We start from the raw sequence: 288,358 nt of genomic DNA, 5'->3' as shown, positions 1-288,358 counted from the left end.
GAGGCATGGAAGCAGTGTTGTTCCAAGGGAAAAGTCCTGCTTGGTCCAGAAGTTGAGAAAAAAAATTGAACAAGAAAAGACTGTCACTTATGTCTTCCCACTGACTATGTGGCTAGAAGACACTGACCTAATTTTTTTCCACCTACCAAGGTGGTGGTGATGAAGAAGGAGTAAGGGCATTAGAGAGCCTAAAAGGAACCATGAGACATCAATTCAGCCAAGGCCCAAACAAAAGTCAGAAACACATGCATACAGTCATCTGAGGAGGATTAATACACAAGCAAAGACAGCCACTTGCACAAGAGACTCCCCATCCTCTGTGGGCACTGATGCCATCCATATCTTTGTGTCTGTAATAATTAATGCACCTATCACATCACATGGCTACTGCTTATCCAAGTTCCCATTTCATTTTAGGCTGCCAGAGTGGAATGTCTGCTGACAGGGTAATCATGGACTTTCCCTTTTCACTAAGGCCCTTGCACAAGGTATCTGGGCCTAGAAATCACTCCCCAGGCTGAACAATCCAATCCCTTCCTGAAAGCAGCAAAACAACAGGGGAGAGCTCCTAAACTCTGGGGCTGAGGGGGCATCCAAGTTATTCCTGAATGCAGAAATGGCAACAAAATGACAATACAGAAGCACCACTTGGCTTTGGGATGGGGGTGGGGGATGAAGGGCTTCAATACTGTCTGCAGTTCCCTCCCCCCCCCCCCCCCGCCACCCCCAACAGTGATTCTGGAGCATGGTCAGAAATGACAAGGCCTCTCAGTCTCTATAGCATAGTCTTCCACTCTTCTTCATAATTCACAAGATCCTAAGACAAACACAAAACAAGCAACTTATTCCTACACAATCTTCCAGCCCATCCCAAGAAAAAAAAAGCTTTTGTGTAGACATCCCAGTCCATTGTTTCCTTTACAACAAACATCTGGAAAGACAGACTTTCAAGGAAAACCTCTTGTACCAGAGATAGTACTCAAGACACTCAGTATTAAAAGTTCAATTTAAAGGGGGTAAAAAGTATGACAAGAAATGTACTCACTACCCAACATATGTAACTGTAACCACTCTGTACATCACCTTGACAATAAAATTAAAATTTTTTAATGTTTAATTTGGGAGGGGAAATTAAAATTTGCTTATAAGTAAAAACTCAGTTTTTTAAACATCCAATGTTCTCTTAGGATTAGCTAATTTCAGGTTTTCCTCCCTCAACTACCTCCACTGGGTTAAAGAAACCTACCAATGACATTTTCTCTGAACCCAATCATCCTCAACATTCCTCCCCAACTGTGTATGAACATGATCCTGACCACGTGATCCTGACCACGTCAAACTTTACCCTTAAGAACTTCCAAATAGCAGCCACTAGAGTCAAGGAGGTCAGCAAACCAAGCTTGGTATGGTTTAGATGTAAAGTATGCTTCCTTCCTTCTTGCCACCCCTAAGCCCCCACCCCCAAACAAAGACTCATGTATTAAAGGGCTTGGTCCAGAGCTGGTAGATCTAATCATTGAGACTGGCTTAAAAGGGCTCTGAATTAATAGATTAATCTGATGTATTCATAATTTTTTTTCTGCTAGTCCTGGTGCTTAATTGGAGATAAAAGTTTTACATACTTTCCTGCCCAGCCTGGCTTCATGAACTACAATCTTCAGATCTCTGCCTCTGAAAAGCTAGATTACATGCATGAGCCACCGGCACCCAAGTGAGTTCATGCTTTGAGTGGAATATTAGGAGGTGGTAGAAAGCTTCAGGAGTACAGCTGAGTAGAATAGTTCCCTAGGGGCAAGTTCTTAGGCACCATTTCCAGTCTTGTGCGCCTTCTTATGCAGTTCTTGGCAGCTGTCAGTTGAACAAGTCTGCTCTACTAGACCATCTCCACCATGATGTTCTGCCTTTCCACAGGCCCACAGCAATGGAATCAGACTACTATGGACTGAAACATGAGCCAAAAGAAGCTTACTTCTTTAAAGTGCTTTTCTTACCCTTTTGTCACAGCAAAAAAAGCTTAGCACAAAACTTTTGGAGAGAATTAGGGGACCCATTAATCTTGGCATTTCCATGCTGAGAAAAAGAACTACTGTAGGTATCAGCTCACTGGTCTATAGTTGTGCTGTTCTATTCTCATATTGATGACCATCTATTAATCCAATTCACAAGCACAAAGACATAAAGCCAATGGGTACAACAAGAACATCACTGTAGTAAAAGAGGAATTTTTCTGTAAATCATATCTAGTATTTATCCCATAGTCAGAAGGAATTTGAGGACATTCAGTTGTTTCATAGACTTAATTCCAAGCATCACATTCAAAGTTCCTCTTATACTGGTGGCTTGAGATTAGTTTAAATAATGTGGTAAGGTTTCAAAGGATTAAATTTACAATGAAACACAGGGTGGGGAAATATTTGTTAAGGGAACAATGGTTGAGGGAACAGAGACCTAAGGCAGAAGTGACAAGCAATAGCTACATGTTAGAACTACCAGAGGGGTTTTAAAATAGCACCAATGTCCACATTCTACCCAGAGACTAATTTATTTAGTCGGGGTAGGGTCTGGCCCCTGGGAATTATCTCAAAAAATTCTTTAAGCAACTTTAATATGCAGTCTAGCCAAAAACTGTTCATTTAGAGGTGAAACTTGTGCATGTTGGCCTCCTGCACTTGACCAAACTCTGTCAACAAGATATCTTAGGCTATGTCAACCCCAATATTTCTAACTCTTACTGGGCAACTGAGATGTTTTCTACCATGAGACACAACATTCAACAAAACTAAGGTGTACCCACTACCTTATGTATGAACCTGTAACCCCTTTGTGCATCACTTTGACAATAAAGAAGTAATTAATAAAAAAAAAAAAGAAAACTAAAGGACTACTTGATAGCTCCGTACAATACTACGTAAGAGTACACAGAAGGTTGTAAAGTGTATAGGATTCTTAAAACACCTACAACTACAACCATTTATTGCAATCCTTTCTGTAGCTTACTCTCAAAGTCTGAATGTATCTATGTCCATGACACAGAACACACATGAATTCCCCTTGGCAAGATTGGCTTTAGAAGACAAACATATCTTGAACTCCATGTTAGGTAGAGTTGTCAGGATTGTTGGCAATGCCTGGCTATTCCATCCTACAACCAACACTGCACCAGAAGAGTGGGCAATTAATACTTTGAAGGGAAGCCAAGAGCTCTGTTCTGAATTATCTAACTCCAGAAATAACAGCACTGGCAGGTGAAGCTATGTAAGAATTGGTAGGATAGTCTTTACAATCATACTATCCACCTTTTAAAGTACATAAATTCATAAATGAGTCTTGCTGTCTGCCTCCACATGCAGGCTTTGTCAGAGAAAGTTTTCATCTGATATCTACTAACAGAATTAAGTTGATTTTTGAACTAATTCAGAACATTATCTTAACTCAGAAAATAATCTTTAATAATTTAAACATATGTAACCCCTTCAAGGAAAGCAGGAAGGGAAATGCCAGGCAAGTTTAACTCTACTAAGTAGTAGAACAGTCTACAAAATGAACTTCACATTAGTATGAAAGTTTGAAACTAACCAGCTAGACCATGACAAAGATTTTCAGAGACACTATTTCTTATCCTTAGCCTTGTTAATTTTGATTAGAAGAGATGGAAATATGGCTAAGACATGAAAGAAAGTATCAGCAGAAGGCTACCTGAAAATAGAAAGCAGTTTCATTGAAAAAGTTTTTTCGCTGGCCATTTGGAACTTTCAAGTTTCTAAAAAGAACAGACTTGGGCACTTAAAACTGCTTTGAAAAGGTAGCTAGTTCCACCAGTTTTCTTCTCTCTTAACAAGAGAGCTCTTTAACACATGCCAGCAGGCTGTATATATTTTACTTCAGTGGGGTTTCCTTGTAGGCAGCGGCAGTCCTGCTGCATGCTGGTATGGTGAGCTCACCACAAGGTAGCAGGCCAGCCTCAAGCTCCAGTACACTTCAAATATAGATGAATCACATGCCCAGCAGCAGAGCCAGTGGACTCTATATCAATAACAGTGCTGCTGTCGTCTCCACCAAGGAGCTCTGGGCTGCCACTGGAGACCAAGAACTGGTTCAGATCAGAACCCTATCATACCCAGTGCCTAGGAGACTACTGAGACTTACAAAGCTTTAATGATGACTTCTTACAGAGTCACTGGGTAACTATACAGGAAAAAAAATAAGGCAGAGCAACAAAATAATCTCCTTCATCCTGCCCTCCTTCCTAACAACAAGCAGATTTACAGCCAATACTCTGCATGCATAAACAAAGGCATAAACAAATTCACATAACTTTTGTCTGAAAAGCTTCAGGGTCTAATACTCTAAAAGTATAGCTATTAAACAAAATGGGTAAAAGCAGTAAGGATTTTTTCGTTTTTTGCTATTGTTAGAAATGGCTCCAGATGACACATCCTCCTATTTGTCACATAGGAATAAGGACACCAACTCAAAAGGAATTCAAGACAAGGAACTCTGCAGAAGGGTGCTCCATGAGCCAAAAATCTGGCAAGCAGATCAGAACAGGCAGGCTGTTCCCTTTCACCCTTAATCCAGCAGGCTCTGTGTCGGGAGCCGAGCTAGCAGCTAAGCTCATCCTGACCTCTGGCTGTGCTGATGTCGACAGAATGTCGGGAGCCAAACTTGCAGCTAAATTCATTCTCACCTCTGGCGGGGCTGTTACCACCAGGATATGCTAGATGCAAAGGTATTTGTCCACAGCCACTATCCGGAATTGCTTTGTTACCAAGATGTAAGCAATCTTGGACCAGATACCAAAGAATAATAGTGTTCCCCAATCTCTCTCTCTCTCTCTCTCTCTCTCTCTCTCTCTCTCTCTCTCTCTCTCTCTCTCTCTTTTTAAGTTTCTAAGTTATTGGTTCCTTTCTCCAGGAACTGGGGGCATGCTTCCTCAATAAAGTAAAAGAAACGTTCTAAGTTATTTTGGCCAACTTTCACTGCCCGGGCATTAAGCATGCCTTTGGGGGCCTGCACGTATAGCATGCAGCCTATACTTTATCCCATTATTTCTTACTCCCAACAATACTCTCTCTCTCCCTCTCTCCTTCCCTATTGACCGGACATCCTTACCTGAGCGGGGGTCCTCTGCCATCATCCCAGGCTTCAGGTCCCTGTTCGGGCGCCACACCTGCCGAGCCAGCCGGCAGTGAACAGGAATCCTTACTGAGGGCTGCGAGGATTAAGGAAAAGGAAAAATACAAGACAAGAGTAAAAAGACAAGAGGCAAAGATGGGGTACGGGAGGTCTGCATCTCGAGATTGAGACTCAAGACTGCAGCCCAATTTAGTCTCAACACCCAGCTTATATGCAGTTTTGGAACCAGGGAATAGCATAGGGTTGTTAAAATTCCAGAACACAAAGAGGCTTAGAAGTTTGCAACATTTGTTTACAGTAAACACAGGACAAGGCTGATTAACATAGGAATCTACTCCAGCGGACATAGCAAGGTGCGGACATAGCAAAGCAATTCCGGATAATGGCTGTGAACAAATGTCCTCGCATGTAGCATATCCTGGCGGTAACAGCCCAGCCAGAGGTTAGAATAAATTTAGCTGCAAGTTTGGCTCCCAACATCTTGGTGACATCAGCACAGCCAAGAGGTCAGGATGAGCTTAGCTGCTAGCTCGGCTCCCAACAATTCCCCCGTCTTTATTAAAAGAAGCGAACCCGCCTGTCTTAGGTGGGGTGGGTACCCCAGCCTGCCTTACCCATCTCAGGGAACAACTTCAGAGCAGTGCTGAAGCCCCGTGTCTTAGGTCGGTCAAGCTGCTACCGCCTCATACCCGTCTCTGGCTGCGGTTCCTCTCCAGGGAAATTCATTTACTTGGAGCTTGATCTTATGCAGCTGGCTGGCTAAACTCATGAAAGAGTTTTGCAATATGTGTACAATGCAAGGAAGGCATAGGAAAGCCATCAACAAAAGTATCCCTGGGCTGAGCAATGTCATCAGCAGCCCCTTAACGTTAGTTAAGGAAGGGACATACTGTTGAAGTTGTTCAAACAGTTCTTTTGCTGTTTATGCCACTATAGAGTCCAAAGGCAGAGCTTGTTCTAGTCTGGCTATTTGTCTATGGAGTTGAAAGAGATCTAAGGACAAGTTATTATGGTGCCAAATACCATTTAGATGTGCTACAACTTGTTCCCAAGGACAGCTTGACCCATTATACTTATGGAGGGTCACACAAATAAAGTCAAACCCAGCATGACAGCGCTCCCGTTGCAAAGTTTGTAAGGCACGAATTTGTTCTCCAGTGACAACACAGACTCATACAATGCTTCTAATTTTTGTTCTACCTTATCATCAATCCTGCCTTGAAAGTGCAGGGCTTGCGTGGTATTATGAGCAAGCTGATTAACATAGTGAGCTGTCTGCACATTTTGTGTTAAAGCCACAGTAGCTGCTGCAGCAGAGGCACCTAAGGAAATAAAGGCTACAATGCCTGCTATTAATAGCCCTACAAATTGTCTAGGGCGCATGAGCTCTTTTAAATGTTTTTAACACTTGAATACCTGTTTCTTCATACCAAGCTTCAGATAAGTTTATAGGAAGCATAACAAATGGTGGTTGCTTAATAATAATTACAGAATCAGTAAGACCACTATACAAGCAATTTGTAAAAGAACAGTTAGTGCAGGTAACATTGAAATACATGGCTCCTATAGAAATATTAAAAGGTCCATACATAATAGCATAGGGGGTGTTACACAACTCATAATATTTTTTTAAAGAAGTAGAAGTAGGTCAGGAGATATTATTCAGGGCAGCCACTAACATCCAGACACGACGTTGAGGGTGTCCATTCATCCACCACAGACCTGGGTTGTACTTGTTGGTGAGATTTGCTCCGGACCAGTCCATCAGCTGAGAACTAGTTCCTGAAATATTGGTTATAAAAGGGTGATCATGTCTACACTTTATGGGGTGCAGTTCTCCCATGGATTCTACAATTTGAGAGGAGTTGATGCAGCGAGGTATCATGAAGGACGAGGTAGAATTGGCATGTACAGGAAACCCAGTAGGCAATGAAGTCATTCGTATATTATATACTTGACTATTATCAGGAATCCAAATTCTATGATTTATGGATTGCATTACAGTACAGCCTGGGATATAACAGTTGGAGTCAGTTGTAAAGCATAAAGGGGTTCCAATGCCAGAAGCTGCAAAGTCTCCCATTTTAACGTATTGGACAAAAGGGTCTAGCGCTGTACCATACGCTGATCTGTTGACATGGACAAACACCTCAGCTCCCTCCCAGGTCGCAGGGTGCACAATCGGTGGATCTGGCACATAAGCCCAGTGGGTCAGTGCTTGTACTGTTCTGATGAGTTTCCACAATCTGAACACAACGCTCAGGTAGCCAGCGGGCATCATTTTCATCCTGTGAAAAAACACAGACATGTCCTCGACCCCATGTCAATACCGGATCGGGCCCATGCCAAGCGCTTGTTAAAGGATCTTTCCACTTAACTTGGGTAAAAGTTCTTTGCTCTCTCTTTTCCCAAAACGACTGTGCTGTAGAGTGGCCATTGCAGTCCAAATTTAAAAAATTTAGTATGAATAAAGTATGAGAAAGTATATTAACAGGAGAGAAGGGGTATAGCTCCCCCCTTTTAATTTAGAAATTTGGTGTTTTAACAAACTGTTGGCCCATTCAACAATTGCTTGACCTAGAGGATTATAGGGAATTCCTGTAGAGTGAACAATTTGCTAAAAGTTTGCAAAAGTTTGAAAAGCTCAACCAACATATCCCGGACCATTATCAGTTTTAATTTGTTTAGGAAGTCCCATAGTTGCAAAGCAGCGTAAGGCATGGGAAATACAATGTTTGCCAGCTTCCCCACTAAGAGGAGTAGCCATAATAAAATTAGAGTAAGTGTCTATTGTAACATGGACAAAGCAGAGGCGTCCAAAAGAGGGGATGTGGGTAACATCCATTTGACAAACATGGTTGGTCACTAAGCCTCGGGGGTTAATGCCATTGGAGGGCACAGGCAGGAAGGTAGCACAGTTGGGACAAGTTTTTACAATTTAACGAGCCGCCTCACGTGTGATATGAAATTGCTGATGTAAGGCACGACTGTTTTGATGGTGGGCAACATGTGATTGCTTTGCCAGGTCAATTTGAGTGAGAAAAATGTGAGTAGCCTCATCTGTAATAGCATTGCCCTCCCTTAATGGTAAGAAGAGGCAAAGTGAAGTAATTTGTTGGAGGGACAATGATGTGAAATTGTGCCCACAAAATTGTCCCAAGCAATGGACCAGGAATCACAATGAATATAAAGCCATTCTTGCTGGTGTAAAGTATAGGGGATATAAATACCCTGTGGATCTCATCCAAGATACTTACAAGATTCCACACGGCACATGGACTAAGGTGGCTACCAATTCATAATAAGGAGTTAACACTTTTGAAGGAGTAGCAGGCAAGGAAAGCCACAAAAAGGGGTCCCTTCTGCCAAAGGACCGCTGTTGGAGAATGAAGTGTAGTTAAAATATAAGCTTCCCAAGGGGCTGAGTAATCAATATAATTTACATGTTGGGAAGAAATGGCAGAATTTACTATGCTCAAGGCTTCTGCTGCTTCAGTTGTCATTTCTCTGGGAGATGTACGGTCAGGGTCCCCCTTTAATAGATCAAACAAGGGTTTTAATTCAGCTGTGGACAATTTAAGATAAGGGTGAAGCCAATTAATATCTCCCAGAAATTTTTGAAAATCAGGCAAAGTACATAAATGAGAAGTCTTAACCTGTTACTTCTGGCTAGTAAAATAATAAGGACCCAAAATATGACAAAGATAAGTATACGGAGGATGCTCTTGCACTTTTTACTAGCTATTATTAACCCAAAAGAGGTGAGATCTTGTTTTAACTGTCCAAAGGCTTAGCGTACTACTGCAGGGTTTAGGCGAGCTAATAAAATATCATCCATATAATGAATAATATAAACAGAAGGAAATTTTTGGCGAGTAGAAGAGAGAGCCCACACTACAAAGCTTTGACACAAGGTGGGGCTATTCACCATGCCTTGGGGCAACACTAGCCAATGGTACCGTTTCATGGGTTCTTTAAAATTAGTAGAGGGGACACTAAATGCAAAGCGTTTGCAATCTTGAGGAACAAGGGGTATGGTACAAAAACAATCTTTTAAGTCAATTTTAATTTTGTATTTATTTTGAGGAATTGCCATAGGAGAGGGCAAACCTGGTTGTAATGTCCCCATAAGTTCCATAGTGGCTTTTACCCGTCGGAGATCCTGTAGGAGTCTCCATTTGCCAGATTTCTTTTTAACAACAAAAATAGGCGAATTCCATGGGGAGGTAGTAGGAGCAATGTGGCCCAAGTCCAGCTGTTCCTGCACCAGCTGTTGGGCAACAATAATCTTTTCAATTGGTAGGAGCCACTGATCCACCCACAGCAGAGTGTCTGATAACCTTGTGATAGGATCGGCATGAGGGACAGGATGAGCAGCAGCCCCCGTTAAAAATATCCCAGCCCTTGTCTAGGAGGTCGGGGCTGAGGTTGAATGGGTTCTCTAATTCCTTGTTGATGACTTCCCAATCCTCCTGAAGGCAGTAGCCCTTGACTTAGGAGTTGACGAGTGACTGCGTCACTAGGGCTAAACAAACTCCCATCTTTTCCATAATATCTCTGCCCCACAAATTTATGGGCAAATGATCTAATACTTAAGGCTGGAAAGTCCCAGAATGCCCCTCACCATCTCTCCAGTTAAGGATGGCACTGCTTTGTTGGGTGTCTGTGGCATGGCCAATCCCCTGTAAGGATGTAAGAGACGCAGTAAGAGGCCAGTTGGAAGGCCAATGTCTCTTGGCTATCACAGACACATCTGCTCCTGTATCTAACAGACCTCGGAAGGGCTTTTCTTGTATATAAATTGTAAGCTCGGGCCTTTCCCGTTTTATGTTTTGAACCCAAAATATGTCTGAGGACCCAAAACTCCTTTCTCCCCTAAGGTTCGTGGTGGCTGATGCACCGAATGAAATTAAAGGAACAAGGATGAGCTGAGCAATTCTTTGTCCCGCAGGGATAGGGATAACCCTAGCAGGTGCTGAAGCCATGATTTTTATTTTTCTCTGCCTGGACTGGCTTTGAACTGTCCAAGGAGTCTTAGCCATAAAAGCCCTTTTTATTTCCAAATAAAGCAACAGGAGAACAAAAGGACTAGAGTTTACCTGTAAGTTGCTAAGAATTGACCAACAAATAGTTGCCAGAGTTTTGCTGTAACATTTAAAGAACAGCAGACTGAATGGTATCCATGAGCCATTAAATCAAATCATATTATTTAACCTTACCTTACTGGCACGTGAAAGGGAAAATGAATAACAATAAAATTTTCAGCTTCAGTGTATCTGAAGTGGCCTTGTCTTCCATCCCAAATTAGCAGGCCAGCAGGAGAGCTGGCTTGCATCTGGATAAGGCTGTAGTAGAGTTCCCTGGATAGGCTGTCACATTTCCTGCTTGTTGCCTGTAAATTTCTACACAGACTGGTTAAGGGCATTTTTAAACAGATTTTAGAAGGCTTGGGCCTTTAACCATCTTTCTAGTCATAAAATCCACACAGATTGAAGGCCAACCAAGTCTGCTCTCTGTAGCAGCCAGGGCAGTTTCTGGGTCACAAACAACTCCCAGTTTGGGAGCTGACTGTGGAGGCAGCTTTCTGTAGCCACAGACTGCCATGGTCCACTCAGCTAGCACACATGTCAACCTGTATCCTATAAAGCAAAATGTTAATTTGGGGTCCGGAAATTTTAGGTTAATAGTCACACCTGTGCAGTTATTTCAAAATGACTCTGGTCCCTTGATCTTGAAGAGTTTATCAGAGCACAGTGAAAAAAGAAAAAAAATGGAGAAGCAAAATCTTAGTCTATACCAAAGAATTGTCAGGATTAGATGTACACTAGACTCTTAGCATAGATAGACATAAAGAATAACACACTGGTTGTACATTATTGTACTTATATCACGTGCTGTATATTAGAACCTTTTGGAGTTTTTCTTAGACACATTTGTTTGCTCCCAAACATGATCAGTTTGGGTTTGAAACCTGTTTTTTGTTTTGTTTTTAAGTTTTACCAACACATAGACATAGACAGACAGACATAAACATACAGACAATGTGCACACGTTTTGGGGCACGCTTAGAATTGTTCTTTAATTGGCCACATAAGTTTTTCTGGAATTCCAGTGGCAAATGATATTATTTTGCCTATATTCTAGAACCACGTGGTTAGATAGAAAAAAAAAAAAGCCTTTTCAGCAAACCAAAATTTTCAGATCATCCGAGAAGCCACATTTTGAGAAACCAGTTTAGCTCCCAAGGGGAGCTAATGGAAGACAAGACATGAACACAGACAGTGAGCTCACAGTAAGACACCTTCATCTTCAAGCATTTGAATTGTAAGGCACCTTGGAAATGCTAGGTCACAGGACTCCAAGTCCCTGCCCAGCCTCCAGGAATTTGGCATGCTTGTCACCTGGGGGATGGGCAGGCTTTCACTCCAACGAATCCTATTGTCTACCATGTGCTCAATGCTAGAGAAAGCTTATGATTTAGCCAAACAAGCAGAATTTAACTGAGTCTCGAAAACTTAACATCAATAACAAGAATAGAAAACCTTTCTTTGAGTCTTTTAAAGCAGATGTTAAACAAATATCGATACCCATCCTATGTCACAGGCAGGCCGGCAGAGTTTAGAGGGAGGCAGAAAAAGAGACAGAGAGAACTTCATCTGCCTGAGCGCTCATAGAAGTTAGGTAAGTCCTGCAAAATATTCCAAATATATAAGATTGGGCTCAAACTTGAGCAGCTTTCCTGAAGCAATTTAGACTTGACGAGCAACCAGCTGAGCTGAACTAGAGATCAATTGTCTCCAAACATCCACAATTGCTGATCTCCTTGACCTAGCCCAGTGGATTTATGGAAAATGTAAGCTCGTGGTAGATGGAAAGAGCGCTCGGTCAGGAGAAGTTACCTCGGTGGTGTTAGCATTTCCCTAGCCTCAGGTTCCTCCCCCCTGCTAGCAGCCTGCACCCAGGAGAGCTGTAAGTCTGCCAGGACTGTTCATGGGGGCTTACCAGTATCTCCCTATAAAGGAGTTTGTTGTTCTGGATGAAGCTGTGACAATAGAGCTATACTGATTTCAACATATTCTCAACATGGGTCAATCTATCTTTAGTAGGCTCATTGCATAATTTCTCCTCAGTATCTGAGCCATCTGAGTCTTCCTTAATGTCTAGCCCAGTGGGTTCAGGTCTTGTTAATTTTCTCAGCTCTTCCCGGGCAGCAGCATATGCTCCCAGGGCTGGGCAACACTCATCAGGCCCCTGTTCAGTTTCTCCAATCGACTTATCGAATTTAATCTGTTCATGTCTAAGATCTAAGCAATCTTGGACCAGATACCAAAGAATAATAGCGTTCCCGAATCTCTCTCTCAACAAATACCTTTGCATCTAGCATAACCTGGCGGTAACAGCCCAGCCAGAGGTGAGAATGAATTTAGCTGCAAGTTTGGCTCCCGACATTCTGGCGACATCAGCACAACCAGAGGTCAGGATGAGCTTAGCTGCTAGCTCGGCTCCCGACAGCTCTGTCCCTCTGCTCATATTCACAACCTGCAGAATTATGTTGCTTAATTAATGGGATATAATTTAATTAATATTTAAGGAGCTTCTATTAGGATTTTTTTTGGCAGTCCTGGAGCTTGAAATCAGGTCCTGAGCACTGGCTCTGAGCTTCTTTTGCTCAAAGCTAGCACTCTACCACTTGAGCCACAGCACCACTTCCGGCCTTTTCTTTTTTTTTTATTTCCAGTCCTAGGGCTTGAACTCGGGGCCTGAGCACTGTCCCTGGCTTCTTTTTGCTCAAGGCTAACACTCTGCCAACTTGAGCCACAGTGCCACTTCTGGCCTTTTTCTATATATGTGTTGCTGAGGAATCAAACCCAGGGCTTCATATATATGAGGCAAGCACTCTTGCCACTAGGCCATATTCCCAACCCCACTTCTGGCCTTTTCTGTTTGTGTGATACCGAGGAATCGAACCCAGGGTTTCATGCATGCTAGGCACACATTCTACGAGTAAGCCACATTCCCAGCCATAATAAGAGTTCTAAAGTGCAGCATGAAATGGATGAAATTAAAATGTAATGAGCAAAGGCCAATACAATGGGTAAACAAATGAAGCAGTGGTACTCCCTAGACACTATGTTGAAAATGAGCATGTGGGTGGGGATGGGAAGGAAAAACTGGGCGAGAACAAGGAAAGGGGTGACAGTGTCCAAAAATAAATGTATTCTTTACCTGACTTACTTAACTGTATACCTCTATAATAACAATGAAAAATTAAATTTAAAAAATGAATAATGCTGGGCACCGGTGGCTCATGCCTGTAATCCCAGCTACTCAGAAGGCTGAGATCTAAGAATCTCAGTTCAAAGCCAGCCCAAGCTAGAAAGTCCGAGAAACTCCTATCTCCAATTAACCACCAGAAACCCTGACGTGGTGCTGTGGCTCAAGTGGTACAGCACTATCCTTGAGCTGAAGAGCTCAGGGACAGCACCCAGGCCCAGAGTTCAAGCCGCATGACTGACAAAAAAAACAAACAAACAACAAAAAAACAGGTGCCAAAGCGGGAACTTTTCAGAAAAACAATTCTCACAAGATTAACAGAAAGGAAGTAAACTACTTTGACAGAAAAGAGGCTTTTCTCACACTGATCTGAGATATATTGCACACTTTCTATAATGAGCTTAAGTCCCAGAATACGTCTTAAAGTCATTTCTGGTAAGAGATTATACCTACATCCTTAATCCCTAAAACCATATCTTTTATCCTTAATCCTTAAGATAAAACTTCAGCTCACCAGAATATTTCAAATAGCTAATTATGAAATCTCCAACTAAGGCTAAAGAGCCAGTCTAAAAGATAAATAAAAAATGTTAAGTGAAGATTACTGGATTTATGAATACTCATTCTTTTGCCTTTCTTAGATACAGAATGTTCTAACTAGGAGGAAAATTCTACCAGTAATACTTTTGGAAGAAGGAAAAAAACAATACAGTCATAATGACATTAAAATTCAGTTGACTTCTTATTTTACATGCTTCCTCCTTTTCTAAATCAGTGAAAAACAAGTTACTCTTAGCTTTCGCATACTATCATTAGGAAAAAGAACCACCGCACAACCCCAAAGATTTCTCATAGTCTGTCATGCTTTTGCCTAAATATTGACTTATTCAAGAATACCCACAACCCCTCTGTGTCTGTGACTTTATTCCTAAAGCCACTAGGGCTTCAGCATGCCTATTCACAACTCTTGGTTTAACCTAGGATGTTCTTCATTTCTCCAAATCCTACCTATTCCTCAAATGGCATCCAGCTAAATGGCCTCCTGAAGCCTTGCCTGAGACAAATGAATCTTGTTATTTTCCACAGCACCTAAATTATAGTAATCCAAGTGCATGTCTGTGAGTTTAAGCCAGGGTGGAAGGCAGGCAAGTCTAGCCTCAGTCCTTAGTTGAACCAGATCACTTTGTTCTGCACTATGTACCTTAAGAGAGTGCCAGATTAAAAAATGAACAGTGCTGGGTGCCAGTGACTCATGCCTGTAATTCTAGCTACTCAGTAGGCTGAGATCTGAGGATCATGGTTCAAAGCCAGCCTGGGCAGGAAAGTCTAGGACTCTTAGCTCCAATTAACCACCAGAAAACCTAAAGTGGCACTGTGGCTCAAGTGGTAGAGCTCTAGCCTTGAGCACAAGAGATCAAGTATGGCACCCAGGCCCAGACTTCAAGCCCAATGACAAAGAAAAATTACATCTTTAAAAAACAAATAAACAAAAAAAAACCCAGGAGGCTGGGAATATGACCTAGTGGTAGAGTAATTGTCTCCTATACATGAAACCCTGTATTCAATTCCTCAGCAGCATATATATAGAAAAAGCCAGAAATGGTGCTGTGGTTCAAGTGGTAGAGTGCTAGCCTTGAGCAAAAAGAAGCCAGGGACAGTGGTCAGGTCCCCCCACAAAAAAAAAATTCGGGGGGGGGGAGGTGGCTGGAGGTCAGTGTTACAGTAGGGCATGGGTAAAAACCCTGCCTCTAATCCTAGCTACCTCAAGGCTGAGATCTGAGAATCTCTGTTGGAAGCTAGCCTGGGCAGCAAAATCTGTGAGATGTGAGGCTCTTATCTCCACCAAAAATCTGGAAGAGAAGCTGTGGCTCAAGTGGTGGAGTGTTTGTCTTGAGCAAAAGAAGCTCAAGGCCAATGCCCAGGCCCTGAGTTCAAGTCCTAGTACCACGTCCACCCCCCTCCACCACCAAAAAAGAAACATGCTGTAAGAAAAGAAGCTCTGGGCCAGGTGCCAGTGGCTTATACCTGTAATCTTAGCTATTCAGGAGGCTGAGATCTGAGGATCATAGTTCAAAGCCAGCCTGAGAAAGAATGTCCGTGAGACTCTTATCTCCAAGTAGCTACCAGAAAACTGGAAGTGAAGCTGTGGCTCTAAGTGGTAGAGCATGTGCTGAAGAGCTCAGGGACAGCACCCAGGCCCAGAGTACAAGCCCCATGACCAACAAAAAAGAAAAAAAAAAAAGAGAAGCTGTGGATGCTGTGGTCTCACATTGAGTTGAAATAATGACAGCCTTAATAACAGTCAAAGTTGTTGTTCTTAAGCTCATCCGTTTGGCCCAGTTTCACATTTCCATTTTAACTAGACCTATCAAATGCCAATAGTGGTAAATGGCTATAGAGAAATATTGTTTGACATTTCTTAAGGGTGGCAGACATCACCTGGCATCTGAGAGGTCGTAGTCTACATTTCTGTCAACTAATATAGAAATGATGATTATGATGATGTGACTTGAGAATGTAAAAATTAGGTATTTACTTTTTTTAAAGCCTTGTATGCTTATATAGGCATTCTGCCATTAAACTTCAACTCTCCTCTTTTAATGCCATCTCAGCTGGAGTTCTGTCATCATGCTGGTTCCCTCTGTGAGAAAAATTTTTAAGGGAGACAAACTCAAAATAAATATATCTAAGGAATCACTCTTTTTGATAGGTGGTATTAAAGAAGATTCTCGGTGATATGTAAGCTTTTAAAATACTTAATAGCTCATTTAGATATGCAAACAAAATAGGTTGAATAAACATATTATATTATTGGTTAGGTCAAGTCTGAGTAACCAGAGAATAAATGAAAGAAATACTAAAAGAAATTTTAAACAAAAATATTTGGAGATATAAGACTATGATATCAATCAAGAACAACACAGCACTCAAATTTAAGTTCAAGAGAACAGTGAGAAGTAATGAAAACAAAATTCATCTGGATTCCTAAAACTTTATAGACACATTAGCTTTTTTGTTGTTCAAGATGAGGCTTCAGTCACGTAGGAAACCTGCCACTTGAAGGCTGGCTTCATCGGTAGTTACTCTGAACAGTTCTCTACTCAGGAGAGAAACTTTTTACTGTCACTGCACATGCCAATGTCCATCCTACTCCAACAAATTAGACAGGACTTCACTCTGTTCCCAGAAACTTCCTAACACCTCCACATGAGCTTTGGAGGTTCTAACATTTCCTTCTCTACAATCCACATTTGAGCAAGTGTGCTCACACCACTCCCATGGTTTCATCCACACAGACACACTAAGCACTCTATGCTCTACACTGTGGGAGTAGATAAGATATACGGTTTTACCTGGATGCATTTCAACTCAAAAACATTCATTCTTCACACTTAATATTTGTTAGTGGAGAGAAATGATCAAAATCAGTGCTTTCTTCCAAATCTTTTCCTCTGACTATGCCTAATAACTAGTATGTCTACTAGTGGTTTTAAGTTCTTATCACCAATCCCAGACACTTTCAGCTCTCTACCTTTCAGAGATGCTCTCAATCTCTCAAGTCTCCTGTCCTCTATTCTATGCCTTGAAACAGATCCTTGGCTTCTCTCACATGGACCGACCCTGAAGCCTCTTGATGCTCTCTGTATTTTCTCTCTTCTATACTGAGTTTTTGTGCAACTGTTTCAAGACTAATCTGTCTGTAGGATAAAAAAAGCCAGTACCCCAAATCTCTTCTTGGAAGGGGCACTGTAGCTCAAAGTGGTAGAACACTAGCCTTGAGCTGAAAGGCTCAGAGACAGTACCCAGAGTTTAAGCCCCACGATCGACCCCCCTCTCCAAAAAAAGAAAAATCTCCCCTCAAAGTTAGGTATGGGAGTACATGTTTGTAATTCCAGCAGCACAAGGCAAGAACATTAGGAGTTCCAGGCAGTAGGAACATAACAAGATCCTGGCTTTAAAAAAAAAAAAATCCTTCTCAGTTCAGGATGAATAGGCCTTAGGAAAATGCAAATTAAATTCACAATACACTATAGCTTTTAATAATAGATATTATTAAAATTGCTAAAAAATAAAGAGAAGACCAAATACTGGCAAGAATGTAGAAAAACTGGATCACTGTTGGTGGGAGTATAAAATAATGCTTCCATTCTGGGAAAGAGCACTGGGGTTTCTTGGAAAACTAAGTATCCACTTATCCAGATGACCCCCAGAAAAACTGCAGTCCTGAGCATTTATCCAAAGAAAGGAAAATTTGTGTTCACAGAAAAAATCCCATATACAATGTTAAGAGCACTTTTATTTGTAGTTGTCACAAACTGGAACTAACTCAAATACCCTCCAATAGATGAAGGCTAAACTGTGGTATATTTATAACACAAAATAAAATTGAGCAATAAAAAGAAATATTGTAAGGTTACACATATAATGAAAGCATTCTTAACAGATGGAGAAAAATTAGAGACTACTAGGAAAAGGTGGCAATGCTATAAGTGGGGTCACAGAAAGATCTCTGCGATGAAACTTTGAATGTCCTGACTATGGTAGCATTCAGACAATCTAAACACATGTATAAACTGCATAGAGCACACGTGCATATGCCCAAGTGAGTGCATATAAATCTGTTGGTACTGAGGTTTGAACTCAAGGCCCTCACCTGTTAGGTAAGCACTCTACCACTGAAGCCAAGCTCCCTGACTTTGAGAAAAATCTGAACAATTAAAAGAGACTTCTCTGACGAGGAAATGAGAATGGCCAAGAGACACATGAAGTGTGCTACATCACTGGCCACAAAATAATTGCAAATCAAAACAACATTGAGATTCTACTTCACCCCAATAAGAATGTCCATTATCAGGTAAACCAACAATAACAAATGCTGGGGGGGATGTGGCCAAAAGGAAACCCTACTACATTGTTGGTGGGAATGTAAACTTGTTCAACCACTCTGGAAAGCAGTATGGAGGTTCCTCAGAAGGCTAAACATAGAGCTCCCCTATGACCCAGCAGCCCCACTTTTGGGTATCTACCCAAAAGATTACAAGACCACACTAAAGCCACCAGCACAACAATGTTCATCACCGCAGAATTTGTCAGTGCTAAAATATGGAACCAACCCAGATGCCTCTCAGTAGACGAGTGGATCAGAAAAATGTGGTACATATACACAATGAAATTCTATGCCTCTATCAGAAAGAATGGCATTGCCCCATTCATAAGGAAATGGAAGGTCTTGGAAAAATTACATTAAGTGAAGTGAGCTAGACCCAAAAAAACATGGACTCTATGGTTTCCCTCATCGGGAATAATTAGTACATGTTTAGGCTAGTCTTAGCAGAAGGTCATGATAGGCCAATAGCTATGCCCTTATGAACACATAAGATGATGCTAAGTGAAATTTACTCCACATTATGGAAACAAGTGTTATATCATTGTTGTAATTATTTTCAACATGCCATATGAAATCGTACCTTTTTTTTTCTCTTGTATTCCCCTCCTGTGGTTTTACCCCTGCTATCACTGTACCTCATCTTAGTACTCTGGATACCGTATATAAGTGTATTAGAACTAGGGAAGGGAAAGGGAATACCAAAATCAAGAGACACAGGATAAAAAGACAAACAATTCCAAAAGCAACACTTACAAAACCAATTGGGAAAGGGAATTGGGGTGTGGGGAGGTGGGGAAAAATGAGGGAGGAGGTAGCAAGTTGAACAAGAAGTTTACTCATTGCCTTACATATGAAACTGTACCCCCTCTGTACTTCACTTTCACAATAAAGGGATTTCTACTTGGGAGAGGAGCTCCCTCTTGTATTCTTCCAAATTCTCCAGGCCCTTAAGGCCTGCTTTTCCCCAGACCCATTAAAGGAGAACATTGTGCCTGGGAAGGGTCCACAGGGGAATATTTTGGAGGGGAAGGAGATGGCCCTCCTGCTGCCCAGGAGGAGAGGTGCTCAATGCCTCACTCCAATGGGCCCACAGATGAGCCCCAGCCTGGTCCCCCAGGTCCTGAGTTAAGCGCCGCGGTCCCGGTCCCGAGACACGTGGCACACGAGCGAGGTGGGGGGGGGAGGGCGGCCTCCACCGTCTCATCACCCTTCCTCCACCAGACACTCCTCTCCACCTTGTGAGGACCTGAGAAGGCCCACCAAGCCGCCGGTCCGCAGCCGCGGCTCTGGCTCACCATACATGGGCTCCCCTGTAGATGTTAACCCGGACGCATCCCATCCCAGTGGCATTCCTGGGAAGCCCAGGATTTTAGAGAACTTAGAAAGGTAGTTACTGAGGAGGGACCTAATTCTCCCTGGGCCGAGACCCTCCTCCATGGCCTGGCTCATTGACTTAGCACCACCCAAGATTGGAGGAGTTTAGCTATGACCATACTTCCCAGACCACTGTACATAAACTGGTGTGCCTTTTTAGAAATGCATACTATGCTCAGGCTGAGAGAAATTAAGCTTCCAATCCCCCATTGGGGGGAAATAGGCATTGAGGGTTTTGGCACCTTGCTTCAATGTTTATGATAAAATGTTTACTAACCATATGTATTAAGTTGCTAGCATCTTGGCTGCTGTTGACCTCCAGAGTCGCCAGGGCCTGAACCTGCTTCTACCTCACTGCCAGAGAGGGGGAATGCTGCCTGGGGTGCAGAGATGGACTAAAAACTCCAATTTTCCCTGGACTGAACTGAATGGGTCCCGCCTGCCTTCCAGGTCCAGAACCAGAAAGGCAGCTCTAACCAGCCCCACCTCCCAGCCTTGGGACCACATGCAGCCAAGATGGCCACTGGTGGTGAACCCAGAGGCGGTCCTGGGGGCCGTGATGTAGATTTACACCGCCCTTAGGGAGGTCCCTCGGCTCTCCACCCTTGACAGACAGCTCAGGCAGCCAATTAGCACCTAGCTAGGTGCTCTACATCCCTCCCCTTCCTGCCACCATTTTGCCTTTATAAATGTGGTTTCCCCCTTATTAAAACCGGAGACTGCATGAGACATCCCCCGGATCATCTGAGTGTCCTTCATTAAAGGGCTGGGAGCAGGCAGTTAGCAACTCTACCTCATCTTGGTTCACCCCGTGGCATATGCTCCCCACCTCTCCCACTAGCCAGGAGAGCGCTGAGGGCAAAGGACCTCAGCTATGCTATGATATGAGCTCTTAGATTCCTCTTCCTTGGGTGAGAGAAAAAGTGAAATCAGAGCAGAAAAGCTTCTCAGAGTCTTGATTCTTATGAAAAGTTTCAGACAGTCCAGTCTTGAAGACTTGAGTAACACTCATGAGAGGAAAGCACATCAAGGCTGGTACCCTAACTACCATCTGTTGCCCCAATTCAACACAGAAACTTGTATTCTCTCCCACTGGAGAGACAAAACACATGGGTTGCTACCATTTCCTCTTCAGAGACTTTGCCAGATTGAGTTTACATTGCTTTTGCGATAGCATACCTGCTCTCATTTTCTCTCTAGATCTCCTAAGTCTCACTTGTTTTTTTTCCAGTTTATTCCCAGACACAGAAGCACCACCATCGTGATGAAGATCTAGTCTTAAAACCCAGAGAAGGGCTTTCCTCAACACAGGCAGTGATGAGTGAGAGCACCTCTATAGATGAAGTTTATTAATGAAGAGTCAGGAACTTGCAGCCTACTAGTAAGCTGAAAGACAAGAGTTATCCTCAGACCTGTGAAGTCTAATTCAGGCTCATTTGTACAAAACTATTTTTGAAGTGTTAGCCTCTCCATCCCCAGCATCAATTACTGAATTCCTACAACAAGCCTCTGAGACAGAAATCATTCCTGGAGAGTTTTTCTGAAAGATTAAAGCTTTGCCTCTACTGTGGAAGAGCTGTAGGCACTCTTTCTAATTGAGAAGAAAACCAAGGCAGAGATAGTTTTTCTGACATACCCAAGCAAGCAGAAAAAGGGGAGGAGGACAGGACTCTTAACAGACAATTAGAAAGGCCCCTGTCTCTTAAGAGTCAGCCAATTGGCCAGTTGCAACCCACTAGCCACGGAGGCAAGCAGAAGGCATGTGCTTCTCAGAGTATGGGTCTTTAAAGTTTACATAGGAAAAGGCTAGCTTTCACTGAAAACCCCCTCTTCCTTCCCATTCTTTTCTCCCTCTTTCTACAATGTTTTGTAGCCGTTTTGCACCCACCACCCTCCCTTTTTCACCCATCTTCCTCCCTCTAACTCAGCATCCATTCCCTTCCCCTCCTTCTCGAAGGCCACAGGCTGCCTTCAGACTTCAAGCAGTAAAATGCTCTTCTCTGTCTCACACCCTAGGTTTTATAGACTGGAGGATCGGACCCCACCCTCCTGCCCCAGGGCATTCTCGGTGAACAACTGTGCCTCTGACTTCTCATTGGCTCTCTCCCTCTCCCATCAAGTGATAACTCAAGCGTTCCCTAGATTTATTTCCTGGTTTGTCAACCTATGGAAGCATAAGAAGTGAAGCCTTTTAGTGCCAGGTGTTTCTAGATTCACACACACACACACCACACACACACACACACACACACACACACACACACACACACACACACCACCTCCCCAGACAAAACACGTGGCTGCTCACTGCTCATGGTGGTATAATTGGAAAACAAAGGTCAGCCTCTTTATGGAAATAATATGTAACTGTCTCTGTGTTCATTAGCTTTCTTATAGTTAGGAAACACCAGAGGTGGCTGTAGCCTCCCCTCCAGCATCACCTGGGTTCTTCCCAGGAAATGATAGGACTAGGACTAGGACTAAAGTCCTAGTCTGTGGTTTCAAGAAAGAGCTTCAATACTTGTGTCTTCAGGGAAGTTGATATAATGCTAACATGTTGAGTTTCAAAAGTTTTCGTTTATGAAATTACTCTTGTTAACCTGATATGTGTATCCCAACATTCTCATTCTCAGTTCTTTTCTAGATTTGAGCAGAAGCCCTCCTTTCTCACCCTCCACCCCCCTCCCATGAATGCTATGTAGGTTAAACGGGGGGGGGGGGGGGACAGCTTCCTAGTCCTTCTTGTCACAGCAAACTAGCAGCTGACCTCCACAAAAGAATGAACCTCAGGTGTGCACCAGGCACACTACCTGCAGTCTCACCTGGATTATTAGCTTAGCTTCAGGTCTTTGCTAGCCTGGGAAGGTGAAAGGGCGAGAAGCTTACAAAGCAGGGATGTGGGATGAGAAACTTTCAGGACCTGGGAGGAAAAGGATGACCTAGGAGTCACCCATCATGGGATATTCAGGATAGCTGGAGAGTGGCTTTCTGTGCCCCATGATCTGTGCAGGGGATCTGTGGCAGATTTCCACCTAGAAATTTCATGAAAGAACAAATATTAAACTTGGGGCACTTGCTTTTTTCTGTGTGTAGTAGTAATTTGAAAGTCGATTGTACAAGTATCACTTGCTTCCTAACCCAAATCACGGTCAATTTACTCTTTTCTCCAGGTTTAATTCATGTGTCTGACTTCTTGTATTTACTCCCCAGGATTCCCCAACCAAAATTGCCACAGGGAAAAATACTAACCATTACTTGAGACTCAGTCTCTGTAGAAGCCTGCACTGATTTCTCAGTGAGATTGCTCCTGCTCACCAAGCAGGTGTGAAGCATCTTCTAAATGGCAATGTTTGGCCACAGGATGGTCTATCACATCCTGAGGGAAATTGTGCTCAGCTTTGCTGTGTGCCTTCTACTGACATCTGCTCTATTTGCATGGCAGATAGTTGCTGTCACATTTGTCTGTGACCCTACCTTGAAAGTTTCTAGAGGGATGGGAGGGTAACTTCAACTCCAGAATGTGGTAATGTATTATATGCTCTCGAATCCATGGATGCTTTGATGAGAGGAGGAGAGGAAGGAAGAAGTAGAGGAAGAGGAAGAGGAAGATGGCCACAAAAAAAAAAATTCTTCTTCCTTCAGGGCTTTGTCTGGAGCCTCAAGTTGCATTAGTTGATGATGTGGTAGTAAATTCTGGAACTCCTAGGGCTGTAAAAATGCTTCCAATTTCATAAAGCTAGCCTGAAAGATCAAGAAGAGCCAAGTAATAAGGGGAAAGAGATTTGGGGCATGAGCTAGGCCTCTTCTTGGCTGAGTGTGTGAATCCTTATCTGGCATTGTTATGTTTAAACTTTGAGTCCTTGGGAGCTGGAATTATACAGTGTCTAAACATGCTATACATGCAGTTTCTGTGTTCATACTAGATCTTATGACCTGTTAGCTATATGACATTATGTGACCTTGTACGAGTAATGCAGTGTCTCTAGCCTTCAGATTCTGTATAGGTCAATGGGGGGGGGGGCGATTGGATAATTAGTAATGATAAAAGGCCTGTCCACCACAATTATTACTGTAAGATTTAAATAAGTTAACTCATAGATCACAGAACAGTGACTAGCACATAGTATTAAGTTATGGTTAGCTGTCATAAACTATTCTTGGCTACACTATTCTTGACTAAATGATACATAGCTTAATAAGGTTTTACTTAACTGTAAGTGGAGAAGTAAGTCCAACACAGATGTGAACCAGAGCCCAAGGGGGCAGGGGAGAATCACATTGGGAATTGACGGAAATTAAGAGGGAACTGGTAATGGCTTTTTACCTATTAACAGAGCCCCTGCCTCTCCATACCTGGCTTACGTCAGGTTCTTCTGAGGACACTGAAGACATGAGGGCCTCGTGTGGTTCAGGATGTGAAGGTTGCCTAGTGTGTTTGTTTTCTTGTAATTAGGAAAGATGACTTTTTCCATTGCAGAGGAAGAAATAACATAGTTTATGAAATGATTAATTTTGACTGCGGTGCATAATGACTTTTTATCAAGGCTGCCATGGCATGATAACAGTAAAACAAAACTATCTTCCCCATGTCTTATTAGGATAAGATTTCTCGAAGCCAAGGGAGTGGTAAGAGCTGAACAACTGAGGAAGCGAGCTGGGGGACACACATGAGAATGCATTGGGGGACAGATGTGATGACTGTCAGCCTCAGGCAGCAGGCAGGGTCGGATCCCCTAGCAAAATTCCCTAGGAATCATTCCCCCCATGCCGGGGCTCCAGTAGTGAAAATAGGTCCTCACAGTGGTAGTCAGGTGTGCATGTGGAGATGGTGGCAGCTAAGGTAGAGCCATAGGAGGCTGTTGGGAAGACACTGGTCTCCTTCCTGCCATGTTTCTGGCAGCTTCGAGGCACTGGTTCTTCTCCACCTGTCTCCAGTTCCACATTTACCTGGAATCCTGAGGGCTTTCCTCCAAACCCTGCTGCTCAAATTCCTGCTCATATGGTGACTTCACTTGGGAGTCATGGCAGACACCATGGATTGACTCCTGATCTGGGCAGGGCCTGAGACTTTGCGTGCCCTGCAGGTTTCCAGGGAAGGGCCTGTGTTGCTGTTCCAGAGTGGATGCTTTCAAAAACAATTCTCCTCATGTGGAGAATCCTCTTAGAGAACTTTTCTAAGAAATGCAGATTCTGAGACTCAGAGATTTGGCTTCAATCTGCCCTTTTAGATGATGGTAGTATTTATTGAGACAGGGTCTTGCTACATAGCCCAGACCCCTCCAACCTGTGATTGTCCTGCATTAGCCTCTGGAGTGCTGAGAGGACCAGCATGCATCAGCACCCCAAGTTGGAGGCTTGATTTTTGCAAACCACTGAAATAATAGACTCTATATACACTCAACTAGCACAGTCTTGTCCACAAGTTTCCTCAGGTTGTCCTCCAGGTAGTCCCTAGGAAAAGCCCTTAACTCAGGGGATGCTGGTGAGGGTGCGGTCACCCAGGCTTCTGTGGGAGCTTAGCATCAAGTGAGCAGCTGACCACTCATGCCAATGGCAGTGCTCTCCTAGACTCCTAGCTCCCAGCATACTTGAAAAAGGATGGGAGAGCTGTGAGGCTGGTAGGAGATGTTGAGGCAGAGAAAGGACATTTTCTTCCTTTGCCAGTATCTCAGTTTAACCCAGGCAAATAGATACAACCCATACCACATACTAGAGCTGACCCTGCTCTGAGAGTTGAAAGTCAAACCAAGGCTTACCAGGCCTGATGGTGGGTGGGAGAATGGGGGATTGTGCCCAGAAGGCAAAGAGCAAGAACAAGAGAGCCCTTCTCACAGAATTCACCAGCTCTCTCCTCATCCAGTTAATTAAGTAGGAAAAGGAAGTTAGACCCTAAAGCCTTACTAATTTCAGAGAGGACCTTTGATGTCTCTGAGCTGATGCCAGGGAGATGAGCAGTGCCATCTCCCGTGGATGGCCTAGCAACATTCCACTAATCATGGCTATTAAGCTGCTTTCTTGGGAGTTGTTCTTGATTCATGTGCAATAGATTAAGAGTCTATTTTGAATCCTTTTCCCCCCACCCCTTCCCCGGGTCTCCTGTGGAGCTTAATTATGGATGCATTAGAATAGGAATTTAGTTCAACAATTACTCTAATGAGATATCTGATGAGTATGGTCCAGTAAGTTCAGAGATGAGTGAGAAGGATGGGAGAAGACAGGGGGAGGTGACAGAAACTGGCAGGATTAGAGCACAAAGGAAGGGTTTTTTTGTGTGTGTATGTGTGTGAGGGAAGCGAATGAAAGAGGAAGAGGCAATGGGGCAGAAAGGAATGGAAAGTGAAATACAGAGAAGTGTGCAGATAGAAGTGAGCCTTGTGCACAGGTTCCCATCAAGTGATAAGCATGATTTCCAAAGATAAGCAGCAAACAGATCCATTAACAAGGAGAGTGAAGGATTGGCCCCCACCCTTTTGTCCCAGGGGCTTACAGGCACCAGATACAACCTCATGTATGTGCAAAACTGCTTTAATGTGCAGGCAGGGCAATTCACCTAAGCCCATTTGTAAACAACCCATCTGTAAACAATCCATTACTGGTCCGAGTACAAGCCACCAACTTCCTAGACTTAGTGGTGCTTTCAATAACCTCTGCCTCCTTTCTCAGACCCCTTATAAGTCTGTTCTCAGATTCACCCCCTCGTACAACCTCCAAACCTGCAGGAAGGTCTGTGCCCCTTGCTGTTCCTCAATAAACAGTCCTAGCCTGTTGATGATCGAGTCCGGCCTATTCCTTTTCAGTTCTCCATTTCCCCACTGAGAGTGATGCTGGATGTTCATGGAGAAGTCAAGAATCCAGGATGCTGATGTTCCTGCTGTAAGTCTGTCTGGAGACTACAGAGTTCAAGAGAATGGCTTTTGCATCAAACAGACAAGGGTTCAATTTTTATCTATGCCATCCAACCTTTTTGTTTGTTTGTTTGCCAGTCCTGAGCCTTCAACTCAGGGCCTGGGCACTGTCCGTGGTTTCTTTGTGCTCAAGGCTAGCACTCTGCCACTTGAGCCACAGTGCCACTTCTAGACATTTTCTATATATGTGGTGCTGGGGAATCGAACCCAGGGCTTCATGTATATGAGGCAAGCATTCTTGCCACTAGGCCATATTCCCAGCCCACCATCCAACCTTTTGAGCCCTGTGACTTTCAGCCCAAGTCATTTGACTTCCATGAATCGGTTTCCTACTTTGTCAAATGATGGTGAATGATAAAAGGTTTACAAAACAGGTTAGAATGGAGGGCTGTTGGTACCTGGTAGGTAGGTGCTTAATAAATCATTGTGTGATGAGGAATCTGAGTATGAGAGAGGATTTCTTTGCAGAAAGGCTTAGGGCCAGGCAGTAGCAGACTTGAACCTCACAGCCAGGATTGTGTGAAGCCCACTGCCACCAAGGAGCATGTATCTGATGGAGCCTTGGGCAAGGGATGGGGGGAGACAAGGTCCACAGTGGTATTCCTTATAAGTTCCCTTCTGTCAGGGACCGAGACCCTGACTTGAGCCTCTGGCTGGAAGCCACCATAGAAAACATGCTAAGAAACCAACCATTGAGTCAGCACCACCTTGGTTGCACTAGATGGCCCAGTTCATAGAGCAATAATAATAGATAATTCTTGAGAATAAACCTACCAGAACGTCCTACAGTCAAGTCTCTTAGCAACCCAGGTAGGACCCAGTGTATAGGAACATTTTGTGGTCAGGTCACTTAGCAACTCTCCCCTATAGCATGACCAGTAACCTTTTCACCCTGCCAACGTCCTGCTACCCCAAGCCAACTTCCTACAGGTGCTGAAGAACTGCCCCCTCCTGCTTCAAGATTGCCCCCTCCTGCTTTAAGAGTATATAAGTGTGTGAAAAATCAAAATAGATTGGCAGCTTGAACAGACTCCCATTTGTCTTGCTGTCCTCTTTGTGCCTCCCTCTCCCTTCATTCTCTCTCGTAGGTGGTCTCCCCTGTTGATGTCCTGCGGGTCGGGACACCCTTCCACCACCTGTGGCACGATAGTCAGGTCCTGATGCACAGATCTGGACATTCCACTTGCACAAACTGGGCCTTACAGCTCCTGCCGTTACATCCCATAGATGTGCACAACAGACTGTGGTACTGTGCTAATTCACAACAGAAAGCACATGGAAGCACCAGCTCTCAGGGTCATCTGAAATTTATCCCATCACACAAAATAATCAGAATCGGACACCCATGCCTTTTTCTGACTGCTTGGAGCAGTTCTTTCCTGGTTTACATCTCCTCTATGACCACGTGTAAGAAGAGTTGATGACTATCCCCTGATGTTCTAAATCCTATGGAAATTATAGAAACACCCTGAGACCAGGACTCTGTGTGGGGCCTCAGAAAGCCTAGTACAGGGTTGAACCCAATTTCTGTGATTTCCCTAGGACCCCTTCAGTGTAGACAGCTTACAGGAGATGCCTGCTTCCCTCTTTCCTGCCCTTCCATGGCTGGCTTCTCAGTTGTAGATAAGACAGGTGCTGGCAGTTTTGCTGAGAGCAGAGTTGAGAAAAGTGACATGTCAGCTCATCTTAGGCCTATGTCTACAACTAGTGCTCTAGTGCCACCACCCGTCATGCTTGGAATTCCTACAGCCCTCAATCCCACCAAGTAAGGTAGCATCTCACTTTTTCATTCTAAATGAACATTCCCAGCAGTTACATCCAAAACCTCTTCTTTCAACAATGAATAACTTTAGAGTTCTTGGTAGCTAATTAATAGACTTTGTTTTGTATTTAGTGGTTGTTTTTGTTTTAGCAGTATGAAGGGTTGAACTGAAGAGACAGAGTGAAGTACCAGAGTAACTCCATATTGTACTAAGACCCCATGCTGTACCTGACTGACCTTACTGTAAGCCCTACCCCTTACCCCTTGCTGTCCAGTAAAGACCATAAAACGTCCTGGGACAGAGAGTTCTCAGAAAAACCATAAACACCCATGAGAGTGACCGGATGGCTGAAACAGATTAAGGGTTAGTCAGAGAAGAAAAACAAGTTTTGGAGTTACTCCAGAACTCCCCCACCCAGGTGTGGTTTCCAATATCTAATTAAAACCCTGCAGCTGTGCACGTATCCCCCTTGCTACACCGCTATGGCTTAATCAACCAATTTTAAATGCGTTGGTCCCTTGATCTGACCAATGACCCTTTCCAGATTCCTTCCTGCCACCAAATGCGCCAAACATGCTTTAGAATTATTTTATAATTTTCCCGCGGTGTGTAACGATTTGCAAAAAAAGATGCTATGGTGTGTTCTAAGTCCCTGCCTACCCTGAAAAGTGTATAAATCAGCTATAAGCCCTAGGCTCAGGGCCTCTTAGCGTCACCAGATTACTGAGTGTGCAGAGGACCGAGCTAGCCCGAAATAAATGCCCTTTTTGCTGTTTGCATTGGTCTTGGTCTCTGGTGGTCTCTCAGGGGTTCTGAACTCAAGCATTTCAGAACCTAGGATCTTCTGCCTGCTAGGTAAAGCACTGAGCTCTACCCTCAGCCTTGCTGCATATATTTTGAGAAATGAACAAGTCAAAAAGGAAAAGTAAGTGGCACTGTGGCTCAAGTGGCAGAGTGCTAGCCTTGAGCAAAAAGAAGCCAGGGACAGTGCTCAGGCCCTGAGTTCAAGGCCCAGGACTGGAAAAAAAAAGGAAAGGGAGGAAGGAAGGTTACAAGAAAAGGTCAATTCTCCTGGGAACCTCACATTGAAGATTTTAAAGATTATAGCAGAATTGACTACATTTTCCCCGAAATCCTTTATTCCCTGTGTGTATACGATGTATGACTGGACCTAAATGACTACCAAAACATACTATCCAGACCCCATGCACCTTATGACTGAGTGCTTACTTGTATTATGTGAGGTGAAGTGGTATGAGCAAGTTGCTAATCATATCTGAAAAAGACATGGCTCTGCATTTTCCTGGAAGGGCAGGAGCTAGGCAGCCATGTTAGATCATGGAGGGGCTAGAAGAACAGCGATAGAGGGAATCTGGGTTCCTAGTGATGGTAAAGTATTCACCCAGCACCATATTGCTGAGAATTGTGGGTGATAGGAAAATAAATGTTTGCCTTGTCTGAACCATTATTATTCCTCTCTATTGAAAGAGCCAAACTTGTATTTTAATCCATATCTGTAAGGCTAACTAGTCCTGTGGGAGTGGAAGGAAAATATAAACCCTCTGGATATACAAGGCCAAGGATTTCTCCCCCTATACCAGGCAAAGACTCCTGGCAAGTATAGAAGGCAGCTAGGAGATTGTGTGTGTATGTGTGCACGTGCTGTTATACTAGTGTGGTTCTAGTTGTCTCTTGTCTCTTCATCCAGCTCTCTCTGTCCAGTTTTAAAGGGTGGCCAAAAATAGAGATGGAGCTGAAAAGGACAGGGACTAGAGGAAGGCAGTGTACAAAGCAGAAGAAACCAGTGTAGAGAACACTCATGGAAACCACTGAAGGTAACCATGGGTTTCTATTCTGAAGCCTCAGGTACCCAGGCCACAGGGCCAGTGTATGATAGTAAACCCAAGCCATAACTGAGTTAGCAACTGGTGTGGCACAGCTGAGTGAGAAGGATCTGGTTTGAGCTCACTGGTCAGCTTGACCATGTGCACAACAGTGCACATGGCTCTGTAGTGGACTTGCCATGTGAAGAAATGCTGTTGCTCTCTCAGTGAGAGGTTCTGTGCTTGGGAGAAAGGCCTCCCTGATGCCACTTGTGGGCTGAATTGGATGCCTCCTCCTCTAAGCTTCCCCTAGACCCTGTGGTCTCTCTTTTGTGTGGTAATTATCTATCCTTTACAGCACACTATGTGACTGAATCTAACAGGGATCCCTAAAGGTAGCTGATTTTGTATCATTCCCTCCATGCAATCCCACTATTTCTAACATATAGGAGTCCCATAAACCACAGGGCAAGGCAAAGTACAGCATAGTGTGTCATCTTAGTTAGACTACACAAAATGAGTGGTGACTGCATTCTCCACCAGCCCATGGAGAACTTGGGAGAAGGACAGTTGAACTGATCTTAGAGAAGTCCTAGTGCCATTGAGAATGGCAGAATGTCTATCATTCTACATCACTACCTCTAGGTGTCTAGGAGGAACAATTGTCAGTGCATAGAGGAGCAGACAAAAATTTTTCAGTGAAGTTCTGCCTGACCTAGATCACCTGAAACTTACCTTATCCAAAGTTCTATCCCATGTCTCTGCAGAGGAGAGGCTGTGTTCTCTTCTATACCCCACCCTAGCACACACATCAGGAGATTCATTTCTTTGGGGGAGGAAAGTCAAAAGGCCACATTTAAATCTAGGGAGAGGACCCAATGAGGGGAATCATCATCGGATGGTTTCTACTACTGTTTAATCATTTCATTACTAATTAATGGGAGCATTACTGCATCTTGAAGGGAAAGAACTATGATTAAAGGTTAACGTCATGGCTGTCTGCTTCACACCTCAAATTACATTATAAGAATGTCCAGAGTATTTAATTGAACCAATAAGTAACAGTGTAATTACACTTAATAATGTATATGCCACTCCCGGGCCCTACTCCACCGTCCGGTGCGGAGACCTTCAGATGGCTCTTTTAGGAACTTGAGTTTGGAGAGAAATGGCAGAAAACGACTGTCAGAGCCAATCTGAGCCCCCGTGGGTGGCCAGGGAATCCAGGCTGTCCAGACGCACCTGATGGTCTTCAAGAACCCCTGAATGGATTCCTCCAAAAATCTCTTCCAAATCAAGTAAGCTTAAAAGTTGGAATCAAGTTTCAGTCACTACGTGATGGATACAGAAATCAAGGACAGTAAGTTGTTTACCTTGAAACCACTCATTTTTAAGTAACAGATGACATCAATTATCATTGGACATAATTGTCATCTGTCCCCAAACATGAAGAATCACTTATGTCTCCAGTTGCAGGTGCAGCTTCAGACCCATGTAACCAAACATCCTGCACTTTCTCTCTGGAGATCCTGAAGCTGAGAAATTGGAGTAGCAGATTGGAGGAGCCATGGTTTATGTCCATACCTAATATTTCAAGGATTTGGAGAGAAAAAGGTCATAGGCAGCACACACAACGTGAAGAATGAAGTTCAACATGAGGGAAGTAGGATCTACCACAACCAAGGCAGCTGGGCAATACCACAGTGAACAGATGTCTATACAAGTTAGATAGGCAGACCTGAAGCACGGAAGACAAAGGATCCCAAGACACTGAGTTAAGGCAATAAAAGATACAGGTGAAAGAACTTCATTGAAGGAGAAGCCAGGGGCACCCAGATTTCTGGCTGTTGGTAGAAGTAGGGAAGATCAGAAGGGGACGGGCCTGGGGTAGATCTCAAATGCCAGCTCTAGAGGGACATAGCAGAAGCAGGAGTGCTGCTGGTAAGAAAGGCAAAAGTTTCAGGAGAGGTCTCCTGTTGCAATTTTGACGCAAGCACTCTCAGACTACAGAAGCAACAGGTTGTATAGAAAAGAGAATGACCAAGGAAACTGAGATAGGCAGGCAAAAAGGAAAAAAATGGAGATCACAGTTTGCAGAGAGGAAAGCTATATCCTAATGACCAAAGAGAGGCAGTGAAAATGAGGAATGAAAGATGACACTGGGTTTGTTTATCAAGAGAGCAACCACAGGCTGGGGATATGGCCTAGTGGCAAGAGTGCCTGCCTCAGATACACGAGGCCCTAGGTTCGATTCCCCAGCACCACATATACAGAAAACGGCCAGAAGCGGCGCTGTGGCTCAAGTGGCAGAGTGCTAGCCTTGAGCGGGAAGAAGCCAGGGACAGTGCTCAGGCCCTGAGTCCAAGGCCCAGGACTGGCAAAAAAAAAAAAAAAAAAGAGCAACCACAACCTTGTTGAGAGGTGTGTGTGTGTGTGTGTGTGTGTGTGTGTGTGTGTGTGTGTGTGTGTGTGTGTGTGATTGAGGAGACATGAGTTAACATTTTCCTTGGAGAGCAAAGCCACCAGTTTCTACCATCAAACAGCTCTTCCTTTGACATCTTCCTTTTCCACGGTACCCTAACTCTCCAGGTTTCCATAGTTAGAGCCATAGAATTCCCTTTAACTCTACCCCATCAGTTCTCACGTCCTTGTTTTGGCTTCTCTGCTTATTGCAATTTATCTCCCCTTCATACCTGTAGCACCATTATACAGGTCCGAATTTCCTGACCTTTGACCAGTGTCTTCCAAGAAAGACATTCTTAGGAAGATGCTCTTAAAAAGACATTCCCACTGATTTCATTCAGTGTTCCCCTCACCACAGGTCTGTTGACCTTGCTCTCCTGTGCATCCTGAAACCCCTGCAAGCTCTTTGGATTCGTTCTGCAGGATGAAGGACCTGCTCCTAGTCCTCATCTTGGGGAAGAATGTCAGATCTCTATGCTTTGGACAAAATTCCCTCTCAGGGAACAACCTCATGCCTTGTGATAATCCCCACCTCTCCCAAATGACCCTTGGGCTGTATTTTGTGTGGTAGCTGTTTGACTATATGGGGGTAGGGGTAAGAAGGTGGCAAATAGGTAGATGACAGAAGTACGTCTTTGTGGCTTGGGTTTCTGGGTGGAACATTATTTCTCCATGTATAGCTCTTGGTCCCTTTTCCACATCCCTGTTTCATTCTCTACCAGAAGAGGCCAAGTTAACTGATGTGTTACTTTGGAAGCAATAAAAAGAACCCTAAACAGACACTCCTGGCTCCCAATGTTTTACATCCCAGGCCTTGGCACTGTAATATGACAAACCGTGATGCCCTGGCTATGGTATATGAAAAAACAGAGTTGGTTTTTTTTTCTCCTGTAATTAAGAGTACTAATCAGTTGGTTTGGAGTTAACCAGTAATCCCTACATTATTCTAATGGGCCTCACCTAATCATAAGAGAATTACAAATGAAGTGTTTTTCTGACTTGGTAAGAAGTAGAGTCAGGCATTTCTCAGGAAGGAAGAGGGAGCTCATGCACTAATGCAGGAATAGCCCCAAGGTGCCACCAGCAAGAACCTAGGGACATTCCTGTATTTCTGCCTTACAGGGATCTGAGCTCACAAATGGATGTGAAGCTGACTTGTTTGGGTAGCTTGCTGGTTTGGCAGCAATAGAAAACTGGTAGAGTAAGGCAGCTGGGAAAGCTCCTTCTTAGTGCTTTGGGAAGACACTGCCCGTGTAGGAGAGAGCAGAGTGTCCTTACTTTCAGGACTCAGTGATGGTACATTTCATACCTAAGGCATGTCCCCCAAAAGTTCCAGCAGTGATATAAACTTGGCAGTTTGATCTCTGGTTACTGTGTCTATCTCCTGGTTGGTTCTGGTTCATCGGGGAGCAATAGGGTCTTTTACACATGGCCCTGCCCTCAAGGGCTGGGAATGTGGCCTAGTGGTAGAGTGCTCGCTTCATATACATGAAGCCCTGGGTTCCATTCCTCAGCACCACATATATAGAAAAAGCCAGAAGTGGTGCTGTGGCTCAAGTGGTAGAGTGCTAGCCTTGAGCAAAAAGAAGCCAGGGACAGTGCTCAGGCCCTGAGTTCAAGCACCAGGACTGGCAAAACAAAACAAATGGCCCTCAATGTCTGCTGATTTAATTGTCCCATTCTCCCCTGCTCTAATCTCATCCCTGTGTATGGGCACTCGATTCTGAACATCTTGCCAGTGAGGCTCTGTCTTACTTGTCTTTAATTTCCTTCTCCTGTGACTATCTGGAGTCCTGGGTTTTTTGTTGTTGTTGTTGTTTGGGGGGGGGAGGGGTGGTGTCTCCTTAACTGCAGATTCTGACTCTACAAGTCTGGGAGGAACTCCAGAGACTCCACACCTCCACAACCCCCCAGGGATGCCTTGGTCAGGTCGCTGAGTAGCAAGTCCTGGAGACTTTTGTTGAATCTCCAGCAAAACTCCCACCCAGCACAGCGCATGCAAGGTCCCAGGTTCAGCCTCCAGCACTGCTTTAAAAGATGTGTTTCACAACGAACATTGCAACATGTAAATTGATAATGTTACTTAAAGTTGTGTAAACTATAGTGAATGGAATCTTTATGCCACTCTAAAAATCCATCTGCGTAAGCTCTCATCTCCAACGTCACGGTCCTAGGAGGGAAGCCTTGGAAAGTAATTGAATTAAGATGAGGTCCTCGTGATGAAATGATCACCTTTATAAGAAGAAACTGTGTCTCTTGAGGTCACAGCAAGAAGGCAGTGATCTGCAAACCAGGAAGAGAGCCATTACCAGAGCCCAGGCAAGCAGGCTTTGTGATCTCAGAGTCGCCAGCCTCTATCACAGTAGGAAAGGAATGCTTGTCTTTGAAGCCACCTATGCTCATTCTGTGGCATTTTTGCCATAGCAGCCCGAACTAATAACCAAAACTACTTCCATAAGCAACTGTAATTCCGTCAGCTCTAGACAGGAGGTGTCTTAAGAGATGCCTTGTGAAGTCGCTCTGAGGAGAAAATCAGGTCCTAGTACCCGGGTATAAGGGAGTGTCTCCAAAGCAACTGCGCTTAAGAAATGGCGAGTGCATTTAGGGACTTGATAGTAGCTTCAACAACAAAGTAAAGTTATAGAAGCAAGGCTTGCTGGCGAATGCTAGAAGACAATCTATAAAGCCACTAATAATTTTAGAGTCTGCTTTATTTCAGGCATTTTAATTAATGCACTTGAAGCCACTCAAAGCCTTTAGAACAAAACAGGTTGGGTGAAAATTAAGTACACAGATATATGAAAGCAGCCACAGTGGGCCTCTCTCTCCTCTGTTACACCATATGGAACCCTTGCCCCCAGACCCAATAGTTTATTTTGATTCTTTGTGCTTATTGCCTATCTTATCACTCTTACTGGAGGGAAGAGAATTCTAAGTAGAAAAGTAGATTCTTTCCCTTGTGCAATATTTGTGTTTAAAAATAACAGTTATTTTAACTGGCTCCTGAACTATTTATTCAACACAGGGAGGAGGGTTCACACATAACCAACTCCAGACAATGCAGGCTAATGACTTTACCATTTCACAAAGAGTTCCTCTAATTTCACACAAATTTTTTCTAACACTGAGGTTTTGCATTTTCAAGGAGATAATGACAGAGCATCACTGTTCTGCAGTTTATATGTGGACTGAAAAACAGAAGTAGTTCCTTAGTAAGTACTACGTGCAATGATTTATTATTGTTAATGTATCATAATCTAGCACCTTCACAAATTATCCTTCCTTCCATGGCACTCAATTAGTAAGGCCTTACTATATATTATAATAGAAAATAATAGAGACAATGTGGATGTGTAACATAGTCTAGTACCTTTAGAATAAATAACTATCAAGTAAAAAAATAATGTATATGCCACTGTATTTATTTTCTCCTCTCCAAGGTGCAGAGAGACCCACTTGGGCAGGTTAAGGAAGATCATGATAGATTTCTAAAATTTCTTATTCTTCAACTCACTGAGCCTCTCTGCTCTGGATAGCCCACAGAGCATGAATAACAGGTGACCATTTTCAATAAGGCAGTGTGGAGAAAAGGGGGCAGAGGGAGCAACAGTTCTTTGTGTCTTTGTCATGCCACAATCCTGCCAAGGGACCCTGATTCCCCAAAACTATGATGTTCTTTTATCACCCTGTCCTTTATAAATACTGCTCTCACACTTGGAATTTCCTTCCCCTTAAAAAAAAAAAGCATGGTGCATATGGCTAATTGGCTCTCCTCACTCATTCTTAATTCTGGATAATTTTGAGAGTTAAAACTTAGAACTCTTTTGTACATATTTCCTTGCAGCTAGGATTCTGGACATTAAGCACCTCCATCCCCAATGGATATACTCCTGTAAGACTGTAATGGCAGTGACATTTTCTTGACACAAAGGACAAGGTGATGGACCTTTGGGTATTTTTGTATCTAGATGCATCTGTATCCCAGAGATGGTGACACAGAGAACTGAAGGAGCACAAAAGCTTTGCAAGGCAGAGCCACTGTGCCAGCCTCACTTAACAGGAAGAAGAACTGTCTTGCTTAAGCTAGTCACTTAAGATTGTTTGATTACTTTTTTGATAAACCTAAACTCAGTAGATGAAACAAGGCTGAAGCTGTCTGTCTCTCTTCTACCAGTGCAGGCAGAGGCATGCATTCTGAGAAATAGGCCTGCCTGCTTAGCATTTAACTTGTACATGCTCAGAGCTACTACTACAGTAGCCCTCTGTGGTTGGCAGTGGCAAGTGGCAGTGGCCCAAGTCTCTATCCTTTCCCATATAACATGTCAGTGGCCTTCCTGTGTAAGCAGGATGAACTGTCCTACTCTTGACTTTGGGACTGACCATGTAGCATAGGTTCCCTGAGAGAATGAGACAGAAGCAGTGGTATGCTAGTGGTACAATTAAGCTTGAAGGAGCTCTGTGTGTTTCTACATAATGCCTTTGCATAATGTCCCCTCCCTGCTAGCTCCAGGAAGATCATGAAAGACATGAGGAATAGAGAAGCATTGAGCCAGCTGAGCCCAGTCACGATGAAAGACTCTACAACTGACCCATTGCATGTGAATAAAGCAGTGGCTGTTTCTATGCATAGGCATATGTCATTGCCTTTATTTTTAAAGCTGTTTGTTCCATACCATGATTTAGGCAATGGACCATCAATGCACCAACTTCCTCAAATGATTAGTAAAGATTTTTTTCATTTCTTTTTTTTAACTGCTTTTATTTAGATTTTACAGAAACCTGATTGGAGTTAAGTATTTAAGTCCAGTAACACTTGCTACAAAAAAAATGTGCATAGGATGCCATAATTCCTTAAAAGCAACTGGTATCACATCTTTTGTTTTTCATAAAACATGCATTAGTATCAACTGCAATGTTGGCCAGTCTCTCTATAAGAAGATACAGTCCAATACAGTCAGTAAGAAAACTAGTTGTGGACAGGTTTTAAAAAAAAGAGTTTTTCTGGTTAGTATGGAAAGAAGAGCAGAACCTTTCCTGAAACAAGACCCCCAGCACTGTGATGCACACAACTGTGCTGCACAGTAACCAAGGTTTCCAACACATGGGCCTGATCTGTCACAAGAGAGGAACTTTCTGGAAGTTAAATCAGATATTTGGGAGATACAAACTTGCAGGACACAATGATAAACGGACAGTGCCGCTCAAATCCTCAGACTTGGAAAAGTGCTCAAGCTGCCTATGCTGAGTTTTCAAACTAACCCTTTCCACAGACCAGCTCAGGGCATTCTGGCATCTCCAGCAGCCACAAGGCCTGTGAGCACCACACACAACAGTCTTACAAGGATCTGCAAGGAGTCTGATGCCAAAAGCCACAACTGGTACCTTATCATGAGGCCTTGATGGTTCATATTGCTCATCTTGACTGCTGGACACAAAGGAACATTCACATACATAGCCTAAGTACTTTTAATTTCCTCAAAGTAGGTCACCTACTGTCAGGAAAGACCCTGTTACTCCACATGGAGCAATTTAGGGCTCTTGATGTATCAAAAAATCTTTTCCACAGACTGAAGGACCAACTTAAAGGCCTTCCTCTCAAATGCAGGATTTTATATGTCCCAGGAGGACCTTGGAAAGCCCGGTCATTAGAGAAGTGGTTGTGGACATGGCATAAATACACACACACTCATCATTCATATAGCCAAAGGCCTCATCTGGAATCTCTCCCTTAGCCTATCTCTTCCAAACCAGTAGAATTCCTGCCATCACTGCAAGAAAGCCAAAGCAGTATCTTTTGTCTTCAGTACAGATTCGAGGGGAAAATAATAACTTACTGGGGTTCTAATAACATTTTCATAACAAAGCAATATCAAAATAGGTCCACTTTAAATATAAAGTTATGAATATCCCTGATAACCTAAGGAAATCCAGAGGACTTAGTAGACCACCAAGTTTTCACAGGGGTAATGCCCTGTCATTTTCTAGGCAGGAAAGGGCCTATGGTCCGGCAGAATTCCCCTCCCCTGGAAGCCCTGGGACATACAGTACTGAAATGCTAATATTCAAGAGCCAGGAGACTCAAGAATGAACAGTTCACTTTCAATTCATCAGTAAAATTCAGAACCAAGGTTTTCTTCCTTGGCCCTTTCATGGGTCTGTCTCCCTGCCTTCCCCCCCACATCCCTCCCGCCCCACCCCCACTCCCTCATGGCCTGCCCAGAGACAGCAGGTTCCAAGATCCCTTCTAAGCCAGGAGGGAGAGACAAGCAGAGCAGGCCTGAGGAAGTGTTAATCCAAGGCACCCTAGAAGTTCTGGCTTCTGCAAAGATGGCTACAGGGCTTCTGGAAGGGACAGTTCTGTGACAAAGTACACATATTTGGGAGTCTAAAAACAAATCACTAGAAAAGGAACCAATTTGCTTTCTCAAAACCAAATGAAACTTCTTAAAACTTAGAAATCAGAAAACCCTGGGTATCCTGAACAGGAGAACTGAAGTCTGTGGAATGAGTTGCGTTTAGCTGAGTCAGGAAGAAGGATGCTGACTGGGATAAGCATCACCTGGTGGCTACTGTAGTTAAGGAGAAGGAAGGGAGTTCACGGCCGGAGGAGGGGGAGGGGACTAAGCATGAAAAAGGCCTTGTGTGTTTCTGGAACAGTAAGCGGTTTTTTCATTGGCCTGAGTGAAAGCATCGTATCCCATCCTAACTGCAATAATACTGCATCTCATCCACTCATCTCTTTTCTGACTGAAATTCTTCAAATAACAGCTGAATGTCCTTTCTCTTAACAACCGTGCCTTCATCAGTGAATCTCTTCAGACAGTCTTTAAGTTCAGTCATCAAGTCATTATATTCAGAAATGAGCTCCACCTGCTGGACTCTATTCATGCTATTCAGAATGTCCATTAACGGGTCCCTTCTCTCAGTGGCCTGGACAATCTTGCCTTTGTTTTCATAAGCCAAAATGGTGTCATATTCATCTGTCAGGAAGAGGACATCCAGCTCTCCATACATTTTCATACAGCCTTGGCAGGTGCACAACTTGCTGCACCAGTTCAGAAGCCAATAGGTGGCAGTGTCTTTCTTTACAAACTGCTTAGCTTTGAGCTCCTGAAATCTGCAGCCAGATGGTGATTCTGTGTTGAGGCTTTGATTCTTTTTTTTTTTTTAAGTTTTTATTATAAAAGTGATGTACAGATAGGTTACAGTTTCATACGTTAGGCATTGGATACATTTCTTGTACTGTTTGTTACCTTGTCCCTCATACCCCCTTCCCCCTCCCCCTTACCCTTTCCCCCCCTGAGTTGTTCAGTTCACTTACACCAAACAGTTTTGCAAGTATTGCTTTTGTAGTTGTTTCTCTTTTTTTACCCTGTGTCTCTCAATTTAGTATTCCCTTTCAATTTCCTAGTTCTAATATCAGTATACATGGTTTCTAATATACTCAGATAAGATTACAACACAGTCTGGAGATCAGATTCAGAACTAGAGCTCACATGAGGCTCATTATTCTGCTGTGCTTTAACTTCCTTGACAGCATCTTTTCCATGTTCGGGAACATCATCTTTGAGGGTAGTATCTTGACAACTACCATTATCATGCTTGACAACTTCTTGATCACCTATTCCGTCCCGTCAACATTCAGCACCAACCCATCATCCTCAGGAGATATTTTCATTACTGCCAAGTGTGCTGCATAGGCCCACAAGAAAGAACACTGTTTCATATAACCCTGGCACACCATCTCCTGGAAATCTCCACTCTCAGGTGGAGCAGCACCAAGATGCCTTCCATGGAACCAGTCTTCACTAACTATACATTGAATCATCTCATCAGGAATCTCATCTTCAGGATCCTTGCTAGTGCAATACAGTCCAAAAAAGTTGTCATTATACTTATTACCATAATTTACCTTTGCCTTGTCCTTTTTGTGTATAGTTCAAACAGTTTGTGACTTCCATGGCATTCATAACTACAAGCCAGACAAATTCCTGCTGGTTCTTCTCCTTCTGGGGTGCAGGTACTACAGGCATATAAATCTTGTCTCTTTACTGAGCCCTGAAAGTAAGCCCCAAAGCAGAAGGAAACAAATTAATGAAAAACAGCAACTTAAGGCAGGCACAAGTGGTTCATGCCTGTCATCCTAGCTACTCAGGAGGCTGAGATCTGAGGATTGTGGTTTGAAGCCCTTTTTTCATTTCTTTATTGTCAAAGTGAAGTACAGAGAGTAACAGTTTCATACGTAAGACAGTGAGATGTTTCATAAAGATGATCTGTAGGTATCATGCTTTTAAGTGTCTTATTTACAAGATTATATAATAGGAAATTAGAAAATGAGTTTTAAGATTTTCTGCCTGGGACTAAGGAAATGGAAAAACCTCCCATGCTCCTGGATTGGGAGGATTAACATTGTGAAAATGGCAATATTGCCAAAGGCTACCTACAAATTCAATGCAATACCCATCAATATCCCAACACCATTTTTAATGGAATAGAGAAAGCAATCCAGAAATTCATATGGAACGATAAAAAAAACCTGAATAGCAAAAGCAATCCTAAGTAGAAGGAACAGTGCTGGAGGAATTTCAATACCAAACTTCAATCTGTATTACAAAGTTATAGTAATAAAAAAACTGCACAAGAACAGGACTGAGGACCAATGAAACAGAAATGAAGACCCAGAAATGAATCCACAGAACTATGGTTACTTAATCTTTGATAAAGGAGATAAAATAACAGGATGGAAGAAAGGCAGCCTCTTCAACAAATGGTTCTGGCAAAACTGGTTCAACACCTGTAACAAACTAAAACTAAATCCTTATATATCACCCTGCACCAAAATCAATTCCAAATGGATCAAAGACCTCAAGGTAAAACCAGATACCCTGAAAACACTACAAGAAGGAATAGGAGAAACACCTGGGCTCCTTGGCACATGACAAAACTTCCTTAATAAAGGCCCAGAAATGCAACAAATCAAAGAAAGGTTGGACAGATGGGACTGCATCAAACTGCAGAGCTTCTGCACTGCAAAGGACATAGCTTGCAAGATAAATAGAAAGCCCACAGATTGGGAGGGAGAAGATCTTTACCAGCCATACAACGGACAAAGGCCTCATATCTAAAATATACATAAAACTCAAAAAGTAAATTCCTCTAAAACAAATCCTCAAAGAACCAACAGCCCCTTCAACAAGTGGGCTAAAGACCTAAAAAGAGACTTCTCTGAAGAGGAAATGAGAATGGCCAAGAGACACATGAAGAACTGCTCTACATCACTGGCCATAAAAGAAATGCAAATCAAAACAACATTGAGATTTCATCTCACTCCAGTAAGAATGGCCATTATCAGAAAAACTAACAATAACAGACGATGGAGGGGATGTGGCCAAAAGGGAACCCTACTACCTTGTTGGTGCGAATATCAACTTGTTCAACCACTCTGGAAAGCAGTATGGAGGTTCCTCAGAAGGCTAAACATAGAGCTCTCCTACAACCCAGCAGTCCCATTTTTGGACATCTACTCAAAAGATTACAAACAAGACCACACTAAAGCCATCAGCACAACGATGTTCATCACAGCACAATTTGTCATTGCTAAAATATGGAACCAACCCAGATGCCTCTCAATAGATGAGCAGATCAAGAAAATGTGGTACATATACACAATGGAATTTTATGCCTCTATCAAAAAGAATGACACTGTCACATTCATAAGGAAATGGAAGGTCTTGGAAAAAATTATATTAAGTGAAGTGACTCAGACCCAAAGAAACATAGCCTTATGGTTTCCCTTATCGGGAATAATTAGTACATGTTTAGGCTAGTCATAGCAGAAGATCACAAGAACACATGAACACATAAGATGGTGCTAAGTGAAATGAACTCCAAGTTATGGAAATAAGGGTTATGGAAATAAATGGAAATAAATGTAGTTATTTTCAACATGCCATGTGAAACTGTACCTTTTTTTCTCTTGAATTCCCTTCCTGTGGTTTTACCCCTGCTATTACTGTAACTGATCTTAGTACCCTGGATACTGTATATATGTGTATTGGAACTAGGGAATATCAAAATCTAGAGACAAAGGATAAAAAGACAAACCACTGCAATAGTGATACTTACAAAACCATTTGGTATGAACTAACTATACAACTCATAGTGGGGGGAGGGAAGTGGGGAGGCACTTGGCTAAGTAGTTCCATATATTTTGTCATTTAATTTGCATAACAATTACATTAATGGCTTTAAGGTATTAACTAATTAGTTAAGACATGTAATCAATAATTCACAGACTAAGCGCTTCAATTCAGCCAGTTTGACTATAAAACCTATTCTTTTTCTTTTGGATGAATTCTCTTTCATATACATGTATACACACACATATGGTTTTTCCTTTCCCTTTTCCTTTCCTTTCTCCCTTCCCTTTTTTCTTCCCTTCCTCTTTTCTTTCTTTTTTGAGACAAAGCCTTGCTATGTAGAAGACTATTATCAAATCCACAATCCTGTCATCTCAGTCTCTTAAATGCTGAGATTAAAGGGTGTACAACCATGTTTGGCCCTAACACAAGGCCTAATACTGAATATATTGCTATATTCTTTACTTATCACATATAATTAAGATTTTATTCCAAACTGACAAAAAACAAGGTATAGATAAGAGTACACTGATTTCAATTTTTCTTCTTTTTTTTTTAGATAGAGTCTTACTATATAGCCAAGGCTGGCTTTGGAGCTCCAGCTCCTGCCTCCTGAATAGTGAAATCACTCCTAGTATGATTTCAAGTTCAATGATTTCAGCATACAAAAATCTAACCATTTTTGAAAACTGATTTTACATCAACTCAAAGTGCTAGGGTCTCTTAATTGTATTATATTTCTGATAGATTAATTTTCTTTATCTACAAACAAGATAACATGTGAATAAGGAAGTTTTCTCTTCCTTTTCAATCCATATACCCTTTTTGTTTGTTTGTTTTTCCAGTCCTGGGACTTGAACTCAAGGCCTGAGCACTGTCCCTGGCTTCTTTTTGCTCAAGGCTAACACTCTACAACTTAAGCCACAGTGCCACTTCTGGATTGTTTTTGTTATGTGGTGCTGAGGAATCGAACTCAGGGCTTCATGGATGCGAGGCAAGCCATCTACCACTGGGCCATATTCCCAGCCCTCTCCCCCTTTTGTAATATCTGCTTTTCTCTCTTTTTATATTTATTTGGCAGTACTAAGGACTGAACTCAGAACTTCACATTTGCAAGGAAGGTGTTCTACCACATGAGCCATACCAACCCATATACCTTTAACTTCCCTTTCTAACTTGCTGGTGAAGGTAGAGCCTCAAATCCAATGTGAAATAGAAATTCGTCCAGGGTAATCAGTCTCCTGATCTTCCTTTCTCTTAAGTAACACTTTCAATTTAATAATGTTGATGTATGTTTTTGAAGGGAAAAAAAAAGTATGGTTAACCCAACTACAGCATTCAGTCCTATATGTTAACTAATCAATTATATTGTAAAATCATGTCAAACGCTCTGAAATGTATTTTCCTGAATCTATTGCAATAACCATGAAAATTCTGTTTCAATAGAATGAGATACACTGATTTAGTATGTAATCCTAGCTACTCAGGAGGCTGAGGTCTGAGATCATGATACAAAGTGAGCCCAGGCAGGAAAGTCCATGAGACTCTTACCTCCAATTAACCACCAGAAAAACAGAAGTGGCACTGTGGCTCAAAGTGGTAGAGTGCTAGCCTTGAGCACAAAGAGTTCAGAGACAGCGCCCAGGTCCTGCGTTCAAGTCCAAAAAAAAAAAAAAAGAGGTCATATTGGAGGGGAAGTGGGCTTGTGTATTATTAGGAAATGTAGGTGGAGTCATGGGGAAAGATCGCTCAAAGACAGAAGCAGAGACTGGAGTCATGTACTGACAGGCCACAGATTGCAAGCACCGCAAGAAGGAGGAGAGGGAAGGAATTCTTCCAAATGCTTTGGGGAAGAATGGAATACAAACTTCTGCCTCCAAAACTACAAAACAACAGATTTCTGCCATTTGAAAACACTCCCATTTGTAGAAATTTCACATAGTAGCCCCAGAAATTTAATATAGAAAGGGTCTGTCTCTTCCTCTCTTTCTCTCCCCCACTACTTTGTTGAAAGGGGTCTCATTCTATATAGTGGGGGTAGGGAGTGGGGCCTGGAATTCACAATCCTACTGCCTAATTCTTTGAAATACTGGGGATTCTAGTTCAGGCAAGGCCTCTCTCTCTTAATTTTCTAGAACATTTGTGTAAAATTGGAGCCATATTTCCTTGATTTTACAATACTGCTTGTCAGTGAAGCCATATTTACTGATTTCATCCTTCAGATTTTATGTTTTGTCCATTCAGTTCACTGTATTTCCTAAACTCCATTGTGACTTTTCATTTGATATAGAGATTAGAAGTGATGAGGACTTACAAATGTATTAAAGTTTCTAGTTGTATTTTTGTTATTGACTTCTAGCTTTAGCTACACTGTTTTCAGAAAATATTATTCTAAGTGCAAATTATTGAGACAGGGTGTATAATCTAGTACCAGTTAACATTTCTAAACTCTTCATGTGTATTTGAGAAGAATGTATATTTCCCACTTAGTGAGTGTTGTTCCATATAAGCCCACTAAGTCAAATGTGATCATTCCTAATGTTTTTCTAGAATAACGTTTTTTTCTGTAACATGAAATCTAATTACATGTTCTTCACTACTTCACTGAAAAAATAAATTTCAGTGCAAATCAAAACAACATTGAGATTCCATCTCACCCCAGTAAGAATGTCATATATCAAGAAAACTAACAATAACAATTGTTGGAGGGGATGTGGCCAAAAGGGAACCCTACTTCATTGTTGGTGGGAATGTAAACTGGTTCAGCCACTCTGGCAAGCAGTATGGAGGTTCCTCAGAAGGCTAAATATAGAACTCCCCTATGACCCAGCAGCCCCACTTTGGGGTATCAATCCAAAAGACCACAAACAAAATCACAGTAATTCCACCAGCACAACAATGTTCATCGCAACACAATTTTTCATAGCTAGAATCTGGAACCAACCCAGATGCCCCTCAGTAGACAAATGGATCAGGAAAATGTGGTACATATACACAATGGAATTTTATGCCTCTATCAGAAAGAATGACATTGCCCCATTTGTAAGAAAATGGAAAGACTTGGAAAAAATTATCCTAAGTGAAGTGAGCCAGACCCAAAGAAACATGGATTCTATGGTCTCCCTTATTGGGAATAATTAGTACAAGTTTAGGTAGTCATAGCAGAGCATCACAAGAGCCCAATAGCTATACCCTTATGAACACATAAGATGATGCTAAGTGAAATGAACTCCATGTTATGGAAACAATTGTTATATCACAGTTGTAACTACTTTCAACATCCCATGTGTATCTGTAGCTTGTATTATTGATGATGTTGTTGTATCACCTTCCTGTGGTTGTACCTACACTATCTCTGTAATCTTATCTGAGTATATTGGAAACCGTGTATACTGGTATTAGAAGTAGGAAATTGAAATGGAATACCAAAATTGAGAGACACCAGGTAAAAAAAGACGAACAACTACAAAAGCAATACTTGCAAAACTGTTTGGTGTAAGTGAACTGAACACCTCGGGGGGGAAGGGAAAGGGGGAGGAGGGAGGGGAGTATGAGGGACAAGGTAACAAACAGTACAAGAAATGTATCCAATGCCTAATGTATGAAACTGTAACCTCTCTGTACATCAGTTTGATAATAAAAATTTGGAAAAAAAATAAAAAATAAATAAATTTCAGGGTTGGAGACATGCCTCAGTTGGTGTAACATTAGCCAATGGGTGGAAAGGTCAGGTTCCAAGTTCAAGCCCTGGTGTAGTAGCAGAAAAAAAATCAATTTCTCCATCTTTACAGTGACTCATTCCATCTCTCAATATCATCACCATTTTAGGTCTCAAAATTAACTTTCCAAACAGTTGGAAAGCCATTTCAAAGCAGGTTAATCATAGCACTTTATTTTAATCTTTCTTATTTGAAAATGGGAAGATTGTAGGAGTTAATGCGAGTTAAAATATAAAATCTATAGGCTGGATGCTAGTGTCTCACACCTGTAATCCTAGCTACTTAGGAGGCTGAGATCTGAGCCATCTTGGGCAAGAAAGTCTGTGAGACTTTATCTTCAGTTAACCACCAGAAAACCAGAAGTGATGCTGTGGCTCAAGTGCAGAGCACTAGCTTTGATCTGAAGAACTCAGGGATGGTGCCCAGGCCCAGAATTCAAGCCCCACAACTGACCAAAAAAAGCTTATTAATACACTACCTATTGCATTTTAGTTAATAAATTAACTACATTAACAGACATGTGGCAGGTAAAAAAAATGATATTATGATTAACATTTTATATTGGTTTATATTCATGATGCCAGTATCTGTGTCTTTTCAGATTATCAATAACATACCTTGAGTACCTCTGGTTTTGCCAAATTCACTAGGCCTTCATTTCCATGCGATATTTGTTAAAGGGTTTGATACATTTGTTCAGCAAAAAGAAAGACACTCTAAAACATTACTCAGTGAATCACCACTTCAGATACATTTGCCATATTTCTTCGTCTACATACAATGACCCAATGAAGCAGGATGTGGTTACCCACTTCTGAGATAGAGTGCCCCTCAGGAGGACACTGGCCTCCATTTTAAGACTCTGAGAATTAAATACTAAAGTCTCACCAGGATGCTCAGGTGAGATATCTCCTTTAATCTCACACCAAAAAGTTGGGAGCATAGCCATTAGACACAGATCTAAATGTCCTTCAAAAGCCAAACAACATAAAAAACAAAATGTTCTTCAAGAGTCTTGGGAGAGATCTGTCTAATCACCCACTGTTTCCTGTTCTTGCTCTAGTGTCCCACATCTGTTATTCTCACTAAGTTTTCACCCACATGACACCTAATGTACTATACAAAGTCTGTGCTGGTATTCTAGAGACAGTGGGAGAGGGTTAGTTACCTACAGAGAATTTTCCACCTGATCCAGAAATTACAATGGCTTTTATTGTATGGTCTGACATAGCTTTGTATAGTCCTTCTTATATTCCATGGAGCATGGCCACACTAAAAGGCAAGAAATTATCTGAAGCAACCTAGTTAAAATTAAATTACCAACTTCACAGAGGTGTTAGGTTACCTAGTTTTGAACAAGTAAGCACACAAACAATGGACACAATCCCCAAAGATTCTTGTAATGGAGGCTTTTACTCATTTATCCAACCAACAATACAGTGTCACTAATTTAAATAAACTCATTTGTCTTTTGGGGAGTCAGTCCTGGAGCTTGAATTCAGGGCTTAGAATTTATTTATTTATTTATTTTTATTTTTTTTGCTGACAGCTAATGTTCTGCCACTTGAGCCACAGCTCCACTTTTGGCCTTTTATTGGTTAATTGAAGATGAAAGCTCCATGGAGTTCCTGTCCCTGGCTGGCTTTGCACTGTGATCCTCAGATTTCAGGCTCCTGAGTAGCTAGGTCTACAGGTATGAAGCACTGGCATCTGGCTAATAAAACTACTTTTAAGCCAATATTTTATTTTACTCTGCTCTAGCTTAACATTTGCACTAACCAATTTAAAAATATGCACCTTCTATGTGTTGAACATGGAATTATCTTATAAATTTAAACACATATACCATAAGTATTCATCTACTAATGTGTGCTATAATAGGTCTACAAAGACTGTTCAGAGAGTCCGGATAGTGATTGTAGGATTATTATAGGCTCATACCTATAATCCTAGCTGCCCTGGGGGATGAGATCTAAGGATCATAGTTTGAAACCAGCCTGGGCATGAAAGTTGGTGAGACTCTTATCTCCAATAAACTATTCAGAAAAATCTGGAAGTGGCACTATTGCTCAAGTAGTACAGCACTACCTTGAACACAAACAGGTTCAGGGACAGCACCCAGGCCCTGAGTTCATGACGTAGGACTGGCAAAAAAAGGAAAAGAAAAGAAGAAAGAAAGAAAAGAAAAATGATTGAGAAAATGTTTATAGGAAAAATGACAGAAAGAAAATTCCTATTATTAAACAAACAAAACTAAGATACATAAAGGCCACAATGTCAAAATCAGCTAATGATGAGTCAAATGTTATGAAATAAAGGAAATAAAGTGGATGGCCTGGTGTATGATAATTACCTTTTCCCTAGTTACTTTCCCCTGATAACTTAGAAGAAATAAACAAACCTCCAGGCTTCAACTGGGCAATTAGAAGCCAAATCTGACCATGAAAACTAACTCTGAACCGTTACGTAACAGTGAGAAGTCCAAAAGGCATGCACAGTGTTCCCTCAGTGCCTAGGAGGAATTGGTTCAGACAAGTCCCCATCCCTTCAGGATACCAAAATCCTCATATGTTTCAATCTGTGAGAGCCCTAAAAAGCTGAGCTGTGAGACCCAAAAGGATTGGGTGGATGGAATGCCTCCTCCCAACATGAACTCTCAGAATGCTGAGAGTTTCCCAAAATGGTCAATCAGTCCTGGCCCCATAGGAATCCAGATTTCTATCTTAGATGTAGGCCACTTGGGGATAGACAAAAACCTATGCTAAGTGTAAATCATTTATCACTAACACTTGCTTCTTAAGTTAATAAGTTGTCACTTGAGTAAAAAAAATCACATGATTGGTGTTTGTGATTTCAAGGAAATTGTGATCTCACTTTCTGCTCATATGCCCCTGTGCCCTACTCAATAAATACCTGGTAAAATGGACTCAGAACACCTGAAGCTGGTGGAAAACTTCAGTCCCCTGGTGGCCCAAACCTCAATTCCACATATCTTCAACCTCTCAAAAACCACAGCAGAGGTTTAATATATCTCCAACATGTGTTTAATATATTCTTAATACGTCTTATTTCCAAGTATAAAAATCACCTCAAGTACAGAACTTCATTAGCAATTATAACCAGGCCCACAGAAGGACAGGCAGGGAGATAGTGATCTAAATAGCTCTTGAGCACCAACCCCTGCAGGCTCAAGATTAACATATTAAAAATATCCAGTACCGAAAGGTAAGGTCTCTTTATTTCTAAAATATATACAATGTATGATGCCAAAAAAATTGTTAAAAGCTGTCCTATTTCAAAAGTGTTTCCTAATTCTACTGATAGTAGCAAAAAGGGAAAGGCATATTGTTTCAGTAATAATTAACTCCTCAACAGTCTACAGAGCAAAATAAACTGCTAAAAAAAAAACTGCTTCTTTTAATCTCATTAGAACTTATTCTGAATTACCTAGTCCTTTGTCCCAGGGCAATAAGTTTGTTAATCATAAATGTTCCCTCTAGTATTAACAAGGTGCAATGCTCCTGCCTATACTGTTGTAAGGTGAGAAAACAGAGAAGCCACATTGTGTTAGTGTTTAGAGTCTTTATTAAAAGGCCAGTGACTGCATGGTGGACTCCTGTCTCAAAGTACAGCATCCAGTAAATACATTTAAGGCAGTTAGGAAACTGAGCCATGAAGGCCAGAGAGGAAAGAAAGAACAAAAACAATACCAACAAACCACTTCAGCTCCCATGGAGAGCTGAATTAGGACACCATGGTGACCGGAGAACACCCAGGAGACAGGACACAAGACACTAACACAGAGACACGTGGCATGGCATGATGGCATCTGAGCTGGTCCAGGACTGAATAGGGTCAGGTCAGGGAGCAGAGTCACAGGAAGCTCCCAGTCACAGGCACTGGATGACAGGTTTAGTAATTTATCAGCCAAGAGCCTGCTCCTGACTCCTGGATTCAGGTATGCCCATCACAGCTTCACCTTCCTCCACCATGAAGGCAAGATGCCAGACCCTACCATCCACTATGTTGCCAAGATGGCACTGGCCAGACCTGAACTCCCTATTTCATTCTAACACGAAATTACAAACTTTCCTAAATAAGTGACAAATTAAACATATTACAAAAATTCCTTGCTATCCACAAGATCAAGCCATTGTGGAACACAGTCATTTTATACTCAAGTCCCAATTAAATAAGCAAAAAGGGGGGATAGGTATAGATCATGGGACCCCAAAGACTAGATAGCAATGGCATTATATACCCTTGATTTTGAAATTTTAAATTTTCCATCCACTATTCCAGCAGCAGATAAACATTGGAAAGACTCAAAAAAAATCCCAGTCTCATGTGAACCTGCATGGTGGAATGATGACACTGATAATAACTGGAAACCTGGAACTGTCAAAGTAGGCGGCTGTGGTTATGTTGTGTGTCCACAGGTTCAGCAGACATCTGGCTATCAACCCAGACACTAAAACCCAGAAATGAAGAGAAAATCATCCAGTATTGAGGAACCTTCAAGAGGATGAGGATAAATAAAGGTTCTGGAAAAGTAGTGAGAACCAGAACAGCAGCCATTTCCCACCTGGGGTTAGATAAAGAAGCTTTCTCAAGAAGCTGAGAAATGCTTAAAGGACAATGAACAGGAAATAAATGCAATGGCTTTGTTTATAAGGATGATGGTGCTTAGTTATACTACTAGTGCCTCTTGCTCAGTACAAACCTGTTTGGAGGGTTTCTATGCTGGGTAAACCATTGTACTTAAGTTGTACAGTGACATGTAACAACTCAGAAACAGGACCAGTCCATTGGTATAAAGGTGGAGTTAAAATATTTAGTCAAAGAAAGCTTGACAGGGCCTGGATAAACATCTCTGATCAGTCTAAGAGAGACAATATCCAATTTGGTATAGTTAAACTTAGGGCCTCCCCTGAGGATGAAGGATAATATAATTGTTCCAAAATAAAGAGAGGCTACCCACATGATAGTGTTCTTACAGGAGAAAAGGTCATCATACATTAGGCCCCTGACTCAGAACTTAGCAGTTCTTCTTCAAACTTATGGCTTCAACTGGCTGTTAATGCCATGAATAAAACTTCCTTTTGTATCAAGGAAGGTAATTCTGTGCAAAATATTCTATCACAGAATTGCTGCCACTTTAAAAGGGTATAAAAATATAACTCAGGATGAAATTAGTGAGCAAGAAGATGAGATTGTAGAAAATGAATTAACTGAAATTTATAGTCCATCATGAGTGTTTATACTTCAAAGGTGTAGATAACCTTAGTCATCTGCTCATCTGCTCATCTGTGACAAGACTCAGTTTGTCTAAAGGAAAAAGACTTGGCATTGGCTGGTCTTTTTTTTGTGGAGGAAAGGCATATTGTTTTCTAAAAAAAAGAAAAAAATTCTGGCCTCTGTTATGTTGGAAGAATGGTGCCTCTCTTACTTAGTAATTTGACCCAGCAAAATAAGGGATGTATGACATGTGACCTCCCCAAAAACTGTGATGACAACCTTGTGCTGTTTAAATACTGCTGACATGGCTGTGGCTGTAGTTTTTATTCTGCCTGTCCTTGGAGTTGTAGTAGGTATCCAGAAAAACCTCAACAGGCTAGCTTGTATTTTCAACAAAGTGACAGATGTCACAGCTATTATTTTGCAAGAGATAAATCAGGAAATGAAGGAGTTGGAAACAGAAATTTCACAAAACTGAGCTGTCACAGATTATTTGCTGTTGAAATCATTTAGGATGTGAACAACTTGAAGGATATGCTGCTGTAATGTAACTAACAATTCTCAAAAGATTCAGAACCAGCAGCTCAAATAGGAGCTTAAAAAGTGAAAAAATTCAGTGATAACTGGGGGCCTCCCAAAAGTTTTTCCTGCTTTTTGCCTTTTCTGAACCAATAGTCACTTTTTTAAGGATTGTTCTGCTAGCTCCCTGCCTATTTCAATGCTTATCTTCTAGCATCCAGCAAATTCTGGCTCAAACAGAAATGAAAATTATGCTTTCTGAAATAAAAGAAAAGGAGGAGTTGTAAGAGCCCCCCAAAACGAGACATGAGACTCAGAAGATTAGGAGGATGGAATGCCTCCTCCCAACATGTACTTTCAGAATGCTGAGAGGTTCCTAAAATGGTCAGTCAGTCCTGACTTGGTAAGAATTCATATTTCTATGCTGCATATAGGCTATTTCCACACCAAACTTTCTGGGAACTTTCTGGGTAGACAAAATTCTATACTAACTGTAAATCACTTACTGTTTACACCAGCTTCTTTTTTTTTTTTTTTTTTTTCCAGTCCTGGGCCTTGGACTCAGGGCCTGAGCACTGTCCCTGGCTTCTTTTAGCTCAAGGCTAGCACTCTGCCACTTGAGCCACAGCTTCTTAAGATAAACAAATTATTTATCACTTGAGTAAGAATTTGTGACCTCACTTTCTACATGTATATCCCCGTACCCTACTCAATAAATACTTTGTAAAATGGACCCAGGGCACCTGAAGCTGGCAGAAGACTTCAGGCCCCTGGTACCTCAAATCTCAATTCCACAGTCTAGTGTCTGTTATTGTCTTGTCCCTGGTTTCCATGGGTTTTAACACAATCTGTTACACAAAATTGTACAATACTTGCATAATCTATTCATATCAGTATTTCTTAACTACTCCTAATAACCCATGAAAAAGAGATGCTATGGGAACAGTTGTCACACTGCATTGTTTAAGGAATCATGAAACAACAATTCTATAGGCTTAAACAACCTAATGTAACTACATATTCTATCTGTTGGGGACCTATGCAGGATATTATGCAGGACTGACTGAATTTCTTCTAGGTAAAGGATGGCTTCAGAAGAAGCCAAATTAGCTCCATCCGTGCCACTAAGAATCTGGCTTTGCCTATTCCAACAAACCACCCTGTATTATTTATTTGTTAAATTTGGAACACATGTAAGTGGGAAAAATAGGAAGGGATAATGATACAACCAATAGAGCATTCATGGCTACAACAAATAGAGTGTTCTGTACCAGGCTGAGCTGCCTGAGAGGAACTACAGCCATGAAGCAGGTAAGGCCACAGAGACCTGTAGGACTTAATTTCCACATCTCCCCTGGGGAGACGCCAAGCCTCTAATTGTGGGGGACACTCGGCTCTGCACGCTGCTCCCTCCAGCAGGAGGGCAGAGCGTGCCCCGGTCGTACTAAGCTGAGAAGAGATAGGACTGCCGAAACCCCCACGTGTCCCCAGCCACCCTTACGTTTAAGAGAAGACACTGGACACGGAGATTTCAGGGGAGCTGTCCGATGGTCTACCGGCTTCCAAAGGGTTTTATTCAAGGGAGGGGTTTATATAACAGTAATGGTGGCAGGAAGAGGAGGGACTAACTGGGTATTAACAATTGGCTAATGAACTGTCCATCACAGTGATGTCACGGAACTTCCCACAGAGGCCCGGCCTCTTGGATCGGCCTCCTGGCTCAGCTGGCGCCATCATGGCACATGTGCTCTTAGATGAGAGGCGGGGCTGGTTTGGCATCTCTTCCAGTTTCGGACCCGGAAGGAGGTGGAAGTTGGCTAGCAGCCAGCGGTCCCAAGTCTTAAAGGTATAACCATTCCCTACATCTCCCTCTCTTTTGTTTTTTAAATTAGCAGGAGATGCTGTAAACATATGGCATATGTAGGCATGAGGCAAATGTTGGCATACGATATATGTGGGGCCTCTTTCCCAAGGGAAGGGGTAGGTGAAGGGACCATCCATTTGGCTCAGTCTAGAGAAATTGGAGTTCTTAGCCCATTTCTGAGCCACTCAGGATAATGCAGGCATTGTTTTCCTCTTCTGGCAGTGAGCTAAAAGCAGGTCAAAGCTTTGGCATGTCTGTTGGTCCACCACTGGTAACTTAACACATGTGGTTAGTAAAACATTTTATCATAAACATTGAAGTAAGGCATCTAAATCCTCAAACCTATCTTCTTCCAAAGATCAGTTTGTATGCTGGTTAACCAATGTTTGTTTAAGCATGAACATTCTGTTAAATTTTCTGTTTTTGGCAAAAGTTTTGCATCTTGAGTTTTGTCTTGTATTTTGTTTGGTGTTACCTCTTTTTCTACCACTGACCACATGGTTCTATAGTGCTATGGACAAAAGTATCTCTTGTCACTGGAATTCCAGAACGCTTACAGCCAATTTTCATTTTTTAAAAAATTTTAGCCCAGGGACTGGGAATGTGGGTTAGCAATAGAGTGCTTGCCTCGTATGCATGCAGCCCTGGGTTTGATTCCTCAGCAGAATAAATAGAAAAAGCCAGAAGTGGTGCTGTGGCTCAAGTGGTAGAGTGCTAGCTTTGAGCCAAATGATGCCAGGGACAGTGCTCAGGCCCTGAGTCCGTTCCCCAGGATGAGCCAAAAAATAAAATTAAATTAAAAATAAACTATTTCTGTTGATCACCTTGTTGCTTCTTGGAAATATAAAAAGGGTCTCTTGGCAAAAACTCATTTAATATGTGAGTAACTCTCCACCCTCTCCTTCAACGTGGAACATACCGTCAAGTGGGACATGCCATCCCATTTTACCAAATGAGACATTATCCCAGCAGCAAGAAGAAACCTCCCAGACACCCTCAGGACAAAGCTACTCCTGGAGACCAGGGATCATGAAGAGGAGTAAATCATCCAGAGGCAGCTGGGGAAAAAAAAGTGCAGATCCTAAATGGAATCACTTGTGCTTGCATTTTCAAAATTAACCAGAGACAGGAGGTCAAAAGAAAATAGTTCATAAGCATGCCTATCTAATCAAACCTGTCTTTCTTGGAGCTGGACAGGATCTTATTTCCTTGCCTTGTTACCTGCTATTTCTATTCAATGTGAGTCTCCCATCCATACTCTATAGTCCAGACATCCAATGCAGTGAAGGAAATGACCAAGGCCTCCCACCAGGCCCTTAACCACTCCAATCCAGCCCCAGTTTCTGACTGGTTATTCTTAACCAGTCTACTATGCTCTCCCCTACCTAGTCACCAGATGTTAATCAGTCAGGAATAGTTAGGGAAATGATCCACCAATTCCAGGATCATCTGAAACACAAGAGACAGTAACTACCTAAGCCATCCATTTTTTTTCTTTTCCACCCTGAATGGATTACTGCCCTCCCATGTGCCTTTTGTGGGCCCTCCAATAATTTTTTATGGATTTTTTTTTAATTTTTATTGTCAAACTGATGTACAGAGAGGTTACAGTTTCATACGTTAGGCCCTCCAATAATGTTTTATATTTTCTTATTTTTCAGCCATGCATTGGAAGACTTCTTTCAGATTACATCCAAAGATTCATACCTACAATCACCACCAAGGAACTGTTACTGCTGCCTTCTCCCAGACCAGACAACATCTCTGCCTTCTACCCCTAAGACCAATACCCCTTGTCAACAGGAAGTAGCCAGGGACAGTCAACACCCCTTTATAGCTATCAAAAAGCTAGAACATTAGGTCTTCCCGGGAAATATGGCCCCTTCCCTTGGTTTTCTTTCCATAGGAAAGCCATGTAGACCCCTTCCCCTTTGTTCTCTCTCCATGAAAAACTGCACATGGTCCTCCCTAGAAGCCCCCACCCCGAACGAGTAACCCAGTTAACTTGTGTATCTGGGGCCAGTAGGAGATCCTCTAAGGCTCTGAGTTCACTCCATGTGTTCCAATCATGCCTCTTTCTCACCTTTCGCTATATAATCTCTCTCTGCCATTAGATCTCTCTCCGCACACCTACATCTGACACAGGCTGGTGATTGGGTTCTCCTAATAAACTCTCTTTTGCCTGAACTGCATGGTGGTCTCCTTGAAGATTCTTACTTTGTGGATCACAGTATTTTTTTTTAATGTTAACATTGTTCCACATTAATTGCTCATCCCTTAAATCCTAGCTACTCAACAGGCTGAAGAATTGAGGACTGGAGGTTGAAGCCAGTCTGTGCAGGAAAGTTCATGAGATTCTTATCTCCAATTAACCACCAAAAAGCCAGAAGTGTTGCTGTGGCTCAAGTGGTAGAACACTAGCCTTAAGTGAAAAAGTCAAGGAAGATAGCAAGGCCCTGAGTTCAAGTCCAAGTACACACACACACACACACACACACACACACACACACACACACACACTTGCAATAATAGAGAATTGGCTGGAGAAATTAAATTTGGCAAGGATAGAAGAAGGGATATCTGGGATTGGGGGAACCAGGGAAAGATAGTAAGAATGAAGAGACTTAAACCTTTTTGTGGAGGTCAAAGAATTTTGGTTAAAAAAAGAGAGAGAGAGTGAGCTACAAAGTAAGACTATAACAGCAGAATCTGGGTGCTGGTAGCTTATGCCTGTATTCCTAACTATTCAGCAGGCTGAGATCTGAGAATTGAGATTTGAAGTCAGTCTAAGCAGCAAAGTCTGTGAGACTCTTATCTCTAACCATGAAAAACACTGAGGTGCAAACATGGCTCAAAAGGTAGAGCACCAGCCTTGACTGAAAAAGCCAAGGAAGAGGAAAGGGCCCTAAGTACAAGCCCCAGTACAGGCATACACTATAGTTCTGAGAAATAGTTCTAGCAATCAGTCCTACACTATAAAAGACTGTAGACTCATTGGAATAGGAGGAAACAACTGATAAAAGTAGCAATGAGGGCTGGGGAGATGGCCTAGTGGCAAGAGAGCTTGCCTCGTATACATGAGGCCCTGGGTTCGATTCCCCAGCACCACATATACAGAAAATGGCCAGAAGTGGCGCTGTGGCTCAAGTGGCAGAGTGCTAGCCTTGAGCAAAAAGAAGCCAGGGACAGTGCTCAGGCCCTGAGTCCAAGGCCCAGGACTGGCCAAAAAAAAAAAAAAAAAAGTAGCAATGAAGGGGCTGGTAATATGGCCTACTGGTAGAGTGCTTGCCTCATATACATGAAGCTCTTGGTTTGATTCTTCAGCACCACATATATAGAAAACAACAACAAAAGCCAGAAGTGGCGCTGTGGCTCAAGTGGTAGAGTGCTAGCCTTGAGCAAAAAAGAAGCCAGGTGTTGGGGATTCAGTTTGGCATTGGGGGGGGGAGGGCGGTCCCGAGACGCTGCCCTTCCCCCCGCCCTGGGGCCGTGTGGAAGCTAGCCACACCTATCTCCTTCCGGGTCTGGAACTTGAGGGAGTAGCTCTAAAAGCAGCCCCCACCTCTTGCCAGCAAGCACGTGTCGTATAGGCGCCCAGAGGGTGGTACTATGGGAAGTGACGTTAGCCCATGAAGGAGGTCCTAGGGAGCTGCTCTTGGATGGACAAGCTCGCCAGCCTATTGTTAGTTCCTGGTCAATCCCTCCCTTCACTAGTCGTCACTGCTGTATGACTGTTAGCCCCTCCCTCGAATAAACAGATTTCCCTTTGAGGCTTCTCCGAGAATCCATGCGTGCCTTGCTTCCTTGGTGGGTATAGGAAGGGGGGCAAGGGATCTCACTCGGCCACGTGCACCTGAGGCTTACCCATGCCCTCCATTCCATCTTGGCCTGCCTGCAGGTCAGGCGGCCAAGGGAGAGAGTGGAAAGGGAGCACAGATAAGGGGATAAAGCTTAGCGTCTCCGCACCAGGGGAGGTAAATCTAGCCCGGCATTTGGTGGCCCGAATGTGGGGCACAAAGCCCATGGGAAGCGAGTCTGGAAGCTACCAATAAGCCCTCAGGAATTTGGAGTGGGTTCTCTGGGACACGTGGTTCTCTCATCAGGCAGTAAGGAAGATGGGACAGAGTCAGAGCAGGTGGGATAATTCGCCCCTTAAAATCCTGAAGTTCACTCTCCAAAACACGGGGATGAGTATTTCAGAATCCCGTGCTATACAAATTTGGGAGGAGTTGACCTGTAGGGTCCGGTGGTTCGCTGGAGCCAATCCACTCTCGTGGGAAACATGGGACCAGCTAGGGCGAGAACTGGAAGGCAAGGAAGCAAATTTGGGAGAGGAGCTCCCTCTTGTGGTCTTCCAAGCTATTAAGACCCTTAAAGCCTGCTTTTCTTCGGAACCAGGGGAGAATCCCTGGACTCAGGTGAGGGTAGCAGTGGGGAGTTTTGATCTGGAGGGGGGCCCAATGCCCCGCTCTGATGGGCCCAGGGATGAGCGTGAGCCTGATCTCCGGGACCCCGGACTAGGTGCCGCGGTCCTGAGACACAGGACGGGAGAGCAAGGCTCGCGGCGACTTCCGCCATCTCGCTACCTCTCCCACACTGGACGCTCAGCTCAGCTCTACGCAGACCTGAGGAGTCCCACTGAGCGGATGCCTCACAGCGGCTGCAGCAGCACACATTCACCCAGCACAGACGAATCAGCAGACCTCAACCTGGTATCCATCTCAGCCTTGTGGCTGCCCCAGGAGGAAAAGGAATTCAGAAAATTTAGGAGAATAGTCCTTGACAGGGGAGGACCGAATACTCGCTGGGGGGAGAGCCTCCTCCATGGCGTGACCCATCGGTTTTCTACCGCTCAGGAGTGGAGAAGCCTGGCCCGATCATTGCTTGATAGAACAATGTATGAGGAGTGGTGTTCCCTTTTCAGACATGAGTGCTATGCTCAGGCAGAGAGAAATCACACCGCCAATCCAAAATTCCCGTAACCTTTGGCATGTTGTTTGGATCTACCCATTGCCAACGGGCTGCCTTCCCTGCCCCCTACCAGGAGCAGATACAGGCTGTGGGACTCGCAGCATGGCATGGCTTGGGGGAGGGGCCCCTAGAGACCCCAGCAAAAAAAGTTACTCAAGGGGCTAACGAGAGCCTTGCTGCCTTTGTTGGCTGGGTGAGGGACAATCTCCACCGACAGGTTCCTGGGTCCCAGGTAAATCAATTTCTAAGGACTCTGGTGTGGGAAGGGATGACCTCAGAATTCAGATTGGCTTGTGCAGCAGTAAAGGAGAGATCTGTGGACAGCTGGATATATGCTTGCCTGGTCATAGCGCTCGAGCCCATCAGGCGCAGCTGCTAGCCGCCCTGCTCACTGAGGAGCCTGCCCCTGCCCCCACCGGTGAGGTAAGCAAGAAGCGCTGTTACAAATGTGGTGGCTGGGGCCACTTTAAGAGGGAGTGTCCTTCCAGTCTTGTAAGATCTGGTGCCTCAAGAGGACAGCCCTCAGGCCAGGCCAAGGAGCTACCCACAAAACCTTGCCCCGGCTGCAAAAAGGGATTTCATTGGTGAAAGGATTGTAAGTCCAAATTTGATGCTAAGGGGAAGCCTTTAAACTAGTAGTGGGGTGCCCTCCAGCCCCGTCACCCAAAGGAGGCGATCAGTCCAGTGACCAGCCTAGTGACAGGCCTAATGACCAGCCTGAGGCCCACTGGGCAGTTCCAATAGTCCCAGGAATAAGACCAAAGACAGAAATTGTTATAGCTGGAAAGAGGTTCTGATTCTTAATTGATACCAGAGCAGATCTGACTATATTAAATAAAGGAGGAGGTTCCTCCGTGGTGGGACTTGATCCCCAGGCCCCAGACATCAGGAGTGGGGGGTAAAGCTGAGAGTGAGACAACCAGGGACTGGCTTATCTGGGATGATATGAGCAGTGGTAAGGGAATAGTGCATCCCCTGATAATGACAGGCTTACCAGATAATCTGCTACGACGAGATATCTTGGGAGAAGCTGAGGCCTCGATCACCACAGGCCATGGCCTGTGAGGTGGCCCTAGTGGCTATCAGGGAGTGCCTCCTTCTGAGGCCTCGTGGCAGGAGGCTCCTGTTTCTTCTACAGGGCCTCAACCCCAATTCTAAGGGCCACTGTTCCTACCATCCCTATCATTTGATGGCTCCCGGGTCCCCCGGTGTGGGTGGAACAGTGGCCACTCCCCTCAAACAAGCTAGAAAGACTAAAGGAAATAATATCAGAACAACTGTCCCTAGGGCATATTAGGCCTTCGTTGAGCCCTTGGAACAGCCCTGTAGTTGTTATACAAAAGACCTCAGGCAAATGGAGGACCTAAGAAAAATTAATGAGGGGATAATCCCTGCAGGCACCCCTTTACGGGGGCTGCCATGGATCCCCTCCATTCCTCGAGATCAGAATTTCATTATAATTGACATCAAGGACTGTTTCTTTTCCATTCCCCTTTGTCCCCCAGGACTGTGAAGAGTTTGCTTTCTCCGTGCCCTCGTTGAACTACCAGGGGCCAGACCAGAGGTATGAGTGGGTAGTCTTACCTCAGGGCATGGCTAATAGTCCAGCCTTCTGCCAACATTATGTGTCACAAGTTCTTCAGCCTCTTCAGAAACAGTCAGATATTATTCTATATGTCTCTATGGATGACATCATTATTGGGGCAGCAGAGGCCCAAGTGCTGGACGCTGCCTATAGGAAGCTATGAACACTCCTACAAAGAGGAGGACTGCATATGGCCAGTGACAAGATTCAGAAGGTATATCCCTTTAGATCTTGGGGGCAGAACTTAAACTAGACTCTGTGTACCCCCTTAAACCCCAGTTATCCTTCCAGTCATCTTATATTTGGTGGAGATGCAAAGACTATTGGGTGAGATTAACTGGCTGAGACCTTGGCTTCACCTGCCTACAGAGGAGCTGCTTCCGCTCCGTGACTCCTTAAAGGGCAAAGCGCCCACTGATGTTATTACAATAACCCCATCTCTTCAAGCAACATTCCAGAAAATCCAAATGGCCCTAAATATGGCACAGTTGGCGCACTACAAGCCTGAGTGCCCCCTTTGCCTTTGGATCCTCCCCGGTTATCAGCTTTCCTCAGCCGTTATTACCCAGTCAGGCAACTTTCTTCAGTGGGTGCACGCATCAGTGGGAGGAGCTTCTAGGGTTTATTCCCAGCTAGACCAGCTAGCTGACTTGGTAATTAAGGGCAGGGATACCTCCCTGAGGCATTATGGGCGAGATCCCGATGTGCTAACCATTCCCTACTGGCTGTCAGATTTTGAGTGGGTCAGAAGGAATAATGAACGGGTGTCCAGTGCCCTGGAGGGTTTCATGGGGAAGTTAGATTGCCATTATGGCACTTTGAAGTGGGTGACCTCATTTTCCAGGCTACAGTGGACCCCTCCTGCACTTTTCTCCACCAAGCCCCTTACCAAGGCGGTAAATGTTTTTACAGATGGGGGGAAGGGCGGGGTCTGCCGTGGTGGTACACTCCGCCTCCTCCCCTGCTGGTGGGAAAGGAAACACCCATTACTTTGAAGCAGTTATTGGGTCTGCGCAGTTTAAGGAGCTATACACAGTTGCCCTGGCACTGACCCATGTCAAACAGCCGATGAACCTGTTTTCTGACAGTTTGTATGTGGTTAATTTGCTACCAAACCTGGTATCCTCATATATTAAATTAGATGAGAACCCAATTACCCCTTTGATGATCCAAGTCAGGTATCTGTTAAAAGTGCGGGCTGAGCCTATATTCTTACAGCACCTTCGCGGACATCAAGTACTAACTGGGAACCTGGCCCAAGGTAATCATATGGGTGATCACCTGGCCACTAATGGGACTACTATAGCTATGGCTATTTTACAACCTCAAAACCTTCAAATGGCCCAAGGACTCCATGAGCGCACACATTTAAATTGGAGAAGGCTACATCAGAGATTCCCTTCAGTTCCTGTCAAGGACTTAAAAAAGATCATTAGAACGTGCAGGTCATGTATGCCATTTCTGCAGGTCCCACCTCTGCAATCTCCTGGGGTCAACCCCAGAGGTCTCAAGCCTAATGTAATCTGGCAAACTGATGTAACCCACTACGCTCCTTTTGGAAGGTTGAAATATATATTTCTGTCCATAGACACTCACTCACACGCATGCTGGTCAACTGCCCATTTGGGTGAAAGGGCCCGGCATGCTGAGAGCCACTTCCTACAATGTTTCAGTATCCTGGGGCTCCCCCTACAGGTAAAGACAGATAATGGACCTTGTTTCACCAGCAAGCCTTTACAGACCTTTTTCCAAATGTGGAATATTAAACATACCACTGGAATACCATACAACCCAAGGGCTCAGGCCATAATTGAGAGGCATAATAATACCCTGAAGGACCAATTATTAAAGCAAAAAAGGGGGGAAGCCCCCATGACCAGTTGAGGACAGCTATGTTTACATTGGATATTTTAAATCTCTCCAAGAACCAACCTCTGTCGGCTTTCCAGAGACATTGGTCAAGGCAGACACCTTACTTAAAGGTGGAAGTCCGTTGGAAGGACCCCCTTACAGGAGCATGGCGAGGCCTGGACCCACTTATCGGTGCAGGAAGGGGTTTCGCATGCATTTTCCCAACCGGGGAACCGAATCCAATCTGGATACCAGCTAGAGACTTAAAATATTGTTCATCTAAATGACCACCCAAGGGCACCTGCCCTTGAGGGATGTCTCTCCTTGTTCTCTCTTCAGGAAAACAAAGACCGTGGTGGATTTTTTTCCATGGAGAAACGGGAAAGCCTGCCTGTACCAGCAATGGACCCAGTGTCGGCCCTGTTTCCTCCCTGGACCTTGCCTGGCGCCCTTTGGCATAATGTTTGCTGTGGCAGCATCACCTGCAGCATTGCACAAGAACTAAAGGGAAATTTTGCATTGTTGTTCCTCCCTTTGCTCTCCCCCTGCTGCTTATCTTAGGGGGTCCCGCTGAAGGGAAATAGGAGCTGAAGAGTTTTGACACCTTACTTTAAGGTTTCATGATAAATGTTTACAGTAGGCAAGGGATTGGCACCTTGCTGCAATGTTTACTATAAAATGTTTACTAACTTCAATCATTAAGTTACCAGCACCCTGGCTGCCAAATTGCCAGGACCTGAACCTGCCTCTACCTCACCATCAGGGAAAGAGAGAGCTGTCTGCACTACCTTGAGTGACACCGAAATGGACCAGGACTCCTCTATTTCCTCTGGACTGAGCCAGATAAGAGACCCTCCATTTGCTTTGTGCCTGTGTTACAATTGCTCATGTGTTACAATTGCTCATGTGTTACAGTTGCTCATGTTTGCTTCTGCCCTGTGTTACGATTGCTTATGCTCATGTCTGCTTTATGCTCCCATTTGTATTACATTTACATTGTCCTGTGCTAGACAAATTGGTCTCTTATATTGTAAGTGATGAGCCAGAACTGTCCAGACAACAAGTGGCCTTTGGCCTTTAGCCATTTAGGAACCCCATGAGGTTGGTCACAATGCCCATTAGGACCCGCTGCTCACTGAGGTCAGCTGGCATGAGAGAGAATTAACAGGACTTTCTTTCAAGTGCCAATCCCACTCTCCCCGAGTCCTCTCCTCGGGCTGGCTGGCCCGGCAGGTAGGTTAGCCTGAAGTGCTAGTGCGATTTGCCCAGGACAGGTAAGACCTCCCATGGCGGTGGGGGGGGGGCAACCTAAGACAGGCACGGCCTCAAGTAAAGCGCCTCCTGCTATTCAAAAAAGGAAAAATAAAAATAAAAGGGGTAGATGTTGAGGATTAAGTTTGGCATTGAGGGGGGGAGGGCGGTCCCGAGATGCTGCCCTTCCCCCCGCCCTGGGGCCGTGTGGAAGCTAGCCATACCTATCTCCTTCTGGGTCTGGAACCAGAGGGAGTAGCTCTAAAAGCAGCCCCCACCTCTTGCCAGCAAGCACGTGTGTCGTATAGGTGCCCAGAGGGCGGTACTATGGGAAGTGATGTTAGCCTATGAAGGAGGTCCTAGGGAGCTGCTCTTGGATGGACAAGCTCGCCAGCCTATTGTTAGTTCCTGGTCAATCCCTCCCTTCACTAGTCATCACTGCTATATGACTGTTAGCCCCTCCCTCGAATAAACAGATTTCCCTTTGAGGCTTCTCCGAAAATCCATGCGTGCCTTGCTTCCTTGGTGGGTATAGGAAGGGGGGGGAAGGGATCTCACTCGGCCACGTGCACCTGAGGCTTACCCATGCCCTCCATTCCATCTTGGCCTGCCTGCAGGTCAGGCGGCCAAGGGAGAGAGTGGAAAGGGAGCACAGATAAGGGGATAAAGCTTAGCGTCTCTGCACCAGGGGAGGTATATCTAGCTCAGCAGTCAGGGACAGTGCTCAGGCCCTGAATTCAAGCCCCAGGACTGGCAAAAAAAAATTTAAATAAAAGTAGCAATGAAAGATTCATGGAAAAAAAGAATTGTTCAAGCAAGTATCTCTCAGTAATAAGGACAGATAATTCCCCACTTAAAATGAGAACCAAGAAGGGACAAGTTAGGATGCACTAAATATAACAACAATAAACAAACTTCTATAAAATCTACATTGTTAAGGCCATCAAATATTTGTTTAACTCTGGGAATAAAGAAGCCACTTGCCCTTATGTATAATAATTACCTTTCCCCTAGTTACTTTTCAATCATTCATCTAGAGAAAATCAAACAAAACCTCTGGCATTCAACTGGTTGAGAAACCAAATCTGATCTTAAAAAGAAACTCTAGGGGCTGGGGATATGGCCTAGTGGCAAGAGTGCTTGCCTCGTATACATGAGGCCCTGGGTTCAATTCCCCAGCACCACATATACAGAAAATGGCCAGAAGTGGCACTGTGGCTCAAGTGGCAGAGGGCTAGCCTTGAGCAAAAGGAGGCCAGGGACAGTGCTCAGACCCTGAGTCCAAGCCCCAGGACTGGCCAAAAAAAAAAAAAAAAGAAAGAAAGAAAGAAACTCTAGACCATTACATAATGTCCAGACTCCCAAACGATATCTATCTATAAGCAAGCCTGGGTATCTGTGGGGATTTGTCAAGACCCTCATAGGTTCAAGTCTTTTATATAAAATAGCACAATCGTACATATACACAATGGAATTTTATTCTATCAGAAAGAATGACATTGCCCCATTTGTAAGGAAATGGAAGGACTTGGAAAAAATTATACTAAGTGAAGTGAGCCAGACCCAAAGAAACATGGACTCTATGGTCTCCCTTATTGGGAATAATTAGCACAGGTTTAGGCAAGTCACAGCAGAGGATCACAAGAGCCCAATAGCTATACCCTTATGATCACATAAGATGATGCTAAGTGAAATGAACTCCATTTTATGGAAATGATTGTTATATCACAGTTGTAACTACTTGCAACATCCCATGTGTATCTGTAGTTTCTACTATTGATGATGTTCGTGTATCACCTTCTTGTGATTGTATCTACACTATCTCTGTAATCTTATCTGAGTGTATGGGGAACAGTGTGTACTGGAATTAGAATTAGGAAATTCAAAGGGAATACCAAAATTGAGAGACAAAGGGTAAAATAAGAGAAACAACAACAAAAGCAATACTTGCAAAACTGTTTGGTGTGAGTGAACTGAACACCTCAGGGGGGGAAAGGGGGAGGGGGGAGAGGAGTATGAGGGACAAGGTAACAAACAGTATAAGAAATGTATCCAATGCCTAACGTATGAAACTGTAACCTCTCTGTACATCAGTTTTATAATAAAAAAAATTAAAAAAATAGCACAATCTTTGTATATAATCTGTTTGTACCATGTATTCCATAGTACCCCATAAAATGGAAAAGTTGTTTCAATAGTTATTATGATACATTGTTTAGGGACTGGTGACAAGAATACAGAATTAGTACATGTGCATTAGGAACTCAAGAATCCTGGACATAACTGCATTTTCTACCCATGTTTGGCTGAATGGTGGATGTGGAATCCTAGGATATGCAGAGTCAACAGAATTTCCTTCTGCATAATGGATGGGGCAACAGGCATAGAGTCAAAGGAGGAAAGACTGGCCTTTCCCATTCTAACCCCTCCTCTTTTATTTCTGTTGTGGGAAATTTTGAAGACCTGCTAAGCAGGCAAATGGAAATGGATAGCAGCTGCCACTGACATCGTTTTGCCCGATTCAGCTTACTTTATTTTGAAACCATATGATCAATTTACTATCTGATAACTACAGTTTTTAGCTGCACAGAGTCAGGGCAGCCTGCTTCCAACAAGGCTAGATCAAAGTCCAAATTTGAAATTGATACCTTTGGGAAGGAAGGCTCATGAGTGAATTAAGATGCAAGCTAGTAGTGCCCAGCAGGAAGTCAGCACACACTTGGTGAAACTAAGCCTGGCTCCACCATCCATCAGCCAGGTCCTACCATATAGCCTCTATCTGCTCCACACAGGGATGTGACTTATCTGCACTGATGACCCAGGCGAAAAGACCCAGTGCAAACCAGTTGCTTTATCTCCAAGTGTCCATTTCAGCCAGCAGGGAGAGTGAAAGCCTCCAGAGCCAGGCACAGGCCTATAGTACTCTGTCACACACTACCCCCACCCCCCACCCCAGCCTGAGGACATTGATGGGTGGGTTTCGTAGGCGGATGAGCGCCAGAGATTGGGGCAGCCTCAAGTACTCAGCCATTTTCCCCTGTCGCTGAAGTTTCCTCTGTGACCAAGGTAGCTTCTATCCCTGCCTCTGCCTCTCTTATAGGCCCTGCCACTTTTCTGGGAGCCCTGGGCCGGCCCCCAGGAGGAGGGGCGAGTTAGCTGAATTAGTGAGAGCCAGGCACCGTGTGCGCAGGCCTCAGTTTCCCCTTCCAGGCCCCCTTCCTTCAACCACGTGGAAGCTCCACAAACATATGCCATCACAACTAGTCAGAGGACACCAAAGGAGTCTGTGTAGCTTAGGGACTGGACAGGCAGGGCCAGGGCAGGCCGGAGGGCGTGGCTTCCAGGCAGGCTGGGGAGCCCCCTGGAGAGGGTGCAGAGATCTCTACCTCTCACCCCTCCCTGGTCTCCCTCCTCCTCTGCCTCTGCCTGAACCTGCTGCTCTCCAGCAGCAAGGTGATGCCCTAGACTGCTCTGGAGGCCCTGAGAACCAACCCTGGCTAGGAGGTGTGACAAGTAAGCTGATGGGCTAGGCATGGGAAGAGGAGGAGGGAGGGAGGGAGAGGGGGAAGGGCCATTGGGGGGGAGGGGATCAGGGAAAGGGCAGCCAGGGGGAGGGGGAGAAAGAGAAGAAGAAGGAGGGATGCCTGGGAGGAGTGCTCTGACAATTGTGGAGGAGCACGCGTGGTGTGGCTTGGGAACAGAGGAGGCATCCTGTGATGGCGGCTTGAGTCCCGTGGACGGTGTGTGGCCCATGAGGAGGGCGATCACAGTGTGTTTCTGTCTGGTGTGTGTAGTGTGGGTGTGATTATGTGGGGACTCTTGAGGTGAGTTCTTAAGAGATCTGCCAGGCTGCATGAGCCCCTAGAGTTTCTCCCTAGCACAAACAAAAAATAAAAAAAGACAAAGATGAGCTGACATGTAGTACCACGTATGACACTCAACACTTACATCCTACTGTCTAGAAATTAGTCACATGTCTACAACTTGATGGGAAACAGAAAAATTAATAGCCTGACCAATGTGTTATGATTTCTGAGCAACTACATGTTTAGAAACCCCTGGGGTGTTTATTACTACAGAGGAAAAGAAACAGCGACAAGTCACTGCCAGTATTTACAAATCAATCACTCTGCCCAGCTCTGGAAAAATAAGTGTTTGTGATTTAATTGCAGAAGGTTCTGCCCTAAGCTCATCTTAAGGACATCACATTTTAATTGGAAAGAGCAGCTGCTTCTGTAACCTCTTATAGAAAGTGCAATGACCCCATATAAAATAAAAATGTTAGCTGGACACAAGTTGCTTACTCTTGAAATACAGCTATTCGGCCTAGGCAGAAAAGCGCATGAGACTCATGCCTATGATTAACTACCAAGAGAGTCTCAAGTGGAACTATGGATCAAGTTCAAGCCCCAAGACTGGCATACACACAAAATGTGCACAAAACCCCTTCCTCAGCTTTTCTCAGGTCATCTTAGATAAGAAGTTCTCCCTGGTATTCACTCTACTAGGCTGTTTTGTGTTGGATAAAAGAGAACGAATGGAACATTCCAGGTTAAATGATGGGTACTTTATTAATTTATTAACAACATAAAAATGATTCTTTTGAGCAAGTGCATATCCAAAGACAGGAATGAACATCCTCAAAAGTTGAATCATGCTACCTAGTACTATAGATAGGATCCTACAAATTAGAATTCATTTTCTTTTCTTTCGTTTATATTAAGAATTCAGGGCTGACAGTAAAGCCCAGTGATAGAGGATTTGCCTTTCACAAGATCCTGGATTCAATCCCCAGCCTTGAATTAAAAAAAAAAATGAACTCTTTACTCTTTTCTTCTGACTCTGTGTGTGTGTGTGTGTGTACATATATTCAAAACTGTATATATGTATATATACATACATACATACATATGTATGTTCTTCAAACTTTATTGGGCCGAAGACACATTTGAGGATATGAGGTAAGATACAGGAGTTTTTCCAAAAATTGCACTCACTTTTGATTATAAAGTTTCAGGGGCTATCATGCAAAAAAAATCTAGCCATGGTCTCACTAGTTTTAGAACCTCACACTACAGGTTACTGTTTTGAGAAGGGTTTTAAGGACTAAAAATAAAAGGTATTCAAGGTTAGAGGAAGAGTTGTAGGGATTTCTTTTCTTACTTCAATTTGAAGTCAGTCATTTTAGATAATTACTTTCAAGGAACTTTCCCATTGATGTCTTTAATTCCTTTGTAAGTTTGTGTGTGTGTGTGTGTGTGTGTGTGTGTGCATGTGTGTGCATGTGTGGGTGTGTATGCCATTACTGGGGCTGGGGCTCACAGACCTGTACTCTCACTTGGCCTTTTCTATACAAGGCTGGATCTTGAGCCAAAGTTTCACTTGTGGTTTTTTGCTGGTTAATTGGAAATAGAGCCTCTTAGATTTGTCTGCATGGCCTGGCATCAAACTATGATCCTCAGATCTCAGCCTCCTGAGTAGCTAGAATTAAAGGCTTGGGTCTGCAATACGCAATGATGTCTTTTTGTGTTGTTTTGTTGGTTGTGGACCTGGGCACTGTCCCTGAGCCTCTTTGTACTCAAAGCTAGCACTCTACCACTTGAGCTAACCACGGCACCACTTCAAGTTTTTGAGTGGTTAATTGGAGATAAGCATCGCCTGGGGACTTTTCTGCTTGGGCTGGCTTTGAACCTCAGATGTCACCCTCCTGAGTAGCTAGGATTATATGATATATTCGTTTATAAAAATATTAATTTTTTAAGTCTAGAGTTATATAAGTCAAAAAGTTGAAAAACTGAACTCCAATATATACATGCACTTAGCCTTTTCAGTATTTTCTTACAATGTGTATTCAAGATTTCTCAATACGACTATTTTGGTTTGAAAAGGAGGTGGGTCGTGCTATGTTGTTGAGTTGGCTAAGAATTCCCAGAATCTTATTGTTGATGTTACATTTAAAGTTCTAGGTGAATTTCCTTTGGCGTACGCCACATGGTTACTGTATATGATTTTGGTACACTGGGTATTGTATATATGTCTACCTGATCTGGGGAAGGGAAAGAAAAACAAGAAATGTACTCACTGCCTTATTATGTAATCGTACCCCTTTTGCACAACACCTTGTCAACAAAATTTAATTAATAAAAAAGAAAAAATCTTGTACAGAAATGCTCTTAGCAACATTATTTATAATAGCCAACAACTCAAATGTCCATTAACTCATGAATGGATAAATAAAATGTGATTTCTTTATAAAAAAAAAAAAAGAATTCCCAGAATCAGGTTAACTTGCTCTGTTAGCCTCACAAATAGCTTCAATTAGAGGCCTGTCCCACCATACCAGACTCTAGTAGGACTTGTGATCTCTTTCTTTGGACTTACAGGTCAAAATATTATGAAAGCAGGTCATTTGCAGGAAAATGAAGGACAACAACATTAGCATCATTCATATTTTTGCTGATAATTGTATTCACATATAATTCAGAAACCAAATAATTCACCCCTTTTAATTAAACAAAACAAAGGGTTTTATTTGTATATGCTATGTATACAATCACAACCACAACAACAGCAGAACATTTTTATCAAACCCCCCAAAAATTCTGTACTATTTAGCAGTATCTGACCTTACCAATTCAATTTTCTCCCAAAATTCTAGCTCCAGGCAATGCCAAATCTACTTTTTGCTTCTTACAGGTTTATCTCATCTGGATACTCCACATAAAGGCCTATAAAATACATGGTCTTTCTAATTGGATACTTTCACTTAGCATAATGTTTTCAAGGATTATCACATAGCAAACATAAACACTTCATTTCCCTTCATGACTGAATACTTGTCCATTGTATGGACATACCTTATTTGTTTATCAAGTAATTCGTTAATACACAGTTGGGATGTTTTCAATTTGGACTATTGTAATTTTCTGCTATTAACATTTGAGGATATAAGTTTTTCTACTGACTAGTTCATTAACTTTTCATCACATTGGAAAAATCCAAAGCAAAAACTTTTAGTAAAAGAACTAAACTCTGCAATATTTGTTTTGTAATCATCTTAGATGTTTCTGGATTCAAACATTTCCATATATGATGTCACCAAGGCTTGTCATGACAAGAAAACAGGCACCCTTACTCTATCACAGAACTTAGAAAGCCTTGAAGACTAGGCATTCTCTAAGATCCCTTTCTAGATAACATGAATAATACTTTGTATTCCTTCTCTTTAAAGGAATATGACCATAAAGACTAGATTTGGGTGTGAACATTCCCTGACCTGGGCATGGAGCAAGAAATAGTACCAAGAAGCCAGCAAGCATGACATAAATGGGCACATGTGCCTTGGCCTTAGAATGTGTGTGCACATGGGCAGCCAGGCTCCCCTTGAGTTGCCTTCAATGCCTCACCAATTCCTGTCTCACCTTTTCAGGTCTCCACTTCTGTCTGTCCTTGGGCAGCTTTCCATGCCCCTCCTACAGACCCTCCCTGCTGACTGCTGCTGACAGCCATCTCCACGGGCCACAGCATGGGCTTCCATGCTGGATGATTGCCACTGTAGACTCAGGTGAGCCCAAAGTGCTCAGATGCTGCATGTGAATGTGGCCCCAAAGACTCCTGTCTATCTGAGGATGTAGGTCAAAACTATTGCATAACTCAGCTGAATTTATCATTTATTAATTGATATTTTGCCACTCACTAGTATATTTATTCCTCAACGTCTCTCATTTAATAATGTGCTATTTTATGTACATGAGCTTATTCCTTAAGGCTGTCTGACAGGAACACATTAAGAAGAAAGGAAGCACATTCCAAAACACTTGACTCATCATAATCATCAGGAAGAAATCCAAAGGAGCGTTAACTGAAGGATTATTATTAATGTTGCTGATTATCTTCATATTTCTTAGCATTCTTACTTGGATCCTGAGATTCAATTTCACTGAAATTAAGTGAGCTTTCCTGGAAGCCAGCAGGTGCTCACAAACCACTAGCTGAATCACAGTTTACTGTAGGGCCGCCCTGCTAAACTCTGCCATTCTTTCAGAGGAGGGTTTCCCTGGGCAGCCAGCTTTTTTAGGTAGTTACTAGGCTCCAGCTGGGGAATATCAGGGTTCTGCCTGTGATAGTTCTGCAACTTCTCTAGAACTGTGGGCAAGCCCACCGTGGAAGCATAGAACATGGGCCCACCCTGGTGCCTTGGCCACCCATACCCGTGCAAGTAGATAACATCAATGTGCTCTGGGCTGGAAGCCATGCCTTCTCCCAAGATACGGAAAGCTTCATTGATGAGTGCATACAAGCAGCGCTCAAGGATCTCATCCTGCCTAATCACACGGGACTCAATGTGATAGGTTTCTCTGTACTGAGACAGAAACTTGGAAAGCCAGGGATCAGGTTTGTGAATCCTACCTAGTGGCTTGTCATAGAGGTACCAGCCCTTGCCTGTCTTCTGGCCAAATCTTCCTGATTCACACAGCATATCAGCAATTGGGCAGTATCTTGCATTGCCCCTCTTGCGTGCAGGAGTCCCTGCAGGCAATGCAGGCCCAGTAAGGCCTTGCCCTTTGCGAACTTTCCAGCCCACATCCAAGCCAGCAAGGTCAGATACTCTAAAGGGCCCCATTTTAAAACCAAACCCTTCCAGCACCCCATCTATGTCCTCTGGCTTACTTCCTTCTTCTAACAAGAAATAGGTTTGATTGTAGTATGGAGCCAACATTCGGTTGCCAACAAAGCCATGACAGTTGCCTACAACTACCCCAATCTTTTTAATTTTCTTTGATAGATCCATAACAGTGGCAATGGTGGTGGGGGAAGAGTAATGGCTGGGAATAACCTCCAGCAACCTCATGACATGTGCTGGTGAGAAGAAGTGGGTGCCAATCACCAGCTGTGGACGATCCGTGGCAGCAGCAATCTCATCCACATCAAGGGCTGATGTGTTGGTGCATAAAAATGCTCCTGGCTTGCACACAGCTGACAGTTCAGCAAAGACCTGCTTCTTCAGGTTCATGTCCTCAAATACTGCCTCCACGACTAAATCGACATCAGCAAGCTCCTTCACAGATGAAGCAAAGATGAGTTTTGGTGCTGACCATGCTTTGCCACTCTGCTGCCTTTTGGATGCTTCCTTTTCCAAGATGGAAGCTACTGCCTTCTTTGCAGCTTCTAGTTGCTTTTGGTCTGATTCTATGGCAATCACAGGGATCCTAGCCATTGCAAAGGAAATGGCAATGCCTCGGCCCATTGTTCCCAAACCTGTGAATTAAGAATGAAGGAAAGAATGATTCAATGTATTGAGAGCTCAAAACTTATCTCTAAACGGATACTTCTATGGCAATGTGGGGTTTTTAAAATTTTAAAAATTTAAATTTAATTAAATTACAATTTTAATTTTAAAAATTTTAAAGTTTTAGAACACTCGCCTTGAGCAAGAAAACCTCAGGGACAGTGCCCTGGCCTTGAGTTCAAGCCCCATGACCACCACCAACAACAACAAAAGATTAAATAGACTTAAGGATCAAGAAATAGTTTAGAATATGTTATGTGTCCCAGAGGGAATAAAAACTGGCAAGATGTATAATATATTAAAAAGTCATTTCTAAGCTGGGCGCTGGTAACTCACACTTGTAATCCTGGCTACTCAGGAGGCTGAGATGTGATGATCTTGTTTCTAAACTAGCCTTGGCAGACAAGTCTGTGAAACTCTTCTATTATGCACCAAAAAAGCTAGAAGGGGAGCTGCAGTCCAAGTGCTAGAGCACTAGCCTTGAGTAAAAAAGCTAAGTGGCTGTTGGGGATTATTATGGCCTGGGAAAGGCTGCCCTTCCACCAGCCTTGGGACAATGGAAGTCCCTCCCACCTTCTGGCCTCCACCCCTTGGGAGGTGAACACGTGGGTGCCACCATGATGGGGTTGTCCCGCCCACAAAGGGAAGTTTCGTGAGGTCACTTGATGAACGTGATCCCTAGCCTATGACTGGCCCTTTGGCCAGCCCCCTTTCTTTCCCGCCATTACTTCTATATAAGTGCCCTTCCATATTAAAGTCTTTGAGACGCTTCCCACCACCGCAGCGTGTCCCTGATGCCTTCCTTTTCGCCTCCGCCCTTGGTAACATGTGGGGGGACTGGGGGGAGGGGAAGCATCAGCAACCCTTCCTCAACTTAGCGCAGGCCCATGTGAGCACGCCTTTGGCCTTCCGCTGGCAGAGGGCCAGGCTGAGTACTCTTTCATAGAGTTTGTGGTTACCATTCTCCCCGTGGGGGGAGAAAGGGATTGTCCAGATCCCAACAAGTGGCAGCACCCAGGCCCTGAGTTCAAGCCCCAGGACGAACATTAAAAAACAAATACCATATACAATGACATGAAAAACAATATACTTAGGAAAAATTTAACAAAGAGCACTAAAATCAATAAAATACTAGATGAATGAAATTACTGAATGGCAAAGGTATTGCTCATTTGTAATCACTTTCCTAAGAAATAAAGACCTAAACAAAAGGAAATGACAAAATTGAAGAAATAAATTAAAATAAATCCAATATTCACATAAAGGAAGATTTAATACTGTTAAGATGACCTCATTTCTTAAATTGATCTATAAAGCCATTGAAAGCTCTGTTTTTTGTAGTACACTTTTTTTGTGTATATTTGTTTTCTTCCTTGGTAGTAACTGCACAAAATTTTCTTTAAGAATGATAGAAACGTTTATAAAATTGATGTGGAAATGGTAACATGCTTATGTTTCTGAAAACCAGTAAGTTGTAGTATTTCTAGTGGTACTGTTACTGTGCATCTCTTTTGGAATGAATTATCCATAAATTATAAAATTTATGCAAAAATGAAGGAAACCTAGGAAGGACAAAATTATTGAAAAGAAACCAAATTGGAGAAGTCACTCTACTTAATTTCAAATCTTATGGCAAATTGCAGTTTACAATATAGTGTGTTACTGCTGTATAGACAAACATACAAATGCAATTGAATTGGGCTCAGACGTTCTCTATACACTAAGGTTCTACATTAATTTAGATTAATGCCAAGATTATTCAATGAGAAAAAAAGAACTCTTCAACTAATGGTGCTGGAGCACTGGATAGTCACATGTAAAGGTTGAAGTTGGACCCTTTTCTTAAACCATGTAAAAATACTAAAATCGTAAGCACAAATGTAAGAACTAAAGTTCTATTGAGAACAAAACCTTACAGGAGTACTTCTGATGAATATATCTTTGTGATCTTAATTAGGTAATTGGTTTTTGAAACATAACACTAAAAGCACAAGCAAAAAAAGAGAAAACAGAAGAATGGGATATCATGAAATTTAAAAACTTTTTTCCTTCAAAGGACACTATAAAGAAAGTGAACTTGATGTGGAAAACAGCTTGTTAGTAATTGAAAATGTTAAGAATGGAGTATAACCCAGAAATCCCATGTATTACTATATGTTGATATATGTATGCTTAAATGTAGACAGACATATGTCCAAGTGATTTAGATAAATATCTCTATATACACAATTTATAAATATATTTAAGTTACATGTATCTTGAAGAAACCTGAAAACATGTCCACACAAATCATGTACATGAATGCTCATTGTAGCTTTACTTAACATAGCTAACAAAGGTAGAAACAACTGATAAGCCAGTTTACAAATAGAGAATACTATTTTGGCCTTGTAAAAAAGTATTACTATGCTATAACATGGATGAAAATAATATGCTAAGTTAAGGAAGCCAGACACAAAAGGACATATTGGTGTATTATTCCACTTATATGAAATGTCTACAATAAATAAACTTATTGAGATATAAAGTGGGGAAAGTGGAGATATGGTAGGTATTAATATGCACAGGATTTCCTTTAAGCGTAACAAGAAATTTTCTAAGTTTTGTAGCAATGGTCACATTCTTATGTTTCTAAAAACCAATGGGATGTAATTTTTGTATGTATATGGTGATATTACTATACTCAAGAATTGGGTTAAGCTGAGTACCAGTGGTTCAAGCCTGTAATCCTAGCTATTCAGGAGGTTGAGATCTGAGGATTGAAGTTTGAAGACAACCCCAGCAGGAAAGCCTATGAGATTTTTACCTCCAGTTAACAAGCAAAAAGCCAGAAATGGAGGTGCGGCTCAAGTGGTAGAACATTGTACTTGAAAGCTTGGGGATTAGAGGCTGGGCATGTAGGAGTATTCCACAGGACAAACGGAAGCAGTGGAAGGCTGTATCACAAACTCATGTTTTTGTTTTGTTTCACTGCCAGTATTAGGGCTTGAACTCAGGACTTCTTGCTCACTTGGTTTTTTGGTTGGCATTCTACTACTTGAGTAATGCCTCTAGTTTTGATTCTTTAATTGTTGGTCGCAGGGTTTGAACTCAGGGCCTGAGCTCTCTTTGTTGAAGACTAGTGTTCTACCACTTTAAGCCAGCTCCATTTCTTGTTTTCTGGTAGTTAACTGGAGGTGAGAGTCTCATGGAGGTCTGGGAGTGTGGTTTAGTGGTAGAGTATTTGCCTAGCATGCATGAAGCTCTAGGTTCGATTCCTCAGCACCACATAAACAGAAAAGGCCAAAAGTGGCTCTGTGGCTCAAGTGATAAGAGTGCTAGCATTGAGAAAAAAAAAAAAGAAGAAGAAGAAGAAGCCAGGGACAGTGCTCAGGCCCTGAGTTCAGCCTCAGGACTGGCAAAAAAAGAATCTCATGTATAGTCCCTTCTTGGCTTTGAACCATAATCCTCAGATCTCAGCCTTCTGGGTAGCTAGGAATACAAGTGTGAGCCACCACTAGCTACTCTTGCTTTTTGATGGTTACTTTGGACAGAGAGTCTATTAGGCTTTTCTGTCTGTGCTGGCTTCAAACTGTGATGATCTAGATCTCAGCCTGCTAAGTAGCCATGATTAAAGATACCAACACCCAGATCATAGTGTCTTTAAACCAGGAGAAGTAAATGGATCCGGGGACCAAAAGGACAAGAGAATTCATTTCAAATGCCTACCACAATAGGACAGGTTACATCTTGACATGTGGTACAAATAATATTTCCTATTAGGAAACCCTACAGTGAGCGATTCAAAGGACCCAGTTTTGAAGAGGTGTTTTTTGTTTTTTTTTTTTTGGTTTTTTTTTTTAAGTCTTGTCTGGAGTCACACACACTTAGGAACAGCCCCACACAACTCAGTTTGCTCACTGTTGAAAAGGTTAGTTAGCATCTCTACACCCTCCTATATAAAACAAAGAGCTTATGGTATGGGGTGAGAATTAAGAGAGCTAACAAAGCAATAGGTTTAGCATAGAACTTCATATTTGGCATCCATGAGCACACACATGAACTCCCAGGCACTTACCAAGAACACCAACTGAAGAGATGGGTCTCCCTGAAGCTGTTTTCCAGGATGCCCCAGAGGGAGTTGACCACTTATTTGCAATCCTTTCTGCAAAGAAAGCATACTGCAGGGCTCTGGCCTGCCCTGATTCCCTTAGGTACCGAAAGAGCTTCTCCTCCTCCTTAATGCCCACTTCGTAGGGATACTTCACAGAGGCCTGCACTGCACGGACACAGGTCTCTGGAGCAAGAACGCCAGGGTACTGCTTCCGCATCTTGATAAAGGCCTCACTGAAAATGGTGTCCATGTTGGACAAGCTCGGAACTGGCTTGTTCAAGATTCTGCGTGGTTCCACAGGTTTATCTGGAAGGAAAAAGAAAGAGCAGTGCTTTTCAAGTGGTACTTGCAATATGGGAAAAGGAGTACATGACAATAGTAAAACAATAGCAATAATCAGTTCCAGGGAAAAGTACCAAAGTAAGTCCTAATCATCAAGATATTTAATGGAACACTAGTTTCAGATTCTGTCTTTGTAACTTTGTCTTATAAGGTAGTATTTAAGGCTGGGAGTGTGGCTTAGTGGTACATTGCTTCCCTAGCATGCATGAAGTCCTGGGTTCAATTCCTCAGTACCACATAAATAGAAAAGGCCAGAAGTGGGGCTGGGAATATGGCCTAGTGGCAAGAGTGCTTGCCTCATATACATGAAGCCCTGGGTTCGATCCTTCAGCACCACATATATAGAAAATGGCCAGAAGTGGTGCTATGGCTGAAGTGGCAGAGTGCTAGCCTTGAGGAAAAAAAAAAAAAAGAAGCCAGGGACAATGCCTAGGCCCTGAGTTCAAGGCCCAGGACTGGCAAAAAAAAAAAAAAAGGAAAAAGCAAAGGGCAGAAGTGGCCCTGTGGCTCGAGTGGTAGATTGCTAGCCTTGAGCACAGAGAGGTTCAGGGGCAGTGTCCAGGCCCTGAGTTCAAGCCCAGGACCGGCAAAAAAAAAAAAAAAAAAGTATTTAAGAGACTGATATAGCCAGAGGATGGCTCACGCCTATAATCCTAGCCACTCAGGAGGCTGAGATCTGAGGATCCCAGTTCAAAGCCAGCCTGGACAGGAAAATATGTGAGACCGGAAGTGGCCCTGTGGCTCAAGTAGTAGAGCACTAGCCTTGAGTGGAAAAACTCTAAAATAGTGCTCTACTGCTGAGTCATGTCTCTAGCCTTTTGGGGGCTAGTTATTTTGAGATAGGGTCTTATTTCTTGCCTGGCTATGTACCTGGGACACAATCTTCCTTTTGTTTTTTCCTTTGCTTTCCATAACTGAGAAGACAAGTACATGTCACCATGCCCATCTTCTTCTGGGAGAGAGGGAATCTCATGTCCTTTTCTGCTGGCCTGGGCTAAAACCATGATCTTAAATTCTCAGCCTCCCATGTCACTAGGATGACAAGAGTGTGCCACTGTGCCCAGCTATTGGTTAAAAAGGGACCTCATGTGTATGCCCAGGACTGCCTCAAACTATGATCCTCCTGACCTCAACCTCCCAAGCATCTGGGATTACAAGTATGATCCACTGGTGTCCAACTCTTTTTATACACTAAAGGCAAAAATGTCTCTTGATGTATAACTTATAAAGTTGACAGCTTTCCAAATGACTAGTAGTTAAGAACAGCATTTAGATTCCTCAGAAGGCTAAATATAGAACTCCCCTATGACCCAGCAGCCCCACTTTTCGGTATCTATCCAAAAGACCACAAACAAAATCACAGTAATGCCACCAGCACAACAAAGTTCATCGCAGCACAATTTGTCATAGCGAGAATCTGGAACGAACCCAGATGCCCCTCAGTAGACGAATGGATCAGGAAAATGTGGTACATATACACAATGGAATTTTATGCCTCTATCAGAAAGAATGACATTGTCCCATTTGTAAGGAAATGGAAGGACTTGGAAAAAGTTATACTAAGTGAAGTGAGCCAGACCCAAAGAAACATGGACTCTAACAATCACATTTTCAAAGGACTGCCTTGGAATGAGCCAGAGTCTTTGTTGTCACCTTGTGGGCAAACAGCACACACTCTTTGTGCGAGGGCTACAGCACTCCTCCCAGCTATTTTCTCTGTACCCTCTCCTTGCTCATTTAGAGTTGACAACACCCATAGACTTTGCAAAGGAATAGATTAAGCCAATCCAACAAGTAAACAAACAAATTTAGGATAACCCTCTAAAGGACCCTAATGGAAATCTTTGGGTGTGAACATAAGGAAAGTTTATTTGGAAAGGAGTTCACTTCCAACAGACTAAAAGTGAGTCATTTCTAGGATAAAAATGACTCCCAAAGGAACTTTTAAAGAAACATCATGAGTGAAAAGACTTGACAGTGATGTGACTCAGTCATTGTAACAGAAGCTTCAGTGGACACGGCTTCGCATGGGGAGTTGCAGGACTTGGCTGTGTTCTCCTGTGAAGATGAGTTTGCTCCTCTGTTTCAACTCTATTTCTTTCTTTTTGTTCTTTTTTTTTCTTTTTGCCCGTCCTGGGACTTGAACTCAGGGCCTAAGCATTGTCCTTGGCTTCTTTTTGCTCAAGGCTAGCACTCTACCACTGAGTCACAGCTCCACTTCTGGCCTTTTATGTATGTGGTGCTGAGGAAGCGAACCCAGGGCTTCATGGATACAAGGCAAGCACTCTACCACTAGGCCATATTCCCAGCCCTCAACTCTATTTCTTAACTGGAAAAACACTCAGGGAAAAAATTTCAAAGACATGGAAAGGTAAACTCTAAAACTTCTTTCAACTGCTTCTGCTGAAAAACCAGTACCATAGTAGCGGAACCATTTCATTTCCCAGAAATCCTTACTGAAACACTTTAAGCAGAGACTATCACTCATTTATGCATTTTTCCACATCCACATTTATTTCATCCACTCTTGTTAAAGCATTGGCATACCCCAACATAAATGATTTTTTTCACTAACACATTTTATCATGGAGTTTATATCTTGATAACATATTTGTCCCTAAGGTGTATCACATTCCATCACGTGAATGCCCAGTGAGATATTTAGGAAGCTCCTTATTAAAATGCAACTAGTGCTGTGTCCAATAATGTGATACATCTGTTATTGTCCCCTTACCAACAATTTGCTGGGCAAATTTGATTGCTTCTTCAAGCACATCTGAGTTCACAACTTTATCCACAATCCCCATCTTGAGTGCTTCACCTGCCAAAATACGTCTTCCTAAAACAAAAGCAAAGAACACAAAGAACAATGTGAGATGGACACAGAGCACTGTTCTCTCTAGTACACTGGCAGACTATTATTAGTAAAATGAAGAAGATCATTTTACTGTAAGAAGACCACTGCAGACATAGGCAAAAGACAGATTCAAGGGGTAGCTCAATTTCCATGGTCAGCATGACTGTGGGAATTAACAACAGAACCACAATTTCTTCACTGATAAATGGGAGGAATTATGCCGCCATGAGGCAAAATAAAACACATTCTCTTCCTATTCCATGAATCTCTAAAGAAGTAATCTATATAGTATTAATCTTTTTAGAAATTTGGGAGGATTGATTTTCAGAAAATAAAAAGGTAGCAGTACTTCCATGTACTTTGTATCTACTGTACACCAAGGACTACAATTGATTAGCTAAAAGAAAAGTCCCCAAACATAAACAAAGTTGGTCAGACAGGAAAAGTATCAGTTAAGACTAAATTATATAACGCTGGTCTCCACTGGCTCCTGTGTACTAAAGAGGCTGAGATCTGAGAATCTAGGTTTGAAGTCAGCCCAGTCAGGAAAGTCATAAGACTCTTATCTCCAATTAACTACCAAAAAAATCCAGGCATAGAGCTATAGCTCAAGTGGTAGAGTGCTAAGCCCTGACCAAAACAGCTCAATATCAGTGCTCAGGTCTTGAGTTCAAGGCCTTGGACCAGCACACACGCACACGCACGCGTGCACACACACACATACACACACACACACACACACACACAATGGAATTAAATAAAGTACAATGGGAATTACATAGGAAAAATGGGGGAAGACTTTTGATCCTGTCTGCTTGTTAAATCCCTATTTGATGAATCCATCTATGGATGCAGAGGTGATTAGACAATCATTTCTTCAGGTCCCTGATCTCAAGCTATCTGAACAGCATGCCCTTAAGCTGAAGTCAAGGATATTAAAGTAGCAGCAATACTTTAAAATCTTGTTTCACAAGGAGCAACATCTAAGTCTAATGATGGTGGTGGTGGCTGTATGGTGCAGCTGACAGCTTCCAGTGTTCCCAGAGAAGAAAAGGCTACCTCTCAAGGGTGATAGAACTGCATGTGATTTATATCTATAGTGAAGATGATGACCCCAGATTAAGGTCTCCGTAAGACCCCTGTGTAGATCTATCATGGAGATCTCAAGTCACTGGGGCAGAGAGCTCTTCTTCAAGCTGAAGAATCTCACTTTTTCCTCATTTTCTTTATCATTTCTTCCAATAGTTAAAAAAAATCCAGATGCCATTTTAAAGTTCCCCCACAGTCTCCTCCAAATACAGGTGTATGATTTTACTGCCTGCTTTTTTCTAATTCACTGTAACCATTTCCATATAAACAAAAAATGGTTCTTATGACTACTGTTTCTACTTTTTGTCTTCATTGTGCTAAACATGGGGATATTTCCTGATCTAGTGGTCTAGAAAAAGAAACTAAGCTTAGTTTACTTCATGTCATTGTCCAGGAAGCAAGTTTCTTCCTTGAGTCCCCCAAACACTCACCTAGCTCATTGTTATCACATTACCACATAGTGAGAATAGTTATTATCTACATTTCTGAAAGATAAGGAAGAGAAAGATAAAAGTCCTTCACCCACGAACTCATAATGAATTGCACTTATTTGGAGTAAATGGTTTTATAAATTCTTCCCTCCAACATTATGTGATTGAAAGTCTCCTTATATGTCCTACAAAGTAAAACATTTGGTGAATCTAGAGTTCAGTGCTACGCTGTTCAGGCTCCCACTTGAAAAATAAAAGTTTCCTTATGACAAATTATGCTGCAATGAACATAGTTGTGCTGGTGGCTTTAGTGTGGTCTTGCTTGTAATCTTTTGGGTAGATGCCCAAAAGTGGGGCTGCTGGGTCTTAGGGGAACTCTATGTTTAGCTTTCTGAGGAATCTCCATACCACTTCCCAGAGTGGCTGAATAACTTTACACTCCTACCAACAACGTAGTAGGGTTCCCTGGAACCAACACAGATGCCCCTCAGTAGACAAATGGATCAGGAAAATGTGGTACATATACATAATGGAATTTTATGCCTCTATCAGAAAGAATGGCATTGCCCCATTCGTAAGGAAATGGAAGGACTTGGAAAAAATTATACTAAGTGAAGTGAGCCAGACCCAAAGAAACATGAACTCTATGGTCTCCCTCATAGGGAATAATTAGTACAGATCTAGGCTAGTCACAGCAGAGGATCACAAGAGCCCAATAGCTATGCCTTTATGAACACATAAGATGATGTTAAGTGAAATGAACTCCATGTTATGGAAATGAGCATTATATCACTGTTGTAATTATTTTCAACATGCCATGTGAAACAGTAGCTTTTTTTGTTGATGATCCTCTTGTATCCCCTACCTGTGGTTGCCCTGTGCTATCACCTTGTCTCATCTGAGTACCCTGGATAATGTATATACTGGTATTAGAACTAGGGAAGGGAAAGGGAATATCAAAATCGAGAGACAATGGATAAAAAGACAAATGACTCCAAAAGCAATACTTACAAAACCACCATTTGGTGTAAACCAACTGAACAACTCTTGGGAGGAGAGAGAAAAGGGAAGGGGGGAACAAGGGAGGAGATAACAAATTGTACAAGAAATGTACTTACTGCCTTACGTATGAAACCATAACCCCTCTGTACATCACTTTGACAATAAATAAGTAATTATTCAAAAAAATAAAATAAATTGAATTTTACAAAAAAAAACTTTCCTTATGTAACCAATATCTTATTTCAGAAAGGAATACATCAATTGTTTGCTCACAAAAACTTGAAAATTCTAGTTTTGACTCATGTTGGTTTGAATATAATTTTTTCAATGTAAACCCTTGGTTCTATGAATAGTCACTTCCCATTTTGCCTATACTCTCTTTTGAACTTTTGTGCTCGAGACTAGCACACTACCATTTGAGCCACAGTTCCACTCCCTGCTTTTTCATGGTTATTGGAGGTAAAAATATCACAGACTCTGCCTGGGCTGGCTTTGAACCCAGTCCTCAGATCTTAGCTTTCGGAGTAGCTAGGGCTTACAGGTGTGAGCCACTGGTGAGCCAGCTTACACTTTCCTTTTGAAGGCTCACATGTAACATTTAAGAAGCTCTCATGACAAGTACTATTTCCTTTTTAAGATGAAAAAAATGGAGACAATTTAAAGCAACCCCTACTGTTAGGTGGGTAGTAAGGAGCCAACCCAGGATGCTTCTATATGCTGGGTCCTTCCTCACATTGATCTAAACAGGTGCCCAAAGGTGTATACTGACCTGAGGTTATCAGGTCAAGTGCAGCAGAAAGTCCAATGAGTCTGGGAAGAAGCTGGGTTCCTCTTGCACCAGGAAGGATTCCCAGAGTGACTTCTGTGAAGCCAATCTCAGTCTACCAGACATTGAAATAGAAAGACCATTACAGTGAGATCCCATGTTTAGAGTTAAGACAAGCATCTCCCAGGATCTCCTACACCTTGGTACATGTTTCATTGAACTCAGCCTGACTGTCTAGAGGACAGAGTAGTATATAGTGTTTATGCTTAAAGATGTCACTGGTGTCTGGCACCGTTTTTCCTCTGATCTGTCTCAGACAACAAATATAGGCTCTAAAAACAATTTTCTGGGTTGCTGTGAGAGCTAGAAAGCAAAAGAAAGTAATGAGGAAACTCAGAGAATGGAACAGAATGTCAGCAAACTATAACTGTAAAATAGGACACAAAGCCTTTTAGAATTTAATACCAAAAGAACTATACAAAATGTAGCTGGGAATATGGCCTAGTGGCAAGAGTGCTTGCCTCCTACACATGAAGCTCTCGGTTCGATTCCCCAGCACCACATACATGGAAAACGGCCAGAAGGGGCGCTGTGGCTCAGGTGGCAGAGTGCTAGCCTTGAGCGGGAAGAAGCCAGGGACGGTACTCAGGCCCTGAGTCCAAGGCCCAGGACTGGCCAAAAAAAAAAAAAAAAAAAAAAACATTGTGTACAAAGATCTCTGAGCATGTGCCTTGGCATATCTATTGAGTATTTTTATTTACTTGTTGACCATTTATATCTTTTCTTTGAAGATTTGTCTATTAAGATATTTGATCATTTTGTATAGTTTTTTGTTTGTTTGTTTTTGGCCAGTCCTGGGCCTTGGACTCAGGCCTGAGCACCATCCCTGGCTTCTTCCCGCTCAAGGCTAGCACTCTGCCACCTGAGCCACAGCGCCCCTTCTGGACGTTTTCCATGTATGTGGTGCTGGGGAATCGAACCGAGAGCTTCATGTGTAGGAGGCAAGCACTCTTGCCACTAGGCCATATTCCCAGCCCCTGTTCACAATGTTTTGAGTCTGCCTGCCTTTCAACTTTTACCATCATGAGAAGTCAGGTGTGAAAAATCTCCATTTGAGGTATTATGTCAGTACTTAAAAAGTGTGGATTTTGTAGTATTTTGGATTTGGCATACAAGCTTGGATTGCTAAATAATGAAAAATTATGCAGATTTTTGTAAAGGTATGATTTCTCATCAGAAACAACGAAGGCAAGAGGATGGAATGGCTAATTCAAATTTCTAAAAGGAAAAAGAACTAAGAATTCTATATCCAGCAAGAGTATCTTTTGACAATGAAGGAAACTCAACACATTCCTATCTAAACAAACCCTAAATTTGCTGTTAGCACATCTCAAAGTTCCTCAGGCAGAAAAGAGATGATGCTAGACAGTAACTTGAATTCACATGGAGAAATATAAAAAACATTTCTAAAGTGTAAGTATGTAGGAAAATGCTAAAGACAATACATTTTTACTTTGTAATTCCTCTTTTTTTGCCAGTCCTGGGGCTTGGGACTCAGGGGCTGAGCACTATCTCTGGCTTCTTTTTTGCTAGCACTCAACCTCTTGAGCCACTGCGCCACTTCTGTTTATGTGGTCCTGAGGAATCGAACCCAGGACTTCATGCATGCTAGGCAAGCACTCTAATGCTAAGCCACATTCCCAGCTTACAATTCCTGATTTTTATCTCATTTAAAAATGCTCTACATAGTTAATAAACATGAATCTAAGCTGTGGATAAATGATATATGAAGTCATAATTTGTGACAATAACCATGTAATAGGGCACTTACACAGATGAAGGGAAGCAATTTTTTTTTTTGCCAGTACTGGAGCTTGAACTCAGGGCCTGAGCACTGTCCCTGGCTTCTTTTTCTTTCTTTCTTTCTTTCTTTCTTTATTTTCTTTTCTTTTCTTTTTTTTTTTTTTTTTTTGCTTAAGGCTAGCATTCTACCACTTGAACCACAGCACCACTCTGGCTTGTTCTATATATGTGTTGCTAAGGAATGGAACCCAGGGCTTCATGTATGAGAGGCAAGCTCTCTACCACTAGGCCATATTGCCAGCTGGAAACAAAATTTTTGTGTTCTATTGAAATTAAATTGGTACTAGTCTGAACTAGAGCACTGAAAATGGAGATGCTAGGTGGGTGCAGGTGTCTTCTGCCAGTAATCCTAGCTAGTAATCCTAGGCTGAGATCTGAGGATCCCAGTTCAAAGCCAGCCCAGGCAGGAAAATCTGTGAGACTCATATCTCCAGTTAACCATCAAAAACTCAGAATTGGAGCTGTGGTTCAAGTGATACAGTATTAGCTTTGAGCAAGAAAACTCAGGGACAGCACCCAGGCCTTGAGTTTCAGCCCCAGGACTGACACACACACAAAATTAAGATGCTAACTCCTGTAACCAAGAACTCCTGTACCAATAAGAAAATAACTTAAAGACATATAGTAAAAGAAACTATAAGAAAATTGCAGAGTACACTAAAAAAAATCTAGTTATCACAAATGAAAGCATTATTGGAGAAGCCTAAGAACAAAGACATAAAATGTAGAAAACCAACAGCAAACTGACAGAAGAATTTTTCTTAATCAGTAAAATGGATTCAATGCACATATATACTAAGCTGTAGAAATGATTAGACATTAGATGGTTAGAGGGCTCAGAGTAGTCTATTTACCAGCCAGGATGCAAGAATCTCTACATCTGAACAAGTACTTCCCTATTACATCACAGCCTAGCACCAGTGCTGGACATACCTGAGACTTGCCAGAATGCTACTACTGAAAACCATCACCTGATTGATCTTTATGACTATATATAGAATTTTCCCTAAGGAAAGCCCTCAAACCAACCCCTACATGGACCTCAGTGGTTACCTCTGCATGTGCAATCCTATAGTGACAGCCCAAGGCCAGCTCCAGTCCCCCTCCTAAAGCCACGCCTTCGATAGCTGCCACCACAGGCTTCTTATTTCTCTGCAGTTCATCTACTACACCTCCCAATCCGATGCCAGAGGATTGAGGAGTGCTGAAGCTATGGATATCCGCACCTGAAGAACACAGACACAAGAAAGAAGAGAGGCATTAGAAGGATTGGACTTAGCTGTTAGCATGAAGGGATCTGATTACTCTTAAGGTAGTTCAGGAATCCTTGTATGAGAAGATACTTCATCTTTAGACTGAAGACACAGAAAAAGAATCAAGTTGTCTGGGAAATGCAGAATGAAATATGAGGAAAATCTTTACCACTTTACCAGGAATCCTGTAATCTTTTAACACCTGTGTTTTCATGATCAGTACCAACTCTACTTTAAGGGGAAAAAAGCTTGGAGAAGCGGATTTATAGGTTCTCTGACTAACACCACCATTCTGAGTGAGTCAACCCCCTCAATTTTTGTGTGACACTACTACTCCATTCATATCAATTTAACCACTTATCTTTGTGCAATGAGCATGAGTCACTACAATATAAAAAATGGAAAAATGCATGCATATTTGTGATGTATATGTTAACCAATTTGTGATTTATATGTTAACCAATGAGCTAAAAATAATGTTTTGCTATAAGTAATAAAGTTAACAAAATTTGTTGCTTTTTCTGAATGTAAAAATAATGTATTATGATATTTTTAAGCAGGCACAAAATTATATTGAAAAATTATATAGAAATTATATAGAAAAAATAAAGATCACACAGAAATAATTATTTAATATTTTGGTAAATTCTCAGTTTTTTCCCCATTGACATATAAATGGTGTTGTGACCTTGAGTTAGTTTTTCACCCTTTGTCTAAATAATTAATAACCTATGTTAAGTAACTAACAGAATTAAAGGACTTTAAAATTTTTAAATGGCTTATTTTGTTTGGGTTTTTGTGTTTTTTTGTCTGTTTGTACTGGGGTTTGAAGTTGGCCCTATTATGGTACTTACTATGTTTGCTAGGAAATGAAAGTTTAATATGCACTTTTTATTATTGAAAACATGCTGTAAATCCTTATTAGATTTTTTTTGTCTTCACATCATATTGTAGGTATTTATCTTTTATCCTGGAGCAATGTATATTCTTTGAAAAGAGTATGTTTGCTGCCATTTTATAAATTAATCATTTCAGTAGCTTGGAGTATAGCTAAATTATAGAATGTTTGACTAGCATACAAGAGGTCCTGGGTCTGATCTTTAGAGGGTCAAACAAAGAGGTTTTATAAATTATATTGAACCTATTCTTCTATTTATCTTTCTCTTTTCACTATATGTTGCTCATCTAGCATTAATCTGGGGATTAAGTTTTTGTTTTTCCTCAGCAATCCACAATATTTAAGTATGTAGTCCAGTAAATTTGTTTTCTGTTGTTTTTAAGATTCATTTTGGCTGTAGGATAACAAGTTCAGCTCCAATTTGAGCACTAGCCCTATCATTCCAATAGCTTTAGATTGAGATGATTTTTTCAATAATTAATAGTAATGCATATTAAGTGGATAAATACATTGGGCACTGGGCTAAGTAGCTCCATAGATTGTTTCATTTAATTTTCATAACAACCAGGTAAAGTACCCTAATAATCACCAGTTTGTAGGCAAGGAGTTAAAGTTCTGAGATATGAATTGATTAGTTAAAACAGTTGTGACCAGTAACTCACAAGATAAGGATTTCAGCTCAACCAACTTGACAACAAAGCCTGATTTTTATTTTTTATTTTTGCCAGTCCTGGGGCTTAAACTCAGAGCCTGGGCACTTTCCCTGAGCCTCTCTGTGCTCAAGGCTAGAGCAATACTACTTGAGCCACAGTGCCACTTCTGGCTTTTTCTGTTTCTGTGGTACTGAGGAATCAAACCCAGAGCTTCATGCATGCTACACAAGCACTCTACTACTAAGCCACATTCCCAGCCCCAGATTCTTTTTTTTTTTTTTTTTTTTGGCCAGTCCTGGGGTTTGGACTCAGGGCCTGAGCACTGTCCCTGGCTTCTTTTTGCTCAAAGCTAGCACTATGCCACTTGAGCCACAGCGCCACTTCTGGCCGTTTTCTGTATATGTGGTGCTGGGGAATCGAACCCAGGGCCTCATGTATACGAGGCAAGCACTCTTGCCACTAGGCAATATCCCCAGCCCCCAGAGTCTGATTCTTAAATTCTATCTTCATCCTCTAGTCTTCTGTTACATCACACAAGATTAGTATTACTGCCCTAATTGGACTGAAACCAAGGCACAGACAAGGGTATCATAATTTCATGTTTTAAATATTTATAGCAGAGAGAAATCAATTAAATTTGGATGCTGGTAGGAAATTGCTAGATTCTCTTATTCTAATAAATTTCGGACATTTTTATTTATTTTTTTTTTTTTTGGCAGCACTGTGGATTAAACTCAGGGCCTCAAGTTTGCTAAGCAGGTACTCTATTACCTACCTTATGCTTCCAGGGTTGCTTTTTGTTTTGGGTTTGTTTTTTTTTTTTTCTGGTCTTGAGGCTTAAACTCTGGACCTGGGCGCTGTCCCTGGATAACTCCCTACCACTAGAGCCAAAGCACCAATTCTGGCTTTTTTTGAGTAGTATATGGAGATAAGAGTCTTATGGACTTTCCTGCCCAGGCTGTCTTTGAACTGTCATCCTCAGAGCCTCCTGAGGAGGTAGGATTACAGGTATGAGTCACTGGCACCTGGCTTTTCAGTTTGTTTTTGAGATAGAGTCTTATGCTTTTGTCTGAGCTAACTTAGGACTGAGATCCTTCTTCCTCTACCTCCTGAATATCTGGGACTATAGATAGACGTGTGTCACCACACTGTGGGAACCTTAGAGCCCTCTGAGGATTGTGACTGGCTACAGGAGATTGGACTGGGTGCTTGAAGTATGAGTGATACTCCTGGAGAACCACTGGCTGAATGGTTGTTGTTGTTGTTTTATCCTATATCTAAAAGACACAGGATGATGAGTGTTTGACCTTTGGCAATAATTCCTGTCAAAAGGCCCTCTAGGTACTTATCTTAGTGAGGAAATTCCTGGATCCCTTACTGAAATTGCTTAAGTGCTTCCTATGTTATCTACCCCTTTTGGCTGTAGAAAAACAAGTTCAGAATGTGCCTTTTTTGTCTATTTTCCTATGAACCTCTTAAGTTTTCCCTGGGCAATTTGAACCTATAATATCAGAGTTAGGAAAGAAAATTGGAGCAAAATCATGTCTAATGGTTATACTCATTCCTCTCTCCATGGTAGTAATTACAATATTAATTATTTACTAAACAATATTCTGAGATAGCCCTGCATGGGCATTTTTTCCTATTTCACCCCAGAATCTGCTGGTGCAAACTGGCACCAAACCATGGTTGTTTATGAGATAGAGTCTCATTAACTTTGGCTGGACAGGCCTGAGACCATAATACTCCATTATCTGTCTCCACAATAGCTAAGATTACAAGTATGTTCCATCATACCTGGCATTTATTTTGCTTTTTCTACAAACATCATGTCTTTTGGATGCTAAGTTTCTATTTCTTTATAACCTTTTTACCTTTGGCTTTTGTTTTCTGGCATAGTAGCCTAACAAAGGACTCAAATACAATATCAACTTTAAATAGTTAGAGCAGTCAGTCTTCCTTTCTTCCCTTCTCATAAGGAAAGCTTCCAATTTACCAGTTCTTTTCTGTAGGATTCTTTAAAAAATGGTTACCTTTATGTAAAGGATGGTTCAAGCAAGCTCAAGGCTCCCCATAAGGACAAAAATATTAAAAATGAAGAAAAATTCATCTTAAGTGGATGAAGATATTTCCATTCTGTGCTTAGTTTACTAGGAGTTTTATCTTAAATGTAAATCAAATATGTTCTATCTTTCTTAAAATAATCATAGCCTGGTGGTAAAGTGCTCGCCTCATATATATGGAGCCCTGGATTTGATTCCTCAGCACCACATATATAGAAAATCGCCAGAAGTGTCACTGTGGCTCAAGTGGTAGAGTGCTAGCCTTGAGCAAAAAGAAGCCAGGAACAGTGCTCAGGCCCTGAGTTCAAGCCCCAGGAGACAAAAAACCAAACAACGAAATAATCATGATTATTCTGTTGAATCTCATAACAGGATGGCATAACACTGATATAGTTTATTTAAGCAATCTCATATTTCAAGGAAAAAGGTGATACGTTATACCTTCTAATAATATGTCTTCCTTATAGAAAGAGTAGGATATTTAAATGTATGTTTGTGAATATGACCGGCCTACAGTATCACTGTCCTATCCTGGCCTTGCGAGGTGTTAGCATCAAGCATATGCTAGCCTTTCAATGGGAGCTGAGACTTGTTCCAGGTTCAAGTGTCTACCCAGAACCTGTGAATGTGAACTTATTTGGAAACAGGGACTTTGCGGATGCATTCAAGTTAAGAAGAGGTCCTACTGGAGGAGAGTGGGCCTCTGGAAGATCAGTAAATTTGGATGAAGCCATGGGGAAAAGGCCATGTGCAGAGAGAAGCAGGGGTTGAAGTTTGACAGGCTATGGATTGGGAGCACCCCCAAGAAGCAGAAGAGGCAAGGAAGGATTCTTCCCAAATGCCATTGGTGGAAGAGTAGAATGGTCCTGTTGCTGGTTTTGTTTGTTTGTATGTCAGTGATGAGGCTTGAAACTCAGGGCCTAGGCTCTGTTCCTGAGCGCCTTAGCTCAAGGCTAGCCCTCTACCACTATGAGCTACAGCTTCACTTCAGGTTTTGAGTGGTTAATTGGAGATAAGAGTTTCTCGGGAACTTTTCTGCCCCAGACTAGCTTTAGAACTAAGATCCCCATTTCTCAGCCACCCGAGTAGCCAGGATTATAGGTGTGAGCCACCAGTGCCCTGTTGCTGTTTTGATTACAATGTTTGCCTCCAGAACTATGAGACAGTAAACTTCTGCCATATGAAAATTTCAGGTTATAGACATTTTTACACAGAGTGCCTTCACTTTTTCTTGATTGGTGTCTCCAGAAGTTTGTCAGTTTTAAGTCTTTTCAAAAAATTAATATTCACACTTTGATTTCTTTTGATTTCTTTGATCCATACTTTGTTTCTTTTGATTCACATTGCTTTCTATTTTAATCATTTCTCCCCTCATTATTTCTTTTTTTTTCCTTTTAACTATACTTAGGTCTGTTTTCCTGTGTTATGTTAACTATATCATATAGGTGCTTCACTCATTGTCATTATTTTTTACTTATCTAATATAGTATGCAAAAACTATACATTTTCTGCTAACTTTTTGTTTAGCTGTATCCCTCATGATTTATATTTTCATTGTCATTCAGTTCACTATATTTTCTAGATTCCACTGCTATTTTCACTTGACTCAGGTTAATAAATGAGTTTGATTTACAAATGTATGAGCAACTAGTTATATTCTTATTATTGATTTCTACCTTTAGTTGCAGTATTTTCAGAGAATATGTTCTAAGAGAAAATTATTGAAACATTAACTCATGCTATGGTTCAGTATCTGGTCACTTTTTCTAAATTCTCCAGGAGAGTTTGAGAAGAATGCATATTTTCCAGTTAGTGGATTAATTGTCACACTAAAACAAGTGTGATGATTTCTAATACATTTTAGAATTATAGTATTGTTTCTTGATATGAACTCTAATTACATGTCCTCTTCTACATCTTTCTTATAAAATCAATTTCTTCATAATTTACAATTACAAATTAGGTTAATTAGATTAATTAGAACTCATAATTCTACTGCCTTCCCTCAAGGTCTTCCTATTAGGTCTCAACTTAAGTTTCCAGTCAGGAAGCCATTTCGAAGTGTGTTAATGCACCAGGCACTGGTGGTTCACACCTTAATCCTAGATACTCAGGAGGCTAAGATCTGAGAATGGCAGTTCAAAACCAGCTCAAACAGAAAATTTCATTAGACTCATCTCCAATTAATCATCAGAAAACCAGAAGTGCTGCTGTGTGGCTCAAGTGGTAAAGCTGAAGAGCTTAGGAACAGGGCCCAGGCCCAGAGTTCAAGCCCCACAATTGACAAAAAAAAAAAAAAATTTGTTAATGCTTGGCACTCATTCTTATTTGTGAGTGGAGGATTGTAAAATTTACTGAGAAACATGGACTCTATGGTCTCCCTCATAGGGAATAATTAGCACAGGTTTAGGCTAGTCACAGCAGTGGATCACAAGAGCTTAATAGCTATGCACCTATGAATGCATAAGATAATGCTAAGTGAAATGAACTCCATGTTATGGAAATGAGCGTTATATCACTGTTGTAATTACTTTCAACATGTCATGTGAAACTGTAGCTTCTATTGTTGATGATCCTCTTGTATCCCCTTCCTGTGGTTGTACCTGCACTATCACTGTATCTTATCTGAGTAACATTGGAAACTGTATATACTGGTATTAGAACTAGGAAAGTGAAAGGGAATACCAAAATCGAGAGACACAGGATAAAAAGACAAACGACTACAAAAGCAATACTTGCAAAACTGTTTGGTGTAAACCAACTGAACAACTTATGGGAGGAGAGGGAAAGGGGGAGGGGGAGAGGGGAATGAGGGAGGAGATAAGAAACAGTACAAGAAATGTATCCAATGCCTAATGTATGAAACTGTAACCTCTCTGTACATCACTTTGACAATAAATAAGAAATAAATAAATAAATAATTTTGAAACAAAAAAAGGGTCTTAATGCTTGGTACTCATTCTTATTTGTAAATGGAGGATTATAAAATTTACTAAAAGTTAAAATGTAAAGTATGTAAAGATACTACCATTTTTATTTTAATTAATAAGTAACTTACATAGCACAGGTATATAGCAGTAAAAGAAGTGGTCATTATGATTACTATTTTATGTTGATTCATTAATTTTTTAGGGAGGTGGGAATATGGCCTAGTTGTAGAATGCTTGCCTCGCATAGTTGAAGCCCTGGGTTCTATTCCTCAGCACCACATATATAGAAAAAGCCAGAAGTGGTGCTGTGTCTCAAGTGGTAGAGTACTAGACTTGAGCAAAAAGAAGCCAGGGACAGTGCTCAGGCCCTGAGTTCAAGCACCCAGACTGGTAAAAAAAAAACATTAAATTTTATTTTATATTGATTGCATTTTTTCAGGTTGCCAATAACATATCTCAAATATCTTTCATACAGTAAAATTCACTAGTCGCTCATGTGACATGTGTTAAAGGATTTAATATATTCATTCAGCACAAGAAAGACATTCTATAAACACTACTCAATGAATCACTACTTCTGATACTGCTGCCATATTTGTGCATCTTTGCCCAATAATCCAATAAAGCAGGACATGGTTACCCACTTCTGAGATGGGTGTCCCTCTGGAGGACACTGACACCATTTTAAGACTCTGAGAGCTAAATATTAAAGTTTCAGGAATGTCTTTTGTGTGCAAGCACTGCACAAGGATGCTCAGGTTAGATATCTCCTTAAGCTGGGTATCACTATCCCTACTTTATAAACAGGGAAACTGAAGGTAAGAGATCACAGAGATTGGCCCAAGCTCATATAGGTGGGAAGAGACATATGCAGAGCAGGTGAACTACACAAGGTTTCCACTTGTAGATATCACTGCCATTAAGTCCAGCTCTAAATGTACTCCAAAAACTGAACCCAACATGAAAAAGTCCAAAGAGTTCTTTAGATGTCTTGGGACACCCACTGTGTTCCTCATTGCCACTCCAGTGTGCACTATCTATTACCCTCAGTTCTCACTCACAAGGCACCTAGTATACTACTGATCAAAGCCTGTGCCTGTATTCTAGAGACAGTGGGAGAGGGTTAAGTTACCTGCACAGAATTTGCCGTTTGATCCAGAAATCACAATGGCTTTTATTGTATGGTCTGATATAGCTTTCTGTAGTCCATCTTTTATTCCACGGAGTACAGCCACACTAAAAGAAAATATATATATATATATACACATATATATGAAGCAAATTAATAAAAATTAAATTTCCACCATCTCAGAGATTTTTCTTTCCTCTTAATGAAGAAAAATCAAACATCTGCAATGGATAAGACTACAAATTCTTATCTTTAATTTTTAATTTAGCCAACAAGTAATGTGAACATCTACTATAAATTAGGCACAGAGATGATCAAATGAAACCACTTTTAAAGCAATATTATTTTCTTCTGATGTAACTTTCAAAACTCAGAATCAATATAATGAGTCTGTAATAGTACACATAATATTACAAAGGGTTGCCTCATAAGTGTATGCAACCATCACTGAAGATGCACTAATACTAGTTCTGTAATAAAAGTGCTAAAAGAAGGTGATACAAAATTCAGTGGGGGAAAATTCAATTTCACCTACTCCTACTGGAAAAATAGAAAATAAATAAAGAGAAACAAACTAGGACAAATGGTAGGGGCTGCAAATTAACTCAAATGTCCATTTCTTCTCATTTTCCTCAAAGAATAAAACAGCTAGTTTTTGCCTACATATACAGTAGCTCAAAGTAAAGACTATATTTTCCATCCTGCTTTGCAGTAAGGTCAGAGCACTAAGTTCTGACATGTAAAATAGAAAAATATTTGGTATATGCAACTTTGGAGCAGAGTCCTTAAAATATTTTCCTATTTTTCATTCTTCCCTACTACTGGCAGGAATCTAGATATGCTGGCTAGATAAAGAGTATCCTTCTTGCTCCATGCTGGTGGCTCACGCCTGTAATCCTAGCTACATAGGAGGCTGAGATCTGAGGATCATGGTTCAAAGCAGCCTGTGCAGAAAAGTCAGAAATTGTGAGAGACTGTTACCTCCAAGCAACCACCGAAAAACCAGAAGTAGAGCTGTGGCTCAAAGTGGTAGAGTACTAGCCTTGAGCAGAAATGCTCAGGGACAGGGGCTGGGAATATGGCCTAGTGGTAGAGTGTTTGCCTCCTATACATGAAGCCCTGGGTTCCATTCTTCAGCACCACATATATAGAAAAAGGCAGAAGTGGTGCTGTGGCTCAAGTGGTAGAGTGCTAGCCTTGAGCAAAAAAAGCCAGGGACAGTGCTCAGGCCCTGAGTTCAAGCACCAGGACTGGCAAAAAAAAAAAAATCTTAGGGACAGGCCCAGGCCCCATACCAACAACAAATATCCTTGTTCTAAGAGGTAAATGCCATGTAGTCTATGCCAGGCATTAGTGATGTATGCCTTCAATTGCAGCACTTTGGAAGCTATATAAGGAAGATAGTTTGAGGCAGCCAGGGCTACACATTGAGATCTTATTTAAAACAACAACAACGCCATGTGTTAAAGATGGCAGAGTTCAGACAGAATTTTGGAGTGGTAATACCAAACCAGGATAGTGCTATGGAAGAAGTTAACTTCTTGTTTAACTCAATGTTATTGTGAGTTTTCTGCAACTGACAATCTTATTCCTGACACATCTAAGAGATAAAGGTGAGAATAGAGAAAATTAGAGTTGATTAGTAGATTTTGTCTACTCTTGGTATCAGGAGTTCTCCACAGAAAAGACAGCTAAAGCCAAGACTAGATGAATCCACAAAGGAGGAGACATATAGCTGAAGGCAGATTCTCTGGATATGTCTATATTTAAGAAGTATGAGGGGCTGGGGATATAGCCTAGTGGCAAGAGCACTTGCCTCGTATACATGAAGCCCTGGGTTCGATTTCCCACCACATATACAGAACCACATATACAGAAAATGGCCAGAAGTGGCGCTGTGACTCAAGTGGCAGAGTGCTAGCCTTGAGCAAAAAGAAGCCAGGGACAGTGCTCAGGCCCTGAGTCCAAGGCCCAGGACTAGCAAAAAAAAAAAAAGAAGAAGAAGAAGTATGAGAGAGGTCTGGGAATGTGGCTTAGTGATAGAGTGCATGCCTAGCATGCATGAAGCCCTGGATTCAATTCCTCAGTATTATATGAACAGAAAAAGCCTGAAGTGGCTCTGTGGCTCAAGTGGTAGAGTGCTAGCCTTGAGCAAAAGAAGCTCAGGGACAGTGCCCAGGCCCTGAGTTCAAGCCCCAGGACTGGGGAGGTTGGGGGGGAAGCAGGAGAGAAGTAGGGATGGGGGGGGGGAGGAACTCATGACTGTAATCTTATCTGAGATCTAAAGATTGAGATTTGATTTGAAGCCAGATGGTTCTAGAAAGTCTCTGTGGGACTCTTTATCTCCAATTAACCACTCATAAACCTAGAGTGGAGTTGTGGCTCAAAGAGGTAGAGCCTTGGGCAAAAGAGCTCTAGGACAGTGCCCAGGTCCTCAGTTCAAGCCCTACAACTGACAAAAAAAAGAAGAAGAAGTAGAAGGAGTCAGCGGGTAATGAATAAAAATTTAGTAACTAGTGTTAAAAAAAAAAAGTTGAGAGGCTCAGCACAAAGATATAGCAATGGGAGCATCTAAGTCACAAAAACCAAAACAGGAGAATTTGTAAATAACTAAGTATCAATATGACCAAAGGCTAATGAAGAAGGAAAAGGAGGGGGCGGGGCCATATTCATTTTGCTTAGAATTCTGAATATACTGTACAAAATCTCAGGTCTTTGATATATAGGGTAAGAAAAATTTTCAAACAAAACTCAATAAAAACCATATTGTTAAGATCAGTAATGGAGTCAAAGGTCAGTGAATGAAGAACATACCTGCTGTTGTGCATGATATTACCTTTCACCTAGTTACATTTTTCCTTTTCACATGGAAAAAAACAAAACCATTGGTTATCAACCTACTAACAGGAAATCAGATCTGATCATGAAATGAACTCTGGAACATTACATAACATTGAGATATCCATCAGGTAGATGCAATCATCTCTCAGTATTATGGGAAATTTGTTCTCAGGGAAATCTCTCCTCATGGCCAAATTCACATGTGTTTAAATCTGTTATATACAATTGTATATAGGCTATTGTACATAGGCTAATTGTATATAGGCTATTTTCATATAGCCTATGCACATAGTCACATTCCAACTATGTGTAAGATCTCATAAAATAGAGAGGCTGTGTGAATAATTGTTTCACTGCTTTGTTTATGGAATCAGGAAAAACAACAACAAAAACAAAAACCCTCTACACATTCATTAGGGATCAAAGCAACCTGAGGGTAACTATATTTTCTGTTTGTAGTCAACTGAATAATGGGTTCAGGACCCATGGATAATGCAGACCTGGCAGAATTACTTCCAAGGAAGATGGCCTCAAAATGAGCCAAAATTAATTCCATCAGTGCCATGGACAAAAGGCTGGCTTTGCCCATACCAACCAACTGCTCTGTTTTATTTATACTATTAGTAAGTTTGGACCACTCAGGGCAGGAAAAAGAAGGGATAATGGTGGTAAATGATACAGCTTTCTTTATTGAGAGGGACCACAGCCATATAGCAGGGAAAGACTACAGGGACCAAAAAAGACTTTTCTTTCCTTCATGTTGCCAGGTGTGGAGAATGGAATCCAAGAGGAATCCCAAGAGGATAGCATGTCATGAATGCTGACCACAAGACCTCTGTTTGCTCTTGATAGGTCTTCCTTTTCCTTCTAGATTCCCTTTTTTCTTTTTTTTTCTTTTTTTTTGGGGGGGGGGGGCGGTGTTGGTCCTGGGCTTGAACTTGGGTCTTGGCACTATCCCTGAGCCTTTTTGTAAAATTAAAGTTAGCACTCTACTACTTGAGCAACAGCTAGTTCCAACTTTTTGGTGGTTAGTGGAAGATAAGTGTCTCACAGACTTTGCTGCCTAAACTGGCTTAGAATCATGCTCCTCAGATCTCAGCCACCTGAGTAGCTGAGATTACAGCTGTGAGCCACTGATACCCAGTTCTCTTTCTAGTATCCTCTCTCTCTCACTCTCTCTCTTTCTCTCTTCCTTTTTCTTTCCTTCCTTTGTTCCCTTCCCCTACCTTCTTCCTTCCCTCCTTCCTTCTTTCTTCCCTTCCTTCCTTCCTTCCTTCCTTCCTCCCTCCCTCCATCCCTCCCTCTCTCTTTCTCTCTCTCTTCTCCAGTAATACAATATGTCAGACATGAAAGGCCTGACTTGATTTCAGGAAACTTTGTTTTCACCTATATATTTCAATGTGTATGTATACATTTTCAGTTGCTATGCAATAGTGAATGTTTCTTTCTATATGGATTATAGTTATATTTTTATAGTTATATTTTTAAAAATATGATATCCACTGCTCTAAGAAACAAGCCAAGTAATCGGTCCTATACTTTAAAGATGATGGATTCATTGGATTAGGAGGTGAAAGATATTTACTATTTCTTTGAGAGAAAAAGAATTAGTCATGTGAGATTATTTTACTGAACTTAGAAAGAGATAATTTTGTACATAAAATTAGAAGCAGGAAGAGAAAATGGAAGGAAATAAAATGGAGAACCTGTTATACTTGAACAAGCTGTGATGTGATAAATCAATGTTCCATACTAAAAAGCATTGTTACAAATCTTAAAACAAGGGCTGGGAATGTGGCTTAGCAGCAAAATTCTTGCCTAGCATGCATGAACCCTTGGGCTCAATTCCTCACCACCACATAAACAGAACAATCCAGAAATGGCACTGTGGCTCAAGTGGTAGAGTGCTAGCCTTGAGCAAAAAGAAGCAAGGGACAGTGCTCAGGCCCTGAGTTCAAGCCCCAAGACTGGGAAAAAAAATCTTAAACTTCTATAAAAGGCATATTGTTAAGACCAGTGACTATGGGTCCAAGTTCATGAACTAAAGAAGCCTCTTGCCCTTGTCTGTGATAATTACTTTTCCCCTACTTACCTTTTACCCAGTAACCTAGAGGAAATCAAACAAAACCTCTGGCTTTTGACTATTTGATGAGAAATCGATTCTTATTCTAAAACCCAATGCTGAACCATTACATAATGTTGAGAAGTCCAAAAGTCACATACAGTCAAGCCTCATTATCTGTGGGGAATTGGTTCCAGGACAAACACCCCTACCAAGCCCAAATCCTCATGTAGTCAAGTCTGTTATATAAAACAGTATCAGCATCATGCTTGCATATAATCTATGTGTGCTAACACCTCTATATCACTCCCATAAAATGGAAACACCTTGTTAATAGTTATTATACTACAGTGTTTAGGGAATAATGACAAGAAGATATAGAAATACTATGCATTCGTTAAGGACTCAGGTATCCTGGGAATAACTATGTTTCACCCTGAGTTGGCTGAAAGGTGGGATCTCCAGGATATGCAGAGACAACAGAATTTCCATCTGCATAAGGGATAGGGCAACTGAGGAAAAGAGACTGACCCTTCCCACTCCAAAAACTCCTCCTCTTTTTCTGTTGTGGGACAATTTGCAAAACTTCTAAGCAGGGCACATAGGAACTGGATAGTAGCTGTAACTAACATAGCTTTGCCAGACTCTGTTAACAGAGAGAGAATACAGCTTCCCAAGCAAAGTACACAGGGGCTAAAGATGTATTTTCTCTCCTTCACACTGCCAGGTATACAGAATGGGGCCCTGGAGAGGACATTTCATGAGTGCTGACCACTAGGCTTCTGCCTCTGACCACAGTAAGCCTTTGGATTCCAACAGTTATTTAAAAAAATAATAATAATAACCCAACAAATTTCATTTGCAAGAACGTTTTCAGTTTTCCTTTGAAAAAATAAAATGTAAAAGCTCTTAGGAACTTTGTATCACATATCAGAGAAGTACAACACAAAAGTGCAAATGTATTTAAGAATGATGTTAATACTTTGTGTCTAGTTTGAAGTTTCTTGTATTTATCTAAAACTCCATGCCAGACTTTTATGTCTTGTTTCATTAAAATGGGTATAATATAGTTTTTCCTATTCTTTTGTTATAAATGGGTTTAAGTTTTGGAATTTTTTTTTAAAAGGACTTGAATCAGAACCTTATAATTTGTGTAAATGACACCTGTAAAGTCTTACCATAAGATGCTAAAAAAAAATTCAGTTTCAAATAAAATCAAGAAATGCAGCATTTAAAAAAAAACTTCAAAGTTCATCAAATCAACCTTGAGGCTTGTGACTATTATTTTCTAAAACAGAAGAATAAGAAGAGAAAATAAAACATGCCAAACTAAGCTTTAACAATGGGTTTGGTTTCATAACACTTAGTTTTCAGTTATACATGTGTTCATATGTTTTTCCTCAATTGTGACATAAATCATGTGGTTTCGTGTATGCAGATTATAGTAAAAAAAAAAGCAAAAAAAATTTGTTCTGGAAGACAAGTTTAGTAATCAGTGTGTCTTACAGTTAGTAATAAAACAGGTTGTCGTATATCTGAATGAAGGAAGTGTAGCTGGCTAAAAGAGCAATAAAGGATTTAAATGCTGATTTAGACATAACTCAAAATTATTCAAAAAAGCATACCTCAGTGAATTGGAGAAAATTTCCCACAGAAGTAAGAAACAGGAAGGAGAAAAGGAAGGGAATAAACATTATTTTTTTAACTAGAGAAGCACTTATTGACCAAGCTAGGATTCAATAAATCTCTGTACCTTAATTTAGAGAGTGAATTGTTAAGACCGGCTAGTGAGGAGTCAAAACCTTAGGGAATAAAGATGGATAAAGGTGAAACTTGCCCTTGTGTATGATAATTACCTTTCACCTGATTCATTTCACCTCTTAACCTATGAGAAATACAAAACAAAACATCTATCTTTTAACTGGTTAATCAGTAGCCAGTTCTGACCAAGAAAACCCATCCTTCAGTATCTATGGGAAATTTGTTCCAGGACTACCTTCCTCATGGCAATATCTCATGTTCAAGTCTGTTACATAAGATTGTATCATGTCTGTATATAATCCCTAATAATAACCCCTCATAAAATGAAAATGCCATGTAAATAGTTGCTATCCTGTATTGTTTAGGGAGTAATGATAATAACATAGTACCAGGCTTGTTCATTAGAAATTCAAGCAACCTGCATGTAACTGCACTTTATATCCATGGTTGATTAAATGGTGGGTTTGGAACCCAGTACCAACTGCTTTCTTGAAATTTTGCCTCAAAGTGAGACAAAAATGATCTCAGCACTACTGAAAGAGAAGAGACTAGCTTTGCTCATCCAAATCAACCCCCCTCCTCTTTTATTTATAGTTTTCATAAGTTTTTATTTTTATTTATTCATTTTTTGCCAGTCTTGGGACTTGAACTCAGGGCCTGGGCACTGTCCCTGAGCTTCTTTTGCTCAAGGCTAGCACTCTACCACTTGAGTCACAGCACCACTTCCAGCTTTTTCTGTTTATGTGGTACTGAAGAATCAAATCTAGGGCTTCATGCATGGTAGGCAAGAACTCGACCACTGAGCCATGTTCCCAGTCCTTTCATAATTTTTAAAACTCATAACTAGGAGAGACTGGAAATGGCTACTAGCTGAAATACACTTTTATTAGATCAGAGGACCAAGAAAAAAACACAGCCTCACAATAAGATAATTGACATTGGAACTGAAAAATTATTTTCTTACCATAACACTAGTAGGTATGGAAAAGGAGACTGGGGAGAAGCATTTCATAGGTGCTGACTACAAATCTTCATCTTCTTTGACCACAGTAAACCTTTTCTTTTGGATAGTTTTTTTGTTTCCAAAAAAAATCCCTGTGATCAATATATTCTAAAACAAAAAGTCTGTGACAAATATATTTTCAAAGAAAAAAAGAAATATAAGTAAAATATAAATACTGATATATAAAACACATAAGGGCTTCGTGAAACATTTTAGTTTTGCATGTGTATGTGTTTTGAGGCTTTAAGGTATAACATGAACATTTTTGCTATTTGGATTTCACTATGTCATCTCCAACACTTATAAAGTGGCTTGGCACTCATCAGAATGCAGAGAAACATGGCTGGCTAATCTAGCTATGAAGGATTTAAACTGGTTGTAGTAAAAAAAAGACTCAAATAAGACTCTTTCTGAGTTAGGAAGAGATAACTTCATACATAAAATTAGAAATAGAAAGTGGAAAAAAAGAGAAAGGAAAAAGAATATAAAATAAAAAACATAAATTAGGAAGCCAGGCACTGGTAGCTTACGTCTGTAATCCTAGCTACTCAGGAGGTTGAGATCTGAGGATCATGGTTCGAAGCCAGCCTGGGCAGGAAACTCTGTGAGACTCCTGTCTCCCAATTTCTTTTACAAAATTTTATTGAGTTTAAGTTTACATATATTTCACAGCATACATTTTAACTTTCACAATGATGAAAATTATCATTGTATTCTACATAGCTTACAAAGTCTATGAACTTTAACCATAAAATCATTTTCTCCATTTCGAATGATAGGTACATTACTTTCCTTTGTTTAGCAACATCTGTTCCCCCTTTCACTCATTCCTTTCTTCCCATTTCCACCCCTGAGTTACTTAGTTCCCTTTCATCAGTGTCCAATGTAGCTTTCTTAACTCCAGTTAATCACAGAAAAAATCCAGATGTGGAGCTGTGGTTCAAGCAATAGAGAGCTAGCCTTGAGCAAAAGGAGCTCAGGGACAGCTCTCAGGCCCAGAGTTCAAATCCCAGGATAGGCAAAAAGTAAAAAGTAAAAAACAAATGTGAATTAGGGAACCTGTTAAATTTGGTTAATGAAAGGATGTACACCCTAGGTAAAATAAAAGTTTAGAGGAAGGCAAATTTAGAAAGATGAGCTGTATTCATTCCCAATCAGCCAATCAGAGGTACGTTGATCAAATTGAAGTACAATCGCAGAATCTGGGCTTGCTGAGAGAAGGCTAATCACAGGCTGTCGGTATGACAGGAATAATGACATCTAACATATATTATGCACTATTTTATAGTTTCCATCTCATTTAATCCTCAACCAACTTCATGAGGTACTTACATTTTATACACAGGAAATCTATTGTTACCAGAAAATATTGCTAGGGTCTGGGAATATGGCCTAGTGTTAGAGTGGTTGCCTTGCATGCATGAAGCCCTGGGTTCGATTCCTCAGCACCACATATATAGAAAAAGCCACAAGTGGCACTGTGACTCAAGTGGTAGAGTGCTAGCCTTGAGCAAAAAGAAGCCAAGGACAGTCCTCAGGCCCTGAGTTCAAGCCCTGGGACTGGCAAAAAAAAAATATATATATATATATATATATATATATTGCTGATTATGGGTATTAGACTAACATATTTTTCCCTTAAGGTCTTAATGGGATGGATCAGTTGCCCATTATGAGCAAAAACCACAGTAGAATATGAAAATCAGCATTTCTAATCAGTATACAAATACTCCAGAGTTGATTTTTCTATAAAGTATTTTACTCCAAAGTGTTTTTGTCACACCAGTATGATGCCCTGCATAACTATTATAAGCCAATAAAAAAAACCCTCCAATATAATGGAGTTTTCTTTCCCTTTTGGAGGGGAGGAGGCAATACTGGAGTGTGAACTTAGGGCCTTGTCCTTGCTGCTAGGTAGGCATTCCATGGCTGAACCATGCCTCTAAGCCCCTTGGGGGCTGGTTATTCTGAGATAAGTGTCTCATTTCCTTCCCTGAGCTTGCACTCTCCTCCTACTCTTTTGGCTCAGAGAGGATCTTTTCTGTTGGGGCTAATGTGAAACTGCAATTCCCTGGATCTTAACGTCTCCTGTTGCTAGGATTACAAATGTGTGCTACCTGCATCGAACTGCAGATGTGGCATTTGCACGCAGGCCCACGAGCACACACACACACACACACACACACACACACACACACACACACACCAACAGCAACCTTGATCTCTTTCTCTCTTTTTGCTGGCCTTAGGGCTTGAATTTAGGGCCTGGACAATGTCCCCTGAGCTCTTTTTCTCAAGGCTAGCTCTCTACCAGTTGATCCACAGCACCACTTCCAGCTTTTTGGTGGATCATTGGAAAAAAGGGTCTTACAGACTTTCCTGTCTGGGCTGGCTTCAAACTGCAATGCTCAGATCTCAGCCTCCTAAGTAGCTACAACTAGAGACCAGGGCCACCAGTGTCTGGCCCTGGATCACATTTTTTTGCGAGGCAAATACTCTACTATTGAGCATCACTCTCAACTCTCTTTTGAAAACTGTGTAATCACCACATAGTGTAAAGGTAGCCTGCAAGTAAGGGAATGAAAGGAATCAAGGTCCAAACTCTACTAAGTCAAGACCTTTGGACTTGCAAGCTCATAGGAGCAAACAAAGATGCAAGCTAGCAAGACGTTCAACATGAAGCTGGCCCAAACTTGGTGAATCTAAGCCTGGCTTCACCATCCATCAGCCAGGTCTCAGCCTGTTTCCTGACCACACAGGGATGTGACTTAGCTGCACTGATGACTCAGGTGAAAAAACCCAGTACCAATCAGTTGCTTTATCTGCAAGTGTTCATTTCAGCCAGCAGGGAGAGTGAAAGCCTCTAGAGCCAGGCACAGGCCTATAGGACCCTCTGCCATGCCCCTCCCCCCCCACACCCACCCGCCCCCCCGCAAAGCGCATTACCTGACCGCGTTGACAGGCGGGTTTCGCAGGCGGATGAGCGCCAGGGATTGGGGCAGCCTCAAGTACTCAGCCATTTTCCCCCGTCACTGAAGTTACCTCTGTGACCGAGGTAGCTTCTGTCCCTGCCTCTGCCCCTCTTATAGGCCCAGCCACTTTTCCGGGAGCCCTGGGCCGGCCCACACGAGGAGGGGCGAGTGAGCTGAGTCAGAGAGCCAGGCACCTCCTCCTGCTTCCCGCAGCCACCTTTCACCCACATTGCTCTTCAGTCATCACCGCTTCCCAAAGAGGAAAGCCAAAAAGCAGGTAGAGTTGATCCCCAGATGGCCAGGAGGCCTGTTCCGAGTTTCACAAAGAGACAAGCTGCCCAGGAGACCTGTCTGGAGCTGGTGAACCACACATACACACCATTCATTTCACCTTACTGCTGGTACTTGTGACAACCAGCAATGTACAGAATAGTCATTTTCTCACTGCTACACAGCAAGGAAGGCACAACTTAAGAACTACTTGTCTGTCCACAATCCTTTTTTTTTTTTTTCTTTCTCTTCTGCTTTCCCTAAGGAGTGGGATTACTAGCACTCCATCTACGACGTGTTCACCAGCTGAACACCAGTTATGTACATGACCTGACTGGAGACTAGAGAAACCATGCCCAGCTCTTACCCTTAAAAGTTCAGTTGGGACAAGGTCCCAACTCTTGGCTTCCTATGCTCCTCAAAATCAAGTTATTAGAAGGTAGTTTGGAAATATGTAGGAGGAAAAAATACACAAAAGATTTCTTTACTGATGTTAATAAACCTTAACAATGACTAAGGATTAACTTCATACATCTTGTTTTACTCTTGAAATGAAGAAAATTTCCTACCACTAGAAATATATAGAATCCCTTCAACACAACATGAACAGACTCGATGATCCAAGTCTGAGGGTCAAGGACATCCAATCAGTAACAGCCCAATGCACTGCCTAAGAGTGCCAACAATCAATGCAGCCTTATGGAAACAACTAGTTGACATGAATCTGTATCTAGTTCCTTTGAAACTTAGAAATCCCTGAACTCAACCTGTCTCACAGCACTGCAAGATCAAGTCTGTTCTGCACAGGGAATCTAGTTCTCTCTTCCTTACACAAGCAGTGAAGCAAGATAGCCATGCTGTTCTACAGGCAGTACTGCACAAAGGCCAAGTCCTCCTGGAGAGGGAGGATCTAATAATCAGAGTCTGGACTTTTTAGGCATACCTTCATCACTATTTTATAGTAGTTTATCCTCATATTTTCAGTTGAACACAGAACTTTCTACCTTGTCCTCCACTTTAGGTTTCAATGTAATTCTGTAAATATGCTCAGCCTTTGTTTAAAGTTGGCTCCCCAACAGGGCAGGGACTATGGTTAGGATAGTAAGGTGCCTAAGAGATCACATTTAAGTGGGCACTTACTCTCAGCCCTACCTAACGCTGGCTCTGCCCTGCTCTTCAACCCTTGTTTAAAAATCTCAGGAGGGAAGCACTCAGCAATCACTGTGCCTTTCTTGATGACATTCTAATATCAGAACACTTCAGATATGTGAATAATTTCTCACTTTACAGTAAAAGTAAATGGGGGGAAGCTGTCAAGGAAATCTTATTCACAGCTCAATGCGGTTGGATTCTACATGATTTTCAGCAAAACCTAGAGAGCTGGGTTTGCAACAGATATTAGTGCTGCGTACAAATATTGTAGTTTCCCCTCCCCCTTCTTATTCATGGAAGGATTAAACTTGCCTGCCTACCAGAAATAGCACTTACTTCTATGGCTAGTAAAGTATTAGCAGAATGAAGAGCATTAATAAGAAGAGCACACTTCACTAGATTGGTTTTTTTACTTGGTTGTTCTGTGTTGTTATTGTTGTTGTTGTTGTTGTTGTGTGTGTGTGTGTGTGTGTGTGTGTGTGTGTGTGTGTGTGCTGGTCCTGGGACTTGAACTCAGAACCTGGCACTGCTGTTCTTGAACTTTTGTGCTCAAAGTTAGTGATCTACCACTTGAGCCACTGCTCTACTTCTGGTGTTTTTGGTGGTTAATTGGAGATAAGAATCTCACAAGGGCTGGGGATATGGCCTAGTGGCAAGAGCGCTTGCCTCGTATACATGAGGCCCTGGGTTCAATTCCCCAGCACCACATATACAGAAAATGGCCAGAAGTGGCGCTGTGGCTCAAGCGGCAGAGTGCTAGCCTTGAGCAAAAAGAAGCCAGGGACAGTGCTCAGGCCCTGAGTCCAAGGCCCAGGACTGGCCAAAAAAAAAAAAAAAGAATCTCACAAACTTTTCCTGCTTGGGCTGGCTCCAAACCACTATCCTCAGATCTCTATTACCTGAATAGCTAGGATTATAGGCATGAGCTACCAACACCAGGCTACTAGATTGTTGTTGCTTTTTAATCTGGCCTATCGCTAACAATATTTGAAGTGGTAATAACATGGTCAGCCTGAGTTCTTAAATGACTGCAATGGAGCACAGCTGCCATGCAGATCAAAATGCTCTTGTAGCACGAAGAAGAAAGTAACCTGAGAGCCAGTATAGTCACTCACATTTGTAATCCTAGCTATTCAGGAGGCTGAGATCTGAGGATGAAAGCCAGCCCTGGCAAGAAAATCTATGACTTACCTCAAATTATCCAGCAAAAAGTCAACAACAGAGCTGCAGTTCAAGTGGCAGGAAATTAGCTTTGTGTGAAAAAGGTTAGGGAGAGTACATGGTTGAGAGGAGGGGAGAGAGGGAAGGAGAAAGGGAGGGGAGAGAGAGAAGGGGAAAGATAGCATCTACTTTGAATTGTTTTAAGGTATTACAATAGGTAGTTTACTGCATAATTAACTACCTATGTCAACTGCCACAAGATTCTAGGTTGAGTTTATACAGCATGAAATTTAATGGTGACTAACATAAGCCCTTAACTAATGTTGAAAAGATAAAAATTGTACAGAGTACAGGGCCTGGTCCAGATACCGATATATATACTTCTGTTTTCTACCCCGTGCGTCACAATGGAATTATTTATTTTTCTTTGCTGGTCCTCGGGCTTGAACTCAGGTCCTGGACTCTGTTCCTGAGCTTCTTTTGCTCAAGGCTAGTGCTCTACCACATAAACCACAGTGCCATTCCCGGTTTTGTCTGAGTACTTTATTGGAACTAAGAGTCTCATGGACTTTTCTATCCAGGCTGGCTTCAAACCTCGATCCTCAGATCTCAGCCTCCTGAGTAGCTAGGATTACAGATATAGCAACAAGTTCCAGGCCTTAATCTCATCCCCTTTGATATACATAATGTTCAGAGGTTACAATGAACTGTCATAGACATTTCCCACTTTAAGGAAAGCTAGATATAGTAAGTGGATTCAAATGTTAGTGATGGCAAAGCAAAGGAGTGAAAAAAATATGGATCCTGGATGATATCTTAAATTACCAGATCAGCTAAACTTATGCCTCTCAGAGTATTACAGCTATAGAAGTCATTATATCCCATTGTTTAAGGCCAACTTATGGTACTTTTTTGCAAGATAAAAAAAATGTACTGCCTAGATTCACTTTCAAGGAAATGTTTGCTGCCAAGCTATAAGTAGCTCCCAGATTTCATCTTCTTTAGCTGAAGAGAGCTCCCTTTCTTGCTTGAGATCACACCCTTCTGGAGACAGATTGCATCCCATATAATGGGGCAGCTATTTCCTTTGGACAAATCTCATGGGCAAAAGTTATTCTAGAACCCCCTCCAAGGATGTGGGGGATCTGAGTAGCAGTGCAATGGGGGGGGGGAATACTGATTCCTCCCTATTCCTAATAAAAATCTCACTTCCTGTGTCCATAGCATTGTCCACTGAAAACTTAGTATGTGACAAGCTTTGTTTTATCAGACAAAAACTTTCTGATATTCCTTGGTGTAGTCTGTACTCAGTATTGTCTAGTGGAAGGAAAATGTTCTAATAATCTTTCTCATTTTAACTTTGTATTATGGAAAGTTGAAAGCATGTGCAAAAAGAAAAATGTAACAATAATATGAGTACACGACCAACATTTATGATGTTTCCCTCCAATATTCTTTAAAAACAAATTCTTTTTTTTTTTTTTTTTTTGGCCAGTCCTGGGGCTTGGACTCAGGGCCTGAGCACTGTCCCTGGCTTCTCTTTGCTCAAGGCTAGCACTCTGCCACTTGAGCCACAGCGTCACTTCTGGCCATTTTCTGTATATGTAGTGCTGGGGAATTGAACCCAGGGCCTCATGTATATGAGGCAAGCACTCTTGCCACTAGGCCATATCCCCAGCACTAAAAACAAATTCTAGACTATACAATTTCATTTATAAATACTACAGTGCATTGGTGTTGGCTTTGCAAAGGATACAATGTACATTGCTAATAACAATGTAATGGGTTTTTTTTCCCCATTTTCCTACCAACACAATACAAATTATTGTCATTTTCCTCCCTCTTTCCACCACTATAGCTTTAAAAAGAAGTGTTTTAATAGCAGGAAGAAGACCCCAGGATTAATCCTAGAATCTACTAATTCAACTAATATTTAGGACCGATCATCTCAGAGTCTTGAGGTCCTCAATTGTCACTGGGAATTGTTCAGAGAGGTGGTAGGACCATGACTTTGGTCAGATTGATAAGAAAAAAAAAAAAAAAAAGGACAGAGAAAGGTTAGCCTTATCATCTGCCATCTAGTGGCAATGGTTATGTCATGCTTTATTTTCCCTACTAGATATAACATTAAAAGCTTTGTCTAGAAAAATCCTTAAAGAGGAGATTGAAGCATGAAGCCCTGGGTTCGATTCCTCAGCACCACATAAACAGAAAAAGCCAGAAGTGGCGATGTGGCTCAAGTTGTAGAGTGCTAGCTTTGAGCAAAAAGGAAGTCAGGGACAGTGCGCAGGCCCTGAGTTCAAGCCGCAGGACTGGCAAAAAATAAAATAAAACAAAAAGAGAAGATTGAAGTATGTTGCAAATGAACTGTACAACCTTGGGTGGGGGGAGTTGGAGGGGGGAATGTGGGAGGAAAATAAGGGAGGGGGTTAAAAGTTTGATAAGAAATGTACTCACCACCTATGTATGTAACTGTAACCCCTCTATACATCACCTTGACAATAAAATTAAATTTAAAAAAAAAGAAAAGATTGAAGCAAAGAGAAGTGGTTTATTTAGGGGCATATAACTTAATAAAGATTCTTTTTAAGACCTTGGATCACAAAATTGCCTTGGCTTCCTTGCTATTTAAAAAGGAAAAGTGGCATCATGGATAAAACTTGTCATCTGACAGGAACGGACATGTCACATCTTTGAGCACAACTTTCCTTATTTAAGACTGCATACTAAGGGACTGGGAATATGGCTTAGTAGTAGAGTGCTTGCCTAGCATGCATGAAGCTCTGGGTTCGATTCCTCAGCACCACATAACCAGAAAAGGCTGGATGTGGTGCTGTGGTGTAAGTGGTAGAGTGCTAACCTTGAGCAAAAGAAGCTCAGGCCCTGAGTTCAAGCCCCAGCATTGGCAAAAAAGAAGAAAAAGACTGCATAATAAGAAACACGGGGACAAATAGCCTCTCTGAATCTCAGGTACCCAAACAAGCTGATTTTTAGACATGTCTAAATCATGAGTTTGAAACTCTTCAATGTGTGCTTTAAAGTATTATATTTTTTTATTGAAAGAAGGGTATTGGTGTGTGGAGAGCATTTGTTGGATGAAAGAACTAGGCCAATTATACAGTTGAAAGAAATCTTAAATTAGGGTAAAATAAGAGAAACAACAACAAAAGCAATACTTGCAAAACTGTTTGGTGTAAGTGAACTGAACACCGCAGGGGGGGAAGGGGGAGGGGGAGGGGGTATGAGGGACAAGGTAACAAACAGTACAAGAAATGTATCCAATGCCTAATGTATGAAACTGTAACTTCTCTGTACATCAATTTTATAATAAAAACTTAAAAAAAAGAAATCTTAAATTATACCCATCTCAATTACATTATTAGTCAGTGAGAATAATGGATTATTTAGCTTATAGACCCACTGCTAACATTTTAATTACATCTCCTATGCTAGTATCATAGTCTTAAATCAAAAGCTTAGCAGTTAAGTAGATTTTCTTTCCTTTAGTTACAGAAGACAAGATAAAAATCATGCCAGATCATTGGCTGTGCATCCATGTTATCTTTTAGAGGTGCTTGGGTCAGTTATTTATTTCCATCAATGCCACTTAAAAATGAAGGCAGAATTCACAGGGGCTGAAGCATTTCCCCATGTTTTTGAGCTAATATGAGAAGTTTCCCCCATGGAATCGGGGTAACTCTGGAATGAAGCCAACAGCATCACCCTAGAACATTCACACAATTATCTGAATTGTTATCTGCTTGCTAGGTTACCTTGCCCTAGGTTTCTTCTGGTCTAGGATTTCCCTAGTCCTTTGCACTTTAAGAGTGAAATTAGAACAGTTGAAGATAAATCTGATCTTTTTTTTTTTTAACACCCTGAAGTAGACTTTTGAGGATGGGGATAAGTGGTAAATATTTTAAAGCTCCACTCTACTGTCACTAATGTCAACTTTGGTCAAGTGTTTCTCTAATTTTTCTAAGCTGCGAAGGCTTGACTAAATGATTAAGTCTAAATTTCCTTTAAGTTCCACCTGTCTTTTTTCTCTCTCTTCTCTGTCCTATAACCCTTCCCTGTCTCTCCCTCTCTCTTTCTGTGCTAGTCCTGGGGCTTGAACTCAGGACCTGGGCACTGTCCCCAAGCTTTTGTGCTCAAGGCTAGCTCTACCAATTTGAGCCATAGGCGCACTTTTGGCTTTTTCCTGGTTAATTGGAGATCAGAGTCTCACAGACTTTCCTGCCCCACCCTAGAGCAGGCTTTGAAATGAGACCTTATCTCAGCTTCCAGAATAGCTAAGATGACAGGCACCAACTGGCTTTATCTCTTTTCTTTTCCTCTCCTCCCCCTTCTTCCTTCTTCCCCTCCTGTCTCCTTTACCTCCCTCCACAAAAGATACATCCTCAATTCAGCGGATCCTTTTTTCTGTTCTAGGTTTTTCTTTCTTACATAATCAATTTACTGAGTAGCCACACTGAGTAGCCAATTTACTGAGGGCAAAGTCTGTGTTTTATTTATCTTTTCCCAGTATTTGGCATAATAACTAAGCAGGTGCTTCCAAGTATGATTTCAAGTAGGACTGGTTCTTGTAAGATCTACCCCGGGAGGTCTCCAGGCAGATACCCACACCTGTTTAAATCTCAGTCCAGTTACCGAGGTAACTGGCACGTCTAGAGGCAGTTACCTTCCCTCATCTCAGAGGACACACCCTAATCCACCTGGACACACCTCTCACCCCCTGCCCTAGGTAAGGCATCGCCCAGGAGCGACTCTAGAGCCTGCCACTCGTGCCTTGGATTTAGCGGCCGGCCAGCAATTCAGCTGAATAGATCTCTCTTCTGCCGGAATACTGCATGGAGCTCTCCATCATCAGTTGTCTACTTGAAAATCTCTTACAGTTATCAAATATGATTCGTCTGAAGGAGTGCATAGTTCCTAAGGAAAAAGGTAGCAAGCATCATCGACTAATCATTAAATTAAAAACGGACTCTAGGGCTGGGGATATAGCCTAGTGGCAAGAGTGCCTGCCTCAGATACACGAGGCCCTAGGTTCGATTCCCAAGCACCACATATACAGAAAACGGCCAGAAGCGGCGCTGTGGCTCAAGTGGCAGAGTGCTAGCCTTGAGCGGGAAGAAGCCAGGGACCGTGCTCAGGCCCTGAGTCCAAGGCCCAGGACTGGCCAAAAAAAAAAAAAAAAAAGGACTCTAGTCTTCCACCCATTCATATGTTCCAACGGGGAACAAGAGTTCATAATAAATAAAAGAGCAGCAATTAATGCTCATTGAGGTGGCTCAGAATGCCAGTGCTATTACACACACCAACCCTAGGGTCTAGATACTGTTATTATGTCTCACACTTACAAAACAGGCAGAGACCCGCTCATGGCTCACGCCTGTAATCCTAGCTAACTCAGGAGACTGAGATCTGAGGATTGAGATCCGAGGATCGCGGTTCGAAGCCAGCCGGGGAAACACCGAGAGGCTCAGCTTGAATTACCAACCAAAAAGCCAGGAGCAGAGCTGCGGCTGAAGCAGTAGAGTGCCAGCCCAGAGTGATAGGGATGGCGCCCAGGCCCAGAGTTCAAGCCCCAGGGCAACGTCCCTCCTCGAAAGAAAAAAAGAAAACACAGAACAAGCAGGCAGAGGTTCAGAGGCTCGCCTAGAAGCGAGAGGCAGCAATCCAAAGCAGAAAGCAGCAGCCGCAGTAGCGGCAAACTGGCATGGGGGAAGCAGACAAGGTACAGGGCGCTGGAAGACCCGGAAAAACAAAGCAAGCCGCCCACGGGAAGTGACGTCACGGCGCGGAGGGGCGCGGGACGCACCGGAAGTTACGTGAGGCGTTGCTGGGCTGGAAGGCGTCGCAGTGGGCGGGACGGGAGTCTGGTCGGCTGGGAGCCTCGGACGTGGGCAGGTAACCTGCGGGCGGGGTTCCTACGTGGTGGGTGGAGGTGCACTCCGAGGCTGACCTTTCAGGTATCTCTGGCCTGTAGGTCTGGGCCGAGAGTGATGGTTTTCTCTCTGTGAGGTGACGGGAAAGAGCTGCTTGGCTTGGAGACTCCCTGAAGGGTTGGGGATTTGGGGAACCATGGGGAACAGGGCCCTCGGGCCGAGGTCTTCGCAGAATCTGTGGGTGGTTGACTTGAACTGGAGAGATGGGGCCTGGGGCACTGAACACCCCCCGATTTGTCCGGAGTTCTCATCTCTTGATGCTAGCCAGTGCCTCGCCACTGCCTGGCGTCTTTAGGAGTGCGAGGGACGGCTGAACGCATTTCCTAACGGAAGAACCAGTTTGTTGTGGGGCAACTTCTCCTAAATTTCAGTAGTAGCCACTTTCGAATAGTAACTGTAACTCCAGTTTAGTCTGTTAACCATTGTTTCAAGAGGATGCTGGTTCGGGAGAGATGCAGAACTTTTTTTTTGTTTTAAAGTTAGGGAAATTTACAAATGTGTATGTATATATGAGTACCTTTCCCTGGGTGAAGAGAATACGGCAATTATCTGACTTTTTTTTTTCAGATTCCTTTTCTTTTCTTTTCTTTTTTTTTTGCCAGTCCTGGGCCTTGGACTCAGGGCCTGAGCACTGTCCCTGGCTTCCTTTTTGCTCAAGGCTAGCACTCTGCCACTTGAGCCACAGCGCCACTTCTGGCCATTTTCTATATATGTGGTGCTGGGGAATTGAACCCAGGGCTTCATGTGTACGAGGCAAGCACTCTTGCCACCAGGCCATATCCCCAGCCCTATAAATTCATTCTTATTTGAGAAGTAAATGAAAATAACAATGGAAACATAATTAGAAATTTATAAAAAAAATCTTGGTTGACGTTTCATTTGTATATACATAAGGAGCAGTTGTAGGAAGTCCATCTTCCCCCTAAGAAGATGACTAATAGTAACAAAAATGCCTTTAAGAGTATGCACTCCAAAACGCAAGTCGTGCAACCAGATTGCTTGTGGTTATCAAATGGAATACGGTGCAGATGACACATCCTGTTGTGTAATAAGATCTAGACATGAATCACCACCTACATGCAGTCCTAGTGAGGTTATTTGTGTCTCTGGGCTATCTGATTAAATAATAGCCCTTGAGAAATTCCATTATCTTAGTTTAAGGACAGCTAGAGCAGAGTGGAAAGCATTGGATTGTTCTCTACATTTTGTGAGATTCTTTTTGTTGTTGTTGTTGTTGTTGTTGTTATTGTTGTTGTTGTTTTGGCCAGTCCTGGGGCTTGAACTCGGGGCTTGATCTCAGGGCTTGAGGACTTGTCCCTGGCTTCTTTTTGCTCAAGGCTAGCACTCTGCCACTTGAGCCACAGCGCCACTTCTGGCCGTTTTCTATATATGTGGTGCTGAGGAATTGAACCCAGGTCTTGTATATGAGGCAAGCACTCTTGCCACTAAGCCATATTCCCAGGCCCCTGTTCTCTACATTTTGTTATGTTGTATGTGTCTGTGTTTTGTTTTTTAAAAAGAAACCAAACACTTTTATATCTTCAAATAGGTTGAAGGCACAAAAAGTCCTGTATAAATGCTTTATTGAAGTCCTTAAAATTTACAAATTTGACTTTCATTCTTTCACTTTTCAATTTCTGAAAAGCGTCAGTATCTAAATCATTCCTATTTTTGTATGTTACTGTGATGTTATGTTTAGAATAATATGACTATGATAAAAGGTAGTGTTTTGAGATCTGAGTTTACTTAATATTGCCTTAGTCTAACTTTTTATGCCTCAGTTTGCTGTGATAGTCCTCTAAACTTTGCTCATCTAATTCTCAATAGCATAACCATTTTCCATAATGAGTTGGTATCCAAGTGGTAACTTAGGTATGTACATTGACATTCTTGAGGTTTTCAGTTTTGCAGACACTGATATCTGTGGACTCTTAACATGGACTTCATTTAAAGAAAAGCACGGAATATTAATGGACAAAAACATGAATCAATTTGTATTGTGGCATTCAATTCCTAGCACTTTGGAAGAGGTAAGTTGTTGACTATGTTTTATGTTAGGTGAGATATTAAAATAGCCCCAAATGGGCCAAGGAAATTTCAGGAATGTAATTAAAGAGATTGACAAACTATATTGTTCCTGGAAGATGGCTGCTCTACTGTCTTTCCTTTTCTGGGAGTCTCGTTTCCAACACTTGGAATCTGGGAGAAATAAACCTACATGTGGGTAACCTGTAAAAATTTGGCCTCAAGTGGTCTTTTAAATCATTTGGCATCTAAGTTTGGCTGTATAATTATGTCTTAAATCTGTTGATCAGTTCTATTTTGTGCCTTAAGTTTAAGCAAGAAGCCCCCCAAATGTCCTTTTCTTTGTATTTCTTTACATTTATGTTTTTTTCCCTTTTTTTCTCCCTTTGTCCCCCTCTCTTTTCCTCTTTCTACTCTTCCTCACTTTTCTCCTCCTTCCCTTTATTGATCTCTTCCCTCCCCACTTTTCCTTTTAGGTGATGTGTTCTCTCATCCTTTTTTTTTTTTTTTTTTTTTGCCAGTCCTGGAGCTTGAACTCAGGGCCGGAGCACCTAAGGGTCTGGCTTCTTATTGCTCAAGGCTAGCACTCTTCCACTTGAGCCACAGCGCCTCTTCTGGCCTTTTCTATATATGTGGTGCTGAGGAATCAAACCCAGGGCTTCTGTATATGAGACAAGCACTCTTGCCTCTAGGCCATATTCCCAGCCCCATCTCTCATCCATTTATCTTTCCATCCCAGGGTAAAGTTTCTCCTTGTTTTCTGTTTTGTTTTTCCCAATCCATCAGTTTCCTAATTTTCAAAACCTTAACTTTAGTTTTTTTGGTGATGTTTGGAGCCTTTTAATTGCTAAGCATTTCACTTGAAGCTTTTTTCTGGCCTCTTGTAAATGTGCTAACTTCTTATTTAGAATTTGTTTAATTATAATAGGCAGTATTTCTAGAAATTTATCTTTTACTTACATTTCTTTTACACACAAATTTACATACAAAGATACTTCTTACCATGTTATTTGAAATGAGAAGAAAGCCAGAAACAGCTAGAAATAACCTAAACATACTTCAGCAGATGTCTGGTTAAATAAATGCTTACAAAATGTGATTCCCTGCAGCTCTTAGAAGGAAGTGGTTCTAGAGATGGAAATATGGAAAAAATCTTCTAAGATGCATAATTAACTAAGAAATACAATATAGAAATATGTAATATATTTTCATTAGTGATTTTATGAAGCATGTATTTATATAATACATACAAATTTTATTCAAACTTAAGGAGCTATGGACAGAATTCCATGAGGAATGAAACTAGCTGGCTAGAAGAACAAGACGCAGTTATTGCTGGGGATATGGCCTAGTGGCAAGAGTGCCTGCCTCATATACATGAGGCCCTGGGTTCGATTCCCCAGCACCACATATACAGAAAATGGCCAGAAGTGGCGCTGTGGCTCAAGTGGCAGAGTGCTAGCCTTGAGCAAAAAGAAGCCAGGGACAGTGCTCAGGCCTAGAGTCCAAGCCCCAGGACTGGCAAAAAAAAAAAAGACGCAGTTATTTTTAATTGAAGACATTTTATGTATGTATACATGTATATACACACATACACATACATGTATACACAAATATATGTATATGTACTTTTTGGTGGATTGAATGTTACACTCTAGGCATATTTTTATTTCATGATACAAACAAACAGCAAGGTTTTAAGATAATTTAGCAAGTCTGGAGGCTTACTACATTCCTGTGCCTTTCTGTCCATATAATCTTGTTTAGGAGGATTGGGTTACAGTAACCCAATTGTGTGTGGGGTTTTTTTCAGAGCTGCAAGGAAGGTTTGGTGAAACTATAAGTGGTTTTAAACCTCACATTAAGTAGTTACTATTAATAAGAACTTATTAGTGCTGAATGCTTAGTGTTGCTGAATTCAGTACTGGTGAACAGTACGTAGAATGTTACTAGCCTGACTCAGTAATATTGTTTGCAAGCTAGATTTGTTTTGCTTTGGCATGGTTCTTCTGAGCTTCCCAGTTTTTTCTGAGTGGCATGGCTTTTTTCATGTACTCTTTACTCTTTTGTGATGCTGGGAACCAACTTGGCATAGCACCAACACTATCTCTGAGCTACAACTCCCAGCCCTGGAACTCTGTATGTCTTAAGCAAATCTTACAATCGCTATTTCTCTTTGTCCTTGTTTGGCTTAGGGCCTTTCAAAAGAATGACTTTTTTTCTTTTATTAAAACCAACAAACTGTCTTTGCTTACTTTTAATTTACTGATTATCTACATTGGACTCAGCAAAAATGTCTAGCTCATGACTTCTCTTGTCTTTTTATTTCCCACACTTTATGGGCCATTTGGCATAATAGTAATAGGCAAGTAAGACGATTAAATAAGAAATATAAAAACATTAATTTCATTAATAGGAGGGGATTTATGTGAAACTTGCTTAAGAATCAGCTATTTAACATACACCCTTAAATTATTTATCAATTCTGTATATTGCTATATCATAATGAAGGTCACTAAATCTAGGGGGCAAGTCAAGATTGATGGAATAGGTAAACTATGTCAGGTCTTTATTTATTTTTCACTTTATTATTTTATGGTGCTAAGGATCAGTCCAGGGTCTTGTGCATGCTGTACAAGTGCTATACCACTGAGTTGTACCTCAGTACTGGTTGATATTTTTATTTATTTCTTGTTAAATGGGGTCTAGCTGTGTTGCCCAAGTAACATAGCCAACCTAACTTGTGGTCTGAAGTTGTCCTGGGACCTTAGCCTCTTGACTCAGCCTCCTGAGCAGTGGACTACAGTACCATAGTTTAGCAGACTGTTTTGCATATGATCATCTCTATTAAATGATGATTTGCATTCTTAATGTCCTTGGAATTCATTACTGTGTTCACAAAGGAGAAGTCACTGGCCACGATGTCTAAAGTATGACTGCGAAGGAAAATGGATTACCAGTGAGTTGAATTCAAGAATTAAAGTATTTCCCTAAACCAAGATGCTAAAATGTGGTACAGGTGACATAGAGATATGAACATGATGTAAAAATAACAGGTACAGAACAGAGAAACGAGAAAGGTCATTTAGTATGATAAAGAATTAGGGAGATTTAAAGTCATCTATAAGGTCTAAGAGTCAGGAAAGTAAACATATCCTGAGAATGAGATAATTTTTATATTTAATTATAATTTGGGTGTTTTATCAACAGAAACAATTATGATTGAGGCATTTTTAAGACGTTGTTTTATGCCAGGCACTGATGGCTCATGGTTATAATCTTTCCTACTCAGAAGTATAAGATCTGAGGATTGTGGTTCCAAGCCAGCCTGGACAGGAAATACTGTGAGACTCTTTTCTCCAATTAACCATGAAAAAAGCTGGAAATGAAGCTGTGGCTCAAGTGGTGGAGCACTGCCTTGAACAGAAAAAGCCGATAGACAGTGCCAAGGACCTGAGTTAAGTCCCAGTACTATTGCGCACCTACACGTGTGAACACTCGCACGCGCGCGCACACACACGATTGTATATTATGATATTGTTTTGGGAAATTTTTTTTAAAAAGCAAACTGCCAAATTTTATAAGCCTTTCCTAGCATTGCAGTTGTATATGATCAAGATCAAGTAGACCTCCATTAATATATAAAAAATTAAAACAAAAACCAATTTAAAAAACCAATTTCATTGCTCTATATACATTTAAAAATAAGAGAATGTTATTTTTGTGACTTGTTAAAAGGGACAATTGTGATGATCTATATTAAGGACTTGGACAGGTTGTTTTTTTCTTCAGAAAATAGACTTTGAGAGGTTGGGAAAACTTTATAGGGATAAATTTTGTTCTCTTGACTTTTTTGGTAGGGGGTTACTGAGGTGGGCTTAAACTTGGGGCCTCAAGCTCTTGTCCCTCCCCTCTCGCCCAGATGGAGACCTACAATTTGAGCCATACCTCCATTCCTCTGTTATTTGATTATGAACTGGAGAAGCTGTAGAACTAGTCAACAATGGAACAGATTGTGCTGAGAGGTAGTGAACTCTGGGTGGTTAGGGTGGCTTGAGCAGAGTTTGAACATAGGAATGTTACATCTGGGATTTCTTTCTTCTTTTTTAAAATTTTTATTTATTTGTTTTTATTTTTTTGCCAAGCCTGGGACTTGAACTCAGGGCCTGAACACTGTCCCTGGCTTTTTTTTTTTTTTTTCACTCAAGGCCAGCACCACTTCTGGCTTTTTCTACATATGTGGTGCTAGGAATTGAACCCAGGGCTTCATATATACAAGGCAAGCACTCTACCATTAGGCCATTTCTCAACTCCCTTCCTTTTTTTAATAACAAAGAAAACCTTGTTTTCTTTTCTTGGAATTCAATTGGATAAATATTATTTTATATGATCAGGTACACATAGACATTGCACCTTTGTGTTCCTCTCCTAAGACTATCCTCCTTTGAGCTTGTCTTACCTCAGATAACATGATTTGTTCTATTATCTGGTAATATAATAAGATTCTATATTATTTGGGAGGCTTCTTTGAAGTCCTAAACATTTTATTACAATACTTTAAACTGACTTATTATAAGTGTATTTATATTTCCTTATTTTTATGTTAAGTAGTGATAGCTTTAAAAAATTAGCTTATATTAGTTGTATAGGGGGAATTTCATTACCTTTCCACAAATATTTCATGTATTCCAATCATGTACTCCCTCTATCATGCTCCTGTCCCTCTTCCCAAAACATGATGGATAACTTTTCTACTTGGTCACTTAAACACTAACTTTACCTTTCCTGTAACCAGGACCTATGTTACCATAACACCCAAATTATAAGACACAAAATACATTTGTTTTTATTAGGTCCTTACTTGATTTATGTATTTTTGTTCTAAGTAGTTATAATAAGCTTAATTAACTGTAATCTAATTCTATGGGATATTGAAAGCAACAAATTGTGAATGTGTCATGTCAGTAAAAGAGGAAAAGAAACAAAGTCATAAAGCTGACAAACTAATTTAAAACTTAAAGCAAGTAGGCCTTTTTATTGTATTAAAATAGCTCCATATTAATAGATGTTCACATGATAACCCTGACTAAATGCAAATAATTTATGTTCAATATTTTTCTGTTGTAGATGACAAGCAAGAATACCTGAATTTTGAAAGATCTCTCCAGAATTTTTTTTTTTTTTTTTTTTTTTTGTCGTCAATCTTGGGGCTTGAACGCAGGGCTTGGGCATTGTCCCTGAGCTTATGCATACCACTTTGAGCCACAGCACCACTTCCGGTTTTCTGGTGGTTAATTGGAGATGAGTCTCATGGACTCTTCTGCCTGGGCTGACTTCAAACTATGATCCTCAGATCTCAGCATCCTGAGTAGCAAGGATTAGAGATGTGAGCCACCTGTGCCCAGCTCTCTCCAGTATTTTTAATAACAAAAGTCTAGACAGATATTTTGGCATTTCAAGAAGCTCCATTGTAATAGAAAAAGCAGATTTGAGAGTAATGTACACAGATTCGGATCTGGACACCAACATTTACTAGCTGTTTCAGTTAGTTACATTAATTCTACGCCTTGATTCTTTACTGAAAGTTAAAGATTATGGATATGATATGCCTAAGTTAACTAAATAATAGCTATTATTATTTCATTATTACCATGAAACTTACTGTACATTGAACTTTTTCATTTTCAAATAGAGCAAGGACAAACATATAGTTTTATGTAAGTTTAATATATATTATTGCTAATAATAGTGGTGGCAAGCTTAACGAGCTTTATAAAAATTATAAAAATTCAGGCACCAGTAGTACCTTATGCCTAGCTACTCAAAAAGTAGAGATCAGTAGGATTGCAGTTGAAGACTAACCTTGGGAAAAAGGTATCTGCTGATCATCCCAGCTATGACAGGAAGCATAAATAGGAATGTCATGGTGCAGGCTGGCCTGGGCAAAAAGTGAGACCCTATCTCAAGAATAATAGGAGTGAAAAGGGACTGTAGGGATTCAAGCAGTAGAGTGCTTGCGTAGCAAGTGGGAAGCCTTGAGTCCAACCCCCCCCACACACACACACACACATTGTAGTGTGTGTATCTAGATAGCTATGTGTGAGTGTATATAGATATGTAGATATAGAGAAAGATGTAGAAAATAATACTTAGGCTGAGGGGTAGCTCAGCAGTTGAGATATACTCAGCACTTGTGAGTCACTGTTAATTCCCAATACCCCAAAAAGAAAGCAAGAAAAAGATAACCTAAGCCTATAAGCAGTAAAATCATGTATAATTTTCATCACTGTTAGTATTTTAGTGGTGTGCTTTATTTTTAAACACTTTGATATTCCTGAAAGGTATCTCTTCTGAATGGGGATGGTTCTGTTTGGGGAAGTTTAGTTAGTCCCTATGCTTTCTCATCAGAATATTCGGGGTTGTTGTACAGCACAAGATTGATTAAAGCCCTAGTCTTGATAAATTTTGATATATCAAAGTCAGTTTTGTAGATAGTGGCTCAGAAGACCTGAGTTTGATTCCTGGTTCTACTCTTTATTAATTAGCAACAGCATGAATTTCTTAGTTTCTATGGCTACCAATTTTTTATCTGTAAATTGGGAATGATAAGTAGTATTTAATTAGGAAATTATAATGAAGCTAAATAATTGATCTGAAGTACTTACAGCAACCTGAACACAAATAATAGATGCAACAATTAACAATAATAATTGGAGGCATGGCTCAGGTGGTAGAGAGACAGTGATACTTAGTTTGAGTCATGGTCTCCTAATAATAATAATAATTTTAGTCCTGTCCTTGAACTCAGGGCCTAGGCATTGTCTTTGATCGTTTTTGCTGAAGGCTAGCATTCTACCACAAAGGTTAGTACTCTACCACTTCAGCCACAGCTCTACTTCCCAGTTTATGGTAGTTACTTGGAGGTAAGCATCTCATGAATTTCTTTTGCCCAAGCTGGTTTTGAACTTCAGTCCTCAGATCTCAGCCCCTTGAATAGGAGGCTGTGTATCACCAGTGCTTGACCATAGTAATTATTTTTAAAAGCTTTAAGTTTTCTTGGGGAAAAAAAAAGCCATTTGTGGGGAAAATGAGGGACGAGGTAACAAGTTGGATAAGAAATGTATTCACTGCCTTACATATGAAACTGTAACCCCCTCTGTACTTCACTTTAACAATAAAGGAAAAAGCAGTTTTTATGTGCAAAGAAACAGCTATAAATAAGATTAAAAAGTAAGGAAATTTAAATCCTCTCTGAAGAGACCTAAGGGTCAGAAACAAAACATGCTATCATTGCCCCTAGGCATAGGCACTGGTAATTGTTTATGGAGCTTGAATTTCAAATGATTACATTTTTTCTTAATTATGTTGTACAGTGTTTACGGTATTTTTGGTATATGTTTTCACTTGAACCTTGTAAAGTAGTCTGAACTTGTTCATTTGAAGGTTATTGTCACTTTTTCTCTTGGTTCAAAAAAGTATTCACAGCAGGACATGATCGTGTGTGTCTATAATTCCAGCTCTCTGAAGGCTGTGTTAGAAAAGTCAGAGTTGAAAGCCAGGCTGAGTTACATAGTGAAACATTGTCTTAAAAAGCAGAAAAATAAAGTCCATCTGGAAACATGGCTCAATAGTACAGTCAGCTTAATGATCAAGAGAGCCAAGCCAGCACAAGGCCCTGAGTTCAAATCCTATTACTACCACAAATTTAAAAGAAAAATTGTCAAGATGAATAAACCTCCACAAACCAACCAAAATATTCCTACTTCAATATTCAATTGTGCCGGAGCCAGCCGGCAGCAACAGGGAATCCTGATTGAGGGGGCGAGGATTAAAGAAAAAGGAAAATACAAGACAAGAGACAAAAGACAAAAGATGGGGTTCGGGAGGTCTGCAGCTCAAGACCGTAACTCAAGACTGCAGCCCCGTTTATTCTTAACTTCCAGCTTATATGCAGTTTAGAAACAAGGAATAGCATAGGGTTACTAAAGTTCAAGAAAACAAAAAAGCTTTAAAGTTGGCAATACCAGCTGGCAGTAAAGACAAGAAAAGCTTGGTTAACATAAAACAGACTCTTGGGGACATAGTAAAAGATCTCTGATTAGTGCTGTCTTTTAAGTAAGCCATGTCCTTGCACGTTCCTTGAGATAACAACATAGCCAGGTGTCAGGATGAACTTTGCTGTCGGCTCCCTATGCAATTGCTTCCTATATTTCCCCAAAGCAACTTCTTGGTATGTTATCTTTTATATTTGACCATGCTTCCAGAGATCAAATATATCTTCAAAGACAATTTGGTGTCTTGAATTCAGTATCAAAATGTGTCATTAAATGTTTTTATCTTATAATGGTCTTTAAGTGATTTCATAAGAGCCATTCTTTAAATCCTTTGGTGCAACTGTGGTGAAGAATCATCAGGAGGTAAGGCCAGTGAACATACTTTGAATACTGTATCTTTTCAAAATCTCTTTCATCTTTCTTTTCTTTCAGTATATTTAATGGTATCTGATAAATTATTTACCAAAAACTTATTAACTTCCCTTTTCAAAAAATTGGTGGTAAAATTTTGTTTTGTTTTCAAGTATCAAGAACCAAAGTTAGCTGTCAAAGATACCTATGGGCACATTAATTATTCTAGTTTCTTCTACTTTAGTCATGAGTCCATTGGTTATGCCTGCTTTCTTTTTGAGACAGGTCACTGGCTTCTTAGAAATAGGTTCTTAAATCGCTTAACAAGTGAATTGAGAAAAAGGAGTAAGAGGTAAGGAGGTGAATTAGACTTTAAGAAATGGGTCACTCACTGGGCATGTGGTTTACAACTATAAATCTGTAGTACTTCAGAGGCAAAGATTGGAAGGTCACAGTTTGAGGTAAAAAATTAGCAAGAATCCTGGGCTGGGGATATGGCCTAGTGGCAAGAGCACTTGCCTCGTATACATGAGGCCCTGGGTTCAATTCCCCAGCATCACATATACAGAAAATGGCCAGAAGTGGCGCTGTGGCTCAAGTGGCAGAGTGCTAGCCTTGAGCAAAAAGAAGCCAGGGACAGTGCTCAGGCCCTGAGTACAAGCCCCAGGACTGGCCAAAAAAAAATAGCAAGAATCCATTTTAAACCAACAAGCCTGGGATGCTATTATGCATCTGTAATCCCAGTTACACAAGAGGCAGTGGTTGAAAGATTGAACTCAAGTCAGCCCTGGCAAACCACAAGTCTGTACCTGAAAAACAACTAGAGTAAAAACATTTTTTTTTTCTGGGTGCTGGTCCTGGGGCTTGAACCTATAGCACTCTACCGCATAAGCCACAGCTCCATTTCCAGCTTTTTTGGTAGTTCGTTGGAGATGAGATTCTCCCAGGCTTTCTTGCACTGGCTGGCTTTGAATTGCAATCCTCAGATTCCAGCCTACATTTTTATTTGATAGAGCTTTATGAACAATGCATTTTAACATGTCACCTCTTTCCTTGAACATACCATATTTTAATACATTTGTGAACCTTTGTGTTTACTTTTACTTATACATTTATAAATTCTAGCTTCTACATATGAGAGAAAACATGTATCGTTTTGTCTTTCTGGGCTGACTTACTTCATTTAACATGATTTTTTTCCCCAAGTCCTTTCATTTCTTTGCAAATGATACAGTATCATTCTTTCTAATGGATGGGTAAAATTCCCTTTTGTATGTATACCACATTTTCTTAATCCACTTGTCCATTGAGGAGCATCTGAACTGATTTCATACATTGGTTATGATGAACACAAATCTTTGATAATTCAGATTCTATTTAGGGTTGGTTTCTTGAGATTTATTTTGTTCCTTTGAGCCATTTCACCCAGTTTTTTTTTTTTTTCATGCTGTGTGTGTCTGTGTGTCTAGTACTAGTATATTTACATTTGGAAAAACAACAAACTTTCCAGTCTTACATACTGGCTCCATACGGAGAAACTCACCTACAGAGTTTGGGGTTTTTTTGTATTGGTGTTTTTGTTTGTTTATTAGTTTTTTGTCTCTCAGACCCTTTAGGAAGCTCCTTCTTAGGGCTGTGCTAGTAGAGAACTTTGCTGATGTCTCTTTCAGAAACTTGTAATGGTCTTTTTCTCCCCCGGGTGACTTTCTGTAGCATTGTAGGTTTTCAGCATCTTCTTGGTATCCCAACTCTGCCAGCATCCTAAGTCATGCTTGATAGTCCCTCAGGAAATCCTCCAAAGCTGGAGAGCTGAACATACTTTTTTCTTGTTCCTTTCCATTATGAGGGAAAAGTGCCAGCACTTTCTTCTAGTTTCCAGAACTCTGTCAGCTTCTGTCTTCTCTGTGGTACTATTGGTACTAAAAGTACTGTTAGTACCTTTTACATACTGTCACTAGCTGTTGAGCTCTCCCCTATTCCCAGCAGCCTCTAAGTATTCAAATCATGCTAATTCCATCAGTGTTCCAAAGTAGGTGGTACTGTCAAGCCAGTGGATGGAAACCCGTCTGTTGGCACTTCTCCCACAATTAAACCTTTGGATTCTGCTCTATTAGTTGATGTTCACTCTTACTCAGGTAGAAGTTTGCAGCCCCCAAATTGGCACATAGACCCTTCAGTTATTGTCTGGAGTCTACCTCCTCATTCTACTATTTTGTAAGAGTTTCTATAATTTTGGTTGTGAATGAAGGAATATTAGGATGATTGTGTGTTATCCCTCCTCCTTTCTTCTCCCCCTCTCTTTCTCCTCTCCTCTCCCTCCCCTTAGCCTGGGTGCTATCCCTGAGTTTTTCTAGTTAAGGCTAAGACTCTGCTAGATGAACTTTCTCCATTTCCAGCTATTTGGTTAACTGGAGATGAGATTTCCACAGACTTTACTTCCTGGGCTGGATTCTAACCACCGTCTTCAGATCTCAGGCTACTCAGTAACTAGAATCACATGCGTGAGCCACCTGTGCCTGGCTAGGATAATAGTGGCTTATATTTGTTTAAATCTATGAAAAGTTTTTCATTGTATCTTTGTAAAGTAAAAAAGGATGGAAACAGGGCCAGGCACCAGAGGATCACACCTGGAATCCTAGGTGGTTGAGATTGGAACAATCACAGTTCCAGGCCCAAGCCAGAAGTTCCTGAGACCCCTTCTCAAACAATAGCTGGGCATGGTGGCATGTGCCTGTCATCCCAGTTATGTGTGAGGCTGAGAATGGGAGAAACAAGATTCTGGGCCAGAGCCAAGAATGTGGCTTAGTGGTAGATTGCTTGCCTATCATGTATGAAACCCTGGGTTCAACTCCTCAGTATCACATACACAGAAAAAGTCGTAAGTGGTGCTGTGGCTCAAGTGGTAGAGTGCTACCCTTGAGCAAAAGAAGCTCAGGGACAGTGCCCAGGCCCTGAGTTCAAGCCCCAGGACTGGCACACACACACACACACACAAAGATTGTGGGCCAAAAGACTCTATATCAATGAAAGAGCTAGGTGTAGTTCACATTTGTAATCTCAGATATGAAAGGAAGCTAAAAAAAGTAGGTGGGTCACAGTCCAGAGTCATGCCAAGGCAAGAAGCAAGACCCTATCTCAAAGGCTGGAAAGGCTAGATTGAAGTTGTAGCTCAGTGGTAGAGCACCTGCTTAGCCAGTGCAAAAAGTGCCACCAAAGAGCAGGTGTGAGGGGAGCACTACACATTCATCAATAAGAAACTGGATGAGGGCTGTAAATATGGCCTAGCATGCATGAAGCCCTGGGTTCAATTCCTCAGCCCCATATAAAGAGAAAAAGCTAGAAGTGGTGCTGTGGCTCAAGTGGTAGGGCGCTAGCCTTGAGCAAAAAAAAGCCAGGGACAGTGCTCAGGCCCTGAAACCAGGCCCTAGGACTGGCAAAAAAAAAAAATCCTGGATGAACCAGGTGCTGTTGGCTCACACCTGTAATCCTAGCTACTCAAGAGGCTGAGATCTGAAGATCACCATTTGAGGCCAGCCCAAGCATGAAAGTTTGTGAGACTCTTAGCTCCAATAAACTACTCAGAAAAAGCCGGAAGTGGTGCTATGGATTAAGTGGTAGAGTGCACAAAGAGGCTCAAGGAAAGTGCCCAGGCCCTGAGTTCAAGCCCCAGGACTGGTGAACAAAAAACCTGGATGACCTTTGATGGCTTATTTGTAGGTTGAAGTAAAACTCAACAGAAAGTTGTAGGGCTGCTTGTGTCAACTTGGATTGATCTTAATGTTGAGTAAACATTGTGAAACTTGGTGTTGGAGGTGTGGGTCTGCACCAGCCAATTAGCAAAAGCATCAGGTACTGAGTTTGAGTCTTTGTCTCGGATTAAAAATAGTAAACAACTTGTGAAACTTATTGCCCTTATAAGAACCTGAATGAAATGTAGAATGATAATAAGTAAAGCCGTTATGTTCTTGGTGTCAAAATAGTTTTGAGTGTCTGGAAAGCCATGAGATTTCTTTTGATTGGTACTGGGGTTTAAACTGGGCCCTCATCCTTGCTAAGCAGCTGCTTTACTACTTGAGCCCAACCATGGGATATTTTTTACTTCACTTTTTCATATGAAGTTCTTCCCCTCCTGGGTCCTCGGAAGATTGACTGCCACATGTAGGTCAAAGAAATATATGAAATACAAATTAAGAAAATATCTTGTATTGATATCAAAAGCATCGTTTTGCAAGTAACTTACAGAATTATTTGTAAATAGCCAATGCAGGATGTTATTTTGGACATAGTAGAGATAAAAAATAAAACTCTCCAGGGAAAATTGGAAATTTATTAGCAGTACAATTATTGAAAGTTCTATTCCATTTGTGATCATGAGAGAAAGTAAAATTTTAAATTAGATGAATGTCAAGCTTTAATATGATAGATAGATATACTTTGTGAATTCATGGTAAAAATAATTGAAGATTAGAAAGGCATTGAATAAAACAACTTTCAAAACCATCTACTTTTTTTGTAGTACTGGAATTTGAACCCAGGGCTTCACATTGTGCTTTTTTACTGGCTATTTTAGAGATGGACTTTTCTCTTGGACTTTTCTCTTGGACTTTTCTACCGCAAACACCATCCTCTTGATCTCCGTCTCAAGTCGCTATGATTATAAGCATGAGCCATTGGCATGACCAAATCTATCTATCTATCTATCTATGTATCTACTTACTTATCATCTATCTCTATATCACGTATATATACTTATGCATGCATACACACACATATAATATTGCGGGGGGGGGCTGGTGGTGGTGGTGGTAATGATTCTAGGGATTGCACCCAGGATGTCACAAATGGTAGGCAAAAACTATCAGCTAAGTTACCACTACAGCCTAGGACTTTACTGTGGGGTTTTTTTTGTTGTTGTTGTTTTGCTTTGTTTTTGAGTGATAAACACCAAATTCAGAGTAATGACTAAAGTAATAATAGAGAAAAGACTAAACTTGGAAAGGTGCACAATGTTTCAGAAAGTTTTATGTTTTGGAAAATATGCAACTTTTTTGTTCTGTTTTGTGTTTTGCTGGTCCTGGGGCTTGAACCCAGGGCCTGAGTACTGTTCCTGGCTTCTTTTTGCCCAAGGCTACCACTCTACCACTTGAGCCACAGCACCATTTCTGGCTTTTTCTATATATGTGGTGCTGAGAAATTGAACCCAGGGCTTCATGTATACTAGGTGAGCACTTTTCCATTAGGCCATAATCCCAGCCCTGATACAGCTATTAAATGTAGAGGTAAAGGTGAAGGATTGTAAACTTGCTTGTGGATTAGCGCTGGAAGGCTCTTTGGATGTTCAGGCAATTCCAAAGACTGGCTGCATTCCCCACTGTTTCTCATGGCCTCTGGACTTCTAAGGAGGAATGACCTTACTAAAATGTTGCTATGGCAGTAGTATTTTGGATCTGGTTCCTCAGTCTGGGCTTCAGGTTATATTGGTGAGAAACACTGCCTCTAGGAAGAGTAGAGCATAACAGTTACTGGACCTAGATCTGCTGTCCTCAGTTCCTAGACTTTTGTTTTCCTTGGCACCCTGTGCATCTCTATTACTCTGTGACTTGGAAATCAACTACCTATCTTATTAGATATTCAGGTATGCATCCTTTTTTTTTTTGGCCTTTGGATCTTTTTGTTATTGCTTGTCTTGTTGTTTTTGTTTTGTTTTGTTTTGTTTTTGCCAGTCCTGGGCCTTGGACTCAGGGCCTGAGCACTGTCCCTGGCTTCTTCCTGCTCAAGGCTAGCACACTGCCACTTGAGCCACAGCGCTGCTTCTGGCCGTTTTCTGTATATGTGGTGCTGGGGAATCGAACCTAGGGCCTCGTGTATCCGAGGCAGGCACTCTTGCCACTAGGCTATATCCCCAGCCCGCTTGTCTTGTTTTTAATCCAAACTAGCTACAGCCTTTGTATTGCATTACATAATTCCATTTGATGGTATACACTTTTTTGGGGTGGAGAGTGGGGTTTCTATAAATTGAAAGTTTGCTTTTTTTTGTTGTTATTAGAAAGGAGAATAAACAGTATAGGAGGATGAAGTTTTATTTTACTTCTTTTTTTTCTCTAATTATCAGACTTGGAAAACATTAGCAGGACCACATTTCCTCAGATGTAATTCCCTTTAGTTAATGTTGAATGATTCTTCGATTGATTTTTGTCTATATCATCAATGCCACCAATTTTTACATATTTTTCCCTTCGTAATTTGGGAAGGAAAGCAATCTGATGGACAGTCAAGCAGTCCCCAGAACTCAAACTCCAGCTTTTCTTCCTCACTGAAAGTGGAAAGCCCCTTGCTAGGCTTGGGGAAGAAGTCTTTCCAGAGATCTGACAGGCTCCACACAAGTAAGTTAGTTAACAGAGACTTCCATTTTTATTTACATAACATCATCTATGTGATTGAAATCATTAGCTATTGCCATAGGTTTAGTGCATAATTGGAGGTACATAGCAAGGATTAGACATTTCTTTTCATCAATGTAATTACTTTTAGGATTCTGTTTGTTTTTGTTAAACTAAAGTTTGAATACATGACTTTACACACAGAGAAATACTCCACTATACTTGCAGCCTGACATAATTAGTTTTGGATTTTTCTTTTCCTTTTCTTTCTTGCCTGCTTGATTTCTCCTCTTTTGCCTTTTTGTTGTTTTGAGACACAGTCTTGCTATGTGGTCCGGGCTGGCCTCAAACTTATAATCCTGCATTACAAGTGCACACCACAATGCCTGGCTCTGACCACACTGCAAACTTCATTTCTGAAAAAGATCTGTGATCACTTTGTGGTTTGTTTTTCTTGTTTTTCTTTCTACCAGTAGGTTTCTTTGCCCTGCATTTTTAATGTCATACTTTTGTTGAGATGAAGTCTTGGTAACTTTTTGTCCATGCTATCTTCAAACTGTAATCCTTCCCATCTCTGCCTCCAAGTAACTGAGCATTAGCCATTGCACTCAGCCCAGCTGTGTTTTCTTTCCTTTCTTTCTTTCTTTTTTTTTTTTTTGTCTCTTTGTGTTCTCTATTTTTTAAGACATACTGTTGGACTACATAAATTGTGGGGGACACTCAGCTCTGTGCGCTACTCCCGCCAGCTGGAGGGCAGAGCGTGCCCCCATTGAGATAAAACTGAGATGGGGTAGAGCCGATGAAACCCCTTGTCCCAAGCCCCCCTTAAGTTTAAGAGCAGACACTGGACACGGAGATTTCGGGGGAGCCGTCTGATGGACTATCGACTTCCCAAAGTTTTATTCAGGGGAGGAGTTTATATAACAGTAATGGCAGCAGGAAGAGGAGGGAATAACTGGGTATTAACGATTGGCTAATGAACTATCCATCACGGTGATGTCACAGAACTTCCCACAGGGGCTGAGACCACAGTCCCCCCCAGGACCCGTCCCTGGCGCCATTACGAGACATGTGCTCGCAGACGAGAGGGTGGTGGAGGTTCCAGACACCAGGAGAAGGTAGGAGTGGCTAACAGCAGTCCCAGGTCTTAAAGGTATAGCCATCCCCGACAACATACTATATGGTGTCATTACTTCTCATTAACTTCCTCTGCTTCCAGCTTTTTGGTGGTTGGTTGGAGATTAAAGTTTCACACACTTTCCTTCCCAGGCTGGCTCTGAACTGAAATCCTTAGATCTCAGCCCTCCAAATAGGTAGGATTACAGCCATGATCCACCAGTGCCCATGATAGCTTGCACTTTTTGTGTATGCTAGTACTGGGGCTTGAACTCAAGGTCATACACTAGCTTTTTTCTCTCAGGGATGGTATTCGAGCCATACTTTCAAGTATACATTCTTTGGCATCTAGAAGATGCTTAATAATGTTTTTGCTATGAATGGAAGTGGGTTCTTCCATCTAGGATATGCAATAAATTTAGTAAAACTGTGTGCCTTGATATGTAAAATATATGGCTATGTATTACATGTTAGAAAAATGGTTTTCCAACTTTAGTGTGTATCAGAATCACCCAAGGAGTATTTAACAGAAAGTAGAATGTGTCCATGCATGTTTTAACCAAAACAGATTTCTGGGCCCTGTCTGATTCAGTGGGTTTGGGTGAGGAGGCACGATCATTTACATTTTTTTTTCTACTTCCCTTCTCCTTTTGGTCTTATGAAACTCCATCTTGTTATATGAGCGAGGCTGGACTCACACTTGTCCTCTTATGAGGTGGAATGGGCCACCCTGGCTGAGATGTACATTTCTAACAAGGAGATGCTGATACTGCTCATTCAGAGACCATAAGTTGAAAATCACTGCATTAGAAAACTTCAGAAATGCATAATGGAAATAATAAAATCGCATATCCCTTTCTTCCAGGTGTCATTTCAGGAGTGCTTATTAAATAAATTTTAAAAAAAGAAAGATAAAAGGAAGCTGTGTGTGGAGGAGCCTTCCTGTAATCCCAGCTACTCTGAAAGTGGAGACAGGAGGATTATGGGTCTGAGGCCAGTCTGGAAAAAGTTAGGAGACTCTGAAACACAAAGTAAAAGCAAAAGGAGTAGAGATGTAGCTCAAGTAGATCTAGAGCCCTAAGTTCAATCCCCAGTATCGCACCAAATAAATAAAGTGAAATACGGACTTTAAATAAAAACTATTTAATTGTAACATGAGTTTGGTACGGGATAGTAACCAGCTTCAGGGTCCTATGAGTAAAATGAGGATAACACTCTAGCAGTATCTCACAGGGTTGTATTAAAGTGTTCAGAGCAGTGACTTGCTAATACTGTCATTATATTTTTGGTTAAGATATTTCAATACTAACCAGAGAAAAGCGTGAAACCTGAGGAGAACTTATCAATTTAGGAGTCATTTAATCAATAAGAGAAAGCCCTGAACCAAAAATAAATAAATAAATAAGGCTCTAAATAGATTATTCCTTACTTGACAAAGTGCAGTTGCATCTAAGAAACTAATATGCGTTCAGATTTTGTGTTGATTTGTTGAGGGGCTGGTGGCCTGGCTCAAGTAGTTACTATAAGAGTACTTGCCTAGCAAGCATAGGCCTTGAATTCAAGTCCATGTACCGCCAAGCAAGTAAATAAGTGTAAAAAGAAATGGGTTTAGTCTTTGATAAACATTTATTTTCATTGAAAATAAATTGGGGGAGGGTTGGTTACAAATATATTTGAGCCAAAATATATAAAATATCCACAGTTTTGAAATTCAATCCCTCAGACTCCTCCAAATGGAAACTTTTTCTATTAATACTCTGAAATATCTATAGTGTAAGGTAAGTTAAAAAAAAAAAAAACCTCAAACAGTGATCAGTATGGAAGACTTGTGACAGGAAGTATGTTAGCTTCCTCCATACTCCAGTCAATTCTGCAGTGAACTCCAGCTAGGTGTCCTCCATGCAAGACAGTTTATGGGCTTATTCCCAAAGATTGTCTCCCATATATTTCAAGTGCCAGTTGCAAGCTTTTAAGTTGGTTAACCTGTGCTTCTGACTGACATGCTGTAAATCAGGTCCCACAACCCGTACCATGAGTTCAGTTCATTTGCTATAGTCCTCACCAAATCAGGGATATGCTTACACTTTTACCAGTTTATTAGCAGAGGATAAATATGAAGAGCTACACAGGACAAGGGATGGGGAAAGGGGAGAAGCTCCCATGCTCTGTGGAATGCCACTCTCTAGGAACCTCTACATATTCAGGTATCTGGAAGCTTTCCCAAGAGTGTCTTTTTGGGCTTTTGTGAAGGCATCATTTTGTAAGAATGATTGATTGCCTCCCTTTTCAGCCCCTTTCTCCTCCCTGGAGATTGGTGGTTAAGGTGGACAGTTTAACTTTGTAAGAGTATGTGTGTGTGCACACAAATGTGCGTGTGTGTGCTGGCATTGGGTCTTGAAGTTAGAGCTTCTTGCTCTCAACTTTTTCACTCACAACTGGTGCTCTACCACTGAGCCACACCAGTCAAGCATTTCACTGGTAAACTGGGGATAATAGTCTCAGACTTTTCTCCCCAGGTTGGCTTTGAACCATATTCAGATCTCAGCCTTCTGAGTAGGTAGTATTATAGGTATAATCTAACTGATCTGCTAACCCATCCACCAACTCATTGACATCACTTTGATGATTGCAAGGACTTGGGAATAATTTAAAATGCTGTATTTCTGTAAATCAATTTATTTTCCTTTTTTTCCCTTTATTTTGCCAAGTAGATGGGAATAGTATGGTTGGAATGCAGGAGAAAAGTCCTTAGGAGAAAGCAAGTTTCAGTTTTTTCCCCCCTCCCTGTCCCAATTAGTACATTTTTATTCTGGCTTTATTTGAAAAATCAGGATTGTAGTTACCTGTGGATTTGGTGCCCATTTACTGCTCCTTCCTAAAAGAGGACAGTAGGAACGGGAAAAATTGTGAGTTTGAGCAAGGAAAGACAATCACTAGGCCTTTAATTTAGTCCTGTAATTAATGTGACCTCATGTTTGTCAAGAACAAAATAACAATTTAAAGATCTTACTAGGCTTTATTTTCTGTTCCAGAATGTGACAACACTTCACTATATCAAACAGACTGTTGTGATGAGCTGAGCAGAAGAGTTTGATTTTATAGACAGAAACAGGCTGAAGAAAACAGAAATGGAAGCAGTTTGGTCATTTCTAAGTTAGTTACCTTGTATGGTGGGGACTGGAGATAGAACAATAGGAAAATAGCTAGTTAATATCAAGTTACTTCAGCTCACTTTTTTTATTATTATTTTGGTAGTGATTAATGTAGAGGAAACTTTAAAATCTTGCCAACTGAAACTGGCCTCTTTAGGAAATTTGGCTCTTATCACTGTATCCTGATTTCTCAGAAGGTCAGAGAAAGTAGTTTCAATTTGTTGAAGTGGAACTTTACCACGGATGAATCCATTTTGATTTCTCATCTAGTGTGTGGGCCCAGTATGAGAGCTTAACCCCAAACAACGGCCTTTTGTATTTTTTATTTAATATACTGAATTAAAATGTCTAGCCATTATTATAAAATGGTGCATTGAAAATTTTTAGGAGAGGCTATTTTAAAAAGTAGTGCACTTCCCCCTACTGAACTTTCCCTCATTACTTTTCTCCTACTCTTGTGTGTCCTTCATTTCCTCTTCTGAAACACCAGTAAATTCTTTAGAAATTCAGATTGTGAAACATTACCTTTGTTTTTCCCCCTTCCATGAAAACAGCTTTTTAGAAAAAAAAAAAAAAAAAAAAAAAACAGCTGACTGGGCTAAAATTTCAGGGCAACACCTACTGTACTTTCACCTTCTGAAAATGGTGAAGAGGTGAAACTGGAGGTGGGGTTAAATGGGCATTCTCTCTCTCTTCTATCTCCCTCCCTCCCTCTCCTCTCCTTTCTCTGCTCTCTTCCTCACCTCTCTCATCTCTCCTATCTCTGTCTCTGTCTCTATCTGTCTTCTGCTGGCAGGCTTGATTTACTAATCAGCTCATACTGGAAAGGGCAGTTTCCTGTGAGCATTAAAACAGTGAATGTGAAATCTCTAGTGCGAAGCATGTGTTCTGGACATTCTTGAGAGAAAGCAGAAACAATAATGGCTTTATACTGTTTAGATAGACTAAGGCAACAGAAACAAAGTATGGACTCATTCTCACTTCTGATGATACATTCCATATCTCTAAGACTTGAAAATGGGACTTTCTGATGTCCTGAAACTCTCCTGTATATAACTTGGCCCTACAAATACATACCATCAAATATATTTTAAACTTTTTATTAGTATCAGTGACTTTTACAATGGGATTCTGTTATGATACTTACATATATATAAAATGTACATTGATCAAATTCACCCTAGAAATAAAAAATTACTCTTTAAACCCCATTTTCCTCCCCCTTCCTCTATAGTTTAATGGGTTTCATTATGCTATTTTCATACATATACAGTATAATGAATTTCTGTCATATTCACTACACTCTCCTTCCCTGCCTCCTCCATCGGGCTCCTCCCCACCAAACAATCCTCCCCCGCCCATAAGGGGGCATGGTATTATATGATGTTAATTGTATTTAACTGATTTTTTAATGCTTAAGAGAATGAAAAAGCCTTTCATTTTGCTTAAAGTATTTCAACTTGTTTTCTGACATCCAAGTTCCAGGTGCAAAGAGAGATCACCCTTGGCATACCATTGCCATGTATCATGTGAAAGTAGTTTCTATTTGAAAGTTCCAATAGATACTCCTGACCTGACAGGGGAATTCCAGGGAGGCCACTGAACCATTAAACTTGAAAAACAAAGGGGACAAATGCCTTTGTGTAAACATTAACCTGTCTGCCTTTAACTGCCTCTTTCTGTTTGATTTCTTTTTTTGGGCAGTCCTGGGCCTTGGACTCAGGGCCTGAGCACTGTCCCTGGCTTCTTCCCACTCAAGGCTAGCACTCTGCCACTTGAGCCACAGCGCCGCTTCTGGCCGTTTTCTGTATATGTGGTGCTGGGGAATCGAACCTAGGGCCTCGTGTATCCGAGGCAGGCACTCTTGCCACTAGGCCATATCCCCAGCCCCTAAAATGTTTTTCTTGATAGTTGAACTATACCCAGTTCTTGCTCTTAAAGCTTTATAAACATGCCCTTCAAGGACATCAACATACAGGCATTTGAGTAAACAAATACACAATATACTTGTGTATACAAAGCACTAAATACACAATGATTAAGGTGCTGACTGTCATTTGGGAATGTCTTTTGTGTGGTCTAGTTATACAATGAAATAAGTCTTTAAATCCACTTTTTCATTTAATGTTAGAATGTATACATCTGGCACCTCTCAAAGTTTAAAGTATATTAAACTTAAATTTGGAAGCTTTCAAATCTTTTTTTTTTTTGGGGGGGGGGCGGTGTATGAGTCTGAAAGATTCTGAAATCTGGTTAGACCCCAGGCCCAAAGTCCAGTCCAGAAATCCCTTGTTAGGTCTAGCCATTCACCCCATATGCCAAATAAAGAGACATAGTGAAGGACAGAGAAAGACTTATTACCCGGCAGCCATGGGAAGATAGCACTTGAGTACATCTTTGGGGACATGTTGGTCTCAGGTTCCATAGGAGGAATTGGAGTCAAGCGATGAGAAAGGTATGCACAGTTAAAACAGTCCCAGGTGCAGCCTGGTTGACCATTAGCTCACTCTGGAGGCCTTATGGGTTGTAGCTTTTAGCTGTTCTCTTCATCATAAGATGGCCTTTCCTGATGATAGGCCGTTTGCCTTTGTCTCAAGATGCTTACTGGTGATTGCTGTTCTTCCTGGAGCCCAAAGTGATAGCAGCAAGGAATGAGTCAGATCAAAGCGTACAGATGCAAGGCAGAAGTCTGAATGCTCAGCTGTTAGGTAATTTACAGACCCAGCAAGAGCCGCTTTTAAGTTACCTCTTCAAATCCCAGTGCTTTCTGTTGTTTTTGAACTGAGAGTGGAATCAGGTAACTCATTTCCAGGAAATGCTTATTTTACTCAACATTATAGCCTTAGATTAATCTATGTCAATGGATGCAGCTGCTGGTTTTGTTCCTGTGTAAAACTGCACTGCACAAGTAGTCTAGAATTTATCATCAGATAATGGACACCTAGGATGTCCCTGGATTTAGTAATTACAATCTGTTGGTCTTTAAATTGCCAGGCTTAGCTCTATCCCTCCCCAACACGTGGGGAGAGGTCCTGGGCTTATCTATCTCCTCTGTGGAGGATCCATACTCACTCTCTCACATCCCCCCAGGCTGGTAGGGTATCAACGCAGGAGTGGGGTCCCCAGTTTAGCCTCGGGTCGCATGTGGGTGCGAGACCTCCATACTCGCCAGCCCAAGGAAGACACGAGTGCGTGAGAGCTTGGAGACGTCTCTGGGACAGTTCTCATTTATTCAGATGAGGAGCCACCAAGATATATATACCCCAAAGGCAGGCACAGGAAAGGGAGAACGGATTGGCCACAAGGGGTGTCCATCAAGTGATGTCAGGGGACCTCCCTCGTGGGCAGAGGCCCAGCCCCCCAAGGATGGGCCCCTGGGGTACTCCTCCGCCATTGCACGCGTGCTCGCCCCAGGAACAGGGACTTCTCTTCCTGTTAAAGGCAGGAAGGGGAGGGGAGGCACAGCTGACCCCAACAACAATCATTGCTCCTTTGTATGTATACCTTTATTTCTGTGTGTGTATGTATACATACATATATAGATGGAAATACATGTACATCTATATGTATTGATAGAGATATACAGAAATACATGGATATACATGTACATGTACATATCCATGTGTATATGGATGTATACATCCTGTCTATATCTGCTACACATACATAAGAACTTTTGGGGAGAGGACAATTCTGGGCTTGTACCTGCTAAGCAGTTATCTACCACTTAAGTCACTCTCCCTCAGCCCTATGTGCTTTAGTTATTTTTCAGGTAGGATCTCTTGCTATAATCTTACCTACGTTGCTGGAGTAGCTGAAACTAAAGATGTGAAGTACCTCACCTAGATTGTTGAGATGAGGTTTCCCATGCTATCTGAATGCAATCCTTATCATCTCTGCCTCTCAAGTAGCAGGGATTACTGGATGCAAGAACTTCTTTGTCAACATTCCCTAGCCTTTTTCATGCTACCACAAAAATAGGAAGAGATAGAAAATAGGAAAGAGAAATATCACATGTCCTTAACTTGGGAGCTTCTGCTTGACCAGAGAGCTGAGTTCCACATCTGGACACTTTCATTGCATAGTAGAGTGCAGTGGCACAGAAGATAAAACTTTCTTAGAATCTGTGCCTGGTTAATTCTAGGTTACATAGTGGTACTGTTTCTGTTCTACTGACATCCAAAGTACTTAAATTGTTACACATTGTCATTCAGACTAGACAATTATTTTGGTTTTGTTTTTTTGTTGTTTCTATCACATGAGCCACAGCGCCACTTTTGGCTTTTTCTGTGCATGCAGTGCTGAGGAATCGAACCCAGGGCTGCATGTATACAAGGTGAGCACTTTACCACTAGGCCATATTCCCAGCCCCTAGACAATTAATTTTAGAAACACCACTATCTTGGTATAGTTTTCCTATGATATTTTCAAGAAACTATATAGTACTTGCACTGTTACTACAATGGCTTTTTCACACAGATTTATAAAAAGTCATAAAGTGCTATCAAAGGTTTTAGACTGGGGGTGTTTAAATGAGTTGGAAAATATGCAAGCTTTTAAGCTCATGCTTTGTCTAATTTATGAAGATGTGATGCTAAAGTAGTCATTTAATACACTTAGCAGAGAATTACAGATGAAACTACATTGCCTTTTTTATTTGTGTACCATATACTATACAGAAATCATGGATTCAGTTTTTAAATAAATGGGGATTTGAAGCACAGTTGCCACTTTTTGTACTAATACTTCCCGTATGTGACAGTACACGGATACAAGCATGCAAATGTGGACATACCACATACATGTATACACATTGGTTAGAACCAAGTATGTGTTTGTCTATCAAATGCCATTAATTAAGGACTGACTTCCTCTAATGTGTGTAACAAAGTGGATAAATAATAAATGGTTACAAGCCAGGTACCAGTGGCTCACACCTGTAATTCTCGCTACTCAAGCAAGGTGACAGAAGAGGATCGTAGTTCAAAACCAACCCAAGCGGACAAATCCATGAGACTTTTTTGCCAGTCCTGGGGCTTGGAATTCAAGGCCCAAACACTGTCCCTGGCTTCTTTTTGCTCAAGGCTAGCACTTTACCACTTGAGCCACAGCTTCACTTCTGGCTTTTTCTGTTTATGTGGTTCTGAGGAATCCAATCCAGGGCTTCATGCATACTAGGCAAGCACTCTACCACTAAGCCACATTCCCAGCTCCTCCATGAGACTTTTATCTCCAATTAATCAACAAGAAGCTCAAGTGGTAGAGTGCCAACTTTGAGCAAAAAAGTCAAGCAAGATCATCAGGCCTTGAGTTCATGCCAGTACTGGATGGAGGTGGATGAAGCTTTTGCTCCCCTGTATTTGGCTGTTGAGCAGAGCTTGGCAGAACCGTAGGCTTGGGCCCTGCTGGGAGGATCAGGGTCACCATCACTGCACTCCTGGCTGATGAATCAAGGCACTGTGGTGGGAATGGCGCAGTTGTGTCGTGTTGCATTGGAGGTGGCCTGATGAGTCCAGTGCCCCACTCCCAAACTGGCCAGGCCCAGGAGAGCTGGTGACCTGCAGCGCAGCTGCCACTCTGCCACACCCTACCACTGAATTCAAGTTTGAACAAACCTTGATGAGGCCAAGTGCATTCCCAAGCAGACGCCCCTACTATAGGCAGTGGGTGCTCTCAAATCTGCTCTAATATGTGATCCTGAACTAAACGGCCTTTAAGGAAGCCTGTCCTTGCCAAATAACCATTGTGTATGTCTTAGATAACAGGATAATAAGAAATTGAATATTACCTAAACTAAAAAGTAAAATTACCACACCAATAGGTGTGTTGTCAGTGTTAAGTCAGTGTTATACAGTGTTAAGTCAGCTGATTTAGCCTCTCAAAATATCACAGCTGTTTGACTTGCAGCATTAATCCCTGGCTGATAACAGTATTAAAGACATACAAGTTGAAAAAAAATGGTTATCTTAGTAGGATTCAGTAGCCAAATCTATTGAGCTATTAGTACCTGTCATGCCTTGTGGACTTTTGTGGATCCTGTTTCTCAGACAATGCATTTGATGGGCCACTTGGGTATTTTCCCTCCTCTTCATTTCCAGAAAATCACTATAAGCCCTTTGCTCACTTCTTCCCTGTCTTCCTTGCTATCACTCTGATCCCTTGTTCCACCCCATGAGTCAATGTTGTCCTCATCTTCCTCTGTATGATTTTTCCCACCTGAACTCAAATTCTCTTTGTCTGGACAATTCAGTGTTTGGGAGTCACTCTATATTTGGCATTCATAAGCTAACTTGTATCTCTAATGCCTTCCATAGTGCTTGGCTTTTTGTTGTTGTTTGTTGATGCTAGTACTAGGACTTAACCTCAGGGCTCCAAGCACTTACTTGGCGTTTTCTGCTCAAGACTCGTGCTTTCTCACTTAAACCACAGCTCTACATTCAGCTTTGTGCTGGTTAACTGGAAATAAGAGTCTCCCATTTTGTCTTACAGGTTGGCTTCAACTTCGATTCTCAGTCCTTAGCCTCCTGAGTAGCTAGGATTGCAGGCATGAGTCACTGGTACCTAGCTGGCAAACATTTATTAAATTAATGAAGTAAATGGATCTCATCTCACATTACCCTCTAATTTTCATCTTTTGTCACTAATAGTCACTAATATCACTATTCTGATCTCTCTGACATTGCAAATACTCTGACTCATTTCATTAGAAATGTGTCTTACAACCTTTCTCTTAACATAAGTCATCATCTCCTTATGCTAAATGATGTCCAGTCTCAGACTTCTGGCCTCTTTGGTTCTATGTCTCCTTTCCCCAAGCTTTTTTCCCTAAGATTGGCCTTAATAACATTCAAATATCTGTTTATTGCCTTAATAGACTTTATGTGTCTGGATTAATTTTAGATTACATTCATTTAAATTACAAAGACAGTAAGGAAAGTTCCTTTGTACCTTTCACCCAATTGCTTCTTGTGAAAACATCTACCATAGCTGTAGCTTGTTTGACTATTAACTGTATTCTAGACTTCATTTGATTTTCACAAGTTTTTCAACTGCTGTATTACATTTCCTATTTCATGACCTAATCCAAAGCACCATATTTACATTTGCTCTATTTTGAAATAGGTAATACCTGCTATGGTAACAATTGAAAAAGCTGTATGTCGATTCTCTACCTCTGAACTCTAGCAATTGCTTTCCTAGAGATTACATTAAGTATAATACACACATATGCGTGTGCATGCACACACACACACACACACACACACTCCCTTTCTCAAACATATACACAAAATGCATTCTGAAGAATTTGTTAGTCCTGCAACTTTTTTTTTTTTTAAGACTTCATCTGGAGGTATGCTGTTCAGTCCTGGATATCACATTGTAAAAGGGACATTTTGAAAGCACCCCTGTTATTTTTCAATTGCTACCATTAAAAAATAACAAAATTGAACTATGTAATGAGCATTGGGGTGAGAGGGGAAAATGGGGGAGAACAAAAGAAAGGGTAACATTGATGAAGAAGCATTGTACTCATAACCTGACTTACGGAATTGTAACTCCTTTGTACACATATCATCATCATCATGATAAATAACAAACTTTGTGGCTTAAAGCAGCACATGTTAGGTCAAGTCCATCATGATCCCTGTGCTAAATCCAAGGCATCCTCAGGGCTATGTTCCTTTTGAGAAGCTCAGAGAAAAAATAGGTTCTCTGCCTTTTCTAGAGGCACACATGCACTTCTCAGATTATGACTTCTTTCTTTCATCTTCAAAGTGCAGGCCTCAGCTCTGGGGCCTCATCTGGGAAAGACTCACCTCTTTTAAAGGATAGATGTGATTACATTGCACCCATCTGGATAGTCTCCCATCTCAGCTTCATAAGCTCAGTCACTTCTACTGTAGAAGATAACATATTTGCAAGTCTGATGATTAGGACATGAACATTATTTTGCCTTTCAGTGTTATCAGAGAAAAGCCCCAAGATATAAATAAAGGGGTCAGTCAAGTCAGATTGTGTTTAGAGACTCAGAAAAAGAAAACTTGAAGACCATTCCCAAATATATGCCTCAGAGAGAATAAAATAATATTTATAAAAATGTTAGGGCAATAAATGCATAGTAGAGGGTTTCTAATTCAAGGATTCATGGTACCAGGTGCATAAATACAGAAGCCCAAAGGGAAAGTGTTTAGAGAAGGTGGTGGGCCCATGAAGCAGCTTGCCAAGAATAGAATTTGGGGCCCAAGTGTTTGCTTTAGATCCAGCAGATAATCTGCATGTCAGAAAGGGCTGTTTACCAAGTAGTCGGGATTATTCTTCTCCCTAATAAAAGAGATGGGGAATGGAGATGAAGGACTACCCTGCTGCAGAGAAGCAACTTTCTGGCCACTTGCTGCCATGTTGGCACTTGTGTAGATTCTAAGCAGGACAGGAAACTTCTGTTAAAGGGGAAAAAAGATATTTGAAGTTCAGAGGACTGTTCTTCCCCCACCCTATAACATATGGAAAAGAAATACCCTGTCAAAGCAAAGCCCAGCCAGAAGAGATTATGAGACTTTCCAGGCTCTTCCTTTGTAGTCGTCCTCACGTTTGTCTCTTTAAATGCTTTACTTGACCTTTGAGAAGTTGCTGATAAGTAGTTGTAGAGTTAAGTGAACAAACCCTCCCACCTGGCTGTTGGGTGGTAGCTCCCAAGGCTCCTGGATATGCGTTTTTTGCCAACTGATACAGAAACAGCCCGGAAGGGGACAAAGTTTAGTCTGTGAGGAAATAGTTGGCTGCTGGCAGTTTCATGCATTCTGACCAGACTTCAGCTTGCTGTAAGTAGCTTTTTGTTTTTAAACTATTATAACATTGTAATATCAAAAGAATTATAAGAATTGCCTGAGATTATATCAGGTTCCTACTTGGCTCTAAATTGGTGTATTAGACTTACATAGAGAAAGTTTCAACAGTTCACAGTAGTAGTATTTTTAAAAATGAAAAGCCATAATAAATTTTATCAGATATTCCGCTAAAACAGATCCTGCTTACATAAAATGATTTTTAATGTCTCATGTTGAATGAAGGATTTTTATAACTGTAAAGGAAAGTGAATGAATTTCTATTTGATGCTCAGAAATTCAGTATTTCCAAATAATGCTTAGATTTTTTTCTCCCTTTCTCTTTACAGTTACTTGTCTTTGAGGTGAAGTTTTGTAATAAATTCATGGTAGCAAATAAATTACCCTGAAGTGATTATACTGGAGGTTTTTCTGTTCAAAGAAATTAAATGAGTGGGAATAAAGTAGACTCTAAAATGTTAACAAAACGTTGGGATCCTAGATTTAAGAGCCACAGAATAAAGGGAAAAACTGGGAGAGAGCAAAGTAAGGGGTGATATTGTCTAAAAAGAAATGTACTTATTACCTGATTTATGAGACAGTAACTCTGCTGTACATCACCTTTATAATAACAATAAAATATTTAATTAAAAGAGCCACAAAATACATTTTCAAAGAGGAAAAACTTTTTCAAATGGGTGGAAGTGACAAGCAGCCAGAGAAATTTCATGCAACTTTGAAACCTGTTTTTTTTTTAAATTTACATTTCGACATCTGTACTAATTTGCCATGCAGAATTCCCAGCACTATGATATTAAAAAAATAAAAAACCTTTCATATATGATAGTAGAGTTAGGACATTTTAGCTGTTCTTGTTTTAAGTTGGGATTAAGGTTCCAGGAACTAAACAGTGTTACACAAACCTATTGAATGTAGCTATAAGAATGTTAAGGTTGCAAATTTTCATATTTCCTTTTTCTCTCTTTCTACAGTGTATTTAAAAACCAGTACATGTCAGTTTTATGACTTTGAATATGGAAATATATTTTAATGTCCTTAATATATAAAAGTTCTAAAGGCTGGCTGCTAGCCATAAAGCTTTGAGATCTCTGGAGAGTGGTGAGGAGAGGTTGTTCCTGTAGCATGTTTTTCTTTCCCTGCCTTCCTCTAAGACCTTGGGGACATTCTGACAATTTCTCCAGTCTGGTTTTTACTTCCGTCCTGTGGAGGGGCCCAGACAGTGGTATTGCCCCCCAGCTGCTGTTTGCTGGAATGGGCAGGACACCTTGTTCTAGCAGACTGAAGTAAAAACCTTGACTCACCGTTTAGGCTGCTGAGTCTTGGTGACTCTAGCTTTCCAAGCTGATTACCTTCCTCAGATCAATAGCCTCTTCTGGACAAGAATATTTATTTAGTTGTTGATTCATGAGGCAAGACTAGGGAGACTAGGGAGGGTTAAGGGGCCTTGGGAAATAAGCCTGAGTGACAGGTGACATGGTTACCAGGGAAGCAGTGCTGTTCTTACTGGATTAAAAGTATGCCAATCTTTCAACCACCCAGAAGGCAGCACATCAAGCTTTTCTTTCCTTAGGGCCTTCGCTACGTGAAAGTGTGCCTCCTTCCTCTCCAATCATTGAGATATTTATTAGAATACCACCTCTCTGGGGAAGCCTTTTGAGACTATCCTTACCAGTTTTCTTTTACCACATCACTTTTTCCCATACCCTGACCTCCTTAAAAAAGAAAAGAAAGAAAAGCTACCTGGCATTATTTAATTTTATAGATATAAAAAGTATGTATATATAATATTTATGTGTGCATATATGAATGTATGTATTTGGCCTTCTAGACTGTAAATTCTCATAGGGCACATACCTTCTGAAATGTTCAGTACTATATTGTCCATAATATGCCTACTTGACATATAGTGGACACTTGGCAAGTAGTCTTATGACTAGATCAATGGTCATTAAACTTATTTATAAGATTAGCACTTTTTTGAGTAAATAATATACATATTCACATGATTTCCAGACAAAATGTACTGTCTTACTTCCGAAGCATGTCCCATTCTGTTCCCAACCAGCCTCACCAGATTACTGCTATGGCTTTTCCAACTTTCTCTCCAGAATTTCTTATTGTATATGCATGGAAACATCAAAATATAAGTTCTCTCCTTTTTACACACCATTTTATGTACTGGTCTTTATTTTTTCACTCGTATATTTTGAGTATCTTTTCCTGTCTGTCCATTTTATTTGAATAGCTGCTACAAATACATGATATAAATTACTAGTAGACAAAAACTAATCGATTGTATTTATGGGCCATAATTTATATAAACAGTCATATAGCTGGGGGTATTTGGTTGTTTAAAGGGTCTTTCTATTGTAAACAATGCTGGCATTCATATATATGTACCTGTATCATTTCACATATGCATATGTATACCTTTATGATTAAATTCTCCAATGTAGAATTATTAGCTTTGGCCTAAACAATAGTGCACTAGCTTTGAGCTGAAGAGCTCAGGGACAGGGCTCAGACCAGAGTTCAAGCCCGAGGACCAGCCAAAAAACAAAACAAAACTACTTGAGCTACTTGAATTTAGCAAAAGCACAGGTTATTTTCAGTATAAAATATAGAAATAATTAGAACAGCTAAAATAATTAGAAAATATATTAAAATGTCACCATCAAAAATACCAAAATACAGCCAGGGGCTGGTGGCTCACGTCTGTAATCGTAGCTACTCAGGAGGCTGGGGATCTGAAGATCACTGTTCAAAGCGAGCCCAGATAGGAAAGCTTGTGAGATAACCACAAAAATACTAGAAGTGGAGCTGTGGCTCAAAGTGGTGAAGTGCTAGCCTTGAGCAAAAGAGCTCGGCTACAGCACCCAGGCTCTGAGATCATGCCTGTAATCCTAGCTACTTCGGAGACTAAGGTCCAAAGGATCATGGCTTAAAGCCACCTCAGGCAGAAAAGTATATGAGACTCCGTCTTGAAAATAACCAGCAAAAAGCAGGGCTGGAGGCATGGTTCAAGTGGTAGAGTACCAATCAAGAAAATAAGTTGAGTGTGTGTAAGGCCTTCAATTCAAGCTCCAGGACTGGCAAGACACAAAAAAAAATCAAAAATTTAATCAAGTACATAGAAATATGTCTGTGGGGCTGGGGATTTGGCCTAGTGGCAAGAGTGCTTGCCTCCTATACATGAAGCCTTGGGTTAAATTCCCCAGCACCACATATACAGAAAACGGCCAGAAGTGGTGCTGTGGCTCAAGTGGCAGAGTGCTAGCCTTGAGCAAAAAAAAAAAAAAAGCCAGGGACAGTGGTCAGGCCCTCAGTCTAAGCCGCAGGACTGGCAAAAAGAAAGAAAGAAGGAAGGAAGGAAAGAAAGAAAGAAAGAAAGAAAGAAAGAAAGAAAGAAAGAAAGAAAGAAAGAAAGAAAGAAAGAAAGAAAGAAAGAAAGAAAGAAAGAAAAGAAAGAAAGAAAGAAAGAAAGAAGAGAGAAAGAGAAAAGAAGGAAGAAAGGAGGGAGGGAGGGGAAAGAAAGAGAAAGAAAGAAAAGAAAGAAAGAGAAAGAAAGAAAGAAAAGAAATATGTGTGAAAAAAAGCACAAAATCTCCATTGTGGTGAAAGAAAATTATTGAGAAAAAAATTATGAAGCCTAAAAAGTGCAAAATACATATAAAATACCTTATGCAATCTCTCTATATGTCTATGTACTTTATGCATATATGTGTACACACCCATATTCACCATCATCGTAAGTTGCAAAACAAAAAATGGTTAGGATGCCCCTTCTAATTCAATCTATACATCTGGTGTGGGCCCCATCAAAATTCTACCAGGAATTGTTGAAGAACTTGATTTTAAATTTTATGTGGAAATGTACAGGATACAGGTTACCAAAAATGATCTTGAACGCTTAGCATATAAATTAGAAAAATATCTTGGAAAGGAACAAGAATGGGAGTGAGACTTATAATACAGGATTTCAAGACTGAACTATTTAAAGTTATAATAATCAATGTGGTATTGTCTTGAGGATAGACAGATCAGTGACACAAAATTGTGTAGCAAGAAATAAACCTAAACATATAAAGTCAATTAAATTTTGATGAAGGAGGGAGGGAGTATGAGGGACAAGGTAACAAACAGTACAAGAAATGTATCCAATGCCTAACGTATGAAACTGTAATCTCTCTGTACATCAGTTTGATAATAAAAATTTGAAAAAAAAATTTGATGAAGGTGAGAAACCAATTCACTGAGAAAAGAATAATATGTGATGAAACAAATACATTTTCCTACAATTGAGAAACAAGAACCTTCACTCCTCTCACTCCATATATAAAAATAAATAGGAGACAAAAAAACTCAGAACCAGAAAGCGAGGGAAAGAAAAAAATGCCTTTCTAAATTTAGTTATGCAGAGATTTCATAATAAAGGTTTACTTAAGAATAAGTAAAATAGGGGCTGGGGATATAGCCTAGTGGCAAGAGTGCCTGCCTCGGATACCCGAGGCCCTAGGTTCGATTCCCCAGCACCACATATACAGAAAACGGCCAGAAGTGGCGCTGTGGCTCAAGTGGCAGAGTGCTAGCCCTGAGCGGGAAGAAGCCAGGGACAGTGCTTAGGCCCTGAGTCCAAGGCCCAGGACTGGCAAAAAAAAAAAAAAAAAAAAAAAAGAATAAGTAAAATAAATGAGCTTATACGTTTTAAGACTTCCCAGGCCCTTTAGTGTGTTAATATTTCTTATAGAAGGATCATATACATTTCCCCAACTCTCTGGCCATAGAATCCTTTTCTTCCCTCCTGGCATATTGAAGTTCAGGACTGAATAGTATATATAGTTCTGTTCTCAAAACATACCCTGTGTGTGTGTGTGTGTGCATGTGCATATGCATGCCAATACTGGAGCTTGAACTTAGGACTTTGTGTTCTTACTTGGCTTTTTCTATTCAGGACTTGAGCCACCGCTCTCCTTTGCCATTTTGGGGGAGTTAATTGGAGTCTCATGCCTTTTGAATGGGCTGGCTTTGAACCTCCATCCTCAGATCTCAGCCTCATGAGTAGCCAGGATTATAGGTTTGAGCCACTGCCTTCAGTGAAAACATACTACTTTTGAAAACTATGTTGTTCATGATCAGTTTCTCTTTTTGGTACAAACTAATGTAATTGGATTTATTTCCTTCTAACAAGTAAAGAAAACTCCTTAACTTTAATTCCTCTGTATATCACCTTTATAATAACAATAAATATATACACTTTTAAAGAAGAAAAAGGAAATTCTTTTACCCAAAGGACTGTGATTACTCTCCATCTCATATTCATTGACAGCCAGCCAACTATTGCAGCTATTATTAATTGTAGGTTTTTTTTTACTCATTTGTCTCACTAGACTGATGTTCATCAGAATAAGAGGAATAAAAGCTGACTGATAAAAGGTGCAAAGCACTTTGCACTTTTCCTGCTGCTTGTTGCATATATTTGGTACGGCCTACTGTGCCAAGACTTTCTATCCCCAGACTGTTTGCTTCTCTCTGTTCACTTCCTGTAATTTTCTTAGTTCCTAATTGCCTGAAGGTCTGTAGATTGGCAGTCTTTATTCATTCTTGGTTTCTGTGGCATACCTGATATGTGACTCATTTCTCACTGACCTATTTAGTTTCCTCTACCTGCTGTTGCTCTCCATGAATAGAAAGTTTATGAGTATGAGTTGTCACAAAGTAGGAGGGGACAGAGTCAGGCATGGATATCAGCTTAAATCTAAGAATGGAGATTTGAAGCTAACCCTCACAGACAAATCCAAGAGATTTTTATCTCAATCAACCAACAAAGCCAGACCTGGGAGTATGGCTCAGATGGTAAAGTGCCAGGCATGAGCAAAAAGCCAAGTTTAAAAAGCCAAAGGGTTTAAATCTCAGCACCAGGTTGGGGATATGGCCTAGTGGCAAGAGTGCTTGCCTCCTATACATGAAGCCCTGGGTTCAGTTCCCCAGCACCGCATATACAGAAAACGGCCAGAAGTGGCGCTGTGGTTCAAGTGGCAGAGTGCTAGCCTTGAGCAAAAAGAAGCCAGGGACATTGCTCAGGCCCTGAGTCCAAGGCCCAGGACTGGCCAAAAAATTAATTAATTAATTAATTATTTAAATCCAAGCACCAGCACAAAAAAAGGAGAGCTGAGGCCAGACTAGGCCAAAATTCAAGAAAGGCTGGGAATGTGGCTTACTGGTAGAGTGCTTACCTAGCATGCATGAAGCCCTGGGTTCGATTCCTCAGTACCACATACACAGTAAAAGCTGGAAGTGGTACTGTGGCTCAAGTGGTTAGCATGTTAGCCTTGAGCAAAGGAAGATCAGGGACAGCACCCAGGCTCTGAGTTCAAGCCCCAGGGCTGGCAAAAAAAAAAAAAAAATTAAGAGACTCCTCATTCAATACAAATCTGGGCATGATAGTATACATCTGTCATCCTATCAATTTGAGAAGCATAAAATGGCCCATTCATAAATGTGACACCCTATTTGAAAAATAACTAAAACAAAAAGGGCTAAAGTCATGGCTAAGAGATAGAATACCTACCTAGCAAGCCCTGAGTTCAAATCCAGTACTGCAAAGAATAAATTACACTTGATCTTAGCCAAAAGGCCGAGAAGCGATTGCAAAGAATAAATTGACAAATAAGTAAATGTAAATAAATAAATGAATGAAAAAATGGAGGGAAATTGAAGAGAAAGCAAAAGAAAAGCAGAGCCAAACTCACCTTGTCTACACTTGGTCCATAGCTCATCCTATCCAGGAAAACAGATTTTAGGAAGAAATTAAAATATGTAATGCTAGAAGGGATGTGAAAAGGAAAGAAAGTTTAAGGATGTATCCTAATAGCTCTAAGATGTATTTTTATAAAGTTGAACTACTGTAATAGACACTTGTTTCTCCTAAACATGGAAACTAATAGCCAGATACAGAAATGCCATGCATCATCTGAATAGAGCTCACTAGAACGTACACATAAATAGAATTTAAGAGGCCTTAATAATAGATATGTTACTAATCTCTCTTTTGATATTAAAATATATTCTTTTAAGGAAAGGTTATGCTTCTTCTTACTGTGTATATGTGTGTTTACGGATGTGTATGCACACACACACACACACATGCATACACACAGAACAGACTGTTGTAGACACTTTCTCATGCACTGGTCTCATTTAAATATCTGCCTGTTTCCTAGCTTCTGCAGTCTGTAAAAATGGGATCATAATTAATTCACTCTGCGTTCACCACAGTAACACCTATGGGATTGTAACCAAATAATTTACTATTTTGATCACTATTGTACCATTTGAAGAACAAATCTTGAATGCTATACTATAAGATGTGTATCAGTAATTTCCACAGCAAAATGATGTGACTAGTTCTGACAAAATTTTTTTTTGAAATTCATTTGCTATACACACTGATTAGAAGTAATTTACACAAGCTGTTTTCACCAACATCAAAGACCATCATGGAACACCTGAAAGGATCAATCTTTTGCCTATTTCTCAATATATGCAACACAAAGTAAACATATCCTTCATCATACTTTCTGCCACACCTTATCAAAGAAAATGAACTGGAGAACAAATAAAGAAGACAAATAAACAGAGGCAAGATGGCAAAACATGATAAAAACTGATTATAGCTTGAAAAACAGTTTTGGGTTTGTAATAAAATAAGATGACCTTTTAAAAGAAGAAGCACTAAGGCTACTAGGGGTTACATGGGGAGATATTTGTATAATTCTAGTATTTACTAACTTGGAAATGGCAGCCTTTCTGTCTGTGTCTATGTCTGTCTGTCTGTCTGTCTCTCCTCTCTCTCTCTCTCTCTCTCTCTCTCTCTCTCTCTCTCTCTCTCTCTCTCTCTGTATGCCCTATCCTTTATGAGTTAAACCTTCAGAATGAAACATTTCAAAACAATTGATGGGAAGAAAGGGAAAGTGGGAAAAATGAGGGAAGGAGTAATAAGTTTGACAAGAAATGTACTCACTACCTTACATATGTAACTGTAACCCTTCTCTGTACATCACTTTGACAATAAAATTAAATTCAAAAAACAAAAAAGTACAAAAAATTTGCTGCCTTCCCATTGTCATTATAGTTTTCAGAATTTGTGTGTGTATGTATGTACACGTGTGTGTTTGTATGTGTATATCAGTACCAGAGCTTGAACTCAGAGCCTCATGATCTCACTCAACATTTTTACTCAATACTGGTGCTTTAACCACTGGAGATATACGTCCATTCAAATATTTTGTTGATTAATTGGAGATCGTTTCTCGAACTTTGCCCAGGCTGGCTTCAAACCTTGATCCTCAGATCTCATCCTCCTGAGTAGCTAGAATTACAAGCATCCAGCACTTGCATTCAGTAGCTTTCAGAATTTGATAATTTGGTGAAAGTTGAGGAAAACCTAGTAGCTGACAAATATCTGGACAATCTTCCTCACTCAAGTTTCATAAAATAACCAGGTTGTGACAAACTGGGGAACAAACTCATCAAGGGAAGACCATGAAAAGTCACTTATTTGGGGCTTGGATAGTAGCCAGCATATGTTTAGCATGGGCAAAGCTCTGGGCTTAATTTTCAGCATCAAAGCACAAAATAATCAAAAGTTGCTGACTGAAAAGTGGGGGAAAAGGCTGCATAGGGATCTATTATCTGGAAGGTAAATACATTATAAGATCTATAGGAACAGACATGGAAAGTAAGAAAAATAAAAGATTTGGGCTAAGAATGTGACTTAGTGGTGGAGTGCTTGCCTGTCATACATGAAGCCCTGGGTTGGAGGACTCAGTACCACGTAAACAAAAAAAGCTAAAAGTGACACTGTGGCTCAAGTGGTAGAGTGCTAGCATTAAGCAAAAAGAGGCTCAAGGTCAGTGCCTAGGCCCTGAGTTCAAGCCTCATACTGGCAAAAGAAAAAGAAAAATTTGCTAGAATGTTTTCCACTTGAAAGATTCAACAATAATCCAGTGTTGAAACAATATACTTAAGTAATACAGGGGCCAGGTATGGTGTTGTGCATCTGTAAACCTAGCTCTGAGGGAGGTAGGAGAAACATCCCACTCTGGCCGTGGCAACCATCTGAAAAATAAGCTAAAACAAAGGGGCTGGGCTTCATGGCTCATGTGATAGAGCACTTTTCTGCCAAGCACAAGGCCCTGAATGCAAACCCCATTATCAGGGGAAAAAATTAGAAGCAAATAATTAGCAATTGGGAGATAGTTAGCATCTGGGTAAGTAATAGTGCTGGTGCCTTGAATAAAGAAAAAAAACCAATACATTATTTAAGCTTACACTCAAAAGTTACTTTTATTCTATAGCATTACCTTTATGCCCATGAAATGAACTTGTTGATTTTGATATTTTTTAATTATTTTAGAATTGCTTTTTTCTTTTCTTTCTTTAAAAACTTTTTATTTTATTTTTTATTTTATTTTTATTTATTTTGCCAGTCCTGGGGCTTGGACTCAGGGCCTGAGCACTGTCCCTGGCTTCTCTTTGCTCAAGGCTAGCACTCTGCCACTTGAGCCACAGCGCCACTTCTGGCCGTTTTCTGTATATGTGGTGCTAGGGAATTGAACCCAGAGCTTCATGTATGGGAGGCAAGCACTCTTGCCACTAGGCCATATTCCCAGCGCCTCTTTAAAAACTTTTTATGGGACTGGAATTTGAACTCAGGGCCCTTTATTTTGTTTGACAAGCTTCTCTCCTGCTGACCTATGTCTCCACGTCCTTTATGTAATGTTTATTTTGAAATAGGGTCCCGATTTTTGCCCATGCCTGCACCTGGATCATCATCTTCCTGTTTTAGGTTTCCTGAAGTAGTTGAGATGAGGTTCATGCCACACCAGCATGCACCTGTCATTCCAACTCCTATAGAAGAGGAGTCTCTCAAAAAAAATTCTCATGTTGTTCCACTTGGCCTGGAACCAAGATCTCATCTCATCCTGCTAAGTAGTTAGGATTACAGGTGTAAGCCACTGCCAGCTTCTAGCATTTCTTTTGGATTGGTATTTATACTTTCCACTTTTGTAGTCAAATTTCTTATTTATTCATGCTTCCCTTTTCTACTAGATCGTGTGTGTGTGTGTGTGTGTGTGTGTGTGTGTGTGTGTGTGTGTGTGTGTGCTGGGGCTTAAACTCAGGGTCCTCCCTACTCCTGGCTTTCTCTCTCTTAGCTTTTCCTCTCGGCATTTTCTCAGCTCTGTCTCTGTCTCTTTGCTTTCTCCTCTCTCTCTCTCTCTCTCTCTCTCTCTCTCTCTCTCTCTCTCTCTCACACACACACACACACACTTTTTCAATTATAGCTGGTATTACACCACTTGAGCCACACCTCCAGTCTGGTGGGCTTCAAACCTCAATCTTCCAGGTCTTAGCATGCTGAATAGCTAGGATTATCGATTTGAGCCACTAACTCTCAGATAATAACCACTACAGGAGTTGCAAAACTTTCTACAGAGGGGCTTGAACTCAGGGCTTTGTGCTCTTGCTCAGTTTTTTTCTCACAACTGGTGCTCTACCATTTGAGCCACACCTCCACTTCTGCTATTTTGGTGGTTAATTGGAGATAAAGGTCCCTCTGATTTGTCTTCCCAAACTGGCTTTGAACTCCCATCCTTAGGACTCAGTCTCCTGAGTAGTTAGGAGTATAGGCATGGGCCACCAGCACCTCGCAGGCTATATATTTTATAATAAAGATTTATTGGAACATATGATACCCATGTTTCTATGTTGTATATGGCTATTTTTACACTACAGCATTGAGTAGTTGAGATATAGATTATAAAAGCCTAAGGTATTTACTATCTAGTCCTTTAAAAAATTCCTTAACTAGGACACACACACACACACACACACACACACACACAACAACAACAACAACAACAACAACAACAACAACAACTAAAAACCAGTGTGGCTTTTTTTGCTCACTACTGATAACTTGCCCTCAGGGAAGCCATCTGCCTGTCATGAGGATGCTCAGAGGACCCTGTCCAAAGGCCTACATGACAAGGAACCAGAGCCTCTTGCACACAGGCCTGTGAATGCACATTGGAAATATTTCTGTAACCCCAGTCAGGTCTTCAGATGGTTGTATCTCTTGTCAACAAACAACTGAAACTTTATGTGACCTGAGGGCAAGTATCAGCAAAGTGTTCTCAGATTCCTGACCCTCAGAGCTGTGTGAGATAATAAACATTTGTTGTTTTCAACTGGTAAGTTTGGGGAAATTGGTTTTGCTAGAATACAGTTTTCAGGCTACTATGCACATCTAACCTATGTCATAGGCTTTTGCTGTTTTAGAAACATGCTGAGAACTGAGATCTGTGTAAAGAAACTGAGTCACCCCTGCACTGGCTCACCCCTATAATCCCACTTACTCTGGTTATGATTACAGGCCATGTTGGGGAGAAAGTTAACAAGACCCTATTTCAAAGAACAAGCCTGATGTGGTGGTTCATGTCCTAGCTATTGTGGGAGGGGGAGGTAGTAGGATTGTGGTCAGAGGCCAACTCAAGGGAAAAAGCATGAGATCCTGGCTGAAAAGTTAATGAAAGCAAAAAGGGCTGGGAGTGTAGCACAAGGGATAGAGCATTAGTGTGAGCCTCTTGATTCTCTTACGGTGTCATACAACATATGCATAACCATATGTTGATTTCAAACTTATAAGCTAGGCTTATTTGAGTCATCAGGCAGGATTTTTGCTGTGTTATGTTACTATTATTTGTATAAAAAGGAGTAATGTAAGGCTGCATGTGGTAGCAAATACCTGTGATCCCAAGTACTCCCAAGGTGGAGGTAGAAGAATTGTGGTCCAAGGTAGTCCAGGTACCTAGACTATCTGAAAAGCAAAAGGACTGGAGTGTGACTCAAGTGGTAGATCACTTGCCTAACAAGTTTGAGGCCCCCAAACCCAACAAAGCAAAACAGCAATGATATTATTATAACTTTTTTTTGCCAGTCTTGGTGCTTGAACTCAGGGCCTGAGCACTGTCCCTGGCTTCTTTTTGCCCAAGGCTAGCACTCTAGCTGTTGAGCCACAGCACCACCTCTGGCTATTTCTGTTTATGTGGTGCTGAGGAATCAAACCCAGGGCCTCATGTATATGAGGCAAGCACTCTACCACTAGTCCATATTCTCAGCCCCTATTACTAGGTGTGCACTAAGGTCTTTAGGTAATATATATATATTACACATATACACACACGCATATATATACACAGAGAGACATATGTATGTTTATTATAGTGTACATATATGGTATATATACATGTATATATATTTGTATATACATGCGTGTGTACATACACATATATGTATAGCCATATATATGTAAAACAAGTTGTTTCTAGTTGGAATAGTGTCCAAGTTCCGTGGGTGTATTAGCTTCTATTGTTGTGTAACAATATTGTCACAAACATACATGTATTACCTCAATCACTGGGGCCTGGGCTCACTATGTCCTCTGCTTTAAGTCTCATGTAATTCTCAACCAAGGCATTGTCCAGGCCTGGATTTTCCCCTGAAGGCTCCTGCAGAAGTTGTGGGTGGTAACAGCACCCAGCAATGAGAGTTGCTGAAAGACTGAAAGGACTGAAAGATTCAGGCTTGTTTTTCGTGCCTGTTGACCTCCAGGTTGTAGGGGCCCCCTACTTCCTTGCAATGTGAAGTGCCCACCCTTTGCTTCCTCATAGCTATCATGGGAGAGACTGTCTTGTAATTATGTGCTTGTAATCACGTTCATCCCAGCACCTTGACCTATTGCTGAGAAGTCCTACTTACGTTCAAGGGGTAGAGATCACTCAGACATGAATGGGTCATGGGGACCATCTTCAACATATTTCTGCCACAGAGACTTGGAAATCATGCAAATCCTCCTTGCAGGGAGAAAATGAATGCTTTACCAGCCTTGGTTTCTGTACTTAAAAAGGCAGTGTAATGCATTCGCTTTTTTCCCTTCCTCTGTGCTGCAAATGGATGACTCCCAACAGGGATGTTTTTAATGAACAGAAATGAGATAATAAAAAGCAAAAAGGTTAAAAGATATATATATCTCATCCCCAAAAGATAACTAGAAACAGCTTGGCATGCTGCTGAGTAGATTGACATAAGCAGAGGCTTTCTGCATGTGAAGAACCCAAGATGCTGCTTTCAGCAGCATAAGTGAAGCCCATTTCCCCAAGTTTAAAAAGCATTATCATCTATTTCAGTAGAGGTGATGGATCCCATGTTTACTCCTTTAGTAAATCCTATTGAATGCTTCCCATTTGCACGGCTGGGCACGATTCACCCTTACGTGTTTGCGGTTATTGGAAATGTCAGTGGGAAAGAGTATCACCCTCTCCTGCTGGAGGTACATATGCCTGTTCTCTGCTATCCCTGGCATGTTGTCTTTTCCAAAATTTGGTGGGAAAGTTCCAGAGGGTGAGCAGTAAGTTAGAAGGAAATTTAGAAAGTCAGTGATATGGGCCTACTTTTTTGTGCTATGCATGGCAACGGGTTTACAAAAGTAACCATCAGAATCCATCTCTTCCCACTCCCTCTTTATGCCTCACCCAACATTCAGTAATTACTTTTTCTATAGTCTTCCCTCCTCTACTTCTTTTACTCTCTCTCTTTCTCTCTTTCTCAATCTGTGTGTGTGTGTGTGTGTGTGTGTGTGTGTGTGTGTGTGTGTGTGTGTGTGTGTGTTGTTACTGGGGCTTGAATTCATGGCCTGGTTACTGTTCCTTAGCTTTTGCAAGTGGTGCTCTACCACTTGTGCCATAGATTCCCTTCTGGCTTTTTTTGTTGTTGTTGTTAATTGGAAATAAGAATCTTTCCTGCCTAGCTGGCTTTGAACCTAGATCCTTTGAACCTAGATCTCAGCCTCATGAGTAGTTAAGATTATAGGTGTGAGCTACTGGTTCCTGGCCTCTTCACTTTTTCTTTTTCTTTTTTTTTTTTTTTTCTTTTGCCAGTCCTAGGGTTTTGAACTCAAGGCATAGGCACTGTCCCTTTGCTTCTTTTGCTCAAGGCTAGTGCTCTATCACTTGAGCCACAGCACCACTTCTGGCTTTTTCTGTGTATGTAGTACTAAGGAACCAAACCCAGGGCTTCCCTGGTCTCACGGACTTCCCTGCTGAGACAGTATAATTGATACAGATATTTGTATCTGTAGCTCAGCAAAGTCAATGATACTGTTTGGTAAAGCTTGTATTTCATTTTTCTGGTAACTTTGAAGTATGTTTTTCTCATAGACTTATTTTGCTGTATAGAAAAATAAGCTTATTTATTTCATTTCCTTTTACATTTCTTTCTTAATCATCATCCAGGATTCTAGAATAATCTATGCATTAGTTAAAGGCAAAACTAAGACATTTAACTCAATTTACTTGTCTGACTTACACAAATTATTCTTTCAAAAAATTTCCAGCATGATTTTATGTTTGCAGGAGGTGGCAGCAGCAGCAGAAGCACCTTCCATTCCACTCAAAATAGAATGAGGCATTTGTAGCAGAAAATATAATAAAGGAACTTGCCCTAATGTAAATTCAGTCTGAAAGCTGTGAATATTTTATAACCCAGCCAAGCAGTGAGCTGCAACAAATGTTGTCCTGGGGAAATGCATTCTGATTCTCAGATGCTACAATGTCTAACAATTAGACTATGTTTTAGGTTTTTTTCTTCATCTTCTTGGAGTCTTCTTTTTCCTTCTAACTCTTTTTATCGCTATTTATAGTAAAAAGCCACTTCAAGGCATCAGCCTCTTTGCTGGAGGAGTGGCCTTTGAAGATAACCATTTAATACAGAGCCTTGAGTAGCATGAGACTGAAAATACATGCTGAGAAAATGTGGCTTTTTTTAGGACACTGATTCCATTATGAATGGTCTTCATTTGGGACTTCATTTTGCTAATTTTAAATTTAGAGCTAGTATATCTCCTAGAATATTTAGGATAAGTCTCTAGATTGTATCATTTCCCCTTAAGCTTAGAAAGGCTTTGTCTGATGTCCATTTATGGCAGGAGCAAGCAACACTACCTACCACAAGCATATGTTGCTTTTGTGTTCAAGTGGTCTTTATGCCCTATAGACCAGGGGCAGTGGATGTAAGATAGGCCCAGTGGTTATGGATTTTAAGGATGAAAGGAGGAACATTTGCTACTCTGGACAGCTAAAAGGTTCTGGTGATTTTGATGTTGAAGAGACAAGACTGCCCTGAACCAGGAGCAAACAGAGACCATAAGAAAAACACGGAAACAATAGCTTCTATTTCTGCCCCATTAATAAGACTGCCTTGGAGTAGGAAAGAAAGTTTGAGACTCAACAAAGTGAAGATGTTCTGGAGTAGTTTTCCCTATAACAGAATAAATATACTATCTTTAATTCTAAGGAGGCTATATTAATCACGTTGCAAACTAAGCAGCAGTAAGAGAAGGTTTTGTGACTGAAGAAAGGAAAAATGTTACTTTACTCCTCATTCACAATGCTAAATAGGCTGGCATTCTAGGAGAGCTGGATAGCTGTGACCATTAAATGCTTCAAAACCAAAGGTTGTTTCTGTTTAGTTGTTCTGCCATTGCCTGGGATATTACTGTCATCTACCAGTCAGAGGTAGATTCAGCATGGGAATGAGGGTAGGGTAGGGATGGGTCCAGAACAAGCAGCTTCTTTTTTTCTAAGAAAACTTGTAAGTTGCAAATAGCCTTCTCACATCTCAGTGGCTAGATCTAAGCCTTGTGGGGATGCCAGCAGACCTGAGAGTAGAGAAATCTTCAGCAGAGTAGCCATTTACCCACCTAAGACTTTAAATGTGGGGACTGGAGGCAGTGTTCCTTTAAAAGGAAAGAAAGAAGATTAGGTGTTGGAGGACAGTATCTACCACTGTGCTGTCTGTTATAAAATACCCATTAATTGTCATTCTTAAACTGTGAAATAGGTTAAAATGAGAATCTGTGATGTATTCTCATATTAATGCATAATAGCACATATTAAAATATCTTTAATATAGATGGCACACAGTTAGAAAATCTGTATTATTAACTGGCACTAGTTGCTCACACCTATAATCCTGGCTTCTCAGGAGGAGGAGGATTGCTTTTTGAAGCCAGCCCAGGCAGACATACCTGAGAGATTGTTATCTCCAATTAACCAGCAAAAAACATGAGCTAGAGGCATAGCTCAAGTGGCCAAGTGCCAACCATGAACAAAAAAGCCAGTTGAAAACACCAGGCCCCTGAGTTCAACACCCCCCACTCAAATCTATATTTTTCTTCATTCATGAGTATGGTCCCTTCTCTACTCACAGACTCTGCCATATTTACTACTTATTTAGAGAATGTTATTAGAAAAATATTTAACTCTCAGTTTAGTGGAGGAAATTGGAGTAAAACAATTGAAGTAGTAAAATGTAAAAAAAATGTTTTAGATTGTTTAAATTCAAATTAGGGTAGTACTGGTAGCCATTCTGTCATTTACTAGTACACTACTCTTTTGGGCAGTGTGATTACTTTTGTAATGGAAAACCAAGAGCTTTACAATGTCTTCATTATTTGCTTATAAGTATATTTCTTGGACATGTCATATAACTATATTAATGAGTAAATGTTAAAATGTATTTTCCTTGAAAGATTTTTGGGTTATGTCTTCTTTGCTCCCTTCACTAGTGTGAACAATAAAGACATGAATGAAGGGCTGAATGCAAGTCTATACCATATCTACTATCCATAAATAGGGATAGTAACATAAGCTCATTTGAAAATTGAGGCCACTGTTCACTGATTCAGAGTTCAAATCTTACCCTCTCTAACTTCTGGTTCTTTTTTGGTTGCACTTGTACACTATAATCTGTGTGTGTGTGTGTGTGTGTGTGTGTGTGTGTGTGTGTGTGTGTGTGTGTGTGTGTGCTAGTCCTGGGGCTTGAACTCAAGCCCTGGACATTGTCTCTGGGCTTTTTTACTCAAGGCTAGATTTCTACCACTTGAGCCACAGCTCCATTTCCAGCTTTTTTGTGGTTAGTTGGAGATAAGTCTCACAGACTTTTCTGCCCTGGTTGGCCTTGAACTGAGATCCTTTCATCTCAGCCTCTTGAGTACTGTATTTAGGATTACAGGTATCAGCCACTGGCATTTGGCATTGTACCCGTAATCTTACATTGAAATGAAAAGTACTAGACTATGTCTTACCAGTTTTACAACTGACATGGGTTACTTTGGCAAAATTGTCCCTGTTTTTTCTTATCCAGCTTCCCAAGTCCCTCCCTCCTCTGTAGGGGTCAATTCCACTGTACCTCTTTATTGTAGCTGACCCTAACTACCCCACCTAAAATGATCCTTCACCAGGAAGAAAGGAAATACTTATGCCAGTCCTTGATGAGAGGGTAGCAGTGCAAACCGGGAGTGGTAGAGCAAACTGCAGCATAGGGACAAGGTGTGTTTGTGTAAGGACAAGCCTTTATTCCCTTTACAAACATGTACCTTGCCAAAAGCCAAGCAAACCACAAGTACTAACTATAGTCTGGACAAGGAAGAGAAGTTCTCCACCTTTTTTCAGCCTGGCTGTACATTACAAGAGCTCTTGCTGGGGCTCAGTGTGAGGTATCTTATCCTTGGTATATTTTTCACCAAGGGATTGACATTTTAAGGGCCATTCACATTTGTCAGCTGAGTCTGCTCTGCTCTTACTGTTCTTTTGTCAACAGAGGGCAGCAAAGAACACCACTCTAACTTTATCTGGGACAGTCTCAATTCCCTGGTGCCTAGGGAGACAAAAACAGGGTGGGGGTGGTTCTTAGCTACCAATAAGACCAGACCAAAGTAATTCCTGGAATGCTGGGGGTCTGTACAAAATGTTTTATTGTATAGAAGACAGTCCTATGCAGAGAAGGATTTCCTTGCCCTGTGTTTCAGTTAATTTCCTTGTAGTATTTTCCAATTGCAAGTAAAACATTCCTCTCTGCCCCACTAATACAGCATTTGCACCATTTTGTGTGTTTATTCCTCTCACCAAAAAGTTCAGCTGGCCCTTTCATCACAAGATTACACTTTCAAAATTCACTATAAAGAGCTGTAATATATCTCAGAGGTAGACTGCTTTGCTAATATGCATAAGAACACTGCATTTGGTGCCAAATATTACACACACACAAATAAAAATTATCTTTAGTTTATTCACTAAATAATGAAAGGACAGGGCTTTACAGGGGGAGGGTAAAGGTAGCAGAAAGAATTAAAAAGTATAACCAGCCTTTGGCATATTACAGTTAAAATAAATTAAGAAGTATAGTCAGAGCTGGAGACTGGTAGACACTTGTAATCGTACCTTCTTAGGAGCTAGAAATCTGGACAATTGAAGTTCGAAGTTAGCCCAGGTCGAAGCGTCTATAAAACTCTGTTTCCAAAATAGCCAGTAAAAAGCAGGGCTGGAGGTGGGGCTCAAGTGGTAGAATGCCAGCTGAGCAAGCAAGCTGAAGATGTGCAAAGCAAAAAGTTCAAGTCCTAGTAATATGAAAACAACACAAAAATACAGGGAGTTTTCAGTGTGTTTCAGCATTTAGTTAAATTTAGAGTTGATGAACAAGTCTTCCAAGAGACTTAATTTTCTGACATGTAAAATGGGCCTACCAACAACTATAAAGTGCAGAAGATTGTTTACTAGAATGTGTACAATCGGAATTGTTCCTAATGATTATTTCTGGAATTTAGAAATTTGAAACTCTAAAAGTACACAATATAAAGAGAATAATTGGACACAAAGTTTATGGTATATATTATGGAACATGCAGAATAGCAAAAAATAAATACTTGTCATATATAATATATATAGTATATATGTGTCAGAATAGTAATATTTTAAAACTTTCTGTACCACAAGAAATACAAAGTTTCTAAGAAGGTCCCAGCACATATACATGTCATGAACAAGTTTCCTGAAACAATATACTTAATTTTACCACTTGAAATATATTATTTTTATTGTATTTTTATCTCATTTTGAAGATGATATTCTTATCTTACCACTAAGCTAACTTCATGACCCACTAATGGGTTGACAACTGCAGTTTGAAAAACATTTTCCTACACCAAGATATATTTTCTGTCATCACTTCAAATCTATCAAATATCCACCTAAAGTAGATAAATACTATTTAAGGACATAAACATAACATTTTTGTTTTATTTATTAGTTCTCACTCTAAACATTATTGTTTGTACTGTTTACTATTTTCCTTAAAAGTATCAAAAAGTGACTGGGTGCTGGTGGCTCACACCTGTAAGCATAGCTATTCAGGATGCTGAGCTCTGAGGATCACAGTTTGAAGCCATTCCAGGCAGAAAAGTCCATGAGACTCTTATCCCCAATTAACCAACCAAAAAGCCAGAAGGGGCACTGTGGCTCAAGTGATAGAGTGCCAGCCTTGAGTTAAAAAAAAAAAAAACTCAGGGATAGTGCCTAGGCCCTGAGTTCAAGCCCCAGGACTGGGGAAAAAAATAAAGTAAGTGGCTAGGTGCTAGTTTCTCACACCAATAGTTCAATAGTTCTAGATATTTTGGAGGTAGAGATATGAAGGGTTATGGTTCCAAACTAGTCCAGAAAAAATTTAGTGAAAATTCCTCTTGACCAATAGCTTGGCAAAGTGGTGCTCACCTCTCATCACAGCTATGAGAATGGAAGGATCATGGTTCCAGGCCAGTGGATTGTGAAAACCCAACTCATAGGGAGAAATTAGTGGTGGTATGTGCTTGTCATTCTAGTGATGGTAGAAAGCATACATTTAGGAGATCCTATTTCCAAGAAAACCAAAGCAAGCTGGGTGCCAGTGACTCATGGTCATACTAGCAACTTAGGAGATTCAGACAGGAAGGATCATAGTTCAACACCAGCCCAGGCAGAAAACTCTTCAAGACTCCATCCTCAATGAACCAGCAAAATGCCAGATTGGAGGTGTGGCTCAAATGGTAGAGTACCAGCCATGAACAAGAAAGTTGAATGAGGACTGGAAGCCTAGTCCAAGCACCAGTACTAGCAAAAAACCAACATTCAGCAAAAAATGCTGGTGATATTGGCAAGCCTATTGCAAGCCTTGGCAAGTGTGAAGCTTCCATTTTAACCCCTCTTACTGTTAAAAACGAAACCCAAAAAAAGCATACATACAGAGATTCCCTAGCATGTAGGATTACAGTGAGCACCAGTAGGTGCCCAGAATTTTTTTTTTAACATTTTTTAACTACCTCATAAGCAGAAAAAGCCAGGAAATAGTTTTTAAATCTCTTTTTTTGGTACTAAGAATTTAATCTAGGGCCTCAGACAAGCTAAGCATGGGCTATACCTCCAGCCCAGAATGAGTTCTACGTGGACAAGTAAAGTATAAAGTTTCCTTTTCTTCTTTCATTGTGTAAAGTGCCTTTTTTTTAAATAAATGAGACATTATTTTTTGTTTTGGTGTATGACATTTTGCCACTTTGTATTTTATGCAACAGTGTATTTTGAGGATGTTACATATTTTATTAGTTAAGAAGTCCATTTGCTTTTGGCTTACTTCAGTACATTTGTATTATTGATCAATGAAGAATTCTTACGTCTCTCATTTGTAGTCATCCTTTTGATAGAAATAAAGTACTAAAACTTGATTAAACTGTTAAGATTTATTCTCAGCAGTATATAAAATCACAAGCAATTGCTTTTCTCCAGCTGACTAGATGTCTTATTTCCCTTTGAAAAAAATATTGAAGGGTTCAAATCAAGTTATCTAATGATATTCTTCTAAGTCTGCTATAATTATGTGTACCTTCAGGGCTTTTTTTTAATATAAAGATGATTGAAGGGTTTTTTTTACCAGCATTATCTCTTACAGAGTATATGCATATGAGTTTAGTACTTATTTGTATTATCTTCCTTTTCAAAAAGGATTTAAGGCCTGGAATGTGGCTTATTGGTAGAGTGCTTTCCTAGCATTCATGGAGCCCTGAGTTTGATTCCTTGGTACCACATAAACAGAGAAAGTCAGAAGTGGCACTGTTGCTCAAGTGATAGAGTGCTAGCCTTGAGCAAAAGAAGCTCAGGGACAGTGCCCTGACCCTGAGTTCAAGCCCCAGGACTGGCACAAAAAAAAAAAAAAAAAGGATTTGAAGTGCTTTTCATGAAGGAAGCATATACATACATATATATGCATACACACATACATATATACAGACAGACATGTACTTATAGAATGAGATTAAAAAAGTCAGACAAAAAAGAAGAAAGCTAAAGTAAAAATGTTAAACACAAAAGCACACGTATAGAGCATAAAATGGATCTGAGCATCCTAGTAGCAATGTGGGGGAAAAATGTGAATTCGGTGGATTATGGTGTTGTCATCTAATCATTCCTTAATTCCAGAAAAATTCTCCAGTGCTAAGTTGTATTACAAATTCTTCATGCCCGGAGCTGGAAATCCTGGGCTGTAAGCAGCTGCTGGCTTCTTTCTCCCTCCATGCTTCTTTCAGCATAGCGCTGGGACTGCCTGGGAGTGAAAGCCTAGAGGAGCACTGTCTTGGGATGATGGCGTCCCCGCATCCCCCATATCCTGACTACAGCTGCAGTTACCCAGGCCCAACAGAATGGGAACCGTCTTGGGTGTTGTAGGAACCTCTGAACATTGAAGATGTAACTGTGAACTTCACCCCCAAAGAGTGGGACCTGATGAACGCAGCACAGAGGAAGCTGTAGAGAGATGTGATATCAGAGGTTTCCTGTCTGCTGGAATCCATCAGCATTTCCATTCCACATGGCAAAGATGGCCGTCTTTACATACAACAAGCCAGTGGTAAGGTCCACGTGACCCCATCAGTGGTACCTTACACAGATGTTACTCTTGTCATGACCAGTAAAGACCTGGCAGTGGAAAGAGTAGCTGGTAAAGCAAGTGCCTGCCTCATCATTGAGCTGAGGAAATTTCTTGGATGAAATCTCCATAGTTTGAATTTCATAAGGAAAATAACAGGATTTCAAAACCTTCATCTCAGGGTCTGAGAATTGTTGTGCCAAGTCACAAAACAACCACCAAGAAGGCCACCGAGACTCAGGCGTTCCGAAATGCAAAAGCAAGGCAAGGCTTTATTCAAGCAAGCTGCAACTCGGGCCTCGTCCTACCCACCAACACAGCGTTCCACCACGGTAGTCATCGTCCAGGGCAAAGGGGTCAGCTGGCCTGGTGTGGGAGCAATGGACCCAAGTGGCGATGCCGTCTACCTTGAGGGCGGTGCGAGTAGTCAGTAGCACTACGTAGGGTCCCTTCCACCGTGGTTCTAAGGATTTGGAGTTATTGCCTCCGGACGAACACCAGTCCCCTGGTCTGAATAAATGGGGGGTAGGGACAGAAGCGGAATCATATGCCTTAAGTTGGGGCCACATATTCTTGTGCACAAGCTGCAACTAATCAAGTTTACACAAAAATTCAGCATCATCCAAATCAGCAAGCAATTCAGTCTGAAGGCTAGGGATAATGGGCAGGGGGTACCCGTACATTATTTCAAAAGGAGTAAAGCCAAGCTGATAGGGAGAATTTCTTACTCTAAGCAGAGCAAAAGGAAAGAGTGACACCCAGTCTACGCCAGTCTCTAAGACCTATTTAGTTAATGTCTCTTTTAGAGTCCAATTCATTCTCTACCTGTCCTGAACTCTGGGGTTTATAAGCACAATGCAATTTCCAATCCGTCCCCAGTGTGGCGGCTATTCCCTGACTTACTTTTGAGACGAAGGCCGGTCCATTGTCCGACCCAATGGTGGATGGGAAGCCATACCTGGGTAGGATTTCTTCCAGGATTTTTTAGCCACTACATTCGCGGTCTCATGCTTTGTTGGATAGGCTTCAACCCATCCTGAAAAGGTGTCTACAAAAACTAGCAAATATTTGTATCCAAATTCTCCAAGTTTTAATTTCTGTGAAATCTACTTCCCAATATACGCATGGCCTATCCCCACAGAGGCGAGCTCCTTTAATAACTTGTTGATTGGGGGCATTGGTGAGCTGACAGGCCTTGCAATTTTTAGCAATATCTTTAATAAGTTGATCTCCTTGTCTAATTTTCACTTTGGAGTGTCAGAGCAAGTCCTGCATTCTTCGGGTTCCCATGTGAGAAGCTCGGTGGATTCTCTTAAGGATCCCCTTACCCAGCCCTTGTGGCAAGATAAGTTCCCCTTCACAAGTTTTCCACCAGTCATTGTTTCCTTCTCTGTCCGGGGTTTTGTGGGCCATGGGAATTTTCTTTATCTACTTCAAGTCTTCTTGGGAATACTGGGGCACAGGAGGCAAAGCTCATGGCCCTGGGTCTACTAGAGACAATACCTCTGTTCATATAGAAGCTTGCCCATCTCAGCAAACCCAGGTATCCACAGCCGGCAAAAGCCTGCTGTTGCTGTTCCCAGGAACTCTGACTTGTCTGGCTGATTTAGGCACAGGGATTTTCAGCACAGTCTCTTTACATGCATCTGACAGCCAACGCTTGCCCTCTTTTAATATGAAGTCCAGATAGGTGACTTCAGGTTTACCAATTTGTGCCTTTTAACATTCTAGTTTGTAAAAGCTTTTTCCTGACTGGCTGGGTAACTGATCTCTGATGACCTAAAAAAATTACATTTGCAGGCCTTTAACAGATCTCAATAAGCTCTCAGGTCTACAAGCTTTCTTTCCTGAACAGATGTATCAGCTTAAAATTCTCACTGCCAGTCAGAGCTTTGAGTAGATGCGGGGGGTTGGAATTTCAAACTATCCTCTCATTGACAAACTTACCCTTACTACCCACTATCACAGATGACTGGCAAGTTCCTGCCCAGTAGACAGACATGGGCATTAGAAAGACATGCTTACCAACTATTCTTCTAGGACTTCCCGGCTTTGATTAACTTTTGAAAGGCCAAACAGGAGTGACTCTAGGATCTGACACCATCTCTGCCATCCAAGCAGCGGCTTACTGCCCCTGGATGCTCCATCACTTTTGTCCCAGGAGGAGTGACTTTCCACTGGACTTGGACTCAGGGCCTGACCTCAGTTCTGAGCTATCTCCTTGACCTCCCTCCAGTGAGCTAGGGTCAAATCTAGAGGGCTAGATGGAGGTCCCCAAGATAGAACGTTACCCATAGCTCTGATCAGATGTTTAGTTCAAAAGGCTACAGAAAAATAAACAATACAACACACAGAAAAAAATATTCTTCATATCAGTTTCTTATGTAGGAGATACCATGCAAGATAATAGGCAACACAGAAGACATATTGCTCTTTCTTATAACAATTCTTCCCCAAGCAAGGTAATAAGACTCAATGATAGAGAATCTGCCAAGGGGTACTAGGAAAATGATAATTAGATAGCATATAGCTTCCTGATTAGCTCCCTTAATATAAAGACAGATTTTAGTGATACTTCCTTAGATGTTTCTTTAAAATAGTTTTCTCAAACAGGGCAGACTCTGTTGATGGGGTTGGGTACCAGTGGAAAACGAGAGAGCTAATGAGGAGGATATATGAGGATGAATATGGATGAGGCAGTTTGTTTACAGGTATGAAAATGAACAGTGCAACTTATTGAAATTGTTTTCGTCAGAGGGAGTAGGACAAAAAATAATAGAGAGGGCATGGTTGATACATGTGTAGAAATGTTACAGTGGAACTCCCACGGTGCAACTAATATATGCTAAAGAATAATTTTCAGATATGCATATAATGGGACCTGGACAGAAAAAAATAATACTCTGCTGAGGTGTTTGAATATTGAAATTCACTTGTTGACTAAGGACCTGTTTGCTTTTGAAAGAATCAGGGCAGGTTAGGGATAACATTCTGATACGGAAGTGGAGAATTTAGACATTATTGAAATTTGAAGTTCATTTTCTTTCCTTTCTTTTTTTTGTTTCGGTCTTGAAAGAGCCTACTCACCTAGATAATGGCTTTGTGGTCCTCCACACTTAGTATGCTCACATGCCAAAATTAAAAATATATGCCAGCCAGGCTACTCAGGAGACTGCAATCTGAGGATCACCATTCAAAGCAAGCAAGAAAGTCTGTGAGACTGTTATCTCCAATCACATACCAAAAAAGCCAGAAATGGTGCTGTGGCTCAAGTGGTAGAGTACCAGCCCTGAGCAAAAAAAGCTTAGGGAAATGCCCTGGCATTGAATTCAAGCCTCAAGACTTGGACACAAGTATGTTTGCACATGCATGCGCACACACACACACACACACACACACACACACACACACACACAGCATTGTATTTATGCCAGTAATCCCAACTACACACGAGGAGAAAAATTATGGTCCAAAGCCAGGTCTGGGAAAATAACTAAAACAAAAAAAGGGCTGTGGACATGGCTTAGTGGCCTAACAACATTGAAGCTCTCAGTCCAAACCCCAGTACCACCAAAAGGAAAATAATTGCTTGTGATGAGATTTTGCTTGGTAGTTCTTCAGGTGCTCTATTCTGTATGTTAGCCATCAGTCATATTTTTTGAATTTAAATTAATGAAAACTAAATTTAAAAATTCTGCTTCTAAAGTCCACTAAGCACATCTCAAATGCTCAGCAGCCACATGTGGCTATTGTATTAATGCAAGTTATAGCGCATTGCTATCACCACAGAAGGATTTCTTGCTCTGCACTGATCTTGACAGTAGGTTTTTCATGCCCATTTTTCCTTAACAATAACAAACAATAATGGCATCCTCCAAGAATGACTTATGTAGCCATGATCTGGGGAGATGCATTATCTTCCCAAAGACTTCCCATGATATTTGACCTTTCTTGCCCAGGCTGGCTTTGAACTTCAGTCCTAAATGTGTTAGCTTCTATAACAGTTGGCCTTTTAAAAGACCACCCTAGCTTTACTGAGTTATGACTCACATACAAAAAGCAGTAGGTATTTAATGTTTACCACTTGATGTACTTGTTGGCTATCTTTCTGACATAGTCCATAAGATTATAGGGATTATTGGCTCCTCTGTGTGATTTTGGAAGAAAAAAGTGCGTGTGTGTGTGTGTGTGTGTGTGTGTGTGTGTGTATGTGGTGCTGTCTCTGAGCCTCTTTCTGCTCAAAGCTAGTGTGCCCTACCACTTGAGCCACAACACCACTTCTGGCTTTCTCGAGTAGTTTATTGGAGATAGAGTCTCATAGACCTTTCTACCCAGGCTGGCTTCAAACCATGATCCTCAGATCTCAGCCTCCTGCATAGCTGGGATTATAGGCCTGAGCCACCAGTGCCCAGCCAAAAATGTGTTTTAGAAATCTGGCTCCTTCTGGGCACCAGTGATTCATTCCTATAATCCTAGCTATTCAGGAGTTTGAGATCTGAAGATTGTGGTTCAAAGCCAGCCAAGGCAGGAAATTTTGTGAAATGCTTGTCTCCAATTAACCACTAAAAACCTGGAAGTGGAGCTGTGGTTTAAGTGGTAGAGCACTAGCCTTGAGCAAAAAATCTCAGGGACAATGGCCAGGCCCTGAGTCCCTGAGTTCAAGAATTCAAGCAGTAGGATACATACACCACACATGCACACACACACACACACACACACACACACACACACACACACACACACACAGTGAAGGAATGAACCTCTTAGGTGATTTAAAAAAATATTATTTCTGTTTATGTGGTATTAAGCTGTCGAACGTAGGGCCTCATGCATGCTAGGCAAGTACTGTACCACTAAGCTATATTCCCAGCCTGTTAGGCGAATCTAATACAGCTGGTTTTGCTGCTAGTAATTCTCTTTTTTAAAAATTTAATTTTTTGTAAAGGTAATGTACAGAGGGGTTACCGTTGCATAGTAAGGTAGTAAGGTAGTGAGTACATTTCTTGTCAAACTTGCCCCCACCCTCCTTTTCCTCCCACCCCCCCACCACTACTCCCAATCTTTACTGAAACCCACATTTGCTCATAGGTTCATTAGGAGTACTTTTGGAATCTTGCCTTAACTGAATGGAAGATGTTGGCTAAAAAAGGAGGGAATTCCCTGCCTTATTTAATTATAGCAGTAAATTACTCTTCTACATCACAAAGGTCAGCAGCATGTTTTTATTATATGAAATCATTTGTTCTAATGTTATTTTAGATAGCTATGGCTCTTTAGGTTATTTTCACACACTCTTTCCCTTTGATTTTTGTTTTCCAAGTCGTCGTTGAGGAGCGCATGCATGCTCACTAGTCACCAGTTTTAGACTCTCTTTCTTTGATTAAAAAAAAAAAATCCCATCAGGCATATTGCTGAACAGCAGGTAAAGGGTTTAAAAAAACATTTCTAAAAAATAAAAATGTGTGTTTATATGCATTTTTGATAGCATTGATCCCACCAAATTTCTACTTTGATTCCTTCATTTAATCGCAACAATAATGTTTGAACATGTGAGCCTTTTTTCTTCCCCCTTCCTCCCCTCCCCCCAACTTAGCTGCAAGCTGCCGGGCTGGCTTAAGGCAGTGGCAGACGCCTGATTGGCGGGCTGTGTTTATTCTGTGACCAGATGATGCCTCCTGAAAGAAGGCCGGCCAGGTCCGGCGGAGCCTATTGGTTGGACGCACTCTGGGCCCGCCCCCCGCCCCCCCCCCCCGTTTTTTTCATGGCACACCCCGCCAAGCAGTCTGTGCGGAATCCTAAACCGGCCCAATTTCTATCCATTCATGAATCCGTGACGTCAGCACGCCGGTGGGCCGCGTTGTGGGGGGGCTGGCGGATTGTGTGCGTGGAAGCCCTCGCCCCTGTGTTTTTCTAACGCAGCGAGGTTCTTCCCAATCCTTTAAAAGCAAGGACGTGGAACAGCATGTGTAGGAATTCTTCGTCACTGTGAGTATTGCGCTCCAAGCTTCTCCCTCCGCGTCTATCTCGCCCGGATGGACAGGGAGCGTGTTTGAGCCCAGGGTGATGGGGGAAGTGGGATCGCTGAGGGGACGGGATGCGAGTGAGTGAAAGGGAAGAGAAACCCGACACCCGGTTGCAAACGGGAGCCCGGACGCTGACAGCTGGTTTGTCCTCCGCTGCCTGCCGCTGGCCTGGACATTTCTCACTTGGGATTTTGCACGTTACTGGATGCTGGCGCGGTCTCCTTTCCGGGGAGATTCGTTTCCTTTGAAATGAGGTGGACGGTGCGAGAGGGGGAACCGTGGGACCCCGGGAAGGGGTCGAGAAAAGCGGGCGAGCTGGACTGGGCAGGTTCCAGCCCGCGGGCACTTGCCTTCCGGCGCCGAGCTCGCCGTCACTCCTCACCCTTCACCTTTGTTTCTTGATGGCACATCAGTCCAAACTGCAGCTCGGGCAAAGATGACTATTTCTGGCTTAAGCATTTCCCCAAAGCTTTTGTGATGAGAGCCATTGTACCCATTTGTAGATCTTCTTTAAGCCTTTAATTTACATAGTCAGATACTGAAAATGCTGCACCTGGGGCAAAGGGAAGGGAGCTGTTCTTCAGTTCTGTTTTTTAAACTGTTCTCCAACGAGGTGATTTCTTACGATGTTCCAAAATTATATTGTGTAGAAATGCACCTGAGCATTTTCCTAAGGAGCTTCCAACTGAAAATAGCATTTTCTCCCCATTGTGTTGGGGAAAGATGGAAAAGTTCTGTTATGTTCTATGTATTAAGTTGGTTTGATAGTTTGCTTATCGTTTTAACAAAAAGTATCTGTAGTTGAATTTGTTTTCCAAGACTCTAGTTTGTTCTGGTGAAAGTTGTGATACTGAAGTAGGGAGAAGTGACATTGTGGCATGTTCTGTCCCTAGGGCAGTGCCTCACACCAAATAGTATAGTAGCATTTCTAATACTAGTCCGCAACATACCCTTGGGGTTTCTTCTTTCCTATGAGAGAGAAAGCAAAAAAAAAAAAAAAATGCCTAACTTATCACTTTGTTATGTTTACCTGGTATAACAATAGTTTTGAGATTTTTTTTAACATGATCTGTTCTTGTGAAGGAAAGATTCTAAATGTGGCACTAATGGATATCTTTTGAATTCCTCTTCTTAATGAATCTTGCAACTGTGAACACATCTAAATTGAAAGCTGTCATAGCTGGGCACAAGTGTCTTATGTCTGTAATGCTAGCTACTCAGGAGGCAGCTGAGATCTGAGGATCATAGTTTGAAGCCAAGCCTGGGCAGAAAATTTCTGTCTGTGAGACTTTTATCTCCAGTTAAGCACCAAAAAGCCAGATGTGGAACTGTGGTTCAAGTGATAGAGTGCTAGCCTTGAGTGAAAGAGCTCAGGGATAGCACCCAGGACTGGCACACACATACATGCATGTACACGCACGCACACACAGAGTCATAGGTAAAGATCTAACATTTTCTTTTGTCAGATTGACAGTGCACTTGTTCATTTTGTTTTTCCCAGTGCATTTGAACTCACTAGAATTACAGAGGGGAAAACCTCTGACTAATTCTAGAACAGATCTTGGTCCTATCTTCAGAGAAGTATAGATTCATATTATGCTATTTTTATTTTCTGAGTTGAACAAATGAGATAATGTTTAGGTATACTCTCCTATCATTGTAAACATCATGACTTATTTTCAGCATTTTTATACCTTCACAGACTTTGTTGAAAGCAATTTCAAAATTATGTTAAATTATTGAAGCTTACCAGACAAAAAGACCCATTTCCTGACATTAAAAATTATGTTTATATAATCAAACTCATCATTTGATTATATATGTAAATATATTCATTTAACTCTATTTTATGTAGTTATTGTCCAGAGAAAGCTTTATTTCTATTAAAGATATCTAGTCTGCATTTGGGTTTATTAAAGTAAAACTGTCCCTTTAAGGCACAACATGGATGTAAAAAAAAACAAACCCTTTCTCCTGATAGCTATGTACAGATTATATTTATTTTCATGTATAGTGTACTTGTAGGAAAAAACAATAACTCTTAATTGTTTAATATCAGACAATAAAATCTTGTGTTATCAGTGACTGTCAATAGATGGCTTTCTGTCTAAAAGTTGAAGATACTCCAAAAGCAGGAATTAATTTATTTAGTAAACATAGTCAAACCAGAGCCATGTCCTAGAGACTGTAAAACAAAATCAATAAAATGATTTTTAAGGACCAGAAGCCATAGTCACCAGTCTATGATAGAACTGTCATTCTAGGGATGTCAGAACTAGTTAGTTTGGTTTGCACTGTCTACCTACCCTCCTTCTGTGGGCAACAGCTGGATTATTGCTTGGGAAGTTCAAATGAATCAAGATAGCCAGGATGACCAGGTCTGCCAGGTGGTGTAGCCTGTCTCTTGTCATTTTGATTAACATTAAAGACCATTCCCTAAAAATATGCTGCTGCTTCAAAAAATCAACCCCTGCTATCACTGTATCTCATCTTAGTACTCTGGATACTGTATATACATGTATTAGAACTAGAGAAGGGAAAGAGAATACCAAAATCGAGAGACAAAGGATAAAAAGACAAATGATTCCAAAAGCAATACTTATAAAACCATTTGGTGTAAACCAACTGTACAACTCATGGAGGGGAGAGGGAAAGGGGGAGGGAGGGAGGCGGGGGAAAAATGAGGGAGGAGGTAACAAGTTGGACAAGAAATGTACTCACGGGGCTGGGAATATGGCCTAGTGGCAAGAGTGCTTGCCTCCTACACATGAAGCTCTCAGTTCGATTCCCCAGCACCACATATATGGAAAACGGCCAGAAGGGGCGCTGTGGCTCAGGTGGCAGAGTGCTAGCCTTGAGCAGGAAAAAGCCAGGGACAGTGCTCTGGCCCCGAGTCCAAGGCCCAGGACTGGCCAAAAAAAAAAAAAAAAAGAAAAGAAAAGAAATGTACTCACTGCCTTACATATGAAACTGTAACCCTGCTGTACTTCACTTTGACAATAAAGAAAAAATCTAAAAGACATTCAAAGGATATCACAGTTCTGCTCTGCTTTGGTTATGACTGTGTAAATATGGAGAAAACAAAGATTTGGAAGTTGTGGTCTTTACTCTCAATAAATCTAGAGGTTAGTTACAGAAGTAGATTGTATATATTTTGTGCTAATACTGTGGCTTGAACTCAGGACCTCATGTTCTCTCTTGCCTTTTTCTTTTTGGCCATAGGGCTTGATCTCAGGGCCTGGGGCGTTGTCCCTGAGCTCTTTTGCTCAAGGCGCTAATAGCACTCTTAGCACTTTGAGCCACAACTCCACTTCTGGTTTTCTGGTGGTTAACTGAAGAGAAGAGTCTCACAGCCTTTCCTGCCCAGGCTGGCTTGGAACTGTGATCCTCAAATCTCAGCATTACAGGCATGAGCTACTAGCCTAGCTTCTCTTGTTTTGTTTTTTTTAATTTAAGACTGGTACTCTACCATTTGAGTCATAGCTTCACTGCCAGTGTTTTGGTAGCTAATTTTTTTCTGCCCTGGCTAGCTACAAACCATGATCCTCAGATCTGTCTCCTGAGTAGTTAGGATTACAAGCGACAGCCACCCATGTCCCACTTAGAAGTAAACTTTAACATTGAAATTAAAATATTACAACAGTGATGGATATGGAGGAAACTATAACTCCCAGGGGGTTGATGGGTGGAGTAACAACTGAACCTGCCTTGCAGTAGGTCACCCTGCCAAACAAGCTAATATGGAAACCACATGTAATTTAGCCAGACTGTACCTTGTGTAGCTCCAAGAACTCGCAGTACATTACCAGCTGTGATTCTCCACTGAATTTTTATTATTTTTTTTTTTTGGCCAGTCCTGGGCCTTGGACTCAGGGCCTGAGCACTGTCCCTGGCTTCTTCCTGCTCAAGGCTAGCACTCTGCCACTTGAGCCACAGCGCCGCTTCTGGCCATTTTCTGTATATGTGGTGCTGGGGAATCGAACCTAGGGCCTCGTGTATCCGAGGCAGGCACTCTTGCCACTAGGCTATATCCCCAGCCCCTCCACTGAATTTTTTGTTTTTAAGGGAGCTCAAGGCCACAAGAAAAGAAATGAAAGGAACAATCAGCAGCCCTGTTCAGGAGGTGGTTTGAAGACTTCATTGCTGTTATTTGGATTAACTCCCCTCCCTCCTACCCCATCCCAAACTGCATTTATAATTTTGTTTGTTAATGTACTGTGCCTTTAACTTTAGACAACTTTTTATTTTGATGTCCTGTTGGCTCAGTAATGCTCAAGATATACCAATTGTTTTGACAAAAAAAAATTACTGAACTTGGGCTATAATCAAACCTTGGCACACAGGTGTGATACACTTAACAGGAATCATCGATTCATCCATAAACAATATAAGGGAAAAAACTTTAGCGTTAGCCTGCATTAGGGCTTTTTTGATACTTGCAGGTTGGAAAACAACAAATGTCTTAAAAGTATATTAATGGAATTAGTTTCTAATGTGGCAAACTGTATTAAGTTAAAGTTCTGATTTTCTCACTCTATCCTGGATAGGTATTTAGAACCTGATAGTCTTTAAACAAGCCATTCCAGTCATGATGAGGTGATGTATGAATTACATGCATACATTCAAAGCACTGTTTTCAAAGTTAATTCAAGTAAATACAGCAATTCCTCTGTCAATATTAGGCAGATCACTCATTATGAGCTAGCCAAATGTGGGCATATTATTACAGGGAAAGTTTAAAGCTCTGATAACTTGAAATAGGTTTTAGGAGAATTCATCTACTTTGACTTTTTAAATGCCTGCCATAAGTGAAATTGAAATGGTAGAATGGCTGACCACAGCAATGACCAGCCCTCATTATGGCTTTGGATAATTTTTGGTCGAATAACATGTTGATGTTTTTTGGTCAAGAGGGGATGAACAGGAAGAAGCAGGCTTTATTTTAAATGCCGATTCACATTACTCTGTTAAAGCTGCATTGAGATGTTAAACTGGCTTACTAAAAATGGCTCCAGAAGAGTAAACAAACTGAAATCTTTGAGATCACACAGGTTGGAAATATGTACAATAACTGCACAAGGTATCAATTGTGCTCTGCAAGTGCAGTTTAGTCAGTTTTAGTTGCATAGGTTTCCATTGTATATATAGTCTGTTTATGCTAAATCTGGCCAAAGATGAACATCATCCACCACCAAAATGCCTCTGCCACTTGGATTTCTGGGCTAATTTTGGAGCCAGAATGCAGTGATCAAAACGTTCAATCTTTTTACAGTGGCATAGGAAGATGGCAAAATTTTCCTAAAGTGTAATAGATTTTCAAGTGTATTGTGCCTTGTTCTAAAACTTTTATTAAGTAGGTGCACTTGACAGTATTGAGGTCATTTGTTATGGTGCTATTTCAATTAGTCTAGGTTTAGGTCCTTGTACATTTGCCCATAACTTTTTACAAAGTACTTCTTTTATTGCACATTCAGAGAATTTTATATATATATATATATATATATATATATATATATATATATATATATATATGTCTTGTGTGCGTGTCCTTAAACTTCCAATCTTATTTTGTCTCTTGGAGATTGTTGAACGCAGCTTGTCTAGGAAGGGGATGGGACTAGATTCTAAAATTTATTTGGGACCATAGAAATGATGGTTGGTAAGAAAACTATTTGCACACAACAGATTTCTAGATACTTTTTGCTGCTAGTTTTATGTAATATTTATTGAACATTTTGACAAATATTTATTTTTGTAAGCCTAAAAGTGATTCTTTGAAAGTTTAAAGAAACTTGACCAAAAGACAGTACAAAAACACTGGCACTTGAATGTTGAATGTCACCGTATGAGTGAAATTATATATTTCGGGGTAGTGTGAGCTTTTAATGTTAAGTCATATTAAACTCTTAAGTCAAATTAAGCAGACCCGGCATTGGCAATATAGCCATACCTTTCTGATGTTAGTAAAAACCAAATTGGCAACTTAAAATTTAAATCATGCCAAGGTTTTGATACACTTGTCTTAAGATATTAATGAAACACTTCAAAACACTGATATGAAGTGTCCAGATTCTCAGATGTTTGTTGTGTGAGTTTTGTTTAGTTGTGTGTTTTTATTTTTCAGTGAATGTCTGGCACATTGCAATCCTCAAACATGTGGTTATCTTTGTTGTATTGGCATAATCAGTGACTTGTACATTCAGTGATAGCATTTGAACAAGTTTTATCAGCAAGCAATATTTTCAGTTAATGTTTCAAAAATTATGTAAGAAGTTAAACTTGCTGAATGTAAAGATTGAACCTCAAGTCACTGTAGCTTTAGTAATTGCTTATTGTATTAGTTTAGATGCTATCACTGCATGTGCTGTGCATATTGATTTTATTAAAATAAAACATTGAACTGCACAGTCAAAAAAACCAAAACATTGAAATTACCTGTGGAATTTTCCATCAATCTCCCTGGCTTAAAAAAATACCCTTCTCTTACCTTTTTCATTAGCTGGTGGTCATTAATATGTCCAAAAAGTTATGCAGCCATCATTACAAATTGGGAATATTTTCATCATCACAAGGAGACCTCATTAGCAATCATTCCTCATTTCTTCCCATCTCCCCTCTCAACCCTAGCTAGCCCTAAGCAACTGCTAATCATATAAATACAGCATATCATCTCTTGATAAACATTTGAGTTGTTTCTTCCTTGTAGCTATTTGGAATAATACTGTAATCTGCATTTATGTACAAGGTTTTAGTTTTTGGTTTTTTGCCAGTCCTGGGGCTTGAACTCAGGGCCTGAGCACTGTCCCTGGCTTCCTTTTGCTCAATGCTAGCATTCTACCACTTGTGCCACAGTGCCACTTCTGGCATTTTCTGTTTATGTGGTGCTCAGGAATCGAACCCAGGGCTTCGTGCATGCTGGACAAGCACTCTACCGCTAAGCCACATTCCTAGCCCCTGTGTACGAGATTGTTGTTTTTTTGTTTGTTTTTTTGTTTTTGCCAGTCCTGGGCCTTAGACTCAGGGCCTGAGCACTGTCCCTGGCTTCTTTTTGCTCAAGGCTAGCACTCTGCCACTTGAGCCACAGCGCCACTTGAACCCAGGGCTTGATGTATACGAGGCAAGCACTCTTGCCACTAGGCCATATTCCCAGCCCCAATGTACAAGATTTTATGTGAACATATTTTCATTTCTCTTGAGAGTAGAAACATTAGGTGCTTTTTGAGAGTTAATTGAAGATAAGAGTCTCGTAGACTGAACCGGCTCCTGTTTAAGCTGGCTTCAAACTGTGATCCTCAGGTCTCAGCCTCTTGAGTAGCTAGGATTACAGGCATGAGCCACCAGCCCCTGACCAAATTTCTTTTAAAGATTTCAAATTTATAACCTGCATTGGAAACTATTGGCATGAGTAGAGACTTTATCTTAGAAGATAGTATTTCTGAATCAGGAGAGAGGATGAGTGAAAATGTAGAATTCTAATATGGAAAGGAGGGGGAAAAGGAAAACCAAGATTCTTGCTAGAAAGCATGGATTTTGTTGTTGTTAATCATTCAATGAATGAGGATATTGTTAATGGTTGGTGAAATATGTCAAACTAAATGAAGAAGAGGAGTTAAGATTTTTTTTAGCACTTTATGTATGCCTGTAAATCTGTTTGGATTTTTAAAATTGTTATTATACAGGTGATGTACAGAGGGGTTACAGTTACATAAGACAGGTAAAGAGTACATCTCTTTTTGGACATTGTCACCCATTCTCTCACTCTTTCCCAGTTTTCCCCTCCCATCCCCACTTGCAAGTTGTATAGTTAATTTTCAAAATAGTGTCTAGTGAATACCACTGTTGCATTTGTTCACCCTTTGTCCTCCATTTCTATGGTACTTGAATTTTTTGCATACACTATTTAATTTAAAATATATTCCTCATGATATGAAGTAGGTTCCTATTCATCTTACAGACAGGAAAAAAAGGCTTAGAAAGTTTGCTGACTCAACTAAAGATACTTGATCATGGGTATGATATTCGGTTCTCAAACCTAACTCTCATAATTACTTCCATCCTCCCTCTTCAGTATTCCATTTTGAGCATTGAGTTCCTCCATTAATTGCAAATGGTCTAGTCTAGAATGAATTTAATGCCTTCACTAACGGTTCTTTAGGCAAAGAATAAGGTTAAGTTTGATGGCGGGCCTATTACAGGTAGGGTTGAGTGCTGGCATAATGGGTTCAATAGAAGACAAGGGCGTGGGAGTAAAGTATATATTCATATGCTAGGAAAGCATAAAACTTAAACTGGTGATCTGCCAACAGAAAGAGCCCTAAGAAGATCAAAGGCCAAAGTATTAGACATGAGAGAGTGAAGGGACTGATGGGCAAATCATGTTGGAAAAGTGAATGAAAAATAAATGATACCACCAGCCAATTTACTTGTCTTCTCTCTTTACCTAGCCAGGTACTTAGTGGTTTGGGATAATAGAGGATGGTGTCCACAGGCTATCCAATAACCTCAGTTTGGTTGGGTGTTTCAGCCTTTGACTCAATTTTTTTTTTTGACACAACTTTTCATTATATAGCCTAGGATAGCCTCAAATTCTTGATCCTTTTGCCTTAGCCTCCTGCCTGCTAAGATTACAGGTGTGTCAATGTGGCCTTTGGCTTTGGTTAATGCTCTTAAGAGAAATTCCCCCTAATTCACTCTTTATGTCCATCTTCAATTCCCTCTTGTCGTGTGTGTGTTTGTGTGTGTGTGTGTGTGTGTGTGTGTGTAAGAGAAAATACTGGAGCTTGCACTCATGGCCTGGGCACTCTGTGCCTTAGCTTTCTTGCTCAAGGCTAGCACTCTAGGGCTTTGGTTAGAGTTCAACTTCGGGCTGTGTGTGTGTGTGTGTGTGTGTGTGTGTGTGTGTGTGTGTGTTTAATTGGAGGTAAGACTATCACATATTTTCCCGCCCAAGGTTGTGGCTTCAAACCATAATCTTCAGATCTCAGCCTCATGAGTAGCTAGAATTGTAGATGTAAACTACTGGCATCCAGCTCTCTTGTCCTTTTAACTCAAGCTGAAATTTGATAAAGATTAAGACTGTATTACAAAAGAGAATGAAGACTTTAAATCTATAAATAATCAGTCTTTGTAAAAACAAGATACTATTTTGTATAGTAGTTGTTACCTTTTGAAAATTACTCTTTTTATAATTCCCCAAATAACAAGTTAACTGAGTTAGTATTTTAAATTTGCAGATTTTTATCAAAGAAAAAAAACAGTCAAATTATATCTTATAAAATAAATAAATTTAAAAATTTGCAAAACAGAAACACCCTTTTCCTTTTTTTTTTTTTTTTTTTGGCCAGTCCTGGGCTTAGACTCAGGGCCTGAGCACTGTCCCTGGCTTCTTTTTGCTCAAAGCTAGCCCTCTGCCACTTGAGCCACAGCGCCACTTCTGGCCATTTTCTGTATACGTGGTGCTGGGGAATTGAACCCAGGGCTTCATGTATAGGAGGCAAGCACTCTTGCCACTAGGCCATATCCCCAGCCCCACCCTTTTCCTTTTTATGTTCATTTTTTCAGCCTAGAATTGTTCTTACATCCCTTTCCATTTATGTAATTGCTAAGCCGCGGGTGATGGTGGAGGTTCTAGTATGTAGTTTGTTTGTTTTTTTGCCAGTCCTGGGCCTTGGACTCAGGGCCTGAGCACTGTCCCTGGCTTCTTTTTGTTCAAGGCTAGCACTCTGCCACTTGAGTCACAGCGCCACTTCTGGCCATTTTCTGTATATGTGGTGCTGGGGAATTGAACCCAGGGCTACAAGTATACGAGGCAAGCGCTCTTGCCACTAGGCCATATCCTCATTCTAGTATGTAGTTTTAACAGCTATTATAATTTAAGAGAGTGGTCTCATTTGGAGACAATACTTAGTTGTGGAGCAGGGTAGTGAAAACTTCTTTTTTGCTGAAAGCAATCAAGTATTGCAGAGCAACCCTAAGAGATATTCAGTAACTGCAATTTTAATTGTTAAAATTATGGAAAAACAGTGTAGGACTTTCTGCCGACAGATGGCAATTTGTGTTGTGATTTCCTAGGCTGGAATGATGACAGAACTGAGCCATTCTAAGAGGAGATTTTTTTAGTGAAATTCTGCATTCAAAATAGATCAATGAAGCGAAAGAAGGAGTTGATTAAGGAGCCAAAGGTGAAGAACTAGAGAGAAAGGTGACAGGGAGGAAAAGAGGATGGAGCTCAGAGTTGCTGAGTAAATGAGGCAGGTGGCAGCCAGGACAGTAGTTTTTACCTTAAACTAGAGGGAGTGTTTCTGGGAGCCAGACTGAAAAAAGACTATTTTAGAGTCCTAAAGGGGGCTGTGACAATTGCTATTACTAAATAGAGCTCCATTAGTAAAATCAGCCCACTGAGGCTTTCTATTGCCCTGAGGCACTGTGCCTGAATTTTTAGTAGCTGGATAGCCTGCCTTTAATGGGATACATTAAGCTATCCGCAGGCATGGATAACTGTGAATAATTGAGACTAGTAAGATAACACTCACCAAAATACAAAGCCAGGATTTCACTTTGCAGAGAAATTAATCTCTTGATTAAAGCAAGATTAGCATTTTACTAATTACTTACCAATTATTTCCTCTCATACAATAAACTTAACTACACTTGCATAGTTAGAAGAAACAGATGCAACATACCTTGAGATATTTCTGGTCACTACTGCCAAGTCTAAATTATAGACTCCTTTAATCTTTGCTAAGCAGAGAAACTCCTGGGAAATGCCCATTTGAGGGTTCAGCTGTTAGGACCATGAGCCAATTTGAAAACAAATTTTATTTCTTTGCCAGCTTCTCCTTTCCCCCTCCTCCTCTTCCTCCTTTTTCAGGCTTTTTTTTTTTTCAGCAGAATCCCTTGCATCTGTTTGTCTATGAAATAAAGGGCTGAACATTTGCTGTATATTGCTTATGTTAAATTGTGAAACTATGTCCTCCTAATCTAGTATCAGAGACTTTGAGATCAGATTAGGATTCTTGAAGAAAAAATCATATAACATATTTTCTGCAATAATTTATTTTCTTAAATCAGTACTTCTGCTATGACACATGGAAACAGTATTAATTCTCCATCACTCACTTTACTTTGATTACAATAATGTGAATGAAGTAGCATGCACCTGTAGTTCCAGCTAATCTGGGAAGCAGGAAGATCCCTTGAGCCCATGAGCTGGAGGCCAGCCTGGAGACATAATGAGACCATTCTGACTTTTAAAAAGAAAAGAAAGGAAGAAGGCAGGGAGGGAGGGAGGAAAGGGGTAGGGAGGGAGAGAAGGAAGGAGGGAGGGAAGAAAGAATTATCTGCGTTAATCAGAATTTCTTTTAACTGAACCCTTATACCTTTCATAATGACTTTTAGTAGAGTCCAGCTTCTTTTTGCCAAATAACCTTTGTATTTTTCCTGCTAACTAAAAGGCTTTAAAAACATAAAATAATTCCCAAGATTGTAAAAGTTTTCATTCAGATTTTCCCTATATCTTTCTCTGCCACCACAGCAGAAAGAATGCATGTCTTGGCACATGCTCTCAAGAGTACCAACAGTGCTGTTGAGAGCGGCAAATTCCAGAATTTGTGAGGCTTTGCTCCAAAGTCATTGTCTAGTCTTTAAAAGTTTCTACTCTAATGATGAAGCATCATTACATTGGAGAATTTGAAATCTTTGATGATCACAGAGCTGGGAAAATTGTTGTGAACCTTACAGACAGGTTAAGCAAGTGTGGTATGGCCAGCACCATATTGGATGTGTGTGTGACTCAGAGATCTAGAAAAATGGCAGAATAATCTTCTCCTATACCATATGTCTAGCTTTATTCTACTGACAACCTCAGCTGGCAACATGGATCAATGTGAGGCAAGATGAAAACACACAGGAAGGAAGTTCCAGGGATTCTTTTTCTTTTAAAAAAAAGTAATACATACATATATATATATATATATATATATATATGTTTCAAGGGTTGGAGGAGCCATGGCTAGGTCTAGAATGTAAATAAGGATGATAGGAAAACTTCATTATTATTAATGTAGAGCAAATAGGACTATGGACGAAAAAGGAAGATACTCCAAGGAAACACCGAAAGTATAGGAAGGTATACAACTTTAAAACCTCACTAAGGAAGTGAGCAGTATGAAACAATAATTTTCTTTATGCTGATAAAGCTATGCTTTTGAGTTGACTGTGTGCTGGACTGTGTTCCACTGTAAGGAAGCTATAGTCTCATGGCTTCCTTCATCTTCTAAGAGATCTTCTATGTAGAAATTATTCCTGAGCAGTAGCGGCCAAGGACTTGCCAGAGATCAGGAGACTAGGACTTTAGACCTTGTTTTGAAATGTTTTGTTTTTTCTTTAGTCTATTATTGTTTGTCACAGGAAACTGAAAAGTTGAACATATACTTTATTAAGAAAATTCCTCATCCACCTATTTTTGTCTTTGTTTACTTTTTTTAATAATTACGTATTTATTGTCAAAGTGATGTACAGAGGGGTTACAGTTTCATATGTAAGGCCATGGGTATATTTGTTGTACTATTTGTTACCTCCTCCTTCATCCCCGTTCCCCTTTCCCTCTCCCCCCATGAGTTGTTCAGTTGGTTTGCACCAAATGGTTTTACAAGTATTGCTTTTGGAGTCGTTTGTCTTTTTATCCACTGTCTCTGGGGTTTGATATTCCCTTTCCCTTCCCTAGTTCTAATACCAGTATATACATTATCCAGGGTACTCAAATGAGATACAGTGATAGCGCGGGGACAACTACAGGAAGGGGATACAAGAGGATCATCAACAAAAGAAGCTTCAGTTTCACATGGCATGTTGAAAGTAATTACAACAATGATATAACACTCGTTTCCATAACATGGAGTTCATTTCACTTAGCATCATCTTATGTGTTCATAAGGGCATAGCTATTGGGCTCTTGTGATCCTCTGCTGTGACTAGCCTAAACCTGTGCTAATTATTCCCTATGAGGGAAACTATAGAGTCCATGTTTCTTTGGGTCTGGCTCACTTCACTTAGTATAATTTACGAATGGGACAATGTCATAGAGGCATAAAATTCCATTGTGCATATGTACCACATTCACCTATTTTATACACAATTAAAAAACATGCAAGGGCTGGGAATGTGGCTTAGTGGTAGAGTGCTTGCCTTGCAGGCATGAGGCCCTGGCTTCAATTCCTCAGCACCACATAAACAGAAAACGCCAAGGTGGCGCTGTGGCTCAAGAGGCAGAGTGCTAGCTTTGAGCAAAAACAAAGCCAGGCCCTGAGTCCAAGCCCCAGGACTGGCAAAAAAAAAAAAAAACAACTCAACAAGTTTGTGAAAAAAGCTCTTCTACAAGAATTTGTTCGGGGCTGGGGATATAGCCTAGTGGCAAGAGTGCCTGCCTCGGATACACGAGGCCCTAGGTTCCATTCCCCAGCACCACATATACAGAAAAAACGGCCAGAAGCGGCGCTGTGGCTCAAGTGGCAGAGTGCTAGCCTTGGGTGGGAAGAAGCCAGGGACAGTGCTCAGGCCCTGAGTCCAAGACCTAGGACTGGCCAAAAAAAAAAGAATTTGTTCAATTGCTTGTATACATAGGCCTTTGAGGGATACTCCAAATTCAAACCAAACCATGGCCCCTTTCTATTCACAAAATGTGACAGCCTCCACATTTGCACCACCAGAGCTGACAAAAATCACCTCAAAGCAAGTGACCAGAATCTGTTTTCTAGCAGAATCCTCAGACAAATCTTCTGCACAGCAAAATTCTGGAACACTGTAAATCAGGGATTCTCAAACTTTAGCATGTCTCAGCCTCCATTATCCAGCTTGTTAAATGCAGGTGGGCAGGTTCTACCATCAGCATTTCTGATTGAGGAAATATGAAGAGTAGTCTGAGAATTTTCATTACTATCCAGTTCCCAGATGATTCTGAGGGTTCTGGTCCTGGAACCACACTTTGACAAGCACTGCTGGTTCATGGTTAGGTCTCTTGCAGATACTGTTAAGAAGAGTTAAACTTTTAAGATGCAAGGCTTCCTGGGAGGTTTTAGGTGATTGGAGGTGTGCTCTCAATGAGGATCTTTTTCAGTATCTTTTTCTCTCTCTTTGCTTCTTGGCTACCATGAATTGAGCAGCCCATGTAACTGTACTCCAGCTGTGTTGCTTTGCCTTGCCACAGGCCAAAAAGCAACTAGCCAATTTATCATGACCTTGAAAACTATGAGTTGAAATAAATCTTTTTTTTTAATAAATTGATTATCCTAAATGTTTGATATACTAACCAGACAGGATCTTGAAGCCCTGTGTCAGTGGTCCACACATGTAATTCTAGCTACTCAGAAGACTGATATCTGAGGATCGATGTTTGAAGCTCACGTAGGTAGACAAATCTTTCGCTAATCCCCAATTTACCAATAAAAACCTGGAAATGGAGGTATGCCTCAAGTAATTGGGTACCATCCTTAAGTGGAAAAAGCTAAGCAGGAGTTCAAAGCCCTGAGTTCAAGCCCCAGTACCAGCACAAAATAGGGGAGGTTATTGAACTATTTTGAACGGTTCCAAGAATTAATGCAATCATTTTTCAGTAGAGCAGTAATTGTAATACTCTGTTAAAAATCCAACTATCCCAATAGTTCCCAAGGAGATATTCCTAAAAGGAGAAGTTGCATGCATAATGGTATATTCATCATAGGATTATTTTAATAGAAATAAGGACAAATGTCCTTATTTGTGAATAGCCTTCATTATTCATAGATACTATGTGTACAATTTTACTTAGCAGCTAAATCTTATTTAACTCAAAATCAATATTCCTAATACTTTTACAATCCTTTGCAGATAAGTATAGAGCAGCAAACTTTGAGTCACCTGATAAACTGCCAGGCTAGGTCAAACAAGGCAAGACTTGTTTTAACTCTCCTTTTATAGAGAAATGTCCTTCTTACTTTGTGCTTAGTACCTTTTTTGTTGTGGCTGTTTTATATGTTTTGTTGGTGACTTTGCTGTGTAAGTCAAAGAGTATTGCTGCATCACTGTCTAGTGTTCGTAAGCACCAGAATTTGGTGGTTCATTGTTTGTGCTGATGGTTACCAGGGAGGAAGGAGAGAAAATAGCTAAATGTGACTGTCCAAGGAGTCCAGGCAACATGTGGCTGGGACGGTAAGGATGAAACTAGAGGATGAAATGGTAGAGGGGAAGAGAAAGGAAGTTTGGGTCAGAGAAGAGTATACACAGAATATCCACATGTCTGAGACTATAAGCCAGAGGGACTTATATCTTAGTCAATAACAAAGGAGAACAGGAATGTGCTGCAAGGTGGAATTAAGCTGGCAGATGTCACAGACTTCTCCTGTAGAACTATTCGTTTATCCTTGTCCCTTTAGGCACCTGTCCCTATATATCAGCTTACAGATACATGAGTGAGTGTGTGTGTGTGTGTGTGTGTGTGTGTGTGTGTATTGTTCAGTTTTCCATTACTGTAACATATACTTGAAATAACCAACTTACAGAAAGAAAACATTTATTTTTGCCCTGGTCCATGACCAATTGGCCCCATTGCTTTGAGTCTGTGTGACACAATATGTTGGAAATACTGGCAGAGGAGTTCTGGTCACCTGTGGTAAGAGAGTAAGAGACAATAAGGGGCATGCTCCTAATGACCCATTTTTTCCCCATGCCCCTACCCCTTAAAGGTTCCACCACCTCCTAGTATCACGACAGGCTAGCTACCAAGACTTAACACTGGGGCTCTTGGACATTCTAGGTTCCTTAAGAGTAGAATGCATGGAGCTATCACAGTATTTCTTAAGGTAGAAAGTGTTAAGGTAGACTAAGAAATATAAAACATGTTACTACCAGACAACACATTGTTGGTGAAGATAGAACATGGGAGCAAGGGTAGAGAAAAGTCTAGAGTATGTTTCTTAGAGACAACAGTGTTCCTTATAGTAGAACTCTGAAGAACTGAGGAAAATCTAGGTATGTTACTTATTCTTTTTCTCTCTTTTGAGTCACCATTCTGCCTAAGCCCAATTCTAAAAGCTCACACAACCAATATGAGTGAATTAAATCACAACATCTAGTTTATTTGCAGTTTTCCAAGTAATAGTAAACATTTAAAAGTATTTCCTTATTTCCTTTTCCCCCCACTTTCCCAGTAATTAAATATAATTGTGTAGTTATACTCTCTAAGGGGAGGGGCTTTGTTCAGAAGAACCTAGTTTGCAACAGATGGACCTAACAACCTTGGGCAAATTATATAATATAATCTCCTGTACCTCAGTTCATCCATCCAGAAAAGGATACTGCTGATGCCCATAAGATACAAAGACTAAATGAAGTAAAGCATATCAAAGCATAATAAGCATTTAAGCATAATAAATGCCTTAAGAGTTACGGGCACAAGAGATCCAGGGAAGGGGGTGACATTGTCCAAAAAGAAATGTACTCAATACCCAATTTATGTAACTGTAATCCCTCTGTACATTACATCTATAATAACAATAAATTTTTTAAGTTATTGGCATTTTTCCTCCTAGAAATTTACCAAATATGTTTGAATGTGAGTTATAGCTGGCACTTTTGCTTAGTTTTAGATTGTTGTAAATTTAATTTTTAGTGCTTTCAATATAATTTCTGTAGAAAGATCCTTGAAATAGCATGTATTTATCTTATATCTCAGTTATATTACTCTTTGTTTGCAGCATTCTAAGCTTTACAATTACATTCTTCCAAAATGAAGTTGCTTAATGGTAACTAACATTGATTTGGATTATTAGTTTGCTTGGTCCCCTTTTTATTTCTCAGATGTGACAAGCATTACTACTTCAACATCCTATTCTTGATTCAGCTTTTAAAAATATCATTACAACTCAGGATTCTTGGTGGCTCCTTTTAAAAAATGTATTTCTTAAAATTCCACATGCATATTTCATTTTTCTGATATTGCCTAAATATGTACAGATATGCTGGTCATTAGCATGTGGATGTGTCTTTCCAGATCTCATGTGACAAAGGCATTTAAGGAATGAAGAGTGATAGACAGAATTTGAGCCAATTCCCGTTGAGCAAAGGGTCAGTAACTAAATCTCACTAAGCCTCAATTTTCCTCAAAGAATCCTGTGCCTACCTTCTCTGCCTACCTCACGTGACTATTCTGGAGTATAAATGAAAGTAAACATATGAAGTGAATTTAGAAACAAAACTCTATATGTAAATATGAGATAAGAGTGATTATTATCATTTGTTGATAGTTTAATATATGTCCCTAAAGACATAGGCCAACCTGGGCACCGGTGGCTCACGACTCTAATCCTAGCTACTCAGGAGTCTGAGATCTGAGGATCATGGTTCAAAGCCAGCCCAGGCAGGTAAAGTCCCTGTGAAACTCTTTTCTCCAATTAACCAGTCAAAAACCTGAAGTGGTGCTGTGGCTCAAAGTGGTAGAATGCTAGCCTTAAGCAAAAGAGCTAAGGCCCTGAGTTCAAGCCCCATGACTTACAAGAAAAAAGAAAGAAAAAAAAATAGGCCAGCAGGACACACCTGCTTCCAGGAGCATTATATAGTATATGCCCCCTACCCCCCTTTCAAACAAATGAAAGCTAAGTGTCATTAGCCTGCCTCCTTTCCTTCGTTTTCTGTCTGGCAGTCAGAAGGGTTTGTGTGATGCAACTCTGTGTGTCTGTGTGACTGGAGGTATGCAGACCTTTTCATTGCTGGGTTTTGTGTTTGCAGAGTTATTTACACCACCCAGCAACTTGGCCCAAGATAAACAGTCCCCATTATCTCCACAGTGACCTGCCATGTTCTGTTGACATCAAATATTTGCTGTTCAGAAAGGATGCCATTTTCTTCCTCACTTGTACTATTAATTTTGTTCTTTAGTTGTTTCATAGTCTCCAGAACTAATCAGCAAGAGAGACTCTTACACTTGAAAGACACAGATGAGATCACTTAGATTACTCTTCTTTACCAAACAAGAACCTTTAATGTGTCCCACAGAGAGCTAATCAGTTGTGAGACAAGGTACTCCATTTTTGGATTATTCTGATTCCTTATATGCACAGAATTTAAAAATATTAAGTAGTTGTACAAAATGGTTCCAATTCCAGAAGTCAAGTTATGAGTACAATGCATCCTGATCAATGTCACCCCCTCTATCACTCTCCCCAATCTTTACCTATCCCATCCCTACCCTCAAGTTATGTAATTCAGTTTTTACATGATGTACATCGACTATAATGCCTGTATTTGCTCTTCCTTCCTCTCTCCATTTGTTTACCCCTTGCAGTGCCCCCCACCCCCCTCCCAACATGCTTTAGCTGCCTGGTATTCATTTTGTTAAATGGTTACTTAGTTGTTTAGAGGACTTACACCATTGGACTCTTCCCCTAACTATATCATCCTTTAGTCAATTTGCGTGTGTATGCTCATAAGCATGTATATGTTTTCATATATTTTATATTTTAGATCCAACTTCTACATATGAGAGAAAACATGTGCTGTTTGTCTCTCTAAGCCTGAATTCACTGAACATAATTTTTTCTAGGTCCATCCATTTCCCTGAAAATGACATAATACTATTCTTCCTAATGGATGAGTAAAATTCCACTGTGTATATATACCACATTTTCTTACGTACTCATCCATTGTAGGGCATCTGGGCTGTTTCCGTGGCTTGGCTATTGTGAATAGCAATGAACATAGATGTGCAAGTGTCTTTACTGTATCCTGACTTGTAATTTTCTGGGTAAATGCCTAAGGGTGGTATGGCTGGATCATAAACTAGTTCCATGCTTAGTTTTTGAGGAATCTCCAAACCACCTTCCAGAGTGGTTGCACTAGTTCACATTACCACCAACAGCATAACAGAGTTCCTTTCCCCCCATATTCCTGCTAGCATGTTATTGTTTGAATTCTCAATGTTAAGATGAGATGGAATCTCAGTGTTGTTTTGATTTGTATTTCCTTTATGGCCAGGAATGTTGAGCATTTCCTTCTGTGTTATTGGCCATTGTGACTTCTTCTTCTGAGAAGTCTCTATTTAGCACCTTTGCTCATTGATTAATTACGTGACTTATTTTGGGAGGATTTAGTTTCTTGGGCTCCTTGTATATTTATTCACAGAATGTTTTCCCCAGAACTGAGGACCAGACTCAGAGTTTGCACTTGTTAGGCAAGTACTCTTCCACTGACACAAATCCTCAACACTGCCCTCCCAAAACATTTTTTATTGCTAAAAGGATCTTAGAGATCATGTCCCTTCAATTCTTTTAGGTTGCAGATGAGGAAATTGAGGTCCAAGGAGATTAGGTGACTTGCCCGAGGCTAAACAATTTATGCCACAGCTGGGACTCCTGATTTGTGCTAACATCTTTCCAAATCATTACACTGAAAAATTGCTGAAGTCATAAATGATCAGTAGCAAAATGCTATTATGCAGTATCTATATGCTTTAGTTTGCAGCATATTTTAGCATAACATACACATATACATGTGTATGTATGTGTGTATATACATATACATATATATACATATATATATATCACTATAGAGAAACCTGTTAACTGTTCTGTGAGAAACTCCCTGCTTCAAACAGATATCTTTCTCACTCTCTCTCATTCCATTTTCTAGAGCAGTGAGGGAAAAAGAAATCATCAGTCTGATATTGGTCATTATAAATATCTAAGAAGTCATTTGGCTAGACAAAAACAAAACCACCAGGAAAACACATTTCTCTGCTGGCTGTAAGGGTTGTGAAGCAGTATTGGCTCCAGGCTGTCAGGGTGGTGAGGATGAGGCCTGGCCTCCCCTGTCTCATGAAAGGACTTCATTTAAGAGGAATCTACAATGTTTTTGTTCTGTAAAATTACTCACTAAAAGCTTCAGGGATTATTCTATTCCACCTCTGGCCCTGGGGGGGTGGGGGGGATTGCCAATGAGGGTGTGTGTGGAATAGAATATTGATTAGATGTGATGAGAGATACTGAGAGGATTTCCATGTAGTGGACAGACTTGGACAGACCTGGGAGATAGAGGGGAAAACACTAGGAAATGGTATAGTATAAAAAATTGACAAACAATGCTATCTGTTTCAAGAAATGACCAGAAGGCTTAGAAAGGGAGCCTGGCAGCATCTTTAAGTCTGTATGCCAGTGAACTAGCCTGAGTGCCTTTTTAGTTATTGATATAGAAATATTCATTTAAGGATTATCAGATGCATTAGCAAGAAAGGCAATACCTCTGCTCAAATTTCAAACTTTTGATCTTATGACCCTGTGAGGATAGATAGCCAGCCTCTTGTTCCCCAGAGGCAGAAAGATTAATCTCTTTATTTCTTGTTTTATCTCACTGTACTTTGTACCTCTGTTGTAAACGCTGAGCTCAGTCTGCCTCAATTCATAACTAATGTGTTTGTAGTTATCTCCCCTACTCGAAACTACCATCTTCCCTACAGATTAGGCTTTACATTTGAAGAACAGGGACCATTTCTTGCTTGCTTGCTTTTTAAATTATGAAATATTCAAGCATATTGAAAAATAAAAAAGATGCTATCTTTACATCTCTACATCCCCATAGGGCTTCAAAAAGCGCAGTACTTAGCATGTAGTTAGAAAACAAAAGAATTGTTGACTTGTACTGACTTCCTTCTTATAACTTGTTCAGTCAGTCATGCAGGTTTATGAGAAATCAAAATCCTTTCTCTAAGGGTGGAAGCTCTCAGCATCAGTGTGAATATACTCTGATATTCATGGGCCTCAGAACTGTTCAAGATGTCTTTGAGTAGAAGTGGCCACATTAAACAGTCCTGATTCTGGAAGTAACTAAGTAGTCTTTCTATTGTGGAGACAGAGCTTAAACAAAGCAGCTGAGGTGAGGCATGGTTGTGTGTGCTTCTTGTTTCAGCTGTTAGTGGAGGGAGGATCACTGAAGCCCCAGAATTCAAGACCAATGTGAACAATATATCAAGAAGCCATCCTTTTAAAAACAAACAAACCAACAATAACAACAACAACAAAAAAACCTGTTGGGGATAGGAGGGGAAAATTGAGAGGGTGATATTGTCCAAAAAGAAATGTACTCATTACCTGAGCACTGTAACTCCTTTGTATATCACTTTTATAACAACAAAAATTAAAAAGTGATATTTGTTATAACTGACCACCTTCCTCATAGAAAAGGGTTGTTTTTGTTTGTTTTTGGTGTAGTCTTGTGGTTTGGGTGGCAGATCTGAGGAGTATCTTCCTCAAAGTGCTGTGGTTAGAATTGAAGACCTTGAATTGTGTGTGTGTGTGTGTGTGTGTGTGTGTGTGTGTGTGTGTGTGTGTGCTGGTCCTGAGGCTTGAAATCAGGGCCTTAGTCTAGTGCTCTATAACTTGATACATAGCTTCACTTCTGGCTTTTTGGTAGTTAGAGATAGAAGTCTTTTGAACTTTTCATGCCTGGGCTCTTAGCCTCCTGAGTAGCTATGATTATAGGTATGAGCCATAGGCCTCCACTGACTTTGAATCTTTGAGAGACATGACAGGCCCAAGCTTTCCATATTCAAGGAACATGTAAAAAATTATAATTGTTTTCGTACTTCTAATTGTATTCTTTTTCTAAGAATGGTCTTGGGTACCTGTTAAAGTAGTTTCTTGGGACTCATAATCTTTTTTTTTTTTTTTTGCCAGTCCTGGGGCTTGAAGTCAGAACCTGGGCACTGTCCCTGAGCTTCTTTTGCTCAAGGCTAGCACTCTACCACTTGAGTCACAGCACTACTTCTGGCTTTTTCTGTTTATGTGGTACTGAGGAATGGAACCCAGGGCTTCATGCATGCTAGGTAAGCACTCTACCACTAAACCACATTCCCAGCCCAGGACTTGTAATCCTGTGATTCTTTTTTTATAAACTTGATTTTTAGCAAGGTTTCTTCCTTATTATTTCCTTCTTATTGTTGTCAGTTTTCTTTTTTTATTTGCCTCTACCATCCTTAAAAGTACTGTATTTTGGCCCGCCTGGCGGCTCGGCAACACCTAAATCAGGCTGCGGCGCGGCCCGAGGCTGGCAGGCTCCGGGGTCCACTGCATCCCAGTGTCGTGAGCCGGGAAGTCACTGTCCAGGACCCTGCAACCCTGCAATCCTGGGATCGCAGCCGCCCTGCGTGAGCCGCCGACAAGTCTAATAGACCTGGTGACGCGGTGCGGACTCCCGCCTGTGCCTTGTGAGGACCATGGGAGTGGAATTGCCGCCGTGGTTCTCGTCCTCGCAGTGTCTGGAGACCGTGGGAAGCGCTGCTCACCCGGGCGCTCCTCACCTCCGGGATGGGAGCGCCTAAATACTGCGGCCTCCAAGGTCCATTTTCTAAGAAAGATTGGTATGATGTGAAAGCACCCGTCATGTTCAATACAAGGAATATTGAACGAGGACTCAAAGAACCAAAATCACATCTGATGGACTCAAGGGTCAGGTGTTTGAAGTGAGCCTCGCAGATGTGCACAATGATGAAGTCACATTTAGAAAATTCAAGTCAATGACTGAGGATGTTCAGGGCAAGAACTGCCTGACCAACTTCCATGGCATGGATCTCACCTGAGACAAAATGTGCTCCATGGTCAAAAACTGGCAGACCATTACTGAAGCTCATGTTGATGTCAAGACTGCAGATGGTTATTTGCTTCGTCTGTCTGTGTTGGTTTTACTAAAAAACACAACAATCAAATCTGCAAGACCTCCTATTTCCAGCATCAGCAGGTCGGCCAGATCCGGAAGATGATGGAAATCAAGACCGGAGAGATGCAGACCAATGACTTGAAAGAAGTAGTTAATAAATTGATTCCAGACAGCATTGGCAAAGACATAGAAAAGGCTTGCCAGTCTATTTATCCACTGCATGATGTCTTCGTTAGAAAAGTGAAAATACTGAAGAAGCCCAAGTTTGATTTGGGAAAACTCATGGAGCTTCGTGGTGAAGGTGGTAGTTCTGGAAACGCTACTAGGGAGGAGACTGGTGCTTAAGTCAAGCCAGCTGATGGATACAAACCACCAGCCAAGAATCTGTTTAAAATTCAGAGTTTTAATAGTGACAAATAAAAGGCCTATTTGTGATGGGCGGAAAAGTACTGTATTTGGAGGAAATTTTGGTCCAAGGCAGTTAAGATTGTGGCAAAATAGAAGAGAGTCATTAACTACAAGGGCACCTCCTTTGAGAGGAAGTTTGCACAAGCACATACATGCAGGGTCATTCAGCTTCTTGCTAGGTTAACTTCTCATTAGTACCTTTTATGATAAATGCTATCATATTCTTTTCAAGAGATATTTGCAAGTTGGTCAAAAATAGGTGAATGCCTAAACCTAGTCTCTCTCCCTTCAGGACTTAATTTGCCTAGAATTACTTCATCTCTAAACTCCCCTCAAATGTTATGTGAGATTTTTCTTTATCATTTCCCAAATTTAGTACTTTGTATGAGCATTGTTTTTGAAATGTCTGCGATTTGCTTCTGAAAACCTGACAATGCTGTATCCTGCTCTTGAAGCAGAGCCGCTGTCTGTACTCAGAGGTGCCATTTCTCAAGTCCTTCCTATGGATGGCTGCACTGATAGATGGAGTCTCCTGGGGGAGCTTCATGGCACAGTCCTCTGTCCATTACCATGTACGAGGATTATAATTTATAGTCCCAGATGGTGACTCCCCACCCCACCGTTCTCTATTTACTTCAATAAAGCAGCAGAAGCATTAACCATTAAATTTCTTTCCTCTTTTTAAATGCTATTTGCCAAGGACTTTGTACAAGAATACTTGTACTTAATAAAAAATATTTTCTAACGTATTATTAATTAACACAAGGGTGTTTTTCACTGTGATAATCCCATAGATGCAAGATATTTTTAAAATAAAGTTTTATGAGAATGTGAAGAACATTGTGTATGGTAATAAGCAAAAGAAAAAAAAAAACACTGCATGATCAGCCAGAGGGGCCCCCTCTATGTAGAAATTAAATTTTGAGGTACAAATTCTGGTTAGATTTCCTGAACTTTCATTAGGAAGGTATTAGCTATTTCTCTTAGCTGACTGTTAAAGCTTATAGATCTTTGCCTCAAATGGGAATCCATAATATTTGCATTCCAGGTTCTTGCCAGAGAAGATAACCTGTAATTTCCAGCTATTGTGTACTTTTGAAAGCTTGAGTCTAATAACTAATGGCCAGGGAAGACTTCCTAAAGAAAGTGGAGCTTGTGCCTTTTTGGATAAAATCGGGCTATCAACAAGCTTTTGATTTTATTTCTTACTGTAAATGTTGCTTTTCTACAATTTCATGAATATCACCTTATAAGGAAAAGTACCTTCAAGAATTGTCCTATGAAAGATGTTACAACATGTACTATGAGGGTGTTATTGAGGCTGTTTTGTTGTTTTTGCCAGTGCTGGGGTTCGGACACAGGGCCTGAGCACTGTCCCTGGCTTCTTTTTGCTCAAGGCTAGCACTCTACCACTTGAGCCACAGCGCCACTTCTGGCCTTTTCTATATATGTGGTGCTGAGGAATCAAACCCAGGGCTTCATGTACGCAAGGCAAGTACTCTACCGCTAGGCCATTTGAGGCTGTTTTATCTTCCTCATTTGGCACAGATTAGTGAAAGGAGTCAGGCCATAGAAAAAGTAGAAGTTGCTTTTCCTGGATTGTTGGTGTTTTAATCTTAGTTGAATAGTTCATTATGCATTTTTGACCCACAGAAAAGTCTTATTTAATTTTGTGACTATCTCCAAAAGTTATTATCTACTGGATTTTATTTTTTAACACTGTATTGATAGGTTCTTTTTTACCTCTTTACTATATGAGGTGTATTTTTGTCAAGAACCTTGAATCCTCTTTACAGCAAAGTTCATGTGTCTTCCAATATGTATTTTTAAAACTTTAAATATATTAAGAAGCCAAGTTGGGCTGGGAATGTGGCTTACTGGTAGAGTGCTTACCTAGCATGCACGAAGCCCTGGGTTCAATTCCTTAGCACCACATAAACAGAAAAGACCAGAAGTAGTGCTGTGGCTCAAGAGGTAGAGTGCTAGCCTTGAGCAGAAAGAAGCCAGGAACAGTGCTCAGGCCTTGAGTTCAAGAGCCAGGATTGGAAAAAAAAAAGCCAAATTTACTTCATCCACAATACATTCATGATATTGTTACTGTTAAATGTTAATGTTTATTTAGAGATGTTTTTGAATTCTTAAGATTTTTAATAGTGCCACAATGCGAACCATGGACAGCATTTATTAGACAGGATGTAGAGGCCAGATGACTCCTGAAAGTCTTACTGTGTAATTTAATCCAGGGTGCTGTGTTGTTTGGCTTCATTAGAGTCTGAGTGTGCATATATAATTAGGTGCACATGTGTAAAAAGCCCAACCTTGATAGGAAAGAGAGGGAGGAAGATCATTAGCAGAGATTAGATTTGTCTCTCCAGCTGGGCAGTGTGTGCCTCTGAATTCCAAGGGCTTTCCCCAGTGTAAATTATTAGACTGACTCAGCTGTTGTTCAATTCCTCTCTGGCTGAACTACTTTTGTTAATGCTGTTAAGCTGTGGTTCAGGAGGAAAATATCCTGAGGTACTAGACAAATCTTGTGCATATAAAAAAGAAAAGCTTCAGTCCCTGTCATAGCTAGAGCATGCTGGTGTTAGTTCCCCCCCCAAACCAAAACTAAATGAAAATAAAGAAAAAAAAGGCATATCTACCAGCCTTTGGAAATTTTTAGTAGACTGAAGTAATTCTTTTCTTGCTAAAACAAATAGGAGTAAATTAATCAAAAGAGTTTTCATTGGAATCCATTGAGAGTATCTTTTTTTTTTTTGGCCAGTCCTGGGTCTTGGACTCAGGGCCTGAGCACTGTCCCAGGCTTTTTGCTCAAGGCTAGCACTCTGCCACTTGAGCCACAGTGCCACTTCTTGCCAATTTTCTATGTATGTGGTGCTGGGGAATCGAACCCAGGGCTTCATGTATACGAGGCAACCATTCTTGCCACTAGACCATATTCCCAGCCCCATTGAGAGTATCTTATTTTATTTACTTTTTTTTAGTATCTTATTTTAAATATGCTGCTGTTGGGAAATTAGTGAAGACTAAATGAATTAACCCCTCTCTGAATCAGATACTGTGTCTTTCTTCTTGATTGATTCAGAGCCAAAGGGTGGTCTTGTCTGAGGCTCTTCAGTGGTGATAGTACAATAAGAATTATGGAAACTTGAACCTTTATAATACAGCACAAAGCCCAAGGACAGCATAATATTCGCACCTATTAATTGGTTGAGTAGAACTTGCAGGTCCAGCAAATGTTCGGTTTTTGTCTTCCCCATTGACAATTAAAGCTCTGTGTATATTCTACTAAAGTAATTCAAAAAGGCATGGTGAGGTGATAGATACAGTAATTAGCATGATTTCAGTAATCACAATGTGTTCACATAGCACATCATCACATTATACAATATTTACTTGCAAATGTATTTTTATTGTAAATATAAAAATCCCGTTAATTATACCTCAATTAAGCTAGAAAACAAAAACAAAGAAAAACATTTTCATTTTATTATCTAAAATGACCAGTGCATTAATACAGATAAATCAAATGAGCCAATTATCCATTTTAGGTCAGGAGGATAAAATAAATGCATAGAGGGGTCTGGGAATATGGCCTACTTGAAGCTCTGGGTTCGATTCCTCGGCACCCATATATATAGAAAAAGCCAGAAGTGGCGCTGTGGCCCAAGTGCTAGCCTTGAGCAAAAAGAAGCCAGGGACAGTGCTCAGACTCTGAGTCCAAGCCCCAGGACTGGCAAAAAAAAAAAGAAAAGAAAGAAAAAGAAAAGCATAGAATGCAGAAACGAAAATTAATTGCTTTAAGTCTTTTCTTACGTTGTTAAGAAGTAGCAAAATCGGCCACCTTTTATCCTCCCTATTGTAAAGAGAGCAGGAGATGAGATGAGAGTGGGCTCATCCACTGATACTTTTAAGGACTGTAAATGCCAGCACCTTGCCTAGGCATGCAGCAAGTGGTCTGTGACACTGTCCCTGTCTTCAGCAGCAGTGTGGCAGAAGCAGCAGCCACACCTGTACTGAATAAACTGTAGCCTCAACAATGTATCCACTTAATCTTAACTAGATATGGTTGAGAACTTAGTCCCTGGCCTCCTATTAGTGAAGACTTTGTGAAGAGGAGACAAATGAAACACTGATCTAAGTAGCTCAAGCCTAAATCTCTGGTGAGCAAAGGAGTGACTTTTCAAGCAAGTTCAGATGAAGGAATAAACACCGTGATGGAGAAAGTCTGGAGGAGGTAGATTGGTGGCCAAAGATTACACCTAAATGTGAGAGCTGCCTTACATTTGTCAGGCTATGGAAACTGAGTGGGTTCTATTAAAAATTAGGGTTGGCATTCAGGCTAACTGTACTGTATACCTAAACTGTGCTGTTGTCCAGAGTCCCATAGTTGGTTTAATGCCCTGCCATCTCTGTCTTGAAATTCTTTGTTTCTGAATAATGAGTATTAATTTCATAGCCAATCCTGCTAGCAATGTATAAAATTGTCATAAGCTCTCAAAAGGAATTCTCAGTCACAATGCCTCTGAAAATACTAAACACTTCCTGTATCATGACGCTTTATGCTTAAAGCCTGGCATTTGGATTCTTAACTAGGTACTGTTCAATTCTAAGGAATAGCTCTGAAAAAAATATCATTGCAAATTATTTAAGGGAAACTGTCTTAATGTTGCACCCCCAAAATGTTTTACTAATAAGGTACATGGTATATTGTATTAACATAATAACATAAATTCAGAAACTACATATTCTTGCTTATTCTAGTTATTATTGTCAGATCATTGCATATATAATGAGCAGAAATTTTCATGAGGAAATCATTTTGATCAGAGAAAAGAAAGTTATAACCTACCATTCACATCCTTTTATAACTCACAACCTTATATAATTTGTCTTCTTCCTGTAGTTACAGTAGTTCTGCTCTCTAAATACCTTATGTTCTGACTCTTGTTTGCTATTTTTGGAAAGTGATATTTGATTTCTCACTCTCCATTCTTCGTGCAGCTTCCTTTGACAAGAATGCATTCCTTCTCCCAAATAGTACCCTTGTCTCTCCCTGTCTTCTACACTTTCTCCACAAGTCTGACTTACTCTTCCATCAAGGTACCACTTTGTTTCTCAAAGTTTCTTCCTAGCTGGGCACCAGTTGCTCACACCTATAATCCTAGCTTCTTCGGAGGCTGAGATCTCAGGATCACAGTTCAAAGCCAGGAAGGCAGAAAAGTCTGTGAGACTCTTATCTCTTATAACCAGCAAAAAGCTGTACGTGGAGGTGTAGTTCAAATGGTAGCACATCAGCCTTGAGTGGAAAAAGCTAAGGGAGAGCACCCTGCCCTGTGTTCAAAACTCGGTACTGGAACACACCAAAAATATTTCTTCCTCTCTGAAATTTTCTCTGATATTTTCATCAGAGATAGTTGCTGCTTCTTTGGCTGAGCTTTGGCTCATACTGCACTTAAAGGTTCAGTTCTGTCTTGCATTGTAGTTGCTTGTTTACTTGCCTATGGCACACTAGTTGGTATGCTTCTTGTCTAATTTGTCTCTATTCCATCATCTATGGTATGGTAACCCAGTGTCTGACCCATGATAATTTAATGAGAGAATATGTGTATATGTATACACATGTATATATGTGCATATACACATATATGTATGTCTGTATATGCATTTATAATATACCAATATATATAATGTACCAGTTCTGGGGCTTGAACTCAGGGCTTGGGTGTTGTCCCTGAGCCTTCTTGCTCAAGGGACTCTTTTGGTCTTTTGGTAATTAATTGGATATAAGAGTTTCATGGATTTTCCTGCCCAAGCTAGCCTCAAACGGAATCCTCAGATCTCAGGCTTCTGAGTAGCTAGGATTACAAGGGTGAGCCACTGGCAACCAGCTTGTCTTGTATATTTAAAACACTGGGTTATAATCCCCTAAGGTGAAACAGCCAGTCGACATTAGTTGATGTTACTGGAAGTAGTTTGACTTTGAGAATCCTCTGTGCGAGAAAGCATAGCAGAGCTAACAGAGGAATTGAAGCCCTCTAGAATTACAGTGTGGTTACTCAGGTACAAGTCAGTTCAATAGCAGAAGAGTTAAAAATAATGTCTAGGAGGCACCAGAAGAGCCAGGCACAATGTCCCCATTGTAAAGTCAGAAAAACTGGAAGCCAAGGGCACACTTGGCTCTCCACTTAGCCATTCCTAGGTAGCAATTTAGTTTTCAACTTCTCTTTTTGTAGCACCTCACTTAATTAAATTATACTGTCATGTCACAAAAAGGCTTAAAATAAAACCATTGACATGGAAAGCCTATTTAAAAGTATGCCAAATGTATTTTTATTTTGCTACTTAAATTCTCAAACTAAACCCAGCTAGTATGAAATTTGAGTCTTTTATTATTTTCTTATACTAGTAAAGACAGTGAGGAAGAGAAAAATCAAAACACAAATCTACTTGCATTAAAAAAAATCTATCAGACTAATGAACTTCTTCTTTTACCAATCATTGGGCTTGAACTCAGGGCCTGGGCACTGTCCCTGAGCTTCTTTGTGCTCAAGGCTAGAGCTCTACCACTTTAGAGCCACAGCACCACTCTGGCTTTTTCTGTTTATGTGGTATTGAGAACTTGAACTGGGGCTTCATGCATGCTAGGCAAGTACTCTACCACTGAGCCACATTCCCAGCCCTACTCTTTGAATGTCTCTGTAACCGTAACCAAACATGCTTTCCAGTTTTGCCCAATGTGTATGTTGGATAAAGGAAAACACCATAAATTTGAAAGCGTAGACTGTCCAAGATATTGTAGGCAGGTTAGTTTCTCGGTGTTTGGCACAAGCTATGGATAATCCTACTGTCATTTCAGTAATTATGAGAAGCCATTTAATGGAATAAACAAAAGGATTTTATGATTCTCTTTTGGTGTTTAATAATGACTTCCTTTCCTTTTCCTTCCTTTCTTCCTTCCTTCCTCCCTTCCTTCCTTCCTTTCTTCCTTCCATTATCTCACTATGTTGAGCTAGGCTCAAGTTATCCTCCTGCCTTAGCCTCCATAAGTTCTTAGGTCTACAGTTAGGTATTACCATGCCAGGATTATCTTCATATTTTAAGTTTTGATGTTACACTTACAAACCTTGAATGGATACCGCATTTCAATAGCCGCTCTCATTAATGAATCTACCTGTTTTTCTACTAGGCAAGTAAAAGAAGACTCTATGAAAATCCTTCCTATAAAAGTTAGTCATCATAGGGTGGGGTGGGATCATTCCAAAATATATATGGGGCATTGTCCACAAAACTTTCATCTAGTAAAGTAACATTAACGAAAAATCCAGACACTGATGGCTTGCACCTATAAACCTAGCTACTCAGGAGGCTGAAATCCAGAGGATGGATTCTTCAATAATCCATCTCCAACTAATGAGCAAAAAAGTTAGGCTGGAGGAATAACTCAAGTGGTAAGGCACCAGTAGAGCAAATGTGAGTCTCTGAATCCAAACCCTGTCCCCAGCCAAAAATTATGTCTGGAAAATCATTTTTAAAAAGACCATAGAAATACTACAGATTATATGGGAAACATATTCTGGTTTGATTCCTTTGGTAAGAGAAAGGCTTCTATGAACTAATTATACAATTGTGCATGAACTCTCTGAATACTGAATCTAAGTAATGTAGCTTTTCCAAATTTTTTGTTTTGTTTTGTTTTTTGTTTTTGACACCACCAGATCCTAGATCTTGGTCCTCAGTCCAGCACTGATTCTGGAGTGGCAATTTCCAAAGATAGCCTTCAGATTCCAAAAGACATGTAACCTCAAGTGAGCTAAACTCACCTCATTATATTCTCTAGACTCATCATGATTACTAATTTTTACTTAGAAACATCCCCAAATTTTTCTATCTCGAGGGTGTTAAGTGATTCTAAATACCAGATTCATTGTAGTGTATATATAAATAGTAAGCTAATAATCACAATAAGAATTGTAATTAAATTTTAACAAGTATTGCCACAACATACACAGGTAGAACTGGCTTTGTCTTCACCAAAGGCACCCTATTGGAGAAGTCAGAAATTTCAGTAACCTTAGACACTGTTCATAAATTCTAGGGTTCTCCTCTTCTATTGTTTAGAGCAACTGGAGGACTTTACCTTTGGAATGTCATTTGCTTGTCTCAGCACCAGAATGAGGGGGAAGAAAAACTAAAGTGAATGTCCTTTGCCCCACATTCTGCTCTTGTTAAATCATAAATAGTAAATAAAACCATGTAGTAGGTTGCCTTTTGTGTTTTCTCTTTTTAGACTTGCTTGTGTTGCTTGTGGAATCTTTTCTTTCCTTTTTTCTTCTCTTTCTTTCTCTCTCTCTCTCTTTTTTTCTTTCTTTTTTTTTAATTTGTCCAAGAATGGGACTCAAACTTGTACTTGATGCTTTCACTCATTGGCTAAGGCTCTACCCACTGAGCCAGGCCTCCAACCCCACTCTTAGAATCATTATATGACTTGTTGAGGACTTCCCAGATTGTAAGTGGCAAAGCCAGAAACCAAACAAGTGTTTCTGACTTGGAAGTTGCATTTTTTCCACTTGCAGCATGTTATAAGTATAATGTAATAAATGTGGGTAAAACAACTATTTATGGCATAGAGAGCTTCAGTATTGATTATTACAGTCCTAGAAGGAACCTGGCAGTGATGACAGATGTGTCACTAATGTAACTTTTACTTTACGGCCAACTTAGTAACAGATTGGGCATCATCAGGAAAGGTCTGGCAGTGAAATGGAAAACAATGATCTAAGCCAGAATCTATCACCATCAAGCAGTGTAGTGGTTATCTAAAGAAACGTGGGATGGGATTGAAGATGGATCAAAGGACAAGATGACTAAGGAACATGTGGCCTGCTGTTGGGTTGTAGGCTGAGACTTTTAAGAACCACCAGTGTTGAATAACATGCGTTGGCATTTATATATTAGGATAGCAACCTGTAACTTAAGCTTTGAGACAATTTTGTAATACTACTTTTAAGCTGGGTGCTGGTGGCTCATTCCTGTAATCCTAGAGGAGACTAAGATCTGAGGATCCCAGTTTGATGTCAGCCCAGGCAGGAAAGTTCATGAGGTTCTTTTTTACAATTAACCACAAAAAAGCCAAAGATGGAGTTGTGGCTCAAGTGGTAGAGAGCCAGACTTGACATAAAAAAAGCTAAGAGAGGGCACTTGGGCCATGAATTCAAGCCCCAGAACAAGTACAAAAAGAAAATGCTACTTTTAAATTTTGAAAAGCATTTTAACCTCAGTTTGGTAGCTTATAGGACATCTGTATTAAATTCTAAGTGTTAATGATAAAAAAGTGATAAAATTAAAATTTACTTTTAAATTGTTTTACTTTTATGCATTACTAGGGATTGAACTCAGGGCCTATCTCTGCTTGAACTTTTTTTTTTTAGCCCTGCCACTGGACATGGAGAGGAAATAAAATCAAATTAATCAAACAAGTACAATAATAAATTAGTCATTAGCATTTTTGAGGGATTTGCAAGTGATTTCTATTGGTGATTATTATATATCTCTTATAACATGTTCATAAGCTACTTTTTTATAACACATGTATTAAAGAAGGACATCACATTACATCTGGTCCTGTACTAGGTGCTAGGCTAGATAGGGAGAGGAAAAGGAGAAATAAATAATACTTGATTCTATCAGTGAGTTCACAAACATGTCATTTCTCCTGACAAATACAAGTCATAGCTCATTCACTACCCCCCCTCCTATCTGAACAACCCACAACTCTTGCATTCCTTAGCAAGACTAGGAAAAGCCATGCAAGTGTGGCAGAAGGACCCTGGCAGCATCTTGTCTGCCAGGTATGGGTAAGACTTACCCAAAAGCAGTGTGTGAAATCTGCGGCTTTCAGAGTACTTCCAGATGTATCATTGAAGTCTACTACTGATGTTCTTCAACAGCTCCATATATCAAACTGGCTCTGATGGGGTACAGTGTAAAACAAGCCCAGAATGTATGACGCTCTTATTTCTACATTCAGTTCTGCTTTACAGCCCAACTAAACAGTCCAAGTAATAATGATAAATTGATGGGAAAAAGATAATGTTTATGATACAATTTCATTCAAAAGTTTTTTTCCCTCTTCTCTCACTTGCTCACTTGTGACAGTTCTAACAGCAGAGCCAGCCAGTTCTTCCTAAGCAGCACAGTATCCATCACTGCCCCAAGGGAAGCATTTATTTTAATGGTACCCACCAGCATCAAGATACTGCTTCATATCATGAAAGCCCTTTTGTGTCTATTATCTCATTTAATCCTCACAGAAACTCCTTGAGGAAGCTGTTAACACCATTTTTCAGAACCCAAGTGTAGCAAATTGAATCCTTAATTATTTAATCACAATGTAGACATAATTTCGATTTCATTGATAAAATCATTTTTTAAAGCATACTATGTGGTATTGAGATTCAGGTTCTTGCATTCTTGCTTAGCTTTTTCATTTAAGGCTGGCACTCTACCACTTGAGCAACACCTGCACTTCTGACTTTTTGCTGGTTAACTGGAGATAATGAATCTCTTCTTTCCTGCCTCTGGGCTGACTTTGAACTGTGATCCTCAGATCTCAAACTCCAAAGGAGCTAGGTTTATAGGCAAAAGCCATCTGTACCTGACAACCTTACTCTTTCAATTATATAGGTGAAAGTAAGGAGATGCTTTCTTATTTTGGAATCATATGTTTTTAAATAATAATATAAGTAGCAAGCTGTCACTTACTACTTACTCTGAACCAAGTTTGAAAAAAGAAAGGGTGGAGGCTGGGAATATGGCCTAGTGGCAAGAGTGTTTGCCTCATATACGTGAAGCCCTGTGTTCGATTTCCCCAGCACCACATATATAGAAAACGGCCAGAAGTGGTGCTGTGGCTCAAGTGGCAGAGTACTAGCCTTGAGCAAAAAGAAGCCAGGGACAGTGCTCAGGCCCTGAGTCCACGCCCCAGGACTGGCAAAAAAAAGAAAAAGAAAAAAGAAAGGGTTAAGCACTTGGCAAGTGCTGCCCCATTTAATCCTCTTTACAACCCTACAGTAAGCAAGTAGAGAAACAGGAAGAAAAAAAGAAAAGAAACCTACCCATACAGAATTGCTATGAGGATCCAAGCAATTTGAATCCAGAGTTTACACATTTTACAGCAATGCTAAATGTTATAACCTAAAACTAACTTTAGGCAAGAGTTACTATTATACCATCTCTAGCCCTAGATCCACAGAAAGCTTTTTTGGTTTTGCCTTGGAGGAAAAGGGTTTTCCTGAGGAAATCAAAGGCAAGCTCCCAGAAGGCAGAGTCACACTGGGAGGACAGTGGTGATGCAAGGGCAGGAACCGGATTAGGCCATCCCCTCCAAACAGACAGGCTTTCTGTTCATAACCTGGTGTAGAAACATGGAGACCTCGATCCCTAGGGGGTAAAAAAAGATTCCACAGTCTCCTTTGGGAATGCAGCTGTGTAGCAGTTCTATTATGTTCTAATGCTCTTTTGTTTCCCTAATGATATTTTCTTTTTTTTTTTTTTGGCCAGTCCTGGGCCTTGGACTCAGGGCCTAAGCACTGTCCCTGGCTTCTTCCCGCTCAAGGCTAGCACTCCGCCACTTGAGCCACAGCGCCCCTTCTGGCCGTTTTCTGTATATGTGGTGCTGGGGAATCGAACCTAGGGCCTCGTGTATCCGAGGCAGGCACTCTTGCCACTAGGCTATATCCCCAGCCCCTAATGATATTTTCTTGAACCAATAAAATCATATAGTTAAAAGCATATTAATGTTTAAATATGGGAAGTAATTTTTTCCTCTCACCAAAATGGTAGGCACTGTTTTGTTTAATGTTCTCTCAACTACTATACCTACATTGAGCTTGATTTAAAAAAAAAATATTGTTAAAACTTGTTAGTCAAGTGTTAGTGACTCATGCCTCTAGTCCTAGCTACTCAGAAGGCTGAGATTCTGAGGATTGTAGTTTGAAACCAGCCCCAGAAGAAAAGTCTATCAGTCGAGGAGACCCCGTGCAGTGCTGCCAACGCCCCGGCGGAGAAGCTGGGGTCATCATCAAATTTGGATTATTTAAAGTGGATACAAAACTATTTCTTCCATGTAGACAATTAAGTGTGTTGTTGTGGGTGATGGTGCTGTTGGTAAAACATGTCTCCTGATATCTTACACAACAAATAAGTTTCCATCTGAATATGTTCCAACTGTTTTTGACAACTATGCAGTCACTGTTATGATTGGTGGAGAGCCATATACTCTTGGACTTTTTGATACAGCAGGACAAGAAGATTATGACAGATTACGACCGCTGAGTTATCCACAAACAGATGTATTTCTAGTCTGTTTTTCAGTGATCTCTCCATCTTCATTTGAAAATGTGAAAGAAAAGTGGGTGACTGAGATTACTCACCACTGTCCAAAGACTCCTTTCCTTCTTGTTGGGACCCAAATTGATCTCAGAGATGACCCCTCCACTACTGAGAAACTTGCCAAGAACAATCAGAAGCCTATCACTCCAGAGACTGCTGAAGAGTTGGCACGTGATCTGAAGGCTGTCAAGTATGTGGAGTGTTCTGCACTTACACAGAAAGGCCTAAAGAATGTGTTTGATGAAGCAATACTGGCTGCCCTGGAGCCTCCAGAACCAAAGAAGAGCCGCAGGTGTGTGCTGCTATGAACATCTCTCCAGAGCCCTTTCTGCACAGCTGGTGTCGGCATCATACTAAAAGCAATGTTTAAATCAAACTAAAATTAAAAATTAAAATTTGTTTCTGCAATAAGGACAAATGCCCTGCACCTACCCACATGCCCTCATGTGATACAAGGCCCATAGGTATGCCCCCCTTCACCTTTCAAGTACTAGTTAATTTTGATAATTGTGTATTGTCAGAAAAGTGATCAGTACTAGTTTTTGTTGTTTAAAAAAATCCTTTTTGTTTGTTTAAAAGCAAGGCATGTGGTGACTGTAACAGACTAATTTTGAATTGTTGAAGCTGCTCCCTGGTTCCATTTTAGACAGTAATCTGGGACAATTTAGAGGCTTTTTTTTTTTTTTCGGGGGCAGGGGGTTGTCGTGTGTGTGGGATTCATTTTTTAGTTTTGTTTCGTTTTTTTAGCTTTAGGTTTTGTTTTTTTTAATTAACCAGTGGACAGCCCTTCAGGGAGGAGGACGGATTAATTGCACATTCCACTTCCTAGATCTAGTGTAGAAATGTGTTCCCTATCTGGTGCTCTTAGGAAGGAGTATAGTAAATGCCTCATTTAATAACATACTCCTTTTTGAAAGTTGCCTTTTTTTCCTCCACCCTTGAGTAGATCCAGTATTTGATGAAGCTCACGAAAGTGGATGGAAACCGTCTTGCCCTCCTTTTTTCTAGGATGCACTCTATATGTGACTGTGACTTAGTCCAAGGAAATTCGTTTGCCATTTGCTTTTTTTTTTCTTTGAGGGGGAAGTCATTTCCAAATTCTTTTACTCATAAATGAAGAAAAGTATTGCACCTTTTGAAATACACCAAATTGATTGACTTCGTACATTTTTTTTTCCTGTCAGTCATTGTCTTATATTCTTAGCATAGAATTGCAAGTCAGTAGTGTGATATTCCTAGAAACCGGCTGAAGACTGGCCCACAGAGAAACTCTGAGAGGGGTGCTGGAAGGCAGATGCTTGTGGGATGACTGGCATCCTTTTTGGTGATGAGGCTGCTACGCCTGCTTCTTGAGAAGCTGGGGCCTGTGGAAGGGCAACACTTAACCAACATGGGGACCAGTCAGGGGAATCCCTTTTTTCTGTCTTGCATCTGAGGTTGCCTTGAGCAACCTGCTGAAGCTCTCCAGTTTAATAAAAATAAAAATTAAAAAAAGGCAAGAGTCTTATTAAGACTCTTTATTATAAGTGTTAATAGGGATTTTATCGGACTATTTCAGTTGCAGTTTCTGATTTTTAAAAATGTTTAAGTAATCTTTTCCACCTTCCTCAAATCCTAATTCTTGTAGATTCATTAGTATTGAACCAATGCTTTCTCATGTCTCAATTCTGCGTTCTTTTCAGATGAATTAAACAAACAAAACCCTTCACACACACACAAAAAAAGAAAAGTCTATCAGATTTTGTCTTCAGTTACCAGCAAAATGCCACACTAGAGGTATGGCTCAAGTAGTAGAGTGCCAGCCATGAACAAGCAAGCTGGAATAGACCATGAGGTCCTGAGTTCAAACCTGCATTAACACACACACACACACACACACACACACACACACACACACAGCAAGCAAATAAACAAAAACTCTGCAATATAAAGGTAACTACTGTAGTTAGACAAAGGAAATTCAGTATAATAAAGACATTGCTTATGTTTGGGATTTTTTCTTGTTTTTTACATCTTTTGTTCCTTTGAGCTGATATCTTGCTATTTATTGATTCTGTGTTTCTGTCTACCATTTCAAAAGAATGTTACAAACTCAACTTGCCTCAGTTTCTCTAACACCGATATATCCCCCTGTGAGCTTGTCTTCATTATCTGTTCATTTTTTAAAGAAAGGCTTCCCTACTTTTCTTTTCTTTCTTTCTTTCTTTTTTTCTTTTTGTCTTTTGTGCCAGCACTAAGGCTTTGACCTCAGGGCCTCAAGCTCTTGCTGGGCTTTTACTATTCATGATTGTGACTATATCTCTTGGACCTCACTTTCAATTCCAGCTTTTTTCTGGTATTTGGAAATAAAAGTCACACAGACTTTACTGCCCCAGCAGGCTTCAAACCACCATCTTCACATCTCAGCCTCCTGAGTAGCTAGCGAGGCCAACCCAGCCTCTTGCCCTCCTTTTTTATTTCATTCACACACACACACACACACACACACACACACACACACACACACACTATGAGTGTTTACTATATAAAAGGTGTGTCCGTGCAATATTTCCTGTAATGATCTACTATAGTTTTTATGAATGGACTCTGTTGTTGTCATTAATTATATAATGTTGACCTTTTTTTTTTTTTTTTGCTAGTCCTGGGGCTTGAACTCAGGGCCTGAGCACTGTCCCTGGCTTCTTTTTGCTCAAGGCTAGGATTCTACCACTTGAGCCACAGTGCCACCTCTGGCTTTTTTTATATATGTGGTGCTGAGGAATTGAACCCAGGGCTTCATGAATACAAGGCAAGCTCTCTACCTCTAGGCCACATCCCCAGTCTTTGACCTCTTCCTAATTGGAGTCAAGTTACAGTTTGAATCTTGGTCTGTCCTCCTCTTTTACCTTTGGTCTGATGCCTTCATGGTACTGCTGTTGATATGATGGAGTACATGGGAAGTTCTAAATTTTTTGTTGTTTTTTTTTTTTGTGTTTTGTGGTTTTTTGGTCAGTCATGGGCCTGGGCACTCACTGTCCCTGAGCTCTTTAGCTCAAGGCTAGCGCTCTACCACCTGCGCCATAGCACACTTCTTGTTTTCTGGTGGTTGATCTGAGATAAGAGTCTCACAGGGGCTGGGGATATGGCCTAGTGGCAAGAGCGCTTGCTTCGTATACATGAGGCCCTGGGTTCGATTCCCCAGCACCACATATACAGAAAATGGCCAGAAGTGGTGCTGTGGCTCAAGCGGCAGAGTGCTAGCCTTGAGCAAAAAGAAGCCAGGGACAGTGCTCAGACCCTGAGTCCAAGCCCCAGGACTGGCAAAAAAAAAAAAAAAAAGAGTCTCACAAACTTTTCTGCCTGGGCTGGCTTTGAACCTCAATCCTCAGATCTCAGCCTCCTGAGTAGCTAGGATTACAGGCCTAAATATTTGTTGATTGACTGGGAAACAACATTTTCTCATGCATTTTTGAAAATAATCATGAGTTAAAATAAATAAAAATTCAGTTATCCCAATCCTTACATTCTCTCTCTCCCTCTCTCCCTCTCTCTCTCTCCCTCTCTCCCTCTCTCTCTCTCCCTCTCTCCCTCTCTCTCTCCCTCTCTCTCTTCCTCTCTCCCTCTCTCTCTCCCTCTCTCCAGTTCTAGGGCTTGAATTAAGGCCCTGAGCACTGTCCCTGGCTTCTTTTTGCTCTCTACCTTTGAGCCACAGCACCACTTCCGGCTTTTTCTGTATATGTGATGCTGAGGAATCGAACCCAGGGCTTCATGTATGCTAGGCAAGCACTCTACTATTAGGCAGAATGTTAAGGTGGCAGTGTGAATTCATTTTAAGCAATACTTTAAGCTAGGTTCTGGTGGCTCACACCTGTAATCCTACCTATTCAGGAGACTGAGATCTGAGGACTGTGTTTTGAAGGCATCTCTGGCAAGAAACCCTGTGATATTTTTATCTCCAGTGGCTCTAGTGGTATAGTGCTAGCTGCCTTTAGCACAAAAGCTCAGGGACTATGCCAAGGCCCTGAATTCAAGCCCCAAGACTGGCACATTAAAAAGGAAGAAAGAAGGAAAAAGAAGAAAGAAGAAAGGAAAGGAAGGAGTGAATAGGAGAGAGAGAGAAAGAACACTTGAGAAAATGCCTAGAGAAGATTGTCTGGGAAGAATTCATGATCAGTCAATAAATCATATCACAATAATGCTTATTTAAAATTTTTTTCAACTGAAGACTTTGTTTATGGGGCTAAATTTCCCAAAATCTTTACTCATATGTATTATAGAATATTCAAAATCTGATCACTGTAACATTATCCTCTATCAGCAACGTAGGAAAAGCTGCCTGATAAAAACATGACTCTTGAGTGCCATTTGGTTACCTTGTGTCTTCTATTCCTCTTTCTCTGCTGTTTTCTGGGATTTTGGCACAATCCCAAGGCAATTTCCAGAAATTGGCAGTGCCCTACCAATGCACAGCTGCTTCTGTCTCTGATCCTTGCCTACTAATTCTGCACAAACCACTTCCTCCTATTGGGGCAGAGGAAGTGTGCCTTGAGGGCACATGTATGAATACCCATTATGTACTCCTCAGACCAGAACCCCCTGGAAGGGTAGCAGCAGTGTCAGCCACTCTGAGTTCATATTACCTCTTACTGAAGAGGGTGACATTCCAACCCCCGAAGTTCCTCATCTTTCTCTATTTCCCTCTCAAATTGTGCCTTTGTTCCTTTTCCTCTCATATACAAAAATAGATATAAATTTACTAATATGTAATACATAAGTAATAATAGGTAAAATATACTCAACTAGATAAAATCATAATAGATAAACTAATTAAATAGATAAATAATAAATCAATAATAAATAATGCTTGTATACATTAGTAGATAATAAGCAATAAACTAATAGATAAATAGATAAATTGAAATCCTGTCTTTTTTCCTCTAATATAAACATATACATGCAGGTGTATGATCAAGCTGATTACAATGTATTGTACATGCATGTGTGAAATACCATGGTGAACCCCCTTTGACTAATTAACATGCATGTTAACAAAAATGAATATTAGGAAAATGAAACCTGTCCTGACTGGGGTAAGGGTATGAGTAGAAGAGGGGAGAGTGAATCAACAGTGAAGGAGGGTGAATATGGTCAAAACACTTCATATGCATGTGTGAAAAATGGAACAATGAAGCTTGTTAAGATTGCTTTAGGAAGGAGAGGGTGGAGGGAGAAGGAATGAGGGAGGAAGTTTGATCAAAGTACATTGTGTGCCTATGTGGACATGTCAAAATGAAACCCCCCTTTTACAACTAACTGGTGCTAATCATCGGTTTATTTTCAAAGAATCCAGAGGCTCATGCCTGGAATCGTAGATCCTCAGGAGGCTGAGCTCTGAGAATCAAGGTTTAAAGCCAGCTCAAACAGGAAAGTCTGTGAGACTCTTATCAGCCAAGAGCCAGAAGAGAAATCATGGCTCACATAGTAGAGAGCTAGCCATGAGTTTGAAAAGGCTGAGCCCAGAGTCCAGGCCCCGAGTTCAAGCCTGGCACCAAAAAAGAAAAGAAAAGGAAAGAACCAATGTTCAGTTGCCAGGAGGGTACCACAGCCAAATTTGGAGAAAGAAAGAGGAGCTAAAAGGGCAAAAGACAGTGAGCGGTAGTGGGCAGCTTGAGTTCCCTCAGTTTTTACTCCACAGCCTCGTGACAGTGCAGGGCAGTGGGTGGGGATGCATACAAACACAGATAAAATTAAGATATTCTTAGCCTCCTCCACGCTTCTTAAATGTAGTCAGCTCTGATCATATTTGAATATAGTCATGATGATGATTTTTCTTTCTTTGTTTGTGTGCGTCTTGATTTCTCTGCCTTTCTTTGGTTCACTTTGGGCCTGCCATTCTAGGTGAGCATGAAGGAATGATTTGCACATCTTGATGCACACCTTGAGGGTGACCTCACCTATGCCTGCTCTGTGTAGGACTGAATCCCAGTAGCCAGGTAGCCTTCCACTGCTCTGCTGAGGGATTCAGTGTCAACCATCTAGGCAGTTGCTTGTGCTTCCTTGGGAGTAGCTTTAGTGCATCTAGAATTACACTCTGAAGTATTAATGTAATTATCAGTGATTATGATATTGGGAGCAGACAAAGAGCCTGGTTAGGCAGTCAAGGCAAAGACTTCTCCTGTAGAGGTTCTGCATTGCTCACTCTGGCCTTGAGTGGGTTTCTGGGCATCACATCATAGTCCCTGGTGCTTGGAAGACTTGCATGTGAACAACAGACTGATGGGCACCGAGTTAGAGGGGCTAAAGGATACCTAGAAAACTCATCCAGGCTGCATGGAGCCTCTGATTATGTCTGCAGACTAACCTGCTTGTGGGCTTTTCCAATGAATTTGAGAGTCCTGTAGCTGTCTCCTAGAAGCACTTTTATAGCCCCTACGCAATGCACCCCAAACGGTGCCCTCCCTTAAGACTACCCTTCTCCTAACAGGAACTCTGCTTATCTTTTTTCTTTAATAAATCATTGCCATTGTACTTTTCCCTGTGTTGGTAGATTCATTGTTTGAGACCATAGAGACAAAGAAACTCATCTAGGTGTTGCAGTATTTTTCAGTATCAATAACATGGCCATTCATTTCTGGTTTTTTCGTTGTTGTTGTTCTTTTTAAATCAGACTAGGTCCAGGAGTGTGGTCTAGTGGTAGATTGCTTGCCTAGCATGCACAAAGCTTCAGGTTCAATTCCTCAGTACCACATACCACAGAAAAAGCCAGAAGTGGCAATGTGGCTTGTGTGGTAAGTCACTAGCCTTGAGCAAAAAATGCTCAAAGACAGTGCCCAGGCCCTGACTGTCAAAAAAAAAAAATAGACTAGTAGAAGGAGCTGGGGTGAAGAATTACTTCATCCTTCCTTCCCTCTCCCCCACTAGTTAGTTGTCGTACAGAGTGAGTCAACAAGTGCTGAGATTTAGTTCTTCTATAAAACATCCTGTTGAGTTCTATCCCTTCAATGTCCTGATTTCCTTGGTCTCTTTTTGTAAATTAAATTTTATTGATAAGATGATGTATAGAGGGGGTACAGTAACATAATAAGGTAGTGAGTACTCCTTGGTCTCTTAAGTGTCACACTGTATGTGAGGACTGGACCTGGCTCATTACTAGTGCCCGAGGGGCCAAGTCCACTTCCTGCTCGGTTAGAAAGAGGTTTTCAAACTTTTTGTGTATGAGCTTATTCCAGTCTTAGGAGAAAAAGGAACAAAATGGAATGTGTCAGGCATGACTATGAAGTCCTAATATTTGCTTCAAAGAATAAACTGTACAAAGAGGTGTTTGGCTGAAATTCTCATCATTCTCATGATTCTGAAGATTGATGAGGGCCAGTATGTACTATCTAGGAAACAGGAGACCTGGTGGCAGGGATTGGAAATACCATCTTAGGTAGTTGGCCAGGCCAGGTACTATGAAGTCATCAGGCTTAGAAGAGCCTTAGCTGAGAAGTTAAAGATGAGATCACTCAAAGTTGTGGCAGGTAATCAGTAAGAAAGCAACATGAGGAGTAATGTCAAGTAATCAGTAATAATCAGTAATGGCAATGCTTCAAGACAAGCACAGAAAGAGCAGGAATGGGGAGGATGGGGTAGGAGGCATGGAGTCCTTTCAGCAAGCAGCTACTGCTATACCGATGGCTTCAGCTTTCCCTCACTTTTCCCCCACCCCCACAACCTTATATTCCTAGGTAGCTTCCAAATACCTAGATGTCTCCGTGCCCTAGAATTTAAGGCCCCTTAACCTCATCCAGTTAAAGGGCTATCACTGAGAGAATTGCCTGCCTTGTTATCCCCACCTTTTGAGCCACATATGGAGGCAGAGGTTATGTGCTGCTGCTCATCAGCACTGGCAGCTAGTTCAAGAGACTGTATGGTACTGGAGAGAGTAGGGATTAGGAAAAAATAACCTGGTATTTCATTCTGGCTCTATGACCTGGTAGATAAGTCTCTCAAGGCCACTGTCCCTCTGAAAGACAGAATTTATAATTCTCTACTCTGGTTTTGTTACACATGAATCCAATAACGTACATTAATAGCATTTCAACCTTATTAAGCATTCCTGAGAGAGTCCATAGGTTTGTGAGAAAGGCAAGAGAAACTGGCCATCTGTATTTGGAGCTTCATTTTTTTCCCCATTTTTCCCATTCTATAGGTTGTTCCTTTACTCTTTTTCCTTTTTGCTGTTCAGAAGCCTTTTAGTATAATCCCATTTGTCTATTTTTCTTTCATTTACCAGTTTGAGGTTCTCAATCCTACTGTGAACAAATTTAAGACTGATTTTTGCATGGCATGGCTAATCTAGAATAAATAAATAACCCCAAGAAAATTTTGCTGATACACAAATCAGAAGCAAAGAACAAGTTTAAAGTGTTGTGTTATCCTAGATTTAGTAGAGTATGATTTAAAAAGATTTATATCTCTGAAATGTGTCATACCACACACACAAGAAAGACATTTTATCTGTATGGTTCAGTTAACGTCTTTGAAAATAAAGCAGCATCCCAGTGGATAAGACGGTAAAGCAAAGGGAAGGATATGTTACAACTTATAAGAACAAGTGTTTTGTGTGTGTGTGTGTGTGTGTGTGTGTGTGTGTGTGTGTGTGTGTGTGCGCATGCGCATGCATGCATGTGAGTGTAAACTAGATTTCCGTTGTAGAAGGAGAGATTGTTATTTTGTTTAAAAATAGATATTAGCTGGGAATATGGCCTAGTGGCAAGAGTGCTTGACTTGTATACATGAAAGCCCTGGGTTCGATTCCCCATCACCACATATATAGAAAACAGCCAGAAGTGGCACTGTGGTCAAGTGGCAGAGTGCTAGCCCTGAGCAAAAAGAAGCCAGGGACAGTGCTCAGGCCCTGAGTCCAAGGCCCAGTACTGGCCAAAAATAAATAAAAATAAAAATAGATATTAACATAGAGTCCTTAGGATACCTTGAAGATCACAACCTAAATCTAACCACCTAAAATTCACTATTCTTTGGATATATCCTTCCTGCCTCTTTACTTAGATGTATGTTTGTATGTCTTTTAAAATAAAGTAAGTAGAGGTCTGGCTCAAGTGGTAGAGTAGCCTTGAGTGAAAAAGTCAAGCATGAGTGTGAGGCCCCAGTAGCAGCAGAAATAAATGAATGAATGAATAAATTAGAGTAAAATTTCTAGCCAATTATATATAGTATATATACCCATATGTGTGTATGTGTATATAGATAGATAGATACTGCTCTACCCTTTTATATTAATAAGTCGAACATTTTTTCAGGTTAGTTTACTCTTTTATGAAGTGTTTTTCATGGCTGCACAGTATTCCATCTCGTGGAATAAACCTTTGAACCTTCCCCCTTGTTTCAGTGCTTTTATTATGTAAGTAGGAATATAGCAGTATGGGTACTAACAGTGGTCCCATGTCCTCTTACTGTCCCTCGCTCCCCCCCACCCAGGTTTTGGAGCCCTGTCTTACACCAGACACCTGTTCTACTCCACCTCTGAGTGTCATCTCAGGACCTGGGCCACACTCATGGCACGATGGCCAACCCTCAGGAGCACCTGAGCTGCTCCCCTGCTCCAAACTCACCCTCAAGTGAAGGCCAGACCTTCACAGAGCTACAGGATGAACTCACAGCCATGGGGAACCACCCTTCACCCAAGCTCAACAAGGACCAGCCAAAAAGAGGGGGGGTTCACGCAGAGCTTGTGGATGGGGTGAGCAGCCCCATCACCACAACAGTGTTGACCAGCATCAGTGAGGACTCCAGGGACCAGTTTGAGAACAGTGTTCTTCAGCTGAGGGAACAAGATGAACCAGAGGTGGCTATGTCTCAGGGGAACAGCAGCACCGTAGATGGTGAGAACACAAGTGGAACTGAGGACATCAAGATTCAGTTCAGCAGGTCAGGCAGCAGCAGTGGGGGGTTTCTTGAAGGACTCTTTGGATGCTTGCGACCTGTGTGGAACATCATTGGGAAAGCATATTCCACCGATTACAAACTCCAGCAGCAAGGTAAGCTAAGACAGTCCTTGCATAACCACCCTGTCTCCACCAGCTCCATCCGCTGCATAACTTTTGACATGTGGATAAAGAATGGGGTCAGGTGATGTCTCCATTTTAGATTCCTAGGAACTTCTGAATGAAGTAGGTTCTGGTGGGCATTCATTAGTAGAAGCCCATCTTTTGTAGCCATCCACTGTAATGATGTGCACAGTAGATTACATTCCTGGGATTATAAAAGGAAAATACTAGAGCTCCTATTTAATTGATCTCATCTTAAAATTTTTCTGTTTCCATGTATGTTTTGGGTATATCTTATGAAACATAAAAATATTTTAATATACTTGTGAAAATATGAAAATAAATACATAGTGGGTATATTTTTTTCTGATAAAATCAAATCATCTGATCATCATCATTAGCTGTTTAAGGGCTGAGGCAGGAGGATTACTTGAGCTCAGGAGTTTGAGGCCAGTAAGATTCAATCTCAAAAACTAAATAAATAAAAAGAAAAGAGGAGGAAAAGGGAATAAAGGGAAAGGAATAAGAATACAAATACATACTACACACAGAGAGAGGGAGAGAGAGAGAGAGATGTATATTGATGTATTTATATATTCTTTAAAGTGGATACTGATGGCTCATGCCTGTAATCCTAGGTACTCAACAGGCTCACATAATAAGAAAATCTGGAAAAGGAAAAGGAAGAAGAAAGGAGAAGAGAGGAAAATATTTAAGGGTCATTGGATTAATTCAAAACCATTCATAAGCCATATGCAACATGCCCCTGAAGGTTATAGTTCTTCCATAGAGTATAATAAATAGAACTCTTTTTTTTTTTTTTTTTTGGCCAGTCCTGGGCCTTGGACTCAGGGGCTGAACACTGTCCCTGGCTTCCTTTTGCTCAAGGCTAGCACTCTGCCACTTGAGCCACAGCACCACTTCTGGCCATTTTCTGTATATGTGGTGCTGGGGAATTGAACCCAGGGCTTCATGTATACGAGGCGAGCACTCTTGCCGCTAGGCCATATCCCCAGCCCTAAATAGAACTCTTGTCTTAGAATAAAGCCCACTTTTTGAAGAAAAAAACAAAACATCTAAGCTTAAAAAGCATGTAATTTTCTAGGTCCCACAGCTCTTTTGTCTTGGCCATAGTAAGGATTGCCCCCAATGTCTAGTGCTTGCCAGACAAGTGCTCTACCACTACATCCTCACACACACACACCCGTTGGCTTTCTCAATAGTAAAATTTTAACTCCCAACATTGTATGACATGTATATTTATGTATTCTAATCTAAGTGTTATGCATGTGAAATAAAGATATCATAGAGCTCTGCTAGTCTATGTAACAGCTATATTCCTTAAAAGCCCCTTTTTGTGATAACAAAAGAAATATATGTTTGAAATATGAAAAATACAGATGCATTCCCCCTTAATCTCTTGAAAATAACTACCATTAATGTCCCCCCCACCTCACCCCGGGGCCTGAGCTCTGTCCCTGGCTTCTTTTTGCTCTACCTCTACCTCTACCACTCTACCACAGCACCATTCCAGCTTTTTCTGTGTATGTGATACTGAGGAATTGGACCCAAGGCTTCATGCATGCTAGGCAAACACTCTACCACTAAGCCACATTCCCACCCCACCATTAATGTTTTAAGAATATATTTTCTTGGACTGGGCCTGTGGCTCAGGGTAGAGACTTGCCTAGCATGTTCAAGGCCCTGGGTTTGATCTTCAGCACTGAAGGAAAAAAGGTAACATTCTTTCACTTCATAATGTATATATTTTCCATTTCTTATAGAAACAAATTCTCATTATGTAGCCTGGATTGACCGAAAGCTACTTCTTTCTCCCTCAGCCTTCCAAGAACTAGGACTTCAGGCTTGCATTATACTCACCAAAAGCATCATTCTTAAAGATTCTTTTTTTAAAAACCTTCTTCTGTGCTGGGCCTGGGGCTTGAAAAGTCCTGGGCATGCTGTCCCCTGAGCTTTTTGCTCAAGGCTAGCACTTTACTTGTCATGGATTTTTCTGTCCAGACTGCCTTTGAACCTCAATCCTTAGCTATCAGCCTCCTGAGTACCTAGGATTACAGGCACAAGCCACTGGTGCTCAGTTTAAGGATTATTTTTAACTGCCATGTAATGTTAAATTATCTAAATGTTCTTATACTTCTTTAAGCACTCTCCTAATGTTTAACATTTAATTTGTTGTATTTTTAGTGACGATAAGCCACATTGCAGTCATTGGGTTGAAATGATTTGTTGTTTTCAAGGGTTTTCCAAGTTTTGTTTTGTTTTATGTTTGCCAATACCAGGATTTGAACTGAGGGCCTCAACTGTGCTCAGCTGGCCTTCTGCCATTTGAGCCATGCCTCCATGCTAGTGATTGGATATTGAAGCTCAAAGACTTTCCTGCCCTGCTTTTGAACTATGATCCTCCAGATGTCAGCCTCCTAGGTAGGATTACAGGCATGAGCCATCACCATCCAGCTTTAAGGCTTTTTATATATCTTTATATTCTCATTTAACTGATTTTCTGTTTTAATTCACTCAGTATGAAAATTTAGAAAGAAAATATTATGCACCCAAAATGAGGGTATAACTAAGTTTCAGATTCTCTGACCACCCCCACTTAGAAATCTGTCAAAAGAAAACTTTTGACTTTTTTATTGTTCCACGAATTTGCATTTAATTTGTCTTCCAGTTGACCATGTAACTTTCACAAAGGCTTATTTCAGGAATAATTAAGACACAGAACTGATCAGCTTAAGATTCTTAGGAGGGTACAGCAGGTGCTTAGCTTTCCAGCAGACTGCAGGACATCCCACTGAGGGCTGGTGCTACTGCCGGCCTGCAAAGAGATTTGCCAGCCAGAAACGAAATGTAGTATTTTCCTTGTTAGCTCTGGGATCAAAGAGCTTATCTTTAATCCTGCATCACAGTCGACCAAAGGATAACAGATGTGCTCCTATATTTGGTAATTATGGGGAAATCTTACTAAGTTTTAAAAATAATCAATGATGTCCTCATCTCCCTTTTAGTATGTCAGTAGTGAAGGCCAAGTAAGGTAGTACTGAAATATTCTGCAGCCAAATAGTTTACATTAAAGCAGACATTGAAACAGCCATGTCTGAATAAAGGAAAGAAAATATTTGCCTTAAAGTAGGCGGGTCCTACTAGCTACTCCAGAGGCTGAAATCCAAGAATCCCAGTTTGAAGCCAATACCAGGTACAAGAGTCTGTAAGACTCTTGTCTCCATTTAACCACAAACAAACAAACAAACAAAAAAGCTGTAAATGGAGATGTGACTCAAGTGGTAGAGTGCTAAGCCTTGAGTACAAAATAGCTCGACAACTACCAGGCCCAGAGTTCAAGTCCCAGGACTAGCACAAAAACAAAGAGAGAATGGAAGGGAGGAAGGAAGGGAGAGAGGGAGGGAAAGAGAACAGAAGTAGGTGAGCATGAGGGTGTTCTCTGTCCTGTGGATCATGGTGAGTATTTGAATTAAGACATAGTGGCCACAGCTAAGGGACAGTGCTCAAGCCCTGAACTCAAGCCCCAATACTAGCACACACACACACACACACACACACACACACACACACACACACACACACAGAGAGAGAGAAAGTTAGTGATAATAGTGACTAATCAAAGAAAAGATTAACAACTAAGAAAGAACACTAATCTAATGAAGAGGTATAAAGCAACAAAAGGTCTGGGACTAATCTTAGAGAATAAAACCAGTTCTCCATTGTTTATTAGGTTAGTTGTCTCACTCAACAGTTACCATATGTCCAATTTATGTCCCTATTACATTTTGTTTGGTTTTGGGGTTGTTGTTTTTTCTGGCTCTTTGTTGTTCCTTGGCCTCCTCCTAGACACCAACAGAGTGCCATGAGACATGAGTAGATTTGGGCTGCAAATTAGGCTTAGTGGTAGAGTGCTTGCCTTGCATGCATGAAGCCCTGGGTTCTATTCCCCAGAACCACATAAACAGAAAAGGCCAGAAGTGGCACTGTGGCTCAAGTGGCAGAGTGTTAGCCTTGAGCAAACAGAGGCAGGAACAGTGCTTGGGCTGAGTCCAAGCCCCAGGACATGAAAAGAAAAGAGACATGAGTAAATTCATTTCAAGCAATTTTACTTCTGATAATCATTAGTTCAAGTAAAGAGATTGGTAGAAACATAGTGGAAGTATTACTTTCATTATTTTCTACTCTGTTCTTGAATTGCCAGGGCAATTCAATGATTTTGTTTTGCCATGGATAATTAAAACGTGGCTGAACATAGCACAGGCATGAACTACACTATTAGTAGAGGATATATTTTATTCTTTTTTATAATATTGTGTCTAGCTAGTATTTGAATGTCAGGTGCACTTATCATCTACATTTTTTTTTTCAGTCCTAGGGCTTAATTAAACTCAGGGCCTGGGCTCTGTCCCTGAGCCTCTCTGTGCGTAAGGCTAGTGATCCTCCCCTTGAACCACAGTGCCACTTGCAGCTTTTTCTGTTTATATGGTTCTGAGGAATCAAACCTAGGGCTTCATGCATGCTAGGCTAGCACTCTACCACTAAGCCACATTCTCAGCCCCATCATTTTCATTTAATAGTAACTTATTTCTCATTTTATACAAATACTAGGCATTAATTATAGGCATTATTTTTAATATTATAATAATTATGTCAGCATCATTAATCAGTGTAAAAGGAAGGATTATTTTGTAATTACTAACTAGAATATAGGTAATTAACTTGCATGTTTTTTCATACACTGTATCAAAATAAATTCCATGTGGATAGAACCCCTCTGTATATCACCTTTACAATAAAAAGAATAATTTTTAAGAGTTTAAAAAGGAAAAGTAATAATTAAATTTTAGAAGATAGATCTTTTAGAAGAGTAGATACTGATAATTACAAAGGAATTATATGTAATTTATATAAATATATTTATAATTTTATATAATATAAATAATGTATAAATTATATGAAACATTTTATAAGAAATAATAAAATTAGGGCTGGGAATATGGCCTAGTGGCAAGAGCACTTGCCTCATATACAGGAAGCCCTGGGTTCAATTCCCCAGCACCACATATATAGAAAACGGCCAGAAGTGGCACTGTGGCTCAAGTGGCAGAGTGCTAGCCTTGAGCAAAAAGAAGCCAGGGACAGTGCTCAGGCCCTGAGCCCCAGGACTGGCAATAAATAAATAAATAAATAAATAAATAAATAAATAAATAAATAAAATGTTATACTAAAATAAACCCTTGCTAAGGGTTAAAAAAAAAGAAATAATAAAATTAAACCACTGGTGGCTCATGCCTATAATCCTAGCTACTCAGGAGGCTGAGACCTGTGGTCACTGTTCAAAGCTAGCCCAGGAAGAAAAGTCCATGAGACACTTATGTCTAATTAAACCACCAAAACACCAGAAGTGGATCTGTATAGCTCAAGTGGTAGAGTGCCAGGTGAGCAAAAAAGCTAAGAGACAGCATCCAGGCCTTGAGTTCAAGACCTAGCACCAGCACCAAACAATAATATTAGAAGAAAAAGCCATAAAATGTCCTCATTTGCATCAAAAGATATTCTTCAAGGTTTTGGAAACTACAGATACAAGTAGATGAATGGACAGAGAGGTTTTGACAATTCATACAAAGCAGATGTGATTATTAAACAAATGTGAAAATACTCTGTATCACTAACAATTTAACTGTTTCAAAATTATTATAAAACATAATTGTACATGTAATTAAATTAGTACTGAAAGACAATTGGTGAGACTCACTTCTGGCAAAATTGTGAAACCAACACATTCATATCTGTCACTGTCACCAGCAACAACTAGGAAAATCTGTAAACAACTACTAACATTTATAATGACAACTATTGCTAAGCACAAGTAGCTCACATCTTTAATCCTAGCTGCTCAGGAAAGATGAGATCTGAGAATCACTGCCTGAAGCCAGCCTGGGCAAGAATAGTCTGAGAAACTCTTATCTCCAATTAGCCAGAAAAAAAGCTGGACTGGAGGCATGGCTCAAGTGGTAGAGCTCAAGCTATGATGGAAAAAAGCCCAGTAAAATCAGGAGGAAGGAAGGAAGAAAAGAAGACCAAAGAGGATTGATGAGTTGCATTTCTTTTTTAAATTCCATGAGATTAAAAGTACACATTGACTGAATATTTTGAGATTCTTTATTTAAAATAGCATCCTATTTATTATGTAAGTGGTTTATGCATCTGTCAAAAATTAATATAAGGGCTGGGGATATGGCCTAGTGGCAAGAACGCTTGCCTCGTATACATGAAGCCCTGGGTTCGATTCCCCAGCACCACATATACAGAAAATGGCCAAAAGTGGCGCTGCGGCTCAAGTGGCAGAGTGCTAGCCTTGAGCAAAAAGAAGCCAGGGACAGTGCTCAGACCCTGAGTCCAAGGCCCAGGACTGGCAAAAAATAAATAAATAAAATAATAATAATAATATAAGAAAGGATTTTAAAAAGGAATATGGCTTTTCCTCTCTTGCTCTTCCTTTCTCTCTTTCCTTTCCCTCTTTTTCTCTTCTTCCTTTCCCTCTGTCTTCCCATGCCTCCATCTTGTATGGGCTGGCAGTTTTCTCTCCCTCCCACCCCCCAACAAACTCTTTTCTGCCTGAAAAAAAAGTAATATGAATTTACCAACAATGTCACCACTTAGAATCAACCTCTGTTACATTTTTTGTGCAAATAAAAAAACAACTAAACAATAACGAGAAGAGAAACTTCAACTCTTGTGGCTTTATAGGTAAACATTGTGTGACCATAGCCTTCTCAACTTCTTCATGGAAGGCAGCGTAGAAGAGTAGAGAAAACATTGTCCCTGGATTGGTTGATTCTAGAATTCCTTGGCCCCATTCTGCCATTACCAACCACAAAACCATGGATAATTTCTTTAACCACCATATGCCTTAGTTTTCTCATCTTTAGAGAACTAGAAGGCCAGGCCTGTAGTGTTGTTGTAAAGTTTAAACATATGATCTTGTAAAGCATTCTGCTAGGTTCTGGTATAGAAATACTCTATAAAAGGTAAATGTTAACATGAGTATTATGCAAAATTAGGTTCCTAGGAAACTTGAAACTTGGAAATTTATTGTCAGGATTCATTGAGCATCTGAAATAGAAATTCATAGAAGAATAAAACAACACCTAACATGGGTGATTGGTATGGATAATAGTATAGAAAAATTAGATAAGTGGACCAAACATGCAAGCTTGCTGAGTGTCAGTGGCTCATGCTTGTAATCCCAGCTACTTAGGAGACTGAGATCTGAGGATCCCACTTTGAATCTAGCCTAAGCAGATAAACCCATGAGATTGTCATCTCCAATTTACCTGTTAAAAAAAAAAAAAAAAAAAAAAAGCCCAAAGTGGATATGTGGCTGAGGTTAGAGTACCACCCTTGAATGGTACAATCCAAGCATGAGCACAAGGCTCTAAGTTCAAGTCCTAGTAGCAGTACAAAAACAAAAAACCAAAAATATGCAAGCTTATGGTGAGGTGGTGGCATTATAGGAGTATCAGGATATGTTTTATTTAGGGGAGTTTGTACTGGAGATCTCTGAACTGCTTCAATTCAGCAGTTAAAAGTTGATTCAAGGGGCTGGGAATATGGCCTAGTGGCAAGAGTGCCTGACACGTATACATGAAGCCCTGGGTTCGATTCCACAGCACCACGTATATAGAAAATGGCCAGAAGTGGCGCTGTGGCTCAAGTGGCAGAGTGCTAGCATTGAGCAAAGATAAGCCAGGGACAGTGCTCAGACCCTGAGTTCAAGCCCCAGGACTGGCAAAAAGAAAGAAAAAAGAAAAAGAAAACCCTCACATACAACAATATCTGTTCTGCCTTGTCAGGGCCTCTAGAAAAGTTGTATTTGGGGGTGGGAGTTGGACAGTACAGATCATTCTGAATGAAGAAGTCGGTACCTTCAGAACAGTCCATAGAATGTTCCCTGGGAAAAATTCCAAGATCTCAAGTTGATTTCTTGCTTGTGTGCCTAGATACTTGGGAAGTGCCATTTGAAGAGATCTCAGAGCTGCAGTGGCTGGGCAGCGGAGCCCAGGGAGCTGTCTTCCTGGGCAAATTCCGAGCGGAAGAGGTGGCCATTAAGAAAGTGAGAGAGCAGAACGAGACAGATATCAAGCATTTGAGGAAGTTGAAACACCCTAACATCATCGCATTCAAGTAGGTCAAGGCTTTAATAAAAAAGAAAAAAATTGAGATATTTTCTTTCTCCCAATTGTATACACCTAAGTTCTTGGTTTGAAAGGTATTTTCCAAACATTTGGTAAACTTAATACTGTGCTTGAGGCTTTGGAAAGGTCCTAAAGTGCTGTTTAATCTGAATCATGTCCTTCAACATCTTCTAATCTAGGTGTTAATTTTGCCAGAGTGTGTGCTGAATTGAAAGACTGTGTATGAGGCAGGGAGGAAGGAAGCAGATCCCTGCCTAGCAGTCAGATCTTCTATATCACCCTCCTTTGTCAAGGGACCACCACAGGTCACTTAGGATCAGCTGAACATCCTAAAGTTCAGGTGGCTTGTTTTGTTTTTGCTTTTTTAAGCTAGTCAGGTGCAAGCAGCTCATACCTGTAATCCTAGCTACTCAGGAGGCTGAGATCTAGATGATCTCAGTTTGAGGCCAGCCTAGACAGAAAAGTACACAGAACTCCAACTCTGATTACCCCACAAAATGCCAGACTGGTGGTGTGACTCAAATGGTAAAGTACCAGCTGTGGACAATAAACCCACCAAACTAAGCCCTGGTACAGGGCAAGATTGAATGAAAACAAGAACAAAAACAACAAAAGCTAATATGCAAAGTGATCTGAGAATGACCAGTCCCTGGTTGATAGCTATTAGTTTTCATTAGCACTCTTCTTAAATATTAATTTAGGATCGATACCTTTAGACCGTAGCCTCAGGTTTTGCTATATCCTTTTTCTAGTAATGACAAATACAACTTTCTAAATTCAATGACAGAAGAGTTATTGATAGTATTGTATCTTATATTCATTTCACAAAGTGGTTGTTTTAAAGAATGTGTGAACATGTAGTAAAGATCCTTATTTTCTTAATACTGACTAGGGAATCCCTAATTAAAAAAAAAATAGGGGAATCAGGCTGGGAATGTAGCTTAGTGGTAGAGTACTTGCCTAGCGTGAATGAAGCCCTGGGTTCATTTCCTCAGTACCACATAAGACAGGAAAAAAAAAAAAAAAAGCCAGAACTGGTGCTGTGGCTCAAGTGGTAGAGTGCTAGCCTTGAGTGAAAGAAGCTCAGGGACAGTGCCGAGGCCCTGAGTTCAAACCCCAGGACTGGCACAAAAAAAAAAAGAAAAGAAAAGGGAGAATCGAAGGTAAATTTGTGAAAGTTACCAAACCTGAAAACACGGAGCTGTAAATGGTGTAATCTCTTTTGCCCAAACCTCTCCTTGAGTTCCCTCCCTCACTTGCCTTTTCAGTGTTTCCATAGGCCTGAACAAATGAATGCTAATTATCTTTATAGGAGGGAAGACAAAGAACAGGAATTGTTGCCCTGGTGGGATGCAAGTTTGGAAATTACAGCCTTTGGCATATTTGGTGATATTTTTCATTCCTGTACAAAAGTATAGCAAATAAGGCCATAATTAAAATTAAATAACTTACAACTTTCCCTTTCCTAAACTAGAGCAACTTTCTCCATCAGCCCCAAGAGCAATCCTTCCTCCGAACTATCACTGTAAAGCTGAAAATGTCATTGTGGTTGTCTCCATTGAAATCTGGTCCCCAGAGTAAAGATAAAAATTTTGGGCACAGGTTTTATCAAATGTATTTAAATGCATATTAAAGTTTCAATCTCTTTCAAGACCAATTGTGAACAGGGTAAAAGATGAAAAAAAGAGAAGCATCAGCTCAGATGCTAGACCAGAGGAAAAGGACATTTACTTAGAGAACATGGGTGAGAGCTTAACTGCCATTATAATGCTAACCATTGGTTGCCCTAGTCGGGCTCAGGGGATGATTGACTAAAATAAAATGCTATACAAACTAATTATAATTTTTCCAAAGATGATAACTTTTAGAAGTTAACAGGATGATTAAGTAGACAGAATAATAGACTATTTTACTTCTCTCTCTCTCTCTCTCTCTCTCTTCTCTCTCTCTCTCTCATGCCTGTTCTGAACTTAAACTCAAGGCCTAGGTGTTATCCCTTACTTTTTTTGCTCAAGGCTGATATTTGAGCCACATCTCCACTTCCAGCTTTATTTATTTATTTTTTTTTGGCCTGTTAATTGGAGATAAGAGTGTCACAGACTTAACTCCCTAGGCTGGCTTCAAATTGTGATCTTCAGATCTCAGCCTCCTGAGTAGCTAGGATTACAGGCATGAGCCATTGGCCCCTGACAAAAGATTAGCTTCTTTCGATAATTTTACTTCACTGTGATGATCATACTTCCTATATGCTATGTCCTCCTCAATGGAAGAATGGGCCAAGAACTTGTGAACTCAGATTAGCAGGCTGTCACAAAGAACATTCTATAGATTGGCATGGCTTTTTGACCTCCTAAAATGATTCAACTGTGTGTCCCAGACAAAAGAGCTTTCCAGGAAGATACTGTGGGTAATAAAAAGTTGAAATGTATTCTAAAGGCGTAAAGGAATGAAAAGCTTTCTTTTTTTCTTTCTTTCTTTTGCTTCTTGCTCCTTCTTCCAGTCTTTTTCCCACCTCACCCTCCTCAGCCCCCCACCTGCATAAGCAGCTTTCAGCATCGTTGAGCCACTATGGCTGTGCTGATACCCAGCTCTTTAAACTGAATGTACTTGAACAGTCTTTACCTCTACACAGAAAACAATAGGGAGACTGTGTCCCTGCCCCTTACACCACACTCTTGGAGCATTGTGCAGTGTTATCTTTGCAGCCATCTGTGCCTTGTGTTGCTTGGCCAATGAATCACATTCAAGACTGTCTGGAAGATATGAGAACATAATTGAATTTTAAAGCATCTCTGTGGATACTGATATCTGTGCTTACAGCTTTGGAATTTAGTAAGAACCATATTGGAAAGGGAAATATGAGATAAGAATACCATAGACTCTTTTCATTCCATTTTCGAAAGTAGTCTTTTAAGAAAGCCCATCCTGACTGTTCCTAATAAAATTCAATACCAAAGTAAGAAAGGGTAGCAATTAGAAGTGATTATAAAGCTGTTATTTATAGCTACCATGAAACCTTGTCATAGTAGAGAGCTGACAGAATGATTGCTTCTCCTTCTGCAGTCAAGAAAAATGAAAATTTTATAACATTGTCATGGTTAGAACCATTTTGGCTACGTTTGTGTGACAAATTAAAACCTACTTGAGTAAGCTACTAAGTACCTGCAAACTATACTTATCTTAATATTTTAAGCATATTACATTCCTAACCTAATCATGATTTCTTCAATTCTAACTGAAGTATCTATTTATGATTACTATATATTTGTGCTTCACTGAGCTTTCCTAAAAGTCAAAAACCAGAACCTGGATTTTCTTTCTCCCAGGTGCTGAGGGCTTGTGTCAGTAATCCTAGCTACTCAGGAGGCTGAGACCTGAAGATCTTGGTTCAAAGCAAGCCCAGGCAGGAAAGTCCATGAGATTCTTATCTCCAGTTAACTAGAAAAAAGCTCCATTGGTAGAGCTTCAGTCTTGAGGGGGAAAAAAACTAAAGGACAGCACCCAGGCCCTGAGTTCAAGCCCTAGTACTGGCACACACAAAAAAGAATAGTTTTTAAAATTAAAGATCAAGATAAGAAATTCAGGTAGCCAAGAAAATGATAGGAGAATATGAAATCAGCTTAGTGGTATTTGATACCATGAAGGCAGGAAAATGAAGACTAATTAAACATTATAACCTACTATTGTTATAAGACCTTCACTTAATCAGCCCCAAGCCATAACATCCAATATTCTTTTATCACTTACAGCAGCCAGAGAGGACATGAATTGGTAGCTGGCTGACAACTTTAATTAGATATCGTGGAGACAGTACTTTAATCTCTAGAGAGTTTCTAAGGGAGAGGCATTTATTACCTTAAGAGATAAAAGATGGAGGCTGGGATTGTAGTTTAGGGATAGATACTTGCCTAGCATGCATGAAGCACCGGGTTCAATTCCTCAGCACCACATAAACAGAAAAAGCCAGAAGTGGTGCTGTGGCTCAAGTAGTAGAGTTCTAGCCTTAAGCAAAAAAGAAGCCAGGGACAGTGCTCAGGCCCTGAGTTCAAGCCCCAGGACTGGCAAGGGGGCGGGGGAACATTTATATGTGATAATTTTCTGATGTTGAGGACAAAACTGTGAAATTGCTATGCTTATTCACACTTTTACATATTTATGACTAATGATATACATGTATAATAGGAATCCCAGATATTCTTGTCTATACAGAAGTTTAAAAGCTAAGAAGGAGGTAATGTAGTATAGTAAGAAGAGGAACCTAGGCTTTGAGTTAGACTGGGTTCCAGTGTGATTCTGTCACTTAGTAGCGTGAACTAGCTCTGGTTAAGACAAGTCATTTGTATCCTGAGCCTACTCTATAAAAGTAGAAGAGGCTGGGACTGTGGCTTAGTAGTAGAGTGCTTGCCTAGCATGCATGAATGAATCCCTTAGTTCAATTTCTCAGCACCACATAAACAGAAAAAGCTGAAAGTAGTGCTGTAGCTCAAGTGGTAGAGTACTAGCCTTGAACAAAAGAAGCTCAGGGACAGTGCCTAGGCCCTGAATTCAAGCCCCAGGACTGGGGGGGGGGGGGGGGGGCGGAGCGGGGTGTAGAAGAGATAATATCTGTTTTACAACCTAGGTTGGTCAGTATTCACATGGGTGTGATTGAATACCTTACAGAAACATCTTAAGGAGACATTATTATTTATTTTGACTTGCAGGTACAAAGGTATGAGGCCATTGTGGCAAGGAGGGCATGGTAAAATGGAGCCATTTATATCATGATGGCCAAGAAGCAGAAAGACAAAATAAAGGAAGAAGCCAAGGCCAAACATAGCTCCAAAGGGCACTCCTCCAGTGACCCATTTCTCTCAGCTAGACTCACCTCTCACTCTTTACCACCTCCCAGTAATGACATCATGTTAGAAAACCATCGTGAGTCCTCATGATCTCATTGTCCTAGGAAATGCCACCACAGGCTCACTCAGAGGTGTACTCTACTAATCTTCTAAGGCATTTCTTAATCCAGTCAAGTTGTCATCAAAAGTACCCATTATACAGTAGTCTGAGGACAAAGACAAGCATATAAACATGCTTGAAAGTTGTGAGATGTTCTTTCATTAATGTCTGTCCTCCTATTCCATGTTCTGCATACTTTATTGTGAAGACCTTTTCCAGCTGTGAAAGTTGAGGTCGTTTAAATTTGTGAAGGATTTGCTGTAAACCCCAAAGCTTCATGGAAGAAAATGAAGAAAGACCTCAAAGATCTTTCTCTTCAAGGAGTCTATAATCTATATGGGCAGAAAAGTGTGCATATGAAAGATTCATGGCTAGCCAGGCACCTGTGGCTTATGCCTGTAATCCTAGCTTCTCAGGAGTCTGATAGCTGAGTACTGCTTTTCAAAGCCAGCCTGGGCAGGAAAGTCCAAGAGACTTTATCTCCAATTAAGCACCAAAACAAAAAGCTAGAAGTGGAGCTGTGACTCATGTGATAGAGCACTGGCTTTGAGCACAAAAGCTCAAGGACAACACCCAGGCTCAGAGTTCAAGTCTCATGCCCAGCAAAAAACAAGATTATTTGGATAAAGAATTGGTCCTGCCTAAATATTCTTTCTTTTTTGCCAGTCTTAAGGCTTGAACTCAGGGCCTGGGCATTGCCCCCGAGCTTCTTTTGCTTAAGGCTAGCATTCTACCACTTGAGTCACGGCTCTATTAACAGCCTTTTCTGTTTATGTGGCACTGAAGAAAAGAACCCAGGGCTTCAGGTATGCTAGGCAAGCATTCTACCACTAAGTCAAATTCCCAGCCTCTAAGTATTCTTTAGAAATAAGTATATATGTATATCTGTATATATTTCTACATGCTTATGTTTTCTTGGAAGGGGGGTGTGTACCCAGGCCCCATGTTATTGTATCATCATGGAGTACTGTGCCCATGGACAGCTTTATGAAGTCTTGCGAGCTGGCAGGAAGATCACACCTCGATTGCTAGTAGACTGGTCCACAGGAATTGCAAGTGGAATGAATTATTTACACCTCCATAAAATTATTCATCGTGATCTCAAATCACCTAAGTGAGTGTTGGAGTCATTTTTTAACCTTTTATTTCTTTGTTGCTTAAAATAAGAAATTTTTATCCACCTTAGTGAAGTTAAATTCAAGTTCAGTTTGTGTCAACAGAGTGGGTAATTTTATTTTCATCCCCTTTGCATTACTGTTGAGTATTTGCGTGGCAAATACATTCGGATATATGGCACTAGTTTCCCTATTTCGTTGCTTATAAATTATTGACTATGAAGTAAAATTTATTATCCTCTAAGGCAGTCAGCACCACATAGACAGAAAAGGCTGGAAGTGGCACTGTGACTCAGGTGGTAGGTAGAGTATTAGCCTTAAGCAAAAAGAAGCCAGGGACAGTGCTCAGGCCCTGAGTCCAAGCCCCCAGAACTGGCAAAATAAATAAATAAGTAAATAAATAAATAATCAATCAGAAAGGAAAGGTTACCCAGTGCATTTCCTTAGACAGCCAACATTAAGTCTGGAGCTAATCCCTGTAATCATCCACATACCTTTAGCAAAACCTAATGAAATACACACACATTAGGATGAAGTTATTTTGCCTTAAGCATATGAAAAAAAAATGTGTGTAAAACATTTTGAGAGCTTTCCCATGTTTTTTGGAATTGTATATAAAATATTATAACCTGAATTGTCTCCATTTTATTAAAGAGAGAAGAAAAATGTTTTAAAATCTAGCTTAGATGAGTTAAGTAACTTTGTAAAGTTCACAGAGTTGGCAAGGGGTAGAGACAGGGTGAGACCAGCTCCCTACCAGTGTCCATGATGCAGTGCCCAGTGTAGAGCTAATGCCCCAGGATATTGAACTTCCTAGATGAATTTTGTAGGGTAGAAAGCAGCAAACAAAATCTTTACTTGCCTTCAGAATCATGGTGATGATTACTACTTATGATCTGGATGTGTTATTTCTTTTTAGTGTTTTAGTGACTCACACAGATGCAGTAAAAATTTCAGATTTTGGTACATCCAAGGAACTCAGTGATAAAAGTACCAAGATGTCCTTTGCTGGCACCGTTGCATGGATGGCACCAGAGGTGATAAGGAATGAACCTGTTTCTGAAAAAGTTGATATTTGGTGAGTGGCATCTTCTGAACCAACTAGAGAGCCTTTTTCAAATTTCACCCTTTTTCTTCCCAGAAGAGCCTTTAAGGTTGATTTTGACCTCATATTATCTGAGATACCGGCCAGTATGATTTGTTATAAGACAGATTTGGGGGACAGGGAGCATGAGGGTGAGAATCCAGTCAGTAAATCACTATCAGAGAACATGAAGAACTTTCTGGAAAACTGAAACTTTATTTCAGTAACAATGTAGTATAGAACTCTTTCTGAAATATATTATTTAATTTTCACCTTTTTTAGTAAATACTTTAAATAAAACTTGACTATTCTTAGCCAAGCACCAATGTATCATGCCTATAATCCTAGCTACTCAGGAGACTGAGATCTGAGGATTGTGGTTCAAAGCCAGCCAGGGCAGGAAAGTCTGTGAGGCTTTTATCTCCAATTAACCACAAGAAACCCAGAAGTGGTGCAGTGGCTCAGAGTGGCAGAGCTCTAGCCTTCAGCAAAAAGAGCTCAGAGATAGAGAGCCCAGGCCCTGAGTTCAAGCCCCATGACCAACAAACTAAAACAAAAACAAACCCTTACCTATTCTTGACGATTGAAGACCATCATTAGACACATAAGTAGTATCTGTTGCTATGACACACTTGTATCCTCTATGTCCATCTGGGATGTGTAAGCACATTACCTTTTTACTCAGTGCTCCTATGGACTGTGCTTTTGTTATTACTATTTTTATTGTCCTTGTCAGCATTATTATTTAGCAACTTTTCTTCTCAGGATGTAAGTCTTACTTCTTAATAATATTTGCCCCTGTAATTGCTTTTATTCTACCCTTAAAATGAGCAATTTAATTTTAGGCTTTACCAAAAATAATAACACATGTTAAAATTGCATGTAACAGCATAATGAATATGCTGAATAGAAATGAGATCATTTGTAATTTGGATAGTTACTAAAACTTCCTTTTTAGGGATTTTACCAATTTATATTCCCACCAGAACTATGTAAGGGAATTTTCTCAGTCTCTCAATAAAATATGTTAAATTTTAATATTTATGATAGTCATATGGGTAAAAAATGGTATCTTAGATGTAGTTTTCATTTCCTCCTGTTACTTCCTTTATATGTTTAAGAAGCATTTGCAATTTCTTACTTATGAACTGTTCATAGCCTTTTACTCTAATTTCTGATCTTCATTATCAAGTTGATGAGTATTTTATATATTAGGGGGATTGCCTTTCTGTTTCTTGGGTTATTTGGTTGTTGGAGAGGTGGTACTGAAGTTTGATCTCAGTGTTTACACTTGTTGGCAGGCACTCTGCTACCTGAGCTATCCCCACCAGCCTCTTCAATATTATTTTCCGTAGATAGTCTCACTTTATGTGTGGCCAGCCTGAACTGCAGTCCTTCTTTTTGTGCTTCCCTTCATTGCTGGGATGACAAGTGTACACAGCTGGATCCTGCTATTGGTCAGCTGAGAGTTTCAGGACTCTGTCCTTGTCAAGCAGCACTCTGCTAGTTGAGCCATTCCCTCCTCTCTTTTTGCTTTTGTTATTTTTGTGTTTATGTTTGATCAGTCTGGACTTACATCCTCCCTCTTAAACTGGGATGACAGGTGCAACAACCAAGTCCAACTTTTCATCGGTTGGGATGAGGTCCTGGTGATAGCCATGAACTAATATCCTCCCAATCTCAGCCTCTAACAGATTTTTCAATTATGTTGGATTTTCTCATTTCAAAAATTTATCATTTTTATAGCTTCCTGATTTCCTGAGCCTTTATCTCTCTAAAATTATTTTTAAATTTTTCCTCATTTTCGTTCAGGATTTTCATGGTTTTATTTTTACATTCAATTTTGTGAATCATTTGAAGTTTATCTTGATATAGGGAAAGGTATGGTGTTTTTGTTTTGTTGGAGATTTGTGTGTATGTGCCAGTATTGGGGCTTGAACTCAGGGCCTCACACTCTTGCTTTGCTTTTTCACTCAAAGCTAGCTCTCTACCACTTGAACCTTACCTCCACTTCTGGCTTATTGCCAGTTAGTTGGATATAGGAGTCTCTCAACTTTGTCTTTTCCCAGCAGGCTTCAAACTGAGACCCTCGGATACCAGCCTCCTGAGTAGCTAGAAATATAGGCAGGAGCCACCAGCATCCAGCTGTGTGTGTGTGTGTGTGTGTGTGTGTGTGTGTGTGTGTGTGGCGCGCTCCAGTACTGGGAATCAAACCCAGGGCCTGTGTGTGCTAGGCAGGTCTATAACTCTGAGCTTTCTCTTCCATTTAGTTTTCTCCAGTTGTCCCAACCACGATTATTAACCAAGCAGTTTTCACTCAGCAATTGATGATGCTCAATCATATAGTCGATCTTTATATGTTTTTGGTCTCTTTCTGGATTTCTATGCCAGTTCATTAGCCCGGTTGTCCATTTGTGCACCAGTGTTACCTTTCTGGGACTTTATGGTTTAATATCTGAAAGTATTTGTTACTCTTAGTTTTCTTTTTCATAAATGTATTCTGCTTTTCTGTTTTCCTTATAGTTGGATTTAAAATTTTCAAGCTGGGTGCACATGTCAACTTGATTAAAAATTAATAAAGAAGTTAACTACAAATCAGTCCTTTTGAAATGTCTTTTGCACATGTTTCTGGTTACTGTAGGTCTTTTGGTGTGGTGCTTTGGGAGCTGCTGACAGGAGAGATCCCCTACAAAGATGTAGATTCATCGGCCATTATTTGGGGAGTTGGAAGCAATAGCCTACACCTCCCAGTTCCATCCACATGCCCAGATGGGTTCAAAATCCTTATGAAACAAACATGGTAAGATACATATTTCTTCCAATGTTCTTCTTTATTTCTCAAAGGCATGTGTAAAATGGCTCTAGAACAGCAGAGAGGTCTACAACATGTATTCGTAATGAACTACCTGTCAGAAATAGCTTGGGCTGTTAGGGTGTCACTTAGGAATAAAGACACTAACTCTAAAGGAACTCAAGGCAAGGCAAGCTTTACTTCAGCAGAAGGGTGTGTCATCCACTAAAATGCTGATAAGCAAGCACACAGATCAAGCAGGTTGCTCCTCACCCAGCAGGCCACTCCTCCTCCAGCAGGCCTCGCCCCTCTGCTCACATTGGCTGAGTTCAGGTTCACAGTCTGCAAAAGGATGTGGCTCAATTAACAAAGTAATTAAAAGTCAAGGCGCTTCTAGAAGGATGTTTTAAGTAAAGTGTTCAGGAGAAGGATATATGTAACTAAAATGTAATTAACAAGGACCAAGCCACCTGGCCAAAGCAGGAACAAACAGTTCTGTCAAGATTAACAGAAAGGAAGCAAACTACTTTGATTAAAAAGTGGGGGGCGGGGGGCAGTGGGAATGTGGCTTATTGCCTTAGTGGTATAATGGTAGAGTGCTTGCCTAGTTTACATGAAGCCCTGGGTTCAATTCCTCAGTACTGTATAAACAGAAAAGGCCAGAAGTGGTGCTGTGGCACAAGTGGTGGGCTAGCCTTGAGCAAAAGAAGCTCAGAGACAGTGCCCTAGTCCTGAGTTCAAGCCCCAGGACTGGCCAAAAAAAAAAAAAAGTAAAAGAGAGAGACTTTTTTTACACTAGTGGTGGAAAGACTAAGAGCCTTGCACTTTGAGAACTTTGGGCTTAGATACAGGCTCTGGCTTTTAAAAATTATTATAACTGGGGGCATGTCATCCAAATATCACTTTTCTCATCCATAAAATAAAGATGACCTCTATTCATGGAATTATTGTGTTGTGATTAAAATGTACAAATGAAGAATCTGAGATGAACTTTTGAAATAGTAGGCTTTAGCAAACGAGATCTGTATTAGTTTACCAGAGAAATGGGTCACTGAAGGTAGATTTCCGTGTCATTGGTATAAGGATTGCCTAAGTATGTTTTCCTTTTTCCTTCAGTACATCAACTGTTGGAAAAACAACCATTTTAGAGTAAAAAAATATTTCATAAGATCTTCATCCTCCTGCACACAGTTTTGGAAATGCACAAACATGTCTCTTTTTTTTTTCACTTTTAGGCAGAGTAAACCTCGCAACCGGCCTTCATTCCGGCAGACACTCATGCATTTAGACATCGCATCTGCAGATGTACTTGCCACCCCGCAAGAAACTTACTTTAAGTCTCAGGTAAGCCAGGGAGAGACTGAACACACAGGTAGGAACTCTCAGTGAGAAAGGAGAACTCTTAGGAAGGTGCCATACTTAACCTTATGTCAGGAATATAACTTCATTATGAAATAATAATTACGATACTTCACAGGTAGGAAATTTAGGAGTTTGCTAAGTACTTAACATATATTATCTCATTTGAAAAGAATATAGGTTAGAATGTCATTCTTAGTGGGGTCTCATGAAACTATTGAAGAAGGAAAGAGACCATAAAAAATATAATGTGGGGCTAGGAATGTGGCTTAGTGGTATAGTGGTAGAGTGCATGCCTAGCATGCATGAAGCCTTGGGTTTGATTCCACAGAACCATATAAGCAGAAAAAGCCGGAATTAGCACTGTGACTAAAGTAGTAGAGCACGCTAGCCTTCAGCAAAAGCAGCTCAGGTACAGCACGTAGGCCCTGAGTTCCAAGTCCTAGGACAGACAAAAAATAAAAATGTGTGTGTATGTATGTATACATATATGTATATATATGTCCTGTATTTGAATAAGAATTACTGCTGACCTTTATGAAAATAGTGCTTTTCCTTGAAACACAAAAAGTGAAATACAGAAGAAGGAAGTTATATTATAGAAAGTACCATGATAGAACTAGGCCCAGAAAGAACCTTTTCTCTAACTCAAATTTATTTTCTTATACCTACAGATAAAATATAACTTACTGGGGGCTGGGGATATGGCCTAGTGGCAAGGTGCCTGCCTCATATACATGAGGCCCTGGGTTCGATTCCCCAGCACCACATATACAGAAAATGGCCAGAAGTGGCGCTGTGGCTCAAGTGGCAGAGTGCTAGCCTTGAGCAAAAAAAAAAAAGAAGCCAGGGACAGTGCTCAGGCCCTGAGCCCAAGCCCCAGGACTGACAAAAAAAAAAAAAATATATATATATATATATATATCTTACTGAATGTTAGCCTGTGCTGTGCAAAACCTCAATATATGTAGCAAATAAATAATTTCTACTTGCTCACCATTCTGTGAGTTGATGGTTTGGGCTAGGAAATTCTTCTGTCTTCAACTCACATTCCTACAGTCAGTTGCCAGGTAGGCTTGCAGGCCTTCTGGCCCCAGGTGGCCTCATTTCTAAGTCTGCTGGTAGTCTGCCTACTAGCTGGAGGACCTCCATCCTCCAGGTGGCCTCTAATCCTTCAGTGGGCTAGCCTGGGCTTTACCCCGCACCTGCCAGTAGCACCCGGCAAAAGTCACCTTTTGACAAGAAATTTCCAACCATACATTGGTAACAAATCCAGACTTGAGAAGGATGTACTATTAAATAAAAATACAGTAAATAGCTGGGCACCCATGGCTAACACCTGTAATCTTAGGTAAACAGAGGGTTGAAATCTAAGAACTACTGCTTGACTTTCCAGTCCAGGCAGTAAAGTCTGTGAGACTCTTATCTTCAATTAACCACCAAAAAAAAACAAAACAAAAAAACAGAAGTGGAGCTGTCGCTCAAGTGGTAGAGTCCTAGCCTTGAGCAAAAACACTAAGTGGGGTGACACTGTCCAAACAGAAATGCACTCTTACTTACTGAGTGCCAGTGGCTCACGCCTATAATCCTAGCTCCTTAGGAAGCTGAGATCTGAGGATTGTGGTTTGAAGCGAGCCAGGGCAGGAAAGTCCATGAGACTCTAATCTCTAATTAACAACCATAAAACTGGAAGTGGCACTGTGGCTCAAAGTGGTAGAACACTAGGCTTGAGTGAAAAAGCTCAGAGACAGCACCTAGACCCTGAGTTCAAGCCTATGACTGACAAAAAAAGAAAAAGAAATTTGCTCTGTACCTGACTTAGGTAACTGCAATCCCTCTGTATATCACCTTTATAATAACAATAAAAAGAGGGAGGGGGGTATGAGGGACAAGGTAATAAACAGTACAAGAAATGTATCTAATGCCTAACGTATGAAACTGTAACCTCTCTGTACATCAGTTTGATAATAAAAATTTGAATAAAAAAATAAAATAATAATAATAATAACAATAAAAACAAACATAAATAAAAAGCTCAGGGACAGTTTCCAGGTCCTGAGTTTAAATCTCAGGACCAGCACTCACATACACAAAAGTAATAATAGTGTAAATGCAGTGGAATCAAGATAACCCTCAATAACAAAGGATACCACAGAGGCTACACAAATACTTGGAGGCTAAACCCCTCACTGTTATCTAACACTTGGGTCACAGAGCAAATTAAGGATGAAATTAACAAATTCATAAGCCACACGACAATGAAAATACATCACAAAAAAACCTATGGGATACAGCTAAGGCAGTGCTGAGGGGCAAGATCATCGCCCTCAGCACTCACATTAAAAGAATGGAATCAGATCAGGTGAATAACCTCACGATGAAACTAAAACATTTGTAGAAACAAGAAAAAATTGAATCTAAAACGACTAGGAGGAGAGAGATCACAAAGATTAAAGAAGAGATAAATCTGATTGAAAATAGAAAGATCATTCAACAACTCAATAAAACTAAAAGCTGGTTCTTTGAGAAAATAAATAAAATTGACAGACCCCTTGCAAGACTTACCAAAAAAAGAAGAGACTCATATCCGTAAGATCAGGGACTCCACCGGAAAAATTACAACAAATACACATGATATTCGAACAATCATAAGGAAATATTTCCAGAACCTCTACTCACTAAAGAACGATAATTTTACAGAAATGGACCAATTCTTAGAGAAGTATAAGCTGCCCAAACTGAATCAAGAAGAAATAAATCAACTAAATACAGCAATAACTTACAGCAAGATACAGGAGGTAATCAAGAGCCTCCCAACAAAGAAAAGCCCAGGCCCAGATGGATTCACTAATGAATTCTATAAAATCTTTAGTGAGGAGCTAATACCAATACTCCTCAAACCCTTCCATGAAGTAGAAACAGAGGGAGAAATCCCAAACTCATTCTATGAAGCTTATATTATACTCATTCCCAAACCAGGCAAAGACACAACAAAAAAAGAGAACTACAGACCAACATCACTAATGAACACAGACGCAAAGCTCCTCAACAAAATATTAGCTAACAGGATCCAGAAACTGATCAAGAAAATTATACATCATGATCAAGTAGGCTTCATCCCACAGTCACAAGGATGGTTCAACATCCATAAATCAATAAACATAATTCACCACGTTAACAGCTAAAACCAAGAACCACATCATTGTCTCAGCCGATGCCCAAAAAGCCTTTGACAAAATACAACATTCATACGTGTTAAAAGCCCTGGAGAGAACAGGAATCAAGCGAACATTCTTTAAAACAATAAAAGCCATATACAACAGACCAACTGCTAATATCATATTAAATGGGGAGAAACTAAAACCATTCCCCCTAAACTCAGGAATACGACAAGGATGCCCACTCTCGCCACTTCTTTTCAACACAGTGCTGGAATCCCTAGCCATAGCAATAAGGGAAGAGGAGGACATCAAAGGGATCCACATTGGCAAAGAAAAAATCAAACTATCCCTATTTGCAGACGACATGATCTTATATCTGAAGGACCTAAAATACCCAGTGCCCAAAGTCCTAGACCTAATAAACCATTTTGGCAAAGTAGCAGGATACAAAATCAACCCACAAAAGTCAGCAGCTTTTCTATACACCAGCAATGTACAAGCAGAAAAGGAAATTATGGGAATAATACCATTTACAATAGCTAAAAAAAAAGAATAAATTACCTAGGGATCAACCTAACTAAAGACGTGAATGACCTATTTAATGAGAACTATAAAAATCTAAAAAGGGAAATCAAAGAAGACACAATGAGATGGAAAGACCTCCCATGCTCATGGGTAGGCAGAATCAATATATTGGAAATGGCCATATTGCCCAAATTGTTATACAAATTCAATGCAACCCCCATCAAGATCCCAGCTACATTCTTCACTGAAATAGAGAAAGTAACCTATAAATTCATATGGAACAGCAAAAGAACTAGAATAGCCAAAGCAATTCTAGACAAAAAAAAAAAGCAGTTCAGGAGGTATCACAATACCAGATTTCAAGCTCTATTATAGAGCCATCATAACAAAAGCAGCCTGGTATTGGTATAAAAACAGACCTAAAGACCAATGGAATAGAATAGAAGACCCAGAAATAAAGCCGCATTCTTACAGTCAGCTGATATTTGACAAAGGAGCTAAAGACAATGGAAAAAACATAGCCTCTTCAACTACTGGTGTTGGGAAAACTGGGCAGCCATATGTAGAAAACTCAAAGTAGACCCTAGCCTATCACCATGAACCAAGATCAACTCAAAATGGATCAAGGACCTCAACATCAGACCTAAATCTTTGAAACTACTGAAGGACAGAGTAGGAAAGATGCTAGAACTTATAGGCACAGGTTGGAACTTCCTGAATAGAGTCCCAGGGGCACAACAGATAGGGGAGAGACTCGACAAATGGGACTACCACAAAATAAAAAGTTTCTGCACAACTAAAGACATAGCCACCAAACTAGAAAGACAGCCAACCATATGAGAAAGGATCTTTACCAGCAGAGCAACAAAGGCCTAATATCCGTCATCTTCAGAGAACTCAAAAAACTAACCCCTTCCAAGCCCAGTAAACCAATTATTAAATGGGCAAAGGAGCTAAAGAAGACTTCACAGGAGAAGAGATAAAAATGGCAAAGAAACATATGAAGAAATGTTCAACATCCCTGGCAGTAAAGGAAATGCAAATAAAAACAATCCTGAGATACCACCTCACTCCAGTTAGAATGGCCTATACTCTGAACCTCAGGCAACAACAAATGCTGGACGGGATGCGGGGAAAGAGGAACCTTTCTCCATTGTTGGTGGGAGTGCAAATTAGTACAACCACTTGGGAGAACAGTATAGAGGTTCCTCAGAAAGCTCAGCATAGACCTACCCTATGACCCAGCCATACCACTCCTAGGCATCTATCCTGAACAACAGGTCTCAGGATATCAAAAAGACATCTGCACATCCATGTTTATTGCTGCACAATTCACAATAGCCAAAATATGGAAACAACCCAGATGCCACTCTACAGATGAATGGATCCAAAAAATATGGTACCTATACACAATGGAATACTACATAGCAATCAGAAATGAGAAAATATTGGTATTCACAGGGAAATGGTCAGAACTTGAACAAATAATGCTGATCAAGACAAGCCTAGAACACAGAAAACAAAGGGGCATGATCTCCTTGATATATGACTGTTAAGGTTGGGGGGGCGGGGGACAGTAGAGACCAGGTCTGAGAAACAAAAAACTTCTTGTCAAATGGTATTTCCCACAGGTTTGGGACAGCAACCTTACACTATGTAACTAAAACCAAACAACTACTAAACATAAAAAGGTCTAAAATAGACCTCTCAGTGGATCACAATAGCTCAAAAGCTATGTATGTATGATCATATGAGACAAGGATAAGCAAACTCTATTGTTGACGTTATATTTAAAGTTCTATGCGAATTTCCTTTGGCGTATGCCACATGGCTACTGTGTATGTTTTTGTACACTGAGTATTGTATATATGCCTACCTGATCTAGGGAAGGGAAAGAAAAACGAGGGTGTAAGATATCACAAGAAATGTACTCACTGCCCTATTATGTAACTGTACCCCTTCTGCACAGCACCTTGTCAACAAAATTTAATTAATAAAAAATAATAATAGTAGTATAAATGTCATAAGGATAGTGTGACCATTGTCACTGCAGATAGAGAATGGAGAGAGAGGAATACATGTGAGGTTCTTATCCCCACCAGCCAGAGAATATCAAAAGCATGAGAGTATGTCTTTTGAAGTATAGTGACCCTAAATTGTAGTCTCATACAGACAGACTTTAACTATATTATAATGAAGTTGCTTATTTCTCAACTTTTTATTCACTTAATGTTACTGCGTTTCTAAAATGAATTTTTGTGAAGGAAATTCTCTCCCCATTTGCTTCCAGGATTATTTGAAGTATTTTTTTTCTCAAAATAGACATTACCAACTGACAAAAAAAGATTAAAATGAAAAAAAGTTATGCTAATCTGAGAAGAGAAAATAGACAGCATAGACACAGTTTTTAGGATAAGAATAAGATACATGTTTCTGTTCATCTCAGCAACATACTTTGACTCCTCTCTGGCTAGTCTGCTAACAAGATTTGGTCCTTTTATGAAAAGAGAGAGATGGAGAAATCTTTCAAACCTTAACCTGTGGTTGCACTTTCCTTCCACAGCTTTGTTTCCTGTACAGTGAAAGTGTATATATCACAGTTCATGAAAAGCATGTTTTGGTGACAGTCCTGCACCACCAGCCATTGAGGCAGTCAGTTTAATCATTTTGCATTCAGGAAGCTTCAAATTCTAAAGAGATATTACTTAAATGCGCCTAAAATATCACTTTTTCATAATACTGAGTCAAACCTGTGGTCTTGTGCATGCTAGGTAAGTGCTTGGCTTCTTGAACCATGCCCTCAGCCCTTTTTCTTGTGTTTAATTTATGGATAGGGTCTTACCCACTTTGCTTGGACCAGCTCAAACTCACAACCTCCATGCTTTGCCTCCCAAGAATTATAGGCATTATAGAATCATAGGCATGTATCACACCTGTTTCCAGAATATCACTTTTGAAGCCAGTATAGCTTTTCTGAGAACTGACCATGTGCAAAGCACTGGACAGGACAACTAAGTTCCTCCAGTGCATATTCTTAATAGGCCTTCTCACTTTCATTATTGAGAGGAATTTTCTTAATAAATGAAGTGCTTACACTGAGCAAAATGAAAGTGCTTTTGGAGCAAGGGTAGGGGAGAAAGGGAACGACTGAGTGGTCTTGAGGAAGGGGAGGAGAGAAGACTGCCCTTAATATTTTGGTCATATCTTAGTTTGGGGTGCTATAATAAAACACTGTGAAATGGGTAGCCTGTAAGTGACAGAAATTTATGGCCCACAATTCTGAGAGTTGAACACACCCAAGATCAGTAGACTCTGTCTCTAGCAAGACCTGAGTCCTGATCACCCTTCTCTGTTTCCTTACATGGTAAAGGGAAAACAAACTCCCTTGGGCCCACTTTTCTAAGATAAAGTTACCCCATTAGAAGTCGAGAGCCCCTCATGATTTAATCACCTCCCAAGGCCCCACCTCCTAATACCTTGACGTTGGAATTTATGATTTCAACATATGAATTTGGGGTGGGGAGACACACACATGGTAGCACCATTTAATATTCATTAATTCTTCCATATTTCCCCCCATATAAAGTTTCATTTTTTACCTAAATAGTTCCAGATCACCATCCTTGCTAATTCCAAGATGTTTATTCAAATGTGGAGAAGCTGATACATCTCCGAGTCTGAAATGAAGATGTTCTCTGACAATAACATCTTTCTGGGCAAGCTAGTGAGGTATTAGGAAAAGCAGTGGGCCTGGAGCCTGAACTGCTCTTATCACTTAGCGTGGTACAACATTGACTAAGTCACTAAATTTCTCTATCAGCTTGCTCCTCTAAACACTCCCCTTACTTAGGGAGTTTCTGTGGGGATCAAATGAAAAGAGAAAAATGCAGTTGCATTGCAAACTATTAAGATCTCTTTGAGTGTGAGATGCTATTACTCACCTTCCATAAAGTTATAAAAATTGACTCCTTTTAGTTGTTACCTTCTGTGTGCTTTCCTGCGGAACTCTTGAGATGAACAAGATGGCAACTAGGCAGCCCTGATTAACAGTGTTTGACATTCTCTTGCCCTGTAGGGAAGAACGATATTTCACACACACATGGATTTGCTCTTGCTATAGAGGTCTTGAACCTGAGGCCTTTGCCCTTCCTGCTTGCTGACAAAGTGCTCTTAGCATCAGTTATTAATCGTTGTTTATAATTCCTGGTCTCCATTTGCCACCAAAACTGTCTGTCAAAGTGCTGCCAGGAGTGTAGCTGACCCCTTCCTGGGAGACATTCTTCATCTGCTTCTCATAGCAGCATTTGTATAAAGATGCAGGGCACATAAAGCAGAGATAACAAAGCAATCAGTTTCATGCAGGATTAGATTCTGTTAAGGCAGTTGCCTCATTCCCAGACAATCACTCATTTTCTCCAAGAAGGCAAGTACTGCTCCCAGTATCCAATAACATTTTATGAGGCTTTAGAAAACATTTGGCCTTGTCCCACATTCCAGCTTCTGGGTGAGTCATATGCCCAGCTTTTAAGCCCTCCTACTCCCTCTGCCTTAGCACCATTCTGGCCAAAAGACCACCTAGAGATTCATGTTATACAGAGACTAAGCTCATCAGATGGCTAGCCTGCCCGGCCTTGTGGGTAATCTCAAGAGTAAGTAGGTGCAGGCATGGAAACTCAACTTTTGAAGGCAGTAAAGAGGATTCAAGTGAAATTTAAGAACTAAATTAGGTGTTCTCTAAGGCTTTCTGACTCTTGAGTATGATTTCCCACTACTATGTCCCTAGCATCTATCTTCTCTATTTCTTTCTCTCTGTGTCTCCGTCTCTCTCTCTGCATCTCTGTCTCTGTTTCTTTGTGGCATCTGGGATAAAAATCCAAGCTTTCATGTATGCTAGGAAAACACTCCACCATTGAGCTATGTCCCAAGTCTTTCTTTTGTTCTCGTCCTTTGTGTATGTGCGCACATGCGCGCACACACACACACACACACACACACACACACACACACTCATGCACCAATATTTAGGCCTGAACTCAGGGCTGCAAGCTCTCACGGCCTTTTTACTCAAGGTTGGCACTCTACCACTTGCACCATTTCTGGCTTTTTGCTGGATAATTGGAGGTAAGAGGCTCTCAAATTTGTCTTCCTGAGCTAGCTTTGAACCTTGATCCTCAGATCTTTCAGCCTCCTGAGTAATCATTACAGCCATGTGCCACCAGCCACTAGCTTTCTTTCTCTTTCTTTGTTTTTTGGCCAGTTGTGGAGCTTGAACTCAGGGCCTGAGCATTGTCCCTGGCTTCTTTTTGCTCAAGGCTAGCACTCTACCACTTGAGCCACAGTGCCCCTTCTGGCTTCTTCCATATATGTGGTACTGAGGAATCAAACCCAGGGTTTCATGTATACGAGGCAAGCACTTTTACCACTGGGCCATATTCCAAGCCCTTTCTGTTTTTTAAACTAGGCTAAAATGAAGTCAACCTTTTTCTTTTGTTGATTTTTTGAAATTATGGTAAAATTAGTATAAGTATGAAATTTGCCATTTTAACCAGTTCAATGTAGAATTCAGTGGCATTAATAAAGTTACAAAAGTACCTCTACTATTTCCAAAATGTTTTATAACTCTGTTAAGCATTGACTCTCTGTTCCCTCCTCCTCTAGGCTCTAATAATCTCTAGTTTAATTTCTGTCTCTATAGATTTGCCTGTGCTATCTAGTTTATTTAAAGGGAGTCATACAATATTTGTCCTTTTTTATCTGGCTTTTGTTTCACTTAGCAATTTTGTCAAAGTTTATGTCCATATTGTAATGTGTGTCAGAATTTCATTACTTTTTATGACTTCATAATATTACACTTTATATACCACATTTTGTTTATCCACTCATCTTTTAATTCAACCTCATTTTGACATCTGTACTGCAAAGAACTTTTATCTTTTTTTTTTTTTTTTTGGCCAGTCCTGGGGCTTGGACTCAGGGCCTGAGCACTGTCCCTGGCTTCTTCTTGCTCAAGGCTAGCACTCTGCCACTTGAGCCACAGCGCCACTTCTGGCCATTTTCTGTATATGTGGTGCTGGGGAATCGAACCCAGGGCCTCATGTATACGAGGCAAGCACTCTTTGCCACTAGGCCATATCCCCAGCCCTGCAGAGAACTTTTAAAAAGTGACATTTGGGTATAAGAGCTTCAGTCTCCTGGTTGAATATCCAGAAGACGTGAAAAGCAAACCCCTCCTACCATGTTCTGGACTTTCATTGGCCTTTTTGTACATGAAGAAAGTATCATTAATGGTGTCACAGTTCTCTTTTATTCCCCCTTACCTGCTTACACAGGTAAAGGAAGCACCTCTTTGTGGTACCACACATGCATTTTGGGGGAGTCCCCATTGAGAAATGGAGATCTTAAGTATCACCTCATGTTGACATTTATGCTGATTTCTCTGGCTAGGTAGGTACAGCCATCTTCTGCCTGGAATCTGCTGCATGTTACCTTCTTGGTGAACCAGCACCATCTATGTAAAAAGACTGCCCTGGCTTCTGTCCACCGGATGCTGGCATTCCTTAGGGCCCTGCCATCACCCACTGGAAGCTGCGGAAGCTGATGTTCTCAAGTCCAGAGCCGCACAGGATGCTGGTTATGCAGCCCAGTCTTCCTTCCCTGCTGAGTTCCTCTCTGGGCAACATGGCATGGCTCAGTGTTTTTCAAATATTTTAGTGAGACAGAGGGATCTGCCCCTCCATGCCCAGCTAGCAGCTTTGTTACAGATCAAGATCCAGTCTGCCCACCTTCCCTTTCTTCAACTATGCCTAGATATGTCTGAATTGCAGATGAAACACAATTTGGAACTGTGTTATTACATACAGATTCTATGAAACTCTAAATTAGCATTGGCCAGGAACATGGTACTCTTAAGAAAAACACATTTTCAGATAGGCCCTGGTGTTTTCTTTTTTTTTTTTTTTTTGCCAGTCCTAGGCCGTGAACTCAGGGCCTGAGCACTGTCCCTGGCTTCTTTTTTGCTCAAGGCTAGCACTTTGCCACTTGAGCCACAGCGCCACTTCTGGCCATTTTCTGTATATGTGGTGCTGAGGAATCAAACCCAGGGCCTCATGTATATGTGGCAAGCACTCTTGCCACTAGGCCATATTCCCAGCCCCAGCCCTGGTGTTTTCTAATACTTCCTGTTCCCTCTTCACAGAAGGGAACTCCTTTTTGAAAATCTAGTCTTTTTCTAAGGTAAACAGAATAAATCTATTTGAAAGTAAAAGGAAACCATGAAAGAGTGAGACTGTATCCAGAGAGAGGCCCCAAAGAGAAGTCCTGGCATCTACTACCTTAAAGGTTTCATCTTAGCCAAGAGCCAGTGGCTCATGCTTGTAATCCTAGCTACTCAGGAGGACAAGATCTGAGGATACTGGTTCAAAGCCATTCTGGGCATGAAAGTCCATGAGACTCTTATCTCCAGTAAATTACTCGGAAAAGGCTGGAAGTGGCACTGTGGCTCCAGTAGTAGAGCCCTAGCCTTGACTCAGGTGCTCAAGGATAGTACCCAAGCTTTGAGCTAAGGTCCCACGACTGGAAAATACATACATACATACATACATACATATATACATCATACATACTTACATACATACATAATCTGATTTGGGTGTCTGGTTCTTTGCCAGCAGAGGGAGACAGTCCTTTTCTTGATTCCTGGTTTTTTTGGGTTAACGTTTGTAATGTAAAAGAGTTTTGTGGTTGTGGTATTTCCATACATGTACACGGTATACTTTGAACAAATTCATCCTTCCAATGTATTCCCATTGCTCCCCTCTTTCTTCCTCTCTTTTTCAGACATCATGTGGTAGATTTCGTTATGCTGTACTTATATAAAGTTTTATCTTAGAATCTGTTTACATGTTTTTGTATATTTAAAACCCAAATTTGACCCTTATCCCTCTCTTGCTTGCCAGCCTTCTCTGTGTGTCTTTCACCCTCTCTGTCCTCTCTTTTCTACCTTTGTCTTTCTCTTTCACTCTCTGTCTCTGTCTCTCTGTCTCTGTCTCTGTCTCTGTCTCTCTCTCTCTCTCTCTCTCTCTCTCTCTCTCTCTCTCTCTCTCTCTCTCTCTTCATTCTCTCTCTGCTTTAGTCAGCCTTGGAGTGTGACTCAGCCTCCCTCCTGGAATAACAGGCATGCATCATGCACCACTTCAGGCCTCTTGTTCTATTAAAGCTCACTGTTCTCTCCCTACTGCATGACTTTGATCTAGTGACTGGAAGAACAACATTGCCTGGAGCTTACCTGAACCTCTGTTTACATGCTGTTCATGTAGGTGGTGTCAAAATTTGTCACTTAACAAGAGGATAGAATGTTCTCAATCTTGGCCAGATTTTGGTGCCTAAAAGTTTCTAGGCAGTTAGTAAAAACCTCTCTCCAACATACATGTGAAAACTTGGTATACTATTAAAAAAAATAAGCAAAGCAGTCATTTCCCAAATGATTATAATTTCATCTGTAATAATTGGTGAGGGCCTCCTATTGTTGGTTCATGACCTCTGAACAACATGTAGAAATAAATCAGTAGAACTATGCTGCCCCTTTCTTGAGTCACCCAGTCCCTTACTGCTGACAGGGTGGTGCATGGTTCCCACATCATCTCATTTGATTCCATCTACCCTGCTATAACTTGGCTACATAGTGGAAAGTCTGAGTTCCTCTTTAATAGCTCTCTGCAGAGAGAAAGTCACTTCAATGTTTCATCATTTGGTTGTCTCTTGAAAAAAGTTGATTTCAGTATTCCATTTGTGTACCCATAAGGTAAATAAATGCATATTGGCTCCCCCACCAAAAAAAAAAATAGATGAGGGCTTGAGGTGTAGCTTAGTAGTAGATCATTTGACTAGCATGAACAAGGGACCAGGCACAATCCTGTGGGGAAGAGAGAGATGACTTAAGGATGATTCTTTGTAAGTTTATAATTACTTGATTATAATTTTGTGATTCAGATTAATATTTTTTATTGTGGTAAGAACACTTTACATGAGATCCATCCTTTTTATAAAGTGTGTGTGTATGTGTGGGGCAGGGGTGCCAGTCCTGGGGTTTGAAGTTAGGGTCTGGGCACTGTCCATGAGCCTTTTTTTCTCAAGGCTACCTCTCTACCACTGAACCACAGCTCTACTTGTAGCTTCTTGTATAAATTGCAGAGACTTTCCTGCCTGAGCTGGCTTTAAACCACAATACTCAGATCTCAGTCTCCTGAGTAGTTAGGATTACAGGTATGAGCCACCAATAACTGACATTTAAAAAGATTTTAATCAGGTTTTTGGGGGTTTTTTGGTGGCACTAAGATTTGAACTCAGGGCTTCATGCTTGCAAGGCAGGCTCTCTTACCTCTGAGCCATGCCTATATTAAAATACTTGTAAATGTATAGTACAGGATTGTTAACTATATGTTATCTCTAGAACTTATTCCTCTTGTGTAGCTGAAATGTATAGCTATTAATTAGCAATTCTTCATTTATGCCCATTCCCTCCAGAAGGCAACATTCAACTCTACTTCTAAGAGTTCAACTATATTCTGCATACTCCATACAAGTGGAATCATATAGTATCTGTCCTTCTGTAACTGAGTTAGTTTGCATAAGTTCCTCAAGCTTTGTCTTTGTTGTCACATTGATTTTTTCTTTCTAAACAATGAATAATATTTTATTGTATGTGTACACCACGTATTTTTTTTCTTTTTTCCAAATTTTTATTATCAAACTGATGTACAGAGAGGTTACAGTTTCATACGTTAGGCATTGGATACATTTCTTGTACTGTTTGTTACCTCGTCCCTCATTCCCCCCTCCCTCTTCCCCCTTTCCCTTTCCCCCCATGAGGTGTTCAGTTCACTTACACCAAACAGTTTTGCAAGTATTGCTTCTGTAGTTGTTTGTCTTTTTTTACCCTGTGTCTCTCGATTTTGGTATTCCCTTTCAATTTTCCAATATACTCAGATAAGATTACAGAGATAGTGTAGCTACAACCACAGGAAGGTGATACAAGAACATCATCAATAGTAGAGGCTACAGATACACATGGGACATTGAAAGTAGTTACAACCGTGATATAACAATGGTTTCCATAACATGGAGTTCATTTCACTTAGCATCATCTTATGTGATCATAAGGGTATAGCTATTGGGTTCTTGTGATCCTCTGCTGTGACTTGCCTAAACCTGTGCTAATTATTCCCAATAAGGGAGACCATAGCGTCCATGTTTCTTTGGGTCTGGCTCACTTCACTTACTATAATTTTTTTCCAAGTCTTTCCACTTCCTTACAAATGGGGCAATGTCATTCTTTTTGATAGAGGCATAAAATTCCATTGTGTATATGTACCACATTTTCCTGATCCATTCGTCTACTGAGGGGCATCTGGGTTGGTTCCAGATTCTAGCTATGACAAATTGCGCTGCGATGAACATTGTTGTGCTGGTGGCATTACTGTGATTTTGTTTGTGGTTTTTTGGATAGATACCCAAAAGTGGGGTTGCTGGGTCATAGGGGAGTTCTATATTTAGCCTTCTGAGGAATCTCCATACTGCTTGCCAGAGTGGCTGAACCAGTTTACATTCCCACCAACAATGAAGTAGGGTTCCCTTTTGGCCACATCCCCTCCAACAATTGTCATTGTTAGTTTTCTTGATATAGGACATTCTTACTGGGGTGAGATGGAATCTCAATGATGTTTTGATTTGCATTTCTTTTATGGCCAGTGATGTAGAACACTTTTTCATATGTCTCTTGGCCATTCTCATTTCCTCACCAGAGAAGTCGCTTTGTAAGTCTTTAGCCCACTTGATGAGGGGGCTATTGGTTCTTTGCGGTTTTGTTTTGGAGGAAGGTAATTTTTTTATTTCTGTATATATTTTAGATATGAGGCCTTTGTCTGCTAAATGTCAGTAAAGATCTTCTCCCAGTCTGTGGGCTTTCTGTTTATCTTGCGAGCTATGTCCTTTGCCGTGCAGAAGCTCTGCAGTTTGATGCAGTCCCATTTGTCCAACCTGTCTTTGATTTGTAGCCTTTCTGGGTCTTTGTTAAGGAAGTTCCGTCCTGCGCCAAGGAGCCCAAGTGTTTCTCCTACTCCTTCCTTTAGTGTTTTCAGGGTGTCTGTTTTGATTTTGAGGTCTTTGATCCATTTGGAATTGATTTTGGTGCAGGGTGATATATAAGGATCTAGTTTTAGTTTGTTGCATGTGTTGAACCAGTTTTGCCAGCACCATTTGTTAAAGAGGCTATCTTTTTTCCAAACTATTGTTTTAGCTCCTTTATCAAAGATTAAGTAGGCATAGTTCTGTGGGTTCATTTCTGGGTCTTCAATTCTGTTCCATTGGTCTTCAGGCCTGTTCCGGTGCCAATACCAAGCTGTTTTTATTACTATAGCTTTATAATAAAGCTTGAAGTTGGGTATTGTAATTCCTCCAGCACTGTTCTTTCTGCTTAGGATTGTTTTTGCTATTCTAGGTCTTTTATTGTTCCATATGAATTTCTGGATTGCTTCCTCTATTTCATTAAAAAATGGTGTTGGGATATTAATGGGTACTGCACTGAATTTGTAGATAGCCTTTGGAAATATTGCCATTTTGATTATATTAATCCTCCCAATCCAGGAGCATGGGAGGTTTTTCCATTTCCTTAGTTCTGCCTTAATTTCATTTTTCAATCTTTTAAAGTTCTCATCAAAGAGGTCTTTCACTTCTTTGGTTAAGGTTATTCCTAGGTATTTTATGGTTTTGTGGGCTATTGCAAAAGGAGTTGCTTTCCTGATTTCAGCCTCGGTCTTTGGGTCGTCAGCATAGAGAAAGGCCGTTGATTTTTGAGGGTTTATTTTATATCCTGCAATGTTGCCAAAGTTTTGTATCAGCTCTAGTAGCTTGGGGGTAGAGTCTATGGGGTTCTTTAGGTATGGGATCATGTCATCTACGAAGAGAGAAAGTTTAACTTCATCTTTTCCTATTTGGATCCCCTTTATATTTTCTTCTTGCCTAATTTCTCTGGCTAGGAATTCTAGTACTATGTTGAAGAGCAGGGGAGAGAGTGGACATCCCTGCCTTGTTCCTGATTTTAAAGGGAATGGCTTTAGTTTTTCACCATTTAGAGTTATGCTTGCTGTTGGTTTGTCATACACTGCCTTGATTATATTCAGGAATGTTCCCTGGAATCCCAGTTTTTCCAGGGCTTTTAGCATAAATGGGTGCTGGATTTTATTGAACACTTTTTCCGCATCCAGAGATAAAACCATGTGGTTCTTTACCTTGCTCCGGTTGATGTGGTGGATTACATTAATTGACTTGCGTATATTAAACCAACTTTGCATCCCTGGGATGAATCCAGTTTGATCGTGGTGTATGATTTTTTTGATGACCTGTTGAAGTCAACTGGCCAGAATTTTGTTTAGAATTTTTGCATCTATGTTCATCAGGGAAATCGGTCTATAGTTCTCTTTCCATGATGAGTCCCTGCCTGGTTTTAGGATGAGGGTTATACTGGCTTCATAGAATGTGTCTGGTAGAGAACGTTCTCTTTCAATTTCATTGAAGAGTTTGAGAAATATTGGTGTGAGTTCTGTTTTGAAGGCCTTATAGAATTCTGCAGTGAATCCATCTGGACCTGGGCTTTTCTTGGATGGGAGATCATTTATTGCCATTTCTATTTCAATACTGGATATGGGTCTGTTTAGAAGGTTTAAATCTTCATGGTTGAGTTTGGGGATATGAATTTTTTCTAGGAAATCATCCATTTCTTCCAAGTTCTCGAATTTGTTGGCATAAAAGTTTGCAAAATAGTCCCTTATTATTTTCTGAATTTCGGTTATTTCTGTGGTGATGTTACCTGTTTCATCTCTTATCTTGTTTATTTGAGTGTGCTGCCTTCGTTTTTTTGGTCAGGTTTGCCAGGGGTCTGTCTATCTTGTTGATTTTTTCAAAGAACCAACTCTTTGTTTTGTTGATTCTTTCCATGGTTTTTTTCATCTCTAATTGATTTAATTCTGATTTGATTTTAATTATTTGCTTCCATCTATTGACTTGGGATTTGGCTTGTTGTTCTCTTTCAAGGAAATTAAGGTGCTTCCTTAAATTGTTGAGTTGCTGTTTCTCCAGTTTGTTGGTGTATGCACTCAGAGATATAAATTTTCTTCTGAGTACTGCCTTTGCTGTGTCCCAAAGGAGCTGGTACTTTGTGTCCTCATCTTGGTTGAATTCCATAAACATTTGAATTTCTGTTCTAATTTCTTCAATGACCCACTGATGGTTCAGCAGTGTGTTGTTTAGTCTCCATGAATTGTAGGATTTTCTGTGGTGGCTCTTTGAGTTGAGCTCTAATTTTATTCCATTGTGGTCTGAGAGAATGCAGGGAATGGTTTTGATACTTCTGAATTTGTACAGATTTTCTTTGTGCCCTAAGATGTGATCTATTTTGGAGAATGTTCCATGTGCTGCGGAGAAGAATGTGTATTCTGTTGTTGCTGGGTGGAATATTCTGTAGATGTCGGTTAAGTCTAGTTGGTCTATGCAATTATTTAGTTCTGTGATTTCTTTGTTCAGTTTTTGGCGTGTTGATCTGTCCAGAGGTGATAGTGGAGTGTTAAAGTCCCCAACTATCAATGTGTTTGGGTCTATGAGTGTTTTTAGAGTCAATGAATGTGTTTGTTTGATGAAGTTGGGTGCTCCTGCATTTGGTGTGTAGATATTTAGAATGGTTATATCTTCCTGTAGGAGAGATCCCTTTACTAGTATGTAGTAACCTTTGTCTCCTCTTACCTTTTTTAATTTGAAGTCAATTTTGTCTGATACTAGGATTGCAACTCCAGCCTGCTTATGGGGGCCATTTGCTTGATAGATTTGATTCCAGCCTTTCACTTTTAGAAGATGTTTACTTCTCCTGGATAGATGTGTCTCTTGGAGGTAGCAGAAAGATGGATCTTGATTTTTGATCCAACTTATGAGCCTACGTCGTTTGATTGGAGAATTAAGTCCATTAATGTTGAGAGTTAGGATTGAGAGATGATCGTTTATTCCTTTCATTATCACTATCTTGTTAAAAGTTGTGTCTTCCCATTTCTTTTTTTATTTATTTTTTTTATTTTATTTATTTATTTATTTATTTATTTTGGCCAGTCCTGGGCCTTGGACTCAGGGCCTGAGCACTGTTCCTGGCTTCTTCCAGCTCAAGGCTAGCACTCTGCCACCATTTCTTGATCTGATGTTTACTATTTAGGGTTCATTTCTCTCTCTGTATTGGGATCTTGATTATTTTCCCTGTGTAGTACATCTTTGAGGATTTTCTGTAAAGCTGGTTTGGTGGAGATATATTGATTCAGTTTTTCCTTACTGTGGAAGACTTTTATTTGACCTTCGGCTATGAATGAGTGTTTGGCTGAGTACAGTATTCTTGGTTGGTAGTTATTTTTATTTAGTGTTTGGTATACCTCATTCCAGGCTCTCCTTGCTTTTATGGTCTCTGCTGAGAAGTCTGGGGTAATTCTGATTGCTTTTCCTTCATATGTGATTGTTTTCTTCTCCCTAACAGCTTTAAGGATTCTTTCCTTGTACTCTCCTGATCCTGTTTTGATCACAATGTGTTGGTGGGATGTCCTATTCTGGTCTGGTCTGTTTGGGATTCTAAATGCTTCTTGTATCCGTATAGGCCTATCCTTCTGGATATTTGGGAAGTTCTCAGCTAATATTCTGTTAAATAGGTTGCCTATCCCATTAACTTCTTTCTCCAAGTTTTCCTCAATACCTATTATCCTTAAATTGGGCTTCCTGATTGTGTCTTGAATCTCCTGTAGTGATCTGTTTTGTTGATTGGACTGGATTTGTATTGATTTTTGATCTTTCTCCATAGATGCTAGGGAATCTTTAGCTCCTGAGATTCGATCCTCTGCTTCAGTTAGTCGGGACTGTAGACTAGCTACTTGATTTCGAATCTCTTTTCCTTCTGACTGGTCTTTCCTGATTATTTCCATGTCGTCTCTTAGGTCTTGCATGGACTTCTTTACTTCATTAATTTGGTTTTGAGTGCTGTCTCTCAAAGCTTTTACCTGGGTAACTATCTTTTCATTTGACTCTTGAATTTCACTTATCTTTCTATTTGTTGAGGCCATGAAATCATCTATTACTTTATGGAAGGATTGCTGTATTGATTCAAACTTTTCATTTAACATGTTTATCAGTAGACTTTGTAGAGCATTTTGGGGGCTCTCTTCTATGTCTTTGATTGACTGCTCTGTTTCCTGCTTGTTTTGAGTGGGAGAAAAGACTCCATTGTTTGCCACCTTTCTTGTATTTCTTCTGCCCATTTGGATTGGGAATGCCAATCTACAAGCACCTGTGAGCACCGTTTAAGACCCAAAGCAGCCCTTACCAAGCACTGCTGTGTAAGTCTTTTAAGTTCACAATTATATACAGATACCTTGTATACCTGTCTATAAAATTAGATTTGGTGTTCCTAAAGAATACAATTTCAATATAACAACCTATCCTGGGCCCTGTATTCAGTAGTTACTTATTTACTGTTACAACCCTATGAGCAATTCTTGTTCTTATATTAAGTTCTTTTAGGACTGGCTTTCTCTATGAACCCCTTTGATTCACTTGGATTAAGCAGGGATACCCTCTAACCAATAAGCAAGAGTCAATGGAACCTGGAGGTCCTGGCAGTAAGTCAGGAGGGAAAGTTAGAGGTAGTAAAGAGAATAGAGTAAAATGTGTTGGGGGGGTGATGATTTTGGTTTAGTTTCAGTGACGTGGAAATGTGGAGAAGAGTAGAATCAGTAGAAAGAACAAGGTTAAAATGATAGACAATGGAGAGTTAGCAGAAAAGAATGGATGTGTTATTCATAGGAAAGTAATTTTTTAAAAAAGAGAATGCAAAGAGAGAAATAAAGAAAAAATACTGGAAGACAGATGCACAAAACAGAGAAAATTATTTTTAAAAAAATAATAGAAAAAATAAAAAGAAAAAAAAAAACAGAAAAACGAACCAAAAAAAAAAAAAAACTTGATAAAACAAACAGGTAAAAATGGAAAACAAAAAAACCAACAACGTTTCAGAAGTGAAAAAATTAAAAAAATATTTTTTTTAAGTTTAAAAAATGTTTGAAAAGAAAAAAAAATGGAGTCCTCCTTGTTTGGGTGGTCTTTCCCCAGTCTCTGGTTTCCTTGCGATGGTCTGCAGTCTATTTTCCTGGTTGGCTGGTTTAACTTGCTTTCAGTTTGAAGGGGGTGGATCTATTCTGACCCTTCTCCCCTGTTGGTGCAATCCTGGGTCTCTGTGGTTCGTACAGCTTGCAGATAGGCCTTGGGCGTCCTCAGTAGCTGGGGACGTGAGCAGTCTCGGGAAACTTGGCTCCTCTGTCTGCTGTGGGGCCACAGCCTTTAATGCCTGGCTTTGAATAGGCTGTTGACTCAGTAGGGCAGGGCGCCTCTGGCCTGGTTTATCCAGCTGAGAGTTGCTTGCCTGGGGGAGGTTCCTCCCTCCTGGGTGGGGCGGCCGCCTGGTGGAGCTGGCTATGAAATTCAGCTCCATTTTGGGCTGGGAATTGGGCTTCCTCTGTGACAGGACCGTTTATCTGTCTCAGGAACTGTTTGTTCCCCCATTTGGTGTTTCCGTGCCTCCAGTAGCTGCTCGCCACTTTTGCTTTAAATTTAGAAATTCTGGCGGGCAGGGCAGGGCACCTTTGGCTAAGCCGCAGCCCAGGACGAGCCTCCGGCCTGGGCAGGGGGCATTCTCCTGGGTGGAGCTGGCTCTCACTGGTCGGTCCCTCTTGCCCTTTTCAAAGATGGCTCCTTTGTCCTCACTTTCCCCAGGCCCGCTTTAGTTCCAGTCTGGTCTGACCCTATGCTAGTGCCAAAGATGGCACTTTGCTCTGGTGGTGGAGAAAGGGCTACCTTCCAGAAGCTGCTCTGTGGGCGCGAGTGAGAATATCTTTCGTGGGGTACTCACGCTTTCTCTGTGATTTCAGCCCGTCCATGCTCAGCTGCCGTCTGGAGGATTTCTCCCTGGTCTACACTGTGTGCTTTAGCCGCGTGGAGTGCGGGCCGCTGTGCCGGCGCCTGCAATGGCGCGGCGGCGGGATGCTGCCCGGAGCTCAAATCTGTGTTTTCAGACAAGCAAAGTCGATTTTTCCTTCCTGGCCAGAATCCCTGTACTGTTAGAACTTACTCTGGCTGTCTTTCTAGGAGTAAAGTTTCTATGGGGTGAGAAAACTGCGATGTCGGAGGGAGCTCAGCTAGGGCTCTGCTGCTCCTCCACCATCTTCTCGCCACCACGTATTTTTTAACCCATCCACTGATGGACATAATGGCTAGTGTGAATAGTGCAATGTATACGAGAATACTAATGTCTCTTAAAGGTCCAGATTTGTAAAAAAAACAATAATAATCAGATTTCAAGTCTTTTGGATAAATGGCCCAGAAATGAGATTGCTGTAATCAAGAAAACACAAGACTTTAAGTATTGATGAGGGGGCTGGGAATATGGCCTAGTGGTAAAGTGCTCGCCTCATGTACATGAAGCCTTGGGTTTGATTCCTCAGCACCACATACATTAAAAAAAAAAAAAAGCTGGAAGGGGTGCTTTGGCTCAAGTGGTAGAGTGCTAGCCCTGAGCAAAAAGAAGCCAGGGACAGTGCTTGGGCCCTGATTTCAAGCCCCAGGACTGGCAAAAAAAAAAAGTATTGATGAGGGTAGGGAGAAATTGGAAATTTGTGCACTGTTGGTGGAAGTGCTGCTAAATGTTACAGCTGACATGGAAAATAGCTGGGGGATGAGGAGATGTGGCAGTCTATCAACAAATTAAAAATAGAACTACTAGAGATTTTAAGATATACTGCTTAACATACACCTGAAGGTAACAGAGTCATTTTCTGAAACTGTTACATAGCTAGACGCATTAGCCTTGGCTGGAAGTTATTTTGTTCTCATTTCCTCTTGGAATAGTATCTGATATGTAAGGAAATTTCTCCATTTAGTTATTGTCTAGAAACTATTGTAGGCCACATTTTAGCAGAGCTTTTCCTTTTTCCTAAAGTTTACATTAAATTAGTTTAAAATCTATGTCCTGAGCAAAGGCCAGTGTCCTGTCACACTCTGGGAGCTCCTGGCTCGTTTATAAGTTCATGGCCACTGGCTCTGCTGCCCAAAAGTCTTGTGTCTCTTCTTCCATCTTGTGGCTGATTCTTTCTTTGCTTTGTCCCATCATGTGAATTTTAAATTTTTCTCATCCAGGCTGAATGGAGAGAAGAAGTAAAAAAACACTTTGAGAAGATCAAAAGCGAAGGAACCTGCATACACCGGTTAGATGAAGAGCTGATTCGAAGACGTAGAGAAGAGCTTAGGTCAGCTGATCTCTGTGCACTCCCTCTTCTCCCCCCACTCCCTGAGTCTTCAGATACTAGCAGGAATACTTATGAATGGCCATTTCACCTTCTACCCACAGTTTGCCTCCACCCCTGTCCTTCTACTCTTTAAAACTTGCCCTGAAACTCCCTGAAAAATGTAAAAGAGTTGTCCAGGAAGGGGGAGAGGGTGATGGTTACTGGAGGCTGGGATTGGAGCAAAAAGGTTGATTCAATTCAAGGTATTCAATTCTATAGGTGAAAGAATTGCTGTTGTGCAGTAGGGTAACTATAGATAATAATGTGTTATTTTTTTATTTAAGAAGGTACCATGAAGAATTTTGAATATTTTACCAGAAAGAGTAATAATTATTTGAAAAGATGAGTTGTCTCTGATTTGAACATGATACAATGTATACATGTGTTGAAATATCAGATGATATCCCATAAATATGTATATTTTTGTATTTACAGGTTTTTTTTTAAGGTTTTTTACATGACTGTAATCACAGCACTTGAGGAGGGAGGACTGAGGCAGGTGGATTGCAATTTTGAGTCCAGCCTGGTCTACAGAGTGAGACGTTGTCTCAAAAATAATTTTTAAGTTTAAACAACAATATAAAGATTGCTCTATTTTTTATTTTTTTGCCAGTCCTGGGGTTTGGACTCAGGGCCTGAGCACTGTCCTTGGCTTCTTTTTGCTCAAGGCTAGCACTCTACCACTTGAGCCACAGTGCCACTTCCAGCTTTTTCTGTTTATGTGGTACTGTGGAATTGGACCCAGGGCTTCATGCATTCTAGGCAAGCACTCTTGCCACTAGGCCATATTCCCAGCCCCCGAGATTGGTCTATTTTTTTAAAAAGAGAGATACCTTTCTTCTCTCAACTCTGTTCTCTTCATTTGTGATACACTACAACAAAGAGTTTTCTATTGATCCATTCAGCCACTGTTCTAAGTGCCAAAGAAGGCTAGAAATGGTTGAAGATTTAGTCCCTAGTCTCAAGATGCTTATAATCTATTAAGGGATAAAAGATACATTCATGGACAAACCACTGTTTTAGATAGTTTGGCTGCTACGACATGCTTTCTTAGACTTGAAAGTTTACCAATGAAAGTAATTTATTGCTGGAGGCAATGCAGTTCAAAATCAAGGCACTAACAAATTGTGTCTGTTGAAGACCTATCCTCATATGTAAATGGCACCTTCTATGGCCTCACTGTTTAGAAGAGGCTAATCAACCTCATTTGTAAGGGCATGAATCTCCTTATGAGGACCCCTTTCTCGGGAGCAAATCACTTCCCAAAGGCCCACCTCCTAAGACCCCCACCTTGGAGTATGGATTTAACATGGGCATTTGTCAGGGCCACACAAATCCATAGTAACAAGCAAGATAGATGGGCAAGTGTAATCAAAGTGTCTTCTTCGAATATTATTTCCATTGATGTGTAAATATGTTATACTTTTATTTTATTTTTACTAACATAGTACCAACAGTACATAAGCAGAGGCTGCAAACAAAGCTGAGCACCAGTGGCTCATGCCTATAATCCTAATTACTCAGAAAGCTGAGCTCTGAGGATCATGGTTCAAAGTAGGCAGGAAAAGCCATGAGACTCTTATCTCCAATTAACTACTAGAAAAGTCAGAAGTGGAGCTATGGCTTAAGTGGTAGAGTGCTAGCCTTGACAGTGCCTAAGCCCTGAGTTCAAGCCCCAGGACCAGAACACAAAAAGAAAGGCTACAAGCAATGCACAAATTTAATTCTAATTATAATCTATGATCTTCCTGGCTTTCTGTATGACTGACTAGGCCTTAAGGGTAAAAACAAGTGGAAAGCTTGGATTTTCCATCTTCCACTCCTTGTCTGAGTTAAATAAGAAAACCTTAAAAATAGAGGACCTTGGGGCAAATGCTTTTGAAGTAAGTCATCCTGGCTTTTATTTTTAAAAATTTTATTAGAGCTGACCTTTATTCTCTCAAGCTGATCCTGTGTTGTCACTGTAGGCATGCACTGGACATTCGTGAACACTATGAGAGAAAGCTTGAGCGAGCTAATAATTTATACATGGAGCTGAGTGCCATCATGCTGCAGCTGGAGATGCGGGAGAAGGAGCTCATTAAGTATGTATGCAGACCCATGAAGGTCCTTAGTAATTGGTCCTTAGCATGTTGCTGCTACTCTGAACTGGCAACATTTGTCTCAGGGCATTGTCTCCTGGGTGAGGCAGAATGGGCAAAGCTGCTGCAGAGCTGGATAGAGGGGAGCACACACTGGAGTAACCCAGGGCTTGGGGAGGAGGTCTTAATATCAAGAATTCCGTATAGTTACAAAGCATTTACTGCCACTCGGGGAAGTCAAGTGGATGCTGAAAATGGCCTAAGCAATCCCAGATGGTGGCCACAAATCCCAGGCATCCTGACCAGAACAGCAGTGCTGAAAATCAGCAGGATTTCTATCCTCACCCTGTGCTGGGAAAGAGAAAGGCAGTGCCTGAGACCTGAGCTGCACAGCAGGAGGAAGTTAGACGAATTTGAATTTAGCATCTTCCTGGTTTTTTTTTTTCTTTTTAACCTGCATTTCAAATAATCTATATCTGTTAAGTGTGGCCAGAATTAGTGGGCAGAATTAGTCTGTGAGAACATTCTGCCTGCCCATTCATTTAGCTGATGTGTAACTCTTTCATTCTGTAGGCGAGAGCAAGCAGTGGAAAAGAAGTATCCTGGGACTTACAAACGACACCCTATCCGCCCAGTAATCCACCCAAATGCCATGGAGAAACTCATGAAAAGGAAGGGCGTGCCTCACAAACCCGGGGTGCAGACCAAGCGGTGAGACGCTTCGTACCCACCTGGCATTCAGATAAATGGGAAGATAGCCCCTCAAAATACATTCTTAAAGGATGACAATGTGACCATTTCTGTGGTTCAACCTTAGCACACTTCTCTCCAGACCAAAGAAAAAGAATAGGAAGTGTGGCATGGGCCTAGGAATTCACTTTTTACTCTCTGAGGCATAGATAGGTATTGTCGTGGCACATGGGTCTAGATTGGATCATTACGTAACATCCTTCCACCATCAGATCCTCATGGCTGGAGCTGACCAGCTCAATCTGTGCTCTTATTCCTAAGATATGCCTTCTGCTCATTCCTATTGTTTCCATGCTGCAACATCTGACCATCCAATACCACAGGGCTTGATATCAACACCACAAACAAACAATCAAAGGATGTGTGTGTTTGAAAGCTTGGGAGGAAGCCGGGAGTCAGTGGCTCAGGTTTGTAATACTAGGGTCCTGAGGAAACAGATATGAGGCATGCAGCTCGAAGCCAGCCTGAACAGGAAAGTTTATGAGACTCTTATCTCCAATTAATCACAAAAGAAAACAGAACTAGTGCTGTGGCTCAAGTGGTAGAGTGCTAGCCTTGAGTAAAAGAGCAAGCTCAGGGACAGTGCCTAGACCCAGAGTTCAAGCCCCAGGATTGGCATAAATAGAGAAAGAAAGAAAGGAAGGAAGGAAGGAAGGAAGGAAGGAAGGAAGGAAGGAAGGAAGGAAGGAAGGAAGGAAGGAAGGAAGGAAGGATGGAGTGGGAGGTATTTCACAAATTTGAATGAAGAGTTTTTGTTTTGTTTGTTTGGCTGGCTCTTGGGCTTGAACTCAGGACCTTATACTTTTGGGTTGCTCTTCATGAATCAAGGCTGGCATTCTGCCACTTGAGCCACTTCCAACTGTTTGCTCAGACTGGCTTGGAATCCAGATCTTCAAGATCTCAGCCTCCTAAGAATCTAAGGTGACAGGAGTGAGCCACTGGCATCCAGCTGGAATGAGTTAGCATGTTTAAAGAAATTATGCCTGTTCTTTTTTTTCTCCAGACCAGATCTATTGAGATATGAAGGTATTCCCAGTACAGAGGCGGCTTCCACCACATCTCCTCAGTCTGGAAGCCCCAAAATGTCCACTTCAAGCAGCAAGAACCGCTATCGAAGCAAACCACGCCACCGCCGGGGCAACAGCAGAGGCAGCCATAGTGACTTTGCAACAATCTTGAAAACACAGACAGCCCAGGACACGTCACACCATCCCTCTTACCTACACCAGGCTCCATCCCAGTCCCCTTCTCTCCTTCCCCATAACCCTGTGCAGCAGCAATACCAGCAGCCCTCTCCTGCCATGTCCCAGGGCCACCAGCCCAGACACAATATGCATAGACAGGACATTGCAACCTGTGCCAACAACTTGAGATATTTTGGACCAGCTGCAGCCCTGCGGAGCCCACTCAGCAACCATGCTCAAAGACAGATACCTGGCTCTAGCCCTGACCTCATCTCCACAGCCATGGAAGCAGACTGTTGGAGAAGTTCTGGGTCTGATCAGGGCCAGGCTGGCCTTTGGGACTGTTGTCAGGCCGACCCCTATGACCCCTGCCTCCAGTGCAGGCCAGAAGGGTCTGGGTCCCTAGACATACCCACTACTGAGCCAGTGGGGAGGAACCCTGACCTTTCCAAGTCACCAGCACATAATCCCTTCTCACAAAATGCCCACAGCTCTGAGACAGTGAGAGAAAATGAATTCAATGGCTGTACATCTGCATCATCCCTTGGCACCCCTCATCACATCACCCCCCCAGTGCTACCTCGGAAAACAAGGCCCCTTCAGAAGGTAAGGTGTGATGATGTACAGGCCATGCCATTGCCATAAGAGAATGACAGAGCCAGTCATGTTGTACAATTACAACATGTTCATTAGAAGTACATATTTTGAGCTGGGCACTGGCGGCTCACGCCTGTAACCCTACCTAGCTACCCAGGAGGCTGAGAACTGAAGATCATGGTTCAAAGCCACCAAGGACAGGAAAGTCTGTGAGACTCCTATCTCCAGTTAATCACATAAAAAGCTGGAAGTGGCACTGTGGCTCAGGTTAAAATGCTAGCCTTGAGCAAAAGGAGCCCAAGGATAGCACCCAGGCCCACAGTTCAAGCCCCCAGGACCAGCAAAAAAAAATTTTTAAGTGTACATTTTGAGCCAAGTACTGATGGCTTATGCCTGTAATTCTAACTGCTCAGGAGGCTGATTAATATCTGAGGATCATGCTCATGCTTCGAAGCCAGCCTGGGCAAGAATGCCTTTGAGACTCTACTCTCCAGTGATGTAGCAAAAAAGCCAGAAGTGGAGTTGGGGCTCCAGCCTTGAGTGGAAAAAAAACTAAGGGAAAGCACTCAGCCCCTGAGTTCAAGCTCAAGTACACACACACACACACACTTTGGAAAAGGATGGTGTGACAAAACACAAAATTGACGTTTCTTTCATTTTAAATTTTCCCACACTGCTTAAGAGATAGGCAGTATACTTTAAACTGGGAGACTGGTTCCAATGTAAATGATTCATGAGCAATCACATATTGAAGATATATTGTCAACACAGTTTAGGAAACACTACCCTAGCTCTCTAGTCCTGAAAGATGTTGCAAGAAGGAAAGATACCCTTATAAAACAAGTTCAAGGAGAAGAGTTCTGTCTTCCCCTGGAGATTCCTCATCCACTGACAGACCAGGAGCTTTGAGAATTCATGTGGCAGACATGTGTAATAGCATTTCCCTCACCTATAAAAAAAAGTATCTGTTAATCCCCTGTGAGTTAGCTTTCTCCACAATATACTTTGAAAAATAGTTCCTTAATGAATAACCAGCATGACCCAGCTAGTTATTAGTCATGAAGCCTGTTTCTGCTTTAATCTACCATTGTAGGAGTCAGACAGGCCTTAGTTCAAAGCTGGCCTCTCCCACTCAGCACTTCTTTGAGCCTCATTTTCCTTGTCTATACAATGGCCTGATTGTTTGATGTGGGGACTAAATGAGTTAAACATGCAGGAAGCAATTAGAATAGGGCCAGGAACATAGCAACTTTCCCAAAACTATAGCTCATCTTGCTGTTGTGTTAAAAATGTATGGAAAGTGTTTAGAACATGATAATTGGCCATTCAACTCTAAGTAGTGTTTCATTTCCTCATTATTGATCAGGTACCTAGAAAAAATAAAGAAAAGGCCTAAAATGAATGTTAGATTAACTAGACCTTTAGTAGAAAACAAGTTCAAGATGGGACTATTTGTTGTCGCAGATGACTTGAGCTAATGTATTCCCCCAATCCTGTGGCCAATAACATACTTATCTGGGTAACAACTTTATTAAGATATAATTCACATACCCTATAGTATTCCCATTTTAAATGCACAATTTAGAGTTGTTTTCATATATAGTTCTGTAGCCATCACTATGACCAGTTTAAAAAAATTTTCAGTTACCTCATGTAACATGTACCTTTGAACATCTGCTGCCATTTAGATGCCATCTTTAGGTATGGAGGCCCCAGAACACACCCTTTGTACAGTGGGCCTCATTGGAATGGCACACCCACAGGGAAGCTCACTCACTCTTGAGATTCTCTCCCACGGGTGGTCCTCGGGAAACTTCCCATCTCAGTAGTCAAGCAGTGATGATTGTCTTTCTTATTCAGAAAAAGCATATCAGAATATAAATGAGTAAGAGACAGGAAGTTAACCCAGGCCCATGGCTCATGGCTGTAATCCTAGCTACTCAGGAGGCTGAGATCTGAGGATCATGGTTAGAAGCTAGCCCAAGCAAAAAAGTTTATGAGACTCTTATCTCCAGTTACAGAAAAAGCTGAAAGTGGCACTGTGGCTCAAGAGGTAGAGTGCTAGCCTTGAGCAAAAGGAGCTCAGGGACAGCGCCCAGGCCCAGAGTCCAAGCACCAGTTCTGGCAGAAAGATAGAGGAAGGAAAGAAAGGAGGGAAGGGAAGGAGACAGAGAAAGAATCATGAGGTTGTAGAACTGACATTCAAGGAAAAAAAGGAAGGGAGAGAGGGAGGTTGTAAAACTGACACTCAACAAGGAAAATTGCCCCAGGATTGGCAAAAAGAAAGGAAGGGAGGGAAGAAGGAGTGAGGAAAGGATAGAAGTCACGAGGTTGTAGAACTAACATTCAAGACAGAAAATTGCCCTGAAATTTTGGCTAATTGTGGTACTTAGACTCAACTACCCAGCTCATGAGACTTTACATAATCCAATGTATCAAGGACAGTTGATCCTGATTGCAGCTACTCTTCTGTCATTGATGCCCGATGCAATCTTTCCTGAGAGAGATTATCTTCTAGCCCCAACACTTACCCAGCCTTCTAGATCAACCATGGGCCAGCAATCACAGTGCCTCGGGCATCCCAACTAGAGTTCTCTTATCCCTGCCAGCATTCTGGCTCAATGAAAATGCATGGAGCACTATTTATAACTGAAAATAATAATTCTCTACATTTATAGTGATAAACACCTATTTTTGTGTGTGTAGCCGTAGTACAGCTCGAACTCAGGGCTGAGACACTGTCCTTTAGCTTTTCGCTCAAGGCTGGCTCTATGTCAGTTTAGCTACAGCCTCACTTCCAGCTTTTTGGTGCTTGGTTGATAATAGAGTCTCATAGGCTTTCCTGCCCTGGCTGGCTTCAAACTATGATCCTCAGATCTCAGTTTTCTGAGTATCTAGAGTATAGGCATGAGCCACCAGGACCTGACTAAACGTATATATTATTTGTAATGTTACCTTGCAGTAAGGAATACAGTGCAAACAAGATATGGCCTGACCCTCAAATAATGCATGCTTTAATATAATTATAACATTGGTGGCAAAATAATTGGTATATCAAGGGACAAATAGTTTCTGGAATTGAAAATTTGAAATATTATCACTTCTTGGTGGAATTTCTGTGGAAGAGCCTGGAACCAGTGATTACAATGATTGACAATGATTATAAGAGTCTATCTTCAAATCTACACCCCAGCTTCTATCTCCATCACTCACCTCCAGACACTTTCAAGGAACCACTATATCCCGAGCACACAAAGTTGTACTCAATTCTATGTCTTCCAGCTTCTGGTACAGAGCCTGTCATTGAGAACACCCAGGACAAGTTGTTAAAGAATGAAGGACTAAAGAAAACATCAATCAAGTTATTAGTAAATGCCTTTTGATAAAAATTAAATCCTTTACAGGTAGTGGGGAATGGAGGAGGGAAGATAGAGACAGAGAGAGAGAGAGAAAGAGAGAGAGAGAGAGAGAGAGAGAGAGAGAGAGAGAGAGAGAGACTTATTAAAAGAAGTCCTGCTAAAGTTTGTGGCTCAAGTGATAGAGTGCTTTCCTAGCAAGCATGCAGCCCCAGTACCTATATAAACTAATATCTGGGCATGGTGGTGCATGTCTGTAGTCCCAGCTACAAAAGAGGCATAGATAAGAGGATCATGGTCCAAGACTAGCCTCAGCAAAAAATGGCAACACCCTATCTGTAAAATAACTAAAAGAAAAAAAGGACTGGGATTGACTTAGATGGTAGAGTGTGTGCCTAGTAAATATGAGGCCCTGAGTTCAAATCCCAGTACTGCCCCAAATAATTCTTTTCTTCTTCTCCCCAGAGTGGAGATGATTCCTCAGAAGAAGAAGGGGAAGTGGATAGTGAAGTTGAATTTCCACGAAGACAGAGGTAAAACCAACAGACATGTGGTAGTTTCAGTGGAGTGGGAGGAATCCAGAGTTGGCCACATCTGTCACTGTGGACATGCTTTCCCATGGCTACCTTGCAAAGTCACCTCTGCACAGCAGATCTGAGGCCATCAGGATCTGTTCTATAGGAACTTGAAGATGAGAAGCATGAGTTCACAGTGATAGCTGGGAATGCTGAGGGACACTCGGGAGGGGGGGGGGCCATGCTGTTTGTAGACAGTTTTGTTGGTTGGTAGTAGATCTCTCTATTGTATTAGAGTCTTCTTGTGCTACTATAATAAATAGCACCAACTGGGTGGCTTCATAAAAAATTCATTTCTCACAATCCAGGAGGCTGTGAAATCTAAGACCCAAGTAACAGATGATTCTGTTGTTAGTGAGAGCTCTTGCAAGCTTGCAGACAGCCACCTGCCTGCCAGGTCTTCACATGCACAGATGAAGAGACAGAGAAAAACAGACAGAGAAGTTGAGAAGATTCAGTGCAGAGTGCCTCTTTATTGCTTTAAAACTAAATCATTCCCACATGTTCTGATTTTCAGCCTTGCTCTGGGAGCAGAGGGAACTAGACTGCCTCTCACCTAGATCCTGACAGATAATGCAGGCACATGGTTTCTCTAATGGCTCAGGTCCTGTGGCTCTCTGTGCTTCTAGGCCCCACCGGTGTATCAGCAGCTGCCAGTCATACTCAACCTTCAGCTCTGAGAATTTCTCCGTGTCTGATGGAGAGGAAGGAAATACTAGCGACCACTCAAACAGTCCCGATGAGTTAGCTGGCAAATTTGAAGACTGCCTGGTGGAGAAGCTAGACGACCTTCTGTCCCAGACCCCAGAGATCCCCATTGAGATATCCTCGCATTCGGATGGGCTCTCTGACAAGGAGTGTGCGGTGCGCCGCGTGAAGACTCAGATGTCCCTGGGCAAGCTGTGCGTGGAGGAACGTGGCTACGAGGTGGGCCCTTCTTCCTCTCTCCCACTCTTCTTTCCCTGGCTCTTCTGGGTTAGAATCTACTCAAGCCCTTAAAGCCTTTATAATTTTCTTACTTTCTTTCATTTTGTCGGTCGTGGAGCTTGAACTCAGGGCCCAGGCACTGTCTCTGAGCTTTTTCACTCAAGGCTAGTGCTGCCACTTTTAGCCACAGCACCACCTCCGGTTTTCTGCCGGTTAATTGGACATGTGAGTCTCACAGACTTTCCTGCCTGGTCTGACTTCAAGCCACAATCCTCAAATCTCAGCTTCCTGAGTATCTAGGATTATAGGCACGAGTCGCTGGCACCCAGCTTACAATTTTCTTATAGTGAATACAATACACCCCCACCTCCATATAGTAGGTTGAAACACAGGTCAGCAGAGCCCCAGAAATGAGGCCAGTTTTTCCCAAGTCGGGTACAAGTATCAAGAACTCTTCATTGCAGAACTTAACTCAAGCCCCACTGGTTCTCCACCCCATCTCCCAACCCAGTCCCTACCATGCATCCCTATCCTGTCCTGAATATACCACCATAACACATATAATGCTTCTTTGTTTGAAAAGGTGTTTTTGGTACTAGTACCAGGGCTTGAATTCAAGTCCCTTGCCTCTTGCTTAACTTTCTTGTTCTCTGGCTGGACTTGAGCCATGCCTCCAAGCCCAGGTTTTTGCTGGTTAATTAGAGATGGAGTCTCAGATTTTTCTGCCCAGGCTGGCTTCAAACCTCAGTCATTCAGGTCTCTGTCTCCTGAGTAGCTAGGACTGTTGCAGACAAAACCACTAGCACTCAGCTTATCATTCTTTATTTCATATGTAGTTTTGCCTCCGGAGAGGCAGGAATGGAACACAGTGGTTCAGTGTGTCCCCTGGAGTCAGACTGCCTAGAATGTACCCCAGCCTTTCTAGGTGGGGTGTGACCTTGGACAAGTTACTTAAACCCTCTGAAGATTACTTACAGTCTCTGAAGATTCCCTAGCTGCAAAATGAGCACAGTAATATCTATCTTACCTATTTCAGTAGATTATTTTTAGATAAATGACCTCCGAGATGTAAAGTACTCACCACAGTGCCTGGAGCCCTGCCCTGCGAGTAGAAGTGTGGAGGTTCAGCTCGTTGTCATAGCCTTCAGTTCTGTCCCACAAGGACAAGGCCCAGCCCCATTTCTGTTTATCACCCCTTTACCCAGCATAGTTCCAGTTCAATAGGTGCTTGTGGAGGAATTGTAGAAATGACTTAGCTTTTCTCCTTTGCAGAACCCTATGCAATTTGAAGACTCAGACTGTGACTCTTCAGACGGGGAGTGCTCTGATGCCACAGTCAGGACCAGCAAGCTCTACAGCTCTGCCACTTGGTGATGAAGGAGTGCCCTCTGGGAGACTTCCTGACGCTGGTGTTTTGAATCCACCCCAGCCCTAAACTCTTTCCTGTCTCTCCCTGCTTTTTACATGGGAGGAGAGCTACCCCATCTTTACTACCCCCTAAAAGTGAGCTGCAATAACAGGAACATGAGACTTCGTTAAATCTCTGGAAAAAAATGAAATTTAAGTCTCACTGAACATTTCAAACAAGAATGGCAGGGATATATTTTATTGAATATTCTATCTACTGTAACATTGATATTTATTTTTGTTGGACATTTTAACACTTTGTACTGTAAAGAGTGAACTATATATGGTATATAGAAAGACAATAATTTCTTGCAAAAAAGAGAGAAAAAGAAAGAAAAGGAAGGGGCTGGGGATATGGCCTAGTGGCAAGAGTGCTTGCCTCGTATTCTTGAGGCCCTGGGTTCAATTCCCCAGCACCACATATACAGAAAACAGCCAGAAGTGGCGCTGTGGCTCAAGTGGCAGAGTGCTAGCCTTGAGCAAAAAGAAGCCAGGGACAGTGCTCAGGCCCTAAGTCCAAGCCCCAGGACTGGCAAAAAAAAAAAAAAAGAAAGAAAGAAAAGGAAAAGAGAGAAAGAATGAAATGAATTAGACGTAGCATCCTTGGGAGTTGGTGGGGATGGGAGGGTATTGATTGCTCCTGCTTGAACAGGGGACCAGGCCCTTTGCCCATAGTGACTAAAGAAGGACCACAGCAAGACAAGGCATAGTAAGCTTTTTAGAATACAAGAGAAATAGCAATGCCAGGTCATTTGTGAAGACTCCACTAGGTTGGCCCAACTTGTCCAGGTGGGGGATAGAAATGGCCTGGCAAGGTTTGGTGAATAGATGGTAGCCCCCTGAGATCTCCCAGGGCACCTGCCTCCTCAAGGAGGAAAATCAAAAGAACAAAGCTGTCTATGTGGATTTCATTTTTTTTTAACTTGAAGCAGCATTTGACAGTGGGGCTAATAGATAAAGTCAAACTTTGTCCGTGGCAAACACTTCCCTTTTAATGTTGTCATTGACATTCCCTTGGCAAATGTATTGATCTTTCCAGACTCAAGTGCCATTTTCTTCTACCCGCTGACTACTTCCTTTAGGAAGCGTGGAGGGGAGGGTCTCCTGAGAAGGAGAAAAGGATAAGAAGAAAAGGGACATCCGTAACAATGTTAGGAAAACAAATGCACAATTTGTGCATCCTCATGATGTCCAAGATGGAACCACCCCTCTCTAGACCCAGGTTGTCTGTCTGCTAGAATCATATTGATTCACAGGAGGATAGATTTTGAAGGCAGCTAGGATATGTGTGTCTGTCTGTTTAATGTCCAATCCCAAACTATCCCCTTGTTTTTATTTATTAATTCATCCTATCTTGCAAGTTTTAGTGTCTTGTCATCACTGTAGAATAGAGGCAACCTTTCTCCCACTACGATAGCATTTATGTTCAACGCCACTTGTAATCTATATCTTACTTCACTCTGAATCGCTGTAGTTTTGATTAGCTGAATTTGGAAATTTGTAGAAAGAACAAATGACGCTGAGCAGGGATTGGAAATATTTTACATTGTTGAACTATGACGTCCTTCCTGTCTTCAGAGGTCTGGACATCCAGAGTTACTTCATGGAGCCTTTAAGGAAAACAAAGTTATTAATATTATTATTATTATTTTGCCAGTCCTGGGGCTTGAACTCAAGGACTGGGCACTGCCCCTGAGCTTCTTTTGCTCAAGACTAGTGCTCTACCATTTGAGCCACAGTGCTACTTCTGGCTTTTTCTGTGGTACTGAGGAATCAAACTCAGGGCTTCATGTATGCTAGGCAAGTAGTCTACCACTAAGCCAGGGGCTTGGTGAGACAGGGGCTCACTAGATAGCTCAAAATGGCCTCACATTCACCATCCTCCCTCAGCCTCCTGAGATCTAGGGTTTACAGGTATGTGCCATCCATGCTCCACTTAAGGAAAAGTATATGTAGAATTTTGTATAAAAGCAGATGATGAATAGAATTCTCACCTTTGTCTCTGTGATAGACTACTGTCAAACAGCCTCTGTTGAATGGCTGGATTCTCACAATGAAGCATGTGAGAGATTTGTGAGACTTGTGCATGCTTGTGTTAAAGCATTTCCAACACAGGTGGGAATGGTGCCCCTTCTCTAAGCGTCATTGACTACATCAGCCAAAAACGAAAGGCAGGAGGGAGTTTAGAACAGCTCTTTTGTTTGTTTCCTCCATTTGTTTACACTTTATGTTGAGACACTGACTTAAAACTTAGTGTCTCTAATTTACAGTCCATAGGTAGGATGAAGGAAATTGTTTAATTTATACAGAGAACAGTATTGTTGCATTAAATTATTCCATTTTGTACAAATTCTGTAGCTGGACTACATGAAAAACCTTAAGTTATGGCATTTGTCTTTTTTATTTTATTTTGTATTATCATTTTCATTTTCTGTCGATCAGAAGGTGTGGTTTACAATGTAGCACAATGATTGTTTATTGCTAACTATGAATTAGTATGGACTTTGTGATTTAAATGAGAACTTGGAAATGGAAAGACTTTTGGGGAGCTCCAGGTACCTGTTCATCATAGTTGTATCCCGATTGTCTGTGTGCAGCAGCAGTGGCCTGAGGAAGTCTCTCTGTCCTCAGCCCCCCGCCTCCCCTCACTTTCCTTATGATGTTGCCCTTGATCTGATCATGAAAGCTCTTAGGTGGTAGGCTTTGAACCAATAGTTCAAAAGTAGAAATTGTCTTAAACTTCTTAAGAAATAAAATCATGGGACTACATTAGAAGTAAATAGAGAACGATTTAGTGCCATGAAAGGAACAGACTTAGAGAGCTTCTTCATGAAACTCATGGGTTGGATTGAAGAACTGGCAACATAGTAGGTAATTAATTTCCTTCCTGCCAGATCCCACAAAACCAGCCTTTTCTTCCCAATCTAGAGTAACAGGAAAAAATTAAAGTTATATATATTATATCTCTATCTTTAATAACTTGTATATATATACACACATATATGTGTGTATATATATATATACATATATGTGTGTATCTAATATATATATACTTATGGCATGTTATAAAATGCCTAGCTACGATGCCATCCTAGTCACTTAGAGGATCACGGCTGGGGAGGAATCTTAAAAAGCTCTATTTTGGCTGGGGATATGGCCTAGTGCCAAGAGTGCTTGCCTCGTATACATGAAGCCCTGGGTTCAATTCCCCAGCACCACATATACAGAAAACGGCCAGAAGTGGCGCTGTGGCTCGAGTGACAGAGTGCTAGCCTTGAGCAAAAAGAAGCCAGGACAGTGCTCAGGCCCTGAGTCCAAGCTCCAGGGCTGGCAAAAAAAAAAAAAAAAAAAAAAAAAAAAAAGCTCTATTTCCCTTCCTCTGACTTGATTGCCTAGCACATTGAATCTCTCTGCTTTACTTCTTGAATGGAGGTGTGATTCTTCTGTGTGTCCCTTTTCTGTTTAATGTAAAACACCACATTTTTAAGTTGTTTCTGTGTTTTTGCCAACTTTAATGGCAATAGCAAAACATGAGGATCATTTTATTCTGTTTAGAGATTTCAGTGATGGTCTTCTAGAAAATCCACCAACAGCTCCCAATTTTGATCAGATTTTTTACATTCCAATCTTGACTGTCTGCCATGTTAATGTCACTTTATCTAGATTAACTACTATGTGTATATTAGGGAAGTAGTGTTGGATGCTTTGCTCACTGTATTTGAATAGAGTCCACATTAAACACTTTTTAAGTAGAACTGACCAGAAGTTTTGAAGAAAAATGATCTCCTCAGTCAAAAGTTAAAAGTTAACAAACTATCCCAACCTTGTCTTTCACTTCCCATCTTGTGAAAATCAGGAAAATCTTCGATTGATTTGTGTTACTAGAGAACAGCTGCACAATCATCAGAAGTGTTGATCAAGAGCTCAGGGAATGTAAGGGCCAGTTCTTCCATCCTGTCAGCTGTAACACTGTTTTCAGGAGCTCAGAAGATGGTGGTTTCAATTTCCATGACTGATTAAAAATATAAGCCTCTTTGGATAAATGTCCATATTCATTGAGCTGTTTTGGACAAACTGCAAGATGAAATTCTATTTGTATCCCAGATGAACATTTGCTTTTGATTTCTTTTTCTAGAGCTTGTCCTTGAATTATAATTCCTCTCAAAATTGCTTAGCAAAAGGAGAAATCTTACCACACTGAAGCTTAGACCTGTTTGCAAGATTGTGGGGAACCACCCACCCAAGAAGTTGAAGATGCTAGCTGGGTTGGGAAATCATTTCAGATGTCCTTCTCCAAATGCTTTTCGAACTTTTCAATACATTCATCCTTCTAGGATTAAGGACTCTTTTCATGGGCTCTAGTAAGTGGGGCATTTTCTTCAGGACCCCATTGTATTAAATAACTCCCCTATCCTGATGGTTTGTGGTTGTCCTGGTACTAGACTATTCAGTCCTATACCCTAAATAGTTGATATCCTCTCAGTGTGAATGTATCCATATTCATCAAATGCTCTACCTTTTCCCCCCATGCCTTTCTGGTGTGTGTGTGTGCAAGTACCAGGACTTGAACTCAGAGCCTTGCACTCTTGCTTGGCTTTTCAATCAAGGCTGGCACTTTACCACTTAAGCCTCTTCCAGATTTTTGGTGGCTAATTGGATATCAGAGACTTTTCTGCCCTGGCTGGCTTCGAACCTTGATCCTCCTTAGATCTCAGCCTCCTGAGTAGCTAGGATTAGTCATACGCCAACAGCACCTGGCTCTTTTTCCTTATAAAACATTCCTACTTGACCTTCCTGACACTGGATTGCCAAGCACAGAACCTATGTAGAATGCAGAATGTTTCTCCTATCCTGTGGTATAAGTTTTGTTTCTCCACTAAGCCAGAAACCAAAACACTACCACTTAACTCCCATCTTTCACCTCTGTCCTAAACACCCAAGCCAATATTATTTTTTAAGCATCAAATTCTTTCCTGTTGAGCCTAGACACAGCCTCAGAACCTCTCCAAACCAGCAGAGTATCCATCACTGCTGGACCGGATTGGTGTGCAAAGCAAAACCTGCCATCTCAGCTCTAAGAGCATAATCCATTTCCTAAAGGTGGTTTGAGAGCTTCCATTTCCCTGAGGCAAGAATGAGAAGAACACAGGAGTGCTCTCCTTATGCACCCAATTCAGGCTGCTGGAGGGACAGTCCCATGGTTGAAAGGGCCACTTGCCTCTACTCTGAACTGCAGTTCCAACTGAGTAACCACCAATTCCTGAGGAGCCAGATTTCAAATTTCTCTTCACTCACATTCTGTTGACCGATTGTGTCCCCACCTTGTAGTGTGTACTTGTAGTGGTGTGTGGAACCCCAGACTTTCTTCCTCACCAAATGCTATGAAACTAATGTGTGATATCCTTTCCAAGACATTGTTTTGTACTGTCAGTATGAATAGTGCCTTTCCAGGCTGCAAGGTTTTCCTTTGCTGAGGTGATAGAACAAATGTCCCAGTGGACTCCCACCTCTGTACTACCAACCTCTTAGGCTGGCCTCAGATAGCCCTGAGTTGGCTTGTTTGCATGTTATGACATACTGCAAATGCTTGTTTGAATCACAGTGCACTAGGCTGCTACAGAGAGGACCATTGTGGAACCTGGAGCACTTCTCAGGGACATGGCAGAAGAGGGGAGCTCTGACATCACTGCTCTGAGAAACAAAGGATTGACTACCATGTGGTCCAGGCATGAAAGCAAGAATTCACAAGCCTTGCTCCAGGCTGATGGCAAGGCTGCTATAAGAAGCTCCCAGCAGAATCTGCCCTACCAAACCACTTCTCAGAGGCTCACTGGCTTTGGGCCCCAGGCTGCCCTGGCCAGTGCCCACAGTCCTCCAGGGCTTAAAGCCACAGTGTGCCATCAGGTGTTACCTCTTGACTGCATCACCCCAGGGGCTCCCCACCTCCTGAGTAACGACTTCCCAGATTCTGGGAATGGGAAGACCCTCCTTGATTCTTCATAAGATTTGATTTCATATTCATTTAGAGGAAATGATTTTGTGTGTGTGTGAGTGTGTGTGTGTGTGTGTGTGTGTGTGTGTGTGTGTGTGTGTCCAAGTCTCAAATGAATCCCCTTGTCTCCTGTAGTGTCTGTTCCCTCTAGTGTTTGGATGCTGGCTCCCTTTATGTTGAACAGCAGAGGGAACAAGAATGACTATCACGCAAACACAAATGCATGAAATTAAACAAAAAGTGTACTTCACTGTTTTGTCCTGTCTTATCCGAAAGGTGCTCTTTGGGCCCTGTAAGCTGCCCTACTGGGCTCAGCATTTGTCAGAACCTCAGCGAGAAGAGGACTGGGCTTCCCACAGCTCATCCTCCTTTTAGTCACAATCATGCAGGGGAAAGAAGCATTTTCATTCCAGTTTCTTCCTGTGTCTCCTCACAAAAGCCTAGGCAGACTTTCTGTTTCTTCTGTTATTCAGCTGCCCATCCTGCAACTCTTCTGTGTTACTGGTGACCTCACTAGAAAGTGAGAACAGGAAAATAGGAAGCTGGAATAACTTTGGTCAGAATTATATGGGAATTTGATTAAGAGAAACAGAGAAGCTACATTTTGAGAGGTTACAGAGGGAATCTTTATTAGAAAGCCCACGACTGCAGACTCCTGTCTCAGACCTGCAGCCCAGAATTTAACTACCACAAAGCTTTTAAAGGCAAAAGCCAGGGCTGGGAATATGGCCTAGTGGTAGAGTGCTTGCCTTATATACATGAAGTCCTGGGTTTGATTCCTCAGCACCACATATATAGAAAAGACCAGAAGTGGCACTGTGGCTCAAGTGGTATAGTGCTAGCTTTGAGCAAAAAGAAACCAGGAACAGTGCTCAGGCCCTGAGTTCAAGCCCCAGGACTGGCCAAAAAAAAGGCAAAAGCCAAATGCTTGAGATGGGAACAGTCAGGGATGAACATTCTCTGAAGCAAAACTTTCCTGGGGCTAAACAGCCTAGCTGTCCTGGAGCTAAGCATCTGCAATTCTAAGAATGGTTTATCTCATCTGTAGGCTCCCCCCTCCTCGCCCCCCCTCACCCCCCCTCGCAGCTGGATGGAAAGCCCCCATCACCCAGGTGCCAGGATGGCTGTAAGGACAAGGCATGTAGGTTAAGCCCAGTATCCTTATTTCAAGAGGAGAAAGTCAATTCTGATACCCATTGTTAAGGTCAGTTGAAAGCAACATGCACAAACAAGCTTTTCCATCCACTTATTCACTACAGAGATTTAAGAAATCCCTTTACCTGTAAACTTGTACTGGAAAGGCACATTTTTGTAGTATGATGCAGGAGAGCAAAACAGGAGGGGGGAAGGGAGGAGGGCAGATATTGATTTTGAAAGGGGTCAACAACTCATATTTGCAACAGAGTAGAAAAAGGCCTCCTTTCTCTTTCCCTACACCCAGAATTCTTCAGATCTGCCAGTTTTGAAGTCCAGTCTGCCTCCTTCTCACCTCCACCCTCATTATCACTATCATTCTTTTGAAAAGAAGCACCAGTTTAAAGAGCTGGAAGCAAGGCTTGGGGGGTGGGGGGGGGAGGGTGTTTATAGTGCCTGCCTGGCTGTCTGAGACCTTGAGTTCAAATCTCAGTATGGGTGGGGAGGGAGCTACATAAACAGTTTTCAAGAAGCTGAGCCAAGATCCCAAGTATAAAGAAACACACTTTGAAAACTAAGAGCCTTGATATGAAAGGACCATGTCATATCCAAAAAACATCACTTGGGAACTTATTCTTCCTATGGAATATGAGAATTGCTTCGAATTCATGTAGAACAAGATTCAAACCCTTAGCAAGATTTTTGGCTAAGTGATATAAAAATTCAGCAGATGACAATCAGTGCCAGTGAGCTCTTCCTGTCTGATACAGGACACAGAGCTGGTCAGTTCAGGTGCCAAGGGCTATATTCCAACACTGCAGTTATGGGGTAGTGCAAGTCTCTAGGCAATTACATATAACACAACCAGGTAGTAAGACCAACTTCTTTGAAAAATATATTCTTCAGTTACCTTCAGCAATGATGATGAAATATGTGCATAGGGTACACTGGCTGGCAGCCCAGAATACGGACTCTATTCTAGCAGAAGGAGGTGGAAGGGATGCCCCATGCAGAAGTACATACTAGGAAATGATTATTCAATTCAGATGAGACAAGGACCCTTGTACTGTCCAGATAGGGGAACATTTATCCACAACGTATCCAAAACAGAGTCTGCTCCATTCATATTTAATAGTCTGTTTGCAACCATGAGGTTTGACATACAAGGGTAACATCAATGTGTCTGAACACATCTGAGCATCACAGAAATCACTGTGCATTTGAGCTATATGTGCAAATCCTAGGTAGTTGGTCAGTTTGTTTCCCTTGCCTTATGGAAGAGGTAGATCGTCAGCAAAAAAGAGCAGAAGAAACACTCTTCAAGACATGAATGGTATAAAGAGTGAAGCAGTGATGTGGGTTCACAAGGAAGCGCTGATACTAATTACATCCACAACTACTCAACAGGACACTGGTCACACAGCTTATTACTTTGCAAGAGCAAATCTGGACAAAGTCAACCAGCATCTTATTCCAAGACACCCAGGGATATGCAAAGGCAAACCCCAACAGACTATCCAGAGTCCATTGTAAGGGAATGAAACAGAAACAGGAATTCTAGGCAGCCATTGGCTTCTTCCATTTCACAGAGCCCTGCCAAACAAGGCCAGATTAAAAACAGGATATGGTTCTCCTTCTAGACCAGAGGGTATGTGTGTGTGGTTTTTCCCTTTGGCAAGACAGCACACATATCACTCACCTGTTGAGGCTACCTGAAAAACAGTGAGGGTTTTTAAAGGAAAATGCCCATCACACAGATCAGCCGTTGAGTCCAGGGCTGTGGCACGCAGAAAACCTGATCATGTGTCTTTTCTACTAATACGGTTAGTGTTGCTTCTTTTATTCAACTGCAGGTGTTCCTGGCTAAATTTTTTAATGAGAGTTCCAGGAACCAAGGCCACCAGCGCAATGGCCAGCAGCTTAAAGAGAGTGTCCCAAGAGAACAGAGCCTCCAGCGAGGTCAAGGTTGACAGGATGGAGCCTGTCTGCACACAGATGAAATTGTATGGGATCAAACCTGGGAGAAGAAAAGGGGAAAGAGCTGTTTCATAATGGCAAAAACATCAAGAAAATAATATTTCACTGATGACCAAGAATTCGGAGCAATGACTTCAGTTTTCACTCAACTCACACCTCACCTCTAAACATATCCCCTCCTTCTCTCCTTTCTACTCTCTTCCCTCTTTTTCTCACTTCCTTCCCTTTTAAACAAAAGAACTTGAGATGATGTAGACAAGTTCATGTGCATTACAGTAAGATAAAAACCATGGCTCACATCTGTAATCCTAGCTGTAATCCTGTAATCCTCAGAGATCCAGAAAGTTATAACCAGCAAAAATACCGGGCTGGATGTATGGCTAAAGTGGTAGAGTGCCAGCCAAGGAAGCCCAGCAAGAACTCAAGGTCCTGAGTTCAAACCCCAGTACTGAAAAGTAGAAATTAAAACTTTAATAGCAAAAATCCAAATGAATGCAAAAGTAAAATGTAACTCAGGCAGTAAGTTAGTGTACAATGAGGTTCATATATTTGGTAATGGACCCCAAGGTTGGTTCTGAGTAAGTTTGGTTCTGGATACCCATCAGCCAAAATAGAAAACACCAGCATTATGAAATTTACAGGATGCATAAGGTTTAAAAAAAAAAAAAAAAGATGGTTCCTTAAAAGACATTTACTGGGCCAGGAATATGGCCTCATGGTAGAGTCCTTGCTTCATATACATGAAGCCCTGGGTTCGATTCCTCAGTACCACACACAGAGAAAAAGCCAGAAGTGGTTCTGCTGCTTAAGAGGTAAAGTGCTAGCCTTGAACAAAAAGAAGCCAGGGACAGTGCTCAGGCCCTGAGTTCAAGCCCCACGACTGGCAAAAAAAAAAAATGACATTTACTTTTCATATTTTTCAGACTCTAAAAAGTCATCGAAGCAACTGGATCCCAAAAATTTGGGTGATGGCTGCTCAGACTGATGATAGTACATACCTATAATATGGAGATAGAAGCCGGTATAGTGTTAAGTTCAAGGTCAGCCTGCTCTACATAGCAAGATCCTCCCTCAAAAAAGCAACACACACAAAAGGAAGAAAGAAGAGAGGGTGAGAAGGAGGAAGGAAAGAGGAAAGGAGGGAATAAGGGAGCTTGGAGAGGGGAGAAGGAAGAAAAACTAAATGGGGTGGAGCCTACTTTTCAGCTTTTCTCACCTCTGCCCCGGAGCTGCTGACTGGTTTAGGAGTCCCTGATAATGCATTTCTCTTCCTTCATAGAGGAAGCATATGAGAGGTGAGGCCCACCGACCACTCAAGGTCACACAGCTTATCAGACAGGAAGAACCTCAGGCTCCAGTCTCCCTAGGCTTTAGGCCACCCGGGAAGTGGCAAACTCCATTAGTCGAGATGCTGGGCACTCTGTGTGAAAGCTGATATGACCAGAATAGCTCTGATTGAAGATCTCGATTTCTTTCAGGCATTCCCTATTAATAGCAGCTATGCTTGATCTAAAAGCCCTGAATAACAATCCCTCTACTCTCTACAGAAAGTTGACAAAAAGGCAACATGTGCTTCAGGCTTACAGAGCATCTTACCAATAAGAACTGAGAAGAAGAACTGCACAATGGGAATGTTCAGAATTGGCGCTGAGAGGTTCAAGAACCAGTTTGGTGTCATGGGGAAAAGTCTCAAAAACAGTAAAAAGAAGAACAAGCTGTTTCTGTTCTCTTCCACCTGCAACAAAAATCCAAGCGTTAGGAAGCCAAAAGGGGCTCGGGAACTGGTCTACATTTTACATGGTGAATTCCAACTCTTTCCACAGCCTTTTGTGATAGAGACTATTTTCTCCATTTTAAATCAGGAACATCTCCCAAAGCCACAAAGCAGGCGATGTGGGGAGCTGAGATTTGATCCCAGGTCTGTCCCTCTTGACACTGAAGAACCCCTTGGGCCTTCAGGGCAGGGAGAACACTATGGAAAATCCCTACTCCTCTCCCCTCTCAGGACATGAGGTGCCACTCAGGGGCCCAGTGCATGCGCCCGCTCCTTACCTTCCTCTGCAGCAAAGCCACTTTATCAGGAAAGTAGGAGACCACCAGCTGTTTGCCAAATCTACTGGAGAGCAGGTAGCAGATGGTGGCACCCACGGAGGTCAGCACACAGCAAAGCGGAAGCCCCAGCCATGGCCCGAACAAGGCACCAGCCAAAACATTCTGCAAAGAAAGCAAAGGAGCATGGATGGCAGCTACAACTCAGCAACTGATCAGCTACTAATCATCAATCCCTTCCCCTGCGGAGGTTTCTACAGCCCAAATCAACCCCCATTTTAAGAGAGTGAATAAAAACAGGAGAAACAGGGCTGAGAATGTGGCCTAGTGGTAGAGTGCTTTTCTAGCATGCATGAAGCCCTGGGTTCAATTCCTCAGTACCACATAAACAGAAAAGGCCAGAAGTGGCTCAAGTGGTAGAGTACTGGCATAAGCAAGAAAAGTGGAGTGGGCACAGGTCCTGATTTTAGATGGCAGAGTGCTAGCTTTGAGCAAAAGAAGCTCAGGGACAGTGTTCAGGCCCTGAGTTCAAGCCCCAGGACTGGCAAAAAAAAAAAAAAAAACAACCAAAAACATATGGCAAGCGTCACCCTCTTCACTTCTCAAATAAGGAGAAGGATTGAATTAAAGCCACAGAAGACAGGAAGGGGCTAAAGGGGGTAAGCAAGCTGGGCACCAATGGCTCATGCCTGTAATTCTAGCCACTCAGGAGCCTGAGACTGCAGTTCAAAACCAACATGGGCAGAAAAGTCTGTGAGACTCCATCTCCAAAAAACAACCAGCTGGGGCTGGGGATATGGCCTAGTGGCAAGAGCGCTTGCCTCGTATACTTGAAGCCCTGGGTTCGATTCCCCAGCACCACATATACAGAAAATGGCCAGAAGTGGCGATGTGACTCAAGTGGCAGAGTGCTAGCCTTGAGCAAAAAAGAAGCCAGGGACAGTGCTCAGGCCCTGAGTCCAAGGCCCAGGACTGGCAAAAAAAAAAAAAAAAAAAAGCAAAAAACAACCAGCAAAAAGCTAGCCTGGAGTAGCTCAAGTGGTAGAGTACTGGCATGAACAAGAAAGTGGAGTGAGGGGCTGGGAATAAGGCCTAGTGGCAAGAGTGCTTGCCTCCTACACATGAAGCTCTCGGTTTGATTCCCCAGCACCACATATATGGAAAACGGCCAGAAGGGGCGCTGTGGCTCAGGTGGCAGAGTGCTAGCCTTGAGCGGGAAGAAGCCAGGGACAGTGCTCTGGCCCCGAGTCCAAGGCCTGAGCACCATCCCTGAGTCCAAGGCCCAGGACTGGCCAAAAAAAAAAAAAAAAAGTGGAGTGAACACAAGGTCCTGAGTTTAAGCCCCAGTCTTGGCAATCTTTCAGTAAGACAGAGCAAGCTGTGTACAAGATGTTTGTTTCTTTGACTTGGTTGGAATTGCACCTATGTAGTCTGCTAACATGCTAACATGGGGATTCCCTATTTGGCACGCTCTAGCTGACACTTTTGGAGAAAGCTTAGCTTCCCCTTGAACCAGTGGAAAAAGAAGATTTTTCTGTTCTCTTCCACCTGCAGCAAAGAGCCAAGTGCTAGGAAGCCAAAAGGGGCTCAGGAACTGTTCTGCATTTCACATAGTGACTTCCAACTCTTCCCACAGCCCTTGCAATAGAGACTGTTTCCTCCATTTTAAAAAGAGGTACAGGAGGCGATGTGACTCAAGTGGCAGAGTGCTAGCCTTGAGCAAAAAAGAAGCCAGGGACAGTGCTCAGGCCCTGAGTCCAAGACCCAGGACTGGCAAAAAAAAAAAAAAGCAAAAAACAACCAGCAAAAAGCTAGCCTGGAGTAGCTCAAGTGGTAGAGTACAGGAGGATCGGAGAAATCAGGAACATCTCCCAAAGCCACAAAGCAGGCAATGTGGGGAGCTGAGATTTGATCCCAAGTCTGTCCCTCTTGAAGACATCAAAGAATCCCTTGGACCTCCAAGGCAGGAAGAGTACTATGGGAAATCCCTGTAACCCTAGCTACTCAGAAGGCTGAGATCTAAGTAGCGCAGTTCAAAGCCAGGGCCAGCAAGAAAGTCTGTGAGATGCTTATCTCCCAAACTTCTCAATGAACCACCAAACAGAGGAAGTGGAGCTGTCCTCAAATGTTAGAGTACTACACTTGATTTTTTAAAAAAGCTCAGGGGCGGGGCTGGGGATATAGCCTAGCGGCAAGAGTGCCTGCCTCGGATACACGAGGCCCTAGGTTCGATTCCCCAGCACCACATATACAGAAAACGGCCAGAAGCGGCGCTGTGGCTCAAGTGGCAGAGTGCTAGCCTTGAGCGGGAAGAAGCCAGGGACAGTGCTCAGGCCCTGAGTCCAAGGCCCAGGACTGGCCAAAAAAAAAAAAAAAAAAAAAAAAAAGCTCAGGGGCAGCATGCAAGCCCTAAGTTCAAGCTCCAAAATACACACACACACACACACACACACACACACAGGTTTAGTTCCTAAATGCATTTGGATGACAAACATCATCCTGCCAAAGCTCAGGATCCAAAAAAGAAAACAAAAAGTGCTTATGGGGACTTGTTGAGTACATACTGTGTCTTACTAGATTCTTTACTACAACCTGTGTCCTAGACTGTCATTACCTCTACTGGTGAGAGATTAAGCCTCACAGCCAAGACCACACCAGGGAGAGCCAGGATGGATCCCTTTAAGAAAAGACAGTACGGAGGTAGACCCAAGGAGTGAGCTCCTGACCTCTACCACCACACAGCTACCTGCCATCCTTGGACACATTTGCTTTTCTTTCCATTTCTGAGACAAAACTTTGCTTGGATAGATCCAGCTTGAGTCTGGGGTGGAGCAATGATGCCAGGGAGGAGGAAAGGAAGCTTTGGGGGTTCCCTGCTCCATTACTGAAACTCATCCTCCCATGCAAGACTGTGGGAGGTTCAGCTGTAGGCATGTTATATAGATGGAGATGCAGGGCAGGGAGGAGGAAAGGACACTGACCAGGAAGCTGGAACCAGGGATGGCAAAGCCCTGTTTATAGAGGTAGGCACTGCAGAAGAGCAGGAACACATAGGCCTGGTGTTCTTTCTGGTACTCCTGAAGGACCTCGGAGAGCTCCCGAAGTTCTGCTAGGTCTGAGGGGAACCACAGCAACCTGGGGGGAAGAAGGGGTGGAAAATCAGACAGAAACAAGGGTCTAGATCAGCCTAGGGCCTAAGAAAGTTACTTGCTTTCCAAAGTATGTTTATGAACATGTCCAACACCTGCTCTGCAGGAAACACATGGGCTCAAGATGATGAGTGACCTAATACAACATAGAGGCAGGCCGAAGAAGCCTGGTTAGAAAGCAAGAAACCTGGGCTGGCATCTCCCTCTCCTACTTTCCTTTCATGTAACCTAGCTTGGAACTGGCTAGTCCGTAGGCTTCACTTTTCTCACCTAAAAGGGGGTAAGGGGCTGCTGCTAGATAATCGCTAAATTTACTTTAGCTCTTAGATTTTATGACTTACTTATTTTTGGTGCTGGGATTGAACTCCAGGTCTTCTCACATGCCAAACCATGAGCTCTACCACTGAGCTACATTCTCAGCTCCTTTTTGATCTATTCTTATGAGGCAACTGGATGCATTTTCCAGCAAGCACTAAACATCTTAAATTGCAGCCCCTCCCCCACAAGCCCTGAACAATTCAGATATCACTCTGCTGCCCAGATAAAGTACTGGGTAAAAGACTATTTTATAATTCATTAACAAGCTAAGTATATCTTTCCCACACTATAAACACTGCATTCTCTATGGCAGGCTTGAAAGCAATCCTTTCAAAGAACTGTTTTCTTCACCTGGTTCTTACTCAGTTAGACTCTGAATCTTGTGCAAAGGTCACAATGTAAAGGCTACTCCGCCTCTGTCATAGAAACAATCGTTGAAGCTATCAATGATCAATTATTCTAAAGAGAACGCTTGACTTTGTGTATCTAAAGCCCACAACAGAGCCTATCCAGTTAAGAGCAAAAGAACCCAGTCATTGAATACAGTTGTCCTAATATCTGAATATCAGTAAACCCTTCCATAACGCAATGACGTGCCGGGTACACTTCCATACACTTGGCAGACGCAGTGTGCAGCAATCGTGAAAACCGGCCCGGTAGGGTTGTGCTGCCTCCGGCCTCGCCTAGTCGATAGGGAGAAGGCCGAAAAGTACAGACAGCAGGAAAGAGGAGGGAGACCTCATCATCACTTGTGAACGAGTGTCAGTCCGGAAGTCAGGTTCTCCCCAAGGCACCCCGCTATGGACGGCCCAGCCTGCGTCTTCGGAACACACGGGCCCACCGCGCCGGCCCGAGCCCAGCCGGACGCCCTCGACAGCGGATCCGCTCTCCGGCCCTGGAACGAAATCTCCGGCCCCAACGCCCCAATCCTCGGCCCCGACTCCCGTCCAAGGACCCACAACCCATCCCACCGCCCTCCCCACGCACCGGCCTTCGGGCTCTTCGGGAGAACCCGGTCTTGGCCCGCGGGGCAGTCGCGTCGAGAGCAAATACAGGGCAAAGGTGCAGACGCAGAAGACCAGGAGGAGACCGAGCAGCGGCCGCATGACGGCGGCGCCTCTCGGACCCCGGCCACAGCGGTGCTCGTGCAGCGCTGAAAACTCCGGGCGCGCTGCCTGAGCAAGCGGAGCCCATTCGAGGACGGACGGGGGCGGGGTCGGATCCAGGCCACACCCCTGCTCGGCTTTCAGGCCACGCCCACGCCGCCTTTAGCACGCTCCGCCAGAGGCCCCGCCCACCCACGCTCCGCTCCAGCCTTGCCATGCAGTCCCCGCCCGTACTCCGCCCCAGGCCCCGCCCACACTCTGCTCCAGCCCGCCCCTCTCACGCCCCACCGGTAGAACCTGTCCCTATGGGAAAGTTAAGAGCGCCTTCCGTTTATCTGTTCCAGTGTGAGTTTTAAGTTTACCCCTTCCCGCCCTCTCCCTGCGCGTACTCTGCAATACTGAGCACCCCCCGCGTTGTCTCAAGGCAAGAGCTAGGAGATCCAGGGGTGACACATGAGTTCTGCCTACAGTCAGCATGCAGTCTTGTCCACAGCCTCTCGTACAATGCAAATGTGGAACTAGAAGCTATAATATATAATTATACATGACTATAATTCTAGCACACATGCGATTGGGCAGTGGATGGAGCTGAAGGCCAGCTTGGGTTATACAGTGAGATATTTTCTCAAAAAACAAAACCAATGCAGAAGATACTGAGATATTTATAAATGAAAGTATTCATTGTCTTGGATCGCCATCAAAATAATAAGACAAGGGTTTATGGATAGAGATAAAGCCAAAACAAGATTGGCTATGGCCATGAGTTGATTGTTGTTGAAGTTTAGTATTGGATTTTTTTTCTTTTGGTTGGACATAGGGCTTGAACTCCAGGCCTGAGCACTGCCCCTGAGCTCTTTTGCTCAAGGCTAGCACTCTACTACTTTGAGCCACAGCAACACTTCTAGTTTTCTGATGGTTAATTGGAGATAAAAGCCTCACAGATTTTCCTGCCCAGGCTGGCTTTGAACCATGATCCTCAGATTTCAGCCTTCTGAATAGCTAGAATGACAGGTGTGAGCCACCAGCACCTGGCTTTGGTAATAGATTGAGGTGGATTGTATAGTGTTTTCTGTTTCTGAATGTTTAAATTTTTCTACTTATGATGAGGTAAATGGTCTCAGCTCTGCATTCCAGCTGAACACACACCATGGGGTTTTTGTTTGTTTTGAATATTTTTATTATCTGTAAGTAGTTGTACAAAGGAGTTGCCATTCAACAAAGTAGTTTATGAATACAGTGCGTCTTGATGAATGTCACCTTTTTTCATTCTCATCCACTCTCCCCAGCCCCACCCCTTCCTTCACTTTTCTTGATTTTTATGATATATATTGACTTTTTTGCCGTTTAACAGAGCAGTTTATATATACAATGCATCTCCACCTGTGTCATCCCTTCAACATCTTCACCCACTCCGTCCCCCCTTCCCTTATTTTTCTCTATTCTGTGGTATATACCATGAATTCTTGTCTTTGTTCTCCCCTTGCCCCCCCCCTTCATTCTCCTACCCCTCTTTTCTTCCCGACCCCCCCTTGTAAGTACCCAAGTGCTGGCACTTATTCTGTTGGGCTTTGAGTTATTCTTTCTGAAGAAGTATAGTGTCTGAGCTCTGGCCTGGGAGAACTCTAGAGCAAGGAATGAGTGGGGAAAGAGGAAATGAAGTCCATTGGCTGGGGAGGAGCCTGAAGGGGCATGATTAGGAATAGGCATGACATAGCTTATGCCACTCCAGTGAAACAAGAATCATTCTTGCACTTATCACTGAGTGGATAAACAGATGTTCAAAGTCCCTCATACAAAGTCTACAGCAGTAAGCCCTTACCTGCCCCCTCCTGAGCTCTTGCTCTTTCCTCTACTCTGCACTGCCACTCACCAGCAGGTAAAAATCTGGAACTCTGAACAATTTGCATGTTGTATTAGTCAACTTTCTGCGACTATAGCAACATATCCTGAGATGATCAACTTATACATAGGAAAAGCTGCCATGACATGGTGGCACACACTTGGAATCCCAGGTGCTTGGGAAGAAGAGGCAGGAGAGTCACAAGTTTGAGAATGTCTCAAGAAAGGAGACAGGGTCCGCCTTAGGGGGACACTTATTCCAAACCATAGAGGAGGTTGTCTGTCTAGAGGAGACAACTGACATGAGGAGAGGGGAGGGGTGATCTCCTAGAGAGCTCTCTCCTAACAGCCTAGGAGAGAAAGCAAACAAAGCCAACCATCACTGAATACCTGAAACCCTTTAGACTTCTCAGGAAGCAGCTTTCATCTTATATGCATAAATTTATTCCATGTAACAACCTTCATCAAGTAGGGATTCCTTTTTTGTTCAGTGCTAGAGGTTGAAGCAAGGCCCTTGTACATGGTAGACAAGCTCCCTGCCTGTGAGTTACATCCCTGAAGTAGGGGTTCATCGACCCCTTTTACAGTTCAGAAAATGGTTGTTTAGTAAGAGTTGAGCAACTAAATCAACAAGCAATAGAGATCACACACCAGGGCAACAGAATCGTTCTATGCATTATCTTTCTGAGAATGACAACTAATACCAGGCAAGGTGGTACATGCCTGTAATACCAATACTTGGTAGTCAGAAGCAGAAAGATCATGAGCTCAAGACCAGCCTAGACTACATAACAGGAAAAGGATGAAGGGTGGGGGGAGGGAGGGAGAGAGGGAGGGGAGGGAGGAGGAGGAGGAGGAGGAGGAGGAGGAGGAGGGGGAGGAGGAGGAGGGGGAGAAGGAGGAGGGGGAAGAGGAGGAGGGGGAGGAGGAGGAGGGGGAGGAGGAGGAGGGGGAGGGGGAGGAGGAGGAGGGGGAGGAGGAGGAGGAGGAGGGGGAGGGGGAGGAGGAGGAGGAGGAGGAGGAGGAGGAGGAGGAGGAGGAGGAGGAGGAGGAGGAGGAGGAGGAAGAGGGAAATTCAAACCAGAAGGTTGGCAAAGAAATAGTGGGACCAATGAGAGCAGAAAGATCTCTCTTTCAGGGATATTAGGTGAGAAACAGTAAAGAAAGGATACTAGGAGCACAAGAGGGACTGTTTAAAAAAGGAGCAAAAGAGAGTGACTGTCAGAGTCCAAGAAGAAATCCTCAGGGAAACCTGATGGTCACTAGATTTGGCCAACACAAGATGGTGAGCTCCTTCAGAAGGCACCAACTTGCTTTTCTGCAGCTCACTCCCCAACCATCTCCTGGCTTCCCTGACTTACCCCTGGTCTCCTGCTGAGTCCTCCTGTTTCACCCACTTCTGATTTCCCCACCTCCTCCCTAGTCTCA

General features: G+C 41.2%; 3 protein-coding genes, 3 long non-coding RNA genes and 4 pseudogenes across 9 annotated transcripts; 5 read left to right on the top strand and 5 right to left on the bottom strand.

Annotated features, from left to right (window-relative positions):
* Window positions 1-39,328: 39,328 nt before the first annotated feature.
* LOC125351323 lies at window positions 39,329-40,690 on the bottom strand (annotated as a pseudogene).
* A 29,586-nt stretch (window positions 40,691-70,276) lies between these two features.
* On the bottom strand, window positions 70,277-105,194 carry LOC125351917 (peroxisomal bifunctional enzyme-like). Its single transcript, XM_048347016.1, has 7 exons — window positions 105,035-105,194; window positions 94,425-94,528; window positions 86,549-86,721; window positions 83,636-83,747; window positions 80,222-80,326; window positions 77,110-77,451; window positions 70,277-73,021 (listed from the first exon to the last, which is right to left on the bottom strand). The coding sequence occupies exons 1-7, from the start codon at window positions 105,106-105,108 to the stop codon at window positions 71,760-71,762; spliced, it is 2,172 nt and encodes a 723-aa protein (XP_048202973.1). The 5' UTR covers window positions 105,109-105,194; the 3' UTR covers window positions 70,277-71,759.
* Window positions 99,257-101,086, bottom strand: LOC125351918. Its single transcript, XR_007211058.1, has 2 exons — window positions 99,911-101,086; window positions 99,257-99,710 (listed from the first exon to the last, which is right to left on the bottom strand). It is a non-coding gene; the product is annotated as an uncharacterized LOC125351918 (long non-coding RNA).
* Window positions 105,195-113,510: 8,316 nt separating the features above from the next.
* Window positions 113,511-269,702, top strand: Map3k13 (mitogen-activated protein kinase kinase kinase 13). Of its 3 annotated transcripts, XM_048347013.1 has the most exons (15): window positions 113,511-113,553; window positions 115,495-115,621; window positions 216,316-216,875; window positions 224,909-225,092; window positions 230,967-231,158; window positions 232,079-232,237; window positions 234,885-235,043; window positions 236,270-236,378; window positions 258,341-258,450; window positions 260,457-260,573; window positions 261,144-261,281; window positions 262,324-263,110; window positions 266,923-266,990; window positions 267,662-267,959; window positions 269,232-269,702. In XM_048347013.1, the coding sequence occupies exons 3-15, from the start codon at window positions 216,401-216,403 to the stop codon at window positions 269,331-269,333; spliced, it is 2,898 nt and encodes a 965-aa protein (XP_048202970.1). In that variant the 5' UTR covers window positions 113,511-113,553; window positions 115,495-115,621; window positions 216,316-216,400; the 3' UTR covers window positions 269,334-269,702. The 3 variants fall into 3 exon arrangements, with proteins under 3 accessions (XP_048202970.1, XP_048202968.1, XP_048202969.1); XM_048347011.1 differs by lacking the exon at window positions 113,511-113,553 and having other exon boundaries at window positions 115,092-115,621; XM_048347012.1 differs by lacking the exons at window positions 113,511-113,553; window positions 115,495-115,621 and adding an exon at window positions 141,993-143,488.
* Window positions 153,137-160,422, bottom strand: LOC125351916. Its single transcript, XR_007211057.1, has 3 exons — window positions 160,015-160,422; window positions 158,567-158,571; window positions 153,137-153,188 (listed from the first exon to the last, which is right to left on the bottom strand). It is a non-coding gene; the product is annotated as an uncharacterized LOC125351916 (long non-coding RNA).
* On the top strand, window positions 180,970-183,318 carry LOC125351109 (annotated as a pseudogene).
* Window positions 193,743-194,472, top strand: LOC125351107 (annotated as a pseudogene).
* On the top strand, window positions 206,589-207,586 carry LOC125351913 (annotated as a pseudogene). The gene has a single exon (XR_007211055.1). The product of XR_007211055.1 is annotated as a cell division control protein 42 homolog (transcript).
* Window positions 269,703-272,724: 3,022 nt separating the features above from the next.
* On the top strand, window positions 272,725-275,603 carry LOC125351914. Its single transcript, XR_007211056.1, has 2 exons — window positions 272,725-273,904; window positions 275,419-275,603. It is a non-coding gene; the product is annotated as an uncharacterized LOC125351914 (long non-coding RNA).
* Window positions 275,604-278,160: 2,557 nt separating this feature from the next.
* Window positions 278,161-285,175, bottom strand: Tmem41a (transmembrane protein 41A). The gene is made up of 5 exons (XM_048347015.1): window positions 284,973-285,175; window positions 283,500-283,653; window positions 280,522-280,683; window positions 280,066-280,204; window positions 278,161-278,509 (listed from the first exon to the last, which is right to left on the bottom strand). The coding sequence occupies exons 1-5, from the start codon at window positions 285,089-285,091 to the stop codon at window positions 278,292-278,294; spliced, it is 792 nt and encodes a 263-aa protein (XP_048202972.1). The 5' UTR covers window positions 285,092-285,175; the 3' UTR covers window positions 278,161-278,291.
* Between the last annotated feature and the right edge of the window lie 3,183 nt (window positions 285,176-288,358).

Source organism: Perognathus longimembris, chromosome 5 (genome assembly GCF_023159225.1).
Source record: "Perognathus longimembris pacificus isolate PPM17 chromosome 5, ASM2315922v1, whole genome shotgun sequence".
Lineage (NCBI taxonomy): Eukaryota > Metazoa > Chordata > Mammalia > Rodentia > Heteromyidae > Perognathus > Perognathus longimembris.
Note: the sequence above shows the minus strand (reverse complement) of the source record. Positions and strands in the feature narration are given on the sequence as shown.

What these genes read in the sequence shown, in the direction of transcription:
- LOC125351917 (XM_048347016.1), bottom strand. Translation starts at nt 105,108, where the DNA reads ATGGCTGAGTACTTGAGGCTGCCCCAATCCCTGGCGCTCATCCGCCTG. An exon ending in ACTTGACCTGATAACCTCAG is followed by an intron (nt 80,327 to 83,635) that starts GTCAGTATACAC and finishes CTTTTGTTTTAG; the next exon opens with GAAGACGTATTTTGGCAGGT. An exon ending in ATTTGCCCAGCAAATTGTTG is followed by an intron (nt 77,452 to 80,221) that starts GTAAGGGGACAA and finishes TTTTCCTTCCAG; the next exon opens with ATAAACCTGTGGAACCACGC.
- Map3k13 (XM_048347013.1), top strand. Translation starts at nt 216,401, where the DNA reads ATGGCCAACCCTCAGGAGCACCTGAGCTGCTCCCCTGCTCCAAACTCA. An exon ending in CGTGATCTCAAATCACCTAA is followed by an intron (nt 231,159 to 232,078) that starts GTGAGTGTTGGA and finishes ATTTCTTTTTAG; the next exon opens with TGTTTTAGTGACTCACACAG. An exon ending in TCTGAAAAAGTTGATATTTG is followed by an intron (nt 232,238 to 234,884) that starts GTGAGTGGCATC and finishes TGGTTACTGTAG; the next exon opens with GTCTTTTGGTGTGGTGCTTT.
- Tmem41a (XM_048347015.1), bottom strand. Translation starts at nt 285,091, where the DNA reads ATGCGGCCGCTGCTCGGTCTCCTCCTGGTCTTCTGCGTCTGCACCTTT. An exon ending in TCCCTGGTTCCAGCTTCCTG is followed by an intron (nt 280,684 to 283,499) that starts GTCAGTGTCCTT and finishes CTTTCTTTGCAG; the next exon opens with AATGTTTTGGCTGGTGCCTT. An exon ending in TGGCTTTGCTGCAGAGGAAG is followed by an intron (nt 280,205 to 280,521) that starts GTAAGGAGCGGG and finishes TTTTTGTTGCAG; the next exon opens with GTGGAAGAGAACAGAAACAG.